The 288,358-nt window shown below is 47.4% G+C and overlaps 1 protein-coding gene across 1 annotated transcript; it reads right to left on the minus strand.

Annotated features, from left to right (window-relative positions):
• Positions 1–20,500: 20,500 nt before the first annotated feature.
• Trabd2b (TraB domain containing 2B) lies at positions 20,501–218,837 on the minus strand. Its single transcript, XM_032900210.1, has 7 exons — positions 218,736–218,837; positions 216,146–216,706; positions 50,294–50,440; positions 44,042–44,216; positions 30,982–31,072; positions 27,861–28,130; positions 20,501–20,831 (listed from the first exon to the last, which is right to left on the minus strand). Exons 1-7 carry the CDS (start codon positions 218,835–218,837, stop codon positions 20,627–20,629), a joined length of 1,551 nt encoding a protein of 516 aa, XP_032756101.1. The 3' UTR covers positions 20,501–20,626.
• Positions 218,838–288,358: the final 69,521 nt, after the last annotated feature.

Genomic DNA, 288,358 nt, shown 5'->3' on the forward strand with positions numbered 1-288,358 from the left:
TCCTCCTGGCAAGGGAAACTGTCCACCTACCCATCACCTGGGTGCTTCTCTCATATTTAAGTCAATGAGAACGGATGTCATCCAGTGAGTTTTGAGAAACATTTAAGCCAATGGGATCACTGTTCCAATCAGTCTGGCTTGTCCATCACTCCAAGAAGTTACTTTGTATCACTTTGCATCCAGTTTCTCTCTAAATCCTTGGCCCCCGGGGGCTCCTTGCTAGATAAAGCTGTTAGTTTCTTTGTTTGAGAGTTTTATACCAATTCAGGGTGTTGTATCTGACTTCTTTCGCTCTGTCTTGATCGAGAAAATGTCTGCTTCTGCAGAAAGCACGTGGGTCAGCAGTAGCAATTCAGCCCTCCTCAAGGAGTACCACTTGTTTCTCCACCCACTGTGGGGGCTAAAGTCATGTCCAGTGTTTGGCTACTCTGACTAAGGCAGCTCTGAACGGTTTTGTACAGGACTTTTTGTGATGTGTTCCAACATCGTTGGTTTATTTTTGTCCAAATCATAGCTAAGAAACCTCATAGCAATAGCAACTGGGAGGGGCTGCTGGGTCCAGGAAAGGATTTATTTTTAAGGTGTAAAAGACTGGTGCATGCTTAAATGTTGCTGCTCACCATCTGCTTGGCAGGGATCTCTCAAGGAAAGGGAAAAGGACAGATGTGAATCCTGAAAAGGAGTGAGGGGAGAAGATCTTCCCTCAGCTGGAGGGGAGGTATTGTAGGGGAAGCAGAAGCAGAGGGAGATGGGGTGGGTGTGTGAGGAGAGGAGCAGAGGAGCTTTTCATCAGATGGTTTCGGCTTTTACTGTGAAGTAGGAGGCAAGTACCAGGCTGAGAGAGGTGGCAGGGTGTCAGAGGTTGTAGAGAGGGGTGAGGTATGCAATGGATACCATAAGGAGGGCAAGAAGACAGGGACAAGAAAGGTGAAGTGGGGTGCAGGACACTGAATTCCAGCAGAGGCTAATGTCTGATAGGAGAGTAGCACCCACAGTGTACCACAGAGCTCCCACCAGGAGCCCAGGGCAGACCTGAGGAGGGCATGGGAAATGGCAAGTTTCTGAGGAAATTATTAGATTCAGTGGAAAATGGATTTCAAAGGATTCTGTGGAGCCCTGTGACAGGTTAGGTATGTACTGAGTGGATAAGTGAGTGCAGAGTGTAGTCAAGTTCAAGTGCTCTTTCCAGGACTGCACGCCCAGTATGGACTGGATGGCCAGAGGTGTGCATTCTGATCCTGCTCCCACCTCAGGCTCATCATGTAAGTGCTAGAAAGGCTTGCCTTCTCCACGTGATAGAGACGCCCACAGTCTCAGACAGCTGGAACACACTGGCCACTGGGATAATGTTCATTTCTGGTCCCAATTCTTCACCCCATATAGCAGGATTCCGTAGTCACAGGCTTTGCCACATCTTTTTGCAGTGAGGGGAGTAGCTGCCCCCTTCAATGAATTTTCGCTCAGCCTCATGACTTGATCATCAGTTGGTTTTGTGAACCTAAAGGATATTGTGTCTTGGTGATTGCAAAAGACAGTCACTACTCTCTCAGCCTGCTCGAGAAGTAACATACTCAGTCACTCTGTGTTCTGGACATGTTCTTAGCAGAATCTACATTGTAACAATTAAGTTGAGGACAGCCAACGGCAACATGTGAGCAGAGAGAACACTTGCAATTGAAGCTACTACAATGTGGGTCATTGTTTCATAGTGTGACTGACTGATACAGAACAGGCCTCCTGTCAAGTGCAGGTGTGGTCACCAATACCGTCTCTACTTTGGGCAGATTGGTTTAACAGAGGTAGATGTGACATCCCTTGGGACTTATTTATTTATTTTAAAAGAATACTATTTAAAAATCAAATTCCAATTCTAAAATTGACATTGAAATCTAAGAGGCAGATGGGAATGTTCACATAGCTTCTTGGAGAGACAAGGGTAGCTGAAGAGACTCACTGAGTATCTTCTGCTGTGCGCATGTGTGAGAACCTAATTGTGATGGGGTGCAGGGGGTGGGTGGAGCTAAGCTGAGAAGGGCTGTTGCTGAAGGATGTAGTCAGACATTACACTTGAATACCGGCAACTGATTTTAGGCTTAGCTTGAATCTCTATCCTAGAGATTTAGGAGAGTATGCATGCTAATGATTTGATCATGGGATTACTTTTCCCTATCTTGGTAATAATGCTCTGGGGAAAACATGTTAGTTAGTGCTCAGTGCAACTTTCAATCAAGTACGAGGTTTGGCATGGGCTTGAACGTCCTAGGTGGACCTCTGGTGGAATGAGTACTGCATATCAGCCACGGAATGTCACCAGCGGCCTTATGTTTGTGGTCAGCTTCCTGGTGGAAATGCATCTTCCCAGAGGTCAGACCAAATGATCAATTTTATTCAAGCACAAAAATAACAGTTTTCATTTTTCTTCATCTCTTTGATGAAGAAACACCATTTTAAGTCCAAATTGGCTTTGGAAGCAGAGGTGCTTCTTAGAGAACCCCAAAGAATACATTGCTCACAGTTTTTGATTTATTTTTCCACGTTATTGACACTGAGGGATACCTGATGCTGTTTTAATAGTGAAAGAAGGCACTAAAGAAGGGGGAGAGGCTGAGGGCAAAGGAGAGGGGCAATGGATGGTGCAAAGACCCAGGACAGGTAAAAGGAGAAGCCTGGAGTCCTGTATGTGAGCAGGAAGATGAGCCCCGAAGTTCCTCTCCTGGCTGAGACAAGGGGGAGTGTAGGGGAGTGCTTGGTGTGTCTGGGACCTGGCATCTGGGGTCAGATGCAAGCAGAGGAAATTAAAACCAAAGGGCCCAGTGAAATAGGATGCAGACTCCCCCTTGTGAAGGAAGGCCACAGTAGTCGGAAAGAACTATAAACAGAGTGGCAACAGAACCAGAAGGAAGGGCTGACTGGGCTGAAGAAGCACAGGATGGGTGAGGGATGTGTCCTGATGAAACCAGCTGCATTTGAAGTTCCCATCTGTCCGCAGAGTGGCTTCATCCCTCAGCGACAGCTCCTGCATGTCTTTGCTGGAAGGCCTTCTCTGAATGTGCTCCTGTACTGCCCTCTAGTTCTCCAGGCTGGGTGCTTTGCAATCTGAATGTTTGTTTCTCACAGTGCTTTTCCAAACTCTGTCTGTGATTTGTGTAGGATGTGGAGACGGCCAATCCTGGGTTAGGCTGGTCCAGGTAGGTTGGCAGACATAGCATGCATGCCTATCTTGTAGTCTTGAGGAAAGCAACTTGCCTTTCTGGCTAACACCTGTCTCCTCCCTCTGCTTACTGCCCGCTGCCGGATGCCCTTCCTCTTCCTTTCTCTGCCCTCTTGGCCTTCATGCCAGGCCAGCCTCCACACTCTGAACTTCCTCTTGTGATCATGACCTCTTGTAATAATGTAGTACAAAGAGACTAATCCATGTCCAGCCTAAGACTTTGAGAGGGCCATGGGATGCAGCACCCAGCAGGGAGCCTCACACCTAGGCAGAGAGAGGTCCTTCTTGCCCCTGCCCAGTCCCATTTCCCCTGGCTGTTTACTGAAGCTCTGCTCTCCGCTCCTCACTAGCTTGCAAGTCCGTTCTTTTCTCTTTAGTTTTCAGTCTGTTGCAAATCATCACCCTCAGGATACTCATTCATAGTTGTAACGCTGTAAAGTACACTGTATTTGTGAGCTGTCCTGTGCTGTTTGAGGACAGTGAGAAACTAGTTCTGGAAGCAGGTTGATTCCTACATCTCAGGGCCAAGCATGGTAGGTTTTTGTTTTTGTTTTTTGTTTTTTTTGTTTTGTTTTAAAGATTTATTTCTTTTATGTATGAGAATACACCGTCACAGTTTTCAGACACAGCAGAAGAGGGCATCAGATCCCACTACAGATGGTTGTGAGCCTCCATGTGGTTGCTGGGAATTGAACTCAGGACCTCTGGAAGAGCAGTCAGTGCTCTTAACCGTTGAGCCTCCACATGGTAGCCTTAATGAGCCCTCCAAGACCTTGTGTCCAAAGGATGGGCTGTCCCTGTCCTACTCTATGACAAGAAGGGAAGGAAACAGCTAAATAGAACTAGAGTAAAAGCACAGTGTCCTCAGGAACAGATAGAAGGAAAAGCACTTCTAACAGAGGTTACTGTTTATTCCATGATATAGAAGTACCTACAGGCTTCTGGTCCACAGATCCCCTCCCACACCTAGAGACTAACTGGCTGGTTTCTAGACCTATAACCCAGAGCCATGGCCTGTAGTTAAAGTGGTACAGTCCACCGTCAAGAGGGCTTGCTGTTAGCTGTTGAGCCCCTCACAGGAGGCCAGAAAGTTCTGGAGTGCAACTTTCTGGTTGCACTCCAAGGAGCATGTTTTATTAATCTGTGGCTCCTCTTGGCCTGGCTGGAGACTCACATCGAATGTGCATCGGAGATCTGGCTTGTGGGTAAGTTCCTGAATAGGAGCCTCAGCTGGACTTTGTCTATAATTATTCACACCTCATTAAAATCGAGAAGTCCAACTTCATTGCATCACAGCGTTCAAGTGACATCTCAGAGTTTGAGAGGCAGCTCTGAGTCACACCGGGGAGACGGGCAGTAGGGAGGCAGGAAGGGTGTTAGTCGAAGGGGCTGTGTGTTCGTGGGGGTGGGAAACAGATGTCAGGTTCATAAAGAGATTTACAGTGTACTGCCAAGGTGACTGTTGACAGGAAAGGAAAAATAAACAGAGTCTAGGGGCATCATTTCATATGGGTGCCCAGAGATGTCTCTGAGAGGGAGCTGTTATGCAGAACATGAGGTGGGTAGGAGGGAGGTGACAGATATTGGGAGAAGGAAGAATACCTGGGGCAGAGAAGAGAAGGGCACAGCCCCGATACAGGAAGATGCCAGGGCCTCAGGGAAGAGTAAGGAGAATCATGTGACATGGAGCACAGGTAAGCCAGGAGAAGGGGTAGACATGGGTACTGAGGTTTTGACAGATGAGAGCCTCTCCTCAGACTTTGTAGCTAGGAAGTGGCTGAAGAGGGTGGTGTGGAAACTTAGACCCAGGATGCTCTTCAGCCACTTCTTACCTCTCGAAACCTGATATTGTCTGTCAGTTGGAGCCCGGAACATTGGCTTCTTAGGGCCATGGGTGGAATGCATGAGAGAGAATGGAACTGCAGTACCCTGAGGAGATACTGGGTGAGGGAAGGTCTCAGACAAATGAGAGTGTAGCCGTGTGTTTGATTTCTCAAGACAGAGTCTTGCTATGTTTCCCATACTGGTCTTGAACTCAAGATCTTCCTGCTTCAGCTTCTTGGGCCCACATCCAGCTCTCCGTGGATGTTTGATACTGTCATTTCCCACAGTGATACAGGCTTCAGTGCTAAGTGAGTGGGTTAAAATATTTTATTAATTTACTCATTCATTTTAATCCTGATTACTGTCCCATCCTTCCTCCTCTTCTTCCAGCCCCACCTTTATTAATCCCTCCCCCTCCAGTACCTCTTTGCTTTTTCCCCCAGAGAAGGGAGCCATGCCCCCTTGGGTTTCTGTTTTCTTCATTAAGAATTAAAATCTTACTTTGAGCTAGAGAGAAGCTTCCGGGGTCTCTTCAATGAATTCCTACGAAGTGCTGACTGCATTCATTCTTGACTCTAAATCTAAACCCAGTTTAGATATGGCTATATCACCTGATTTCAGAATTTAAACCCAGCTAAAATGTGTTTACACCACAAGGTCTTGAGGGCCTTTTGTTGCTGTTTTAAAGTAACTTGGACTTTCATTTTGGGAGCATTCGAGCCATACCTTGGAATGAAAATTATACACAACTTGCTATGTAGTTAACACAGTCATGATTATGTTTAATCGTTCTGAAGTGCCACATCACTGATTTCTGAGACGGGTCTCTCCCGTCTGTTCCAAGTGACCCAGGAAGAATGATTACCCAGAATAGCTGAGGGCAGAACCCCATGACAATCCGCTTTGGATTCCTCTTTCCTTCTACTTGTGTGGCCCACTCCAGTGGCTTGGCTTCCAAATGTAACCCACTTATTGATCTGACTTGGTGGGGTAAAAAAGGAAATGACTCATTTTTTCCCAACCACTCCTTCAGTGAGCTATAGACACCCCTGTAGGGCCAAGTATGTAGATCCAGTGGCTTTTACCCATCACTGGTAAGTGATCATAAGGGTCTCCGTTGCTTGTTGTTACTGGGCAGCTGGTGTGGGAAGTTCTGAACCAGTCCTGCCCTCCTACCTCAGTGAGCCCAGTAGGGATAGACGGGCTCCTTTCTCCACTAGAGATGCACAGTCTTTATTTATGGAGCCTCAGCTGTGTTTCATAGATACTAGGAAAAATTCCAAGTAACATCTTGTTACATAAGACATTAGTTCGCTCTTCTCAAGTGCTCCAGATGAGATCTGAGGCCTAGAGAGTAGTTATTCCTGCAGGTTGTGGAGTTTGACATGGGCTGAGGGACAATGGTCAAACCATCTCACCTCACACAGACTTAGTTCCTCCTCTATAAAGTAGGGATGAGATCTTCGCTTTCAAGGATACTGGGAAGAAGGGCTTGATCTTTGGGTGCCCTTAGAATACATACAGAATAGATTTTACTACCATTCTGATTTACAGATTAAAAACCGAGACTCTGAGAAGTTGAGTTACTTGCACAGGATTGAACTCACCAAGAGCAGAATGAGCTCAGGTCTGTACAGCTCTAAAAAGCCCCGTAGTGTTCAACTCTGTTTACCTCCTTACCCAGTTTGCACTGAGCTCAGTCTCTTTGTTCTCTCTGCCAAGAGGAAGTGTTCTTCACTCTGCCGACACAATAGGGCATCCTTTTGAATGAAGTCACTGTAAGAATGTAATGTTAGACTCCAGCTGGCTGCTCCGACCTCAGCACCCGCAGCAGCTTTCCTCTCTCACAGATATGGACAGGCACCCCATTGAGACATTGTCCCGGAACCCCTAGCTATCAGACTTCCAGGCTCAGGATCTGTCACCTGGAGAAACAAGATGCCATTAAAACTGCTACTGATGGTCACACGTCCTGCTCTCCATCTTGCCTTCTGCACGGGAATCAGAGAGCCTGGCTGACGGCTGGCACGGTGAAACCAACCCATTCTCAGAACCGGATAAGAAGAGACTCCCACTTCTGCCAGGTGGGCTCTGACCCCTCTCTTTAGAGCCCCAGCTAGGCTGTTATTCATCTGTCTGTCTGTCCATGGCATTAATGACTCTTCTAATAAACTCCATACCCCCAACAATCCATTTCAGTGTCCCTTTTGAGATCCCATCAGAGATAGTTCATTCATTTTCTTTTGGGGAACAGCCAAGCGCCCTGATAGTGCCCTAACCTCCTCCAGAAGAAGGAAATTTCTTCAATGGCTTTATAACAGATCCTCACGTTAGTTAGTTCGTGGTTACTCTATTTACTTCCTTCCCCTATCATTTAAACTATGTAAAGTACCTAGTTGGTGTCCATTTGTCCAAAATTGGATTAGTTGAAAAGAGAGAGGTTTTTAATTTTTTTCTTCAATCATAAGCCTAGAGTCTATTTGGAGAGGTAAGGCATGTAAAATCCTTGCAAGTAAAATAGCAAGATGTATATGATCGATACCACGAGTCCAGGAAGTTAAAAGCACTGTGCTCCAGGGAGAGTCTGGTGGCTGGATGGGTGGGGAAGATTATAGTCTGAGAGAGGAAGCCACAAAAAGCTTCCTGGGAAATTTGAATGGAGTTGAGGTTTAAGACTGTTAGAGTTTGGAGAGGGAAAGGTGAGAGAGCTATGTGTGGTGTTTTTGCTGCACAGAGCTCACTGGGGCAGAGAGGGGGGGACTGCAGCATGGGTAAGGTACATGCATTCTTCCAAGAAGCCTCTCCTTTATATCCCTGAGCCTCTTTGCTCCCTGCTTGGGGATTTTTATGACCCCATCCATCTGTTTGCAGTCAGTCTCAGATTTGCTTTGAAATTCAAAAGCTGAAAGGGAAGTGTGATATTGGAGCCAGAGCAGCAGGCTGGGCTGATTTCTCCAGGAAGGAAGGAGTGCCTCATGAAGCAAAACTCACTACAGGCAGAGCACTTCTTGCTGGCTGGAGTCCCCAGGCAGTTAGGACCAGGAGGGGTGGTGGTGAGCCTGGGAGGAACTTCTAACCTGTCCTAAACCAGTAAGTCCTGTGGCCATCAGTGTGAAGCCAAGCATGGAGACTAAGAGGCCGTCAGCAGGATCTTTGGTGCCTGATCTGGCCCCATCTGGCCAGTGTTTGTTTTCTCTCCCTGCTCTGGCAATCTGGCCCAAGCCTACTGGGAGAGTTGACCTAACCTTCTATGCCTCCTTATTTCCCTAGCTCTGCTGCCACTCCTACAGGCCTTCTTCAGAACTTCAATGTCATACAGAAGAAAGACTTCTTTGGTAAAAGTCAATCATTGATCAAGTCCAAGGTCCACAGTCTGGACCTCCAAGTGCTGCTCATTACTTTCCTGATGAAGAGTTTGGTGGAGCTGTAATCATCCCTCGACATCTGTCATTCACACAGAACCAGAAGTGTGACCTCCTGCGTGGTTCCCTCCTACCTGCCTTCCCATACTCCACCCACCATGGCATGGCTGCCTTTCTACTGTTAGTTCCACATACCTCACGCCTGTTCTCTGCTCTATGGATGCTGACCTTGCGTCTCAGAGAAGCTCAACAGAGTCACACTGCCCAGGCAGAAAGCTCACGCAGGTGGCAGTTAGCTGGTAGGATTTATCACCTGATACAAATCATTATTTTTTTTCTAAAGAAGAGATGATTTCAAAATCTGGCAGTTGAATTGAGAGGTTGGGAGGTAGAGAAAGAATTTTAGCCCCTTGAAACTAGACATCACTTTGAAATTGTCTGCTCCAATCCTGCATTTTTTCCAGGGTGGAAACCGAGTCTCAGTGCTGATGGTTTTTATGAAGTCACTGGCAAAGCAGAATGGGAAACACCAAGGGGGCCTGGACTATCCTCTTGGAGTCTTTGAGCGAAGTTGCAAGGATTGTGGGGCACCTACATTGTCTCTTTCAAGGTCCAGCCATCAGGGCACATACCGCTGTCAAGTTTGCAGATACTAAGGATGCTCTCTTGACTGCTCACCATGCTGGCTTTGTAAAGGCAGACTTCATTTTCCTGGCTTCCTGGACTGAGGGTTCATGGACATGTTCAAGGACAAACTAACAGTAAGCAGCCACGGCGGGCCTTGGGACCCAGGCCAGATGTCCTTTGTAGTATTCCCTCATGCTACCTCCCTCACGCAAAGATGAACATACAGTGTTCTTTAGGATGAACAGGCAGTGACGGGCACAGGGAAACAGGACAAATGCATGTTGGTTCTAGCCACCAACTCTCTGGGGTCATTTCTCACAGCTGAGATGTGCTGAGCAGTGGCTGTTTCTTCAGACTTTGAGATTCGATGTCTTATGTCAGTGCAAACAGTTTAGCATGTCCTCTATGTTCTGGAAAAAAATCTTATGAGCAGCACCAATGCTTAAAAAAACCAAATCAAACCTGGTGCCTTAGCTGTAAGGAAAAAATAAAAGGAAAGTAGTTTGAAACAAATGCCATGTGTGATTGTGGTTTTGTTTGTTTGTTTGTTTGTTTTCAGACGACATTTAAGGTAGGTTTATTGGGAAGCTGCTCTCAAGCGGGCTGGGCGAGTTCACTGGCCCCAAGGAAGGAAGCCAGCAAAATTGCCAGAATGCAGAGTGAGAGAAGAGAGGGGGAAGGAAGAAGAGGTGGAGGAAGAGGAGGAGGAAGAGGAGGAGGAGGAGGAGAAGGAGGAGAAGGAGGAGGAGAAGGAGAAGGAGAAGGAGAAGGAGAAGAAGAAGAAGAAGAAGAAGAAGAAGAAGAAGAAGAAGAAGAAGAAGAAGAAGAAGAAGAAGAAGAAGAAGAAGAAGAAGAAGTTGTTTTGTTTGTTAATGTTTGTGGCCAATACCACTTGTGGAACTAACACGGTAGAAAAAGTTTGCACATGTCTGTTGCCATTGTGAGAGCTAAAATATGTGTGAGCAGGGGCAGGTACACGTGGCTCTCACACCATCATAACCTCTGTAGGACTGACATTTGGTAAAGTTTAGAACAAAGCCTCGGAATAGCCTGTTTCCAATACAGCCGGGTGATGGCATTCCTTTAAGCACCAGTATGCATTAAAACTTAGCAAACACACACTTTGTGTTTATATGAAGGGGATTTAAGTTCTAGGCTCAGATAATACAAACGGACTTCCCTAAGAATGTTGGTCAAGGCTGGATTGCAGGGTGAGCGGGATGGTGTTGTGGAAGTGTAGCAAGGATTTATTTGTAGGAATCTGTCTTCAAATTACCAACATCTTAGATCCACGGTCACGACCCCTGTGCCCCCAGCATCTATGTGCCCCGAATTCCTGTTACCCCCTGGTACCTGTGGGTGGAGAGCACATTTAGAAGCTAACTTACAGATAAAGATGAGTGGCTACCACCATTATGTTGTATTGCTATTTATTTATTTGCTTATATTCAGTGGAATGGAACCCAGGGTCTTCTACACGCTAAGTACTTTACCACTGACCTACAACTTCAACCACTGCTTTGGTTTGGATGAACATAATTTAACACTCACACTGGACAGTGCTTTTCACCTCAGGTTTGAAATGAATAAAACAAACGTATTCCATTTCCTAAACTTGCTGGTCACAGAGGGGATGGAAACATGAATCAGGCCCTTGGCTTTGGTTTAAAAAGTAAAAAAAAAATCAACATTTTAATGATTAGATTTATAAAAAACCATATTCTGAGACTGGTTGTGCAGAAACTTCGGAAGACACGTTAAGTGTGAGGGTGGTGCCAGGGCAGACTTCTAACAAGGAGGTAGAAATTCGGCTAGATTGTGAGCAGCAGGAAGAAAACATTCAGTTGACAACGGGGAGAATGGGCAGCAAGCTGGAGAGACAGTGGGACAGATGGAGCTGGGAAGCCAGAAGCTCTACGTGTCTGGAGCCTGGTTGTCAGGGAAGAAATGGGACACATGTTTGGAGACACTACCTGGACAGTCTGTAGTGGTCTAAGGAGCGATCTGATCTATGATGAGGTGGACAGCAAAGAGGCAGAGGATGCGAGTGGACCCTCCACAGTATCCCTGCTCCCTGAGGGCCGACTGGCCCCTGAGGCAGGAGCCACGTATAGGAGATACTCACAGCACTTTCTGCTCCCAGACTCCTCTGGGAGCACAGCAGTGTCGCCACACAGTCTCAGTGGGATGAATGAGTTCCTCTGAACATATCTGTGTGCTCCCAGCTCTCAGTTTTCTGCATAGTGCTCTGCTGTCTCAGGTTCTGGGGAGCAGAAGGTTTGTGAAGCTGAGGAGGAGAGCAGAACTTGACCGCTGCTCAGTATTTAGGTGAGCCACCATGTGCCAAAGCTGGAAGAGGAGCCTAAGGGCTTTGAAACTCCTGCTCACACCCCAAATGGGCAGCGCCCCAAAGGCATACTGCCTCTCCATTGGCTCTCCTCTGTGCAATGAGGGGACTGAGCCAGCCTACTTCTCCACAGCCCATTTTACAGCCTTGCCCCCTTCAGATCAGCTGTGTAGAGCCCAAGTTCACAGCCTAAGTACGGTTGTCCTCTAGCGGCAGCTGCTGAATGTAGGTGAGACAATGATACCTGAGCCTAAACACCTCAAAAGCTCTTCTGCGAGTGGGTGTGTAGCTGATGTGGGGGCGATGCAGAGAAGAAAGCTGAAAGGACTTGGCAGATACATTCCTTGTGGGGATCCCAGTGGGGCACCGAAAGGGTATCTGGAATATGTGGGTCACACTGTTTCTGTGACCAGACCCTAATGCAGGAAGCCCAGCAAATAGCCTTTTCCCCTTCACCCCTCCTAATCCTGACACCAGCCCAATAATGGGCTTCATTTCCTCACTGGTTATATCCTAAGAACATCACATCTGGGCACACACACACACACACACACACACACACACACACACACACACACAAAATACATCCATGAACACACACACACCACATACACAAACATAGCACACACACCACATGCACATCACAAACACAAACACATTACACACACCACATGTATTGTAGACACATGTACTACATATACACAACACATAGTATACACACACACATCCATGAGCACATACTATACTATACACATACTACAGTACACATCTGCACACATGCAGAACACACACACACACACACACACAGGGTGAGGAGGGAAAGAGAAATGAGGTAGGGACAGAAGAAATGCTTTCCAAGCCTATAACTAACCAACATAGAAAGGAGTTTCTGAAATAAGTTTTATTTTCCAGTGTCATAAAACAGTGGCCTGGTTGATGGTTGTGTGAACAGCAGCTGGATTCATACCCTGTGCCCATCCTAGTAACCGTGCTTGGTTTCTGTCCCACACTAGCCTTTCATCCCCAGCACAGAGGGAGGAGGGTTTCCAGTTGGGCGCAGCACAGCTTGAAGCTTAGCTCCCTGGGCCGACAGGTTCCACTTTTCTTCCTGACTACTCACAGCACAGATGCAGCTAGGCTGTTCCTACTGGGTAGCAGCTGGCAAAGGTCTTGCCCAACCCCCCCTCCGTCCCAGAGCTTGCCTCGAGCCCGTGCCCCCCTTCTATTTGATCATGCAAATCAGCACCCCCACCAAGTCTCATTCTTTACTGGCAGTTGAGACCTACAGGAGAGTGCAGGGCTGTGAGGCTCAGATATGGAAGGACCTGCTTGCAGATTTTCTCCCATGAAAGAGAGGTTGTCTGCCTCAGGTCCCTCTTCATTCTCATTGTTCCTAGAGTTTTGTTATAGTTTAGTTCTTAAGTGTCCCCCAAAGGCCCATGTGTTAAAGACTTGATCCCAAGTAGTGTTCAGTGGTAGTGGGGATTTAAGAAGTGAGGGCTAGTAGGAGATCTTTGGGCCCTTTAAGGGGAACAATTAGATCTGACTTTATTCTCTACCTCTTGCTTCCCAGCCAGGGAGTGAGCAGTTCTGTGCTTCTGCTGTGACGGCCGTCATGACACAGACCCAAAGCACATAAATGGACAGACATTTTCCAAACAGTAAACCAAACGGGCCTTCTTGTTTTATAAACTTATCTACATCAGGTATTTGCTATATAGCAACAGAGAACTATCATATCACTCATCCTTTGGCCTCTTTACTCCAGTTTTCTCTGTCAAGGAAGAAACAGAAATTATCTCATTGGTCATACAGGATGTCTTCTTTCCAGATATTATGGGAGAACCTGTGTTTTCTTCCAACCCTGAGTCCTAGTGGAGGCAGGCTTCCAGAGATGGTGTTCTTTCTGAAAAGGATTCTGTGACTATGATTTGACACATCAAGACATGAGCACAGCTTTCCTGAGGCCACGAGGAGGACCAAGGTCCAGCTAGAACTGGAAATAAAGATCTGTGGGCTTCATCCCAAGAGGTGGGTTGCTGTAGGACACCATCTGATGGTGGCACAATCATGGATTATCCAACCCCCAATGTCCTGAGTGATAGGGAGGGTGCCCAAAGGAGTTGGCATGGTAAAGAAGGATCGAGGATACAGGTGAGAGGTCAGGAAGCAGGGCCTAGAGGGAGGGAGGGAAGGGGAAAGAGAACAGAGACAGCTTGAGGTAGAGCTGGCTTCCTTCTCCATGGAGAGTTCCTAGCTCCTATGCAAACATTTCACAGAGCTGAAAGCTACCTTCCTGAGCTTCCTCCAGGGGTCAGTTCTGAATTTGTTAATAGCAGTATAGAAAGGTCTGCCTGGGGCTATATTACAGAGATGGTGGCTATGGTGGTGTCTTCTTGATCTGCTATTCCTTCAGGAGAGAAGGGTTTGGGCAGGGCTTCCTGGAGGGGAGAGCAAAGCCTTCAGCACATTAGGTACAAACACTGAGTGTCCCCTTTTGTCACCTGTTGCCATGTGGAAAGCAGTTTGGCAGGTGCCTGAAGGAGTCTTCTTCTTATTAGCTACCTTTCCCATCATGTCCTATTTCTGCATCTCAGATTTCTTCTGGGAGTTCTTGAACGGAGGAACAAGGCTCCTGGGAGAGAGGGGGAGGGGGTGGGGGTGGGCAGAGCACAAGGCTGGGTCCATAACAGGAATCGGAATCCTTACACCACTGATATCACCCCAGAAGACTTCAGAGGGGCTGGGAACACTCATTCCCTGGAGCTTCCCCATTCTCCAGTTGTCAGAAGCAACAAAATCCTGGGTAGATTCCAGGACATTTGGCCTCGTGGGATCCTGACTTCACCCACTTGGTCTGCAGAGTGTGGATGCCAACACGTTCCCTGACCACTTTATAGCCATGGTCCCCTATCCCCAGAATAGCAGAAAGAAAATGAAGAGGTTGGCTTGGGGCTTGACTGTGGGTTCCAGGCCCGACACACCGTGTGATCAGCCGGGCACCTCAGTTACTTCATCTTTACAGTGGAGCTAAGGAAATTCTATAGATGAAGAGAGTCTAGAATTAAATGCTTTGAATGTTTTCCCATGTATCCATTGTAGCATTAACATCCATGCCTAGAAATGGGCCCACTCTTACAGTATTTATTGGCCCAGAGCTCAACAAGTAGGCTGTGCTGGCTGGCCAGTGAGCCCAGAGACCTGTCTGTCCTCACCTCCTTGCACTGGGATGACAGATGTGTATGCCATGCCTGGCTTCTTACAAACAAAACAAAACAAACAAGCTCTAGGGGTTGGCCTGAGGTCCTCATGCTTGCATGGCAAGCACTTGACTGACTGAGTTACCTCTGTACCCCTTGACTTCCAACTTTGTAGTGGCTGTCTTCTTTGTCCCCAAGTTCTGGGGACTTTGCCTGGTGAAACTTGAAGATTCCAGGAGCTAACACTTGGTGCTTCCATATGAAGTGGCAGAAAAGGTTCAGTGCGTCTTGTTAGACACCCAGCCACCTTTTCTTTCTTTCCTTTTTTGAGGACTCCATCACTCCTCAAGCATTCACGCCAGACAGTGTCTATGTAGCAGCTAACAGCCACTGTGCTTGGAGGTGACAACACAGAGAGATGCATGTACAAGGAACCAAGAACATGTCAACAATCTTAGCCCAGCAGCCCCTGAGGCACAGAGAGCAGTGGGAACAAGTAGCTATCGAGGTGTCGGGAGTTGGGGATTTTCTCGAGGCAGGTACTGCTGGAGATGGTGCATGTAGGATGCACAGGGGCCCGAGGATCGATGGGTGAGACATAGAGATGCAGGCAGCCTGGCAGCACTGGCAACAACATGTGTTAAGGCCAGGTAGACAGTGCGGATAAGCAGAAGGCCCTGGCAATGACATGGAATGCTGCATCCTGGGAGAGGGACCACAGAGAAGTGGTTTCCTTGAAACCACTAAGCAGGAGCTGGGTCGGAAGGGGCCTTGGATGTCTTTTGCCTTTTTGCAGGGAGGCAGTGAAGAGTGTTCAGAGCAGGGAGAGACACGGTCATTTTTGTAGCTTGCCGAGCTCACTGTGGCTGCGGGGGAAAGAGTAAACCAGAGGGACAGTGAAGACCTGAGCCAAGGAGAGTCCAGGGGTGGGCAAAGTGACAAGGAACAGTGAGATGGGAGCCAGCAGAAGGAAGGTTCCTTTAGCAAAGCCCAGGTCAAAGCGGGGTATCACACAGCTGCACAACTCTTGCTCCAAACCACCGGCAGCTCCCTCTGCCTGGCCAGGGTCATACACACCTCCCTTGTGCTGATCCTCTCCACCTACAGCGTCCCTGCTCCAGCCACCCTCTCTGCCCACACCCAAATCTGTGCATGTAAAATGACCATTCACATTCTCTGTGCCACACCATCACAGGCTCTGGCCCTCACAAGCCAGGCCATTCCCCGAATGTTCCCTGCAGAAGGAAGAAGGAAAAGGGAGAATTAAACAGAAACACCGGGGTCAAGTTCATAATATCTTTTATTAATATATTATGCTACAAAAATATTTTTGGTAAAATAACATTAATAGCATCTTTCTTTGTCTTCTATTATACTCTTAAAGAACTCTTCATGACAATTCATGGGGGCGGGGGGGGGGTTGACGGAAGAGGTGATAAAAAACACCACAAACATGGTGAGAGCGGAAGCCAGCTTGGTACAATGAGGCACAGTGGGGTAGCCAAGGAATCTGAGACTTAGAACTGGGCAAAAGCTAAGACCAACCTCCCCCTTCTTCAGCCGTGAGCCACACCCACCTCAGCCTGGCAGCCACAGAGACCCCAGTCTCACCCTAGGCACCTTAGGCTTGGATCCTATTCAAAACCACATTCCCCAAGGCAGGTTTTAGGATGGAGGGCGTCTTTAAGTTATACTTTCTTATCTGTCACATGCTCCCATCATGGTGGCCTGTGGTGCCTATATGATACACAGATTTCCCCTCTTGGCCTCAGGAAACTCTCTCTATGGCCCATGGAGAAACGGAAGCTCAAAGAGCTTCTGGGGCTTCCCAAAGCAGCAAGCAAAGGTCACTAGAGGGGAAGATCCCAGTCTGCATTTGGAGACAGGGGTGAGGAGCTGACATTCCCTGGAAAGGACCAGGAATGGTCCCAAGGGTCTTCATAAGCCCTGACTTCCCTTCCCCAAGGTTGTGCAAAGACAGAGAAGTGGATCTGAGCTGGAGACATGGGAAGGGTTTCAGTCCAGCCATCTCCTCCCCAAAAGGTGCCTTGCCCAAGGGCAGCAGGAATTTCTGCCAGCTCATGGCAAGCCTGGCTGGGCTGTGTAGGAATGGGGGAGGGGTGTAGGGAGGCTTGACTGAGTACTGAATCTGCAGGCTTAGACGGCCAGCCAGGGTGATATTTTTGGCCACCTTGATGAATTTTTGGAAAAATAACAATGTTTAAAGAACCCAAACCTTACAAAGTCAGGGGCACTTTCATGGCATTTACACCAATCCTTTGCCAAGATTCCCAGCTGGCTACCACATCTTTAGCCAGTGGACATTGGGGCCTTGCATGCTATGTGTCTACCTACACCCGGAAAGTTCTACCCTCAGGTGCTAGTCTTTACCAGTTAGGGATGTGGAAGTTGTCTCAAACAGAAAGCCAAGGCCGTCTTTTGCCTTTCCTAGTTCCAACCTCTTCTTCCTCTGTTCTGCTTCCTTTCTTCCCTTGTCTCTCTCTACAGAGTATCCCTATTAGGTTGAAGGTCATAACCCTTCAACACGTGACCCACCTCGTCGTTCTGCTTGTATTCCCAACAGGGAGCAAATTCATACCCAAACACCCCTAACTCTGGAATGTGGGTGTGGTACTGGGAATGTTCAAAGGGCTCCATGGAGACATCTGGGAAACAAGCCACTAGGGTTCTCCTCACGGGATAAATGGCTAGGGGAAGGGAAGAGAGCTTCCCCTGGGGAGCAACATGTATAATACACCATGTCTAGTCTAGAAGTAACAGACATGATTCCATCTGTCAGGTTGAGGTGGGAGGGATGAGACATGGCCAGCAAGGTCAGCTGAGTGAGGTCATGGAGGGTCTTAAATGCCAAGTAGAGGGCCTGGTGTTTATCTCATGGTTATTACTACCCCAAGCCTGTTTATTTTGCCACTTAGGGTGTCATCAAAGCTACAACTAGCAGTTCTCTTTTCTGGGATCTATTGTGATAGGGGCTCTAGGCTCTGGGCTCTGGTGGGACAAAGTGGGTAGCAGGTGACCACACTCCATGGGAGGAGGATGTGCTTGGGTCTTTCAGTGTAAGGTGAGTGTTTCGAGTCGCCCTCAAGTCCACACATTGCAGACTCTGGATCTTTGACCCCTGAGATTGGCACCTGCACCTCCTTGATTCTTTTGCCCCAATTAAGTGCTGGTCACTTAATCTGCTGGGCTGCAGGCCTTCCATCTTTCTGTCTGCCTCAAAGTCAAAACAAAAGTCCTAAAATTACTCATGGGAATCTCAAGGGATCTGGGCTCTGTGTTTTATGAGTCTAGCTAGCAAGAACACGAAGTCTGAGAAACTGCTGATGGACTCCTGGGTCTGTTTCCAGAGCAGGAAGGAAAGTGGCCTAGCCATACATTCTGTTTTTGTGTTCAAGGTCTCCTAGGATGTAGACCAGCAAGTTGAGTTTTCTACTTGCTTAAACCCTGGCTTGGTAGAGATCTACAGGGGCCAGGAAACTTCAGTCCTAGATGCCTGACCAACAATGGCTCTTTTTCTCTAAGTCCATACCAACCTTGAATTTTGTTGATTATTGGCCTAGCCTGCCCTTCCTTCCTTCCTCCTTCCCTCTCTCCCTTCCTTTCATTTTTCATATAGATTCTGGTTATGAAGCTGTTTTGGAAATCACTATGCATCCCAGTCTGGACCACAAACTTATGATGCTCTTGCCTTAGACTCCCAAGTACAGTCATTACGGACATGAGCTGCTAAGCAGGGCACATCATCTTTAAAAACTTTAAAATGTGGCAGAGGAAGAGAGTTTGGAACACTTTCTTCCCTTCCAATCTTCCTTAAGAAGGGATTTGGAAAGTTAAGCGGCCTGATGTTGGGGCTGGGAAAGTAGTAGCCCAGGATAGCCCTACTTGTCCCATGTTGAAGGTGAACTCTTCTGGGCCTAGAAGGGTGGGTACAATTCAGCCCATGTGTGTAACCCTGGCACTGTGCTTGCACAGTGATTACATGCTGTATTAATTCACCATTTTGGCCCCACGCCTGGCACAGGTCTGGGCACACGGTCAGGTGCTTGGACTGTTTCCCCAAATGCTTCATCTTTAATTAACCTCAAGCTTGATCTCCATACATCTCATGCCATACTCTGCCCCAAACAGGGGAATCTGGCCTGTGTGTTTCCAATTCCTTTACACTTATCTCATCCCAATAGCGCTCTGCACGATCCGTTTGATGTCTAACTTCTGAGCCTGCTTTAAAAGTCAGCTAAGCCCCTTCCCGCTCAGCAATAGGAAGTCACATTTTTTTTTGCCAAGGATAAACTGACTCCAGTCCTGGTTGAGGTCAAGTTCAGTTTACAGTATGGTGCCCATGGGACTGGCGGGACCCTGTGAAGCAGAGTTCCAGAGCCTTGTCAGGTCTCAGGCTTAAACCTGTCCACTGGAGCAGAGCTGGAAAGAATCCTGCTGTCTGCCAGGATGCCTGTGGGACCCCTGACTATGCAATGAGTTGCCCAGAGTCCTGCCATCTCAGAAGGGAGATGTCTGCCAACCTAAGCATACTGGTGCTGTAGCCAACCAGGCGCCATCAAGCCTGCCAGGGAAACCCATGTGCAGTGAGTTGAGAGAACAGAACTGGAGTCAGCAGGCCTGTCCCAGCTGGAGCACCTTCGAGCTGCCTTTTCTCGTTCTGGACCTTAGCATTATTCTTTCTCTTGTTGACAGGTGAGGGCTCTTTTTTGCTCTCAGGATCTAGGACTCATTAAATAATGAGCCACAAGTCTAGCTTTGAACTCAGGACTTTGGTTCACTGGGTCCTCAGTCACCCGCTGGGGGACAGAAGGGCTCTGTGTCCCAACTCCCTGCCTGCCCTTGCTGGCTTGTCATCCTGCCAGAGGACCCTGGCTGTGGAAGCCAGTAGAGGGAGCTGGTGAAATGGCCTCCTTGCTTGGCATAGGAAGCCCGGGAGGTTTCAGTTTGGGAAATCTGCCTCCCCTGGAGCTTCTCCTGTCAGAAAGAACAGGAGTAGAACACAGTTCATAGAACAAGGTTAGTTTTTGTATCAGCCTGATCCAGGGCCGGGTATGAGGCCCCCTCTTTTGGGGGCTCAGTCTTATCATTGAGTTAGAGGTCATGACATCACACAGCCGGCTTCTGGCAGGTGGCTCCCTTTACCAATGTCATCACAACTGAGGCTCCCTGCTCCACCACCCCTACAGCTGTTCTGTTCCCACTCCTGCTCATTCCTGTCCTCTGCCCAGCTCACTTCCTGGCTGTGGTTTTACCAGCCCCTCTTGACTGGAAGCTGGACCAGTGCCACTGGAACATAGATCACCCACTTGCTTTGTGACCTTGGGTAACCCCATTCACTTTTTGGGTCCCAGGGAGGCCATCTGACCATGGGACTGGGTTCATCTCCCTCAGCACCAGTCTCCCACTTTAATGGAAAAACCCACCAGGAACCCTGGAGGGCCAGTCCACAGACCCACGGGACTTCAAAATAGCAGCATTCCTTCCTTCTTCCTTCCTTCCTTCCTTCCTTCCTTCCTTCCTTCCTTCCTTCCTTCCTTCAATTGTGGCTCTGGGGACTGGACAGGGTTTGGGAGGATGGCTGACCACTATGCCTCTGGCTCTGAAATCCAGCCTCACAAAAGCTGGGGCTGCCTTTCTCTTGCCTCAGAGGTGCCTACAGTGTGAGAAGCCAAGTCACAGTCCACACAGGTCACAGAGGTCATGAGAACCTGGGCTCCTTCCCTGGGTTGGTGTTGGGGCTAATTCAGGGACTATAACATAGGCTACATAAAAATAGTTTTATCAATAGAATAAATACATTTTCTTTTTTAATATGGACACATATTTTACAAAAGAGCCCCATAGCACTATGGGAAATTAAGACCTTCTACAAAAAAGAAGATGTAACTTGAGTACAATAAAGCTCTAATGTTCTAAGGTCCCTGTCCTTTGTGACCTGCCTTGAGGTGTTAGCACCCTCTGAGGTGGGGTCAGATGGTGGACATGGCCACAGACGCCTGTGGTTTCTCTGGCTTCTCTGTGAGGGTGGTCGAGGTCAGGAAGGCCCGAGGGTGTGTAGTAAGAAGGGGGCCACAATAGAGGCAGTGATGGCAGGGAGGAGGCCCAGTGAAGGCGCTGAGCTGCTGGTAGGCCCCACAGGGTCCTGCTGCTGGAGTTGGTGTGAGGACTTGACAAAGGGCTTGGTGGTTTCGGAGCTGGGGGTAGGCTGGAGGGGCAGCGGAGGTGGCGAGATAGTAGTGCTGTAAGGAGGAAAGACAGGCACTGTCAGCAGCCTCCTCATAGCAAGAGGGCTTCAGGTTCAGCTCTAGCTTTAGCAGGTTTCTTAGGGAAGACGAATCGTCTAGAACCCCGCAGCCGGCTCGACTGACTCCCAAGGACCGGGTGGGCCCACCTGTGACCAATCATGAGGGTGAGTTCCAGGCAGAAACAATTGCAAAGTCAACTGAGGTCCCCAGAGTATAGCTTCCACCTGTCTCCTGGTGGTCTACACCTCGTTGTTCCCTACAAGGTTGCTCAGGGTGGCAGAACACACACACACACACACACACACACACACACACACACACACAGATATACACACACAGATACACACACACACACACACACACACACACACACACACACAAACAAGGACACACACCCAAACACACCCCCCACCACCCACAACAACACACACACACACACACGCACATACACACTCCGCACACACACACACACACAGACACAGACACACACTCACACACACACATACACACACACTCACACACACAGACACACACACTCACACACACACACTTTATTTTCACCACATCATCCAATCTGCCACGGGAGGGGCATCCCCCAAGCCAGCTGTTCAAACGAGATTACCATCCTCACACTAAGCCTTCGAAATGGGTTTCACCACCTCCTTTCGTCCTTAAAGAGGCTATGGGGTATCAGGTTCTGGGGCAAAGCAGGTTTGTACACCCATGGGGCAGGAGAGGAAAGATCATTCTCTCTCAGAGATGCAGGCATAGTGCTCCTACAGAGTATGCAATACAGGGGTGGGGACGGGGCTTCCACAGCACATTTTAGCTCACAGAAACTAGTGTGCTCTGTTTCCTGCCGTGCTGTCCTTCAACCACATGGGACCGGTCACAATCTTGCTGTACTGTGTTACCTTACCTCACCCCCTCAGGCCCACTGTCGTGCTGTTACTGCTCTTGCAGTGGCTAGAGACTTCCCTCATCTCTCCTCAAGGCCCCTGATCTGCCCTGCCATCTTGAAGAATGAAGGCTCACCTAAGACACTGTCCACTTCCCACTAACCTCACTGCCGTAGCGGGGCATTTGTTCTATGACAGTTAAAGAACAGGTTTCAATCTGAGGAGTCATAGAACAGTGGGAGATATGGGGAGGCTTTTTTTAAAAAAATCTTTAATATTTTTATTTCTCTGCTCTTCAACTAATATCATCCTGCACTTACAATGTACTTAAGAGCACAGGCAGCCATCAGGCTCAGTGCTTTTTCTCTGCCACATTTCAGTCTCTACGAGCTTGAAGGAGATGAGCATTCTTAGCAAGATGAGATGCAGTGGGGTCAATTGCTTCCATGGCAAGAACTCTTGAGCATCAGTAAAGCGCACTATTTGAACACTGATGTGGACGTTCTAGCTTCAGACTGAGGCTTTGTTGGTTGTAGCCCCTAGAGGAGATTAACCTCTGTGTCTAGAAGAGGTCACTACCCCACCTCCACACACGTACATGCACACGCACACACACACGTCAATGCTTCCATGCCACTGTGTGTCCCAGCCTAGTTGAGAGGCTCTGAGGGCTGACTTCAGGGCAGTGGGCCAGGTGCCCTGTGAAGTGGCTGGAGCCAGGGTTCAGGCTGTCCTTTGCTGGGGCGGGGGCAGGCAAAACCAAATGGGAATTATGTCTCACAAGGCACCTATCGGTATTTTCTTTCACACTTTGAAAACTAAAGATGAAAACTCTCCCTTGGAGCCCAAGTGGGGTTTTATTCCTTGGAAAGAATCCCAGGAAAATGAAGTGGGACGGGGGAGGGGGACAAGCCCCTAGGAGTGCAACCTCCCTCCTTCCTCCCAACTTACTTTGCTCACAAGCTGGACCCCAATCCAGGTCTCCACCCCCTTTCAGGCTTATGCTAGGGAAAATTGTCTCATGGCACAACGGTTTAGAGGCCAAACCAAACACACTGCACATTCCCAGGCTCTGCAGATGGCTGGCACTGAGGGGCCACGTCTGCTGTGAGCCGACAGGACCCCGAGTGTGAGAAGGCCCCTCTGGCTTGCTAGAAGACGGAGCTCCGGGCTGTGTCCTTGGCAAATCTGTAAATTTGGGCTCATAGTGTTTTCTAGGCCTCAGTTTCCCAATCTATACATCGAAGGGGCAAGAGTGGACTCAGTACTTTGAACTCTGTTCCAGCAGTAAATTAAGCCAGAAGTAAGACCACAGGCAGAAGTCCAAGGAAAAGTACAGACAAGTGAGGCTAGTGCCAGCACTGTGCGTTGCCACCCCTTCCTGGGGGTTCCCTGGAGCAGGGATGAATTCTGGCACTAGAGGTCTGCAGGAGCCCTCCAGGCTTCAGCACTGGGCATCACTGACATTGATTTTCTAGCTAATATGAGAGGCTATGCCTGGATGGGGGCACACGTGTACCAGTTACTCTTTGAGGAGCAAATATGAAAGCCCCTCAGCTTGAGTAGAGCCTCTGGGAAGTGGTGGAGGGTGGGCGGAGAGACTTTAGAGACCCTCAGAGAGATGCAGGGGCTGCCACCCTTGGGGAAAACAGAGCTTGTGGGATAGGATCCTCCATGCCAGCAGCTAGAGGAGAACTTGTGATTCTCAACTGGACTTTGGCATCTTTGGGCCAAGAAATCAGATGTAGGCAAAGCTACCACTTTGGTGGCTACTTCCCTGCTGGGTCCACTCAGTACCTGGGGCCTTCACATCTTGTGCCATGATCTTCCTCACGGTGCTTTTACCTTTGCCCCCACCTTGGAGATTGTAGGCTAGCCACCTGATGCTTTCTACTAGTTTTACAGTGGGCCAGAGGTGGAAGGAACTTTCTATCCTGAGGTGAAAAATGGACCCAGAGATGGGAATTGCCAGGGTCTTGTAGAATTGAGGCTTTTCCAGTGACAATATCTTGGGAGCCATCTGCCACTGTCCCCTACCAGTACCAATCCACAGTAATAGGTGATAGGTGTGTGCCCAACATGTCTTTGCTAAATTGGGGGTGGTGTTTCACAGCCCCCCAACCAATGGCTCATTGATGGCTTTAAGCCTAGGCACACTGAAGCCTGAGACACCCCCAGACCCGAGATTCTGGAAGTGACAAGACTAGCAGTAGCTATGCCAGGGTCACTGCTGGGCTGATACCAGCTTATAAGCATCAAAAGGGTTAGCGTCAAAACCCTGTGGAGTGGGATTGCAGCACTATTCTATCTGATTCTTTCAGAGATTGTTTCGTTTTCTTTTTTAAATAACTGAATAACTTCGTTCTCCAGTCTCATGGGAGCAGTTCAGATGGGGTTCTGGCCTTGCAAGGATACCCTGGGCCACCCCACATTGTGAAGAATGTGAGAGGAAAGCCTTGAGCAGGAGGGGCAGTGGACAGGAGGCCTGCAGAGCCCGTCTGGCGCGGTACTGTGCTTCCTCTCATCTTTGAGGGCTTTGCCATGTGTACCTTGGATGGCCTGTACTCGCCTAGTGTTGCTCACCAAGGTTCTGTCTGTCACATACTGATGCTCGCCTCTGAGCCTGGCTTTAACCAATGCCCAGGAGTCAGGAGGTACTCTCTTCTCTACATCTGTGCATCCTCAACACGCTTTCAACTCAGATGTGCCAGCCACTGTGAATCCTTATCTCTCTTTGTACCCCTCCTTTCTTCCCTCCCTTCCCCTCTCTCTTATAGACACAAGCGTGCGGACACACACACGCACACACACACACACACACACACACACACACACAAAGAGGCCTGCACACCCCTGTGTGCTTCAAGACTTGGGGACATGGAGAATGAGAGTTGCCATAACCCCCAGAAACAAGGCAAAGCCATAATGCAGCAGAAGGTGTCACTAGGATTGTCACAGGCCCATGTTTCTCAGCAATGGTCTCTGTCCTGGCTTGCCCTGGTCACACCTTTCCCCACTGCCTGTCTATCTGGTGCTCAGAGGTAAGGGATTCCTGCGAATGCTCGCTGCCATGCGTCCATCTGTGGACACACCAGCCCTCTCTCCGGCCCCCATAAATCATTCTGCCACAGGCTGCTGCTACTCTAAACTTCCTCCACTGTGTTTACATCTTGGGGTAATGAGGGGTGAAGGGAGGCCAGCCTGCTCCAGGTGGTGTCCCAGCCAGGCACCCACATCCTGCAACCCTGGTTCCCTCCTCCTTAGGTTCAAGTGTAGAGTCAAAGACCCTTCCTCCCAGTGAGGCCTCAGGTGACCTGGAGCCATCCAAATCCTGTGTTCAGGATTCCCCAGTCTAGAAACAAAGGTAAAGAAATGATGTGCTGGCGATGGCATCAAGAAACGGGGCTCCCATGGGTGGCTAGGGCAGATGGGAGAGCTTGGCCAGGTTAAAACGTTTAGAACACGTAGATGGTGGGTGACAAACATGAAGCTAGAGTTACACCTGGATGACAGTTCTGAGTCTCGGTCACCCAGCAAGTTCACCCATCTGGATGACTCTGATTCCGTCCCTGCAATACAGCCCTGCTCTCTGTGACTCTCGATAGGACTGCAGTGCAGGGCGATGCCCGGTGTAAGCAGCACAGTGGAAGCCTCACAGGGTCCCACTGGCATGGCACCCTAAGCAGATAGACGCAAGAATAATTGGGTAGAGGGGCTGGGGCGTAGACCATGGTGGCCCTGGTGAGGACCCAGTAGAGGCAGAAGGCAGAAAAGGAGGTCAGAGCCCTGAAGCTGGCAAGCGTCCCTGTGGGCTGCTGCAGGATTGCTACTGAGCAATGAGATGTGCAGGGCGAGACCAAAGACCAGAGGCCCTCAGAGGTCTTGCTGTGGGAGTGTAGGTGGAAGATGTGCAGGAAGAGGCCAGGGTGAGGGCCGGCTCTCATTGGATTTAGGGACAAAGTGGAAGGGAATAAAACATTTCTCTAAGAAAAGAGGTTTGTCAGAAGGGCTCCGTCTGGTCCTCTGCCTCGTCTCAGAAAACTGGGGATTCGGGAACACTGGAAAGGTAGAAGGGATCCTTTGAGTGTGGGAGCCTATGCCTTGAACGTGGGCTTCCTGGAGAGCACAGGGCCTGCTCTTTCCCAAGAAGCATCGAGGAACTTTAACAGACTGCTCTTTGGTGGAGCCTTCTCTTCCAGCCTGAGCAGAGGGTGGTGTCAGCCAGCTTCAGTTTTACCTGTTGGGGTGGAGGAGACTCCCCTCTGCCAAAGAAAAGCTGCTTTCTTTCCCTGAAGCCAGGGTCTGTTTTCCAGATCCTGTGTTGTGAAAAGGAAACTGTCCAATGTCATTTTGTCTCCATTTTGCTTTCAGATACAGTTAGGGGCTGCGGACTCTTTGCTGGAGCTGACAGCCTAGCCCCCTGTTACTCCACGAGTTAGATTCCTCCACTGACCAGGACTTTGACTAACCAGACTATTTGGAGCTTCTAGTGGACTGCTGGTAGCCTGCAGACTTTCCCACAACAGAAGGATGCAGCTCTCTAAAACTCTAGGCTCCTGGGCTCAGGCTGGGTAGCCCATACTGGGCATCGGGTCTTAGTGTCTCTGTCACCTTGTGATACCCATGCTGTGGGAGGCAGGGTTGATGAGGTCTCTGCAGAAGTACATTATCCAGTGGCTCAGGGGAGGCGCTGGCACCAACACCTAGAGGCTCAGTGGCTTTGATGCCTACTCATTGTCAGCCTTTTTAAGATAGTGCATGCCATGCCTTTGAGACAGGACCCGGACTATGTCAGTCTGTTGTCACTAGCTCGGCCACCTGGCTGTAGAAGAAGCCAGGACGTGGGAGGTCCCAGTCAGTTTCTGGTTCCCTGTGTGGCCTGGGATAGTGCCTTTGGCTCCAGACATTGCTTCATGTTCATAAATGCACAACCGGGCCAGAGCTCTCTGGTGCCTCTTAGAACTTCCTGGAGCACACACCATCTCAGGCTTTGGCCCTGACAACTCTCATGTCTGTGTGGAGTGGAAGACATGATGATTTAACAAGTACCTACGGTGATTCTGACCAGGATGCTGAGGAAAATTCTGGATGGCGTTAAGATCCAGACAGGGACTCTGGGTTCTGAGGTCCCACTGTCTAAGCGTCAGATCCAGGACTCGCTTGTGCAGTGAAAAGGACTCTAGTCCGTTTCTGAGACGTTCCCTAGTGACACTATTCGCTATATGTAGAGAGTTCTGCCACACTGCTGACTTAGGGAGATTGCTCTGGAGAGAAACTGAGTGGGGGAGGGGAGGATAGACAATCTTGGAGCAATGGGAGCCTTGGTGACAGCCCGGGGCAGGAGGTGTTGTTGACCGGAGGGGGATATGGAAGGGGGGTGGCAACACCTTAGGATGTGTTCTATACCTGGCTGCTTACAGCAGGTCTCACAGTGACACTTCTGACCACAGCATCCTTTGCCTAGTAGTCCTTTCTCTCACAGGGTGGGGGCCCCTCCAGAATCTCCCCGCTACAGTGACACCGCTCATACTTTCCCAGCATGGGGATCTAACATCTTCCGAGATATCCAGCCTGTCCTGGTTGCTTCTGCCTTCACCCCCAGTCCATGGGACACACGCACGAGTCAGGTGCAGGCCACGCATGGCAGACTTTTGTTAGTGGCACCAGAGGAAGCCTCCACTTCTTCATTTTAACTTTTATCAATTAACTGATTAATTACCAGCCGTTCTGGGAGTTGAGGCCAGGGCCTTGGGCACGCTGGGCAGGCACTGTATCATGGTGCTTCATCCTCAGGCTTCTTTCTACTTTTTATGTTGAGCTGGACTCTCACTAATGGCCCAGGCAGGTCTCGAACTTACCTTCTTGAGCCAGCATTACAGCCCCATGCCACTTTTAAACTGCGGGGAATTCTGCCTGCTCCAAAGTGAGATGGGAACATACTCTATACACCCCAAAAGATGCCCATGGAGATCCTCAGGAGTCAGGGCCCAGCCTGCCTCTAAGTGTCCCTCTAAGTGTTCTGACCTCTGTCCCTCCTTGCTCAGAGCAGGGCCTGTGGCAGCACACTGAGCCCTAGGAGAGGCTGACAGGGAGCTCCTAGACAGCCCGCCCCTCCCCTGCTCACCTGTCCTCGATTCGGACCCAGAGGTCATTGAACTGCCTTGGCCGCTGATGCTTGCTTAGTTTCTTGCGCCACTTCTGCCTTCCGAACTCCTCCAGCTGGCTTAGGCTGTCCGGGAGCAGGAGGTGTGGGGACAGGACTGGATCCTCCTCCTCAGGAGGGGTGGTGGGGGTCGCTGAGGTTGCTTCTGGGACTGCAGCAGCTGGGGTTGCCGGAGCTGGGCTGGCAGGAGAGGTGCCCTCAGGAGGGGGAGCTGGGCTCCCAGCAGGAGGACTGCAAAGTGAAACAGAATGTGAGCTATGTGTGTGTGTGTGTGTGTGTGTGTGTGTGTGTGTGTGTGTGTGTGTGTGTGTAAAAGGGAATGTGGAGGGGATGTTTTCTAGGCAAGGGGAACTCCAGAGTGTCCCACTGGGATAGAATGGAGGGACCTGGGGGGGGACCACTGCCTGTTATAGACAGAGCATTGATTCCTTCTTTCCTCTTTTAGTCCACAGACTCCAACAGATAGCATTTTTTTCTGAAATTATCAGCAGTGACCTAAACAGATGCCCCACCCCCACCCCCACTGCCTATGGCTCACACCTAACGTGAAGACAGAGTAAAACACACAGGCTCTCAGGTGGCCACACTGCTGAGGAGAACGCCAACATATGGGAGAGATGGGTGCAAGGCTGGAGGGATGGAGGGGCCGGGTGGAAAATGAGGTCTATGCTCATATTTGAACTTGATCATGACTTCATTAAGCAATACCTCTGGCAGAGGGATTCTAGGCGAGTTATATAACTTTGCTGTGCCTCAGTTTCTTGTTCTGTGAAGTGGGGATAGGATGGTTTGTACCTCCCCCGGGAACACTGTGTGGTCATAAGTGCACATAGATGAAGGGCTTAGAACAGTGCCTGGCAGTAGTAGGCAGACCAGGCCATCGAGTAGTGAATGCTATTCAGGCTGCTTTTGTTATCAACTCACCCAGCTGTCTGCACTGGATGTCCATTGGTCATCTTTGAATGGAGGTGGGTCAGGGCTAAGTCACTGAACTCAGCCTCAAGGCTGATGGACACACTCTACAACCCATGTTATTATAATTCATGGTCCAGAATGTGTATGAGTAGTGCTTGGTTAAGGGGATGGAGGAATGGTGTTGCCTGTCTCATCAGAATGGCATGGGTGTGAATGAGCTCAGGACCCAGCCAGTGCCTGGTGTCTACCAAACCTCTCTGATGTGGGCTACCCAGCAAAAGGTCCTGACCACGTAAGCCCTCGAGGGTCAGTTAGTCATATTTGTGGAATCTGTGCTCAAAGTAGGGTATGCCTCTCTCTCATCCTGCAGACATTCTTCCTTTTATTCTTTGCTTTCTGGGGCCCAAAAGGGATTCCTTGGGGACATCTGGCCCTGGAGGGTTGGGGGTGGTTTGAGGAACTGTGTCCAAGCAAACCGCTTGTGAGGGAGGTGGTACCCAGGACTGAAGGCGGCCTACCCTCCCATTCCTTACTCTGCAACAGTGAGTGGGTGAGGGGCTTCTCTCTCTTTGAAGAGGAAAAAGCTCATCCTCTCCCAACCCCCATGGCAACTCCAGACTCCCAGGGTCTAAGCTATCGGAGATGCTGCAGCTGTTGAGGAGATAATTCAAAACAGTCAGACAAAAAGATAGCTACAGGAAGCACCTGTGGCCAAGGGTGGCTTTTTATTGTTGCTGACTCCACAGCGTTCCTACTCCCTCTGCCCTGCCAGTTCCTTCATTCCCTGTACAGGAGACTGAGGCTGAGAATCTTCTGAAGGGAGCCTCCAGCTAGTCCACGGGGGCAGAGGAGGGGATCTCCTCTAATGCCTAAGCTTCAAGATGAATAGAAGCCTGCCTGCCTCCCATCCCCTGCCTGGCCACACACAATGAGCTTCAAGGGGAAGGTCCTCGGGGCGTGGGCAGAAGGGTGAAGTGAGAGAACAGGAGGGGCCTAGAGGAATGCCTTGACCCCAAGTCTACCTTTATCCCTTACACCTGTCCTGGCTGCCTCAAACACATGTGGCGGAGCTCATGGGAAGAGATGAGAGGCTAGGAGCAGCTTGTGCTCTGGGGACTGTGTACAAAGATGTCCTGCAAGTGAGTTTATGACAGGCTCGGATGTCCCAACTACATCAGGGATATTCATAGTGCCTATGATATTCATAGTGCCTTGCCATGGAACTTCTAACCATGAGTTAGAAGCACCTAAAGCCCCATGCAGAGTCAGCAGCCAATACCACTTGTCTACTTGGCTGTGATTAAAGCAAGCCTCCTTCAGACTTTGGGTCATATCGCTTCTCAGAGTTTTGGCTAAGATCAAGTGCAGACTTTCGGTCTTGTAACCATGAGGACAGGGATTCAAATCACAATGGAGCCATTCTTGAGGGCTGAGGAGAAGGTTCCAACATAAAGACTGGAGCATCAATCTCTGAGTTTGAGAAGCCTGACACTGACTTGAGAGTTTCAGTTCTCAGATCTCCAGCCTGGTTATTGCCTGATGCTGGTGCTGTAGATGCTCTGAGAGGCGGGGCTGATCTCCATCCTTGGAAAAGTCCAGAGTGGGGACAGGTGGGTGGGGCAGAATAGGGACCCACACAGAAAGAGGTTGGGAGAATGGCTCTACGGGCAGAGTGGGAGTGTCCTGCTAGGAAGTGGGAGTGTCCTGCTGAGGAAGCAATGGAGCAGGTACAGGCAGAAAGCGGAGGACCATGAATGGTTGCAGCAGCAAAAGGCTCATGCAGTGGGGATGGACACAGGGAAGAAACCAAACTGTAGTCTCTTCTTACCATGGCCCCATCTTCATTCAGGGCCTGTCTGTCCATTGACTTTCTAAGGAATGACTGAGGTCACTTATGCCCCTGTCCAATCTACTTGGATCTGAACTCCAAGATTTGTTATTCCACATTCTGCTCCTGTTCCCACTGCACCAGGAGATCCCAACAAGACTGCACAGCAGCCTCCTCACTCTGTCTAGCACCCCAGTGCCTGGTTCAGCTTGTTCTCACCAATGTCTCACAGCTCTACCCTTAGGCCTGAGCAGGTCATCGGGGCAGTAACCACAGCTTACAGTCAGGCAGCGGCCCAAGAGCCAGCTTCAAAATGTCACCATATACCCTGATGCTTACCTGTGGATGGCTTGCCCAGCAGGTGTGTGGTCCACTTCCAGCCCTGCCTGCCTTAGGACATCGATGACAGTGTTGTTCCCCAGAAAGTGACCTAGAACATAAGATGAACCATGGTTTCAGCCAGATGCCAGGTTGTCTTCCAGAGCTAGATGGTCATCTGCTAGATGGTCATTTGTGTCTGGGACAATGAATTATACCAGCTGAGGTCCCCCAGTGGTTTCCAGGATGGGTACTGAGACACAGAATGCCCATACTTTAACAACAGGGTTCCTTCAAATCCAAGTATCGTGTCCCGGTGGTGAGATGTACACCTCGTCCACCCTGCCAGTATCCACATCCCAGCTCTGATACTCACAGGCTGTACGTCTGCATGCTCCAGCTTCCTCACCTGTAAAGTGGGAGTGACTGTAACTACCTTCTCTAGTCTGTGAGGACTCTAGAGAACAGGGGCTGGGGTACAGTAAAGGTTTCCAACTGTGCCTAATGCTGTTAAGCTGACCCTATTGCCTGCCCACTCAGAGTAGGTAGCCTACAACAGTCATGAGAGGCTTAGCACCAAGAAAGTCCCCAGTTCCAGCAGATCTATGGCTCCTTTTTGTAAATGCTTTCAGCAACTCATGCCTCCTTTGCCCAGTTCCCTGAGAGCCCTCCAGGGGGCAGAGGCCACCTTGCCACAGCCTTACACATGGCCAGGGTCTTACACATGCCTAGCATGTGCTGGGTGGATCTAAGCATTTAGATTCATTTCTTCACCATCTACCCATGGAGGCCTGGGTACTAGAGATGCTATAAAACCCTCCTGAATGTGGGACCCAGAAGACATTGACAGTGACCTTCTGAGGTAACCTCCAGAAGTGTGTGTGTGTGTGTGTGTGTGTGTGTGTGTGTGTGTGTGTATGATATGTCCATCTCACCTCCCAGCTACTATCCATTCTCTCAGCAAGCATTTGTGGTGCATCTGTTTTGTATGAGAGACCATAAATAGACAGGTGGGTAATGCAGCAAGGGGTGGCCTCTCATCACCAGGGTACAGGCAAGATGCCCATACTTTTCAGGAGAAAAGTATGATTAGGAGAGTCTTGTGGAGGACAAGTGACTGTGGAAGGGGAAACTGCCTGGATTAGACGCTGTCCCCTCTCTCCCTCCTGGCCTCAGTCTCCCTCTTTGTCACAGGAGCACTCCGGGTTGCTCTATGTTTCCCAAGTGCTCCAGGATCTCCTGAGTCTGACTCATGGTCCCACGGGTAACAATGCCTTCCTGCTCACGTTTAGCTTAGAACTGGGTATTTAAGCAGGCGTGTGTGTGTGTGTGTGTGTGTGGGTGTGTGTGTGTGTGTGTGTGTGTGAGTGTGTGTGTGTGTGTGTGTGTGCATGCGTGCGTGTGTGTGTGTGTGTGTGTGTGTGTGTGTGTGTGTGTGTGTGTGTAATGGCTGTCCCCTGGCTCTGATTGCTTGTGATGAGTGGTAAGAGGTGCGAAGCAGGAAGGTCAGCATGCTGACAGCCCCAGGGAGGCAGAGAACACAGTGGACAAGCTGGTAGGATGGACAAGCTCCTGGGTCAGAGGGAGTCTGCAGGACCAGTGGAGTGGTTGGAGCAAAGGGGCCACCCTCAGCCCTCTGGTCCTCTAACTTGACACAGAGCCATATCTCCCTAGCTGGCCCGTCAGAGCTCCTGTGGTTCCACCTGGAGATTACTGGAAATACCACACCACACAGGGGAGGATGCCAGGAGCGATATCCTAGCCCGTACTATACTTCCCCGAACCCTTGGGTGTATAGGCTACCTCTCAGAGCCTCAGTTTTCCCTGTCAGAGGGAGGGATTGAAATGCAGGATGAACATAGGCTTCCCTAACCCATGGTTCATGGGGAAAGTTTTGTTTATTCAGGACCCCCCTGAAAAGATGTTCCTCCCTCTCTTCCTCTCTCTTCCCCTTTCCCTCCTTCCTTTGATTTTCTTCCCTCCCCTTTCCCCTTCCTCCCTCTCATCTCCTCTTTCCTTTTCTTCTTGACTCCCTCCCTCTTCTTGTATATAATGCCATTGGTTTATTGAACACTGACTATTGCATAGCTCATGCTGGGTGATGATTGACAGCCTGAGTCCTATTCCGGCTCCTCTCTATCTCAGATTCAGGCTTGTAGGATCAGGGCACTATCTCCAATGTATTTGACACCGCAGGAAGTTGTGCAGGCATGTAAGACGTCTACCTTAGTGTGGTGACAGGGAAGACTTCCTGGAGGAGGCAGTGCTACTAGGTGAGGATGGGAGTGGGGTGGGATGAGGGGGTCCAGGTGGAGGGCAGTGTGAGCAGTGACTAGAGGAGGAATGAGGCAGGCAGAGATCTCTATGCAGAAGAGACAAAAGTATAGGTGTGAACCGTGAAGCATAGGACCCCCAGATTCTGACTTTGACCTGGCATGCTGACAATAGGCCCAGAGTCTCTCTCTCAGCCTGTGAGCTGGTTAGTTTCTGTTAACTCCACACAGACCAGAGTCACCTGGGAAGAGAGAACCTCAAAGGAGGAATGGCCTCCATCAGATAAGATTGGACTGTGGGCACGGCTGTGGAGCTTCTTAAAGATGTAGCATTGATGATTAATGCAGGAAGGCTCAGCCCACTGTGGGAGGTATTGACCTTGGGTAGAAGGTTGTGGGTTGAATAAGAACTCAAGCTGAGCAAGCCGGAAGGCAGCATTCCTTCATGGTCTCTACTTCAGTCCCTGTCTCCAGTTCCTGCCCTACCATACCTAGGCAATGACCTGGAAATGTAAGACAAACCCCTTCTTCCCCTAAGTTGCTTTTGCTCACAGTGTTTTATTGCAGAAACCAACTAAGGCAGCCTGTGATCCAAGCTTTCCTGTCACCAGTGTCTTTCACCACAAATGTCAAATGAGCCTTTGGCCCAGAGAGGCAGGGGGAGTAAAAGCCCTTGGCCAGGATGTCATCTTAAGGGAGCTGAAACTGTCCCTGGGTGGGTTGCACACATCCCCCTTCACTCGGCTCTGTGGAACTGGAAGAGAGAAGTGGGTGCTCTCTTCAGTGCCCAGGAGGAAGGACTCTGCCAGGAGCTCATGGCCTCTGCTCTGGACAATGGTTTAAATGCCCCCTCTCCTTCCATGGAGATCTGGCTTTAATAAGCTCCAATGGTCCAACCGTGGTCCCCACATCTGCCCAGAAATCCTCAAGATCTACCAGTGAAAACTCCAAATTACATGCTGTCCAAGAGAGGCAGGTGACACCCACTGACTGTCTGAGGCTATACTGTAGATTGTCAGAGGGCCCAGGCTTGGCATAGCTCTATGTGGCTTCTGTGGTGCAGACCTCAAGGGCTGCTGCTGGGCTCTGGATGTCTCCCGTGTCTGCTTAAGAGCCCTGGCACTTCCTCAACCTTAAGGCTTTTTTTTTTTTTTTTTTTTTGGATTGCTTTCCTTAGTCTGGGGATACTTGGAGAAAGTGGGTAGGTCTAGCTCAAATTTCTACCTTCTCTGCCTCTCATCCTTCCTTCTAGGATGGGAGAATGGTACTTCTCCTCCATGCTCCTTGTCAACCCTAGGAGGGACCCTTCTATATCGTCTGTGCACAGAACTCAGTGATATAATCCTGAATCCCAGCCAGTGTTCCTGACATTTACTCTTTCTGGTGCTTGGTCTTATGAGACCCGTAGTTGCAGTTTCTTAGTACCTAAGCCTGCTTCTGGCCTGTGCCCTTGTCACCCTGTCCTTATGGGCGACGTCCTTGGTGGGTTTTCTTTTGCCTAGTCCAAACAGGAGCTGTGAAAGCTGCCCCTAGCTTCTTTCCTCTTCCTTTTACTCACAGCTCGGCTACTCACAGTAGTGATGACTACTTCAGTGGCCCCATAGACATCTCCACCTAGCCCACTACCCCTGCTTGCCCTCTCTCCATGCTATCACTGTGCCTCTACGGGACATTGCTAATCAAGCTATGCTGGCCTTCGACCTCCCACAGTCAATAGAGACCCTGGGTGTCTCCTCTCAAATACACTGGGCTGCCCAGCTGCCACCACCCGCAGCCACACCGCATTGCTCTTCAGTCCCTTCCCACTGTAGCTAACCTGTCCTGCCCACAGCCCTGAGCTGACTCTGTTGTAACGTGCTCTCACGGAGCCACCTGATGGGGGTGGAGCTGGAATATAAGCTTTTTGAGGGTGGGACCATGCCTGATTCATCTTTGTCCCCAAAGTTAAGCCTAAATCTGGCGCACCACCATGGCTCCACGAATGTTTGTTGAATGAATGAGTGACATAGCCTTTTACTCTACATCCTTTCCATGATCTCATCCTGTCCCCAGGAGACCCAAGTTTCCCCCATTCTTGTAGCCCAGACCTGGCCCTTGGTGACGCTTCTCAAGATCCCACCAATCCTAGGAGCTTGGCCCCTATACAGGCCAGAGTCAGGGTCCAGCATATGCTGTCCCCAGGGGTTGGCAGACAGTGCTTAGGCTTGTCTCCAAAGTTGGAAATTCTGAACAAGGCACCACCCCATGCTGGAACCTGCCGGCAAGGTGATGGAAGGTTTCCAAAGGGGCCCCACAATGTTGGGGCTCAGCCTGTTTGGCTTGCCCAGCCTCCCTGGGGCTCCTGGCCACCACTCAGCATCTCCCTCCAGCATTAGCTTCCAGCTGTTCTCTGGCCAGCTCTCTGCAGGAAGACACGTTCCATTTCCATTTCGCTTGTTGAGTCCAGAGAGGACAACAGAAGAGGAAAGAGAGGGTGGGGCACAGGGAGCCAAGGAGACACAAAGAGGGAAGTAGGAAGAAAAGCAGAAGGACAGGGGACGGGGGTGGGGGGTGGGGGGGAGATGGGAGTGGGGAGGAGAGAACTTCAGGACCTGGGAAGCAAAAGAGAAGGACAGAGGAGAGGGGCCAGAGACCAGCTGTAAGAGATGTGGTAACTTACTTCAGGGGGAGAAGAGGGAAGAGGAAAGGTAGCCAGACAGGGGGGAGAGAGAGAGAGAGAGAGAGAGAGAGAGAGAGAGAGAGAGAGAGAGAGAGAGAGAGAGAGCGACCCAGAGTTGGAAGCAAAGGATGCAGTGGGGAGATGGCCCTAGAATGGGCAGAATTAGATGGTTATCGGGAGCATTCAGGTTCAGGGAGTACAGAGCTTCAACTCTATGTGGCGAGGCTGGACTTGTCTCTCTGAGACAAACCAGGGGCCACTTACAGACATCTATATACAAACAGAGAAGGGGCAGGGGATGTTTCAGAGCTGAGAAGAGGCTCCTTTCTTCTGGGTGTATGATAGGCTGTGCCGATGCACAAAGCTTGGAGGATGGAGAGCATAGCCTGCCAGCCTCACCTGACCCTCTAGCATGGGCAGGCAGGGCAGGGCAGAGCCTGGGCACAATACTCAGCCCATCCATGAGCCCTGTGGCCTTGGGTAGTTCCTTTCTCTCTTTGTCTCAACTCCCCCATATGCAGTTGTACCACCTGGCTTCCTGTCCCCCTGCCCCATCCGCCAGTATGGCTTCACCAGGTGATGACCTGAATATATTCAGAGGTCTCTGGACCATCCATCTCATTTGCAGGTAGCCACTGAAGGTGCTGCCACTCTATAGACGAGGAAACTGAGGCTCAATGGGGGAAGTAGGACTTGCCCAAGGTCACACAGCTGGTATGAGGCAAGGCTTTTTGGGCTCGTCCCCAGAACTGATCCAGTTCATGGTAAGGTCCATCACGCCCACTCTGAAGTACTTGGCAGCTGTAGAGATGCCAAGATCATGGTTGGGGGGCAGGAAATGGTCAGAAACGTGTGTACCTTCCAAGGTTCAGCAGATTGGAGAGGGAAGTGTGTGAAGCGCTCAGCATGAACAATGCGCCAATTAACTGGGCAATTTCAAGACTGCAGTGGGGGCTGGGTGGCGGAGGAGGAGAGAACCAGATGTTTCCCCGCACAGGCTCCAGAGTAACGCGGGTGCCTTCGGCCAGCACACATGTTTTCTCTCCAGTGAGCATGCGGGTTTCCAGTTTTCTCCTCCTGGAAGAGGCATCCCAAGTCCGTATTTATGTTCCGTCTGAAATTAATGCAAGGGAAACTTTCAAATGCGAATCTCACTGCCAGGGCCTCCGGCCGGATATCAAACCAGAGCCCTGTTTGTTTTCCCTAGGAAGTGTGACAGGAGGGGTGGATAATGAGGGGCACCAGGGCTTCTAGTCTATCCAGAGCTATGTGGAGGAGACCTGGCTGACCTGGGCTTCCTCTTCTGCTCTGCAGTCACCCAGCAAAGGGCTGAGCCTTCTCAGTTCATTGGAGACAGACTTGAGACGGACTAAGTAGCCAGCCTCGTGCCAGGGTCTGAAACACACTGTGGTCTCTACCCGTGGGAGAGACAGGTACATGCGCCAGGCTCCTGTGTGGGAGCTTCTGGGATGCCAGGCATAACTGATGAAATAATATCGGATGAAGGACAGACTCTGCTCCGCCATCAATGTGGCAAAGATGGACACAAACACCGAGTGACAAACTGCCTGCTCCGTCTCTAGCAGGCATTATGTGCCAAATATTTGGATTCATTTTCTCATTCAGCTGCCCCATAGTTCAACGTGCCCATGACACGCAGGCATAAAAGACAGGTCTATGTCTAGCCATGGCTCAGGTGTGTCCATAGCAAGGCACTTGTGGAGCTGGCTGCCCAGACAATGCCCAGCCTTGGGGTTCTGGGGAGACTCCTGTTTGGAGTAGCCTGTGCTATCTGACAGCTGGGTTAAGTGGGCATCTGGTCACTGGGTGTGAATTTCCTCTTAGAAAGTTCCTCTTCCCTCACCAAGGCATCCATTTGGTTCTATAACCTTGAGCTTGAAGCTTTTAGGTCATTTGAATCAGATGCTTTCAAAGTTAACAATCTGCTCTGGGGTCAGGAGGCCACGTCTCTGCTGGCACCTGTCATTTGAGGGTGACTGAAGGTAACTCAGAGTGAGGTAGAAGCCCCCGAGGCTTTGGCTTCCTGGTCCCGAGGACTTGGTGACCACATTGCTTTATCTAAAAACCTTTACAGGCATCTAATGCATGCTAGGCTAATACATGGAGGCCAAGAAGAGTCAGGGATGGCCCTCTTCCTTCTGGTGACAAATGACCACAGATGTAGGCAATGACTGCTGGGTCTGTCCAGGCTGGTGTAGAGTGGGATTCGTAATGGGCTTCAAGGTTGCAGGTCTCAGCTGTGACTGGGACAATCACTCTTTATAACACTAGGCTCTTTCCTGAGGTTCAATGTTCCAGGGTCTAAGACCTCCTGTTGGCTACAGACATATTTAGGGACAGAGGCTCATCCTGTCTCTGGTGGTTTCAATAGGTATGGCCCCCATTGACTCATGTGTTTGAATACTTGGCCCATAGAGAGTAGCACTATTAGGAGGTGTGGCCTTGTTGGAGGAAGTTCGTCACTGTGAGGGTGGGCTTTGAGGTCTCCTATACTCAAGTTCCCTCCAGTGACACAGACTCCCTCTGCTGCCTGTGGATCAAGATAGAGAACTCTCAGCTGCCTCTCCAGTACCTTGCCTGCCTGCTATCTCCCATGCTTTCCACCATGATGATAATGGACTAAACCTCTGAAACTATAAGCCACCCCCAATTCAATGTTTTCCTTTATAAGAGTTACCGTGGTCATGGTGCCCCTTCACAGCAATAAAACTCTTAACTATGATACAGTCCTGAGCCTCACTGTTATTTAACACTAACTAAGTTCTTGAGATTTCCATGCAGTGCTACAGAGTTCTTCTAGCTCCTCATCTGGTGTGAAATGAGCCATGTCCTTGGAGGATTGCTGGCTCGGAGGAACCAGGGGTCCTGGAGTAGTAGTGGCCTGACAGGCTGTTTAAGCTGTGTCTGGCAATGAGCCATTCATGTGCTACTCACGGACTCTCAGGCCACTTTCAGAGGGAACTCCGAGATCAAGAGGAACGAAGACATTGACCAGTCCAGAGACACCTCTCAGAAGAAAACTGGGATGTCCTACAGCCTAGTTTCAAAGTCCACACTCTAGTCTATTACTTTCCTCTCTTTCGTTCCTGGCACTATCCAGCTCAGCCCATAGCTGGCATTCTCAGATCTTCTGCTGACAGCACAGTCCTAGAGACAACCCTGGGGACATGGCCCACGGTTCCTATTGACTGGTCTTGTTCAAAGGAAGGCTAACTAGGCACAAGCCAGAAGGAGATATTGCTCTGCCTGTTATGATGCTCTGGGTTGAATGGGAATGGCTCTGGCCAAAGATGGTAGCCATTGCAAAGATGGCCGCTCCAGATGGATGTGTGGTGTGGTGACAGAGCTCCTTTTAGCACTACTGGGAATTCTGAAGCACTTCTGGAAGGTTTAGCCTCATGTTTGTGTTGCGAAGCAGGACAAACATGGGTGCTGTGGGTGAAGGGAAGAAACTACCAGGAGTTTAGCCTCTATTCCAGATTGGCTGGCTGTTCTTGGACCATCTTTGAACTCTGACGGGCTTCTGTCCCAAAGGTGGTGAATAGAGAACAGAGTGAAACGTAGGGAAGGATGGGTCTTGTCCTGAGGACTATGTGGGTGTGGAGGACCTCTGGACATGCACAGGGACACGCCACCCAGACCCCACCTTCTCTAGGAAACCTTCAAGTCAGCCTCTGCCAACAAGCATGGGATGTGGGATGCAGGGGCTGGAAGGAGCCTAATGCCTTGCCTCTTGTTGTGCAGAAGGAGTGGAAAGACTCTGGGAAGATTATAGGACTATCTCAGAGGGCAAGCCATTTCCACCTCACCATGCAATGATTCTCACCAATCAAGGCCCTGAGTTAACTCTTGCTGTGGCTTACTTTTCTCACAGATTCTTTCCTCACCAATTGCTACCCCTCCCCCAAGAAACCCTGCTTATCATTAAGCCTCTGCCTCCTGCCTCAGCCTGTGTGGTTTGCTCACTGGGACCTAGCACTCTGTTTTTGTTACTGTAGTCTCACCTTCCAGATGGTAGATGCAATGCAGCTAAAGCCCCTAGCTCCCACCGTGGGGCAGAGGCTTCGGTTCTGGCTCAAATGTTCTTGTGGTAACATAGGAGAGACTGGTCTTCTGTTTTGCATACCTCAGGAGCATCACCTTCACTCACCCATTTGCTCATTCAAGAAGGGAGGAATGAGCATCTTAAGTTCTGGGGTTCCAGGACACTGTGTGAGCTTAGGATGGAGGGCTTAAGCAGCAGCTGGATATTTTGGGGAGTCTGACCACCCCAACAAAGTCATTGCCATCACTTCACTGGAGCTTTGAGGCTCTATTGTTCCTGTGTGCATCTCCACCTGTCTGCCAAATGGAACAGAAGGGCTATCCTATCCTTACAGCGGGCCCTAAGCACGATGGCTGTATGGGTGGATTGTCAAACAGGACAGTGTACCTTCTACAGGAAGTAGTTTCTTCATTCATTCATTTTTGGTGGTGCTGGATTAACGCGAGGCAAATGCTTTATCTTTGAGCTATATCTCAGCCAACACAATTGCCTTTAGTTAAGGTAATGGTGCATCTTTCCATGAAGTCCTGCCTCAGGCCCATATGTGTTGTTCTGAATGCCATTGAGCAGCCTTGAAGGCTGAGTGTCCTGGATGTCCCAATACTCAGAGCAATAGATTCTTGTCTCCGACTCTGCCTGCCTTCTGTCTGGACTTTACTTCCTGTGGGGCAGTTGGTGGCTGCCCCGGAAGGCATGTCCAGGTTCTGCAAGGCTCCATACTACTCCCAAGTCTCCGAGAACAATGGAAACAAACCATGCTGGAATGTTGGAATGCTATGAGACCGGAGAGCCAGGATATTGCAACCAGGCAATTAGAGCACTAGAACGCTGAGATCCAAGGATTGGGAAGTGCCAGAAGTATGGGCTTTCTTCACACTATATTATGCTAGGGACACAGAAACGGACAACTTCCAACTGCTAGAGTTGGAAATGAATGGGCCCCAGAGGTTACCTGTTTCCCTACTCCACAACCTGCTGGTGACTCATGCTTCCAACTTAGCTCCTCCAGTTCCTGAATCATGCATTTTATTATTAAAAAAATGCCACAAGATCCTTGGATGGCTGAACAAATAAACAGACCAAGGAAATCTTTTTTCCTAGAATGAAGGATAACATTGCTATTTCCTCTTAATGCCGAGGTCTAAGCGCTCTCTCTCTCTCTCTCTCTCTCTCTCTCTCTCTCTCTCTCTCTCTCTGCCTTGGGGCTGAATGGAATATACTCACTTCTGCATGATTTGGTTCACCGTGTCTTTGTTTAAAAATCTGCTAGCAGTCTTGTGACTGTGGGCCCTACCATGGTGAAGTTCACATGCATGGGGATGGTCACTGAGCGGGCAGTGTGCAGGTAAACACAGGAGACAGCTGGGTATAGTGGCCATCTTTAAATCCTAGTTTTTGGGAGTTGCTAGAGAAATCTTAACAACCTGCAACTTGACAGGGTTATGGGCCTTCGATGCCAGCGGAGGAAGCAAGTGAATCTCGGTTCCAGCAGACATTATGGACAGGTCAACACTTTCATGCTGGGCTCTGATGTGCTTCTTTAGAGCACCACACTCTAGGCACCCAATAGCAATTAATCACAGATGGCTCAAGAGTTTAAATCTGCCCTAACTTCCTGTCCTTGTCAAATTTGTGGTCGGCTTCTCTTGTATTCATGTCAAATGCTCTCCCCTCTTCAAACCACGAGCCCTTTGTCTTCCTTCTCAGCTTTGCCTTCCAGCTGGAAGAGTGGGCTTAGTGGGAAGCCATCAGCTACCTGCTCATACACACTTCAGCTGCGGTACCCTCTTCTGCCTGGAGATCAACTCTTTCCCCTTCCTCCATTTCTTCTCTTTCCCCTTTTGGAATCCCTATCTTTCTATACTGGCGGCTTCTGCTTAGGTAACGAGGCTTTAAAAAGGCCACAGAAGTTGCCTTGAACTTGGCAGCACCCCGTCCCTCATCTCTTTTACTATGCCAAACTATTTCCCATATAAAAACAATGTGGATGGATGTGGGGCTAAACACAGCTACCAGTTTTTAATGCTGCCAAGTAAGGACTTTGAGATCCCTTCCTGCTGCTATCCCTAACAAGTTGCTCCCCACCCCCAAACCCCCAGTTTGCTTTGATTTGAAAGAGTGCTTGAGTGGACTGTTGTGCCCTGTGGGCTTGGAGCATCACAGGAAAGTCAGTGTTCTGCATCTTTTAGCTTCCTCAGCCATAGGCGAAGGCTGGTGCAAAAGACCACCAGGCTCTGAGTAACCCTACACCTGCATCTTGGGGCCTGTTCTTGAGAGGCATCCCTGCTCTCTTCTGGCCTCCCTCAGTGCCTGTGCTCTCTGGAGGCTCCTTCAAATCTGAGTAACTATGGAGCTGGGGGACTCCAGAGGCTGCTGTTCTGCAGTCACTTAAGGCCACTTAGTAGAGAGTGCAGTGCCTAGACGTGGTGACCGAGAGAAGAGATGCTGAAGGGCTACTTCTTTGCACAGGTCCTCGTAGCTATGTGGCTCACACCAGGGACCCTGAAGATATTCTGCAAGAGGGAGAGTGACACCCCCCTCTCCATGTATTAGTATAGGTACTTGTCTCATGGGCTCCTTCAGAAGACCCCTCCAGATCCCTTGGGAGACCCCACCTGTTCCTGACACTTGTGCCAGAATTCTAGACAGCCCATAATACAAGACAGATCAAGTCAAAGTCAGCGTCTTCTGTCTAAGTGAGTAAACTAAGGTCATAAGAGGGGAGAAGACTTGCTGGAGGCCATAGTGGACCATAGCAGAGCCATTGAGGAGCAGAGCTCTTTCTGTGTAGTTTCTATGGCCTTCATGAGCTGTTTTAAAAGGGCCTACATCTATGTTTGAGACCCTCCTATGAGCCTCATTTTGAAGGAGATTTGAAAATGAGAAGAATAGTTTGGATAAATATACTCCCAACTCTTACCCTCAATATCCTTGGAGCTGAATGTGGGCAGGGGAGGTACAGAGATAGACTGTGGACAGCCCCGTTACAGAGTCTAGATGTCCACAGGCGCCCTTGTGGATTGAACTGACTGCTTGGCCTGGAGGGTGTGTGTCAAGGCCATAGGGAGAGAGGCAGAGTAGTGGACTGATGAGCATACCTATAAGCTGCCATCTTGTTTGTTTGAGACAGAGGCTTGCTATATATCCCTGGCTGGCTTTGAACTTTCTAGGTAGACCAGGCTAGCCTTGGATATCTGCCTTCCTCTGTGTCCAGAGGGCTTGGATTATTGGTGAACATCATCACATCCAGCTGTAAGCTATTTTAAAATTTTCACAAAACACAGGTGGATTTCACAAAGTTAAGTGGTAAGAGGTAAATGGTCATTGTAACTCACTGAACTAAAGATGACAACACAGAACCCTGCATACAATCCTGGCCCTAATGCAGCCACTGGAGACAGCCAGAGAAAAGTAGGAAGGGTAAGGAACAGAGAAGGAATAGGGGCCCCAAGGAACTCTGTCTAGAGTTCCTTTACAGGAGAAGAAAGACCCCTAGAAACTTTTAGCTCATGTCCTGTGTTGCCATGGTGACGCTTAAGTTCATTATAGTGGTGATGATGGTGGTGATAATGATTATGGCAGCTGCCATTGTGGATCCCCACCATATGGAAGGTTATTTGAATGTCACTCATCCTCACAACTACACTATAACATGGACACTTTAGATTCATCAAATTGTTAATGCCGTCCTTCCCATTAACTGAAGAGAAAATTGAACCCTTGGGAAAGTACCAGTTAAGGTGACATGACGCACGGCCCAGTTAGAGTTGGAGTTACAACTGTGGGCTGTCTCCCTTCCTCACTCATGAGGCCACAAGACCCTTATGATTAGCCCTGGTTCTAGGTTGAGTGGGACCAGGCTGGGATGGGCACTGAAAGATTGTTCGGGGCTCACATATATCCACTTGGCACTTGAAGGGGCCGTGGCAGGGGGTGTTTCCCTTGCCAAGGGAGATGCTATGAGAGAAGCTCAGAAGCTGGGGAAACACTAGGGTCCTAGCTCTGTTCCTGGGTACCATGTGGCTTTCACACCCTCTTCTGGGCCTCAGCTTTTTCCTTGACAAGTAGAGGTCAGAGCCAAACCTGCTCCAAAGGCGAAGAAGCAGATCTTGTCCTGGTTTTCCTGCAGCAGCGCCATGACCCTTTTTCCCATGCGCTCATTCCTCTTGTAGATGAGCTCCTGGCGGAAGTAGCTGTCGATTTCCTGGGCTGTCACCTGCTCATGAGGTGGGAGGGTGGTGTTGATGAAGTTGGGTAGCTGCAATGGTAAGACAGAACAACCTTCAGGTCTTGATGGAGCAGGGAGCATGTCAGATAAACCCCAGGTAGGACTGTTATTGACTTACCTTTCTGAAGAGAATGTTCTCTGTTTCCTGCTTCTCATCAACCCTCATATCCTCAAAGAAGAGCATTGTTACAGTTGTACATGTAAAGCAAGCCTGAGAGTGAAAGACATGTGTGCCTGAGACATGTGTGACCACAGCCAATGTTTGGTGGAACGCAGCTAAGACTCACATCCAGGTCTGCCTGGTATTTATTTCTCTGGAGGTTGGGGTTAGGGTGTTGAGGCCATGCTGGGTTCTTTATGTCCTTCCTTTGGCCCTGAATCTAGCACAACGTGGACACGGAACCCAGTTCATCAAGGGAGTATAGATGACAGCTATGGCAAGAAGGCCATCAGGCTTGGTGTGAGGAAGACTTGAACTTTGGATTCAGTTCTGATGCTGGGTATACTGAACAAGCTGCTCCATTTTGCTAAGTCCTGACTCTCATTTGTAGGAAGGACTGTGTGACAGGAGGGATTAAAGGAGACAAGGGCCACTACTGTGGCCGCACTCAGTGTTCTGCTCTACACAGATGAGCAGGGCAGAACTTTCAGAGTTTCACCTCTCTGTCCATCTGGCTTCAAACTTCTAGAAACTTCTTGAAAATTATCCCAGGATCACAGATCCTTCCAGACTGATGCTTGTGGGATAAGCTGCCTAGAGCTTGTCCATCTTTCCAGTTCTGGGTCCTTTTCCCTCTCTAGTGTGTCACTTGCCACATGGCCTGAGGACTGGCAAGGGCTTTGTGGATGTGCTCTTGAACTAGGCAGAAGGATCCCTGAGTTCAAGGACAAAGTCATGTCATTCCAAGTCCCCAGGGCCTGCTACAGGGAAGATGCCTACCAGGGGTCAAACATGAATGTAAGATTGCACTGCCCCTTCTGGGTTGTTGTGCTCTATCGTTTCCTCTGTCTGGCCTGGAAGATAGGTCCAGCCATTCTAGCACCACCTCCTTCAAAATGGGCATGGAGCTGCAGGGAAAGAAAGGCAGTGAATCAAAGCACACTGTCTTTCCTCCCATCCCCCCATGCCAAAGCATTTGCCAAGCTCCTGCTCATAGGACATCTTCCGTTCTTCATTGTCACCTAGCCAAGCACAAATCACAAAATACTAGTCCTGACTGAAACATGAGGGGAGTGTGTGCCCACAGACACCAACTTCCTAGAGAGCCTAGTCCCCCAGAAGAGCCAATTTTTATGGCTTTTTACCCAAAGCACAGGGCTTTTTACAGCCGAGGAGGAGTTGTCAACATCCTTTCTGAGAAAGATGGGGGAGTCAACAGTGTCTGAACCCTGAGGGCTTGTGAGGAGGCTGGACATCTGCCTCTGCTCTGCTGGCCAAGGAGCAGTGGGAGAATGGATAGTAAGAGCACCTGCACACTACGTCTCCTTTGTCAGAGAAGCTGGGCTCACTGCTCTGGGACGGAGAAGGAAGTGACGTGATTGTCTCAATGTGAGTACTGCACAATGTGTACAATGTGCATGGCAGCCCTGCTCGTGCCTAGGCCAGTACAGAGCTGGCACCCAGAGACTGCCTGCTTGGCAGATAGACAAATGAGGAAACGGAGTTCTTATCCTCCTCCACACTGGAAGGGATGACTGGCAGCCCTGATGACACAGGTCACACTTGACTTGATGCAGTTACAGGAGACGCTAAAGATTTTTGAGTCAGGGCGGAGAACAGAGAGGCCATGACTAGAAGGACTATTTCTGGAAACACACCTCTCAAAGGCTTCTCTCCATTTATGGGATCTGGGAGAGGATGGGAGGCCAAGCCTTACTACAGTTAGTATTTGTTAAGTCAGTGAATGAGTGGACGGATGAGCAGGATGAGCGGCAGTTGAGGAAGAGTGTTGATGAGCACAGGTCCTGCAGTCGCACAACCAGCACAGCTTGGGTTGCCACCTTTCTTTCATTGCCTGGTGCTCTCTCGGTCATATGGGCTCTCCAAGTCTCACATTCTTTATCGGTAACAGGGTGACACATATGACTTAGTGCATGGATTCAATGAGACCAGCTTCAGAAAGGCAGATTGGGATCTCTCTCTCCCCATCTCTCTCTCTGTCACACACACACACACACACACACACACACACACACACACACACACACACACACACGTATATACACACAATGTATGTATAATGACATCCTGCATTGTCACCTTCCTGTGTGATGTTATGGGTTACCAGTGAAGGGTAGACTACAGAGATGACAGATGGTCATCAGAACTATCAGAAGTGAACTTCTTTCTCCCACAAATCATGGGATCTATGAGCAGGTACCCCTCCTTTCTTCTCTGCTTCTCATCCACAAGGTGCATCTGCATAAGGATTTCCCGGGGGACTTAACTATTTATAAGAACAAGAAAAAGAGTGAAACTTCAAAACCATGAAGAAGTAGGACTAGCTACTCAGCTTCCCTTGGGCTTCCCAGCCACGGTCTAGCATTTTCTGTGAGTCTCATGATGATGGGCTTTGGCCCTATGCCAAGGATGGGGCCTGGGTTTGGGCCAGGGCTGGGGGAGAAGCAAATTAATGATGTCATTAGACTTGTCTGGGACCTTAAATCTCCCATGACAAGTTTAAGTGGAGGGCACATGATAACATTTCAAATAGATCATGGAATGTCCCTAGAGCCCGAGAGATTGGTGTGTGATGGGGTGACAAAGATATGGGCTAGGCAGGGCAGGGCTGGGGTGAGGTCATGGGGGAGGGACTCAGTGTAGGCTCCCCTGACCTGTGGCTAGAGATGGCCAAGTGCCCAGGTCTGTTGATGATACTCAACTACCCACTTCCCTGGACCCATCTACTCAGCAGATATGCTCTGAGAGCCTCCCTAGGTCCTGCTCTATGTCAGGAGGCTGGGGGCCACCTCAGCACCCTTTGCTGTTTCCCATGAGACTCCCAGCCCCATGGAGGAGTCAGCCACTCTTGTAAGACCACTCTGGGATATGCAGTGGGAGAGGGCAGGGAGGGAAGCAGGGTTCACAGAGGGGGGGTCTTAAAGTGTGACTATGTGGTCTGGTTCACTGGATCAGCCCAGGTTTATGGTTGAAGGAGACTGCTGCACTCCTGTCAACCATCTTGACTCCGAGTAATAATACATTACTGTCCACTGTTTGAATAAAACATATATGTGGCCACTGGGCCCCTCAGGGGGCTGGGGACCACAGACTTCTCAGGGAGGACTCTGTGTGGCCCTCCCATTATGAATGCTAACAATACCAGTGACCTTCAGCTGCAGCATCAGGGAGCAATCATTGACGAGGGTGGGGATGGTGCAGTGAGGAGGTATACAGTTAGGGCTGGGGGTACTGGGCCTCAGGCCCTGTACTTGTTCCATTTTGGCCTCCAAAGGCTACTTTATCAGTCTCGCTTCTGCAGCCAGGGTATCTCTCTGACTGTAAGACTCCCTGACTTACACCACAGGGCATTCTCACCCTCTATCTATTCTCCACTATGCAAACTATGCTCTCTGGAGACACCAGTCAGCCCTTCCTGTCAGCTGCCATTCTCCCCTGAGAAACTCCACTCCCAAGCTGAGTTCCTACTTTATGATTGCTTTGAAGCCTTCCTGACTGCACCAGGGTGACAAGCCCTAAAGCTTCCAGATCCCTAGAGAATGTGGGGCCCTGACTGCTGATAGAGCTCCACACAGAATGATGTATAAGGGTAGGGTTCAAGCCCCATGACCCTGGCTTTTCTGCATAGTGAGGTAGGCTTTCTGTGTACTCCATATACAGCCTGGACCATGATTCAAGTCTGGCTGGACCACTTGCATATCTGGGGGACATGGCTACTGCCATCAGAGATCAGCAGTATTCCTGGGCATAGGCTCAAAGGAAAATTGGATTGACCATCCCCAAGCTCACCCTATGCCTCTCTCCCCCAGCTTAGAGTCAACCTTAGGCCTTGTTGTGTCCACTACTTCTTCCTCAGGCCAACCACATCACAGCCAGTTAATCACTTGGTGGAGCATCACCTCCCAAACCCTGCATCTAGTGGGCTTAGGGTAAGGCTCACCAGAAGTGGGGCCCTGGTAAGAGTCCTATCAGTTCCCAGTGTCAGCCTCTTCCCTTCCCTCCTCCACCTGGAGACTAGAGTCCTCAGACCTGCAGCCTTCCACAGTAAGGGCTGGGCTCCTCTTCCATCCTCTAAGCTTCTCTAAGTACATGACGTACCTACAGTGTTGTGCATGACAGTCACTCGCTGGCAAGTACTCTACAACAGGCGCCAAGTGGTCTCCAGAGCAGTGGGGACCAAGGGATGAGCAGCTCAACCCTGCCCTCAGGGTGCCTGTGTCTGGGTTAGGGTGGCAAGCACAGACAGAACGTTGTGGCCCTGGCCTGGCTGGCCTCCAACCAGAACTCTCTCCATTGCCTCTTCAAGTCTCTGGCTTGCTTGCACACTGTGCTCACAGCTGGAACATTCCTCCTTCACGGCGGCCAATGTAGGTTCTTCTGTGGCCTCTTGCTTTATAGGAATCTTTCTTTATTGCCCCAGCCCCAGCTGCAGCCCCCTGTACATGATTGCTGAGCTGTAGCTGCAGCAGTTCTGTCCCCAGAGCAAGGGTCTCTATATGAGGCAATGGCTTCCTGGCTCTCCTAGTCTCCTTGTGAGAGGGTAAGTTCTGTGAGAATTGTCCTCTCTGGCTCCCCACCATATCCTCTGTGCACTGTGGCCCCACATTGATATTTTCACTATTTCATTTGTTTGGCAAGTATTTACAGAGTCCTACTTTAGGCTGGGGACTTGCCAGAGGGGATATATGAATTAATGATACACCCAAACCCTGCCCTCGTGAAGCTTGTGTTTTCTTAATGGGCAGACGGTAAGTAGTCATGAATGAAAGTCTGTGGTGTTAAGAGTCTTCCAGACCATGGGAGGAAAGCGGGGCATAACAAAATACCATGCGGTTTTTAGGCGGGAAGAGAGGGAGGTTCAGGCTACAGTGCAGAGAGAGTGGATGGGGCTACTCTTATGGAGCTGGTGGTCCCTGAAGATGGAGGGGCATGCTCTGAGGTGACACCTGGCAGGAGCATCTATGCTGAGGGAATAGTGAGAAGGCAGAAGCATACAGGTGGGCTCTTGGGATGAGATGTGGACTTTGCTCCTGGTGTGTATGAAGGAGAGAGGTCAGGAGCAGGGGCAGAGCAGGAGGAACACACAGGCTACTACAGAGGCTGGCTTGCCTTACCCCGAGAAAATGGGATCTGCCAGGGTCTAAAAACAAGGAGCAAGGCTTCCTTTGCCTAATCCAAGCTTTCTGAGAGGATGAACATCAAAATACCACACAGAACAGAGGAAACCTTGAGGGAAAATGTGGTGCCCCAGGAGATAATCTGATACTGGGGAGATTTTTCAGAGTAACTTTAATCCATGATCAAGTTGGAAGAATCCAGGGGAGGAAGAAGCTGGATAAAGGCTCAGAGGTATTGAAAAACAGTTGTAAATTCCACAGGCCTGGGGTGCTGGTGGGGTCGGGGTATAGGCTGTGACAAGGCCCCCAGAGGGCACACGTCTTAGGGGACCTTGAATGCTGAGTGGGGGTGTCCTGGAATTTGTTGGAGATCACTGAGGAGATAGATAAAGTCTGGGCAGGGTCAAGCCAAGTTCAATCTTTGGGGACCTACTTGGGGTCTTGCTAGCATGTCCGTAATCTTGGCTCTAGGATTTGAATCAAGGCAGAAGGTTCTGAGTTAGACTAAAGGCCAAGCTCATAGTAACTGGCTATTTACCCTTCTGTGGGTCTTCTGGTTCAAGCTGCTGTTCTTGAAATTTCAATAGTAATCTGTACAGCCTTAAGGGAGTCTCTTGCCTTCTCTGAGCCTCAGTTTCCCCCTCTATAAAGTAGACAACAATAGCTCTTGTTTATTATAGCTGGAGAGAAGCTGGTCTATGCCCACTATACAATGGGGCTAAGTCAGGTGGGATCATGTGAGGCTATCTCTACGTCTTCACAAATGGCAGTGCAGAGGCCATCAGGGCAGGAGGAGAAGAGGGCCTCACCTGGGATGTATCATGGTTGAAGATGACTGCATTGAGGTCCCCGCAGTTGTAGTGTTTGATGAGGTCCTCTGTGGTGTAAGGTGCCTGCAGACTCCCAGCCCGCACACTTTCATGCTGCAGCAGAGTCTGGTTCAGGGCAAACAGCACCTGGCCAAGGAGAGAGAAGGGCATCAGGGCTGTGCTCACAGACTTCCACTCACTGAACTTTGGGGCTACAGGTGTGAAAAAGAAGGCATATGACAGAGCAGAGCATCTGAGTTTGGAGTTTGGGGTGAGTCTATCTCTTGACCGCCTTTGCTTAGTAGTGTTCTAGGACAAGCAGACCCAGTTTATAATCAAGAGTACCCTCAAATGAGGTCAAGCAGCAAACAAAAGGAAACAAAACCCCAGCTCTGTATGAAGGTTCAGAGGGTCTCGGGAGCTGGAGCCCTAGAGCCCGTCCTCCCATGCATTCAGCAGAAGCACCCTCTATCTCTCTTCTCTGGGCTACTGGCTCCAGGGATGCCGTTTCTAGGTGCCAGCGTCACTTGGAATACTATACAGAACTCTCTTTTCCACTGGAACCAGAATTTTTCAAGGAACCCAGACACTTTCTAAGCAGCTTGTGGCATTTGAAGGTTATGGCTCCACAGAACACGGGGCTCTTATACACAGGCCCTGGGAGACTTCGTCTTGTTTATTCGAGACAGGTTCTTACTATGTTGCTTTGGCTGCCTTGAACTTGCAGGCCTGCCTTACCTCCCAAGTGTTGGGATTATAGGTGGAGACCACCGTACATGGCCTGGCCAACAACCCCATTTTTAGATGGGAAAATTAAGGCACCAGGCTTAGAAGACACTTTACCCACATGGCTTGAGCTGGAGTCTGCACCCCAAGGTTCTGATACCCCAGATTCTTTTGGTCAACTAAGGGGCTTTGTGGATTCCACGCACTCTGATGCTGACCTTGCTTCAGGCGATAGGACAATGGCTGTAAGCATTACAAAAGAAAGCCCGAAAAGCGCCTGCACACTGAGGCTGTTCCCCTTCATATTCTGTGCCTTTGACTCCACCCTGCTGGAGGCTGATAAACACACAGCAAAACTTGCACAGCCAGTAGCAGTCAGACCAATGGACAGAGAGCTCACTCCCAGACCTGTGAGACCAGCAAGATCAGTGCAGCCTAACAGCAACTGGTCCTGGCACTCTGAGCTCTGCACTCTATTGTTACACAGCATAATCTCAGTGAGAGATGACTGATACACCGCTCTTCCTTCCACCAGTGTTCGCATATTAGCTTTCCATTGTGTTCAACGGCCAGCCTCACCTCAGGTTGAGTTTCCTGAACACGGGAAATACTCTAGAATCTATCTACAGCTCTCAGCACTGTGCCTGGGGGAAAAGAGGGTACTGTGATCTCCATTTCTCTTTAGGACCTGGGGACCTGCTGCTTCCTTCATAGTTCAAAGGTACTTTAGAAGCCCTGAAGAAAAACATCTAGAAGGCTGGTAGACATTCCCACAAAGACACATAATCTGAATAAAACCTTTTGAAATAGGTATACAGGGCCGGCCAACTCGGTGAAACAGGCAATAAGGCCACACTTGGGCCCCCTCTGTGTTAATGGCAAGAAGACTGGATTGCACGAGCTATAGCGACCCCCACTGCTCCCCTAATGAGAGGGCTGGAGGTGAGGTCAGACCCCTCGCCCCATGTCTGGGCCTTCTCCAGGCCCCTGGGCTTTGGCTGCCACCACTGAAATCAGATCTGCAGCCATCTGGTGCAGAGTGTCGATGGCAGCGTGGTGGCTGGGGATGAATTACAGGACGCAGTGACGTTTTTTCTGCTGTGGACATTGCTAAGGCAACAAGAACTTCCTCCCACAGGGTACGTGCCTCCGGTGAAAGTGTCCGTGTCGAGCTGATCCGCTCTCCTCCTCTGAGGGCCTAAGACAGAGGGACTTCCTGTGGCCACACCCAGCGGCTACACACACCTGCTCTGCTGCTTCTTAGATCAGCCTGGCCAAGGCACCGCCTGACCTGCGGTGAGGTCATCAGCCTGGGCGCCAGAGGACCTGGCTGGAGGGCAAATGTCTCCCGTGGACCCTGCTTGACTCATGAAGTCAGGTCTCCAGTGGCGCGGCCTTCATGAAGCCGGGAGGTATTCCAGGGGATTAAGTATATTCCAGGCTGCACGGTGTTAAGAACGGTCCTGGCATGAAGTGAACGCTGAGTATGTGTTTGTTAAATAAAACCTAGGAGGAAATAGCCCCAATCTTCCTAGCTTGGTGTGGAGGTTTCAAACTGCTTTTCGCTGCAGAATTCTTTTATTGTTGTTATTGTTGTTGTTCTCTTCCAGAGAAATCCCATTTGGAGGTGTGAACGTGGAACAGATACAAATGTAAAGTTAAGGTCTTGGTTGACATAAAGGAGGTGGGGTGAGACTCAATGCTCTCTTGCTGAAGGAATTTCCATGTACCCTGGAGCCCAGTTTAAGGATCCCTGATCTCCCTTCCTTCCTTCCTTCCTTCCTTCCTTCCTTCCTTCCTTCCTTCCTTCCTTCTTCCTTCCTTCCTCCCTCCTTCCCTCCCTCCCTCCCTCCCTCCCTCCTTCCCTTCAACATTGGCTTCCAGCAGCTTCTCAGCAGGGACTCAAATTGATGAAGAAATATGACTATTTGTAAACATATGGAACTCATGGAGGAGGCAAACATGCCACTGACCTTCATGCCAGGGTGACAGAGGCACAAGCTTTAGAGTGAAGTATTACCCTGACTTCTGCCTCCCTCTTCAGCTCCCAGAATTCCCTAGGTCTCTGTGCCTTCTACTTCCAGCCACCTTAGAACAACAAACTTTTCTCACAAGGAGCCTCAGTGGCCCGCACTAGGATAATGTTTATGCTAAGGCTATGACATGGAATAACAAACACCGGGTGAAGAGTAGGAGGCCTCATTCCCCCTGGATGCCTGTGTGGAGTCCCAGCCGCTCTGGTCACCAAGAAATCCTGTACATCTTCTACTGTCCCCCTTCACCAGGGCTCATGGGACACAAGGTAGCCGGAGGCATCTGTTGAGTGTAGGCTTGGAATCTAAACAGGTCTTCAGACAGACCACTATGGTGGAGAAAGGCAGGCGCCAGGAGGGTAGAAACAGGTTTATTGTTCCAGAAAAGTCCAGTAAATAGTCCTAGACAGACTAGGATGCTAGACCTGAGGCCTGTGCTCACGTGGTCATCATATCATCTGAAGGGAAGATTTGGATCCAGGACTCTTGGGACAGGTTTGGCTCTCAGGATAAGTCTCTGGGATGACCAATGAGTACTTGTACCCAGGCTGGAGCCCAGAGTGATGACAGTGAAGTCCTAAGCAGGTTGACAGTGCTCACTGAGCACCTCCATGGTACTGATCCACCAGGCAAGGCCAGCACAGACAAAAGCCTCATCCTCATACTGCATACCTACTAGGTACACACAGAAGGGACATTTTCACTAATAAAATATTAATACACAGCATGGAGGGGATACAGTGCTGATCCTGCTGAATCAGTTGTGAAGCTGCCTCCTGGTTACTTGGGGTCAGGATACCTCTGAGTCCACAGGCAAAGGGAGCAGAACAGTCAGGGCAGTGGGAGACTGGGTCCTGAACACCAAAACAACTGGTTTGCTTTCCCCACAGTGTGAGTGAAGGGAGTATGTAGAACACAGGGTTTCTTCAGGTGACTCAGTGCTCCCATCCCCTGTGATTAGAATCAATGGAAAATGACAGCACTTGTGCTTAGAAAGATCTTTCCATAAACTCTGGGAATGGTGCTTTAGGTCCCCAGCCAGGTCCTGAATCTTGGAAGCTGAGGTCCTTGCTAAAGCAAAGGAAATGCAGAATGGATGGTAGAAGAGACGGTGGGCAGCGTCAGGGCCATCATGTGCAGTCAGTCACAAGAAACAACAGAGATTGTAATTGCTATAAATACAGTCTCATTTAACCCAGGCTAGCCCTGAACTCACTATGTAGCTGAGGATGACCATGAATTTCTGATCCTCCTGCCTCTACTTCCCAATGTGAGGGATACAGACAAGAGCCAACAATGGATGTTGATGGGGTGCTGGGGACTCTGCCGATGCTAAGCAGGGGTCCGCAGCCCTGGATGTGTTTATTTTGTGTGAGCGGCGTGAATGCATGTCTGGGTGTATTTATCTCAGATAGCTTTGCTTTATCTTCCCCTTACCATACAACACAGATCCCTTACCTGTCTCCACCCTGATGTCTAAGTGTTCCTAACTTTACATCACCTTAGTTACAGGGTGCCAAGGGGAAAGAGTAATTGGAGGAGTGCCTAGCATCCTCTTCTGGAGAAGGCCTCCGACATTTGTGGTTGTGTACATGACAGCTGCTCCCATGTTAAGCAGAGCTACAATCTTTCCCCTGTCCTTATTTGAAGAAAAGGTATGGCTTAAAGATAGGCACATGGACACCACCGAGTTGACGAGGAGGAGACACGTGAGGTTAATTTTTTGTGTCAAGCGGACTCAGTTGAGGTTCCAGAGATTTAGTGAAATATTTCTCTAGATGTTTCTCTCCTGAAATAAACTTTCATTATTTAAAAAATAACCCATGCAAATAAAATATCACACAGCAAAATGAATTAGACCCAAAGTCTGTATAATTCAATGAGACTCTATGCAGTTAGAACTGGTATTCAGAATGGAATCTGTAAAGCTTCACATTACATTTTACACTTTTGGTATTGGATATATTTTATACACTTTTCTACCCCCCAAACCAAACAACAGTCCTTGACAGAATTAGAGAAAAACAATTATCTTTGTATCCCCTTTCATAACTCACGTCCATCAACTGCAGTCAGTCCTTCCTCACCTCCTTATATTTAGCCTTTCTTGTTCTCATTTCTTCATGTTATCCTGCGTGCACATGCACATGTGCACATATATACATTCATTATTAGCTAGATTCTGCATACTAGTAAGAATATGTGGTTTATTTCTTTCTTGAGACTGTGTGATCTTGCTGTATACGATACATTTTTAAGTCCATTCATTTTCCTGCAAATTTCCAAACTTCATTTTTCGTTAGAGCTGAGATGTATTTCGTTTTATAAATATATGGAGTTTTCATATCCATTCATCTGTTTGGACAATGCGTTTCATTCCAATTCCTTTCTATAGTGAACATAGTAGAAATAAATAGGTGGGTACCAATATCTCTATGGCAGGTATGGACTTCTCTGGGTATAGACCCAGGAAGGAAATACCTGGGTCATGGTAGTTCAATTTTAACGGTTTTGAGAAATCTCCAACTGATTTGCACAATGGCTGTATTAGTTTGCATCCCCACCAACATTAATATGGTTTCCTTTCCCTCCATTTCTTCTCTAACATCTGTTATCAGATTTGTTGATGATAGCCATTATGGCTGGGGTGAGGTATTATCATGAAGTTGTTTTGACACATCTCCCTGGTGGCTAGGATACTGAACACCTCTTTGATTGATTGTTTTTTGAGATAGGGTTTCTCTGTAGCCCTGGCTATCCTGGAACTCACTCTGTAGACCAGGCTGGCCTCAAATTCACAGAGATCTACCTGCCTCTGCTTCTTGAGTTCTTGGATTAAAAGTGTTTCATTTATCTTCCTTCCTTCCTTCCTTCCTTCCTTCCTTCCTTCCTTCCTTCCTCCCTCCCTCCCTCCCTCCCTCACTTCCTTCCTTCCTTTTTCTTTCTAAATGTCTATTTAATCCACTTGCCTTTTTTTTTTACCAGCAGTTTTATTCCTTCTGTTTTTAATTTCTGCAATTCTTTGTAAATTCTGGATATTAGCCTCTTGTTTGAATCGTGGCTGGTAGATTTTCTCCTACTCTGTGATTGTCTAACTCTGCTATTGTTTCCTTTGTTGTAGAGAAACTTTTTTTCATGTAGTCCAATCTGCTGCCACTTGGGTGTTGGTGTTCTGTTTAAAAAATCTCCTGCCTCCCTGAATATCTTGAAGGACATCCCCATATTTTTCCTGTAAATTTCAGTGTTTTGGGTTTTAAACTAAGGTCTTTGATCTTGTTTGACTTGATACAAGATGAAAGTTATAAATTTAACTTCATATCCTGTGAGTATTTTTGCCAGTAACTTTTATGAGTAGGCTACCTCCTTTTCTAGACATTTCTACAAAGGTAATTTTAGGCAAGATTAATGTTTAATTTAGTAAACGTTGAAAAAATGAGTCATTCTCCATAGGTTGGGTGGGTCTCCGTCAACTGACAGTTTTAAGAAAAAGTGACTATTTGCTCTCTGCCATCAGCAGAACTGCGTGTCAACTCTCCCCTGACTTCCAGTCTGCCGCCAGGTACAGAGATTTTAGATTTGCCATCTTTTATACCATTGAGCAAATTCCTTGAAATAAATATCTATCTGTCTCTCTGTGCATCTCTCCCTCTGTGTCTTTATACCCCTTCTATGCATATGCACTCGTGCATGCACACTCACAGTAATATATCATACATATGTACTATATAATGATGTTTTGGCCACTAGTGTACTACACACACAAACAAGCCCTAATAAAATTACAGTAGAGCCAATATCCATGGCCTAGTATCTTAGCACACCCTTTCTGCATCTAGATGCATGGATTACAATAGCCTACAATATTCTGTACAATAAATAGCATGCTGTGCAGATTGCAACCAATGGCAATTCTTGTGCCGTATAGCCTAGGTGTGCAGAAGGCTGGGTTTCTGGTTGTACACATGCTGTGACTGTACACAGTGACTATCAGCTAGCAATTCATTGCCATGAACATATTCCCATTGTTAAGCTGCACATGGCTGGAATCAGCTGCAGGTGTGGGCATGTGTACATACCTTCTACCGGCCCATTTCTTGAATAACAAAAAATAGTAGGTGTTTCAGGAAAAAAAAACAAGGAATGGAGGCAGGGGTGTGGAGGGATGAGGAACCAGCAGGTACAAAGGCCCTGTGCACCCACATGGTGAGAAGCAGAGGACAGGGGAGGAGACAAGTAGAGTTGAGCACACAGGAGAGTGATGGGGGTGTGCACTGGAGTTGACAAGCATGCTACCTCCATTCATCCATTAGCACAAGGACAGACACTAACAGATAGCTGGGGCTAGCTACTGGGGCCTATATTCTGATTGCTTAACTGGAAAGAGACAGAGACAGGGACAGAGACAGACAGACAGATACACAGACATGCATGCAGAGAGAGAGAGGGGGGGGGAGGGAGTACAAGTGAGCCTTGGTTATCAGATATTATCAAGATTGACACATGAGGAGGGGAAAGGCCACCATTTGGGGGTTAGCTCCAATCACTGGTATCTATCTTTACTCTTTGTAGCCTGATGTAACCTCAGGCCAGTCCAGGATCCCTCAGAGGGGTATACTCTCCAGTTTGGCCTTGGCTGTTCCCTAGAGAGTATACAGTACCAGCCACATATGTAGTAGATACCTGAGAGATACTTCTAATGGACACGCCAGTGCATGGGAAGTTGAGGGCATCATTTATTCTATGGCCCTCACCCTAGCAGCTCCCCACCAGGGCTGAAGCAACACTACTACCCTGGACCTGAGGTCCAACTACTCTGTCAGCACCCAGTGCAGGCATGGAGGTCAGCCTACCTTATTGAACCATCTGGGGCGGGGGCACTAATACAGAGGCTGCAGCCTCAGTGCTGGCACTGCAGTTTATTGGTTACTTTCCAGGTCCCATGGATAGCACCAAAGTACTTCCCAGCTTCATACTATAGGCCTGACTCCCATCCTCCCAGGCTTCCAGCACCGCTTCTGTCTATACATACCAGGTTATGGAGCAGTAGGTTTCCTGGAGCCTGGGCTTGACTTAGGGCTAGTTCAGGGAGCAGAGATCTAGCCACCATCTGACTTGTCCTAGGAAGCCCAGAGTGGATCATTTTTCTTCCCAAGGACTTGGTTTACCCACCTGTGACAGGAACCCATTTACACACTCATTGACTGAAGTTTTATGGAGCACTTACACAGCGGTTTGCTGGCACGGGCTAGGGGCACAATAGTAAACACAGCAAGCAGAGGCACCTGACCTAGTGAAGCCTTCATTACATTAGGAGAACACTCGCACTGAGAGAATAAGGAAGAGAGTGGCAGACAGGGAGAAACCAAGGGGAAGAAAGGGATTGTACGCGTGTACGTGTGTGCATGTGCACGTACGAGTGCGTGTGTGTTAAGTGTGTGGTGTGGTGTGTGTGTGTGTAGTGTATGTAGCATGTATATGTGGTATATGTGTGCATGGTATGCCTGATATGGCGTGTACGTATATGTGCTATGTGTGTGTATGTGCTACATATATACCATGGGTGTATGTGCTATGTGGTATGTATGCTTGTGTGTTTGGTGTAGGGTGTGTGTATGTAGTGTATGTAGCATGTGTGTGGTATACCTGGTGTGGTGTGTGTATATGTAGTGTGTGTGTGCGGTACATATGTAGTGTGTGTATTTGTGTGTACAGTGCTGGGATCAGGTGCTATCCTGTCAGTCTGAAGCAGGCAAATAGGAAAGGCTATGGGGAAGAAGGTGGTGGTGGGGAGACCTCTTGTTGGCAGGTGTTGGGTGTGGAGTGGAAGAGGCCAGCATGACAGAGGAGCAGCTTTACCTGTTGTTCTCCCTGCTCTCAGCTACCACCCAGAGAACCATGGGCTCAATTTCACACTGTTCTGAGGACTCTACAGGGTGGACCCTGTGGTGGCAGCAGACCCTCCTCTGGCCTGCAGTAGGGGCTGCCTGCTCTCTGAGGCCCAAGCTGCTCCTCCCAAAGCCCACCATAGAACTCTGGGGTTCTTCACCTGTCCTTCGAGCTGAATCACCTATGTGAGCTGATTGGGGCTTGCTGGGCCAGGAGACTGGTGAGCAAGGAGCTCTAGGAAGGAGTCTGTGTGGACTCTGTCCTGTGAAGGGAGGACACCTCCTTTGTTGTCAGCACAGACAGGATAAGGGAGACTTGGCACCCAGGATCTGGTGCTGCAAACCAGACCAGCAGGAAGACAGCAAGCAGCAAGGCTGCAGGCTCCTCCTCGTGAAAGAGGAGGTGAGGTGTGGCGCTAGCTCTTGGCTCTGGGGCCCCATCCCAGGACTTGATATCCTTGGCTATGATAGCTACCCTTTCATGAATCAACACACCATGGTTCCTGGCATGCTGTGTCCTTTTGATAGGTGGATGGTATTACTGACCTCATTTTATGCACAGAGAGCCTAAGGCTTAGGAAAGGAGGCAACGGTCCCACCCACGTCCTCTGAGCAGGATTCCCTAGGAGTGCTGTGGCTTTTCTCCCTGAGCCCACTGCGTTCTCCCTGATGCTCATCCTGTGGCCCACTTCTCCATCTGTCCCCAAAGGCCGTGACCTCTGAGCCTCTAAATCCATTACACTGCACATGAGGAAAAGAAAAGAAGGCACACTCTAAAGTCACAGGAAAACAGCTAGACAAGCCTCTTCCAGGTACAAAGCTGGGAGCAAGTTCAAGGGATGAAGCTGAAGAGAGCCAGTTGGCTCTAGCCTGGTGACAAGCTAGCGAGAAATGGAAACCAGAGCACGTGGGGGCTTCCTGACACAGCCCAGGAAGGTGAAGTTACTGGTGATGTCGGCTAAGCTGAGAAAGAGCATGGGGTGGAGAGGGAAGTGTATGTGTTCAGGCCAGAACCTCTGGACGTGCAATCTGTTGAGACATGTCAGAATAGGAGCAGAGGGGTGGGCGTCAAGGAAAGGCCTGTCCGTCTTCCCCGCAGAGTGGCCGTGGATGGAGACAAGGCATGAGTGAGTGATACAGGGAGAAACCAGGTTCCCTGGGAGGCGATGGGTTGGGCAGCCACCATCACCATCATCCCCATTCTTGTTCTTAAGCAGCTGCATCGTCCAACTCCAACCCTGCTACATGCACCTCTGCTTCAACCTCAGACCTGCCCTGCTGACACAGCTGCCTGGACATCAAAAGGCAAGACTCCACATTCATTTGCAAAATCAGTATGGAATTCCTAGAGGGCTCCTCTAATTCCTCTGGTCTGACCACACAGCAATTATCCATTTACAGAGGAGGGGGAAATGGCCTCCCAGGCTCACCAGCTGTGTAGGGACCTCTGCTCTCCTTGGCCTTGAGCAATAGCTGGGGAGGGCTGGACTGGAGTGGACACCTGTTTGGGGGCCCAGTGTGGGAGGACCTGGCTGGGAACACAGAGAACAGAGAGAAATGGTAACAGCCTCCCTGCTCGTCTGCTTAGCCACCATTGCCAAATGCTTCTGATACAAACAATAGAGGACAAGAAAAGGCTCTGACGGGCTTCAGACCTGACCATGCTTATAGACCATGGAACCCTTGCTCTGGATCCTTCCATGTGGGACAAGCCTCTCTCTCTCTCTCTCTCTCTCTCTCTCTCTCTCTCTCTCTCTCTCTCTCTCTCTCTCTCTGTGTGTGTGTGTGTGTGTGTGTGTGATTAATCCTGCCTGTTTGCTAGCATTTAAAAAACTGTATCAAGTACCTATCCCTTCCTTAGGACAGGGACACACACAGAACACTTGTTTCATATGAGCTGGGGTGGTCTTCAAAGGCTATGCTGCAGGGGTGTAGAGGAGGGGCCAGAGTGCAAGCAAACGTGGACAGTGTTCCTGGTTAGGCTGTGCTGATTGCTTGATTGACAGACCAAATAATTTCCAGGTGTCGGGTGGCACATGGGGGGGGGTTTGCTGCAAGCAAGCAATTCTCGCCAAGGCCAGCGTCCAGGGGTGGACGCTGTGCCATTGGAGTCCCACAACGGTTCAGAGACCACGGTCGAGGAAGGCGACTGCAGCAAGTACACTATGAAAGCATGAGTTTGCCACACAGCAGGGAGAAGGAAGGAGATTGCAGGCGAGGCAGATGAACAAGGGAGGTGCCTTGTGGCTCCTCTTAGGGCTGAGTGCAGCCACAGGAAAGGAAAGGAGACCGGGTGCAGATGAACTCAGAGGTGAGGCAACTGTCTGCTCGGTTTGCTTTTACCAAGTGTCTGTGGCCCCTCATCCCCTCTTCCCTCTACTAAAGATAGATTATAATATGGAAGAAGCCCAAGCCTCAGACTTGGGGCATGAGCACAGAAACTGTAAACCCGTTCAGGAGAAGCAAAGCTCTGTGTATGGACCAGATAAGAGCCAATCAGCCTCCTTGCTGCAGTGACCTCACGAGGATGGTGGACTGCATGTGCTGTGAGGAGGGTAGAACCCCCACTCCCACATATAGGGCATATGTTAAGGGCCCACGTGCTTTCAGACTCCATCACAGGTGGGCAGGAAGGCTACCTCCCAGCCTTTTAGCTCCTGGCCAGAAACTTCCCCTGGGCCTCAGGTCTATGCTGGCTTTTCATGACCCTGCCTTAACCTTTCTCTGGGGCCCTGGACTTGTTGGTCTCAGCCTATCCCCAGCCTATGTCTTCCTTTTGCAGTCCCCTAGGTCCTAGGTCCAGTTAGTAGTTCCCTTTTTTGAGTTATTGTGACCAGAAGGATCAGACACATGCCAAAGCATTGTTCTACCCTGGAATTAGAAATGAGGTCTCTAGGATTGTATGGGTCTGTGTATGTGCAAAAAAAAAGACAGAGATCAAGAGTCAGGATAGAAATCACACTATTCTAGCCACAGAGAGATTCGTGGTCAACCATATGGCTTATGACCTGAGCCAGTACGGTTTAGGAATTCTAGAGACATTAATGTGACTCAGTCCTGCTTACAAACCAACACCAAGTGGCCTCTCTACCTCTCTCTGTTATGGTCTTGGACTAGCTGGCCGGGCCCTATGACCTGGCTCTGTGTGTCCCTTTAGCCTCATTCATCCACTCTTTTCTATTGTTTCTCCATGGGGACACTGCACACCATGACCTCCCTAGCTGACGGGCCAGCAGTGGATGCTGTGGACCGTGAACATCATAAATGGGAGCACACTACCGCTCTAGAAACAGTGACAAACTGCTTCCGTGTCATCTCTCCATGATCCTTAAGGCCTTGGGTCTGTCCTCTGGTTTCCCTTGTCCCCTGAGCCCTGCATGTTTTAACTAACTCCATGTGTTGATTTGCAGCTCTGTTTCTGAGTGTGCATCTTCCTTCACACTCCAGGGTCGTTGCACATGCATATCCCTTTCCCATCATGCCTCTGTTTTGCCGTACAAACTTTAACAATTCAGCTACAATTCAAGTACCATCTCTTGAAAAGATTCCTTCCCTGGCTTCGTAGATCAGCTCAGGGGTCTCTTTTCAAGCTCTCTTACTTTCTTTCCTCTCTCTTTTGAGCACTGATAAAGAGTTTGTCTTCATCCACTACCAACGATTGTTCTGTGACAGACACTGCACGCATTTCTACACCAGTTTTAGTGCATGCATATTCCAACAGTTACAGAAAACAGTAGAGATAGTTTTCATCTCTACTCCCTTTTTACCGGGGTGGGGGTAGAGGAAACACAGTAGGTAAGTGACTTGCCTAAGGTCATACAGCAAGTGAATGAAGAATGTCTGAGGACTTTTATCATGCGCTAAACTGGTCCTACCACCACCTTCTTTGCAACTATGCCAAGAGTAGGGGACCGATTCCTCTTACTCTTTCTTACATCCCTGGTTCTTAGGACACAGCTGTGACACCCCGAGGGCACCCACCTGTGTTAGGCACAGCTGTCAGCCCTGGCTCAAAACCAGTAAGTTTACTGTAGAGGGGAACGGGGCTAGTTGGGAACCTAGAGGTGGAGCCTCACTGCGGTTGAGGGGCTGAGAACCACAGGGGCTCAGGAATGACTCAGGATTCTCGGTGAGAAACTTCTTTCCCAGGTGCACACTCCTCCCTACCTGACACATGACTGTCAGTTCAGTGACAAGAAGTCTGTCTTTTATGCCCCTGCCAGCACAGTGGTGAATGGCTGAGGAAGAGCTTCTTCCTCCGAGGAGGAGGTCCCTTGCCCTGAAGGAATCCACCTTCATCTGGGCTGCTTCTGAGCCTGGCAGCTGCTCTTCCAGTCTTTTCTAATACCTCCTTCCCGACCATGTTCTTGGCACCCAGGCCCAGCAGGCCTCAGTCACCCTTGTGGGTTGTTGGCTCAGGAGCTAGCCTAGGAGGCTTCCAGACCAGCAGCCCCAGCCCCCACTTTGAAGGGGATCAGGTTCCCCCACAAACATAATTGAACAAAAATATGAGAGAGAAAAGGTCTTTGTTCTCCCATTTACAGCGTCAGAAAATATGTAACAAATTAGCCGTTTATGAGGTAAGAGACCAGCTCTGTGTGCAGGCGGTGTGGCCTCCGCAGGCACAAGGGGCCTTTGAGCTGCTGCATGGGGGGTAAGGCAGAGGGAAGGAGGACTTGCAGGACTTCAGGCCAGGCACAGAAGGCCAGTGACCATCTAGGACTCTGGGAAGCTTGCAAAAGGAAGCAGGGAGCCAGGCAGAGTCAAAGAAGGGATCCTGAGCCTGTGGAGAAAACAGCTGCTCCAGGCCAGTCTCCAACAGGGCCAGGCCAGTCTCCAGCAGGGCCAGTGCACTTAGCATTCAGCAGGCTGCTGGGGTCTCAGTGGCTTCCCTATTGGTTGCTCTGAACCTTAAGATGGGCAGGTGCCTCTAGCATTGGTGTTGATTTTCTCTCCATAGGTCTTCGATTCTCTTCCATGGGTCAGTGAGGAATGCCAGTTGAAGCAGCAAATATTCAGTAACGCTAGGAAGGGAGATGGGGATAGGGGTGGGAAAGATCAGGGATGGCCACGCCTCTCCTCAGCTTTCACTTGGATGTCTTTCACTTGAATGGCTATGCCTGGCTATCTAGACGTACCTAATCCTAAGAGTAGGGGTTTGCACCTTAGCTTGACTCATTAGGGTTCTCTTGTCTGGTGAAAACACAGGCTAGCATTCACATTCACTGTCTTTGACTCTCTCAGGGTTTAGAACAGTGGTTTTCAACCTGTGGGTCATGACCCTTTATGAGGCAAACAGTCCCACACCTCTGGCAGCCCTCCCCCACACAGGGCTCATGTATCAGATATCTTGTGTATCCCATACTTATATTACCATTCATAACAGTAGCAACATCACAGTTACTAAGTTGCAATGAGGAACTATTTTAAAGGGTCACAGCGTTAGGAAGGTTGAAAACCACTGATTCTAGAGTCTTCTCCCTCATCCTCCTCTTCTTCATCCTTCTCTTTGTTCTCCTTTTCTTTCTGTTTTTTTTTTTCCTGAGACGGTCTTACTATGTGGTCTCAAATCTATGATCTTTCTGCCTCAGCCACCCCAGTGATGGGATCACAGGTATGTACACCACACCGGGTTCCTTACTTAGTTTTTGATTCTGTTGGATCATGTGCTCCAAGGCCCGCCTTTTCCATTCCTATTGCACATGGTCAGGATTCCCCTTGCTGCCAGCCTGGCCACGCATCATGGGAACACATGTTCAGACACCTCCTGTGATCCATCTATGGGACTGCCTGTTCCATTTCCTCACCACAAGTCCCAGCTGAGTCCAGAGCTGGGCCCTGGCTGTGTACCATGGCTCTGGGCCTTTGAGAGAAGGTACTGGTGTGTATGGGTCCATTGCCAGTCCAGTAAGAGACCTCTGCCAGTAGTGGGGTGCTGGGTTTCTGTATGAATATCCTGAGTGTTTGGTCTGCAGTCACAAACACGTCGCTTTCCTGGATCTGACTTTATTTATTTTGATTGGACCTTAATAGTTCTTTCAGGCTGAAGTTAAAGCTGCCTGGGAACCCCAGGAGACTTGCTAAAACTTCAACTGCACCCAGCATAGCAGAGTAACTTGAAAGTTAATCAGTGCTCAGGGACGCCTGCCTCATTCTTTCCAGCCCTGGTGTCTGGTGGCACATAGGATTCCGAGGTGGGCTTGGACACAGCGCTGTTCTCTGCAGTAAAGACCAGGGATTTCAGAATAAATCTGCACAGGCAATATCTAGGCTTGGCAACTTCTCTTTGGAGCCACGGAACAGAAATCTGTCCCACTGGCCTTTATTGTCCCTGTATGGACCCCTTCCTATGTAGTCCTACCACCAGTTTCTCTGCCATCCTTTCTCACACATCTGTAAACATTCTATTAGTGACTTGTCTCCCACAGCATTGTGCCCTCTCCCAAACAGAACGACCTCCCATGTTGGAGGTGATTTCCATTCATAAACACATCTCCAGCCCTGGCACTGAATACATGCCCAGTGTCTCATGACTGAATGAATGAAAGGATGAATGATACCCTGGGCATTTTGTTTCATCACCATTCCTGGTCCTTTTCATGCAAAGCTATACCCCTGTGGCTGGGCTCAATCCTTTCAGATTATTAGTACTTGGGGAGGAGCAAGATGGTACTGGACACCAACCAGGCCAACTGCTCATTTTACAAAGCTCAGAGAGAGAAGAAATAATCAAGTTCACCCAGTACATGGAAGTCTGCTCAGGCTGTGGATCATTTTGCTCCCTAGCTGGTTACGAGGCCCCCGGGAAGGAGCATCTCAAGGAGAGAAGAAATGGAAAGGAGAGGTGGGAAGCTCTCAGCAAGGCCAGAGTGTTGGGCAGGCTGGGCTGTTGTTTCTGGGCTGCCCTTTCCCACCTGCTTCCAGCCGGGTTAGCCTCCTTCCTCTATAACCTAGGCCAGAGACTTACCCTGCTGGTCTTAAGTCCATCTCCACTCTATGCACTCCTGCTTGCCAAATCTTGTGAAATGATTAACATTAACATTTGTTTCCAGGACAACAGCACTAAAGTCCGGAGAGTTTGAAGAACGTGCAAGGTCACACAGACAACTGCAGGATTCGACCTCAGCATTTTCTATCTTTTCTCCTGGATCTTTGGGTACCCTGCCTTCAGCTTCCTCTGGGCACGTGGGCTGGTGTTTGCCTTACTCCTTTCCTTTAGAAAGCTTCTTCCCGGCTGCACAGACTCAGCTCGCTGCTGAGTGTTCCCTCTGGCTCTCCTAGCAATGCCCTAGCAACTTCAGTGTATTCTTTTCACATGATAGCGCTAAGCAGGTAGCTAGACAGGCAGTGAACTGCCCACAGTGGTTAGACAGGCATGGCCACTTGACCCTGTGGCTGTTCTGCAGAGAGCTCTATGTTCTATAGAGCTAGGAGGTAGGCCAAGACTCACACCCAGCAATCAGGGGTCCCGGGCTGACGTTAACCTTCACAGTTAAGGTAAATCTGTTCACCAATTCGAAATGCTCACTCCCATGTAAGAAAGCCCTGATCTATTTGGGGCAAGGTGAGCCTGCAGGAACCTGTCTGTCTCAGTAGCTGGGATCAAGCTCGGGAAACAGGAATCAGTGGTCCCAGAGCTCAGGGTGTGGAGTTAGCCTGGCAGTGTACTTTCTAGGCAGGCACTCAGATGGCTGGGACACATCTTTGTCCTAACAGGAAGCCAACATATCATCCATCCTTATATGAACCAGGAGCCTGCCTGTCTTTGTCTCAGTCTGGCCTCTGGCTTTCCAGATTTCATCTGCACCCTGTAGTTCTGGAAAGGCTGGGAGACCTGTGGCCGCAAATACTGCTGTGAGTCAGTCCTTCTCTTGGCTACCCCAGCCCTCATCACCTCTTCCACACGCTTCAGGTTGTCAGCACCCCTCTTCCAAAGCGGCGGAAGTAGACATCCGAGGAGGCAAACATTCATTGGGTTGGAAGCAAAAGGCATCGCTGACTACCTCTCAGCCAACCAGAAAATGTAATTAACCCCGGTGCCCACCCAAGCCCTGCACATGGCCTGCACACCCTCTTGTAAACACTCACTGCTCTCACCATGCACAAGTGCTCAGTCGTATGCAGACACTGGAACTCTTCCTGAGGCCTTCCACATCCCCTGTGCTGGGATACGTCCAGGCGGGAATACTCTCACTATCTCACATAATCCTAGCTGTCCACACATACACATCTCCAGGCCTGACCTGTCCATCGGCAACACGTCTCTCAGTGTGTTCTTCCTCTGCCACACCTCTGTGTGGGTCAGCTCTGAGAATGGAGCTCTGGGCCTTGGTTCTGGGTATTTTGAACCCTAGAGGCTGCCATTCCTTGCTTGGCTTTGGGTCCTGGGGTGAAGGGCAGATATCAAGCTGTCTTAGTCTTGAACATCCCCTCATCGCTAACTCCTGTGACCCTGGATATGAAGAGGTTAGGGTCAGCTTGTACTCACCTTCTTAAATTGTGGGTCACAACTCTCTGTTGTGTTATATAACTAGATGTGGAGAAAACACACAACACACACACACACACACACACACACACACACACACACACACACACACACACTGGCAAAGTAAAAGATTCCTGAACCTGTGATGACTAAAAATTATTTCAAGGAATCAAATGCATGCTTAACCTGACATGTTTCTGGCAGTATTGATCTATGTCACATCATGAGTATTCATGGCAGACACAAAACATGTTCCCTGAACAGCACGTGTTATGCCATGCAATGTTAATGGATGTCCCCTGACACCCCCTACCCAGTCAAAGGTGCAGACAGCTTCCTGGTATGAACTGCAGAGTTTCTATGCACACACATGGCTTTCTCTTCTTGCGAAGACACAACGGCTTAATTCCAGAAACAAAGACTTTACATTTTTCTCCTGCCATAATTCCTCGGCATGTAAATATCACATTAACATATCTTTGGATTTTACTGTGTTAGAATGTATGAATTTTAAAATTACTTATACTGGTGACTTGAGTGTCATTGAAAACAAATCATTAAATGAATTTTGGCTTGGGCTTAAGACGGAGCTTCGGACGGTTTCTGAAAGGGCCCTGAAACATGCTTGCCGTTTTGTATCATGTATTTATGCACAGATGCATTCTGGAATGGATGGTTATGAGAACAAAGTATCCATTAAGCCCTGAGAAATGTTGAAATGCTCTGTAGACAGCAGAGTCAGGTACTCAGGTAAGACTTACTCCTTTATTTAAAATGAGCAAGCAGATGCAAACTCCTCTCTAATAAACAGTAACTTACACGGGTACCAAGACTTGCTTTCTAGCAAACTCCTGGGGCTGCAGAGAAGACTCACTGGCTAAGAACACTTGCTGCTCTTGCAGGGAACCCAGGGTCAGGTCCCTACATCCACATGGTAGCTCAAAACCATGCAGATAACTTCAGTACCAGGGCATTTGGCACCTTCTTCTGTCCTCCAAGAATATCAGACACACGCGTGGTGCGCATACATACGTGCGGGCAAATCACTCACACATAAAGTACATAAAACTCTAGTGCCTTTTTATCAGTAAATGTGCCTTTTCTCTCTATTTTATGTACCCATATACCATGGGTTGTGTAAAAATTTCAGAGCTAGAGGATTGATGATGGAGTTCAGTCTGACTTTGCTGTTCACTGACTCAGTCAGGGGCCTTGGATTTGGATGCTAAGTCTCTGCGAAAGGATTTAGGTATCTTTCTTGCAGGTTGTGACAGCTAGAGATCACTTATATGTTGTTTTTATTCCTTTTAACCAAGACTTCTTTTTAAAGATGAGGAAATATTCAGAGGTTAAATGGCCAGATTGGGTTTCCAAGGCTCCTTTCCCTTCCCTCCCATCAGGATGTGACAGAAGAGAGGTGGGGGAAGGGACAGTGTCAGACTATGAGGACTGAAAAAAATGTGGCAGGAGAGATAGGCTCAAGGGCTGAGAGATTCAAATACAATAGAAACCTGAGAGCAGAAGAAAGACAGGAAAACCCAGCCGGGGGCTGCATGAAAGGGGTAGGGCACTTAGGGAAGGCCTGCAGAAGGCCTGTGGGCACTGAGTGAAAGGATCAGAATCCTCATGGCGGTGGGGGGTCGGGGGTTATTGAGCCTTTGACTCTTCAGCTCTGGCCTACTTTTGTCCTGGAAAGTAGGCTTCTCTCTTCTGTTTCTGCTTCTACATTTATTCGTCTGTCTCTGTCCAGGTCTTTGTTCCAGAATATAAGAACCCGGAAATCTGAGCTAGTGGCCTTCAGATTCCAATATCTACCACCCATAACAGTGTGACTGATTTGTGCCCATGCCGGAGCACTACTACTACCCAGGCAGTCTTGCTAGAAGAGCTGTGGCCCTAGGCAGCATGCCCTACAAGGAGAGCGCCACCTCCACCACACCCTTAATCCTGGTCTTGGAGATGCTCCCTTTGAAGACCCCTCTCATCCCAGGGCTGGATTTCTTCCTCGCCTGGATGAAGGAGCAGCAGGGACATGGTGCTGGTCCGACCTGCAGGGAGCCAGCAAGCAATGACCTGGTCCAGCAGAGCCACTGGTGTGACAAGGTCTTATCATGTTCAGGAGTTCCCTGAGGTGCCATAGGTTGTGGCCGGGAGCCCTGGTGCAGACTCAGAAGGCAAAGGGATGGTCCCTGGCCGCTCGGTGCAAAGCCAGCCAAGCTGCTGCACCGTCAGCACATTCTTGGGGCAATGTACTGCAAAGCCGCCTTGACTTCAATCCTAAGTGAGAACGAGGGCCTCTCTGCCCCAGCAGGGTCATGCCCGGGTCACTGACTGGAGCTGCAGGCTTTGGGGTATGGGGAAGCCTTGGAGGTTTGCCAGTCATGCTCTGCCTCTGCTGAGGCAGGCCTTCTCACCTTGCCTGGCCTCCTGGCCCCAGAACACCAGCCTCTGCTTGCATTCTCTGGCTGACGGGAAGTTTGCTGGTGCCTTCTGCTGGGGAAGGCCTTCTTGGTAGGGAGAGTTGGTCCAAAGTACAGAGTACGAGCTTTTGCTGGGGCATATGGAGTTGATAGAGCCAGTGGTCTCGAAGGAGGGGGTAAAGTCTCCTTGCAAACAGAATGGATGTGGGTGAGGGGGCAAGGATTCATCCTACTGTTCAGGTAAGCAGAGATGGGCATAAGGGACCCACACAGGCTGCCAAGAGCTGGAGAAATCCTCTTTTTAGGATCATCCACTGAGCAGAGGCATAGCCCAGCAGTGAAGAATCATAACGCCCACCTCAGAACTCTTCTGCTAGGAAGTAAGTTGTATAGAAGGTGACAGTTGAGGAGCTCCAGGAATCAGGGACTCACCCAGGCCTGACCATGACACAGGGACAGTACATCATCAGTTAGGAGGGTCTCAGATGTCTGTGAGTGTGAACAGCTTTCAGAGAACTATAGAGAATGAATGAGTCTGTCCTGGTCCTGGGAGACAGGCTGGCAGCTCCCTTATCCTTCCTGAGCACAGAATTCCTCCTGGCAAAGTGTGCCAATCTTAAAGAGGTGCTGTGAATCATGACCCACAATGAGTCACTCAGCACCAACTAGGACACTTGAACAAGGACTGACAGGCTGGGAGCAGGATCAAGGAATATAGGGAAAGGGAGCATCCTTCCCCCGAATCCTTGTTGTAATCTGGAGAGATTTCTCAAGAAACCCATGCTCTCACACCATTCCCTTTGTTCCCCATTCACTTAGACAATGTCAGGGAAGACCCACCTCTTTAAGCAGCTGACACCCATAAACTAATTTTCCCCACTTCTGCAAAGACTGGGTTGTGGGGAATGACTGATGAAGATTTCCAACTCCATCCAAAGTTATGCAGATTAGATTCTGAACTCCTACAATCCCACCACCACTGGTCACCACATTGTGACACATGATTTCCTACCTAGAGATCTTACTGCCACCAGTTGGGGTGGGTGAATGGGGCTGCGGTGCCCATGCCTACTTTACAAAGAGGAAGCTGAGCCCAGCACCAGTACAGCAGGTTGTCCAGGCACGAAGATCATCTGAGTAGCAGTGGCACTGACACTCGACCTTACATCTACCTGGCTCCTAAGGCCAGTATCAAACCCATTGGCAGCAGGAAACACGGGCAGAGAAGGACTGTGTGGGACAGAGGGCCCAGAAGTCAAGAAGCTGAGCACAGGTGCAGGATGAATTACTGAGGGTGACATTTGAGGCTCCCAACTTTTAATAGTTCCTCTCCTTCTGTTTGTTCCATTGTTCCTGGCCCTGAGTGGCCTGCAGAGTGGCTAATCATGGGCAGTTACCGCAGCCGCACACATCATAAACAGTCTGTAAAAGGCCCAGGGAGCCCACTCACACCCTCCCTCAGCACCCGTGATTAGGAATGGCTGCCTACCGGAGGAGACCAGTCTCACCAGCGCAGACTCTGCCCTCATCATAGCTCTGTGAAGACACTGAGCGACCGCCCAGTTTGTGGCTCTTCCAAAACTGCTAAGTGAGCAGGGGCTGTGGGGAGAGAGGGAACAGGGTGCCTTTGCTGCATGGATCGTGAGCAGAAGTGAAGACTGCTGGAGTTCCCCAGCACTGTCCGATCTGCATCAAACATGACGTAACCAGCTTATAAACACAGACATTGACGTTTGGAGTAAGAAAGCCATAACCTGTTGCCATGAGAATGACTGGCTGACAGCAGGGCGCAGGGTGCCCTATCTCGCTCTGAGACCCTGCATGGCCTCCTACTGCTTCCTCGTCTTTATGTTCACTTCTCACACACCTTGGGGTTATGAAAAATCAATGGACAAGGTAGGCTCAGGGACAGACACTTGTGATCACAGTGGTGGGGTAAGCAGAGACAGATCCTTGGGGCTCACTGGCCAGCCAGCCTTATCCCCTAAGCATGCTTCCTCAAAGAACAAGGTGGGTATCTCCTGAAGGATAACACTTGAGACTGTTTTCTGGCATTCATACCCATGCACACACATGCACAAGTATGAGCACATATGTGCAAGTACCCACCATATACAAAGTGGTTTACTATTGCCAAGTTCCCCGAGGCCTCTGTTTTGTTTTTTTGTTTTGTTTTGTTTTGTTTTGTTTTTCACAAAGCTGAAGTTTTTCCTATCACATTACCCCCAGGTGGGTACCCACCTAGGCTGGACATCTTTTTTTTTTCTTCATGGATTTGCTCAGATAAATTCGCAGATCTCTGGGATGGGAGTCTGAGCCTTGCAAGGGCCAGAACACAGCATTCCTGGACACAGCTCTGTTCAGAAAGACACGACGTTACCACTAATCTGTGCTTTCTTCAGTGTGTACTAATCTGGAGGAAACTGCTGGGGTCCCTGCATGTAGCTGTCTTTCCCATGTCTTAAGGAAAAGAGGTTCTCTGGGGTTCAAACAGTAGGAGGTCCTGGGACTGGGGGTCAGGGTTCGGATTCAACCTCCATCAGTTAACTCTCTGGGTGAAGGATGAGTGTAGGGAACCATTCCTGGGGAGGAGACTCTTTAGGAGCCTCTAGAAAGTACTTGGGCAAGGCTCTGAGTGTTGTGTTTCTGCTGTGACCCTCACATGCTGGGAGACTGGGCAAAGCTAAGTAAAGCATGGACCCTCCAGGCCTCCTCTATCAATGAGTGTGAGCTTCCAACAAGAGCTGGTGAGGAAGCTGTACCTACAGAGTGGTGAGGAGAGCCTTCTTAGGTGTTCCCACTCAGGATGCTCAGGAAACAGCAACAAATTCTCCAGAAGTGAGGGGGTGGGGCTAAAGGAGCATTTGGGATGTAAATAAATAAATTAATTAATTAAAATAAATTAATTAAAAAAGAACCAAACATACCTAAACTTTTTAAATAAAATAAAAGGTTCAAAATATTCTTCATAAGCTGGCCAGGGATTCCAGAAATGTGAAAGGACAGGGGAATATTGCAGGCAGCCCCATGGATGGGCTTGATCTCTTCAACTACTAGGCCACATCTGCACTTGCTCCTTCTGCAGCCGGATCATATGGCTCCAGTACCCAACTCACTATCTCTTCAGGGCACGTTCAAGTTCCTTAGTCTCCATACTCTGTACAGGGGCTTTAGATGGCAGTGACACGACTCCAGGTTAGAGATTAAGGAACGCCAAAAGATGCAGAAAGTTGGAGCATTTTCCTCCCCTGAATTCTGAGATACTCTCTATCCTCCTGGTGGTGTGGTTGATGTTTCTCAGTCCTGAGGAAGCAGAGGGCCACCTGAACATGGTTATTCAGAAAACCACTCCCACCGTCGGTCTGAATGTTCTGAGAACAGGAGCTGGAGGCCAGAAAGGAGCAGCCCCCTATCTTACAATGAGGCATGCATCCTCACCATTATTAACATAGAGAATTAAAAAAAATAGGACATAACCATTGGGAACAGCAGCCATTTTAAAGGTCAGTTAGATGAGCTGAGGTGTTAGAGCTCATCAGTCCTCTATTACTATAATGAAGTATCCAGGAAAAGGGCTATTTTGGTTCACAGCTTTGAAGAATACTGACTGTGACTGAGGATAACTGTTACTTTTAGGTCACTGGCAGAGCTGTTGGAGGACAATGGGGGGAGAGCATGGTACAGCAAAGTGCTCATGTCATGGCTAGAAAGTAAGGGAGAGTGAGGAGGAAGATGAAGACAAAGTATTTCACAATGCCCTTAGAGGGCACAGCCCTAAGGACTTCCTGCCTTTTAAATGCTTGCTATTGCTAACTCTGAGAATGACGGCTTTTAACAGGCTTTTGGGGGATGCGTGACACTCAGTGTAGAAGTCTCATAACCTAGGTTCACCTGCAGGATTAGATGCCCTGGTCCAGAGATCAACTTGGACTCTATCTTCTCAGGTACCACTGTAATGGACTCCCAAATCTACCTCTCATGTCTTCAATCCACTACTATTCCAGACTTCTCATCTTTCAGGCAGCTTCTCTGCCCTCCTTTCCTCATCCCTATCTCCTGCTTCCCTCTGCAAAAGCTTGAGTATCCACTCGAACACAGGCATCTGTAGGACATTCAATGAGCAGTACACAAATAAACTCATGTACAACACAAAGGCACTCCACAAAATACTACCAACCACAAGTCCTGTGCTATACTCTACTATTCTTAGGATAAAGTCAACTTCAGCTCTGAACATCAGGGAAGGTAGCTTTGCCTCTTGTCACTGGATACCCCATGGTTATGTTGCTAAGACTCCTGGTAGATCTGTCAAAATATCAGTTCCCTATAGATTCTAGACCTTGAACATGCTTCTTTATTTCACTTCAACCCCTTTCCATGTGCCTCCCTTATGTCCATCTTTGGAAATCACACCTGAATGCAACCCCAGAATCCCCATCATGTCTGGCCAGGACTCTTTCTGCGCTCTGTATTTTTTATGGAGCCTCATCGAGTATGTCAAAATGACTTCATCCTAGATGAGACCTCCTTGAAGGTAGCAGCATCTCACCATTGTAGAGGGTGGTTGTGAATCTAAGGTCCTGTCCCCCAATTGATTAATAAAGATACCAGTAACCAATGACTGAGGATGGAGTGAGACATTTAGAGTTGAGCATGAGGGCTCAGAGAGGATCGGGTGTGTGTGTTGTTGTTGTTGTTGTTGTTGTTGTTTATCTATGGAGTCAAGGGAATCTGGGCAGGGTTGGTAGTTCGGTCTGCCTGGAGCTTAAAGTTGAGAAGCAAAAGCTAATGCTACCCTCACTAACCTCTCATGCTGCATCTTACTCCCAAAGTGGGGTTGGCTCAGTGCATCTCCTCAATATTTCATCGGTAAACAAAGAGCATCTATATTACTTGTAATGGCATTCAATGCTAGACGAGTGGCTAGAGAATCAGGGCAGAGGGGGTGGGGGTTACTTATGGACCTGGCATTGTTATCAAGAGATGAATTAACTTCATAGATCCATTTGTATGAGAAAACCATTCAGAAATGCTCAACATTACTAGCGATCAGGCAAATGTATCAAAATCACAATGGGCTACCACTCACTCCAGTTAGAAAGGCTATCAAAAAGGAAAACAAAACAAAACAAAACAATAAAACAAAACAGAAAAACACATGCCAGTGTGGATGCAAAGGGAAAATTGTCATATACTCTTTGTGGGAATGTAAATTAGCACAGATATTATGGAAAACAGTTCAAAAGTTGCTCAGCAAATGGGAAACACATGATCCAGCCATCCCACTACTGGGTGTATGTCCAAAGGAAATGAAACCATTATGTCGAAGAGACATCTGCACATGTTCACTGACATGCTATTCACAGTAGTCAAGATAGGAACTCAACCTGAGTGTCTACAGATAAGCAAATGGGCTATTTATACACGATGAGTATTTGGACATAAAAAGAGTGAAATTTTGTCATTTGTAATAACATGGATAGAACTGTTAGGCGTTTTGTTGGAGAAATAAACCAGGCACAGAAAGACAAACTCACATGTTCTCACTTTTATGTGTCATCTGAAGGGTTGACCTAGCAGAAGAGTAGAACCATGGCAATCAGAGACTGAGGAGTGGGGGGGGGGGAGCTGGAGTGTGGTCAGTGGGTGCCAAGGGCACTTGGATAGGGGGAAGAACTTCTCATTTTTATACCACCACAGACAGTATAACTATGGATGATGGTTAACTGAATACCCCAAATACCTAATAGAAAGGATCTTGAATGTTACACACACACACACACACACACACACACACACACACACACACACACGATAAATATCTGAGGTATCTATCAAGATGGGTCAGAGAGTAAAGGTGTTTGGTGCCAAACCTGACAGCCTGAGTTCCCGCCCTAGGACCTACATGGTAGAAAGGGAGAACTAAACCCCCTGAGTTGTCTGACCTCTACATATGCACCATTGCACACACACCTTCCTAAATAAACAAATGAATGAACAAAAAATGTTAAAAATGCCTGAGGTATGCAACAATATATCAGTTAACTTGACCTGATACTCATAGCATCCATGTATTGAAATGTCACAATATGTCTCATAAATATGCAAACTACTATGTGTCAGTGAAAAGGAAAAATATATTTTTAAAGTACCCAGTGGGCTCAGTGCTGTGCAAGCACTAGGAACTCAGTCTGAGTCCCTAGAGGCCATGTAAGGTTGAACACAGTAGCTCATATCTGTAATCTTGGCGATCTTATATCAGGATGGGAAGTGGAGCAGAAGAATCTTTGTAGGCCAGCAGCGTGCAGTGAACAAAAGCAACTGACAGAAGAGGGACCCTGGCTCAAACAAGGTGGAAGGTGAGTGCCAATACTCAAGGCTGTTTCCCCTCTTTTCTCCCCTCTCCCCTCCCACACGCACAAAGATAAAAAAAAATTAAAAGTAGCTGGTGATTAGCCTAAACTTTTCTATTTTACAACAGTCTCTATCTAAATAATAACTACCATAGGGCTTTCTTAATGAAAAGAAAGCTTCGTAGGCTGAGAATCAGAAGGAACTGGGTTCTAGTCCCAGCTTTGCCTGAAAGCCAAATCATCCCCTTTCTCCTTGACTTTACTTTTCCCTCTTCACAAAGGGGACGTGACCCTGCTCTGCACGCCTTTGAGATCAGACAAGATATTTGGTGGTGAAAGGGGCTTTGATGAGTGCAAAGCTCGCACCAGACATACAGGATGACGGATGTGGCACAAAGAGAGGTTTCTCCGAGGTCTGTTATCTCCTTCTTTATTTTCTTTCAAGGAAATGGCTCCAACCAGTCCGCCCGCATTATTGTTGGCACTTGGAACCAGGGGGAGAGGGCGGCAGAAAGGGAGCAGGGATCTTTAAGAGAGACTCTCTGGGGGACACTAATATTTTTAATAGTTTGTGGGTTATGAAGTAAATCTCTGTTCTCCGCATTATATATCTCAGCTGAGCCCAAAGAATGTTTCCAGAGTCTCTAATGAAACTGAAGCAGTAACCCAGAGAGAGAAAGAAAGGAAGAAAGGGAGATTTATTTGCAGAGATGTTTGCTCAGAGAGAGGAGAAAGCAGCTAGAGGCAGGGGGCCCAGTTCAGCCACATGCCCCCAGCCCTCCCATGCCCTTATCCAGTCCGTGGTCGCTGCTGGACCACCTGTCCTCACCTTTGAAGCAGGCAGGCAGCCTCCTCTTCCCACGGCTGGAGACTGGGGTGCCGGGGTTATCCTTCTGATCATCTGGAGAGGGGTGAGCTTGCCAGCAGTTGGGGGGACTGGCTTTTACAGCACGTAAGAAAGCCGGCTGTGGCCCAGCGCCTCAGTGGGAGAGCACAATTATTAACAGGTCCTACCTAGGCCTTGGGAAAAATGCAGGACTGCATGGAGTTTAAAAGGTCGGCGTGAATAACAAAACCAGACTTTCTGGGGAGTCAGAATGGATTTAAAATACACTTGGAGGAGCCTGGGGCTCCTTTGCTGTGGCAGGCGCAGCATGAATGTCTTTGTGTGTTCATAGGCATGTGTCCACACTTCTGGGTTCTGGGACCTTTGTCAGCTCACAGGGTGTGTGCTCTGGGCAACTTGTAAGTGCCAAGAATGACAGCCCAGCAGCCGAGCTGCTGTGCAGGGCCATCACTCACTCCCTGCTCCTTCCCATAAAGCCAGGGGGAGTGAATTAACTAGTTTTAAGGGCCCTTCTAACTTGGGCAGCCAAAGTAGTGGAGGATGGAGAAGCTGGTTCCTGGCCCACCAGGGGCCTGGGTACAAATGCCCAGCTGACAACTTAATTGTCTGGGAGATCTAGGCAAATTTGTGATCCCCTCTGTGTCCGTGAGTTGTTTCCACTCCTCCTCAGGGAACACAGGGGAATGAATCTAAGACATGCCTGGACCATGACGTGCACATGTGGCCCTCTCTGCTCATGTCATCTTGTTTCAAAGCTAAATATCACACACCTTTTATCTATTCTTAAGAAGATTCATTCATTTGATGGACATTTTACTGACCATCAGCTGTGTCCTGGCGCCAGTCTAGGCATGGAGAGATAGATAGCTGAAAACCCATGCCCTCTAAAGTTTCTGCTTTATAATACTTGGTTTCCATCTGCCCTAGGATCAGACCCAAAAAGACTGGATGTCTGAGGTACAGATAGAGAGGCCCAAGTTGGCCACAGTCAAACAGACATTCACTATGGGTGAGAGGAGGTGTGTAGTCTTTCAGTACATGAATAACTATAGCAACCCTTTGGGGTGGGGGACAAGTATGGCCCCTCTACGGGCCTTTTAAGTTTTTGATTGTGAAGAGCTTAGAGATAAAAAACAATAGTGGTGAAACGGAGAGTTATGCAATCTGTCTTCTCTTTTCCTGTCAGATAGTTACTCTGCTGACTACTTTTATATCAACTTGACACAAGCTAGAACCATCTGGGAAAAAGGAACATCCATTGAGAAAATGTTCCTACTGTCCTGGCCTGTTGGCAAGCCTGTAGTACATTTTCTTGATTGACGAAATGTGGGAGTGCCATCATGGGGGTGGTACTTATGGGTACTATAAGATAATGAAGTGAACAAGCCAGTAAGCTGTACTCCTCCACGGCCTCTGCGACATGTTCCCGATTCCAGGACTTCCCTGACTGAGGGACTACAGACTTGTAAGATGAAATAAACCCTTCCTCCCTGAGTTGCTTTTGGTCAGGGAATTTTAGTAGAGCAATAGACACTTCAGCTATGATACTTCTCCATATGTACTAAGGCTTCCTGTTAGAGGGCCACAATAAGATGATCAGAAAACCTGAGCCAGTCCAAAGTATCCTACAGCAGAGACTAACAGCACTGGAGCACAGAGTGTAAGCAAGACTGGATGCATGGAGAACAGTCGGACATGCTATTTGACCATTTTACATTTAGGGTAACTGTGGAGGAAATGTAAACTTGTCAGCCATTTGGGGGTGATCAATACAGCCCGGAGGTAGGTTCAGAGAAAGTGACTTGAAGCAAGTGTCACAGGCAGAGGTTCCTAGCCTTCTCAGTTTATTGAGTAAAACATCTCTTTTATTATAGATATAGAAAGTAAGAGCATGTGTCCTGGGCATGCTTAAGATAAGAGGCAGAATCAATCTGGCTTGACTTCTGGGACTTGATTGTCAGAAAAGATGAGCTTATTTAAGGACAAATATCTGGGTCAGGCAATGGGGGTTGGTTGTGAGAGGGTTTGGAGGCCCTCTTGGTTTGGACCTCAGGTCAGAAAGAAGGGATACACTGTATATGAGAGCACAGTTATGTGTATAACTTATGGGTTTAAGATAAGTCTCTGGCCCTGTCTGACAGGTCCAAAGGTGTGGTTGTTTGAAACTTAAAACATGAACATGACCCCTGTAGATGGAGCAGTGGTCTTTGGATGAGAAAGCTGAGGTCTTAGTTAAAGGTCTGGCCAGAGAGGTGAGACCTAACAGAAGAGGTCTGAGGTAACAAACAGTGCTGGCAGATGGAACCGTTCAGTCTTTCCTCAAGGCGGCTGTGGCAAGCCGGTCTCACCTCTGCTAATGACACTCCTCTGCGTTTCAGTTTGGCCTGATTATACCCTTCCGAAGAGTGTGACTCTTACTGTCATAGCCATGCCTTTGGGCATGTAATATATCTTCGAGTCCTTTTACAGCCAACTTCCCTCTTGGCTCATGTCCGCTACCAGTGAGCTAGTGGGGCAGGCTAAGGACCTCTGAAAACTTCCTCCTCAAAACCAAAAAGAACACTGGGCAAATTGTCAGAATCAACCTTTTTTAGAACTCTGGATATGAACCAAAGGCTTGCACGATTCAGGAAAAATTTAATCAAGAAAAATAGCTCCCAGTAAGAACAACATGCTCTGTGGCGTGTTAGCGTGCTCCATTCTCCCACACTGCCTCATCGGTAGCTGTGAGAATCATCCCCTGCAATCACAGTGAGCAGCTGCCTGGCTGCTACTAAAAGGGGCACAACAGAGGGGGATGTCTTTGAAGCTCCATTCCTAGAGCACCTTCACTATCTGACATGACTGGAGGCTTTCTGGAAGCCTCTATTGACAAGGCTGAATAGCCTTTTCCCACGATTGTTTTTTTTTGAAAGCAGCCAGAGGCAATTGGTTAACACCATAGTATTCTGAGGCAATGAGAAACTCCAAAGGGTTCCTGGGAATCTAGAAAGCAGTGCGCATGCATTGGGATGCCCCAATGTGCTTTGTGCTTGCTCGGGAAAGACCCGAAATGACTCCAAGATCTTGTCTCTGGCTAACCCAAAGGTTCTTCAGGAAGGATTATTGGCTTTAGCCATTAAAGAAAATCTGTCTACCTATTAGCCCCTCATTAGGGCAACTGAGCGGAGATTTCGATGTCCACGCACGTCAATGAAAAGAGAACGATAGAACTGGCTCTGAAAAGCCACCAATTAAACACTGTCAGCCGCCAACAGTCACAGCCAACTCTGACAAGGGAAGACCTATAAACCCTAGATTTGAGGCATCGTATTATTTTAAATGCCCAGTTGCAACCAGAAATTAGTAGGCATGCATAGAAATAATAAAAATACAACCCATAAATATAAAAATAGTTAATTGGGAATATTCTTGAAGTACAGTGGTCTGATTTCTTTTTCTTTTTTTAAAGATTTATTTATTTAATGTACACTGTAGTTGTCTTCAGACACACCAGAAGAGGGCATCGGATCCCATGACAGAATGTTGTGAGCAACCATGTGGTTGCTGAGAATTGAACTCAGGACCTCGGGAAGAGCAGTCAGTGCTCTTACCCACTGAGACATCTCTCCAGCCCTGAGGTCTGATTTCTTAAGCAAGGACGCTAAACCACTTAATTTAAATGTAAATGAAAGAAATAGCGTCTAAAGAACACGGCCCTGGGTAACAGAGATGTTTAGACATTAAGACCACTTGTTGCCTTTCCAGGGACTCTGGCTCAGTTATAAGCACCCACCTGGTGGCTCACAACCACCCGTAATTCTGGTTCTAGGGGATCTGATGCCCACTTTTGACCTCGGTGGGTGTCAGACATGTATGTAGAGCAGACAAAACCTTCACACGTATAAAGCTAAATAAATCTTAAAAAGTAGCCAAATCACAAAAAATGATGCCTCACCAAGTACAGAGTATCAACAGAAGTAGCAGTTATACATGTATGTCTATATACACCTAAGTGTATACAGACGCTTATAAATCGAATAAACACCCACACATTATATAGTGGCAAAGTTCAGTTGCTCAAATAAGAAACTTCATGAAAGGGTGTCAATATATTTTTATTGGTCAGAGAGTTGACAAACCTGAAGAAAGTCCCAATGGAATTATTCAGCCCAGGAGAGAGATAAAATAATGAAGAAAAATGGGACACCGTGTTTTAACATGTGCAATGTGAAGAAATAGGAAAGAAAGAAGCAGAAAGAATATTGAAAAGTAATGTCTGAAAACAGCCCATAGTCATTAAACAACAAACCTACATAGTTCCATAGCTTGATGGCCTCCAAGCTGGGTATATTCAAAGAGATCTATAAATGGATACATAATAATTAAACTTTTCAAAACCCAGGACAGAGACTGAACCTTGACAGTGACAGGAGGAGGTGACCCCAAGCACAAGTCACAGCAGATTTCTCACCAGAAGTCATGAAGGCTGGAAGGCAATTTATTTTTAAAAGATGCTGCAGATGAAGAATTCTATATCTAGCAAAACTATCCTTCAAAAGTAGAGAAGTTAAAACTTTAAAAAGTAAATGAAAACAGAACACCATAGACTAAGTAGCCAATAAGCAAAGGAAGTTTGTTTCTCACAATTTTGGAATCTGCAAAACCCAAGATTGAGGCATCAGCAGATCAGGTGTCTGGTGAGGTCTCATTTGGTTCACAAGGTCTACTGTGTCCTAAGAACCATGGCGGGTGGGGATAGGGACAAAGGAGCTCTTGAGAATCTCTTTTATAAGCATGCCAATCTCATTTATGACAACCTCATCCCCATGATGTAATCACTTCTCAAAGGCTCCGACCCTGAATCTAATCTCACAGGGGATTACATTTTGGAACATGAACTTTGAGATGACACACATATAAACGCCAGAATTAGTCACCAACTGAGTTGTTCTACTACTCAGGAATTAGGACATTAGGAATTAGGGTTAGAAATCCTTCAGATGGGCTATCTCTTTTATCATCCAGCCAAAGTCTAAGTTCCTGCTACAGTGCATTCCATAATGGAGAAAACTGGGGCTCAGGGGATCCCAGCTGGAGTCAGGAGAGGAGTCACTGTGGGATCCGTTGAGAGTCCAAGGCCAGACTCAGCAATGTAATGGATTCTTCAGCAGGAAATGCCATAACCTTGGCACCCAGAGGGAGCAGATGCGCGTTTTTCCCACATTAGGACATCTAGCTAAGAATGGGTTCCTTGCCCTGAGGGAGATATTTGGGATTCAAGGGTGACTGGGTCTATTTACAATCTCTTAAAGGGACCACCACATCCTCTCTGGACTATACTGCTTTCCTTCTTTCCTGCTGATCTTGGTCGTCTCTAGTTGGAATCTCCTGTTCCCTACACACTACAGCATGACACTAACCCAGACACTTCCATGTGTCCTATCTTGCCACCTCACTCAAGAGAGGCTTCTCAACTGAACATAAGTCCAGAGCCTTAGATTCTCCTCCTGACTACCTATACCCATTGTCCCATCAGGTTTCTGCAGAAGTCAGAGAGAAGGGAATCATCTGGAGATACTTTTCTGCAGCCTCCTGAATCCTTCTGATGAGTTGAGAATCATCTCGGAGGGCAGGTACCATACCAGGTGATTGTAGACGTTTATGAGCAGAGAAGGGGAAGAGATGATCTAACTTGGGTAGGCTTTTCCTCTTTGCTCTTGTAGTCCTCACAAGGACCCTGTGAAATAGACACTACCATGACCCCAGTTCTATCCCAAGATGGGTGGGACCACTGCTGGCATCCAAGTACTAATCTCAAGGCAGAGCCCATATGTTTTGCCACAATCTGTTCATCCACTCCAGAAAAGATCCCTTGTCCCAGGGAGACCAGGGAGGCCAGCAGAGACCTACTTTGGTTCAGTTTAGTGCTCATTATACATTCAACACCAGGGGGAAGTAGGGCAATAGTGAGGAGGGGTACAATCCAACTTTATCCTCTGTCACCCTTCCCTTTCCAGGAACACTGGTTTCCTTCTTAGATACATCTGTGGCCAGCTCCTGAGCCAGGCCAAACTTTTTGGAAACCACTCACCCTGGACCTAGGAGGATGCTAGCTAGAAAGCAAATGCTACTTGTCCTGTTTAGGAGGTAGGTCAAAGAAGGACAAGGCTTCTGAGGTAATTAATCAGTGCTGCATAGAATGGACTTCTCAATAAGGAGATGACCCTCAATCCTGGAGAAAAGGGAAGTCATACCATAAACATAGCCTGCAGGCCACCTGGAAGAGCTCTTTTGACTCTGAGAGGCTCAATTCTGTCTACAGCTAGTTGGCTGTCCCTGGTCAATTCCTTGATCACCCTAAAAGTTTCTGTTTCTTGGTCAGTAACATGCAGATGTTAAGCACAGGTCTCTGTGGTGAGTTACCAAAAGGTTTAGAAAATCACTCAAATCATACACTGAAGAAGATGCATCCCTTTGTGGGTAGGTTTTTGTTTTAAGATAGACTGGTCTTGAACTCTGTCCTTTTGCCTCAGCCTCCCGATTGCTTGGATTACAGACATGAACCACCATGCCCAGCTGGTGGCAAAGTATAAACCACCAGTGGTCAGTTCTAGAAAATCTTCACTAAAAGCTGGGCAACAGATAAATGGGAAGATTAAAAGCCCAGATACGCTCAGGATGCACTGGGCGCCACAGACGATTCAGGCCACTGGGATCCTGCCTGGGGGAGAGGCAGATGGAGGATTATTTATAGACTCAAGACCAACACCTCTGTCTTCTGAGAGGATGTGGGAAAGAGGCCCAGTGAAAGGCTAAGGCTGAAGCCCCACCTGGACTGCTGCTGTGGTGGAGGGTCCTGCCCTTGCCCCTCCTGCATCAATACAGGTGGTGGCAGGCTCCATGCAAGCACAGAGGCTGTCTTTCCTGATTCCTGAGGGATTGGAGAAAGCTACTTCTCCCAGCTTCAAGCTCTGCAGGATGGAAGAGAACCCAGCTTATAAGTTGCATGGGCTCCAGTGAGGTTATTAGCTGCATAGCACTCTGATGACAGAATCTGATACCCAGGGGTAAATGTCATTTGTACAGCCACATTACCTAGCAGTCTGCTCACGAAGAGAATGCCACTGGCAACCTTTGATGGATACACTGTGACCCAGTAGGGGACACGTGGGAAACACATTGTGTACTGTGTTTCCATGGCAGGTTCCAAGAGCCGGGCTCCTTTTACTCTGTCTCTTCATATCTCACCACATCGTATGTTTTGCACGCACGCACACATACATGTACACACACACACACGCATTCACACTCATACCTGATCTGCCTCCCCGCTAATAGATGTGGATACCTGAATGCCCTTAGTACCATAACCACTTTCCCACATTGGCACCTCCTGTGACTAATGCTCATGTCCTCCCTGTAGCCAGAGTGAACTCTATGAAATATAACCCATGCCTCTGATGTAAGGAAAGAGTGAAAGAACAAAGGAAGGATTCCCAATACAGTAGCTCTGGAGGAGCCCTCTATGTGGCGTTTGCAAGGATGGGGCTGTCACAACAGCATCTCCACACTGAAACCATCACTGTTAACATAGCCTCCACCAATAGCATCTAAAAGCCAAATGTTGACCTGTGCCACACTACCTTGTCTATCTCTGACACTTGTGTCCAGCCATTAAATGGAGATCTGCCCTCCCGGCAGGATAAAAGTGAGGGTGACAAGGGGGCGAGTGGGCAGTGTTGGGCACAACATCCAACAGGTTGAGAGCTAAGCTCTCTCACTGCTGCCATATACACACTGACTGTCTCTGTTGGTGCGGACATCCTTGCGGACTGGGGCTTCCTGGAGAGTAGTCATGTCTTCAGATACAGTCCTGGGACATGGCCAGAGCCTAAACTGTGGAGCAAAAGGAATCTGAGGTTTCTGTTTGAGTTCCCATCAAGTTGTAAGAACTCAAGGGCAAGCCCATTCTATAGGGAGAAAAGTGTGGCTCGGAGGTAAATTTTGAAGAGCTTGTGCCCCTTTCCATACACAGCCTGGTAGCAATCACTGCTGTCTACAGATGGGTTGCTGTTCGGCCAAGCGAAGCAAACCCTCTCCAGGGGCGTCCTTTCATTCATTCAACAGTCAGTGGGCACCTACTGTGTGAGGCCCTTCCACATATGCTGCATCTGGAAGTATGTACCATCCTGTCCAATTGCAGGGGTTCTATGACTTGTTCCAGGTCACACCACTGTCTGGTAAGCGGGCCACATGATTCAAGCCCACATCCCCTGTGTCTGTCTTTTTTTCCTCTGTGCAGATAGACTCTCTAGGTCCAGCTCCTTGTCCCTCCCTAAAACAAGACAGGATTAGAAGTAAACCCTGGTCCTTAGCATCCCTCGAGCACAAGGAGTCATTTTGGAGGCAGAACTTGGCAGACCCACTGGGATTAATTAATTACAGGCCTATCTTCAGGGTGGCCCCGTCGGCTATTGAGGCTGCTGCATACCTGTTGATTGCATAATCCATAAATACATTTGACATCTTTAATTGGAATCAGGCCCCCCAGGCCCTGCCCACAGCTGAGTTATGAGCTCCAAACTCCCTGTTGGCAGCACAGCTTCTGCCTGAATTGGGGCCCAGGGAGGAGAAATCAACTTAGGGCATGATGACATTTCTCAAGGATTAGGAAGCAGGGCGAAAAGTATCACTGTTTCAGTGTAAGCGCGGATGGCCCTTCAACTCACGCTCTATGGCCATGGTCACCATGCTGTCACGGTCCTCTTCCTCCAGAAAGCCTTCTTGAGTTTTCAGAAGGCTGGGATGCTAGACCTACCCAACAGAACCATTTTCAGGACCCATACTGGAGCTCACATGTGACTTTGGGACTTTCTTGATGGAATCCACACCCAGTCTGCTTTACCTAGATCCTCTCCTAACATAGGCTAGGCTTCTTGTCAGAAGCTACAATAATAAGATGAGGCTTCTGCCTGCCTGGATGGGGTTCCTTCAGGCCTTTATGTGACAGGAGTGCCTGGGACCAGAGCTTGAGTCCTTGAACTGTCTCTTCATTCACTCATTGTCATGACTACCTAATACCCAGGCTCCTCCCAGGGAGAAGCAATCTGAGAGGCAAAGAGCTGAGTGTCCTGTTCAGAGAAGCCTACAGCCCAGTGAGAAAGCATGAACAGAAGCTACTTGGGAAGACCCGCACCAGGCACACAAATCAGCTGGCAAAGAGCTGGAAGGACTCACTGGAAACTTCTGGAACTAGATGTGAATAGAACCAGGTCTCCCTGCACAGACCTGCAGGGCCTAGCCAATCTTCTCTTCTGCTCTGTTGAACAAGAAGGCTTGCTACTGTGAACACTTAAAAAAACCCTGTACAGAAAGAGGCCTGAATTAGTGTGACATTCGGTTCCCTTTCCAAGCTTTTCTGTGCGCAGGCTCAAGTGGACCATGAATATTGGCAGAGAACACCAGAATGCAAGGCCAAGGCTGCCCATGGCTGTGGGTCACTCATCCGGCCATCTCAGCCTTTGCTCATGGACTTGTGTTTAGCTACACTGTTCAGAGCCATGCCTAGGACATGGACTCCATCCACCCTAGCCTGCTTCACCGCCCACTTTGCTTTTCTCCCCCTCCCGTCAGAGGTGGGACTACTCCACTCCTATAATCAGATCTTTCTCCTTCTCAGTGCCAGACCCTATGGAAAGTCTCTGCAGTTTGGCAGCCCATACTCCAGGAAGAAGAGGTGTTTTCTATGACAGAAGAACACAGCCCAAAATAAAGGGAGCCCCCACGGTGGCCACATGCTAGCCATGCTACTGTGGACACGTGGTTTACCTCTCTCAGTTTTGTTTTCCCTCTCCACTGTGTTTACAAGACAGTTAATTAGGGTGATTCATCCATATGAACGTGCCTCACCCAGTTTGAAACTGTTTAAGAGGCTAGAGAAACAGCAATGAATGAAATAAACTTTACCACATTCAGACATCATTTTAGAGGAAGATTCAGGAGCGGGGGAAGGGGCTGGCAACAAGTCTATGTTCTAGATGCTGAGGGTGAGATCCAGTGTGGAGAGACACGGAGGGAGATGGAGGTTCAGGGAGTATGTGTTTGGGGGGTGTGTGCTGTTTCAGTCAAGGTGGGCAGGGAAGGCTTTTTTTTTTTTTTTTTTTTTGAGATGAGAATAATGGAGGGACGGAGGTAGCAACCATTGAGTTTTCTGAAGAACAGTCTGGACAGAGCATGGCAAGTCCATGTGAAGGACAGCCAGAGGCCAGAGTGGCTGTGCACCATGGAGGGGTTGGGAGAGGAGGAGTGAGGTGAGGTCAGAGCGGTAGCAATGTGGGGGACAGTGATTAAGGACCTGATTAGCATGTAGAACTTTGGGGCCATTCTGAAGACACATTCCTTGGACGAGAGGGAAGCTGTTAGAGGAATGTTAGCTACAGGCAATAAGATCTAACGGACATCATATCGTATTATTATCATGTCTGTTATTGCTGTTACCTTGCAGTGGCTGGATTTGAACCAGCGCCTCATAGTGAGAAGCAAAGGCTTCACCACGGAGCTGGACACTTCACCTCATTATGAAGCCTCTCTGCCTGTCGTTTGAGATGAAAATGGCAAGAGTAGAACTGAGGAGCTCAGGCTACCGCAGTGACTCCAGGGGAGAGGGCGGGCTTTAGAGTGGGAGCTGGGAAGAGAATTTGAGCTGTGAATGCTCAGGGTCTATCTGAAGGGTGTGGGCCACAGAGCTTGCTGATAAACTGGAAAGAAGGTGCCAGAAAAAGAGGAGTTAAGAGTCTGGCTGCGTTGTGCTGATGGGAGTAACTGGGAAAAGAGGCCCACTTCCTGGCACAGAGACGATGGGTGAAACCCTGTGGTTATGGTCAGGGGCCTTGTCAAAGCTCAACTTCAGATGTGCTTTTTGCGAAGTACCTGCTGGATAAACAGGTAAAGGTGCTGGGGAGGCCTCTGGAGGTAAAGCCTTGTGTCTGAGATCAAGATGGAGATGGGAATGAGGGGATGACTCTGAAGGTAAACAAAGGCAGAGGAAGGAAGAGGTTTGAGGAGATGGCATGGTGCCCTCAGCATTTAGAGATCAGGGACAGAGGGGAAACTTGTCACCTTGAGCAAAGGCCACTGGCTGGCTGATACCTTCATAGGCAAAAGTAGACAGGGAGGAGAGGGAACCAAGCCTGAGGTCGGTTATCTTTCCAACTCAGAACGGCTCTATTTGGAAATGGAGGGGCATGGCTGATGGGCCTCTCTAGAGGGGTCCCCACCTTGGTCCTGATCGGAGAAGGAAAGCCCCTGTAGAAGCTGTCTCGTCATTCTTAATTCTTAGATGTCTTGGAGCCCCACAAGAAGAGGTGGAGCTCAGAAGCAGGTCACCTCAGCCAAGTGTACGATATCTGCTTAGAGTTTGGGCACAGCAAACAGTTAATTACCCAAGTAAATCATGTCACCGTCCCCTGCAGCCTCCATGTAATAACACCATGCTGACCGCACTTCTAAGAGTGATATAAGCCCATGAGTGTGAGCTGAAAGGTTTTATAGATCCCCCTTTGAATAGGTCTCTGTCTCTAGGAGCCTCGTGTCTCCTCAGGAGTAGGGAGGGTGGTTCTTGGAACCTCCATCCTAGACAAGGTCCATATGACTTGAGACCAGTCCGCAGCTGTCTAGCAGCCCAGCTTTAAGGTCTGCCTTTTCTGGGTCATTTGCTTGTGTTATTTCACAGCCCTGTGCCTACTACCATGACACCATTTATTCCTTCAGTTCAAATCTGCATCGCTTCGACCACCTTCTATCGGGCTATTCTCTGAGATGAGCTCCTATGTTCAGGTGTCCAGATGCAGCTCATGCAAATGCAACAACTTTGAAGAAACACCGCTCTAAATGTAAAGCAGAAGAAACTAATAACGTCATAAGGGGCGAACAAAGACGGGAATGTGGACTCAGGAGCCTTGTGGAGGAATGGAGGCTCTGTGCTGGAAGAAGTATGACTGGACAGATCTCCTCTGGAGGGTGGCACCTGCTCCGATGAGTGGGGATGTGGTCTAGGGTTTAATCTGACAGCAACATTTGCTCAGTATCTTTCTCCCATCCGTCGACCTCAGGATACCATTCCACTGTGTGTTTGTGACCAGCTTTGCCTTACTGGGTCCCAAGAACACTTCCATCCTCTCACCCACAAGCAAAGTTCAGCTTTTACCTGACCTGGCAGAGTGGCAGGTCCATTATCATGGTGGTAAACTGAAAATCAGTTGGGATCTCCTGCTAGCCCATAAGGCTTAAGTCTAACCAAGCATGCCCGCCTCGCCTTCCCAGCCCATAATTTCCTCTTCTTGATATTAGGAAAATAACAGCAACACTAGTGAGCACTTCTTTCTGCTCTTATTAAAGTGTCTGGCACTGAATTACATCCTTGGTAGGCATGATGACTGCTAAACTTCAAACTAAGCTGTGGCAGTCTGCTAGTTTCTTGCTATGCCTCTTGCAACACAGGTTCAGAGAGGGAAGGTAATTGTTCACGCTCACCCAGCTAGTAATCCAAGATGCAGGGAGATGGACCAGGGGAATTCCATTCAGAGCATGTGCTATCGACAATGGGGAGAGTAATACAAGTGTGTGTGGCAAAGACATTAGTGGATGTTTAAAGCCCTCCTGTAGGGTCTTTAGGTATAAGGTCTGAGAGCATGTAGTCAGAGGTGGTGTGCTTTAAAAACTGTTATTTCTGGGGAGTGGAAAAATACATTTTTTTGTAATGCAAGTAATTGACTGCTAATCTGTTTTTTCTTCATTCACCTGTGGATTTCTTAAGGGAGATGAATACATTAGTGAAATGCCCAGAACAATTCCTGGCATGTGTAGGTGCTCAGTAGATGCCTAGTGAACTTACTAGCTGTGTTCTGAGCTCACACAGTGGGTCTCTTCTCTCCAGAGTCCTCTGTGCTCTGGGAGAGTCAGAAGGGAGCTATGAGCTTGCTAAGCGGTCTGGGTATGTGGCCAGGCGTAGGCCTATGTCTGGCTCTCTGGCAGTACTTTAACAGCTGCTGTGTAAAGACTCCTGAAATCTCTCAGTGAAGGAGCTTAGCGGGGGTAGGCAGTGCACCACTAAGATGCGGTTAATGTATCCAGCATGCTGCTCTCTAGTTAATTAGAAAACTTTATTACAGGAAAGCTGAAATGGCTTTTCTTTCCAAGGGAAACGCACCAACTTCTGAGAGGTGGAAAAGAGGGGTGCCAAGAGCTGCTCATGCCCCTCCCCTGTCTTCCTCCAGGCCTGTTCATGTGGGCCCCACTACCTAACTAGTACATCTATGGTGTGGGCTCAGCAACAAGACCAGCATATGCAGAAGCAGTGAGCGCCCTTCTGGGACTCAAAGAGCTGCAGTCCTGGGCTGTGCCTCTGCTAGGATCTGTTTCCCACCCACCAAAGGTACTGATAGTGGCCCTACCTCTGAGTGCTTAGTAGATGCAGGGAGGGAAACAACAGGGTGGTTGGAATATGGAGGCTGGGTCTTGGAGTGCTTGGTCACTACCTACAGGGGACCAGTGGACCCTGCAGACTGAATGTCTTATAGCGTCTTACAGTTTGAATCCTGTTAAGCAGGTACACAGACATGTTAAGTGTTGACTAAATGGGAGTCCAGTGCTCAAGTAAGCTGGGGGTGATCCATGTACTTAAGACATTCTTTGCCTAGTTCAAGCTGGGTTAGGTTAAAGTAAGTGTGAGTGTACACACACACACACACACACACACACACACACACACACACACACACACACACACACGTAGAAACAACCAAAAGTGAGGGCTAGGTGCTCTCTGACCCCTGGCTCACTAACTGCCTCCTGGGCATCGATTCTGGGGAAAAGGAGTGTTTGGATCAAAGGATGGAGAGGAGCAGATTTATGAGTGTATGTGGGCTCCTCCTGGAGATTTTTGCTCCTGTCCCCTCCCCTCCTGCGCATCTGGACAGGCATCAGCCTTGGGAAGGAGGAACGAGAGAGAGAATAAAGGATTTTTTTTTTTCTGGAAACAACTCTTCCTCAGAAGTATTTTGTGTGTGTGAGGTGGCTGGGGGGGGAGGACCCTTTGGAGGTGGTCCTGCATTCAGGTCATCTAAGTCCACTGCCAAGGTGCCATCAAGGGCTGATTAGGACACTGGGAATGTCTAAAAGGGTGTCCCCTGGTCAGGCAAGGAGACTGCATTCTCTGAGATATGCTATGCAAAGTTACTCCATGCCAGAACTTGTCACCTCTGTTTCCATGAACCTGCGTTCATATATCTAACTCCTCTAGGCATGGGGGTTACACTTTAACTACCTTTATGTCCCCAGTGTCAGCACAGTGCCTGGCAGGGGTTGAATGCCTGATATAAAAGGGTTGAAAAGAAATGAAGTTTTCATGACATAGTTACATAGATTGATTCAAAAAGTGCTATCCCACAAGACAGATGGGAAAACTGAGACCCGATGTGAGGAAGTTGAGTCCTCCAGGTGCTCCAGGAAACAGCACAAGCTGTGGTTCTGTGCACGGCAGCTTTTGCATGTTGTTTTTTTGCCTTCAGAGGAACCCCTAAACCCTGGCCTACCTTAATCCACTCAACTAGGCGGTGTGAAGCCCAGTCAGGAGGGAAATTGTCGACATTACAAAAATCATACGAAAGAAATTATGGATGGAAAAATCATTACCTTATAAATTGGCCAAGCTGTTCAGAACTTGTAGGAAACAGGGCATATAAAATTCTCATGGCACTTTGGGGCTTTGATAGCTCCTCATTACAGCTCTCTGACTCCGGTGAAAAATGTCCTCACCCAGAGAGGGCTAATTTTACTTTATTAATGACACGGGGTGGGGTTGAAGCCATAAATTCCGGCTACCTGAGTGCCTGAAGCTCAGGACAGAGATTTGGAGAGATATTATCTCTTATGTCTATGCTGCCCTCGCTGTTCTTTGCTTCTGCCAAGAGGAGAAGATGGCCTCCCGCCCTGGCCCCTAGCCTGTAGACCACAAAACACAGTTGGAGGACAGGAGTGGCAGCCCTAGCTTTACTCTGATAATGCAGACTAATCTGTTCAGCAATTTGGCTTAATAAGAAATACAGCACTGAGAAGAAAGGGGTCCACAAAGAGGTGCCCTCAATTTTAGGTGTGATTCCTAATTATTCCACTCATATCTCTCCAAGTAGACATGTAACCAGGATCAGGGCTCATGCTACACAAACGGACCATGAGTATAGACGGACCATGCCATAAGCCCATAGGCAATTTGGGATTATAAAGCCATAGTCATAAGAGAGAATGATAGACCCACGCTAACCCCTGAAGACACCTTCAGCTTCCCACCTCTGTTACAGCTGCCATCAGCACACAGAGCTCTTCTAATTTAAGCTTTTTTCCCTTGTTCATGGAACCAATGAGGAGAACAAGGGCCTAGAAGCATCCCATTAATGCTGGAGTAGTGGTCTGGAACTGCAGAAAAGCAGGTCAAGGTCACCTTACCCTTACCCCAACAATTGTCTAGTTGCCTTCCCTTCCTTTCCTGAGCAGCAGTGCTGGTGAATAATGGCTGCCAAGTCCTCCCTCTATGGCCCCCAAAATCCTGGCTCTTACTGACCATGGAAAATGCAGGGTTTATTTGTTTTCTCAGATAGTCACATGCCTCTAAATCTCTCCTTGTAGGACACACCACTATGACCTTCATCAATTTTGTTATACAATTATTCATCCCCCCACCTCTGAAAGGTCATATAACCTACAGCAAGTTTCCTGTGTGCTGCCCAGGGTTGCTCAGGACAGTGAGAATGTCTAAAGGGTCTTCCCTGGCCAGACAAGTAGACTGCATTTTTGTTTTGAGAACCAAAATCTGTTAAGAGGATGTTACAGGTTGCACTGTGTCCCTCTCATCCCAGCTTATGACAGTCTTTCAGAATGCAACTGAATTTGGAGATGGAATGATCCCCTGGTAACCATGCCAATATGAGACTCTTCATTCAGGTTCTATTCCAACCCAACTGTCACCTTTATGAAAGGGGATGGGGACACACAGACTCCAGGGGTGTATACAGCAGAACAACAATGTGATGAGACAACTAGAAGGCTGCTGTCTGCAATAGAAGGAGAGAGAGAGGCCTTAGGGGAAAACCAGCCTTGCCAGCACCTGGACCCTGGAGTCCACTTCTAGGATGAAGGACTAAATTCCAACTGACGGCACCATCCAGTCTGCAGTACCTTGGTATAGCAGCAGCGGAAGACATTACCTTATCAAAGCTGACAGATGAGACTTGAACCTCCCAGGTCTGACTTTCCTCACCACAGAGAAAAGCATAGGAGCACATATCAAAATCCTCACCAGCCAGTGTGTACATTTTGAGGAGACAGCAGCTACACACTGCAGATTTCCACTTGGCAGCAGACACTGTGAGTCTTTGCTGGCACGCCTTGGGAGGGTCTGAACTGTTAGCTCTGGAGCAGAGGAGGGCAGGCCAAGCTGGCCCCCAAGGAAGTTTGGCTGCTAGTGCCTTTGTTACAGCTGCGGTCAGCACTAGTCCTCATACAAGTCTTCTTGCTCAACCCCTGCAGCCAAAAGTAGAATCCCCTGATGGGCCATTTGGCTCAATCCAGGGTTTCACAGGCCTGTTCCTTCCAGAAGAAGTTGCTGACCCGGCCAGCACTGGCCCACAGACTCACAGGAGAATTGCAAAACCCAAGGCATTTACTCAGGTTGGATCCCCTGCCTTGGGTCATTGAGCTACTTCTTTATGTAGAAGAAAATCTATTTCCCACCCTCAGCTGTGAGGTGGCTGGACTGCAGATAATAGTGTCAATGGACAGCAACACAGAGAGTGTGGCTTCTGGGGGAGCCTTTCATAGGTCACAGGTCTCCAGAGGATGTCTCAGATTTCCTGAAGAAGCCCTCCTTGGCCAAGCCAGGGACAAAGATCTGGACACTACATAGTGGCTGATAGAGGATTTTCTCATGCTCACTGCCATTTCAGGAGGGAGTAGGCTATTGGACGGTGCCAAGTTTATTAGTAAAGGCAGTATTTGAGCTACTGTTGGAAGCTGAGGAAAGACTCCAATGTCATACGATACAGCAAGTTGACCAAAATGACCTCAAGGGGCCTCTAAGCTTTGAAAGCAGAAGTCTATGAATCTAATCATTGCTTCAATAACCATTCATTTGCCAAAGTACCTATTAGGCCTGTGTTGAGGATGCAGGATTCTTTGCATGTACACCTGGAAGTGCCTTCACAAATGCACACGCACACATACATGCACACGGCAATGCAGGTGCACACATATGTTTGTGCGCACACACACGTGGGGGGGGGCTCATGTGTAGCTTCAGATGAAGGCCCAGGATGTGCTGTCCCAGCCATGCCCACATCCCCCATTGTAAAATGCTCCTGGTTGACTTCTACCCACAGTGCTGGTTTTTTTTCTTTTATTTAATTTTAATTATTTTTTCTAAAAGTACTATGGCCTGCAAGCCCCGCTCTGAACAATCCAGGCTGAGGACTGCATGCTATTTTCTGGACCACCCAGGACAGAAAGGGGAGTATGGACACTTGCTTCCCTACCTCTCTGATGGACAGGCTCGGGGTGTGTTCTTGGAGCCATTTCTAGCATGGAGCAGACTGAGCTTTCCCCAGAAGACTTTACTGCCGAGGCTCTTTCAAGAGAGGAGAAGAATTTCCAGACAAACAAGGGCAGTTCTTCAGACGGCATTGTGGGGAAGGCTGAGCTGCACTGTGCAGAAAACAGAAGGAGGAGCCAGTGTGATCTCCTTACCAGTCAAAAGCCGGGGGGAGGCTGCATTCCACCACAGATCCACCCTTTCTGACACCAAGCAAGCCTGCTTCTTTCCTGCCTCAGTCTTTATATTTCTGGTCCACGCCCATCCAGGTCTCAGTTCAGCTTCCTCCCCCACTTCTGGAAGCCTCTCCTGGCCTGTATCATTTGTACACTTGTTCCTTTTGCCCATCCCAGGGCCTACCATCAACACTAGCTCGTGAGTACTGAAGTATCCTGTCAGCTCCTGAAATACAATGAATAGATAAATGATCAAAATGGGTACCTAGCCCTTATAGGCCTCTGGGGCCTAAGGAGAATCACAGGAATAAAAGCAAACCTGCAGAGGTTAGAGGTTCAGAGGTAGAGACAGAGTGTTTGCTCATGGTGGGGTGGGGAGAGACCTGAGAGAGGAAGGTTTGATACTAAGCTCATCAAGAAAGTGAGAAATTCGGAGTTTTGTTTTTCCCTACTACTGAGTATTGACTTTATGGCCTAGGTAAGCACTTTGCCACTTGGGCTGAACTTGTACTTGAGATGAAAAAGTGCCAGGTGTTCTTCTGGATTTGGAGGCTTTTGGCATTTGCTGAGGTAAATGGTACTCATTGTTTTGAATGACAATGGGTGCATCAACCCAGATTTCCTAGGGTGACTGTAAGGTACCATGAAACAAACTGCAGATTCAATCAACTGTGGAAAAACCCAGCATCTATACTAACCAAGGACAGGTCTTTTTCTTGTCATAATTCTTTAAACAATACAGTATAGCAACAATTTACATAGCATTTACCTTGTCTAACATACTTTAGGTAATCTACAAGCAGTCTGTAAGTATTCAGGAAGATGTGTATAGGTTATACGTAAATACTATGCCATTTTATATGGAGGGTTCTTGTATCCTGGAGCTTGTTCCTGCAAGATACCGAGAAAAGACTATATTAGTCCTGATATAGTCTCTCAATACATGTCTTAGTCCTCAGTCTTCAGAAACTTTCACTTGGCCCTAGGAGGAAAGAACTATTAAGGAAGCAGAGGACCAGAGAAGTCAAGCTGGGACCATTCAGCCACCATGGGACAGAAGTAAGACTTAAACTTTGGTTCTATAATCTATATTCTCAGATAATGTGACTAGCATAGTGGCACCTGACAAGTGTCTTAGAAGTGACAAGACACAAAACAGTTGAGGCAAATGCTGGGGACACTATCAGGCCACCTCATAGCTGGGAAGGTAAAACACAAAGACACTGTCCAGAGGATAACCCTTAATCCAACTACCCACAAAACTTGGACAGATCTCAGAAAATGACATCTGAAGCCAGAAAGTGGCTGGGGACAGATGAGGCTGAGAGGGTAACAGAGCAGAGTTGCTTCTGCATAGGGCCTGAGGGGATCCTGCCCCAAGGAACTGTACTCATAAGGACTCTAAGGTGGCCTTTGTTGGTATCTTGAAGGGGAGGAATTTCAGGCTAAAGGAGTCTAGTGAAGCATGAAGTGAATTGAGTGTTGGGCTCCCCACCTCCTGATCTGATTCAGGATTCATTTTCATGATTCCTTTAGAATGGTGTGAGCTTGCTCTGAAGGCTGAAAACGGGGTCCCATTTGTCTACACAGCGCCAAGAATCCTGGCCTTTCCCGAAGTTCAAGAGGGCCACCCCTTTCCGGCCATGTCTGGTTCGAGCCCCTGGGAACTGCAGCTCTCTTGCAGCACCAGTGAACTTGCATAGCCACTGTGATTGTCCCAGTGTCCTCTGTGCTTAGCCACTCCTGCTGTGTTTGCAGCACTGATTATAAGTTATTTGATTTCATCTAGGAGGTGCAGGCACTATCATTGTATCTCTAGTGTGAAGATGATGACCCTTGATGGTAGTGATCTTCTGATGAGATCATCTGCCAAACCCTGTCCTGGGACATTGAATGCAGAACCATTTATACCTCTAGCTGCCCCAACGCCACACTTTGCATTGATCTTTACATGGTCACCCTTAAAATGAGTGATGGTAACTAACACTTCATTGAAAGGCCTGTTCGAGTTTCACATTCTTTTTGATATTAGATTTCACTTCCGGGGCTTCCACAGTAGCTAGAAGTGGCAGAGCAGGTGAAAAAAGAAGCATGGGGAAGACTGCAAACAGGCAGAACAAAGGAAAAAACACTTTCTTAATGAATGCTGGCTAAGCGGGGCAGCTGCTGTGTAAACATTGTGAACAGGGGTTTGGTTGTGGTGGGGCGGAGGGCCACACTGGAGACTGGTCACACTGGGGAATGTCGAGCTCCGGAGGGTGAGCAAACACATGTTCCTGGACATCCACATTCCTCAGCTTGCAGCCTGGGGCCCAAACCCGTCGACGGGCCCCAGCATTGTCCAGCAGTGGCCTGAGCTGGCCAAGGGGCAGGATCAATATTTGCAGGTACACATTGGGTTCCACTTCCGGCAGCATCTGTGTTTGGACAGCCCTGCTTCCCACTGCCCTGAATCTCTTTCCAGAGGCATGCTGGGTCCAACAGGTCTTCACAGGGCAGCTGCCCCTGGGCTTGGAGAGTTAGGGTTAAGTCGGATGAGATTTCTTAGTGTTCTGACCCTTCTCTTTACACTCCTCAGAGAGAGAGACATGAAAGGGAAAACTTAAAAGCTTCTCTGGGAGCCCAGCTCGGGGTCTGCTTGGTGACCATCTAGGTTAGTATGGGGTGTTCTGGGAGACATCTTCTAATTCTTCTCTCCTCCTAAATCTTACCACCCACCCATCCACCTGCCCACTCATCCCCACAGCAGTTAATCAAACAATTCTGTAGGACTGCTTTCTTTTTCCTCTCTCCCTCCCAAAGCTGTGGGAGGTCAACTATAATGGTCTGGCCTACCTAAGTCCCCTGATTCTTGCCTTCCTTATTCTCCAGGCTGCAGCTCCAGTGGATTTTATCCCTAAAATAGGATCCCGACTTTCTCCACTTAATCCCTGAAGGGCTTCTGCTGCCTGTAAGAAGCTCAAATGGCTTGCAAAAACCATAGCTGCTTCTTTCCCTCTCTGGCCATTTTTTGGCATCCCCAGAACATTTTATAGAATCTGACAACCACAAGCAGAGATTTGAATTCACAAAGATTGGAATGCTACCACTTGCTAGCTGTGTTATCTCATGCAAGCCAAATTTCAGAACATCTGTAAAATGAAGGCGCACTCTTGAGCATGAAAGGAAGAGAGATGTCTTCTTAGCACAATGCCTATTGCTTTCAGAATTAGAAGATAGTCTGGGGACAACCCAGAAAATGAAGATGGGCTACTGGAGGGTACCAAACACTCTCCTATGTGTGTGTACAAGTGTGAGCATGTGATGTTACTTGTACGTGTGTATATGTTTGTATGCTCATAATGGTCATAAAAATGCACAGAGGTCAAAGGAGGACATCTGGTGTCCTACTCTATCACTGTCCTCCTTATTCTCCTGCGACAGGACCTTTCACAGACTCTGCAGCTTTGCTGGCATCCAACAAGCCCCAGCATCCTTTTGTGCCCACCCCCACAGCTCTGGAGTTACAAGCACACATAGCCAGGCCTCCCTGGTTTGTTCCCGAGTCCCCAGGATTGGAATTCAGGTCCTCATGCTTGTAGAACAAGTGCTTTTACCCACTGAACCATCTCTCTTGCCCCTCAGGAGACTTTCTTAACATCTTTTCTTCCTCTTCTCTTACTTCACTGACACAATGGGGGATGATCTAGGCTATCCCCCGCCCCCATTATGAGATTCCTCCTTTGGAGTCTCATAATCCAGATACAAATAGAGTAGAAATGTTTTCTTAAGGCTAACTGCCTGTTGTCAGCTTGGTAGTGAGCATCCCAAGCATGGATGTATGGCTTAGCAAGAAATCATGATGCTGATAAACTACCCAGAGAAGTGGTGTCATGCTTTGCATTTTGCAGATGGGAGGAGTGGAGCTCCAGCAAGCTTTCTCCAGGCCTACAGACTGCTGGTAAGAGGCAGAATTCATCTCCAGACTAACATATGTCTTTCCTAGTGCTTGAACTTATTATATTTTATTAATAAATGCAGCTCTGTGAGACAGGGAGTGGTAGGGGACAGAGGGTGGGCCTGGAGTCATGTACGTCAGAGCCCAAAGCTTAGACCATCCACTGAACAGCTGTGCGATCCTAGGCAAGTGGCCTGCCTCTCTGAACCTATTTCCTCTGCTGTAAAATGGGGACAGTATGCCTCGGGATGATAGGAAGGTTAATTATGGTAAGATTCAGTACATTTCCTTGAACAGTGCTTGGTCTTCAGGTCTTTATGTGCACAGTTCATGTGGGATTCCAAGTTGGTCTCTTCTCATTTTGTCTAAAATGAAGCATTTCAAGGTCAGTGGTAGTGGGCCTGCCTAGTATGTATAAAGTCCAAGGTGGTATGAGAAAAGAAAGAAAAGAACATGTTTTGAATAGACTTAAAAGTAGAGAAGAATATCTCACAAATACACATTTATCGCAGAGCCATAGCCACATGGATCTTCTATTGTTTAATTCACATCATGCCTCTTGAAACAAATGCCATGGGTAGAATCAGAAGTCCGATGCTCCTCCTGGGTCCTATGTACCTCTTCTCCTATCTAAGGGTCATTGCCTGCAAGGTTGGGCTGTGTCCTTTCTGTGTGCCTCTTAAAGCCTTTGATTACTTGCATGGAACCCACAATCTAGCTTTAAATTTGTAGACGCTGAAGAGTGTAGATGTCCTATGCTTTGCACATCTTGTCACCCAAAGCTCTAGGAGCCAAGTCACATGCCATTCACTCTAACTGCCTCTGTATTGAGGGACTACAGAATTTACCTGTTTATCCACTGCTACAGACTGGATGCTTGTGCTTTCCTAATCCCCCAAATTCTAACCTCCAGTGGGATGCTATTAGAAATGGGAACTCGGGGAGCTTGATTCCTCTCTTCCTTGTGAGGTCACAAAGAGAAGATGGTCATGTGTAGACCAGAAAGCTGACTCTCACTGGAGTCTAATCAGGCTTTCAGATCTGTGAGAAATAAATGTTAGTTGTTTAGGTCACCTTCTATAGTATTCTGTGACAGCAGCAGGAAGGGTTGGACACCTCCACATGAACATTGGCCCAGGCTGCTTAAGTTCCTTCTGGTGTTTTTTAGTACCATGCTACCATGAAGTGGCATGTGGAAAGATGCCACTTTCCCTCCAAGGCAGACAAGCCCCTGACCATGTGTGTGGCTGGATCCAGTCTGAGGCCCACCAGACTGTTCAGCCTGGGCACATGGCCAGGAGATGGTCCAGTGTTTCTTAGACTATGTACAGGGCTGTGGCACTCTAAGTGCTTGTTGGGAGGACAGTTGGGCAGGACTCTCTTCAGTTTCCAGCAGGGATCCTCCTTCACCCTCTGCATTCTGTTGTGGTCTTCATAGACACACTATGGGCATGACTCTTAGTACACAGTCAGGTAAATACAGAAGGTGTTGGCAAAGGATTGAGTCTTGAAAGGACTGGGTGGTGCGGGCAGCCAGTTCTGGGATCCACAGTGAGTCTGGACTAGGCAGACTCTCTCTTTCCACCTGGGGAAGATGAGTCCTGGGCCCAGTGCAGCCCACCCCCATGCCCTGGCTCCACACTGTCCGCACACAGCCTCTCATTTTTCAAGAACAGAGTCTGGGCTGAATTCCTTGCTCACCACCTATGGTAAAGGAGATTTATTACTCCCACAAGCTCTTTTCATCCTCCCCCTGCCCAGAGACGGATGGATTTTATCTTGATAAATGATGAGGCCAGGTCTCATGGGCAGAGAGCGGAGTGGGTGTGAGGCCAGCTAGGAGGAGGGAGGCTCAGAGTGCCAGGATTTCTGACCACTGACTGCTGGACAGGCTGCCACTCTCCATTCCTCTGTTGTCTGGAAAACCCTGTGGAAACAAGTTTTGTGGCAATTGTAGCCTAGGTGGCTACCTGATGCCACAGCTGGCTAGGTGATGGCCACAGTACCACCTTCACCTCAGCTCACCCTCACTTCATGAGTCTGCCGGGAGATGGATGATCAGGCAGTTGTGACCCCCACTACCCCCACGGTGACTCAGTTTTGCCTTTGGTCTTGACCATCCAATTGTGCTTTTTGCATTTGAAGTGAACGGCCTTAGATGATACAGCTCCCTTTCTCTCACATGAGGCAACCTTAGGAAGTGCCCCTAATTAGCATCTCTTAGAGTTTTGAGTCCTCCTCCTCCAGGAAGCCAATCCCAGAATTTATCTGGGCTCCACTCAGGCACAATGAGCCAAATCCAGGCCATGGGTTACTTCTCTGACCTTGCCCAAAGGTGTGACCTGCTGGTAGCCTCTTGGTCATCTTCAAGCATGACCACTGAAGCCAACTGGGAGAAGCCTTCCTTGAATCAAGAAGGATAGAGATGTGGAAAGGTGAGAACATTCCTGAGGATCCGAGCAGCCCTGCTCCCCAAGACGGTTGGTTTCATCGTTGGAACACCACTGGACAAACAGGGAGTGCTTAATGAACAGGACTCTGCAACAATTTCCTGGACTCTAGGCACTGTCCCACACCCTCACATCTCAGCGAATGTCCAGTGGTCTCTACTGCATCCTGTTGAATGACAGGGTGAGTGAGGGTAAGGCTCACCAAAAGGATGCAAAGCCCAGAGTTTGTGAGCCGGCATTCAAACAGGACAAGTCAGCTGACAGCTCTGGGCCTCATGTTGCTTCTTGCTGAGCTGTGATAGGAAGAGAATGACGCCCATTTTGTACAGAAGCCTGGTAGGCAGGCAGAAGCCAGCTTGACCTTATGGGAGTAGCTGAAGCTGCAGACACCTTGGGAAGGGGCTCCAGGCTGCAGGCCAGATGGAGAAAGGCTATCTAGGCCTAGCAAAAGGACTTTTTTCTGGTCATGGGGATTGGGGTGATCCTGGAGTGACCCTGTTTGCCTGACCAAAGCCAAATGTTCCCAGCTCCCGGCTCCACACACATGAGGCCGTGTGTTTCCTCACACACAGGGCTTAATCCACTGGGAGGTAAGCAGTGCAGTCAGAAATCCAGGGCTCTAATCGGTGGTCAAGGAGGATACCTTTCTTTCCTCAGATAAAAAGAGGTCCTTCCTGAGACCCAGCTCTGTGGGCCTGGACATGACGTATCTCCATCTTCCTTTCTCTTTTCCCAATGTACTCTACCCTGCCCTGTCCTTTCCCCATGACCGTCCTGTTGCCAATGCTATGGGCTTGGTGGGTACTCAGGGCCAGTCACACATGGGCTGGTAAATGGAGGGAATGAACTTTAGGTCTCCCTGCCTGCCCCCATTGGTACCTCTCTTTAACAATCAGATCTGGGAACAGGGTCAGGGACTGCCTGGTGCCCAGTGCTTTCATTTTGACTCCGAAAAGCTCTGATTATAGAATCTATAATTCTCCTGAGACGGTCCCTTTCTGGCCTGACTACAGAAAGGGAGGCTTTGCATGCTCCAGAAGACATAGGGCAGAGCTTGGCAGAAACCACTAGAGGTCACGTCCTTCTGGCAGAGTGATTCTACTCCTTGGTTTTCACCTGTCCAGATCAGATGCATCTAACAAGGCTTCCTCCAATGGCCTCATGAGGTGAACGTCAGCACCTTCCCCCTCCATTGCTGCTGATCTCATTCCTCTGGGTGCAGCTCTTTGCGGTTAACCAACCTTCAGTTGTTCATGAGCTCACTCCTCCCTCACCACAATCCACCTGGCACATTGGTGGGTGTGAAGTGAAACTCAGAGGTGAGGTATTCTGCCTGGAGTCACCCAAGTTTGACGAAGTGAACTCAGAACCTGCCTAATTATATTGCATGATCTGGAGTACACAGCTGCCTCAAGTGAGGAAAAGTGCCAGGCTGTGATGGTGGTAGTGCAGGCAAGTGGTCCTTAGAAACCCAAAGCTTTTATTCTCTCTGCTGGAGAGCCCGGGCTGGTCATTCAGAATGGACTGAAGTCACTACCTTCTCCTCTTTATTCTTGGCATTTTGATACCTTAAAACCATGTTGAAAATTTCCAATTGTCTAGCTTATGTTTACTTGCTTTAAGAAGTTTCTTACTCCTTCAAGCCATCACAGCTGTGTGACTGTGTGCAGGTGCAACTGGTCCTGTGGCTGGAGTGAGCTGGGTCACTACACCCCACAGACTATCTAGTGACCTGAGACTTCTGGGAAATGGTCCCAACTGCCAAATCTGACAAATGACACAGAGATCAGGGTAGGTTCTGGATCCCTGAGTGAGAGCAGGTGAGGCAGTTTTCTCCTCTGGGAACCAGTGTGCTGTTATTAACATAAGGCTCCCATGGATCTTGGTGCCCATGTTTCTCAATCTTCCTCTGAAGGAGACAGGACCTGGTCTGGCTTAGATGATTCCAGCGACTCCTTCTGGCATTATTTGATTATGTGCAGCAATGACTTGTGACCTGAGGGTTGTTTAGCCACTTCTGATTCCAGGAAACATCCAATAATATCCAGGGGGGTATTATTGGTTGTTATAAACTGGGGAAGGTTTGGTCAAGATCTCTAGCAGTTAGAGGCCAGAGGTATTGTGAAACACCCTACAAAGCACAGAATGCCCTTTCTCCCCAAATAACCAGTAGCTAGGGATAAGATGCTAATACCAGAAATGAAGTAGGAGAAATGTTGCAGACCCCACAAACACTAAAATTACAATAAGAGAATCTAATGAACAACTCTATGCTCCAATATTTGGTAACCTAGAGAAAATGGCCCAGTTTCTTGAAAAGACACAGTCTGCTGAAATTCAAACAAGAAGAGAGAGACAATTTAAATAGGCATGTCTCCATCCAAAATTAGATAACTAGTTAATAACTTTTCTATAGACAAAGCACCAGGCTAGCTCACTAGGTTTTCCAGTGAACTCTATCAAACAGTCAAAGAATAAGTTATATCAATTCGCCAATCTCTTTCAGAACACAGAAGCAGAGGGAATATTTCCCACCGTATTCTGTGAGGTCATCTATCTAATGCTCAGAAGCTAATATCACATATGAACAACGACACAAAAATTAGCAACTTGATTGTTACAAGTGGAGACAATTTGTTAAAACAATCAATTAATGTAAATCATTTCATCAACAGTACAAAAGAAAAAATACGTAGTAAGATAGAATCGGAAAAGTACTTGACAAAAACCCAATGCTACTCATAATAAAAAAAAATCAGGAAAGGAAAAGAACAGAGAGGAGCATCCTCAGGTTCATAAAAATATCCACAGAAAATCAGACTTAATGGTAAAACCTGAAGATTTCAACTAAACTTAGCAACAAGCCAGGATGTTCCCTTTCTCCACTTCCAGCATAATCTGACAAATTTTCTTATGTACCGGCAATGATTTGGTGGAACTGGAGATTAATAACAAAGTAGCATTTATATTAGCATCAATATTAAATGCTTAGGTATGCATCTAGCAAAACATGTATGTAGAAGGCTACAGAATCATGAAAGGAAAAACAAAGGAGAGGTAAATATTAATGGTAAGGTATCCCGTTTCGATGGATAGAAAGACTCGGCGTTGTCAAGGTTTTTTTTTACTGACCTATAGACTTAATTAAATCTTATCCAAAATCCAAGGAAGAATACCAACAAACTGAAGTTTATATAAAGAGGCAAAAGACTCACACTAGTGAACACAAAATTGAAGGAAAGATACTATTCAACTTACGATACAGGCATATAATGTAAGATAAGACCATGCGTGCTGGCAAAGAGTAAACAGCTCAAACAGAACAGAATAGGAGCTATACACAGACTCAGAAAGCACAGCGGACCTTTGTTAAATGACCTCAGACAAAAGCTCAAAAGCAATTCAAAAGAGCAAAGACTGTCTTTGCAGCAGATAATAATAGAACCATGGGACACCCATGTGCAAGATATTAAAGAAGATACTCTCCAGAAAATTTAGCTCAAAGTGGATCACAGACCTCAACCCAATATAAAACCTTAAAAAGGCTCAGAAGCCAAGCATGGGCCTGCATGTGTCTGCACCAGGTCACCTGCAATATGTTCCGGCTGTTAGCTTAGTGTTCCATGGGGACCCTGGCAGTGGGAGAGTGAGTGTGTATCCCTGACTCTGTTCACTGCTCCTGAGGCTCTTCTCCTCCTATCAAATTGCCTTGTCCAATCTCCATATAAAAGCCTTGTTATTTTGTTTGGCTTATTATCTTGTTTTGTCCTGTCTGGCTGCTGTCTCTTGAAGGCCTGCTCTTTCCTGAAAAGGAGACAGGAGAGGAGTCACTGGGGCAGGGAGGGAAGGAGGCGTGGAGGGAGGGGAAAGCGTACTTGGGATGTATTTTATGAGAGAAGAATCTATTTTCAATAATAATAAAAGAGGCTTAGAAGACACCACAGGGAAAGATCTAGATGGCTTTGGGTTTGTTGATGGCTGTTTAGATTAAATACCAAAGTCACAATGTATGAGGGGAAGGAGTGTTAAGCTGGACTTCATTAAAAATCCCTGTTCTTCAAAAGATACTATCAAAAGAAGGAAATGCAGGGGGCCAGTCTGGGAAGATGTATTTTAAAGACAAATCTGGTAAAGAATAGGTACCGAAAATATACAAAGAACTCTTAATATCCAACAATTAAATAAATAAAAAACCAACCCAATAAATCCATGCCAATGGCTGTAACTAAAAGACCCCAACAAGCAGAAGTTATAGACTTCGAATGTGCAAAGAAAGGTGCTGTGTGATTGCCTCATGCCATCAAATGGCAATGAGATACCCACTCACAGCTATCGGAGGACTAAAGCCCAGAGCACTGACAACACCAGAGGCTGGGGAGGCGGTAGAGCATCAGGAACATATTCAGCACTGGAGGGAAGGAAAAGTACATACGCTCCCTTGGAAGTCGATTGGGTTGTTTCTTTAAAAAAAAAAAAAAAAAAAAAACCAAAAAAGAAATGCCATGTAACCTATCAATCACATCGCTCAATGTTCACCCCAAAGAACTGCAGCAATACAGATGCCTGCACATGTGTTTAAATTGTGATTTCAAGTTTTTATTTTACTCTTTGTGTGTAAGTGTTTTAGCTGCATGTTTGTCTGTGCGCCACGTGCACACCTGGTGCCTGTGGAGGGCAGAAGAAGGTGATGGATCCCCCGGAACTAGAGTGACAGACAGTTGTAGGCTGCCATGTGGGTGCACTTACATGGGGCTGACGTCTAGTGCTACTGATGGGACTCACTGACATCCAGTGCCATCTTCTCCTCTCCTTGACCCATCCATCTGGGTGTTTATATCGCTCACTGCAGTCTGGATCTGAGTAGAGCTGATATAAATTGGAGGCTAGGTTTTCCCTGGGCCTCCCTTCTCTCCTGTCCTCTTCTTCGGCTGGATTGCCAGGAGGGTCAGGACTTACTTCTATCCACCTGGAAAAGGCTCTGTGGATTTATTTCCTCCTATCGAAACGTCACGGTCCTATCAGGACCAGGTGGCATTACCCCCAACTATGGGTCTCCTTCCTTTTTTAATGATCAGTCACACTCATACATCCATTTGGTCATTCTGGAAGAGCTCCCATCTGTGCCCAGGAGCTTTGTGTCTGAAGTCTAGATCCTCCAGATTTTTAGCTCTGCTCTTCCCCATGGAGCTTTAAGGGCCATGCACTGAGACACCATGAATACAGTCACACTGCATGTCCCAGTATTAAATCCTGGGGCCTTCCACACCTCCTGCCATGTGAGCAGACAGCACTATATGCAGAACACCTATTGACCCCGTCCCGCCACAGCCAACTCCTGCTCTTCTCACAGTCCCAGGTTACAGTGTTGTCTGGACTCTCCAGTCATCCTTCCTGGACCCTAGGTCACAGTGACAACTCTTTGTGTTGTGGTGGACCTGGGAAGTGAGCTGCTGAGGGCTGGCATTGTGGGACATCTTGTGTGGATGGCCCATAACAGTCTAGGACATGGACCAGAGCAGACCTTGACTGGCAGTATGAAACAGAAAGGCCCAGGCTTAGATGCACAATCAATCACTTCCATATTTTTTTGATCCTCCCATGATCCTACATGGGGCCATCCATGCCAGAAACTACAGCAATGGAAAGTGTCGGAAGTCCTTCCGCAGAATGGAGGCTAAGGCCAGCGAGTTGTCTCAGAGGGTGGGAATACTGCCCCAAGCCTGTCGACTTGGGCTTCATCTCTAGAACCCCCATTAAAGAACAGGGAGAACTGCTTCTTAGGCTTGCCCTTGACCTTCACCTAAGAAGTGGGGTTGCCTTTTCATATCAAAACAGTCCCTCACAATGTCTCCAGGAGGCCAAGATGTGCACCTAGGCTGGCATTATGGAGCTATTGGCGGGGATAGACAGCAAGCACTCTTGCTCTGAGCTAGGAGCTACACTTGATTCCATTACTTCTTACGGTGATCCAGGAAAGTGGATATTTGTGTCTACTCACAAGTAAGAAAACTGAAGCACTGTGAAGGCTGTGCCTTGGGTGACAAAGCAGTTGGAGCTAGAGTTCTAGAAAAGCCTTCCTTCCCAGCTTGCTGTCATGGCCCCAGAACACTGGGTCCACAAAATCCAGAGGATTGGACTAGTCCCGAATGGCCTTTGCCTGAGCAGGTCATGCTACTGTAAGAGGGACGTGCTTGTATATCAATATGGAGCCCCTGTCTTCTCACCCTCCACGAGCTGCGTAACAATTGAGGTGCAGATATTCCTTCCACACTTGCTAGCCACTCTGGACTTTGCCTTGGGTATGCTAAGTCCTAGCTGCTTTCGGCCCTGGGCAGACCGCTGAAGCTGGATCCTTGGCCTTGGCCACTGGCTGTGGTTGGTGAATCTTGCAGAAAGCCAGGTGTAGTCTGCAGGAAGACCTGAGTCCTGGAAGAGATGAGGTTTCTGAGGTACCCCCAGAACTGGACACAAGGTCTGGCAATTTGTTCCCAGCCTTAAGGAGCACTTTTCTCGTGTGCCACACTCACGTCTGCTCTCAGAATCTCAGGTGGGCTCAGGCTTCTTCTGCGAGCAGTCATACCCTTGACCCAAGGATGAGAATAGCAAGCCAGTAGTGGGAGATGAGGCTTAGTCCTCCTTGCTGATGGACTACCAATCCAGCAAGCCCCACTTTTCTGGACTCTTCTTTCTCTACAAGCCGACTTCACGTGCACCTGGCCTGCCTGAAGCTGCACGTCTGCCTTACCTGGTCAGCTAACACTCGGGACAAAGTTCCACTGAAGACTTAATACCTAGACACTTGCTCCATGTTTGCATGTTCATTTAATGCAAATGAATAAAACTTCACTGTGTGGGTGGTAGTTACTCCCAAAGGCCAAGGAAACAGTGCTGTGGGGCTTACAAATGAGCGACTGTATATCCTCTGGTTTCTGTCCTTTTTCTAAGCACCATGTTCTCATTTGGAAAGTAAGAGTTTGCATTCACTGAGTTCCCCCTCTCATTCTTTCCTCCTTTGTTTTTCGATGTAGCCCAGGCTAGCATCAAACTCTAAGTCTCCTTGCCTCAGTGCTGGCCTTAGGGCTGTGTATACCCATACATTGGTCTCTTCCTGTCTAGTATGCTGGATACTTCCTTTGAAGAGTGGTGATAATTCAGTCCAGGGAACTGCCCTGAAACAAACACAAACTGGGAAGAGATGTTACTAAGCACACATCGATTTGGCCTTAGTTAGGCCTGGACTCATCTCCTAGTTATAGTTACGGTTACAGTTACAAAAACAGCAAGTTTCTTCATTCTCTGGGCTTTGGGTATTGCTCTGTGAAGGTATACACCGAGACTGTGTTAAGTATGAAGCACTGAATGAACATAGGGAGTCTATTGGGCTATTAGGACAACTGCCATTATCACAAAGATCAAAAAATTCATTTATATGGGCCAGCACTCTGCCCTGAGTACAAGTGGAAGCTGAGCCCTATCCATGTATGTGGTGGCTGATGTGTTATCTGCCTTTATATATAAACTGCAGGCACAAGCAGGGCTGTGTCGTGAGCTCAATATGAGTTTCTGAGGTACTCTGTTCTTTAAGAGTCACAGGGAAAGCTCTAGGGACTCAGAATTAGGCAAAGCATCTGAGCTCAGGGCTGCCTAAGACTGCCAAGAGCAAAGAGAAAGCATTCCCATGCAAATTCCCAAGGGAGTCTTTTCTAGGGAGATCAGAGAAGGATCAAGAGACATCCTTTGACTGTGTGTGACCTGTTTCTCTGCATCCTCCCTTCCTCTGGGGTCAGTACTGTGAGGCCAAGAGGCGGCCTGTCCTCTCTGCTTTCCAGACAGGGTTCATGCTCTGAGAGGGATGTTTTTGTGATGCTTCTGAGCCAGTAACTGACCCAGCCAGACAGTGCCCCTGTTTTTCAACTACACTATCACTAGCACAGACCTCCCAAGCCCTTCCCCAGCTAGAAGAGGCCTGGAAAAAGCCCCAGGCACATGATGGAATGAGGGTGAGGGCTGCTCCAGAGGAGGCCCTTTGGCTGTGTTCCTCTTGTGCTTTAGAACTTGGCTGTGCGTGTGATGCAATTTACTAGTTGTGCTCCCCCTCGGACCCCTCCCCTTCCTCCCATGCCGTCCAGGCCTGTTATTCCGTCACTTTCTAACAAGAGTTCAAATGAAGGCAGGCTGGAAAGGCCCCGGGGGCCTTGATGTCCAGGAACAGGCCATTAGCAGATTTCAAAGGCACAGTTTTGACTGCAAAGCTGCAGTCAGCTCGACCCTCATTTTTGAGCTCCATCATAGCCAATCTGGCCCTTCCCAGAGGTGAGAGATTCCCCTACAGTTAGCCATACTGTCCAACTTCAGAGGCACCTGCCTGTCTGCTGCCAAGAAGTACAGTATGTAACGGCAGTGGTGTTTATAGGATTGTGGAGCCAGATGCTCTGTGCTGAATCTCAACTGTAAGGTTTGCAAGGATTGCAGTTGGCATATCCACTTAGAAATGGTGATACTCAGTCTTCATCCCAGAGGGAAGGCAAGAACCCCGGCTCTCCTCTAGACCACACTAGTGGCTCTACTTCCACTCTCTATCTCCACCTTTCTATAGAGACTGGGGAAGTTGGCAAAGCCTCAGTGTGTGAATCCAGGAGCTGCTAGGGGAAGGTAGGGAGCAAAGTGAAAGATGTGAAAGGTAGGTGAAAGGTTCACGCACAGCGTCCTAGCTGGGCAACCCAGGTCAAGTGAGCCAGCGCATCTCGACTTCACAAAGGGGCTGTTTGTTGATTAAGTAAGAGAATGTTTGCAAAGTGCTTAGCATTACACATCTGGCTTCTTTCCATGTTTCTGGAAGGAAGGAGAGAGGACAAAGGGAATGAAGGAAGAAATGATGATGCCTTCCAAGGACAGGCAAACATGTCCAATGGACATCAGAAGTGTAAAATTGTGTTTTTGCAAGCTCCAGAATAACTTTCCTGTGACATTTTGGGGTTTAATGGATTCCAGAAACCTTAAAAGTTCTTCTGCAGTCAGAACAGGATGTTTAACTTTTGTCCTTTAAGGAAAAAAAATAAAAAGAGAGGCGCACTTACTAATCTGTTCATTCACTGGAAATATGTGGGAAACAACAAGAAACGGGCTCAAAAAAGCAAATGTGAAATGTGCTGCTTTTAAACACCAGCAGCCTGCAGAGTGTTGCAAAATGTGGCTGGAATCAATAACAACGCTTCTGGAGATGGACCACTGAAACTGACGCTCTGTTGGGAGAAGATGCTGGGGAGGCCTGGAATGGGGCTGGACTTGCCTTCATACCTCAGGGGCAGGAAGGGGGGATGCTGTTGTTGGAGGGGGAAGGAGGTGAGTCAGATTCCTGAGAAAACACCAGCTCCTTGTTCTTTCTCTTTTGAATTCTTTCCCAACGTGAAGTGAGGAAAAGGAAATGCTTTTACAGAAAACATCGAGGTGGAGAAGCTCTGCCGTCCCCGAGCGCTGTTGGCATCTGGTGCACACAGGAACTGTGTCATGTTCTAATTTTAAGCAACCTGCACTTCTAAAGTCAAGGCCGCTGTGGCCTGCCCTGCTTAGCTTAGTGGAGCACCTGACTCTGCTGTTCCTCAGTAAACACCAGAGGGAAGAGGGAAAGAAAAAACATGAAGAGATGGAGGGAGGGAGGAAGGAAGGGGGGACAAAAGTGGGAAAAACAATAGACTGAGACCCTGGATGGGTTCTGTAAACTCTCAAGTGTGGTTCAGAGTGAGGAATCATTTCTTTGGTCAGGTGCAATCAGCAAAAAGAATATGGAATTCTGAGCTATAATACCCCAGTTTCCCTAGCTTGGCATGCACCTTTGGTCTTTTTATAAAACTTGAGATGTCTTCCTTTATTTGTTGGCAAACTAGACCCTATTAAAATCAACTGTTTTTCCTGGATCCTCATTCTTGACTTTGCCTGTAAGGATCACATAGTGGTCAGAGAAATGGTTTATGATCCCCGGGGTGAGCCCTCTGGTTGGTCCCCTTCCTCTTTTATCTGTCTCTTCTCTTCTCAAATGAATTGGGCTCACATTCTCCCTGTACCTTCCATAAGAAACTCATATCAGAGTTCTCTCTTCAGGTGTCCATTTCTCCCATCTTGCAGATAGGCACTAGTTAAATAGTCACACATATTCATATCGTGCGAGTTCTCAAGACAATTTGACTGAAGAAGTGTAGCTACTGCTGTGATTACTAGGAGACAGAAAAGGCAGCATCTCAAGACTTGTTGGGCATAAAAGAAACCAAACGTTTTCTGGTTTTGAGCAAAAGGCATCTCATACACAGGATGGGGGGGGGGCAAACGAATAACCAATCAGCCGTTGAAATGGGGTTGATAAGCAGATGTGTGCCACGTGGTCCGTAAGGGAACGTGAAGCTGTGATAGTATACAGGCTCCCAAGAGCCTCTAGTCTCTACCCTGATGTTATCCCTAGTGGTAGAGAACCATCAAGAAGAGCCAAAGGCTTGCTGCCAAGCCTGATGACACAAGTTCCGTCCCTGGACCAACATGAACTGACTTCCACAAGGTGTCCTTTGATGCTCAAAGTCCATCAGATACAAAGGGTACCTGAGGGTATCAGTCAGCTAACGCCAGGATACAGAAACTGTGAAGAAATCTGAACAGATGTAATTATCCCAACTGGTTTCCCAAGAGCTGGGCTAACACCTCAGTTACTCACCACAGATAATGAATGTCTTTGTCTAGCTGCCCAGGAAACCTGCAGCTAAACATTCATCCACAGTATGCTGGCTGGGATCTCTTGTGTTCCCATCCCACCTGTGGTCGTAGGGGAGCAGTGCATCTTCATCTCAGGGTGGAGGATAGGATACAGGTTAGGGCAGGAGCCTGAGGAGCACTGGGTGGAGCTCCATCACCTTAGAGAAGCAGACCTAGGCCAATGTTGATAATAAACCATACAGCAAACTGTATAAAAATGACATTGCTGAGTTGCAAAAGAAAACCCATGGGAATTAGCGGAACAATTAATTTCCTCTATGAAACGTTCGAAACTAGCCCAAAACTCCACAGCCTCCTTCCTCAATTCCTAACTCCCTGTAAGCCAACTTCAGTGATATCAATCCCTCTCCTGGGTTCTTTTTCTGCTCTGCCTGTCACCTTTCCATGACATTTGTCACCAAACTTCCTCTCTTGTTCTTTATGGCATGCCCCAAACCTTGTCGCCTGTCAGCCCAGAGATGAATCTGGTATAGTTCTTTGTCTTAAATGACTCAAGGGCCAATGTAGAAGCAAATGACAAGATGGTGTGACAGTTTAATGTGGATGAAGTGCAGTAGGGCATCTGGTGGGCTCGTCCACTTGGTGTCAGGGAGGGTGGGCTGGCTCAAGCTGAGTATAGAGGGGAAAGTGGACATATGCCAGTCCACTCAGACAGGGAGAGGGATCTGGGTGGAGAGAGAAGCAGTACATTTCAGAAAGCTTTAGAACATCAGTGAGACACTCCTTTAAATTAGGACACATAGCAATGATGTTTAACTTAGATATTTTTGCATCGCCCTGCATGCCAGATGGTACTTTGAGTATTCCACGGGCTAGGCTCTCTTAGCTTTCACAGATGCGCACCTGGAATAGCTACCATCATCCGCATCCTACAGTTAAGGAAAACCAAGATTAGCATTTGCTGAAGGAGTTGAGAGGACTTGAGAGTTACTATAGTGGGAGCAGGACACAGGTAGGAAGGTTCAGGAAACCCAGTGTAGCGGTTGACAAGTGTGCCCTCTAAGATTACCCTGGGCCTCTACCCTACACTCACCAAGACCAGATCTAGATTAAGGATTGAAACCTGGTCAGGAACAACTCACTCACCAGACAGCAAGGGAAGTCACTCACTTCCAAAATCTAAAGTTTTAAAATATTAAATGGGAAGGCCCTTCCCCATCCTGCCACCAGGATGTCAGCTGATCAGGACACTGAACCCTGAATGGATGCATGGGTGCCAGCATGAAGATGGCTCACACTAGGTGCCCTGGTTTCACTGAGGACTTGTGCCTGATGTTCTGTGCCCACCAGGGAGGTGTCAGCACAGGTGGGGTGGCAGGGCCCTGTCCTTCACCTCGTAGACGGGAAAGGTATGACATAGAGAAGCGGGCAATGACCTTTCCAACCTATGAGTAGGTTAGAGGGAGGACACTCAAGGATCTTGGTCCTTGGCCCTCAGGCCCAGTGTTTCTTTGCCTTGGTGACTCATCCCTTCCTGCCCTCCTGACAGTCTTTAGCTCTTTGCACCAGCACGCTGTGGATCTTCATGAGGTCATTGCCCTCTGGAATGATCAGGGGCTTCCCAAAGAAGGGGAAGAGCCAAAGGACAGACAGTTTTCTATGCCTCCATCTATTGAGAAGCTTCCAGAGACATCTGGGTGAGCCATGCCACATCTGATGCAACGTAACAAGTGTCTACTTACAACCCCATGGACTATGGATGGTGAGATTTCCTTAGAAGATTTAGAGCAGCTGCCTCCATTTGATGCTTATTGTCTCAAGCTCTCACACATACCCCAGAACCAAAGAAGCAGGGGTGGCAGGTGCTGTTTGGTGGTGGGGGGAGAGGACTGTGCAACTAGAACAAGCCACAAGGCCAGGGGAGTGAGTAAGAGAGAACATCAGCTGTCCTCCAAGATTTGGTATCATCTTTCAGATATGTCTACACCACCAGGTAGGGGTGTGTGTGTGTGTGTGTGTGTGTGTGTGTGTGTGTGTGTGTGTGATCACAACTGATTTCTTACTCTTGGGGAAAAGGTCTGAACTCATGTCTAACACTATACAGCTTTGGTGACCACATGGGGCCCAAGGAAGCAACATCCAGACCGTTTATTATGAGCCAGGCCCCGAGGAACAGAACAGAACCTTCTCTAGGATGTTATTTTACTAGTTCAGAACCCACTTGAGCTCAGGCAAAAGCTGAACTCTAGCCATGGACTTGTGAAATATTTGAACACTCAGTGAAGTGGTTATTGGCTTCCCAAGATAAAACACTGCGTTTCATAACATGGGACAGGAGAGGATGCCAGCGCTAGGGGGACAGTGAGATGGAGAACTTTTTGTCACGTGCCTTGGCACTGACCTTGGCTGGACTGTGAGCTGCTGAGAAAGGAACAGCCTGCCTCATGGGGGTCAGGGGAGAGTGCATTGCTCATAAGTTCGTGAAGACGTGGGAATGTCATGAGATGTTGAGTTTTAACAAACAATATGGCTAGTAGATGAGTAACACACTCACCAAGGCAGCTTTCAAGCAAGCTTTCGAAAAGAATAATTAAGAATTTCCAAGTAGACATGAAGAGGAAGAGGATTCAGAGTAAAGGGACAGCAGAAGAGAAGACTGGGGGAACATTGCACTGAGCTCAGGAAAGAGGCAGCATGAGGGTAGCTTGTATGTTTATGCAAACAGAAAGGGAGATAGTGTCAACCAAAGGTATAGTGAACTTCAACTTGGGTCACCTTGACCCTGGTATAAGTTCATGGTCATTTGTAAGGTTGTATATAAATATACGAGAGACCATCTCAAGCTTAATGCTCAGCTAAATGGAGACAAGTATCTGCCATCTAAAGGTTTCACATGGGCACCGGGAAGAGCATGGTGGGAGGCAATGGCTAGGATCCTGGCACCATGCCCAACTACTGTTCAAGGAGCCATGAGAACAAATACAGAAAGAATCTTGGCTATCACAGTCATGAAAATGGAAACTCAAGTTCTGTATCTACCACTCCTCACTTCTGCATAGCACCTTTTAGGGTCCTTCACAGAGGTAACAAGACAAGGAGATGCCAACATAAAGGAATACGAAAGGAATAAAATCAACATGTAGGCTCTTCTCTCTGCTCTTGAGAGATGAGGAAGAACTGGAAGCCAGAGCAGGGAGAGACCTGTAAGATCCTCTTTCTTGTCCATTTATTTTAGAGAGACAGGAGTGAGACCCAGGAATGGGGAGTGCAAAGGTTCTGTGTCTTCAAAAGTCTCTTCTTGCCTCTGGCCTGGGAGCTCCTCCCACATCTCCCCTGGCTGATGCAGCCTGATGAGGATGGGATGATGGAAAGAGATAGGCTCTTTCTAACAGCACTGAAGTCTGTGGCAGGGCCCAAGCTGTGGGGTTCAAGTTCACTATGAGAGGTCTGGAATGCGTCTAGGGCAGGCTGAGTATGAGCATCAAAAGGAGACCCAGCTCCCAAAGGAAGCAGACTCTGTTCAGAGTCAACAGAACGTCGTCATTCTGTGGAGACTGGTTCTCAGTCCAGAGGAGGCTGGGAATTCCTATTCTATGAGGACCTATCCTCAATAGTCTCTCTCTTTCTCTGTCTCTCTGTCTCTCTGTCTCTCTGTCTCTCTGTCTCTCTGTCTCTCTGTCTCTCTCTCTCTCTCTCTCTCTCTCTGCTCCCCACCCCTGTCATACACACTGACTCTTTATAAGTTGCTCCTAAAACTTATAACTTCAACCTTCAGCTGAGAAGACCAAAGTAAGTCACTCTGTCCTTGGGGATGTTACTGTACTTTCTCAATATCCCAAGCCATCTGACACCCTAACCCTGAGCCCCCCAACAAAGACCTCAGCCATATGTCCTGGCCTCTGGGTTTGAGCATGTCTCTTTATTCTTGTGATTCCTGCTGAGCTTTCTATTGGATCGTGTGCTACAGAAACATTTAGCATGTATTTACAGAACAAACACGTGAAGAAACCCAAGACAGACATGATGTTCTGCAACTGAGAATCAAGGCTTGTAGAAACCAAAAAGAAACAGTGTTCTCTCTGCCCCACAGCGCTGCAGCCTCCTGAAGGGTCACTTCATAATTCCTACCGTGGATGTAAAAGAGTCAGGAGGGAGATATGCCTGCTCTGTACTGAGTAGCCACGTGACCTTGAAAAAGTTGTTCACCCTCCAAGTCTCAGTGCTGTCAACTCAAGTAGGAGGGAAAGCCCTCAGATCATAGGGCTGCTGGGAAAAATCAAATAAATGACTCATGGGAAAGAGCCATGTAAACTGTTTCAGAGAACAATGTGATGTCATCGTTGCCATGATTAGGAGAGGATGAAGCAGAGATCCAGGGATGGGGGTATGAGCCTAGCAACCCTGGGAAGCTAACTGTGGCTGTGGACCACTGTTGCCAACTGACCAGCCTGCTGCTCTCGGCCTCGGAGCATGGCACCACTAAGATAAAGGGCACAGGGCTAGTCTGGGAGCAGGGCTCTGTGGATAGCCATGGTGGGAATGGGCTGCAAAACCCTAGGGCCTCAGGATCAGAGCTTTCTGGAAAAGAGGCTAGCTACAGGTGCACCCAAGAAAGTCTCAGCATGGCTTCCCAGAAGCATACTTTTAAATATTCTAGAAATGCCTCTGGTTCAGGACCTGCCCATAAATTCCAAAAGAGCTGGAAGGGCAGTGAGGTAGGGGCTGTCAGTGAGTGCTACCATTATTCAGAGACTGATGACAGCAACAGTACTCATTCATGTTTGTGACTACTTGTTAAATATGCATGTAAGTGCCAACTACGTGCTGGCTCTGGGTGACAGGCTGGGCCACTCCTGCATTTATCCCTTCAGTCACCAATCCGGTAATAACCAATGTTTACTGAACCCTTCTTCTGTGCCAGGTAGATTTAGTAGGGAGAGGGGCATATGTGGCCCTGTTCATATTAAAGTACACTTGGGTGGGGACAAAGAGAACATGTTACAAATCTTCCTTACCAGAGGAAATCCAAGTAGGGGTGGAGAAAAATGTTGGGAATGAGCAAGAGACTGTGGGTGGATCTGCATAGGCAACTAGAAAGGACTCTACAAAATGGTGAAATATTAGTCAAAGCTCAAAGCACAAGAACTCAGCTATAGCAATGGATTTAGGTGCTTTATGAGATGAGAACTCTGCTAGGAAAGCACCAGTGCCCCTTGGCTTTGGTCCTTTATAAGAGACAGACATATTTTATACATATGTGCACGTGTTCACCCTTCCTCGTTCCCTTTCACTCCTCTCTCTTCCTTTCACAGTGACAGTACCCTGCATTTGCTGGCATCATGAAAACAGGGATTAATGGGTATATCCTTGAAGGGATGCGGCAATCTCTATTGAAATGTGCATCCTTCTGGAGTAGTATTCCCACATGTTAGAGGCATGCAACCATTACCTGAAGAATGGTCTGTAGTTGAACCATTTATAGAACTAGGAATCACCTAAAAGTCAGAAATAGAGATGTGATAAAAAGATAATCTTCTAGAAACAGAGATTATTCAGCTACTACTGTGTTTGCAAATGGTGGTCAGTGAGAGAACTGTAAGGAAACAATGGCATCCACTCAGAAGGAACCACATCATGGAAGGACACTGACACAATGCAGCAAGGCACATGCGTGGCCCAGCTGTAGTGTTAAAACCTGAAGGAGTTAGGGCTGGAGAGATGACTTAGAGGTTAAGAGCACTGACTGCTCTTCCAGAGGTCCTGAGTTCAAATCCCAGCAACCACATGGTGGCTCACAATCGTCTGTAATGGGATCCGATGCCCTCTTTTGGTGTGTCTGAAGGCAGTTGCAGTGTACTCACATACATGAAATAAGTAAACAATTATTAAAAGGAAACCTGAAGGAACAAAAAAAACATAGACCAAGTTATCTCTGAAGAGTCAGGGGCAGTGCAGAAGCTTACAGGTCTAGGTGAACTGGTGGGAAGATTTTAGTTCTTGGGCTGCATGGTAGCTCCAGAGCTATTCATTAGACTCTTTACAAATAAAACGAACAAGCAAAGACAAAAGAAAGTCATCCATTGCCTAGCAATGGTAGCATGGCATGCGGCAGATAGGCTCACAAAATATTGGTTTCAATTTACACACACACACACACACACACACACACACACACACACACACACACACACACACACACCACACGACAAATAAGAAAACAATATACTGAAATGGTGATAATTATTCTTGCATTTTGTAAAATCTTATACTTCTCCATATCCACAATAAGATCATGCTGTTTAACAATAGAGAGAGAGAGAGTTAATCCTAAGGCCATCCACAGGTCATTCTCAGGAAGGAAAGGAATGGTCGGAGTGTTGTGGTGGAGTGAAGTGTGTGTCTTAAGAGCCAAGAAGTCAAAAGAAAGAAGGCACAGATCCCACAGTCTCCTTCAACAACATCTGCCAAGGACTTGAGGACCTCTCACTGCGTCCACCTTTCAACAGCGCCACTATGGGAGCTTGGGGGACATTGGACATTCAAGTTCCATTGCTACTTTCAGTGTTCAGGACAGCGAAGTCTGCTTAGAGAGGTACACAGAGAAGTCTACTGGGAGCCAACCAACCAGGCTGTCGATCCTGCTTGGGTTAAGGTTTTTATCTTTTTATTTTTTGAATGGAGAAATGGTAGCTGCAAAGATCCCGGGGCGGGGGGAACTGAGGTTATTTTAAGTCACCACGTTAGGGGATCAGATTACACCCAGCATGGGACACTAGTGAGGTCAGAAGGGGCTATGGGAGGACAGAGTAGGGAGAGGTTGGCCTTTGAACTGTGAAGCGGGTGAATGTGTCCAGGGGATAAAGTAACTCAACAGAGTCTTACCTGGGCCTGCCCTTCCCACAGTATGGAGCTACCAGAGATAAGACTGCCTGCTTCTAGGATGTAGGTACCAGCCTCTTGCTTCTCAGAGTAAGCCAGGAGGGCTAATTTGGAATTTCAAAGTAATAAGGATGACACCTAGCCCCCCTGCTTTTCATCCTTTCTTCCTACTTTCGATGTTCAGAACCCTGTTTGTTACCTTCCCTGATCCACAAGCAGTCAAGTGGGCAAGGGTTACTGAAAGACAGAGGCACAGCACGGACATTCATAGGTCAGGCTCAGGAGGTTGGACCCTGGCCCACAGGTCCTGGAGAGCCACAGAAGAGTCTGTGTGCTTTAGTGGCTAAAACCCATGCCACATAGCATGTGCTTCTTTGGCCAAGAATGCCTTTGGTTTTCCTCATCTCTGCATGGTTTGGTAATATGCCTATGACAACTTGGGCTGGTGGTAGTGGCAGTGGTGGAGATGGGGTAAATGTCTAAGCATAGGGCTCCTGGGTGTTGGTCTGTACAGTAGTCTGGTAAGAAATGGAACTAGGAGATAGAGGCACATTCTTAGGTCAGGCTGCCCTTTTAGATTTTATGGGCTACTTAGTCCGTATTTATCTTCATGTCTAAGGGCTCCAGGTTTCCCTAGGAGAAGGCTAAGGGTATTGAATGACAATCACACCAGCTACACTCTGGAGTGCGTAGAACACAGCTGAAGCTCTGCTGAGAACATTATTCTCATTTTCTTAACTTAGGACCCAGTACTGCTGATATCCTATTGTACAGCTAAGAAACTGAGACACAGAGAGACAATGCAGGGTTATGCTTTTAGGGTGACTGAAGGAAAGACTATAGCTTCCTGATTATGAAGCCATCCATGTGAGCGTGTGTGTGTGTGCATGCGTGCGTGCGTCTATCTGTCTGTCTGTCTGTCTGTCTGCCTGCCTGCCTGCCTGCCTGTATTTCTGTATGGCTGTCTCTGGCCTGGTCAGGCATCTGTATAGCTCTCAGGAGTTGGGCAGGGCTCTGAGCCACATCTGACTTTGCCATGCTCTCTGCTATGGCTGTCACAGCAGTCCCACTATGGAAACTCTGTATGCCTCTGTCCTCTGAAGCAGAAACAGCCCTGTTCCTCTTCAGGCAAGCAGACCAGCAGGCAGCACTGCTGGGGGCCTGGCTCAGTTTATTTTCAGCAACCAAGGAGGCCCTGTGGCATTTAATTAATTCCACTCCCACTCTAAACACCAATAAACACTGCCTTCTCCAAAGGCAGAAGCATGTCTTGTCCAATCTCCCCTCCCCCTGTATGTTGCCACCGTGTAAGGGCCTCGCTATGGTAAGCACATGTGTGCCTAACTAAGCGCCTGTTCCAAGGGTCTCAGGATCTTCCCTCAGGATATGTACCTAGACATAGTCTCCTCACTCCCTACTTTGACCCTGCGGAGTCTACCTCAGTCAAGCTTCATCCATCAGCTACAGACTGGACTCCTGCAAGAGCCTTAGGGAAACAAGGGTCTCTGGTCTCCTCTCTATGCATTGGCCCACCTTCCTTGTAGGGGTAGAATGCAGGACAGTTTGACGGCCGTTTCAGACAATCTGTGACCTTGCCACACACATGAAGGTGTTGGAGTCTGTAGCATTGAGCTGATCACTGAACAGAGAGCTCATGTGCAGAAGCAAACACCCACAAAAGCCTCCACACTGTGGGTTCCAGTGCTGGCCCCACAGTGACAGGCTCCAGACTGTGTATTAATAATTGGAAAGGGCAGCAGGGGTCACATAGGTTTTCAGATTAGGTCATCAGGAAAAGGCCATGTGTAGGTTGAAGAAGTCGAGAGAGCCTAAGGAAGGAGGCTCCTGGGGTCAAAGCAGAAGCTGAATATGTGGGTGAGCTGGTAAGAGTCCACAGAGTGAGTCAGTGACCACGGGGATTGAGAACAGGGTCTAGAAAGGCTGGTCATTCCAGGACTGTGCAGGTCCCACTATAGACACACTAATGTATGACTTTGGGGTTGTCAATGACAAAGTAAGCTTTCACCAAGAGTGAGGGTTTTTTTTTTCTCTCTTTTGAAAACTTACAAATGACAAGTCACTCTAATAACCCCACCACTTACTATGATGAATCTACCTCCTCACAGCATCCCTACAGTGGTTCTCCCCTGTTCCCCAGACTGGAGTAGAGGAGATGAAGGTTTAGACTAATATATCTGCCCCAAGGCTGTACCACATCAGAGCAGCAGAATTGGAGTTGGGCCCCACGTCATTGCTCTTCCTGAGCCCTTACCCTTGACATTGCCTTAGTTCTCTAGCTCAAAGTACCATTGTCTTAGCTTGTTTTCTATTGCTGTGAGAAAGACCACGACCAAAAGATTTTAGCAAGAAAGATCTGATTTGGCGTACACATCCCTATTGTAGTCCATCATTGAGGGAGGCAAGGCAGGAACTCAAGCAGAGCGGGAAGCTGGAGTAAGGAGCTAAAGCAAAGACCGGGGAGGAATGCTGCCTAGTGGCTTGCTCTCCGTGGCTTGCTCAGCCTGCTTCTTATACAACCCAGAACCAGGTCACCAGTGGCACTGACTACAGTCATTAATCAAGAAAGTGCTCCACAGGCATATCTACAGGTCTGATAGAGGCACTTTCTTATTTGAAGTGGCCTTTTCCCAGATGACTCTGGCTTGTATAAAGTTGACAAAACAAACAAAACCCCAAACAAAACAAAACCGATCTACTCAGAGCAATTGGTTTACTAGGTGTGGTGTGCAAGTTCATTAACAGTTATGGTTTATATGTGGGTCCCTGTTCTGTGCTGCCTCGCCTCAGGGTACAGCTGCTGGAGAGGCAAAATTCAAAGAGCTTGACTGTGTTTATCTGCTGGGCTTTGGGGAAGTGGAGACACCGCTCAGGGGGTGGGAAAACACAGTCTGAGATGAGAGAAAGCTGAAGCTGGGGTTCTCAGACCCCTGTGTACCCAGTTATCCAAGGGGTGCCGCACAGAGGAATGAAATGCCAGGGGTCATGGGCCAGGACGAGAACTCCCAAAACCCTGGACATCCAGGGGCTGCTGAGCTGCAAGGAGTTGAGAGCAGAGTCCTGGGGTGGGGGTGGGGATGGCAAATAGCCCAGGGCCAGGGGAAATGGGAGCTCTGGCTTTGCTCATTGGTGAAGGTCCTTAGCTTGTGGTAGGATGGCTGGGAGTGCAGATGGGCCTTCTATGGGAGATTTATGTAGCAGCTCTGTAGGCAAAAGCCTGCTCCATGCTCCCCATGGTGGTTCTGGATGAAAGGGACGGTCTTTGATTCTAAGCTGTTTAGTGGTTGTTCATCGTGGAAAATGGCTGCATACCGTACCAACTTCTCAGGCTAGACCGGAGATTAAATACCTTTTGCAGGCAGGAATGTCTGGGTGGGGAAGCTTATTGGCTAAACCCTTAGGGCCTCTAGGTACCTCATTAGCACGGAGAACTCTGTTCTGTGCCTATGTGACCATAGGTTATGTTTCTTTATGTGGGAAGTATGGCGTGTGTTCCAGGCCAGGAATCTGGCAGGGAGCAGGGAGGCACCTTCTCTTTTAGGTGTGGACCCACCGAGTTTCTGCGGTCTCCACTCACCAAGCTTCTTGACTTGGTTTACCACCCCACAGTATGCTTTCAATTCTACTGAAACTCAGACCTGTTGATACGATAGACGCAAAGGGTCAAGCATAGAAAAGCTAACAGAGAGACAAAAGGAGACAGTGATGGGGAGAAATGTGATCTTGGGTCTGGGAGCCTAAGAGAGTGAAGGCTGCATCTTGGGGTTTCTTCTCTGTAATCTGGAGCCTCTGGTTGTATCCCACACCAGGACATCTGGGTGGCTAATCAGACCCAGAATAAACAAATGCCCTAGGACATATCTAGAGTCTTCACTCAAATGAAACACATTCATAATCTTTGTTTTCTAACCACAGGGAGGCAGATGATCGCAGAGGTGACGAATGCAAAGCTACTGCTTCCAGGATGTCCCACTTAGATGTGTAAGTGTCACCGGATTGATTTGTATTTAGCAAGTCGCTTGTATTGTTCATTTTAGTGAAAGAAAAAACTGCACACAAAGCATTTGGGAAGTGCACACCTCATACAACTGTCTTAGAGACTCAGAAATTATTAAGTTAGTACTCCTTACTTCCTGGGGGTGGGGGGAGTTAAACATGAGGGCTTAGAAGGGACCACTGGGTCAGTCTCCCAGAGCTGGTAGGAGGATGACCTGTGACTGAGACTGACAGCTCTGGATCAATGTTTGGGATGGTCAGAGAATGCAAAGCTGCAAAAACAGCAGCCTCTTGGTGTTCAATTTTAGGGTGATCTGCCAACAATCCGTCTCTTAATCTTTTGTGCCCCTGTAAGGTGACTCCCACAATCCTGCTGGAAATGGAAATGGCCATTGGATTGCCCATGACCGGTGAGATATGGTCAAAAATTGTGCTGGTTGTTTGTGGGTGACCGGAGGCAAGCATCAAATCTGCCTTCTCTCCTTTTCCATTTTCTCCACAGTGGACGTTCTGAGGTCCCTTGGTGAAATGTGACATTCACACAGTACATGCAAGAAATAAGCCGTTGTCTTTGGAAGCTATTAAGAGTTTTAAGGGTGGTCATTCCAGCAGCACACTCGACTATCTAAACATTTACTTCCTGGGCCCACATGCCTGCTGGGGGTGCCCAGAGCCACGCGGATGTCTGGCTTATCTCAATCCTTCTAGCTTGGTATGTTGTATACACCACCTTCTTCATATGACAGCCCCAGATAAGGTTCAAGAACTCCGTGGACTGGTCACCTCATCGCTCTGACCTCAACTCTCATCCACTCTTGCTTCGTCTTCTAAGCTCTAAGACCAAAGTTATTTCAGCTATCACAAGAAGCCATGCCTCATTCTTCTACAGCTTTACGCACCTTGTTCCCACGCCTAAAATGCTCACTTGTTCTCCTCACATAACCAACTCCTGAATGTCCATCAGTTTTCACCGTATCTACCTCCTCCAGGAAGCCTTCCCTGACTCCCAGCCCAGGTGCGGTGGCCATGTAGGACCTCCACTCTTAACGGTTTGCACCTCTGCATGGTATCTGTTTTGTTGGCTTACAATCAGTCCCCCTTTAGGCTGTGCACTCCTAGAGAGTAAGGCCTTTGTCTATTTTGTCCACTAGAATCCCCAGTTCCTGTCAGTGTGTCTACCATGTGGGAACTGTGGGGCACCGCTGGATGAATGGACAGTGAGATCCTCCATATGTGGGCCCTCTGACAGAGGGAGGGAACAGTGACTTAACAAAGCAGGGCACTTCCCGTGCACAACCTTCCCAAATCTCTGCTTGATGGGAAAAGCAAGAGAGTTCCTGGTGATAAATGGAGGCCTTTAAAGTGGCTCAGTGGCCGGGACACTGGGAGGGCAGCAGCCTGGGCCTCCTGGGGCGCTAATGGTTTTCAGGAGCAGTTTGGGAGGGAGTCCTGCAGTAGTTGAAACAAAACTTAACCTTACCCGGCCCCTCTGTCCTGAGCGCTTGGCTGAGGTACTGCTCAAAGGAGCTTAATGAATTATTATGTCCACGTTGCTGGCTGATAAATGACAGTCTCATGCTCCATTACCAAACGCTGGTTGTAATATTTAATCAAAGTCTAGTTTTATGCATCAGTTAGTTTTGCAAATAATATTTATGGGTCTGGAATGCCTTCAACCTTCAGGCGTACAGCCGAAGAGCATCTTTGTTCTTCAGCTACCGGACAAAGGGGAAAGTGAGAGAAAGAATGCAAGTTGTGCTGTTGCCTGGGTCAACGGCAGATCTTCCACCGGACGTCAGAGATGTCAGGCTGGATACGAATCAGAACCCTCACACCCAGAACCATCCTCGGGTCCAATCTGTGCCCTATTTATCATCTGACTCTTTAGTTGAAATCCAATTTGTCACTGAAGTCACCCTCTTCCAGGGAGCTCTCCATGACCAACCTAGTTAGAGTGTCTTCTGAGCAGTCTTTGCTCTGACCCACACAGGGCATTTACATTGCTTTGAATCTTGGGTGATTTTACTACTCTTGTAGACTTTCCTGGGTTTCTCTCTACCTTTCCAAGCTGCTGGACACTTCACTGGATTAGTGAAAAGCACTGAGGTTAGAGGCTAGAGCCTCTGGACTTTGTCCACAGAGGAACTCTAAATATTATTAGTCTACTTCTGTGGTCCACCATTCACTGGTCCCTCCCTGCCCTTGTTCTCATGGTCCCTATCTCAGTGACTACACCATCCCATATACCTGGGAGTATCTGAGAATCCTTCCATCACCTCTGCAAATCATTCATTCATCTATCCACCCATCCGTCTGTCCATCTATCATTCATTCATTCATTCATTCATTCATTCATTCATTCTTTATTTTTGCATTCACTTAACCACAAGTAACAACTGCAAAGTATTATATGCATATTCAGCACTAGGGCCTAAGCTAGAATCTGGGGACAAACAGTAATGAAGAAGCCCACATAATGTGGGATTTTGCTTTCCACAGAGTTGTTCTAATTATTTTCTCTTGTCCACTCACCAGGAAGGTTATATTCTTGATCTGGAGCCTTCTCATCTCTACAGGCTCCTACCTGGTCCTCTGCCTTGAGCATCTTCATAACATCTTATCACAGACGCTGCATAATGTTGAGTGGATGGTCTGGGGAAGAGCGGAGAGAACTCTGGGTGACAAATTAGGGGGCTGTGTTACAGTGCCCCCATGAGAACTGGACTAGCCCTTCTTGATATTTTCCAAGGTAAAATGGGCTAAAGTCTGTACCCCACTCTGGGAAGATGACTAAGTGGGTGAAGTGAGGACTACAGGTCAGATTCCCCAGAACCCACATAAAACCTGAATGGGCATGGTGGCTCACCTGTAGTTCCAGGCAGTAGGAGGAGGAGACAAAAAATTCATGGCTAGCTAAGTAAAAGCCTTGCCTGGAGTGGAAACCTAAGGGTTCTTTGGAAAGTTGATTGGCATTTTTTGCTGGGGCAAACATGTGAATGAGTGTTTTCCTGAAGTGGACACAGGTGAAAGACTAAGGCAAAGTTAAGTGAAGCAGACACAGGAGAAAGGATATTCTGCTAAAGCAAGCACGTGAAAGGACACATGATGAAGAATTCTTTGCTAACAACATGCTTGTATTGGTTTGCCTTACATTGCATAGCTTAGCTGCATTTGTTGGGACTCCATAGAGAGAAACATACCAAAAATCTTCTGGTGATGTGCTGTAGTTTCTTGCCCCTTTCATGGACTGGAGCTGATTGGCAGAGTGATGTTAGCTGAGACAGGTGTATGGGCTGGGGCAAGACATGGGGAGGACATGTGATGTTTGGAGAGAGTATAAATAGGACTCTGTGGACAGTGGTAGAGGCTGAACTAGGCTTGCTTATAGAGCTGGCTGTGCAACTCTTCTGGGTCTCCTATCTTCACTGGGAGGCACAGCAGAAAACTTCTGGCATTCCTTCTGGTCCCTCCTGCTGACTTGTGCCAAGGCTGAGGCCTGGCTGTCTCCACTGGGTCATGTCACTGCTGTTGCTAACCTGACTCTACCCAACTAGGCTACCGGTGTATCCATGAAGTGTTTGTGAGTAGATCGAGCTGCTGATGCTAACCTATGAACTTAACCTCTGATTTCCAGACAAAACAGAAGGGAGTTCTTCCAAAGAACTTTTCTAAATAGGTCCACTTCCCCTGTACCCTTTCTTTCCCACTACCTCTAATGGGTGGTGGGCTAAAAGGTAGGTTAAAGTGTTTAAGAATCATCATTAAAAATAGGTTTTGAACACACATGGTATATACTCACTGGAAAGTGGATATTAGCCCAAAAGTTTAAATTACCTAAGATACAATCCACACGAAGCTCAAGAAGGATGACCAAGAGTGGATGCTTCACTCCTTCTTAAAAGGGGGAACAAAAATATTCATAGGAGAGGATATAGAGGCAAAGTTTGGAGCAGAGACTGAAAGAATGACCATTCAGAGCCTGCCCCAGAATACAGATTGATGAAGCTAAGAAGTGCATGCTGACAGGAACTGTATATAGATGTCTCCTGAGAGACACAGCCAGAGCATGTCAACTACAGAGGCGAATGCTAGCAGCAAACCACTGAAGTGAGAATGGGACCCCCATTGGAGGAACTGGGGAAAGGAGAAAAGAGCTGAAGGGGCTTGCAACCCCATAAGAACAACAATGACGACCAACCAGGGCTCCCAGGGACTAAACCACTACCCAAAGACTACACATGGACTGACCCGTGGCTCCAACTGCAGAGGTAGAAGAGGATGGCCTTGCTGGGAAGGAGAACCCCTTGGTCCTGCCAAGGTTGGACTTTCAGTGTAGGGGATTGTCAGGGGGCAGGAAGGGAGGGTGGATGGGGAGGGGAACACTCTTATAGAAGAAGGGGAGGGGAATGGGATAGGGGGCTTATGGATGGGAAACCAGGAAAGGGAATAGCATTTGAAATGTAAATTTAAAAAATATCCTGTAAAAGAAAAAAATAGGTTTTCAAAAAATTAAAGTTACACTTGCCTCAATATATAAGGTGAAGAATGATAGGAAGACATTGGTGCCTCCTCCACTCACATGCATTTACACACACACACACACACACACACACACACACACACACACACACTGGAACATGCTTACATCCATGCACAACCCTTTAAAAACAATTCTGTTCTACTGTGGAGGCTCCTAAGTAGGACAGGAGCCAATTTTTTAACAGGTTGAGTCCCCTAATTGCATTAGCTCACTCCTTCCAAATCTCAAATAGAAGCTGCTATTTATTTTTCTTTTTATTATTTTTTCCAAGATTTATTTTTATTTATGTGCATGTGTCTTTGTGAGTAAATGCCACATATGTAGTAGGGACCTGTGGAAGCCAGAGAGGGTACTGGATTCTTTGGGATTAGAATTACAGGTGGTTGTGAGTTACTTGAAATGGGTGCTGGGAATGGAATTTGGGGTTCTCTGGAAGATCAGCAAGCATTCTTAGTCACTGAGCCCTCTGTTCAACCCTAGTAGTTGCTATTTATGCTACTCTCATTCTGTAACATAGAATCTGGGGCTTTGAGAGGCTGAATGGTTTGCCCGAGGTCATATACCTGCAAGTGTAGAAATGGAATTCTGTAGGTAAGACTGACCGTGGAGCGCCCTGCCCACATCTTAGCCTTAACAGCCTACTCTCTCTTTCTGATATTGAACAGAATAGAGCTTGGGAGTTGTGACTCAGTTTCTCCTAAATCAGGTCCAAGAGCTTTCTTGTTTGGAGAGGTAATCGGATTCAAATCTCAGACCTTCCAAAATACTTTCAGCCCTGGGTGGCTCCAGCTGACCAAAGCGTTTGAACCAACTGCTAAATGCCATGGCTTCCAGACCAGTGGGGCCCTGAGAGAACTGCCTGCCTCCCACAGGTGCAGGAGAACAGTGAAGAAAGCACGTCAACGGAGGAACAGGCTACGTTCCTGCCTCTCAGAGTCTTGAGCACCCCCTCCTCAAGCAGCCCTGGGTGCTCCTTGCCAGTCTCCTTTCTCATTAGGGTTTCTCTGACAACCTGAGGATTTACAATGTGAAATGTTTCCATTTCCCTGACATGATGCCTCTGCATCAAAGCGCCCGTGCCTGCCCTCTGAAGCCTGGGATGAAGGTGACTTCGAGAGGGAGACAAATGAATCACTGGGCTGACGCCCATCCCTTCCTTTCCCCATAATACATCTGTTTATTATTGAACAGGGGCTTGCACGGTTCTGTGATGAATGGCCTTCTCCTCCATAGTCCTGTCCCCAGACGGCTGGGAAGGCTAGAGCGTCTTCCAGGAGCATCTGCTTTTGATCTCTAGTCCTTTTAAATCTCGGGCTAAAATCTTAGTCTAGTCAGATGGGTCTACAAAGTAGCTTCCAGCAGTAAAGAAGTAACCTTGGCATGACCATCTGGGTCCTCTCTAGAGGGACCACAGGATTCCCTTATTCAGACTGAGAGTGGAACAGGGTCTCCACCCAGAGGGGTGTCCCACTCTGTTCCCAAGATAGTTCTCATTTGTCGGTGCAGCACCCTAGGAATGCTGGGAGGAGAGGAGTGAGGCTCAGGACGTCCTCCCCACAAGGTGCTTGCTGTCCTCCACAGCTGGGCCTGTGGCTCCCAGCCCAAAGCCATCAGACACCTGCCACTGTTCCCTTTTATCTCTTTCCAGGTCTCCTCTGGAATGTCACTTCTTTGGGAGAATTGCTCTTGACCACTTCCCAACTGTGTGTGACAGCGACTGCTACCTGTTCGCCAAACCCATATCCTCTTCCTCTGAGGCAGGAAACCTCCCTGGCAGGTGAACAAGGCCACATGACTCAGGCTGGCTTAAAGAATAGAGGTTGCTTCCAAGCCTAGCCACTAAGGCCCTCTCTGGTATGATCCATGCTATTTTGCTGGGATCTCTGCTCAGGGATGGGCCTCTGGGATTTCCCTGGTCCACTACATACACCATACTGGGGCTGCAAAGCCACTGAGTATGGATGTCTGTTGTCATGACAATTAGTGTTGTCTGAAGCTTGGTCCCTGAGGCACATAGTTCTCTAGCCCCTGCTCAGTATCTCTGCTGTCATCCCATTCTCTGGAGTAAATAGCAGACATCTGTCTCTTCCCTAGACAGGGGGAAGGAGTCACGTCTCCTCTTCCCCATAGAAAATGTAAGCTGAACATAGCACCCGGGACACAGAGAGAACCTAATGCACACCTACTGTGGGTAGGTCTAGGTATCACAGCAGCAGCCCCGAGCTTCAGGCAACTACCAAGTACTGAGTTGGGAGCCTGATTTAGAACTTGTTCTCTCCATATCGCTAAGTCTCAGTTGTTCTTATTTGTCATTGGAACAGAGAGTGTTCTTACTCTCAGGGGTTAGGGAACACAGCCAATGTCATGTTAACAACAAGAACTTGAACCTGAGAGGGTTGGGGACAGATGGGTCCTTAGAGGTGATAAATCCAGTGTGCATTATCCTTAGACAGATTGTGAAGGGCTTAAGGCCAGCATTACCCGGAGAGTGTCAAAACAAGACCCTGAAAGGTTAAGCTACTAGGTCAAAGAACACAGCCACTAAGCCTTGGGAACTATAACTGAGGACACAGTGGGAAGACCACCCTCCAGGTCTCTGGATCCTGGACTAGCATTTCCCCTGGATGAGGCTTCTCTGTCTCTGGGGCATAGCTATGAAGACACAAAATTCTACCAGCTGGGCAAGCTGGTGCATGACCTTTACCCTCACTGGGCCTTCACTTTGTAAATTAAGAACACAAAATTCACTTCCGAATGTTTCTACAGTTGAAATGGATTTAAAGATTTGTAAACATGCTTAGCTTAGAGTTGCCCGAAAATTAAACAACCAGACTCCTGGGTTCTCTGGGCTTCCCCCACCCCACCTTTACCTTCCTGTTCTTTTAAAAGAAAGGGTTTTGTGTATTCTAGGTTGGCCTTAAGATTGCTTATGTAGAATAGAGTGACCTTGATTTCTTGAATGTTGAGATTAGGGGATTAGAGGAATGCACTATGATATCTTTATATGGTGCTAGAGATTGAGCCCAGGGCCTTGCACATACTAGGCAAGTGCTCTGCCAATTTGGCTACATCCCCTATAGGTTTTTCTTTTTAACCTGGATGTTATTAACTTGCTAAATGTTAATAGCTGTGTCCCCTTTCTTGTCTTAGAAAAGTGTCCTCTGACTCAATAGTCAAAGCAAGCATGGATGCCTCTCAAACTGTAGGCTCAGCCGTATCTGTGAGTTGTTAATGGCTCTGAGTAGTTTTAATAATAGTTTGGTAGCTATTTAAAGTGCTAGAAGGACCAACCACAGAGCTGGGTCATAGGATCAGTTGGGTAGCAATTACAGACATGCTGGGGAGAATATAATAGCAGGGAGGGTGACCACCATCTAGCCCTGCCTTTGATGTGGTAGTGGTAGTAGCTGGTGTGGTCACTGAGGTGGCAGCTACTGTAGAACTGGCCATAGTGATAGGCTAGAGGCAGCAGCAATGACAGAAGTCATCACTACAGTGAAAACAGTCTGGCCCCTTGATGTTTCGGTTCTCCTGGGCAAAACTGATTTGGCTATAGCCTGTAAAACACTAATAGTCTTCCGTGTGACCAGAAGTGAGTGCCATTTTCTCAGGATAGCATTGTTTGTCTGCATACTCACAAGTGTACGAAGGGTCAGCTGGCCCCCCACTTCAAGCCTCTGGTCTGCCACACAAACACCTCTAGGAGCCTCCAAGAATCGCCTAAGCAAAGCCTTTCACCTAAGCAAAGCTAGTTGCTCTTTCTTCCACAGTTCCTGAACACCCATTCGAAAGTATCTATTGGAGGCCTTCCTTTAACAGGTCCCAGAGAAGAACAAAATCATGCCTGGCTACAGAGGAGTCATGCATGCACCTTTGTTGTGGAAAGTAGGCAGCTCCAGAGATGACCCCACCCTCACCTGGGGCAGCATGGGGCTGGGCCTCCTTCATCCAACAGATCGTTTTTGGAGCACAGGAGACAGTGGTAAAAAGCCACTGTAAAACCCCAGTCCTGGCTCAGTATGCCCTCCGGTGAGGTCCTTAATCTCGGTTTTGGCTTCTTCAACTGCAGAATGAGGACACTTATAGTACTCATAGCCTGCGGGCTTTCTGTGAGAACTACAGGGATTATGATTGTGAGTGATGTGATTAGTGCTGAGTGCAGATAGCGACGCCATGGAAATGCCAGCTGTAAGAATGCGGGGATCACGTTAGCCCTGACCACACTGCAGGCAGGAAAAGCCTCAGTTCTTCCAGGGAGCTTGTTTCAGCAGGTGGCAGTCGACAAATAAATGCCAGGTAGGAACTCCTGCTGTGAGCAATGCCTTAGAGAGCAGAGACAGTGAACACCAAAAGCTACTACTGTTCAGGTACCTATGTGGTCTTTTCTGAATATTTGAAAAAGGCTTGGATGAAGGGAGATGTGAACTGGTACCACCTGGGTCAAAGGGTTATTGACGGTGGCAGAAATATGCTTTGCCTGTTTGCAGAAAAGCAAGGGACCAATGTGACTGGGGTGGAGTAGGGGGTGGGGTGGGGTAGGGTGAGGAGCTGGATGAAGAAGCTGGAGGCTGATTATGCAGAACCTTTCAAGCTAAGATTTTTGCTGATGGTAAAAATGGAAGCCCTTGGAGGGTTTTGATTGAGGAAGCGTGAGTTGATCATGATTTTGAAGGACGGTTCCAGGTGCCTTAGAAAGTGGGGAATCTGAGTTGGGAATGTAACATTAAAGAATAGTTTGGGCTATATATCACATGCAAGTGGTGACGGTGGTTTAGGTTGTGGGAGGAGGTAAAAATAGTAGAATCCCACATGTGTTCAAAGTATGGGGACAGTTCGGTTTGGATGTGGAGTATCGGAGGAAGGTAGCATTTCAGGGTGGGTCTCAGACTTCTGGATTGAAAACCTGGTAGAATGGAGCTGGCAGGCTGAGTCAGGCTGGGGCACAGTGGTAGGGAGAATGATCCCTTTGGTTCTGAAGTTATTGAGTCAGACATAGGGATTTGCTACTCAAGCGGGGGTTCTACCCAAGTGACAAGTGAGTCCGGAGAGTTCATACAAAGGAATTTGAGACTGATGATATCAGTGTAGAGTCCCTGGTGAAGAGAGTGATAGAGTGCAGAAAGACAGGAAGAGGCCTGAAGCTCAAGCATGGGACCCTACAGAGTCTGGAGGTCAGGGAGAAGGGGAACTGGCAAGAAACTGGACACTCACCAGTTGCGATAAAGACATCGAGTGGCCATTCTGGATGGCAAGTGCTTTAAGATACAGTATACCGTCTGGTCAAGGAAGACTTGGCAAGAAAATGGGCAGAGGCTGCACATTTTGAATGAATGGAAATGAGGCGACAGCAGCTAACTTGGAGGAAAAGGAAGTTGTCAGTGGAAAGGCAGTTGCCTACAGGTCCAGCAAGTGAAGCCGCAGGCACGAACCCAGGCTGCAGTTTGAAGCCTTGGGAAGTGTAGTCTGACGAGCAAGGCTTTTAAATTTTTACGAGGGCATCCACAGGCATGGGAGGGGAAAGAAACAAGTTGGTGGGGACTGATTTATATGCACTAAGAAACCTCAGAGACGGGGCCACGGACTCTGGGCACCAGGCAGAAGCCACCCTGAGGTCATCAGTGGGACAGTTCTATCAAGGCCAGACATAACATCCATAACATTGTCTGGCCAGATGGCTCCTCAGCTGATGGACAAGTCTCACCACCCCCTCAGTTACCAAGAGGAAAAGATAAAGTTACAGGCTTCCTTATTGTTTTCTGCTTCCCATTTCAATGTAGTTGGCTAAATATGCAATATATAGTTAAGTCATTCATATATATATGAAGCAATTTGGGTGCTGGAGAGGTTTCTCAGCAGTTAATGGTACTTATTGTTCTTGCTGTGGACCTGAGTTTGATCCCTAGTACACACATAATGTCTTTAAACTGTCTGTAATTACAGTTCCAGAAAATCTTCTGACTTCCGTGGGCACCAGGCACACAGACGGTGCACACGTGCGGAAGCAAAGCACTCACACACGTAAAATAAAAATAAAGCTAAAAACCACCCCAACCCCCCCCACACTTTGCTCTCTATGGGTTATCGTCCTTCTTAGTCTAGCACTTGCTTTCTGAGGGGTGGGAGTAGGTGATAGACACCCTGTGACCGTGATACACTTCTGGAACTGGTTCTGAAAATGAAGTCTCCCTCTGACTCTTACAAGCAGGTCAGTGATGACTGACCATTTTGTCTCCTGGGTGGTCGCCTTACAGGAAGTCCCTGCTCACCTGTACTCTCACCAAGGTGAGTTTGGGTGCCTACACCACTGTGATCCTAGACCGTTCCTTTGTGGTTCTTTAGTCCTGGCAATTTTGCTGGCAGTCCACTACGTGACCCTTGAGAGGAGCCCCTGGTCCTATCTGACAATGCAGATATCTATCACTGTTGAATAAAGGCCATTCTATGCCTTCCTAGAGCTGTCCCAGGGATGAAGAAAAGGTCTGAGAAAGAGCTCTATGCAGAGAACAGGGGCTCCGGTGTGTGTGTGAACTTCCAAGGTTCTGTGAGGCCTCCACTTGTCTGACTGTTGTAGGAATTTGGATTTGGTGATGGGGTTTTTCAAACTATGGTTCTGTGAAGTAATGATCTTTCAGACCTGGAGTAGTTCATAATCAAAGAATGATCTCTAAAACCCCAGTTGTATATAACCTACAGTTCCTATGCATCCTCTGAGAACGAACTATGTTCTTCCTCGTACCTCATCTCGGCCAACATTCATTCATTTGCTCTTGTCTTCAGTTAAATGCAATGATGCTTAGAAAATGGCGGGCACTGTTCTGTGAGCCAAGATGTAGTATAAGCAGTGTTGGGTGAAGGACAGAGGACATGGATAACAGAAATACCCAGGAGTCCAGACTTGAGAAAAAACTGCCTTGGCTCACATCCTGGCTTTATCATTAAGTAGCGTGACCCTGGGCTTATGTTAATGAACACTGTGCCCCGTTTTCTATAGACTGAGATGGAATGGAATTAGGTTACTGGCTTTATATATGTTGTTCACAAAGTGTCTTGAACAATGCCTGATTCAGAACATGGGTTCAGTTATTTTGACTATTCTTTTTCATTTTATTTTGATTTTTAGTCTGATAAGAAAATGGACAATTTTATGTGTGGAAAGTCAGGTAATACTGATCAGTTTCCAGTACAGAACCCTAAATTACGCCAACAGGAGGCTGCTGCACTGTTTTCTTCCGGTCCCTAGTTTCTGCTATTCTTAAGTGTGGACTTTGTTCAGTCATGATGAATTCCTTAAAGAACACTAGAGTAGGATATGGGAACAGAATGTGACCAGGGTGAGCTACTGAGACAAGGTGACAGGAAGTGTGACAGGGATATGAGAGCTGGGCGGAGTGCTTGAGGATACTCTGAGCATACTGGAGTGAGTCCTCTGGCTGTCAACGGAGGGAGTGGTTTAATGGGGAAAGTATAATGTGGACTCCACAGGGAAAGCATCCTTTCCCTTTCTAATTGTAGATGTCCACAACTCTTAGACCATTCTGTGAGAAGCAAGAGTGTGGACTCTCAACTCGCTGCTCCCAGGGACTCAAGAGCCCAAACAAACCTCAGAGTGATTTGACATTTAGGACCACAGTGCTGGTTGTTTTTTGTCAACTTGACAGAAACCTGGACATGTCTGGGGAAAGAACCGTCAATTGAGAAAATGCTTCCTATCAGATTGGTTGTAGGCATACTTAAGTTTTCTCACTATGTAATAATTGTGGGTGGGCCCAAGCCAACCAAGGGTGCCATCTCTAAGTAGGTGGCCCTGAGTTGCCTAAAAAGCAGGCTGAGCAAGTCATGGGAGCAAAAAGTAATCAGCACTCCTCCATTGCATCTGCCTCAGATTCTGCCTTTCAGGTTTCTAGCTGGAGTTCCTGTTCTGACTACCCAGTCAGACAGTGACAGACTATAACCTGAGAGTTGCAAGCGTAAACAAACTCTTTGCATCCCAAATTCCTTTTGGTCACAGTACTTTACCTCACTGGTTGAGCCTAAGACAGACCTGGGGAGCTCACTTGCTCATCAAATCCATTGATCACTGCTTGGGGCCTCACCTGGAGTCCTACTTCCCCTTTCTCTTGCAGACTGCAGTAGCTTTAACAAATCTGCCTCTAGAAGACAGGGAAAGCTCCCAGGATAAGAAAGGCAGCTGGAAAATTGGACATTGAACTACCTAAGGACCCAGCTATACCTCTCTTGGGCATATACCCAAAAGATGCCCCAACATATAACAAAGACACATGCTCCACTATGTTCATAGCAGCCTTATTTATGATAGCCAGAAGCTGGAAAGAACCCAGATGCCCTTCAACAGAGGAATGGATACAGAAAATGTGGTACATCTACACAATGGAATACTACTCAGCTATCAAAAACAATGACTTTATGAAATTCATAGGCAAATGAATGGAACTGGAAAATATCATCCTGAGTGAGGTAACCCAATCATAGAAAAACACACATGGTATGCACTCATTGATAAGTGGCTATTAGCCCAAATGTTTGAATTACCCTAGATGCACAGAACACATGAAACTCAAAAAGGATGACCAAAATGTGAATGCTTCACTTGTGGCCCATACATATACACCCACCAAACTAGATAAGATGGATGAAGTAAAGAAGTGCAGGCTTCTACAGGAACCGGATGTAGATCTGTCCTGAGAGACACAGCCAGAATACAGCAAATACATAGGCGAATGCCATCATTAAACCACTGAACTGAGAATGGGACCCCCATTGAAGGAATCAGAGAAAGGACTGAAGGAGCTTGAAGGGGCTTGAGACCCCCTATGAACAACAATGCCAACCAACCAGAGCTTCCAGGGACTAGGCCACTACCCAAAGACTATACATGGATTGACCCTGGGCTCCAACCTCATAGGTAGCAATGAATAGCCTAGTAAGAGCACCAGTGGAAGGGGAGGCCCTTGGTCCTGCCAAGACTGAACCCCCAGTGAACTTGATTGTTGGTGGGGAGGGCAGTAATGGGGGGAGGATGGGGAGGGGAACACCCATAGAGAAGGGGGGAGGGGCTAGGGGAATGTTGGCCCCGGAAACGGGGAAAGGGAATGACAATTGAAATGTAAATAAAGTAAATAAATACCCAAGCTAATAAAGTTAAAAAAAAAAAAAAAAAAAAAAGAAAGAAAGGCAGCTGGATTAGAGGTCAGCATACACTGAGAAGTTAAAGGTGACAGAATAGGAGCAGCATACCCAAGTCATCCATCTACTCATGTCTTTAAGAAACGACAGGCTACATGATTATTCATGAAATAAAACCAGTGCTGGGAGACAAACAACTGAAGTCAAACCAAGTGCTCACTTGTAACCTTGCCTTGTTTCAGGGTAAAATCAGCCACAGCTCTCAGTCATTTCACTACATGTGTCTTCTCTCTCAGTTCTGTCCTTTAGACATCTTATTGATGTCGGCCATGCTTAGGAAATATGTAGAAGTCATGATGACATCAAACCAATGCTCAGACCATGAGCACCTTAGAAGCGAACTCTTATCCTAGATGGTGGACACTATTCCACATTAAAAGCTGTTGGCCAATTTTTCCTGCTTGCAAATTTATGAGTAGAAATGTACAATATTCATTTTATCTTATGGACACTTTTTAAAAAACTTTCATTATTATATTAGTGATTGATTTATAAGTAGTACATGCGACTGTAGTTTAGTCTTACCTTTCCCTGAGTTAATATAGCAGAAATTATTTAACCATTTTACTATTGATGTTCTGTGGTAGTCTGATTGAGAACCTTCCACAGGCTTATGGATTTGAATACTTGATCCCAAGTCAGTGGGACTGTTTGGGAAGGACTAAGAGGCGTGAACACTTTAGTGACCGTATGGCACTGTGGCAGGCCTTGAGATTTCCAAAGCTTGTGTTCTCTCAGTCTGACCTCTGTGGATCAGATATAAGGTCTCACCCACTGCTCCAGTGTCATGCCTGCCCACCTGCGGTCATGCTTCCCACTATGAGGGTTTTGAACTCTCATCCTCTGGAACTGTGACCCCTCAAGAAACTCTTTTTTTTGCATTGCCATGTTCACAGTGTCTTACCACATCTGTAGAAAAGTAACTAAGACACGGACTTTGTGGGTAACTCACACCTTCGTGAGTAATGTTGTTAAATATTTTTGGGTGCTCTTTTGGTGATGACACGTGTCTTTGGACACCCAGGCTGAAGACTGTGCTCGTGCTTAGCTTTGGTCACCCTTATGTTTCCAGATGCAGTTGTGTCCGTTTGCGTCCTGTAGCACTAGGGGAGCATTACAGGTTCAGAGAGACTCATGAAAAGACACAGGGCATTTTCAGCGGGAGGGTGCGGGAGCCAGGAGCAAAGCATGAGGCTTTTGTGGGTCATGGTGTGTCACTCGTCCTACAGTCCATGCTGCGCGGCACGGATGCATGTTCTCCAGGGAGTGCTAAGGACTCAGGTGTGGTTCAGATGACATACCCTCCCTGAAGGAAACAGTCAGACATGACCACAAACCACCGAGATTCCACAGAAGCAACACTGAGGAGAAAGAGCTCAGCCAATGCAGGGTAGGAGTCAGACTGCTGGCCTCCTGCCCATCCACCCACCAGTCCACCCAGCGTTGGCTTCTACGTGATGAGCTGTCTCAAACTATTTATCAAAGGGGTCTTTTGATATACAGAAGTCAGCTCTGTCACTCTTCTGTCAAGTGCCAAAGATGGATTTGACACTTGCCAGGAAATTGTCTGGAAGAGGGAGGAAGACAAACTTTCCCAGTTTGACATGTACCCCAAATGTGGAAGACGAGCCAGAAAGTACAAATGGTCGGTTTGATCCGCCTGGCTCTTGTCTCTCTACTTGGAAACTCGTTGTACCACCTTCTCTTCTCTGCAGCTACTATGATGCTCCAACTTGTGTCTGGTCCCTCTGTGCAGGGCTGAGTAGTGTGTGGGCTGTTGTGCTGAGCGACAAGCACACACACACACACACACACACACACACACACACACACACACACACACATATCTCCAAGCTCAACAACTCATGGTTGGCAGTAAGTGCCCCGGGACTGGCTGTCCCTGCCCACCTCCCTTCCTGCTGAGCACAGAAAGGCCCCTTGTCGGGGAGGAGCTGGTGCAGCCACCTCTGTGTCTCACTTCCCCAAGGACCAGGTGTTTTGCTCTGCAGCAAACCAGGGCTGCTCTGGAACTCGCTCTGTTCAATCTCTGTCACCCCGTTCATCACCTAAGTTTGGCTGTAGAGGCCAAGGTGGCAGGAGATGGAGTTCACTCCTCATTTATTTTCAACATGCCCCTCTGGGAGGGTGGGTTAAGTGTTCTGGAACGACAGTGACAGAAAGCCCCCGGGAAATCTGCTGGGGTTCTTGAGACCCGTGGAACAGAGATTTCTTCAGGGTCATACTTAGGAGGAAGGGACAAGGATGGAGCCGGCACAGACCCTGCTCCTGGCTCCGGCAAACATGAAGGCCTGAGCCTTACGTCCATATGGCTTTCTCTAGATTACAAGCTGTACCACTTGTAACTGCCCCCACCAGTGCAAGGGGGGCAGACTGTGTGTACTCCACCCGAGACAGCAGGCCTCATTCCAATGATGGCTGTTAGGGGCATGGTGCCCAGCACTGGGCTGCACAGGCTTGTACTGTGATTTCTAGTCCCCAAACCACAGGCTGTCCCTATATCTGTCAAGTGTGATCTCTCCTGGGCCCCTGCTGGCCCCTCCAAACAAGCTATCTTTATGAAACGCAATGACTGCCCTTCATATATTAAAATAACACCTTCCCAGGAAGGCCCTCACGTCAGGGCCACCACACAAAGACACATTCACAGGCTGGCAGAGGGAAGCCAGTGGAGGCTTGGCCTGGGGCCCAGAGGGAAGAGAGGATAGGGAGCCCAAGGCTTTGGGGTTACAGACAAGAGGGTGGGTTAGGGAAGGCAGCAATGTGGGCTGTGGAAGCCCAAGGATAACAGAGAAACTCTGGGTCCGAAGAGAGCTATATTACCCATTCCTCACTCTTGGGACAGGTTGGATCACTCTATGACCTAGGCATGGCACTCTTTGGTCTCTAATGCCAAGGTCAAAAGTGCCACGTCTCACTCTAGGCTGAAATCAGTGCTCTGAAAGGAAGGTTGGGACAGAGGAAACCTCAGACCGTACCAGGCCCAAAACTCCACAGAAGGAAAGGCCCAGTGTGTAGAGCCACTGATGTCAGGCTTCAGCCTCTCTATTTCTTTCTCACTGGCTATGTTCATCTTCTCAGAGGCCCCTTCCCCTCCAAGTGTAAAAAACCTGACCTGGGGTCAGGTGTGCCTGGTTCTATCCTGTCACTTTGTGGGATAAACTCCATTACTCTTAGCATCAGAGCATGGCAACTAAAGGGAAAGCCATGTCACAAGGATTAAACAAGATAGCTACGGCAAATGTATCTGCATAAGCAGGCAAGGTCAGCTGTCTTTCCATGTAGGCCTGGGCTTCTAAACGAGTAGAGATATTTAAGGCAACTCCCAGAGAGCCCTGTCTAATTAACAGGGTTGAACAAACAATGCAGAGAAGGGAGTTGCTTCTAAATAAAGTTTCTGAGGCATCAGAGCAAATCCAAATTGAGCCACTGCTGTACGTTGGGCAGCGTGCTAGGCCCAGGGATACGCAGCTCACAGCAGAACAAATTCCCTGCTCTTGATCTTAGCGTGTGCTGCACATGCTGGATAGGTGAGACAGCAAACAGAGTAAGCTTGTGTAGTGTGTTGACAGCTTAAAGTGCAAATGGGGAAAGGAAGCCATGAGGCAGGAGCACAGGGCCACAGTTTCATGAGGAGAGGTCATCCAGCAGCAACACTGGAATGAAGGCATGCAGACGAGCATGCTGTCCGTGCCCACTGAGGGAAGCAAGGCAAAGGCATAGGGAGGGGCCAGAACAACGGCTTTCAGGAAGATGATGTCAGCACATCTGAGACAGCAAGGGAGCCGGGAGGCTGCAGCTAGAGAGATGATCAGAGAGGATGGTGTCACTCATCATTTTGTACCTCATAGGTTATTGTATTAGCTATGTCTTGGGATAACACAGAAGGCTCAACCCGAAACATAGCCTTTTGAGATGCAGAGGAATTTACTGGACCAAGGAGCAGGAAAGATAAAAAGCTGTTTCCAGGTGGTGGGGTGGAGGGGGTAGGGGTTGGGGAAGGAGGGCCAGCGCCTCCCATAGGTAGAACACCTAGAATTTTATTTTTTATATAAGTTGGTAAAAGTTTTACTCTAACTCTTTTAGGCAAGGTAAAAACCCACTGTGGTTTTTATGATTGTTATTCTTTCTCTCCCCGAGTCTCACATCCTGTATCATTTGGGGCAATCCATCTTTTTTTCCTGCCAACACACACACACACACACACACACACACACACACACACACACAGAGAGAGAGAGAGAGAGAGAGAGAGAGAGAGAGAGAGAGAGAGAGAGAGAGAGGAGGGGGAGGAAGAGGGAGAAAGAGAGAGGGAAGGAGGGAGGTTAGAGAGGGAGAGAGAGAGGAAGGGAGAGGACGGGGAGAGGGAGAAGAGGGGGAGAGGGAGAGGGGCACCTAGAGACAGACAGAGACAGAGACAGACAGATACAGACAGTACTGACCATAATATTCTCCAGAAGTCGTTGATAAAAAAACAAAAACAAAAACAAAAACAAAAAACCCAAAAAAACCACTTAATAGATAACTTACAAACCATAACAATTACACCTGCCACCAAGGAGAAAAAGTTGTCACCAGAAAAGGTAGCTGAAGTTCATTTTCATCCTGGAGGAGGATTCTGTCACTACCTACCCTGTCTGGACTGTCCATGCTAGTTTCACACAGTGGGGCTGGCACATGTCCCAGGCCCAGAAAGAACAAGTGAAAGCAAGAAGAAAGCCCCGTGCAAAGGCCCACAGTCTTCTGCCCAAGACAGGCAGTGCTGGGATGGGTGTGGAGGAAGCCACTGGGCAATTGAGGCTTCTGTGGTGCTGGAGTCCCAGCTTTAAGGGTGGCTAGAAACAGACACAACTTCTGGTTCCCCAGGTGGCCTCCAGGAATCTCTGAGCTCAGCCAGCCCCTGCCCTCCCCCTGATCAAAGTCACCGCCCTCTCACTTAGAGGCCACGAGAGTGCTAATGAGTTGTGATTAGAGCTGGGGTGAGACTCCTTTTCCCACTGACCTCAGGTGATTGAACTTTGCTTTAGAGGTGGAGAAAGGAAAGACCCTGAGAACCCAAGGCCAGCATAAGATACAAGTTCAGGAGACACAGGCAGCCCAGTCAGGAGTGAGGTGAGTGCTCTGCACAGGGCCTGAGGCCAGAGAGAACCAACCCTACTGGAGATGTGACCTCTCAGCTGCCATCAATCAAGCCACAACTTAGAAAGCCAGAAAACACTAAAGGTTCTTCGTAGCTTGACCTTAATTTTCACAGTACATTATGCACTAATCTAGATTCACTTTTGTGAATGCTTATGTTTTGTTCCACAAATATTAATTTGCTAGAATATGGATGCTGCTCCAGGACCCTCAGGGTGTTAAACATGCATATGCCCTTCATGACACTGTGAAATTCCCAAATTCCAATTCTAAATGGAATTTATATCGAAGTTTTTGATAAAGAAAAGAGATGGATCTAGATGTCTTTCAATGGTTCATTTCTTGATTCATTCACCCATATAGCACTCTTTTTATGTCTTTCCTACATTAGACATCTACATGTCCCCTTTGTTGTAGGAGGAGGTTATAGTCACCTACATATTCACTGGCAAGTGGCACCTGAGTATATCATGAGCTGGACCCAGCCAGGCTCCCCTTGAACATACATCATTGTTGTACATCATTACTGTATTGTAGGAAATAGTTCTATTTCTATCTCATTTTCTGTTCCAGGCCCATGGATATACTTGTGACTCTCAGTAAACTAAGTGTCCTCAGGCTTCCTACCGACATAAAGAAAGCCCAGACTTAGCTCTTTAAGGACACCCATGATATATACATGAAACAGCAGGTAACCCATTGTTTCCTGAGTGGCATCTTAGGGAGTCACAAGCCAGAAGGGGACAAAAGCCCTGCCAAGGCCATGTGGACACTGCTGAGATGCCTTCTATGACCATCCTGCTAGTTGTGAGGTGACTGCTACCCAAAGAGAGGGAATTTGTCTTCCTGGAATTCCACCCATGAATCTTGGAAGCTCTGAGAGATGCCATTTGTGCTCACGGTGGGCAGAAGTAAACTCGGGGCAGGCAGTGCGTGGCCATAATGATGAACATTGGCTAGGGTTGACAGGATAGTGCAACCCCCGTTCTGCATAAGTAAAGGATGCAATAATGCCCCAGCTGCAAGTAGAATGGTGAGAATGTAGTCTTCAGGTATCAGAGGTGCCTCACCAAAGCTCTGCCCTCCAGGAGTGACTCACATCCGGCGACATCCACATTTGGTGATGGACCTAGATATGTGTAATGAATGGCCTTTCTCCTAGGAAATTCCCTGGCACTGTACCTTGGCTTGACTCCTCCCTTAGCACTTTCGTGCATGCTTCTCAGACAGCTTGCCTGAGACCCTTGGAAAGCTCACAAAGTGGTGCATGAAGGACTATTGGAAACTAAGACTGGAGAGCAGGCATCCCCCGTCCCCACCCCTGCCCTTTAAGTTACAGGCTCTACCATCTGCTAGGGCACTATGGTCACAGTCCCCAGGTAGATGTGATATTCTTACCACAGAACTGGCTACTCTTGCAGTTCAGGAAGAAGATAAGCCTATGACTGGCAGGACCCCCACCATGGTTTGTTTCACACCTTCTCCCAGGGCAGTGCACATCAGCTCTAGAGGGATATGCACACCACCTATAGGCACTGCGTTCTCTTACTCCTTCTAGCTGAAGAAAGGGAACACTGGAGAGGTTCACCACTGCCCAGATCCTGGGGGCTAAATGGGAAAGTATGTGGCTCAAATGGAAATTCTGATCAAAATTCTGACCTTGAATTTCCCTCAGTATTGACCCCAACTCAGAAGTCCAGTCCTTCCATGGACCTAACCCCCTTGAAACCCTGTGTTTTCTAAATAGGGAAGGTAAAACCCAATTTTCTTCTTGTATCCGCAGAGCAGGCCGGGCCATAAAATAGCCCGTGTCAGGGGTAGCATCCAAGCCGTTCCTGAGTAAGACCCAGATTTGTTGTGAGTTCAGGTTAAGTCTGAGCCTTTGTCTCAGTAAAATTAGCTAACCTTGACCCCACCATCGTCATCCTGCTCTCGGAATCCAAACACCGCCTTTTCAGAGGAAAAGGAGGCAGACATGGGTGCCAAGGAGCAAGAAGACCAGCAAGAAGGGCTCTATTCAACCTTTTATCCATCGTCAAGCCCCTTCATTAGGGTAGCTGGGCCGTCTGTCCCATAACATTTACAGACGATCATAAAAGGGAGGATAATGACTGCAATTACAACTGAAGGGCTGGTTTAATGAATATTAAACAGCTTTGAACATCAAAGTGTGGATCGAAGTGGAAACCTAATACCTTAGCCCCTTCCACCTTGGGAGGGGGCAAGGCAGATGGCCTGGCCTTCCGCAGGGCTGTCAGACACAATTTGCAAGAGTCACCAAGTGGCACTTTGAACAAGTCCTTCTGCCTGGAGGCTGGTCCAAGAAATAAAGGGATCTGCCATTATCTTCTCTGCAGCAATCAGCAGGAGCCAGGGGCCCAGAAAGGATGTTGGAGGCCAGGAGGAGCAGACAGGCTCTCCTCACTGGCATAGGTTAGTCTCCACTCTCCTGACATCCCCCATTCATCAGGAAAGTCAGAGAGCACAACAGGACAAGGCCTCCGCACTCAAGGACTCTGAGGTCTAATGCAGGCTCTGACCTGCGAACAGGTAATCCTGACACTGATCATGACAGCTGTGGGAGGTGAATTTATGATGAAGGGAGGTCCGGCCTAATACGAGAGCTCAAATAACTGGAAAGGTTGGGTTTTCAATGAACACAGGCCTCAGTAGGAAGACTGACCTATAAGCAACCGTAAGGTACATGTCTAATAAAAAAATCCAGGCTGAGGGGCAGCTGGGGCTCCTTAGAAGATCTGGGAAACCTTCATGCAGGAGGTGAACCTTGGAACTGAACGTTCAAGAAGCTTTCCTTGGGGAAGAAGGAGTGAGGTGACTAAGGAAAAGGCAGTCCCTCTTTCCCATCAATACTCTTCCTCCTGATCAGTGGAACAGTTCTTTGCTCTTCTTTTCCCTTTCCAGTACAGCTATCCCTGGTCAGGTGCCCATAGTGGCCCCGGTGACGATTGCTCATGAACCATGACACCAACCAAGCCTCACACAGCAGCATCTTCCCATGTTGGTTCTACCCCACAGGCTGTTTCACTGAGGCAGAGTGGCTGAGCTTGCTGCATTCCCAAGGACACCTGGGATCCCATGCCCCTGAGCTATCACTTCTGGCGATGAGTTGATTTCATTTAACTTTAAAAAAAATGTTTTGTTTTGTTTTATGTGTATGAGTGTTTTCCCAGCATGTATGTATGTTCACCATGTGTGTTCCTAAAAGGAGCCATAAAAGCCAGAACGGGTGTTGAATACCCTGAATCTGGAGTTACAGACCATTGCCAGTTGATTTGTGGGTGATAGGAACTGAACCCAGATCCTTTCCGTAAAAGCATTCAGTGTTCTTAACCACTAAGTCATTTATTCAGACCCCCCGCTTCCCAAATTTAACTATTAAAATAGACACATGGCTAGTAGCTACTGAACCACACAGCACAAGTCAACTCAGTTTATCCTGGCCTCTCCAGTTGGCCAGACTTTGTTCTGCCTCTAGCCTTGGTCTATCTGCATGGTTTCTTCTGTGCTTCTGAAACACCATTCCTTTCCTGTGCCTTGGTCCTCATTGCTGTTGGAGGTGAAGCCCCTCTCACTGCTTCCTCCGCCTGCAGGAGCCACTGTGTGTAATGTTGCCTATTTGTGTCCATCTCAGCCTCCAGACGACTGATATCTGGTGGAGGATACCCTTAAAGGCTGTTAATCACATAACCTACATCTTCTGTCCCCTCAAACCTTGGAACTTCTACACCTCGTCCCCCGAAGGCAGTTCTGCACACACCCCTAAACCTGGAGGTCCCTGCACTCCTCTAAATGGTTCTGTGTACTGTTCAAGCTCTGTGTTCCCCAGAGGCCCTTTGGGAGTGCCTCTGAGAAAACGTGGAGAAGTGCTGGGTCATATCTGAGGACAGGGGATCCTTGCAGGGGAGGCTTTTCTTAAGGGTCAGTTTCCCCTGCATGCAGCACAGAATTGAGCAGAGAGAGGGTAGGAGGGTATTGGGTGACTCTAGGGTTGAGCCACAACTGTTAAAACTGCCTTTCCAAGGAGCTTCCTAGGATGTCCAGTCAGGGGCTAGTGCAGGGTGGGTTCCAAACCGTCTGCAGTCAGGGGGAGAGAGTTCCTGCCCCAACCCCCAAGGGGATGCACATGCCTCTCATTACCATAAGTGAGAATGGCTGCTAATTCCTACATTAGGCTAAAAACTTAACACCCAGTAAATATTTATTGATCTCATGTACCCCTACTTAACCCACACTGGCCTGGGCTGCAAGATCAGACTTAGAGTCAGGCAGGCACCCACTGGGCATATCCAGTGGGCCAGGCCCTGCGTGATGCAGTGCTTCCATAGAGCTGAAGAAGAGAGGAGGGCTGGGCTCCCTACTGCCACCTAAATCATAAACCAGCATGAGGCCTGCACAGCAGGCTGTGACAGTGGGCTATCACCAGAGGAGCTGCTGCTTGTAGTAGGGAAACGAGAGGTCAGGTCTAAGAGGGCAATGTAGGGGAAGGGGACCCCAGAAGCTGTGGTGATCTTCGGCCCAGCTGGGAACTCACTTCCACCATTCATTCAAAGGACTTCCTATCTCACCAGCCTGCACAGCAGAAACTCTCCCCTCTGTGCTATCCTCCCTTAGAGGTCAGCACTGTCTTCTGTCTTCTTGTTTCCAGGATATCTCACTCCTTTTCATCACACCCCTGTCAACTGAAACACATTCATTTAAGCCTAGTTCTAATACAACAGAAGCTGGCCCATGAATCAAAACCTGGGACTGTCTGTGGCAGACACCGTAGTCTCCCTGGGTCTTCCCTTGAGGTGCTCCTAGCCAAAGGGAGAGAAGGGAGGATGAAACTCTCATAGCAGAAACTGGAGTGGGGTAGAGGGTTATGGCTGCAGGCTGAATGTCTCATGGGAAGAAAGATCAGATTGAACAGGCAAAGGGTGTGTGTCCAGATTGTACCGGGGAACAACAGCTCCTCGAGATACGTGTGCTAAAAATAAGCCTAATCCTCTCATTTCTTTCTTAAGGGATACAAGACTGGGTCTGGTCAGGGGTGTTTTACAGGTGTGGAAAGCAATGGGAAACAACTTCAAAGCAGTAGGCTTAAGGTGGGGGGTGGGGGGTGGGGGTACAGGAGGTTGAGGATGGTAGCCAGACATCTGAAGAAAGGTCTTTGAATTTGACCTCACTGAGATGTGGGGAGAGGAAGTATGACTTCCACCCCCTACACCATGGTAGAAGTAAAACTGTATCAGTGTCCGTATCTGTGTGTGACCCCTGGCTGGGCCTCCACTCAAAGTGGGAAATCTCCATTTCACATCCTTCATTCAACTCCATGGCTCTCAGAGCTTTTGTCCCCTGGTTCATCTGTTTGCCTCTGCATACCTGTCTCCCCGGCTTCCTCTCCCGTTCTCTTCTTGGGCTCTCTCTCCCTCAACCAGACTCTCTCACTCTGGTTCACGGTGTGAGACATGCACACCGGCTTACGTGAACCAGTAAAGGAAGGAAGGAGGTTTAAGAAAAAGGGGAGAGGCTTTCCTTTGGGGTGAATGTTACCCAGGATTTTACCAGTCCCCACCCCACCACACCTTCCAGGCCTATGCTGGCAAGCCAGGTACTCTCCTGTTTAGAGGCAGGCTCAGCATGGCCGATTCTCAATTTTCTGTGCTGAGAAACAAGCAAACATTGACTGAGAACATAGGAGGGACTTCTCATGGGCCCATGATAACTGGAATCAATCAGAAGCTGGACTTCCTGACCACAGGTAGCTGAGTGTTCCCCAATCCCATGGCCACCCCAGCACTGACTGGGGTCCCAGGAAAGGAAATCATGTGATGTGCTGGGCACTGGACTCAGTGCCTTAGGAGATACATTGAAGAAACACAGCCCATTTTTAGCCTTACTAACAACTCTGTGAGATGAACTATTTTTTTTCCTCACTTTATAGAAGCAATGCTCAGAGACATTAAGGAACTTGCTGAAGGTCGTCAGCAAAGACATCTTGCAGCTAGACTCAATCCAAGACATCCCGCACAAGCTCCACACTGAAGTAATGAACGTAGGAGTTCTGGCTGCATTGTGGAGCTTGCTTACATCCCGATCTCATCCCTACTATCTCCTGCTAGCGTCTGAATGTAGCACAGCTCTGTAAACTCTCCCCTTGGGGGGACTGACTGGTTCCCAACTTCCAGCCTCTCTATGCTGTAGCCTGCTTGGTAGCAGCCTGGCTGTGAGCTGTCAGCCGGCTGTCAGCCACACCGCAGGAAAAGTGGGATTTCTCTACAGCTGCCCCCGAGGTTCAAAGGAACAGGGGCCCAGGATCTTGGCTGGGATGGCCTGTATTATGACAGGTCCGGGAACCTTAAAAGCAAAAGACAGCTTAATAGCACAGCAAAGAAAACACAAGTCCCTCAGCCGGCTCTTGGGAGCCAGAGCCCAGTGGGGGGACCTGCCAACACCAATCTCTTGTGCTGTCCATCCCCATCTGGCACCAGGCACAAAGTGACCAAGGAGAACACAGAGTTTGTCCAGCTTTAGGCCTGGACACTGACAGTTGTGGTCTCAGCTCTGGAAGTCTCTGTCTGCTCACAATGGACAGCCCATGTGAACACCAGCCTGTTGCTGGCATGAGGAGGGGGCGTCTGGCTCCAATAACACGCATGTTCCAAGCACAAAAGTGGGGCTGTTCACACAGGATGCTGTAACCTCCAGCAGCTGCGGCCGTGGGCCGGGCTGCCTTGGCAGATACACTTGCATGCTTATTAGAAACACTTTCTTTCATGACCGGGCATTTGTTCATTAGCTGGGTGGGGCTACTACTAATATGGCTGTTTACAAGGGAAGCTTATGGTGACCAGATCTGTTCACCAGCACTCCTCAAGCCATTGAGGAGATGAGATATTAAACCAAGAAGCGGGCAATATGTAGGCTGTAGATGCCTTATCTGAGGTGCTTGGACCAGAAGCATTTGGGAGTTGGGAGGCTGTGTTACATTTTGGCATATTTGCTTATGTACAGGGAGGCTTTTGGGGGATGGGACCTAAGTCTAAAAGTGAAATTCCTGTACGTTTCAAATACATCTTGATATATATGTAGTTTCTTATATACCTTGACATATTTATGTATGTGTATATGTGTGTGTCTGTCTATCTATCTATCTATCTATCTATCTATCTATCTATCTATCTATCTATCTATCTCCTGAAGGAATTTTATACATTATTTTAAATAATTTTACACATGAAACAAAATTCATGGCATGGAATTTTCCACTTGGGAGCCTCATGCTAGTGACAGAAAAACAATTTCAGATTTTTGGAGCATTTCGGGCTAGAAATGCTGAAGCCGTGATCTCCAAGTCGGCCAAGCAGCATTGCCTGTGTTACACGCCTACCAGACACCTTTCACATGCTTTTCCATTCCTTATAACAGATGGAGAAAGAGACACAGATATATGTCAGGGCTGGAAGTTATCCTGTTAACATGGCGGGGGTGCAGGGAGCCTGACCTGACCTGGTTTGTGTGAAATATCAGGCCTGGCCCTGTTTCCATTTCACCATGGCGAGGAGCTAGTGCAGTGGTGTAAGTTCTCACTCTTCCTCTGTCCAGCAGAGGAGAATCCCAGGCCCTCAGGGAACACAAGGAAAACTGAGAGGAAGGAGCTATTGCTCTAGAAACCAGGGCAGTAGGAAATCATCCTGAGAGTTTTTGTGACTTCTTCTCCTTCTGTGCAATAACTGATTGAAAGTGAGCCCTCGGGGTCTTTGAACAATGAAGTCAGGGACTTCTGGGTTCATCTTAGACTCTGTCTGGCAAGGCAAACTGGGGTGGCTTGGCAAGTGTCAGGTTAGAGAGGTGGGAGGTATTACCTCATCTCTCCCTTCAAATACTCAGGATTTCTTTTTCTTTGCCACTTAAGAAAACGAAAACAAAACCAAAAAACCAAAACCCAAACAAAACTAACCTGATAAGTGTTCTCTGCCATGAAACTGTGGAACCTAGGGAATGTCTGAATGTCTTTTCTGGCCACTAAAAGTAAGATGCTTTTGTGTGTGTTTACTGTAGTGGGAAGATGCTCCTGGCACTCAGTGACCTGAACATGGGAGGTTTCCAAATAGCACGTTCAGGAATGATCTCGGTTTTCTAAGTATGTGTTCATGTATACGTGCATGCACAGGGAGACAGAGAATCACATGGGGGAAATGTCGAGAAGTATATACATCAAATGTTAACAGTGGTTACTCCACCAGATGGTGGAATTTTATAATCTTTTGTTTATGCCTTGTATAACGATTACATACTGTACAATAATGCAGACTTGTACAGTTGATTCTGAAGAAGAGAAAAAAAGACAAATCCTTCTAAGTAGATCACTGACAGGGTGAACTTAGACAAACTAGGAGTCTGTGGAGCCCTGGCCTTCTCAGGTGTAAGATCGGGTCTCTACCCATCCCTGAGGCTGCTCTGGCTTAGCTGTACCTCACAGGAGAGCCTGGTTGTCCTAGGTTGCCTTCTGCACAGTAGGCAACCTCCTGTTTTCCCTTTCCTCATTCTCTGCCACCCCTCCATCCCCTTTCCCTCCGTGTCCTACCTGTAGCCTTTTCTCCTCCAACCCTCTCAAACTTGTCCTCATCCCACAATGAGGAAGGAGCCAGCTCTGCCAAAATATCCAAGTACCACCAGTGTCTCAGTAGAGATGCAGCGGTTCCTGTAGACCACAGGATCTCAGTTCACTAGTAGAAATGGTTTGCAAGGAGGGACACAGATGTCCCTTGTGCCCCAAGTGTACAAGACAGTCATTTCTGTGACAGCTCTATATAATTCCAGCTTCTAAAAAACGGGCATAGTCCAGGCCAAGAGAAGAGCCAACATGAGAAGGGTCCTTATTTCTAAGCTTCACAGCTGCCACCAGCTCTAACTTCCTGCTGCGAAGCCTTGCCTCACAGGCCCTACTGATGGCCCTTAGTTCACCCGTACTCTTCTGCTAGGTGTGCACATGCTGTAGTCCTCACGGCAACTGTGTGAGAAAGGTGTCATTTTTCAGGCAAGGGAATCCATGTGAAGAGTTCAGGTGACCTGCCTGAGAACAAGGGGCTAGGCAGTAACCCCAACCCATCCAACTCTGGGGTGCAGGAACAGGATTGCCTATCTTGATTCCCTAGCCAGGACTCCTCTCAGCACCACAGCTCTGTGTTTCCAGGTTGGCCTGACCACTATCTACCAAACTGAAGCCGAAATGATAAACTGACAAAGTTCTACGATGGCACTGGAAGCAGGGACACACTGTCACTCCAAAGGTTAGAGAACAAGGTGATAACCCTTAGCTACCAAGCCCTGCAGGGAGATTACAGATGTGTGTGTATGTGTGCATTCTCTCCCTCCCTCCCTGCCTCCCTCCCTCTCCCTCCCCTCCTCCCCCTCGCCCTCCAGATCCCCAGACCCTGAATTATAAATAAGTAGACCACAGAGCCTTTTCTCATTATCTTTCATGTATGAACTGTTGATTATTTTACCCCAAGCCTAAGGCGTACAACAAGTGTGCCCTGTCCTTTCACCTACACATCCAGCCTTCTGGTCATAGCTCTCCCCTCTTTGTCCAGGAACATAGGCACCCAGGAATGAGCTTGGAGGTAAGAGTAACCAAGTGACTGAGCTGTAGCCGACGGGCATGAGAAGGTTCATGAGTCCAACTCCCAGCTCTGCTTTCCCTCCCTAGGTCTGGAACAGAGATAAGACGTTGGACCACCTTGCACTGCAGAAAACGCCAAACTGCCTGGCAACAGAATCAAGTAAAAGGACTCCAAACCTTTCTCAGCTTCCCGGAGCACTCTCAGCCAGGATTTTCACAAGAGGAAATATAAGTGTCTGACATAAAACCGCTCTGCTTGTAAATCAAATTCATATTCTTTTTAACAGACTTACGAGGTCTCTGTGACAGTTGGATGGGACGAAGCCTCAGTGGGGTGTAATATATGGGTGGCATTCTGATGGGTTAAATGGCTTTCTGGAGTGACCGTTGGGGAACTGCTCTGTACACCCCATCTGCAATAATCCAGACTCCGCAAAAACTGCTCAGTGCTTGACAATTCTAACTGCATTCTCACCACACCCCTTTCCTATGGCAGAAGGCATCAGATATGATAGAAAGGACAGAGCTGACAGAAAGGCACAGACCTCAGGCAGCAAGTATCTTTCTTCTTAACAAACAAAACAAAATGAAAAAACAAGCACACAAACAAACCACAAACAAAAACGTCAATCCAAAGATTCATGAAGGACTCACTTGGGACAATGCCTCCTGGTCTGTTCCCTAAAAAATATAATCACTTTGCAGACACTGCCACACACAGATGACATCCATTTGTGTGCCCCCAGGGTTCCTTGTCAATATCTTTCGTCCTGAGGGCAGTCCCCCTCCTCCTCTACTGTCTTCCTTCCACCCTTGTCTGTCCAATAGGATCAGCTACATAATTTGCAAGTTCTGGAACAAAATGACAAGGAACCCCTAATTTATAAATTATTTCCAGTCTCAAAATGAGGTCAGCAGAGCACAAGATAATCATGGGACCTAGGTGGCATTTACACCTCACATTCAAGCAGCTGGTCCCACTCATTCAGCCCGGGCTCTGGCTGCACACAGTAGGATTACAGGCAATGCTTTGCTGGAGAAAACAGTCTGCACACAGTGTGTGCAGCCTCAGTGCTCTGGCTTCATCCTCAGGGCAGTTGGATTCAATGTGTTTTTTATTCTTTGCCCTAGGCCTAGTTCTTAGCATTTCTTGGAAGAAGTGGCTGAGGGAGACCTGGGGGATGAGAGGCTAGAGGTCACCTAGCAAGCAGCCTTCCCTGAACAAGCGAGTGGGCATGAGCAAGCACCAGGCTCTGCTGAGCCGCTCTCCTCGTTTCTTGCCACAAGATATAAACTAATCTACTTAGTTAGAAAAACATGGTTTATTGCAATCTAAGTAATTTGTATTTCTTTTTCTACCACAAGATGTAAACTAATCTAGTTAGCTAGAGCAAGTTGGTTTAACTGAATTCAGAGTAATTACCCTCCAAAGCAAAGCGATGTGTGTGTTTTTTTGGTTTGCTGGACTTTTTTTTTTCCTTTCCAGTATTCAAGAGTTGAGACGTATATGTACTTATGACTAAATGAAAGCCAGCCTTCTTTCGGTTTGTTGGATCGTTGGCCTTTCTGGAGGGTCTCAGCTGCTATCCTTACCACCTGGGACTTCCCGAAAATGTGCTGGAGGTGGCATGGAAAATCTAGCATGTGCTCTTGTGGAAAAAAAAAGTAACATTTCCTGGAGCGGTAGAGCGCCAGCTCATGGGGAGGGGTTGGTGTGTGTGGTGGGGTGAGGACAGGGTAGCCCCAGGGCTGAAGTGACCTGAGAACTTTGTCTCAGTCACTGTGGGCAGGGCCACCCTCCCATGTTCTCAGGGTCAGCATGCCCCAGGAGAAAGCACTTCACACAACCTAGCCATCCCTATCCCCACAGGACAGGGCCAAGCCAGGCTCAGCAGAGATGACTCATCTGTAACAGGGAAGCTAGGAGGTAGCCCAGGACCTACTACACATTCCCTCTCCTAGCATCTGGGGTGCTTTCCCAGCAGCTCCCAGCAGGGGCCAGGCCACCTCTTACTTCATGGTAGGTTACTGATCACCAAGTCCAAGTGCCAGGGCAGCTGTGGACAGGGGCAGCCACTCTCTCTCTCTTTGCTCTTTGCCCGCTGGGTCAGTTCCAGCTTCTGTGACACTGTCCTCTCTGCTACAGGACAGCCTGGTAGGTACTTGGGGACAGTAGTTTTGTTCCTGCTATGCCTCCCCTCTCTATGCTAGGCCTCGGTTCTCTAGTTTTACTGTCCATCCCCATCTTCCACCCCAGGGAATGGACAAGGCTTCCAGAGGTTGTCCTTGCCGGAAGTAGCATGCTTGGGAATAACCCAAGTGCTCCCTGCAGCCATGAAAACTGACAGTTTCTAATAGGAGAGAGATGCTCACCTGGGTCCTACAAATCCAGCGGAGTGCTCACTGGAAAAAGAGAAATAAAAGAAAAAAGGAAAAGGAAGCATGGCTGGTCCTAGCTATGGCGGTAGAGCAGGTTTATTGTGGATATATTGGAGAGCAGAATTAGAGGCAGGGACATCTGGGAGAGTCTGGAGTGGTCATGACCAGACTGAGCAAGGGAAGGAGAGAAGGAGAGCAGGGGTGTGTTAGGATGGCCAGGAGCTGGGTGCGAGGTGAAGGGATACGGGAAATTATGAAGGCAGTTCCTTTGCATGGAGGCAGTTTTAGCAGCAATGTGCAATTGGATAATTAAAATCAGAGGTGAGGACTGGGGAGCAAGGAACTGGCACCAGTACAAATTGCTGTAGCACCCATTGGCCTGGCCTCCTCCCCAAATGAGCCACTCGGGCATACAGACCAGGCTCCTCTATAGAGTCTCAGTGTAGGAGGATGAAAATAGGTGACAGGAGAAGAACATTTCTTGCAAGGACCATGGGGTGAACAAGTGGGGCTTGTCCATTTTTCTTTTAAAATAAGATTTATCTATTTATATTTTATTTTATGTATGAGCACTGTTTTTCGTGCACTCTCAGAAGAGAGAATCAGATCCCATTACAGATGGTTGTGAGGCACCATGCAGTTGCTGGGAATTGAACTCAGGTCCTCTGGAAGAGCAGCTAGTGTTCTTAACCACTGAGCCATCGCTCCAGCCCACTCCATTTCTTTTATGGTGTGCACTGACTGGACCCTGACTTTACTGGGCTGTAGGTGGGATGCTGGAGAATCAGTAATGAATGATGCAGGTAGAGTCCTTTGTGCCCAGTGCCCTGGGTGTAGAGTGGTTAAGCACAGTCTCTACTACCAGAAGCTCAGTTACAGGTCATACAGGCGTGAAAAAAAGCCTATTTCAGGACCTAGGGAAATACTTCAAGGCTGGTAGATACATCCGTGTGTTAGTAAACAGGGGTGCCAGTACACATAGGACGGCAGGCATGAGCGTGTGCTGAGAACAGTGTCCGGTACACAGCAGGTGCTCAGTAAACATGTCTTCGTACAAAAAGGAGTAAGACAACTGGGCAATGCTTTGCAGGCAGAGGAGACATTTTGTATAAAGAAGCAGAGCGGGGTGAACTGTGCAGAGTAGATGCCATGGATCTGCCTCAGGAGGCTGGGTAGGCAGAGTGAGATGGGAAGCTAGCAACACCGGCTTAACGTTTACACAGCCTGTCCATTGTGGATGCTGGAGCCTGGGTAGGATCCCTGGGGTCCACCCATACGCCTCTAAGCTAGCATCCCAGGCAGGTTCAAAACCTCGCTGACAGGATGAGTTTGGTTAGACTCCAAGAAGGAAAATGAGGTACGGGAGGCAAAGAGGGATCCTCAGCTAGGTGACTGCAGATACCAAATGCTCCTTCACATTGGCGAAGCTGAGTCAGAGACGTGAGGGGGAAACAGTCGGGTATCTATCTGTCTTTGTGTGTCTGCCCGTGCTGAATAACAGTGCCATGATGCTCTGGCTCATGGAGGCAGCGTAGGGTGCAGTCTCCCATGACAAAGGGAGCTGATGCCTATGAGGATGGACTATAGGAGCTTCAGGTGTATGGCGTGCCTTGTTGCCTGCCGTTCCTCTTTCCTGCCCCCAGGTAGTGACCCCAAGCTACTGTGCCTGGATGACAGGTCTCCAGGAGACACCGGTTTTCCATTGCAAGTCCTGCAGGCTCTTAGCAGTGGCTGTGTTTGTTTTGTGGGGAGGATTCAGTATGGGAATAAAACACTGTTTCTGCAGGTCTCCAGGGGTTGCTTAGGAGGCCAAAGACAGCCTGAAAGAAAAGCAGAGCAGGGCATCTCTGGGAGCATGGCAGATGCTGGGCTGTTTACCACCAACCGGCTCCCCACTAACAGTGCAGCCACAGACTGTGAACAGAGGAACAGCCCAGAGGAGAGAGGAAAATACAGACAGGCCGTTACAAAAGAGACACTACATCACTGCCTCCCCTTGCAATCATGTCTTCATTTGATCCTTTATTCGTTCATTGAACATCCCATCACTTAATCTAAAAAGTGCCAGCTCCCGCTAGGAACCCAGGAACCACAAAGGTAAGCCAATCATGTTCCTGGGTTTCAGGGGCTCCTAGTGTTTAGTGAGGACCAAAAATCAGAGGCCATTGAAGAGTGCCATGAGGGCACACCAGCTGAGGACTGGGAAAGCATGCAGGGCTGGAGACTCCGATTCTGAGAGCCCTCTTGGTCAAGGAGGGCTTTCGAAGGGGCACTTCCTGGAGTCTTGGAAGTCAAGCACAGTCAGGGTTATATGCCCAGTCCACTCCCTTTTAGTGTCCTCCTCTCTTCTACTCAAACCTCTTTCTGCTTGGTGCTCTCTCTCCTGTTATTTTTCCCATTCACCCAATTCAACACTCTCCCCTCTCTCCATTCCAGTTGTGATTAAGAGGTACAATCTAGAAACTGCAGCCACCTCTGGAATCAGTCGAAGCTCTGGGCAGTTTGTTGCTTTTGCTTAAATCTGCGCTATGGAGCAGATTCAACTACCTCATTTTATAGATGCGATAACAGGTTTTGAGAGGTCAAGTGGGCCACTGCTCTGGCACAGCAGACTCAGGGGTGGTGACCAGAACCAAGGACTGGGTCAGATGTCATAAAACAGGTCCAGCACAGGGAACACCAATCCCAAGGACTCTGTTGGAATATCATGGCCAGCAAGGTGTGAAGAGAGTTCCACAGGTCTGTAGTAGGGCTACTGGGCCAGATAGGAATCCCCGAATCCACTAGTGATGCGCTAGAGGTGCACATCCATATGCTTGTCCAACAGTTTGGAGGCCCTGCTCACCAGTGTCTGTATAGAGGTATGGAGAAGATAAACTATCGTCTCTGTCACCCAGAACATTCTCCAAAAGTCTAAAGGGCTAGAAAGCAGCTGTTGCCTCCCTTTTGCCTCTTCCCGTTAGATTCTGAATTCCTGCTAGAAACTATGACACATTGCCCACATGCATTGTCACAAGGTGGCTGCTTAGTTAGGACTCTGGGTTCAGTTCTGTGCTTGCGAGGAGTGCCTTTTCCTTTTCTACCACCCGGTGAACACAATGTACTGTTTATTCAGAATAACGTAACTGATCAGCCAGAGATGTCACTTCACCTCTGAAGGAAGTCAGCTCTCAGGAACGCAGATGAGAATATCACCTTCCTGCCGTCCCCACTCTCTTGCGCGTCTGTAATCTCCTGGGGTATCAGATTCCAGTGTATTATACTGCCTGAACAGTGCAAGCATGGTTCTCCAATACCTCAGGAGGTCACACAGAAGCTCAAGGTACTGGGAATCCAGATAGCTGAAGCAGTCCCTCGCGGCCACAGAGCTAGAGCACCGTTCAACACTTCTGCATGCAGCAAATGCTCACCAGCTGCACAGCCAGTGGATGAGTAGGACAGAAGCTCCCTTTCTGGAGGACTTTCTGCCTGTCAACACCATGGACGAAACTCACAATCAAACCTGTGAGTCTGATGCTTCACTATGTGACACAGCCTCTCGGGTGGGCTGGGTAGTGTTGCTGTCCTGGGCTTCAGAACCGCTAAGGGAAACAGAATCAGAATCCAAGTCTGTCCAGTTTCAAAGCCAGCAGCCTTAACTACTGTGCTTTACAGGAAGAGATTCTCAGTGACTTGCTAGTACATTTGTCCTTCCTTTTCCTACCTCTGAGGCAGGCAAACAGCCTCATGGAAATATGCATGCAGATAATAATCTTCAAGACTGGCCATGAGCCAAATTGGGCTGGGAAGAGAGTAGACCGAGCTCTTCACGCCCAACCAGACACCCTCTTGCAGTACTGACAACCTGGAGAAACCACTGGCCAAGGTCACTGAGTCAGGGCTTGAGGGAAGGAAACATCCGGGAGCTCTGAGCTGATCCTCAGATTGGGCTGTGGTTCTTTCCAGGTTGCCAGGGTCAGAGGGGGCAAGATGCTCAGATGTGAGTAGCCCCAGGAAGCCTAGGCTACTCCTTTCTCCTCCCTTACCTGGAGTGCTCTTGCCCACCCTTGAGGCTGCTTTCTTGTTATCCCCGAGTTGGTCATGCCCTCTGGAGTCTATGATCTCCTAGGGCTGCTCAACCAGTAGTCATTTTGTACTGTGGTTCTCTGCTTATTCTGAGTCTTCCTAATTAGGCCGGTCATGGTGTTCTCTTTGGACTTGTGAAATGGATGGGTCAGTAAATGAATGAATGGGTCAGTGAATGTGTGAATGGATAAACAAGCAAATGGACTCATGAAAAGGGAAGTGAATAATCAGCGACGGCAAGGGTGACAGAGTGTGTGACTGGACAGAGTGGTTGCCAGGCTGGAGAAGCAGATGAACCATGTGTCTCAGGCATCACCACAGGGAGGTACCTACTCTGGAAGAATACAAATCTCTTACTCCAGGGACCTCCAGAAATGTAGGATGGACACATCCTGGAGGCTGCCTGGAGCTACAGGCAGAGCCTGGCAGGGGCAGAAAGGAGCAAGGGAGTCCCCGCCTTCTATATTTGTGGGAAACTGAGGAAAGAGCATTGGTCCCACTGTTGCTTGCCCACAGGGATTTTTGTATCAGCCTTAGCCCTCACAGGTGCAAAACTAGAGGCCTAGGCTGGACCGTGTAGTTTGTAAGGACACTTTAGTAGAACACATTCAGAAGAGCTCTAAGGAGGTTGGTACCTGGGAATGCTTCCCTCTGGCTGGTTTTCAATCTTTCTAGCATTCACCTAAGTGTGCAGTACTAGGTGCTCAATTCTCAAAAGGAGGTGTCTGCAGGGCTTCCTGGGGAGGAGTGCCAGTGCTGGGCTAGGAAGCCAGGGAATGGGGATAGACAGAGAGAGCTGAGAGGGTTAGGGGGCACTCTAGAGCCCAACAATGACTAGCACCACAGGCAGAAACTCCCTTTTGTCCAGAGGATAGAGACCAGTCAGGGACAGATGGGCTTCAGCTCCACGAGCCTCTTCAAAGAAAGCTGTTTTGATAGAGAACAATGGTTCCTGATCATAAGTTTTTCTGAGAAGCAGGTGACTGACATAGTTTATTGTCCCTGCATGGCCCAGAATAGGAGCTCATCAGTGTCTCCAAGACTTAAAGTGGTTGCTACTATTTTCCCAATACACCAAAGATAGTGTTATCCAGAGGGGAAGAGATGAGTCAAAGATCACATTGCAAACCTAAGTTTCTGGGCCCCTCACTCTCAGGTATAATTGCCAGGAATTCACAGAACAAGGGCATAATAGTCTGGAGACACTATCTTTACTGAAACTCAGGGAAAGTATTTCATTCAGAGTGTTTGCCTACTGGAGGCACCCCTTTAAGAGGCTGGCTAGGTGAGCTCCCCAAGGCCTGCCTCACCTTCCCAGGCCCCTGTTTAGGTTCTGAAGATGCTATATCCATCAGGCCATCCCATACCTTTCTCTCTTGAGAAGCTAGTAGTGAGACAAATTTTGAGCAAGAAACATTTCAAAATGTGATGCCTCTTTCTTTTGTTTTGTTTTGTTTTGTTGTTTTTTGAGGCAGGGTCTCATGTAGACCAGGCTGACTTCAAACTCACTACATATCTGAGAACAATAGTGAGTAAGCGTATAGTATTAAGGACCCAGTGCTGACTTAGAAGGGGCACACGCAAGGCACTCAATGTGTTAGCTCCCTTCGTTTTCTCTATAGGTAGATTTTAGGCATCCATTATGGATATGTATTGGGGACTTTTACTAGAGATCTAAGATAACCAGAGTGACAGCAGAACCTCCTGACAGAGTGTTAGAGTCTCCAGCACTCACCACTGTGCCTAATAGGTGCAGTGCAGACAGCCAAAGAGATTTGCAGAGACGACTGACTTCGCAGCACCTCATAATATCAGGTTCTCAGAAACATCTTCGCAACATACAACGGAAATCCAAACAAGCAGTTCAAAGGTGGAGCAGAGTCCCTTGCACCTAGTTCGGAGTAAAGAGACTCTGGGGAGCCTGGACAGACAGTGACATTTTTCTCTACAGCATGCCACAGTCCACAGAGCCTTCTAGAAATCTGAGTCTGTCCAGATTTTTTCCTGACTACACTTTTCAGCTACTAAAGGATATGACTGATGAAGGGGGGCATAGGTCTCTGTACCCTGTCCACCGGGCAGGTACGGAGAGAGTCCTAGTTTCCCGAGGAAGTTCCCTCCATAGAGAGAAGTTGCTCTGCATGCAGAACAGTCTGAGAATGGACCTTCTATGCCCTCCATTTAGTTACCTGTGTTCATCTTTTAAACTAAGAGCATGAAGACTGAATATAGCAAACGTGTGCCACACAACTGGCCCCACGGCCAACTCGATCCTGGTAGCACCCATTTGGGTGTGGGGCAGATGTGACAAAAGAAGGACCAGACCAGGCTGTAATGGGAGTGAGCCCTACTCACAGCTAATGGATCAGCTCTTAGTTTTCTCACTAACTTGATTCTTGGGCAGGAGTTGACTTTCTGTGCTCCAAGTATATTTGAGTTCCTTCTAACATAACCTGCTTATGGTGATCCAGTGTCATCCCTTAGTTCAAAAGATGGAAAGCATAGCCTTCCAAAGTCTGGTTCCTGTAAGCTGCCAGGAGCCTTGAGTAGGGCAGGCTTCACTGAGGACATCTTACCTAAGGGATTGAAACTGGGCTCTTGTATGAGGAGACTACTCACATCTTTAATGGCAAATGCCCTGATTCTGCTTCATTTGTAGGCTTCAGCCTATGATGCTTCCCCTCTGAGTGTGAATCAAATGCTCGAGGCCAAGGATATTTCAAACAATAAATCCTGATTTTGCCTGTATAAGTTTGGGTTCTCCAGAGACACAGAATTGACGTGGTATGAAGTGTGTGTGTGTGTGTGTGTGTGTGTGTGTGTGTGTGTGTGTGTGTATAGATAAATAGATATGTAGATAGGAAGGTAGGTAGATAGATGGAGATTGATTGATTTTCTGAATTGGTTCATGAGACTATACCCTAATTTTCAGGGTATGCTGGCAGACCAGAGGTCCAGGCAAGAAGCCAAGGCTTTTTGGCAGAATTCCATCCCTCTCTAAAGTGGTTGGTCTGCTTCTCCTGAAGCCTCCACTTGTTTCAGTAAGGCCTATCCACATTAAGGAGGTAATACACTTTACCTAAAGCCCCACTGATTTAGTGTTATCTGGAAAGATGCACTAGTGAGATCAGCAAGGATAGCATTTGACCAAGTCTCTGGGTAGTGGCCCAGCTAGTGGACACACAAAATTAACCCTTATACCATTTCTCATCTGAAGATGAAAGATTCTGCTCCTGGATGGTTTTCCCACAATTTCTCACAATTTCTATGGACTGTTCTAGAAGACCAGGACGTATTGATCCACCTCTTAGCAGCCACCATCATCCTTGAACCTCCCTAGCTCCAGCAGCTTCTTTTCCACTTTCATACCATAATGCTCCATTTATCCTCCCTCTTTCTCTAAGCTACTTTACCTCCCCAGGTAGTCCCCTTTCTGGTTACAAGACCTATGCCCACAACCATACTCACCTTTAAAGGTAGGAACCACAGAGGAGAGAGGAAATGCAAATGATGTAGAATAGCCTAACCAAGGAAGTAAAATGCTTTTCAATAATGAGACATAGAGAAAGGAAACTGAAGATTGAAGACCTTCAGTGCTCCTGGATAGGCAGAATTAACACTGTATAAATGGTCATATTACCAAAAGCAACCAGAGTCTCAGAGAAATTCCACTGGAATTCCAAATAACATGCGCTAGAGAACTACAAAAGAAATCCAAATTTTCCTATGGGAACAAACAACAAACAAACGAGCGAACAAACACCACCCACGAATAGTCAAAGTCCTACACAGAAAGAACACTGCTGAGGGAAATTATACAATGCCCCACTTCAAGTTACAGTATGAAGCCACAGACAGAACCAGACACGAAGACCGAAGGAACAGGGAAGAGGACACTGAAATAAACTCAAGTGAGTATGGCCACTTAATACTTGACAAAAGTGTCAAAAACGCTTACTAGCAAAAATCCTCATCACCAAACGGCATTGGTACAACTGGGTCTCTACCTACAAAAGAATAAATTAGATCCACATCTTCTACTCTGCACAAAAATCAACTCAAAATGTATCAAAGACCTTAGCTTAAACCTTAGTGCGCTTGAGATTGGATCTCAGAGGATACAGAAACCCTGGAGCTGTGCTGTTTGTTTTATAAAGACTTTCTGAGGGCTCAAAAGAGAGGAGTATGTATGTGTATGTGTATGTGTATGTGTATGTGTATGTGTATGTGCATGTGCATGTGCATGTGCATGTGCATGTGCATGTGCATGTGCATGTGCATGTGTATGTATATGATCTGTCACTACACAGCATGTGTTAAACAACACATGACTAATGTTTTTGCATAATTAGCTCAACTATTATTAAGCTTTGGGATAGAAGAAGTGCACTTCTTTTTTGCTCAACTTTTCTCTATGTAGTTCATGTAGATGTGATGTCATAAATGCTAAAGCCATAACTTTCATGCTTTACTTGTTTCTGATGCATAGAAATATAACTGATTTTTATATATCAATATATAAAAATCCATTTTCCTAAACTTTCCTGATAATTCTTGTATGTCATCTCTATGTTTCTTTGAATATTTTTGGCAAACCATGTTTAGCTGTGGATAATAAAAATGAAATTATTGTCCCTCAAAGGAAAAAAAGGAGGGAAGAAAACAAGGGGGTCCTTATCCACTAAGCTACTTATTACATCCTGGAGGAAAGGAGGCCACAGTCTGAGGGGTGGATGACTGCACCTCATACAAGGACTGTGTTTTCCACTTCTCTGGATATATCCAGTCAAGTCATGGCTCCTGGATGCTGAAGGAATGGAGTGTTACTTGCACCTGGAGAAGGTTCAACGCTCCCTCCCATAGACTCTGGCTCCTACTTAGGAAAGCTTTTGTCTCCACTTGTCTTGGTTTGCTAGGGAGCATCCACATAGTAGGACTGCTAGTCCAAGCAGTCCCAGTGGAAGCCTGTCCTTCTATAACCCTTTCGCTGAGAATTCACTTACAGCACTTCTGGATCCTGTCAGGAGGCTGCTAGCTATGGGTAAGAGCTGAGCATCCATTCCCTTTCCCATTGAGAGGTGGGGTCACAGAAACTCATGGGTTTTAAGGACTAACGAGGATGGCAGGATGGAGAGATCAAAGCACTCAATGGTTTTCACAGAGGAAAGAAGCCAAGGTGACTTCCATGAGGTTAGAATCCCTGTCTCTTCCCTCCTCCTCTTCTAGAAGGCTCATTCTAGCAGCCATTGTTAAATGCTAGCTATGTACTCTACTGAGAAGCGCAAACTGGGTATAAAACCTTGCTCCTAGGATAAAGAAGTGGATGGGAAGCAAAACCCACATGAAAACAAAACGACATAGTATGCATATACACACAGGCACTATATAGGCAAGTGCTGGGTTACATGACCATGAGACAGACACCCTTCACAGCAAGAGCAGACTGTGTGTGTGTGTGTATGTGTGTGTGTGTGTGTGTGTGTGTGTGTGTGTGTGTGTGTCTGCACGCACGCTCACACTAAAAATAGAAAAAAAGCAAGAATATGAAGGACTATGTAAAGGGGGTGTGTTAGTCAGAGCTGTAGGATAGGGCTGACTTGGCCTTTTCTCTGGCATGTGTGAACCGTGGCCCCTGGGCTTGGGTGGTGGAGACCACCCGAGATGCTAGGTTCTGTCTTCCGGCTCTGGGTGACTCAGTCTCTCGCAGCCCTGTTTCCCTGACAATATGGTAAACATGGGACCCATAAATCCATTTGCAAACATCTACGCTTCCAAGTAACAAGCCCAAAGCCATCCCATGAGCATAAGCATGGTATGCCCAGCCCTGGGGTGCAGCCAGCCTGCAGGCAGGAGCACTGGCTTCCCGGGTGGAGCTGGCGCCTGCTTCTGGAACCTCCCTCCACAAAGCAAGGCTCCATTCAGTCTCGGGCTTCACGTGAAGAACTGACACTTGCCAAAGCCACCTGTAGCAGAAAACCCCTAAAGCCATGAAGGATACTTCAACTTTGTCAAGAGGAAAAAAGTATGGGTACCTAGCAGAGATGCTGTCCCCCCAACTAGATGCCAAGAAGAGGCTACTGAAAGGGAGAGATACAGAGAATCAGGCAGTAAGAATGACAGGGACGGATGCTGAGCCAAGGCCAGCCTTGTTTTTTTTAACTCAGAACCTGGCTCCTCTTCTGCAAGGTGAGACATTTCCTCCTTGCCTGACCTCTTCCAAGAAGCTGGATAGAATAGGCAGGAATTGCAAGAATCAATGTGGTCTGAACAAAATGTCTGCTCCTCACTCTAGTCAGGATCTACATTGGTGGATGGGTGACCATTAGAGATGGCCTGGCCTTCGGTACTCAGGATGTGCTCCATGGGCTGAAAGTGTCCTGGGCACATGGGTATGCCTCAGCCCAGACCTTATAAACTAGAATCTGTAATATAACACGGTCCTCAAGTGATTCGTGGTCACAGTCACATTCAAGAAGTAGGGTTCTAGTCTCCAGTATTCAGTCATTCCCATGTTGCCAGTGGAGAAACTATGGCCCATCTCTACCACACTACAATTAATAGTGACAGGCTATTAATTATATATATAATATATACTTATAATACAATTAATAGGTCAGCCAGCAGTGCAGTAAAGGCAGGGAAGGGTCTTGGAGCCTGAAATCAGAGTGATCCAAGCTCAGCTCCTCCATCGGTGACATCAATAAGCTTTGTGGCCTGGGGAGGATGCTAGATAACTTCTCTGAGCTTTAGTGTTGTCATCTGTAAAACAGGGTGATAAACTACGTTTTTGGTGAGGGCCGAATGATTTTCCATAGCATATCTCTTGTAACGATGTGTCCCCCTCATACACTTCCTGATCACAGAATTTGCCTTCTCCGTTTCCCTCAGCTTCTGGCTCCACAACTGGGATAGCTGGGCCCGAGACCCTGTGAAAAGACTGTTTCTCTGCCTCCAGCAATGCAGACAGCTGCCTTGCTGAGAAGAGGGCAGAGCTCCCAGAGGGGAAACTCAAGCACTTAAGGCCTTGTTTTGAAAAGGTCTGAGTGGAACCCTGTAGAAGGAAGTCAGATTTCAAACCTGACTTGGTTTGGTATGGAATTGCAGCACATGGACCACTCTGAAAGTGTGAATGAGATGTTCCTCTGGCCCTCATTCTGAGCTGGTACAGTTAGGTGTCCATCCATGTGTCTGACTTCTGGCTCCTTTTAAGGTCCAACACAAAACCCATCTCTTCGAACAAGTTTACTGCCAACATCCCTGTTGAAACTGATGTCCAGGCAACTCCCTAAGAGCTCACTTAAAAGGCTGCAGTCTCTCATCCTGATACTCTGCCCAGTTTGGCTGGATCTGATGGCTGGTAGGTCTGTGAGCACAGCTGATTTCTTCCTCGAGGGCTTTACTCTTATCTGAGACATTTTTCCTGTAAAGTCTGTCCAGCCTTTTCTTCAGCCTATTCACCAAGTTACAATTTTTTTTCTTGCACAACCAGGGCTAAGTTGAGACAACAGAGGAACCCAGCACACGGAAGTAAAGAAAATCCTGGCTCTCAGACAGTTACTTGAATGGAAGGGGCAGGGAGATTAGAGTCCTGGGTGACTCTGTTGCCTCACCCAGTTCATTCCCATCTTCTGGAGTCTCACTGTCTCAGAGCCCTGCCCTGTGTTGTACCTCATCGTGTCTTTCCTGAAGAAGACCGTAAGAGGCTGGGAACACCTCAGTCTACCCCCTCCACTGTAATGCCCACTCCTGTCTAGTTCCACACATGATCTCCCAAGGCTTGATACAGCAGGCATCTGGTCACCATCTAAGGTATACACGGTAACACCTGACCCCCTTCTACTGAGCACCCCTCTGCTCTCACTCTACAAAGCTGCCCTCAGGTGGCTGTCTGTGCTCACTGTGAGCCAATGTCCTCCTCTGCGGGTTTAGCATCACAACCTGGGGCCTGGTAGACACTGAACACACGCACGCACGCACGCACACACACATGAGAGAGAGAGAGAGAGAGAAAGAGACAGACAGAGAGACAGACACAGAGACAGAGAGACGCACACAGAGAGAGATACAGAGACAGACAGACACAGAGAAAGAGATAAAGAGAGACAGAGACAATAATGACAGAGGTAGACAGACAGACAGAGAGGGGGGATGTTAAGTGACTTAGGGGTCCCTGTCCCTGCATGAGGCTGGCACTGGACTGTATAGGAAAAGGCCAACACCATTCTCTTTCCTACCATCTATGAAGCCTGGTAAAAACATAGGCTTGTCTACTGTCTGGAAACTGTGAAACAATCTTCTACCAGTTGGATTCATAATTCCCATCTCTCCAAATCATGTCTGCTGCCTCCACCAGGCCACGGTCACCACAGCCTGAGCTCTTCCTGCCTGCTCACTGTATTCATATCTGCCCCAAGTAATCCCCCCTCCAGCATTTTGTACTTCTATGTCCCTTACTCACACTAGTCCCTTTCTCAGAATGGTCTTCTCCCATGCCTCTTTTTGTGGCTCCCAGCAACCCCTCATTTTCTAGGGAGCCTCCTGATACTCCTCTTTGTCTTCTGGGCTCTCATACATGCTATTCTTTCAATTTATATACCTTTCCTATCACCGTGTGCCACTTGTGTAACTGCTTCTTCTCTGGCTGTCCTGAGCTACATGCTCCCATGATCCTCTGTACTGTTTCCATATGGAAATGATCCTGGCCTTCTCCTCTTCCTCTTCCTTCTTCCACACTGACTTTCCTCTTCCAGATCTCTGCACCCAGGCATTTGTGTGCTCAGACACAGCGTAGACTGAAAAGTGTATCTTAGGCTTCCTGGAACTCACACCAGCCACCTCCCCATCTGAAGGTAGAGTGTACGACATGGCCAGCTAAAGTTTAGAATTCAATTTCTTGAATGCCTTCCATGTCAGACAGAAGACTCCAAGAAAGAAGAAGCCAAGGGGCCTAAGATTTATGAGGAAAGTCAGCTTGGCCAAAGTCATAGCCCCAGAGATGGGCAGTAGCATAGTACAGCGCCTTCCTCGGGGATGTGGACTTCTCCACATCTCTGTATCATGAGCCCCAGGGATCAGAGTTTAGTTCCTCTCACTCTGGTCATCCCCTGACCTTCAGCTTGATACAGGTCAAGGCTGCTCTGAGCTTGGGGATGTAAAATCATAGTCAGATGCTAGTGATGGTTAGCCATACCTTGCCTCCCTCCCTCCTCTCTAAAGCTCCACCAAGGACAGATTTAGAAGCGGCTGTGTGACAGCGTGACTTCTTTGTTGGCAGCATACATATAGAGCCTAATCCCCCATTTAGCCTCTAGACAGCCCTAATCCTAGAGAATAGTTCAGAAAAGCTGCAAGTCATCCACTCCTCTGTCACTTCTAGGGCCCTGAGTAGTGAGAATGTTAAAGCCCAGAGAGGCAGGGGTATGAATCCGGAGCCCTGCTGACAGAACACAAACACCCTTTATGTGGGCTGCTCACTGTGGTGCTTCCAAAGACCATGCTCATGGGTCCTCTTGGTACAATTGTCCAGATGAGAAATAAAAGCATAGTGTAGTTCCTGGTGGGGAAAGAAGGGCACAGCTACAGATTCTTAGAGCCAAACTGGAGTCTCTTTAGTGTTCTGGCTGTGGACCCTTCCAGGGCTCCACAAAATAAAGCAAAACAAAGATAGTGGGTATTTCCATTATTCTAAAGGAACCTAACATTCGAAAGAAACAAGTGGCTCGTTCCCCATGTGGCCACTGGTTTGTCCACTATGTTTTTGTCAGATGATTTATGAACAGGGTGAGAAAAGAGTTAATAAGGAAGGGAAGGCCATAGCCTGCTCAGAGTCTGCACCTCAGAGCATGATACAAACACACAAAGCGGCGGATGACCAGGGTGGAGGGTTAGAGAAGCAGACTGCAGGGGCCACTTCTGACCTCTGAGGCTGCTCTCATCAAGAGGAGCGTTCCGTGTCTGGGATCTTAGTTTCTACTTCGACTGAGGTGGAAGTAAAACTCTGCTTGTTTTCTGGTTCAGGGTTCAGGAATAATGGTTCTGACATCAGTAGAATCTGCACTGTTGGGTTCCTGGGCAGTCCTATGAGGAGTAAAGACTCTGGAGTGAGGATCCATGTTTCTGGAGACACTGTGTAGTAGCCCCTAAGAGTACGTCATAGGACAAAGCTTCCATGTCACTGCAGTTACAGCCAAGTACACCAGAGAGCTCACAGGATGAGTGCCCACTGTCTGAGTGCCTCGCTGACAGCTTGGGAATTAGATGAGAGCCATTAAGTCTGGGATGGTTTATTATGGTAGCAAATGATAGCTCAGAAAGCCAGGTCATGACAGCTCCTCCTCGTCTGTTCCCTTCCCATGAGAAAAGGGACACAGGGATCGGAAAACTACTTTCTGAGGATGTCTTTGGGAATAAATTTGATTAGAGGCTTCAAGGAAGGGCAGCCATGGGATGATTCAGAGATGAGCTGCCAGGGAAGGGGCCTGGAGGGAAGAATGAGAGTTCCTTTGAAGAGCAGCAGAACAGCAAGGGAACAGGAGGAAGATGGAGAGGCTGCCAGGTAGAGAGGATGGTAAGTCACAGAGAGATCCACCAGGTTCCAAAAACAGAAAACCCACTGCAGGCTCTGGGCTTGACTCTCAGTGTAAAGGGAGCTCTGACCCAGCTTAATGCTGGGCCACTGTGAATTCTACAAAATAGCTGTGGAGGAACCAGGATCATGGGAAGGGTACTTACTGGGAGGCCATTGCCATGAACACAGATGTCCAGGACAAGGTGGCGGTGCTGGGGAAGGTAGCAGAGGGCAGATGTAGCACTCAAAGCAGCTGACCTACCTGCACAATCTTGTCTTGTGGCAGAGAGGAAAAGCTCAAGGTGAACTCCTACACTGGCTTTGAGGCATTCACCAAGATTAAACTCGGGGAGGGGAGGTTTCGAGAAACCTGAGGGAAAACCTCAATGGAAGTTTGGTTATGAACATGTAAGATTTAAGGCTCCTGATGGCCAGCTCAACACTAGCAATATAACATGAGGTATAGCATGATCTATCTAGTTCCTGTGTGTGCTGGCCCAAATCCTAAGGTCTTTGTGGGTGCCCATAATATAAGCCCATGAAACAAGCGACACACCAGCATGGGATCGAAGGCTTTGGAAGGGAGTGGGAGGATCTGGAGTGTAGGCAGGGAGGGTCTGTCAAACAACACGCATGATCAGATTTAAGAAAACCGACCCAGGGCAGCAGTGGTGATGGAGCTGAGCTGAGAAGAGTAGGGGAGGTAGGAAGAAAGTGGGATGTCCAAGTCATTGAACTCAAGTTATATAGGGAATCAGGGAGATAGGGGAGGAGCTGGGAGGGAGCTTGGGTCAAGGAAGCTGTTTCTAGAAAAGGATCATACAGCTCACCTGTGTGCTGGTGACTACCCAGGATGGGTAATGATGCAAAGTTTCAGCACAGGAGCAAAGGTTCATATCTCATGGAGGAGCTGTGAGCAAGGTAGCAAGCTACCAAGTGAACAAAGCTCATCCAGGCATGGCCATGATGTGCCAGAACTTGCAATGGTTAGAGACGAGTGATCATGGGTGAGGTTAGGGACTCTGAGAAAGTTTCTGTGTCTTCTTGCATGGAGATAAACTGTTCTCTGGAGCTGCTGGAGTGGGGCAAGGGTTGCACAAATTCATAGCTGTCAAGTAACCAGCTTAAAAAACAGGAGCTCCAGCAACAAATCATGTGATCTGGTCATTCAGCAAAACCCCTGGGTCTGAGCCCCTCTGAGAACAGAGCTGGAAGTCAGTAGAGTAAAAGCGAAGCCCGGCTCTCACCTTCCAGCCATTCCATGCCATTCATGAGGGAGCCCCTGTTGTTCTCTGCCTTGACCTCATGCTCTGGCAGTAATGACCTTCTGGCAGTACCCCATGTATGCAAACACATTCTGCTGCCACCAGCCTGGGATTGTAGGAAACACTGTCATTCAGGCCACTCTACTTAGAATGTCACCCTGTGCCTTATATCCTTTAAATGTGGCCCTGCAGAAAAATCATTCCCTGTATCTTCATTTGGGTGGCCTTGTCTCTGGGCTGAGCTTCCTATCCACCATTACTGGTCCACAATATGCCTCTCGAGGGGCATAAGAATAACAACCGTCTAGGTAACCTGACCCAGTGGGCATTGGCCGGTCCAAACTTCTCCTAGGCTGTAGACAAACTGTGAGGCAGGCAACACTGTCTAGTTCTTTAAGGACAGGGATGTTTTGGGCCCAAGATGTCTAATACATGTGACACATGCGCATGGCTGCTAGGTCCTTGAAAGATGCTGGTGTGATTGGGATAATGATTTTAAAGTATTTCACTTTGGACTAATTAACTAATTAATTAAAATTTCAGGTTAGCATTCAAAGTAAGGGGTTTCACCACAGCATCTTCATACAGTTTCCTCCAATAATGCTCTTCTCCCTGATCCCTAAATTCTACCCCCTCTCTCCTCCTGCTGGTTCCCTTCTTTACCAGTCAGTCAGTTCTCTTTACTGCTCTTTTATTACCCAATTTCCCACCTCCCTTAAGCTCTCTTCCTCAGGTTGGCAAGATGACTCAGTGGCTTAAGGAATTTTAAGACAAGTCTGACATCCTGAGTTCAACTTCTGGGACACAAATGATAGAAGGAAAGAATAGAGTGCATAAGGTTGTTCCCTGACCTCTGCGGACCTCTCTCAACTAAACATTAAATAAGGGGAAAAAAATCCCATCACACACACATGCGTATATATCTATATCTATATCTATATCTATATCTATATCTATATCTATATCTATATCTATATCTATATATCTAAGTTGTCCACATGAATTGTCCTTATGTTTCCAAGTGTGACTTGTTTTGCTTAGCACGATGCCTTTACTGTGAATGTCATGATTTCATTTCTTTGCAGTTGCCTATAATCCACTCTGAGTACATAACCTCATTTTCTTTTTTTTTTTATTTTTTTTTCTTTTGGAGCTGGGGACTGAACCTAGGGCCCTGTGCTTGCTAGGCAAGCGCTCTACCACTGAGCTAAATCCCCAACCCATAACCTCATTTTCTTGTTGCATTGATCTGTGGGTGGAATCTAGGCTAGATTATTTGCTGTCTACTGTGAATCCTGCAACACTGACTGTAGATATGCGTGTCCTTATGAATATGCCCAGATCCGGGAGCTCTAGTTTTAGGTGTTTGGGGAACCTCCATGCTCATTTCCACAAAGGCTGTACCGTTTACACTTCCCCACATCCTCACCAGCAATACTATCATTTGGTTTTCCTTTTCCATATTTAATGGGATTAACTTTACTGATGATATTGTGTGTATGCACAGGCAGACACATGCCACAGCACACATGTGGAGCCATCTCACAGGCCTGGTTTTTGCTTATGATGTTTGATTTTTGTAGTTCTTTATATATCATTGGTATTTGTTCCCCATGTATGTATATTTGGCAAATCTGCTGATTGTTTCCTTTGCTATGCAGAAGCTTCTTAATTTTATATCCCATGTATCAATTATTGGGATTATTTTCTGTACTACTGGAACTCTTTTAAGAAGTTCTTTATTGGCACCTCTATCTTTGAAGCATTTTTTTCTAGTAGGAGACTCTGAGTTTAGAAAGTGCCTGGTGTATTGGACAGCACAGAGGGCAGGAAAAGGGAAAGAACTGGTGTGCTTACTTACTGGTTAGCATGTGCCAGACCATTAACACTGAACAACGAACTAATCTTTACAGTGATCGTGTGCGATGGCTAATGCTACTATTCTCACTTTATAGCATGGAAAGTCAGTCTTAAAGAGAGGCAGTGTCTTGCAGACTGCATGTTAGAATAAGAGACATCACCATATTTCTTACTCTTCCCACCCTGCTCGCTAACTCTAGTTGGGGCACGGAGCTGTAGGAGGAAAAGCTGGCCTCTGCGAGCCTGCTGGTGCACTGCACACTGGGTTCCCCTCGTGTGCATAAGCTCTGGGGAGTTCTGGTGGTGCTGTTATAATTTACTCTTTCTGCTCTAATGACTGCTCCATGTCTGATTATAAATGCCTCTGGCGGGGGGCCCAGATTCAGAGAATTTCCATGATCTGCTTCCAAAGTTGATAAAGCCACAAATAGGACTCGTGTCTGTTTTGTCACTGGCCACATTTCTCAGTGAAGAGGGTCAGGGCTGGCTAAACTCAGAGCTCTGAGTGAGAAGGTAAGGGGACGGACCTGATGGCCCCAACAAGTCAGAGTCTGGGTCCTGAAGAACTCAGGAATGATGCTAGGATGAGCCTGTCTGCTGTCTCAAGGCTAGAGCCAGGTCAGGTCTGAGCTGAAGGAGGATGCACGCACAGTGAAGGGGCAGCAGTACCAAAGCACAGACTCCACCCTTCCCTCACACTCTCCTCCATCTACCTGGCAAAACATTGGGGTGGGGATGGGGGTGGATGGCGGTGATGTAACATTCTGCACTGACCTCTCCATTCCACACAGGTGGAAAGCAGACCCAATCTTGGTAAATCCTGTCAAGTTCCTCACAGTAATAACAGCTATGCCTAATATCTATCAAGGGTCTCCTCCTTTCCAAACATAATGTGTCATAACTCATTGTCTTCATTCCATCCCTCTGAGTAGGTCATGGTCGTTAGCCATGGTTTATAGACGAGAAATAAAATCTCCGAGGGGTTAGGTGACTGGCTCAAGGTCAGGCCACAGTCCAATAATGAAGCAGAACTTGAGCTGAGGTGATTGTAACTGAACTTGATCTCAGAATCTTATGTATTCACTCACACATTTTTCTCTCAGGGTATGAGTTTGGCTCTAACATCGAATGACCTTTGGGCATTTGTTGTTCAAAGAAAGCCTTACTGTAACACAATAGGTAACACATTAGGGTGGCCTCTTATTACTGGTGAGCTATTAAAGCGGACTCAAAGAACCCAAAGATGCAACACAGAAAGGCTTGAACGAGTCAGAAGTGACCGCAGAAATCAGGGCTGTGGGCTGTGTCTCAACAGGGACTCAAAGACCTGGTTTTCCTGGGTTTGTCCTCATTTTAAATGCCATCTCTCATTAGCCCCTTCTGACACTGGAGTGGCCTAGAAATTCTAACATCTGTATGTCTATGTCTAAACCATATCTTATGGCAGAGGCGAAATTCCCAAAGTCCAACCATGTTATAGAATATGGAATTTCAGAAATAAAGACACACAGAGGGGGGGGGAGGGAGAGAGAAGGGGACAGATGGATGGACAGACAGATGGATGGACAGACAGATGGACAGAGACAGAGAGTGACAGACAGAGTCAGAGAATGAATTGACTTTACACACAGGAAGCCATGTGCTCAAATTCTAATACTACTGTCCACTGTGGGATCTTGGGTGAATTACTTCCTCCCTCTGAGATGCCATACACATGGGTCTGCAAGCTGCTGCCACACAGTGTTGTTGAGAGTAGGAAATCAGAGGGAAGAACAATCAGGATGACGCCTGGCATTGGGAGAGCATGGGGGCAGGGACACTCTCCCTTTCTTAAGTGGTGTCATAGCAGCAGATGTGGAAGGACGCTTTGAAAGACTGCTAACCAGAGAGGCTGAGAGGTCACTATTTAGATGCTTTACTGATGTGGTCTAATAACAAGTCACCTTAAAAGCAACTCTATCATGTGGCAGCAGGAGAGCAATGGACAAATTCTGCCTATCTATGGAAGGGTCCAAGGTATACTATCATGGGTAAATGACAGGAAGAAGAAAAAATGATCCATGGAGAATGAGGGTGAAGAACAGGCAGCCGAGGAGTTCCACCTCTAGGGGAAAGTCAACAGAGACTTGTGGACAAGCTGAGCCTGAAGCTTGGAGGACAGAGTCTTTCAGTCCCAAAGGAGTTCCTCCTGAACAAGGAGAAGGCATGAAAGAAGGTAAGAATTCTTCAAACTACACTCCTAATACATTTTTGAGTTATGGGAACATTAACAATATATGAAATCCTTTTGACAAAGGCATCCTGCTTTTCTAATTAGGGGTTGTTCGATCTTTGTTATGTTAATTATTTAGTACTTCATTTTTTCCTAGCTACAGCGTAAGGATAATAGGATATACAATTCTGGATTATAGTAAGAAATGAATATATGGAAAGCATTAACAATATACCAATCAATTAATAAAGACCATCAGCATCATCACCATCACCATCATCACTGACATCATCATCATTGCTATCATCACTACTACTACCATCACCATTGAAGTGCCACCACTGCCATCACCACCGCCACCACTGTACTGGCTAGTTTTTGTCAGCTTGACACAAGCTGGAGACATCTGGGAAGAAGAACCTTAAATAAACAAGCCTATGGGGAATTTTCTTAACTGTGATTGATGTAGAAGAGCCCAGCCCACTGTGGACAGTGCCATACCGGGGTTGTCGATCAGTCCTGTGCTGTATAAGAAAGTAAACAGAGCAAGTCAGGAGTGATCAACCCAGTAATCAGTGTTCCTCCATGGTCTCTGCTATGTTCAGTTCCTGCCTGAAGTCCTTGCCCTGACGTCCCTTCATAACAGATTACAACTGTAAGCTGAAATAAACCCTTTTCTGCCCAAGTTGCTTGTGTTCCCAGTGTTCACACAGGAACAGACAGCCATTGTGATAATAATTACCACTATTACCACCAGCATTGCCACCAAGGTCAGTCAGCACCTTGAGCAGAACCATTAGTATCATCAATGAGGAAAGTGCACCCAGAAGAAGGAGGGGTTTGTCCAGGTGACCTGGAAAGCTTAAGGCAGCCTCAAAGCTATTGTTTACTGTTCTAAAAGCAAGCTTACTGGTGTAAGTGTGAGCCCAGAGACTCCAGATAAGGAAGGAGTTGTCATGGAGACTGGCCATCCATGTTTATACATTGGTATTTTCTCTCAAAGCCAATCTTTCTTCTCTACTGGTGCCAACTCTCCATCATCTGTAGCCAATGACAAGGGACACTATTCCAAACTCAGATAGGGAGGAATTCAATGTCCCGGATTCAAGGAAGGGTTTGGGGATTCACACATCCACCATAACTTCCTTTTTAAAAGAGGAAATAAGAAAAACCATCTCCTTACCCCAAACCCATAGCGGTCTGCAACAATATTATCAGCTTCCAGTTCTGTTAGCATTATATGTTTTGCCAGCCGCAAATGGGACCTAAATTACATATTGTAGCCACTAAACCTTGGGCACAGGTCCATAAAACAAGACTTGAGGGAAATTAGGTGAGGCCGAAGGGAAGTCAGGCCTGGAAGAAGAAAGTAGAAAAACAGCACACACAGGCTGTCTGCAGGATACTTCTCACTTGGGATGCGAGTATGTAAATGGGCTCAAAGATAACGTTACAGAAAGGCCAGAGGGAGAAGCTAGAACAGAGCTAGGGACTAAAGTGTCAGAACTTGCTTTTAAAAAAAAAATTTTTTTTTGGTCTCAGCTCTGAAATATGGTCCTGTAAAAATATTTTCAGTCATTTATAAAAAACACTGGTACCTTTTGTCTCAAACCCTGAGCTAAATGTTGGGGTGGTGAAGGGTCACTGAGAGCAGCAAATGTTCCACTTGCTCTTGTCTTCATTCCGAGGCCATTGGAACAAAGGCAAAGACATTTTTATCTCCTGCTTCAAGAAATAGTCTGCATTCTGTGTCACAAGAGCCTTTAGACATTAGGAGGTGGGTGTAGCCCCCAGAGAAGCTCTCCGCAATTGAGGTCGGGAGGGACCAGAAGGGGTTCCCACTCTCCTCTCGCTGGCATCCTGTGTCCCCTCTGTAAGATGAGTGGGCTGAATTGGATTCCGTTCAACTGAAGCATGAAGAACACAGCGTTTGAGACGTGTAGAGGGAAGCCATGCATACAGAGCTCTGGGAGACAGAAAGATGTCCTGGCTGAGGCCAGGAGACTCATCTCTTCTTGGAGCAGAACTCCAGGCCAATTTCTCTGTGGAGGTGGGATAAGAAACTGATGTTGATGGATTTAGAATCTCACAGACCTGGGGGTTTAGGGGCAACATGGCTCTGTTGGGAAACCTGGAGCAGGAAAGGTTTCCAGCGTTAGGTGCCTGGGATGACATGCTAAAGGAAGTAACAAGGGTTGCTGTGGCCTCAGGGGAACAATGTGGAATTCCTAGAATCCCCCAGGATTCTCCGATTACCATCAGTTAATCAAATCCACTTTGGAAGGGGTTTGGAATCTGAGAATAGAATTTTAAAAGCAGGTAGCAAGCTTCTGAAAGCATTCACGTCAAAGGACAACAAAATGACAAGGAAGAGGCGAGCCTGCATAAGCAGCCGGGTGCATACAGTGTGCATGACAGGTGCTGGGAGTCAACCTACCCAAATCCTGCTTAAAATGTTTGCTATCGTGGAATGATAAGGAAAGATGTTTGCTGTTGTCTCAAGACAGAGTGTTGCTATGTAGCCCAGGCTGGCCTGAAACTCATAGTTTTCCTGCTTCGGCCTCCTAAGTGAGGGGATGACATATGCATAGCATGCAGCCATTGCTATCCCAAGAAAAGACCTCAATTGACAGAAACAAATATCACAGAGTAAGATAGTAACAAGAGGCACAGGTGCTCACTCAGTGCTACACAGACTTGCTACTTCTCAGGCATGGGCATTACGCTGTGCTGTGCGCTGTGTCTGTATTCTTTTTCACGTCTGTGAACAGTGCTGTGTCCAGGAGGTGCTCTGCCTTGAAAGGATCTGTAGTCATGGGGGGTTAGTTTTCTTAATCATCTACATGAGGAGTCCTGCTCAGAGTCTTAACAGTGACATTAATAGTCTTTGTATCATGGTTACAAATAGGGATGTGGAAGCCCTAGGAGGACAAATGACTTAGTCTCCGCCCAAGTCATTCACGTAAATGTCTATTCAAGACTTCCTAGGCACCAGACCTTTCTCTAGTCCAGGCTTTAGACCTTTTTACATTCTCCCAAAGCCTTTTCACTGCTTCCTTCCTCTACCTTCTCATTTACACTGCACCCAAAACAACCCCTTTGAGATCCAAACAAAATCAGAAGCCTACATGGCTCAAACTGTCCCAGAGAACCTGTCACAATCTAGTCTTCCTCCCAGTTACCACACATCACGCATCATGCCTTGTGTTCCATGGTCAATACCACCACATTTTTTTCTCCCTAACCCCGATCGCCATGCAGCCTCCATCTGGGGACTCCTGCCAGTGCTATGGGCTTCTGGTTCACAATGTCTTTCAGCCACTGTTCTTCTCTATGAATTTGGCTTCAAGATTAAACGTTGCTGACATGCCCTTGGCTTCCAGGTGGAATGAAGATGCTTATTAGCACTTGGCCCCCACCAAGACAGAACTATACTGCACCATCACAGGTTCCTTGTGTTACAGGGAGTCAGGTGGACCATGATCTCCACAAGCCTTTCAGAAGCAAGTGGCCATGTCTTCAAGTGGTAGTGAAGGTCATGAGGAAGAAGATGGAACCTGGTGGGTGCTGAGGGTGTTCTGTGGACAGATATTAGTATGACCTCACTGTATACCTGAGGAGAAAGGCACACAGTCATAGAGGAGTCTGCACCTCTGTGGTTTGCACACCACAGCAAGGATCAACCTGAGACTGACATATGGCTGTCTGTGTTATTACTGCCATCTCCAAATGCACTCTGTATGTGGCGAAACAGCCTCTGTCTTTCCTTTATCGAACTGCAGAGTGGCCTCCCAAGCACGCTGTGGCACTCTGCCCTCATCCACCAGGCTGGCATCCTGGGCAGGCCCTTGCTGCCAGCTACAACCAAAGTCTCAACCCGCAAGGCTCAGCACAGACAGTGAGGCCACAGCCCAGATCTTCTGCATACGATCAAGGGGCAGAGGCGGGACAGACACAGAAATGAAAACAGACAGGCTTCAGTCAGAGCAAATAAAGTGAGCAATGTGGGCAGGAACTTGGGGGCATGGCGGTCCAGGAATCTGGAGGGAAAAATGCCCATAATGGCATATTTTCCAGCAGTGAAAAACATTAAGACCCACTTTAAAAATGTAGTTCTCACCACAGCTATTTCTGGAGCCTCGCCCAGAAGAGCAGCAGGCATATGAATGACACTCTCTGCCCACAGTTGCCAATCCCGGCTGGCTGTCTCTGTCCCAAATGTCATGTGCCTCATGCACCTCCTCTACTAAGTCTTCCCAGACCCCCTTGCTCTTCACTGCCATGCCAGGGTTGCACAGAATGTGGGCACGAGGCACGCTTCTCAGCTTCTCACACGGCACTGGCTTCATGGTATCAGAGAGACTCAGGGGAGCAGAGGGGACTTACTGAGACCCTCAGAACCTCTGTGGTCGAAGCAGGATAGATGTCTAGAACTCAAAGTCCCACTGTATCTCCACCAGCTACATGGTATCAAGTTCCTCTTGCTAAACCACCAACCCCATCCTAAACGATATGTCTGCATGCATGTGTGTGCATAATACACACACATAAATATATTGTATAATTAACATGTTACATAGGCATACACAGATACAATGATACATATGTATATCTATGTGAAGCCCGTGCAAACACATAGACACACTTGGGGAAACATGAAAACACATGGACACACTTGGAGATGCATGCACACAGTGCACTCCAGTGAAGAAAAAGGCTGCTCTATAATGGGTCAAAGAACTTGATAGGCCATTGATGACTTGTATAAACCTAGCCAAGTCCCTTCATGGCTTCAATTCTCCTACTTATAAATCTGGCTACAAATCCTTGTTACCTCTCTGGGCAAAGTGAAGCTCACAGAAGAAGGGTTGGGAGAGCCATGCGAACTGTGCTGATTGGCCTCCACCTCCAGAGAGGGCAGTGGCCCAGATGCATAAACTCGAGTTCCTTCTCTATACGCACTGTCTGCATGACCCTGGGCAAAATAATTCCACATCTCTGCCTCAAAGTTCTCATGTGCAAGGTAGGATATTCACAGATGTTAGTATGAGGATCAAATGAATGAATGGTTGGGAAGTTCTTGGGACAACGGCTTGACTATCACCTGCTCAATCAATCCTAGTGAAAAGAACACTATTCTCAAATCAGTACTAGCTCCCCTGCCCCACCCCAGTAACTGCCGTTCTTCGGAGCAAATACCAGGAAGGAGGGTGATGCCACCCCGTTTATTCCCACCAGGTGCTGGAGAAGCAGTATGAAGAGGCTTCTTACCACTTCTGCTTCAGATTCCCTACTTCAAAAGGATGACAAAAGCTCCATCCAGGCTCTCACATTCCCAGCAACAGATGAAAACGAGCGCTCTATGGAGACCTCACCAGAGCTACCTGGCTCATGGGCCCAGAGCTCTGAGGTACTTCAGAGCAAAGTCCTGGAAGGTGTGGGGTGAAGGGGCTGAGCAGGCAAATGGCATCTCCACAGTTGTTTTGCTAATACTCTGTGCTCTGCTGGAACACCCAGTAAGCACCGCTCCAGCGAGCTCTGCTCTGCTGGGCAACACAGGAGTCAAAGGGCTGCATCCCAATGACACTCTCCAGAGGGCCATTCCTTGAACAAAAGAAGACCGTTCCCCCACTCATTTAGGCTAAGATAGTAATAATATTAATCACTAATAGTCATGCATACTTATTAGCTAGCAGGCAAGCAATAATTGATCCTAACATATTTGAAGCTGTTAATGACCCAGGGGGCAGATGTGTAGCTATACTCCTTGCACAGGTATATGGATGGGGCAGAGGTCAAAACCACAGGATGAGTAGGCAGGGAGATGGGGACAAGAGGCTACTAGCGGGCTCCTGCTCTCACGCTTTTCAGACCTCTATACTCACAGGTGTCATGGAGATTCAGTTTCCATTGGACTTCAGTTTCCTATTTTGAGAACCAAAAGCCAAAGGCACCTGACCCCACAATCTTTGGAGCCAGGTGTAATGAGCTTAGAATCTAATTATTTTTCTGAATATTGAGGTAATTTTTCTGCCTCCCTTTGACACTGGTCTACCAATAAAGAAATAAGAATAGAAGAATGGGGGTTTTGAGACTTAACGAAAACCTAGATGTGTACTCTGATATGGAGTCATGACACACAGCTATCCTTTAATAAATATTAGCTTTATCCTTTCCTTTTTGACAATGTCAACTGTAGATGGAAGATAACTATATACCCCCACAGGAAAAAATAGGTTATAACTAGTATCATGTAATAAAGTGTGCAATGATATTCTACTTTCTATATCACAAGCTCCTCAGGCCTTGCGGAGAAGGACCTGTTCATGCTGCAATATCTTACTTCTGTAAGATCCCAGGAAACAAGAGTCGAGTTTTGAATAGATGTGAGGAGATGAAGTCCAAGAGAGGAACCACCTTACATTAGCAGAGACCCCAGACTAGAGCTTTATTCTCCTGGCTCCAGCCTAGCATGTGGCCCCCTGAAACACGCACATCTGCACTTCCGTCTCTTCCAACCCCGTATGGGATGTACTGAGGACGACATCACCTTCAGCTCATGAGCCAGGCCATTAAATAGAACTTAGAGCAAGCAAACCTGAGCATTCACATCGTGATGTTGCCTAATGGCGCACATGAGCTCTTCTGACCAATCCTGACAATATATAGTCAAGACACTCAGCTAATGTTTGCAACCTAGCACATACCAAATACTGCTGCAAGCAATAGTGGAAGCCAAGTGCCACTGAGGCAGGCTATGTAGAAGGTCTTAAAAGAAGCTAATGAGAGAATAGGGGCGCCATTACATGATATAGGAACACATGAATCAAGGAATGGGGATGCCCAGGATATAGAATTCCTAGTGATTCTGTGTGTGTGTGTGTGTGTGTGTGTGTGTGTGTGTGTGTGTGTGTGTGTGTGTGTAGGGAGAAGTTAAATCCTGTTGAGTTTCATGGGAAGAAGACAACCTTGGCACTGAGCTGCAGATAATAGATCCTGGATAGCAAGCCTTGAGAAATCCTTGAATAAGTGCAAGAATTAAGAGATATTGGAAGAAGAAAAGACCAGTGAATGGGGGAAGGAGTAATTACTGGGAAGTCCTTTGGGAAGCAAAAGCCAAGGCAGTCAGAGGTACGAGTGGTTAACTTTCAGCAGTGCCTGTACAAGATGGAGTCAAGGCATACATGGAGGCAGTGAGCACCTTCAGACTATGATGCAGCCCTACTCCAGGAAGAGAGAGGGTAGAGGAAGGCAGAAGTACCAAGCTTGAAAAGTTGCAGGTTGAAGCTTTCAGAATGTCCCATATAGGCCAATGAGAAGATTCAAAGAAAAGACTGTCTCCCTGGAGAAACTGGGCAGGGATAGCCAGGCCTTCAAGCTGACATGAGCTGTTGGCTGGGGACACTGGCAAGTCTTCATTCTCCTGGCATCATGCTCTCCCTGAAGGAAGTTGTGAGCAACAGAAGACTATGGATGAATGCTATAGCCAGAGGTGTGTGACCAGCGGGAGGTTAAAGAGAAGGCTCCATTTCTGTCCCTGGAAGAAGCACCTCAGGGGAGAATTGAAGGCTGCAAACAGACTCAGAGAAAGTTCTGGGGCTCTTGATATAGGCAGCAGTCCCCAAAATCACCAACACGAGAACCAGTGTGCCTGGCACAGTAGTGGTGGTTTATGGCCCTGAACCTTAGAAAAGATCGGGAAATCATATGGGGGTGGGGACAAATCTCAGAAGATCTGTGGACTATAGGATGGATTCAGGATTCATGGTACAGTCAAGAGGGACAGTGGAAGAAGGGGCTTGCATGTGTCTTTGTTTTAGATTCTCACTGTAGGACAGTAAGAAGGTGGAGGGACAGAGGGGAGGGCAGAGCAGGACCAGGCTGGGGCTAAGTTCCACAGCCATGGTGAGAGTTCATAACACATCCTAGGTTGGATGCTCTGAAGCTGGTCTTGGGGACAGATCTTGAGGAAGGATCTCACTGGGGCCAGCAAACATCTGCATGCCCTTTGCCCTCCGCCTCTCCTAACCTGCTCATTTCACTGTTCTCATTTTGCAGACATAATTCACATAAGTAGGTGTACCTTTCAGCAGACAGTTGTAAGTTTGGATTTAAAAATCATAGCCAAATTGCCACCCAAACTGTCATATAAAGAAATTCCCACACCCCCAAAAATTCCCCTGTGTCTTTCTGTAGGAAACCCTACCCTTGTCCCCACCCCTGGCAACTGCTTATGTTTTCTCTCTCATATACAGCTTTGCCTTTCCCACAGTGTTGCATAAGTGACTCACACGGCACGTCGCTGTTTGAATTTGACTCGTTCACACAGCATCGCACGTATCAGACACGATGCACTTGTCAGTCATTCTATCTTTGCCATTCTCACTGCTAAGCGGCACTCCGGTATGTGAGTGGACCACCGCTTATCAATTTCCTGGTTTGGACGTTTGGATTGCTTTTATTAGTGTACAGCATTCTACCCTGTGCACACAAGGGCTTTTTTTGTACAAGCATATGTTAATTGCACACAATAATGGGTTTCACGGTGACACTTTCATATACAATATAATTTATTTGAACTTCAGTCTTTATACATACATAGGAGTAGAACCTCTGGGTATGGTCAGTGGATGTTTAACTTTATTGCACTCTAGAGAAACGTCTTCTAGAATGCTTGCAACACTATGTCCCTAGACACTGTGTGTAAATTTGTAGCTACTTCATGATCTTACCAATTCTCAGTGTGGCTATTTCCGGACTTATACATTGTTCCACTCGCAGGGTGATTTGCATTTTTCTAATAAAGGTGTTAACCACTTTTTCATGTGCTTATTTGCCATCTTATGTCTTCTTTTGAGTTTTTACATCTCTCATTCACATCTCTAAATGCATCTCTATGTCTGTAGAATACAAACACCAAACTGCTTGGAACCATGAAGCAATCGCATCTAAGGTAGCCTCCCTCTTACAGGGACTTCCAAACACAAGTTCCAAACTTCTGCTCTTAATCTTTAAAACTTAATATTTAATCTTAAAACTTCTGTGTCTTAATCTTTATTGACATCGAGGAGCACCTACTAAATGTAGCTGCTTTAAATGCTTTGCTCTCTGTTACCATTCATTGATGCAGCTACAGAAGGAGAGTGTGTGTGTGTGTGTGTGTGTGTGTGTGCGCGCGCGCGCGCGCGCGCGCACGCGCGCCTTGATTTTTCCACATTGGTAGTGAGGAAATTAAGGTTTAGAACCCATCCAAGGTCACTCAGTGCTATAAGATCTCAAACACCCAGATGAGTGACACTCACTGGGGTAACAACTTATATAGCAAATACATATATGACTCCTGTACAAAACACATATTATAAGCAGATTATAAACATGGCTGTAAGCAGAAGAAGGGCACTCATGGAAAGTACCCAGGGAGAGGAGAGGGCAGTTGAGGAGAGTGAAGGAGAGACCTGGAGGAAAAATCTTGGTAAACAGCGAAGAGTGGGAAACAGTCCACGGCACAAACAGAAGCCAAAGCAAGCAGGGTAGTAGCTGGATTTTCCAGTGTCTTGGTACTGAGGCTGAGCAGGGCTGACAGTATTGGCATAGACACACCGACATCTGCGGAGCACTCTCCTTCCCGACCAACTATCTTCTCATCCCCAGGAACACCCTGTGAGGTTGCTGCCTGGATTTTACAAGTGAGGAACTGAGCCCAGAGGGGAGGGGGGGTGACTTGTTGAAGAAGCCCAGGTGCAGAGCAGACTTCTAGTCTAACACTCCTTAGGCAGAGAGCAAATTACAGAACAGGCCAGCTACCACAGACTAAGGTCATAGCAGCACCTCAAATGGCTCCAGATCCTTGGTGACAGGGACCCTTAAAACAGCAAGGAAACTGGAATTTGGGGGTCATCAGCTTTGACATCTTGAGACTGAATGGTCTGAAATCCAGACGCTGTAACATCTTGTAGTTAAAGAGTGAGAAACAATGACAATGGGCTCTGGAACAGTGGGACTAAGCCTCTAGGCTGTTGTTGGCATCCTAAGGGCATTTCCTGGGTGGCAGTGCTCTAGGAATGGCCTTTAGGGGGAGCAGACAGACCAGCTAATGGCCAGTAAACCAAATGGCACTGGAAAGGTAAAAAGTAGTCCAGCACAACATTAAACTTCCTAGACAGGCAAGAATGGCCTCTTAGATGACCAGAGGTACCTGAGAGTCCCTGGATTACCTGGTGGAATTCCCATCTCAGTCAGGATATTAGCATTTTGCTTCCAAAAGAGTAGGAGACAACACTGAAAAGCAGAATGCAGCCTTCAAGGTTTTTGTTGTTATTAATTATTTTGTGATGCTGTGTGAGTATATGTGTTTATACATGTGTTTGAAAGCACAAACATGCAGCTACAGAAGGTGTGTGTGTGTGTGTGTGTGTGTGGTGTTGATTTTTCCACATTAATAGTGAGGAAATTAAGGTTTAGAAAGACCGTAGATACACGTATATCGTGTATGTATAGGTCAGAGGACACTTGTAGAGTCAGTTCCCATCTATCATTATATGAAACCTGGGGATTGAACTCAAGTCCTCAGACTTGGCAGCAAGCACTTTTATTCATGGAGCTGTCTTGCCAGGCCCCATCCTTCAGATTCTTCTTCTTAAAAAGCTCAAATGTCTAGACCTCCCTGCTTGTCTCAACCCTTTAGGTTTTAAAAAACAAGACATTTCATTTCATTTCATTTTCATAAAGCGGAGGAGAGGAAATCCAGTCCCAGACCTCACCCAGAGGGTGCACTTTGCACATGGCATGCCGGGAAGAGGAATGAAATGTTCTTGCCCCTCTTTGGATTTCCCAGACCCTCCTAAGTGACAAAATAAGATGATCTCTCTCTCTCTCTCTCTCTCTCTCTCTCTCTCTCTCTCTCTCTAATCTCTGGATTCTTCCTTCAAAATTCCAAGACAGTTCCCTTCCTTTCCATTGCTTACACTCCAGTTCTCTGCTTTTCCATCACCAGATCTCAGCTGGGCCACCCACCTTGAGCCAGGCCTCCATAGGCCCCTCCTCTTACCCTGCATTTCCCTCCTGTCTGCAGGTCCTCAGCTCCCATGACTCTGCAAAGCTCTTGTGCACTCTTTACATGCCTTTCTTGTGACAATATTAAAAGACTAGGATATTTATTCACAGACCATTCTTGGAAGCCACAAGTGAAACAGAAAGGAAAAGGTAAGGCATGGAGGAGTACCTTCACTGGGGGAAGGGTGACTCCAGCTCTGAAGATGGTGATGGAAAGCACCATCAAGGTGGCTTGGGCACGGAGTTACCTGGGACCCAACTCCTTGGTCTTCACTCAAGGAGGAAGGGGGCTTCGAATCTCTAAAACAGAGTAACTGACATTCTGTAGAAGAGTCCCAGGGACATGGGGTGACCCCAGAAACCCTGTCAGTTTGGGAGGCAGATTGGCTTGATAGGCCAGGCCTCAGGCCTCTCTGCCCTTCCCTTCCCACTGCCAAGCTAAGTGGGCAGCAGACGGCCTACTGGACCAAGGGCAGACAGGCGGCGGGCGGGCAGGGCGAGCCACGGGCACGGGGAGAAAGGAGCACATTGTCTGCTGAAACCCAACCAAGGGGGCTGGGGCCACAATGCGGGGGATTCTTTTGCGAGAAACAGACACGCCTTTCTTCACCAAGTGCTGCTAAAGGAGCCCACTGGACTCGATTCTCTCCCATTTCACCCCAAACAAATGATAAATAAACAAACCGCAGTGAGCTCTGAACACTGGAGCCAGGACCCTGGACTCACAGCAGGCTGGATGCTGTCCTCCCTGGGTAGGGGAAGCTCCTCTGCCAGGTGGGCCGGCCTGTCTTCCTGTCCTGGGTCTATGGCACATCGGTAGGGATCAGGCGCAGGTTCAGAGCCTGGATGTGGGGCACTTCTCAAGTTCAAAGGAAGAAATGCTAGGGGCAGTACCCCAGAGGAGAGGGTCTAGATGCAGGACAGTGGCTAAGTCAGGCTCCTTGGGTTTGCATCTCCTAACCTGTGTCCTGTCTGGGGTTTGCTCTGGAGCCACTCCCGTCTCCATCGACACACTTCCTCCAAACACCCAGGGAGCTGGTAGAGAAGCAGAGTTTCCTCTCCCAACTCTAAAGACATCCCAGGAGTCATGGGCCTTGTGACAAGCTGCAAGTCTCCTCACACGTCATTTGCTAGATGGTCCAACTGAGGCCCAGAGTGGTAAAAGAAGCCATCTGGGGCCAGGAGCTTTGTCATCTGATGCTTGAAGCTTTTGGCACCCATAGTGCCCTGACTAGAGTAGCCATGCCTTTTGCAGGTATCTCCTCTGACTCAGAGCTCTCCTGAGCCTTAACGGTACCTAGAGGAGTGAGCTAGACTACCGGAAGGTACCAGCCATCGCGCAATGTGCTACTGAAGGACCCCTCCTGCTGTGCCGCCCCTGCTGCTGGTTCTTGCTCCGGTTGGCCTGCTATGTTTTCTTTTCCACTTGCCCAGCACTGTCCTTCACGGAGGCCCCAGGTCCAGTACTTCTTCCAAGAATGCCGCTGCTCCCTTTAACCTCGGCTGAGCCAGCCCATAGCAGCGTCTCCTGTGTTCTGACAGCCAAGCTCCCCTGAGGCACGGGCTCTGAGGGTACAGAGGGCAGTTAAGCCTATCCTGCTCCAAGCCAAGCATGCTGGCTGCTACAGGCTTCTGGTACCCTCCACTGGATCTGCCTTACACAACTAAGATCATTTCTCTCTCACTCCCAATACTACCCACCCCCCACTTACTCCTCTGAGACTCTTGGTGACACCCATGTACTTCAGACACACTCCTCCCTCATAGCACTTAACACACACACACACACACACACACACACACACACACACACACACACACACACACGTCTGTCACCCTCACCCTTGACTGAGCACCTCAAGGGTTGGATGCACATGGCTTCTCTGTTCATTCCTCGTTTGCTGGACATCAAAAGAGTAAGACCACCATCCTGCTCTTACAGAGCTGTTCTCAATAGGGGACAGTGACCTCTGCAAGGTCAGACTCTCCTTTCCATCTCACAAGGAAATCCTGGCCATGCTCTGAGAGCCGCAGTCTGTCTATCATGGGGTTCAGCGTAAGCCTCGGGGGAAATGGCCACCCTGGGCTATGGCCACCATGCCTTATTTTAATTTTCATAGCTCCTGGCAGTATGTGGCTGAAAATGGCACCTTTCCAGTCTAGGGAGATGGAGCATGAGGGGCCAGGGATCCAGGACTTATCCTATTACCGAAGAGCCACAGAGAGGCCTGGATCATTCCTGGGGAAGAAACAGCAACTTTTAAGAGAAGTCAGGACAGTTGAAAATTGAGCGTATACATACATGCAAAGGCCCAGTTACTTTCCTGGAGCTGTGAGGACACTTTCATAGCTTTTTTGTACCACACTGTCAAATGTTGATGTCATCGAAGTCAGCGTTTGGCTCTGAATACTGCTGCATACTCAGCCACACTTCCTTGCTCTTAGCGATCATGGGCCTCAAATAGACATGGGTAGTTTGCTAACGCTGCACGTTCCTGAAGGCTCATTCCCTATCCATCCTCAGACAGATGTTTCTCTGCTTGCAGAAGTAACCAGAGCATTTGCACTGGACAAGGATGATGGCCAAACAGCTCTGGACTTCAGAGGGTCGTTCAGTCTCAGGAACCTATGTGTGATCAGGCAACCTGTGTCTCACTACTCTTGTTTTCTAAGTGTCTCTCTCTCTCTCTCTCTCTCTCTCTCTCTCTCTCTCTCTCTCTGTCTCTCTCTGTGTCTCTGTCTCTCTCTCTGTCTCTCTCTCTCTCTCTCTCTGTGTCTGTCTCTCTCTCTCTCTCTCTGTCTCTCTCTCTCTCTCTCTCTCTCTTTCTCTCTCTCTCTCTCTGTCTCTCTGTGTCTCTGTCTCTCTCTGTCTCTGTCTCTGTCTCTCTGTCTCTGTCTCTCTCTCTGTCTCTCTCTCTCTCTGTCTCTCTCTCTCTGTCTCTGTCTCTCTCTGTCTCTCTTTCTCTCTCGTGTGTCTCTGTCTCTCTCTGTCTCTGTCTCTCTCTGTCTCTGTGTCTCTCTCTCTGTCTCTCTCTCTCTCTCTCTCTCTCTCTCTCTCTCTCTCTCTGTCTCTCTCTGTGTCTCTGTGTCTCTGTCTCTCTCTCTGTCTCTGTGTCTCTCTCTCTCTCTCTCTCTGTCTCTCTCTCTCTCTCTCTCTCTCTCTCTGTCTCTGTCTCTGTCTGTCTCTCTCTCTGTGTCTCTGTCTCTCTGTGTCTCTGTCTCTCTCTGTCTCTCTCTGTGTCTCTCTCTATCTCTCTGTCTCTCTGTCTCTGTCTCTCTCTCTCTCTCTCTCTCTCTCTCTCTCTCTCTTTCTCTCTTTGTGTATGTGGGGGGGGGTGTCAGGGTAGAACCAGGGTCCCTGCTTCCTTTAAGCACTTACCCTACTACTGAGTTTCCATCCCCAGCCTTTCCCTGTGTTCCTTTTGGATTGTTTGTTTGTTAATGGCATTTAAAGGTCCCTTTCCTTTCATATGTACAATTATAGTTTCATTTGGGAAACTGGGGATCTGCTCCTCTAAACTCCTGAGCTTGTGTGTTTTTTTTTGTTGTTGTTGTTTTAAGCAATCTTAAAAATAGACTTTTTAATACAATATATTATGATCACAGTTTCTCCTTCACCAAGTCTTCTCAGATTCTCGCCAGCTCCCCACCTTTCCAATCCACACCCCTTCTTTCTCTCATTAGAGAACGTAAATAAACAGAACACAATGAAACAGCACATGAATCGGCGCCCCCAAAGTTTGCTAGATAAAGTAGTGAACTCAGAGCGGTGCTGAGCTTTGGCTTCGGCTATAGCTTAGAAAATGGAAATTTTCGTGAGGCAACTGAGAAGGGTGGTCCACCCTGGAGTCCTGCTTAGTGCTCAACCAGCTTCTTACAAGCAGACTCTGAATAGTGACAGTTTCTCCTCTTTTAATGGTCCTCATGTTACAGTCAGATACACCTCCATCAAGCATCATTGGGCCTACTGTATGCCCAATTAAAAAATTCAACTTACAGTTCCACAGGATTTCAGTGACTAGAGATGCACAAAACACAGAAAAGGCTAATGAACGCCCAACAGAACTGGAATCATGTGGTAGATAACAGTAGGAACAGGCTCCTAGGAGACACATGGATGATTCTGGCCAGCTAGACCTCTCTCAGTGACTCTTCTTCTTCACCTTCTATTCCAACAAAGGCCATAGGCAAACACCTCAAACTCATCTTCTTTCTGGAAACAGCTGCTATTCACTTAGATTCTCATTCTGTACCACAGCTATGGTGCCACCGAGGCCTCAGACTTGTAAACTTTGAGGTGATGAAGATGCTTAAAAGAGAAGCGCCGTAGAGAAAGAGGGGCTGCAGGCACACAGGAGAATGTGGAATAGCCACTTCCTGAAGTGGGTCCTATCACATGTCCATCTCCCAGGCAGGGAATCTGGTGCAAAGTGATGAAGTTGGTTCAAGAACAGAGTATGGGCTTCATACTATTGGCTCTTTACCTCTCCATGTCTACGTCTATCCTGTGTAGTAGGACCATGGTGACATGCATATCAGCACAGCCTTGGCCCTGCTGAGGGCACCCAGGAGGACAAGCTATTCATCCCTGTTGGACATCTCCACAATTTTGCCTCCAATAGGTTTTTGGTGGGGTTTCTGCGGTTGCTGTTTGGTTTGTCTGTTGTTTGTTAAGAGTGAACAGCCTTGGGATTTCAGTTATAGCATTTTCCCATGGACAAGGGGCTTAGGAGTCCAGGATGGGGCTGCACACACACACAAAGTTGAGTATCTACTTGTGTATCACATAATGAGACTATATTTGCTGCCCAGCCCCAGTTGAGCCCAGCTGACCTCAGAGATGACCTATGACTCCTTAGTGCTGGGTGCTCAGAGCTGACCTGTGTCTCTATAGTGCTAGGACGACTGACTCATTTGTTTGTTATGTGTTGATTACACACTCACCACTAGTAGCTACTATGGCTACTCAGACTGGCGAGTACAAACTGGCCTAAATATACATATGCAATTATCTGATGCATCTTCTTCCAAATGGTCACAAGCAGGTTTCTAAGATCAATGACTGTTACATAAATTGATATCTTCCAATATGCTTGTACTAGGTATCCAAGGCATGTATGTTGAAGACAGAGGCATGTAGTCAGTGATACATGGACAGGACTCAAACATCATCTAATGACCTTCTGTCCTACCCAGGTTACAGGTGGTACCCAAAGACTAGAAAGGCAGGGGATCAGAACCCATTACTCCTGACTCACAGTCCAGGGCCTTCCACAATCTGGAGTTGTCTCATAGTGACCAAAGCACTCCAAAGAAACAGAGTAGGCTATTTCTTCTAACAGAACTGTAACAATGCTAGAGAAGCTTCAATTAATCCTGAAAGAGGGAAAGAATTCTGATGGGCACAGGAAGAGAAAGGGAAGTTAAGAAAGAAATTAGCATTCAGTGGTAGAGATCAAGGGAACTGATACAAGTCCTTCAAACACTTGAGTTATTTACTTATTTGTTTATAGTTCTTGTGAAATTATTAATTCCAGCTAAAACCCTCTAATGCCCAGCTCACATGTGTGGTACATTATGTACCCATCTGGCAGCAAGATTGACACCTCCCTTGGCAACAGCCGGCTGATACTTCAAACACCCTGCATGTTTGTGTCCCCAACAACAACACAGAGAGGAAACAGAAAGAACATCCCAGAGTGAGCTGCACTGATGCTCTGGCAAGAGTGCAAGCTGACAATACCTCATCTGCAACAGGGACCCAAGGAACATGTGAGGAAGCAAACTTGGGTCAGACCCAAGCTCTGGACAGACTGACATACTTGGCAGAGCAGAAGAGGGACAGGGGCCTCGGGAACTGTGAGGCCAAAGTCTGAGGTCTCTGTAGAAATGAAGACAAGTTGCTCTTGAGGATTCCCCACCCCCAACATTCCCTTCCCTTAAACAAACTGTGGTGGAAAGAACGCCTGCTCTGATCGTCCATGGAAAGGTTCCCTGGAATGTTGGACTGCGGCTCTGGAATGTATAGATTTAACAAGCCAATTTGGAAATTAACGGAGATGCAAAGAGAGCCTTATGGTCACATTACAAATGAGATGTCTACCTGAGTGAAGTGTGGGGGTTAAGGAGACTCCTTTGAGTTCTCCCTGTGTGATCACAGTATGTTCCTGACTCAAACCTGGGCTGACCTATAAGTGGAGGTGTGGGAGCGTCCACAGAAATTACCCATGGACACACTGAAGAACTGTGTGACCTTCACCATGAATTCCAAAGTGGAGAGGGGGGGAAGGGACAGAGAGAGGGACAGAGAGAGAAGAGAGAGAGAGAGAGAGAGAGAGAGAGAGAGAGAGAGAGAGAGAGAGAGAGAGAGAGAGAGACAGAGAGAGAGAGAGAGAGAGAGACAGAGAGAGAGACTAAGAGAGACTAAGACAGCTTACCCATCAGTCAGGTAATACCAAAGGGAATCTGGCCCTCTTGTAGTTGAGTGTGGTAAAGCTAAGGCAAGAAGAGTCACTTTTCAGTCATTTTGCAATGAGAATGAGATTTACCTCACTCCCTGATGAAAAGCAGCAGGGACCTCAGTCATGCCCATCCCACTGGCAAGGGGTCAGCTCACCTAAACTGTATGCAAACCCTACATGGGTGGTGTATATTCATAGGACATATCACCGCTCAATCTCAAAGTGGGCAGGGGATAAATTTTAAAAAACAGTCAAGGTGATCATTCAACTAGATAGTTTAATGTGTTTTGACTATACTTCAAAAGTCCTAAAAGTTAAAAACAAAAACAAAAACAAAAGCAACACTGGATCAATCAGCTCAGGAATATTTAAGTCCTGTTAATCATGTGCTTGAATGAGTTGGCGCTTGGCCTTTGCTGGTGCTGCTCTTGTGATAGGAACTCAGGTCCCCAGGGCAGCTATTCCAAAGTCACACTTGTCACTCAGCCAAATCTTCCTTTAATGAAATCAGATATTGGTTTCCAAGACATTAGACACTTTCATGGACCAAGCATAGCCACAAGGGATGGCACTGGGTTCCTGTGGATAGAGAGAATCCTTCTGTAGCTAAATTAGCTGAATTAACCACCTCCTATGTATTACGCATGTATATGAATAAACATGAGCACACACAATACCTCATGTGATCAGTAAGTCCTATGTATAGCAACTTCCTTTATCAAGAACAAATGTTCAAACAAATAGACAAAAAGTTAACAACCCACTGCACTCATGTCCTTGGCTTCCAGATGAATGCCACGACATCATTTGAAATTATGGTTTGAATTCACATTTAATAAGACTGGTTCTCTGGTTTCTAAGTTCACTGAAAACCAAAAGTAAATGAGTAAGTTACAAAGGATGACAGCTTCTGTAAGACATGAAAATTACTCAGTCTGTCTCTGATGGGGAAGACCCCCAGGAATTGGAGAACAGCAGCAGCCTAGGGTCATCCACAGAAGAGGCAACTCTCTTATACTTCATTGTATGAGGTCCAGGGCAACTGGAGACAGCAATTCTCCAAGGAAAAGAGTCAGATGTTGAACACAGTGAAAGCATACTTTTAACAGCTGTCCCTCCAATGCCTTGGCTAACATCTTGATAACTGAGGCTCACGGTTTTATTAAGTGCTCACTCTATACTGAGGCTGCCTAATTGAGGTTTCGATGTGTGTTATCTTCCAGTGCACAGCACAGATTTCAAGGACAAATGATACTAGTGATTGTAATGTGGAGTGCCGTGCTGGGCACGTGCTGGGCACTACCCCTGGATAACCGATTCCCATGGTAACAAGAACTAGGCAGAAAGATCACCTGCTTGAGACACTTCTAATACCTGCTTTCAGAGAGATAAGAACTCTTGCAATTAGCATGTTAATATTTGATTCATAACAACATTCTTGCCTTGTGATAACTCTGCGTTCATGACCCAGATGCACACTGTAATTACCATTCTAATTTTCTCAGCAATCCATTTTCTGAGAAAGCCTAAGAAGGTAAACTATATGTGTTCCTACAGCAATGGTTGTCATTTTACTGCTATGACCCCAGTCCCCAAGTGCCCAAGCTAGCTCTCAAAAGGCCAGAATACTGGATGTGAGTGACTGCAGACGAACAATGACTCATAGTTGTGTGAGAAGTGCAATTACAACATTGCAGCTAAGACTCTCCCTGACACAGAGAAAGTGCTCAGAAAAAAAGTTGCTGAATAGATGATTAATGATAAATCTTTTCTTGTAACCTAAAGAATTCTATCAGTCCAGCATGGGTCTGCTCCATATGCTGTTGCAGAGTTCTGTCCTAATAAATCCCTGGAGCTTCAGAACCATCCACCTTAAGTTCCAAGCACCAGGATACCCTTAGCTCTGCAATTATCACAGGAAACGAGATGCTTAGCATTCCCAGCTAAGCAGACAGCACTGAAGTCGGGAGGGCTTGTTGTTTGCTGAAACACACTATACCCAAGGAGATCTACAAGCGGGAATTTAATGTTTCTCAACCTAGGGTTGGTTCCAGAAGTGCTCAGAGGTATGGCATCTAAGCAAGGATTGACATTGTCCCAGGCAAGGCACCGACTTGGGACTTTATTCCCATCTCAAGCAGCCCTGGGTACTAACAAGATGGCACTCCTTAAGGTCATATTACACCTCGATCACACATCTATTTCCTAGAACTGTCACTGTGCAGGGGGAATGAGACCATCTTTTGCAGTGACTCGCTTACAGTCACACAGCTAGTAGCATGATAGGATTTGAATCCAGGCTTTTTCCACGGCCATTTCACAGACGAAGGCACAGGTCAGGAGATGTTTACCATGTGCTGAGCAGCATACTTTCAGAATTTACAGATCACAGGGCTGGGAGCTCCTCAGACACCTGCGTTTCTCCATACCCACCCAGGGCTAGCCAGGACCTAGCCAAAGCTTTTGAAAGAACAAAGAGATAGACTGAAGAGATAGGACAGTGAGACATTAGGAATGTGGCCTAAAGGAGAGGTCAGATATAATCATTCTTAGACCTAGTGGCCCCTAGAAAACTAGCCCTTGACTTCAGAGGTAGACATTGTCCTGGTCCCAGTGGAGTCACCAAAGATGACAGGAGCTCCACTGCCATGTTCTTTCTGAAAGCTTCCTTCCCTAGCACCCAACTTTTTTTTCTGCCATTACTCCTTGTTGGCATATTCCAGTCTCGTCTCCTTTGTGACCTGGGCCCCTTTTCAAAAAACATGGGGAAAATGGCCATGGTTCTCTCTATTGGCTATCTAGCCCAGGCCCCAGAAACACTTTCTAACTGTAAGTGTTCAGTAGACTCCTAGGGAAGTGAATGGGTAAACAAAACTGTAAATTATTAGAGATGTCTACACTAAGTCTTGATTCTCTAATGCCTAGACAATTCTCTTACACATTTCTTCATCCACCAAATGTTTCTGAAGTACCTACTAGAATGTTTAGTGCAGGGCCTAGGGTCAACAGGAAAGCAAGCACTAACAGCTTTCCAACAGGTCCTTTGGGACCACTTAACCATTCTTTGCTTACTTTCAGACGTGCCCTCTGTAACTGGGTTAGGATCTCATGCCTTCTCCACTCAACGACTTTCAATGACTCCCACTGCCTACTGTGAAATATCACCCAGTTTTGTGCTGGCATTGAAGACCCTCTGAGAACTAGATGAAGTCCATGCTCTCACCCTCACCTGTCCCCATTTCCTGTTCTATCCACAGCTTATTTATGATCTACTCCTTGGCTGAGGCATACTAGTCAGCTTTGGTTGAAATCACCCCAAGGCTCTGACTGAAGGCAATAGTTATTTGTTCTAACCCACACATCAGTTGGGACTGGGCTGCACTCAAGCAGGGTGTTCACTGGCCTGAGTTTGCCCATGTAGGTTGGACTCAGACCTTCTCTCTGCATTCTGGACCAAGGCTGTGGAGGCAGAAGCAAGTGGTAGCAGGAGAGAGTGAGCCCAACTGAGTATGCATATCACATCAAAGGCTCTGCTTCCTTTTTAATGTTTGACCAAAGCAAGTCGCAAGGCCAAGGGTAAAGTCAAGAAGCGAGGGAATACATTTCATCCACCAAAGTAATGAAACAAGTCATATGGTCAAACCCCACATCCTTGGAGGCTGGAGGGGTGTATGCATGAATATTTGTGAACAATAATGTCATCTAGTGGTTTTCAACCATTCTAATGCTGCAACCCTTTAATACGTTCTTCATGTTATAGAGACCCCATCCATAAAATTATTCCATTGTTACTTCATAACTGCAATTTTGCTACTGTTATGAATCATAAAGTAAATATCTGATGTGTAATCCCAAAAGAGTCATGACACACAGGTTGAGAACCATTATACTCCAATATATAATTTCAGTAAAAACAAAAGAAGTCGTCAGTCTTGAAAGTGGAAAGGCTGGTTAGTATCATGGTTATATATTTATCCTACCTGCTGAGGGGCCTGGACACAGTGTACGCCCCCAACACTTCAATCTGTGAACTAAGAATCTAGGTACAGAAATATGATAGACCCTAGCCCAGAACAATGCAGCTGCAGTGTGCCTGCTCTCCTGATCATACAAGTAAACTCTTAATCATACGAGTGTCATTTTTGCCAGCCCAAGATAGAGAACCAAACAAGCAACATGAGAAAACTCACAGGAAGGTGGCCTTGAGTTAAGTGCAGCATTGCCCTGGAAATGATCTGTTACCAACCCAAGTTCTTAAGAAATGAGTCTCCGTGTAATGCAAGGCCAATCCAACCAATGAGGAGCTCTACTCTATACCACGGAGGTCTATCCAGTCTAAATTCCAAGCTGCCTTACAGACACTGCATCCCAGCAGGAAGAAGAGATGGGCATGTATTGTTTATGTCTCTGAAAGAACCTGACCCAGTGCCACAGCACTCTAGGTGCTCTGGACCAAGACTCCAGAACCTTCACCACTGCTTCCCTCACTTTCCTCAAAACAGTCTCAAATGCTGAGATTCCCACCAAAGCCTTCCCATTCACCCAGAGAGAAAAATGCAGCTAATCAAAGCAATCTGGACTTTTCTTTCCATTCCCACCGCCCCACCCACCCCCTCCCCACACCAAAACCCTCCCTAAGTAGTTAAATGTTATAATAAGGATTTGGCATATTTACCTTGTCAAAGATTGTGCTTTTGTGGTATCTTGTGGAGCACACACAGGCCCAAGAGCCAACAGTGAGATGGACTATCAGGAGAGACCAGCGAGCGAAGAAAACAACAGAATCTCAAGATAAGTCAATAGCCTCTAATCACACACAGAGCGGGCCAAGCACGAAGCTAACCAGGCCTTTCCGGCAAAAAAATAACAGTAATTAAGTAGTTATAAAAATTATTGTTATTATTAGCACAATCATTATTATTATTATAATAAATTAAATACTGGCTGGAGATTCAAATATCTTTCTTCAGGATCTGGTTTCCACCAGTTCCGCTACACCCTGGTTGTCTCACGGAAACCACTGACGCCCAATCTTGCATTTTACCAGGCACTGGTAAAAATCTAGTTTTCCATCACTCACCTGCTCAACAACCAGTTTTCCAGCACTGTTCTGGTTGGAGTATGCATAGCTCATACCCATGTGTTGAAAGCCTGCTCCTTGATGAGATGGTGTTAGGGGGAAGGCCTTTGAGAGGGGATTAGGTCATGAGGGTAAAGCCCTTGTGAACGATTAGAGCCCTTATAAAACAGCTCCAGAGAGCTAACTGACTCTGTTCTTTAACAACCAGAAAGGGTGCTGATACCTTCATTCTAAAATTCCAGGCTTCAGGATTCTCATGGCGCACAATTTTATGTCACCTTAACATGAGCTAAAGTCCTCTGAGAGGATGGGACCTCGATTAAGAAAATGCTTCTATGACTGTCTTCTGAGAGGCTCTACCCAGCAGCTGACTGAAACAGATGTAGATGTTGACTGAAATAGCCAAACATTGGACAGAGTCCATGAAGTCTTGTGAAAGAATTGAGGTAAGGATTAAGGGACCCAGAGAGGATAAGAACTCCACAGGAAGACCAACAGAGTTAACTAACCTGGACACTTGGGGGCTCTCAGAGACCAACCACCAACCAAAGAGCACACAATGGCTGAACCTACCCTCCTCCCCAGTCCCCCTTACATATATAGCAGATGCTCTGTTCCTCATTCTGTTGTCTGTTGTCTGCTGTGGATCCTGTCCCCTAACTAGGCTACCTTGGAAAGGATGTGCCCAGTCCTGCAGTGACTGGATGTGCCATGGTGGGTTGGTACCCGGGGTTGGGGGAGCTTCCCTCTTCTCAGAAGAAAATGGGAAGAGGAATGGGAGAAGGGTTGTATGAGGTGGAAGGGTTGGAAGTACAGGGAGGCAGTTATCTGGATGTAAATTAAATGAATGAATGAATAAACAAACAAATAAATAAATGAATGGAGGAAAATGCTTCCATAAGATGGAGCTGCAGGTAAGCCTGTAGGACATTTTCTTATTAGTGATTGATGGGGAAGGGGCAAGCCATTCCTGGGCTGATGGTCCTGGGTTCTATAAGGAACCAGGCTGATCCCTGCGGCCAGGCCCCAGTAAGCAGTACCCCTTCATGGTCTGTGCACCAGCTCCTGCCTCTTTGGTCCTGCCCTGTTTGAGTTCTTGTCCTGACTTCCTTCCATGATGAACAGTGATGTGGAAGTGTAAGCTAAATAACCCCACCCCCAAGTTGCTTTTGGTTATGGCGTTTCACCACAGCAGTAAAAACGCTCCCTGAGACAACTGTGAAATGTAAAGATGTGTTGCCACTAACCCACCTGTGTTTGTCACTTTGTTCCAGGAGCTCAGATGAAAACAAGCATCTCTTTTGACCTCCACACTGCTGAATAAGCTACACATTTTCTTTCCCAAGCTGCCCTCTCTCCAATTCCCTAACAGAAACTCTGGTCACATAACCTGGTCCTTGTGGAACCCTTCAAGGTGACAGTTCTGTCTCATCCTTCTTGGGTCTGATCTCTGAAGACAAGGGCTTCCCATCCAGAGGCTAACTGATTTATTTGACATTATTTGTGCATACTTTGCCTGACACGCTCTACATGCTTTCTGTCCTTTTACTTCCTCGATGTCTTATGTACCCAAATAGAAAGGGGCCCAGGTCTAAGAAAGCACAACCCTGCAGTCGATAGTTTGTAAGTATTTGATGATGGAATCTATTGGAAACATACATCAGCCCAAATCAATAGCCTTACTAAAAAGAAATTCCTTTGTGCTGGCCTTTGGGAGAGGTCAGAAGTTGTTGCGCTTACTGCCAAGCACATAGAGCCTAAGTCCAACAGGATGTGATCCCCAAGGCCAGGCCCCCTGATGACTGGTCTGTTCTTTCCTAGGATCCAGGGTCACCCTCCATGGGTATTCCACATGTGTAGCCCATTTTTCAATAATGTAGACTACCAAGAAAGATGGCATTGAGTCAACACAGAAAAGTATCCTAGTCCCTCCAGGCATGTGATGTAAGCTAGAGAGCTGCTAGAGACATTGTCATGTTACCCAAGAAAGGGGATTCAGGTGAACCTCCTTCAAGAAATCACATCACCAGACATATACTGTCATTTTCTAAGTTTACTCCTCTCCCACCTCCCATATTTTAGCCAGCGGCTCCACTATGGGCCCAAACACACCAGCACTGTGCAAGTTTCTTAATCTCCCTATGTGTGACCCAGCAGGTACACTGTGTGCTCTACCTCCAAAACAAAGCCAGCTCTACTGACCTGGTTCCCAGATCTAAACCACCACCATCCCTCACTTGGTCAACTCCTATAGCACCCATGCTGATCTCCTAGCTTCCTCCACTTTGATTCCCAATGCACCCCCACTCCTGCTGAACACCCTAGAGAACATTCATTTTTTAAAAAACAAATTAAATGGTGGTGGTGGTGGTGGTGGTGGTGGTGGTGGTGGTGGTGGTGGTGGTGGTGATGATGATGATGATGATGATGATGATGATGATGGAAGAGGAGGAGGGGAGGAGGAGAAGAAGAAGGAGAAGGGAAAGGGAAGGAGGGGAGGGGAGGAGAGGGGAGGGGAGGGGAGGGGGGGGGAGGGGGGAGGGGAGGAGAGGAGAGAAGAAGAAGAAGAAGAAGAAGAAGAAGAAGAAGAAGAAGAAGAAGAAGAAGAAGAAGAAGAAGAAGAAGAAGAAGAAGAAGATCCTCTTCCATGCTTCAGACCAATGGCTTCCACCACTGGAATAAAAACCCAATGCTGCTCTTCAGGCCCAGTGAGGTCTCATGAATGTCCCCTCCTATCCATATCCTGACACTACCCTGCGCACATGCCATTTGACTTCTGTTATTTTTTGTGTTGTAAATATGCCTGAGGAGCTTAGCCTTCATTATTTGTGTCCTAGAACTATTTGGATTGTCACTGTTGAGCCCTTACTAGAGAAAGTTCTACAGAGAGGAAGACTTCGCTCCTGCATTACCTCCATCACCCATCATGGTGCCTGGCACAGAGTAAGGATTCTGATCACACTTGCTGAAGGAGTGTGACTCCCCTCTCTCCTCAGACATGGACTGCTTATAGCAAACTCTCACCAGAGTACACAGTGTGGAAAGATTGGGGAGACTCATGAGAAACTACCTCATGCAGGAGGCTGAAGATAACATCCGTCTCCTGTGTATGCCCTGTCCTGTTGTGATGAGAGCCACAGTTTACCTCTGTGGTCTTCCTTCTCACCCCCAAACATAATTTCAGTCTAATTGTGGTAAGAAAAACACATAAACACCCTCCAAATCCTACCTGAGGGACAAGCATCAGACCAATATTTAAAACTACCAAGGTTATTTCATACTCTCAAGGAGAGTCCAAGAAAGTATCAGTGCCAACTGGAGAGATGACAGTGATGGGCTATGGAACCCAAGGAAGGTTGTGGAATAGAAAAAAGAAAGACATTGCGGAAAAATTAAAAAAAAATGCAAGTGGAGTGTAGCATTTACAGAACCGCAGCTTATCAATATTGGCTGACTAATTGTGATGAATGTATGCTATTAATGTAAGATGTTAATGATAGGCAAAGTGCATGGGAGGAACACTCAGTGCCACCCTCATAATAATACTACGAATCCAAGCTGTTCTCCAGTCAAAGGTTTATTTCTAAAACACATTTGTTCAGCGAACGAATGTGCAGCAATAAACACTGCACCAATATTTTCGTGTGCTTTATGAGAATTTTTCGAGCAAACAGTCCAGCTCCTGAAGTCTGTTAAACATTGTCTAGGGCAGATCGTTTGCATGATCTCCTTGTTCACAACTCACTTGAACCGCAGTAAAGGCTGTCTCAGCCTATCCCCTAACCGAACCACCAGTGGCTAAATAAGAGTTTGGGTCAATGACAAAACCAACAAAGCCTGCCCTCTTTGATGATGAGTCACTGTTTCCTGTGCTCTCAAACCCATCAGCCACAAGCATGCTGCCAAAGACCCACTATGCACCTGAGCCCGGCGGAGCTTCTCAGCCAGCTTCTGCTGTACATGAACAAATGCAAGACTCTCTCCTGGGCTCAAATGATGCAGCAGACTACAGATAGCATGAGTGCTTAGAGAAGCCAGATAGTGGGAGCTGGGGCAGGCAGGGAAGGCTTTCTGTAGAAGAGCAAGGCTGGGAAAGAGGACCTGGAGAGGGAGTGTGAGGACACTCTAGAAGTCCAGAGTTCAGATTGTGGAGAGTAGTCTAATTAGAGCTATGGAGTCACTCAGATAGGCAGGGGAGGAGGAAGCCAGTAAATTACATTCTGGCCACTGAGTACAGGTCAGACCAGAAAGCACTTCTTCTTTCTTCCTTTCAGTATGTTGTTTGTGTCCTTGTCCCCTCCTGTTCTGACTAGCAGGCCTCCTGGGACAAGCTGTTGTCTGCCTCATCTCAGCCTGTGCACAGAGCCCTGCACATAGCAAGAGCTCAAAGCTAGTGCATGAAGACAAGAGCAGGTTTAATAAACAGACTAAGATCTAAGGGGCTGGGACCTTTCTCTTCACTCTGCCAGGCTTGCAGAGACAGCTACAGTCTCCCCACCCTATCCCTGGTTTGTTTTCTTCATTTACCTCCCCAGACTTCTTACTACTCATTTGTGTACTTGTTTCCTGTCTGTCACCTCTCAGTCACTTGGCAAACATTAGCTGACTACCTGCTATGTGCCTGGTATGTTCTAGTTGCTCAGGATAGAACAACAGGGACACAGATCTCTGTATGAGTGGAGTTGGTGTGGTAAGAAGTGATATGCAGGTGTAATATACAGGCTGCCAGTGGGTGATGTGTGCTGTGGAGAAAAGGCATGGATGATCAAGGGGATGACTTGTCCTTTGAAATGGAGTTATCAAGGGAAATCTCCTTTAAGTACCTGTAGGAGGTGGAGGTGCGAGTGATGTCATTGGTGCTCACTGACAGTGCCTGGAATTGTGCAGCAGACACAAAAGAATTAAGGAAGGAGGGTGTTAGGAAGGCTGACCCATTGTTCTTTCTCTTTTCTTCTTCCTTCCTTCTTTTCTTCCTTCTGCCCTCACTTCCTCCTTCCTTCTTTCCTCTTCCTTTCCCAGGGATGGAGATTAAACCTAGAACTTTTGCTATGTTGCAAATACTAGGTAAGCCCCATCACCAGTTCTAATTCCTTTATTTAACTAAAATTTTCAGTTCAAGCTAATTGTAAGTCCATATAGAGTTAGAAGGAATAATTCCCTTTATTCGGTTTTTCCCAGGGTGACACCTTACATAGTATGGCACAATATGAAACCTGGAAGTGGACATTGTCATAGTCCACTGGTGTGGGGCCAGTTCCACCAGTTTTGTTGACCTCACTATGTATTTGACTGTGCAAGCTTGGTCCACTCAGTTCTAGGAAGTATTAATGGATTCTTTCTTCAATATCTAAGTCAAGGGTTTAGAGATGCAGAAAAAGGAGGGTGAAGCAATCCTGGGTGGTCAGCCTGTCTGAACTCCACTTATCCGGGCAGCTACCTTGAAAAGGCTCTATGTGAAGACACAGTGGAAACTCTCAGAAGTCCCCATAGCTGACAGGCAGAGATACCCACCTCCAATCCAACTGTTCTTTCTGAAGCCAAGAATTGCAGGATGGAAAGGAAAACTGCAAAGGACTTAGTGAACAAGGGGAAAGACAGGTCCCAGGGGACAGGGGTGAGGAAACGAGGCAGGTTCTCTAAAGATGCTGCTGGGGTTCCGAGTCAGTATCCACAGGGAACTTAAAGAACATTACAGGGCTCTGAAGAAGAGATGGTGAAGCTGCGACATAGTGTGCAATTGTGGACACACCATGGGTACATGGGTACATGGCCTTCATGGTCTTCACATGAAGGCTGGGAGTGACCCCCCATTCCACCCACTGCTATCATGTCAAAGTCCGTATGCTTCGCCCAGAATGTTGTACGTTGAAATTAGCCCACAAGGTATCAGGAAGTTGGGCTGGGGATGTGTGTAGGTGGGATTAGGGCTCTGACACAGGACTGAAGAGACCTGAGCTCTCTGCCTTCTACCACATGAGCACACAGAGAAGAGCTGCCATGTGTGAGCCAGGGAGCCACTCCTCGGCAGGCATGCCAGATGCTGACACCTTGATCTCCTCAGCCTCCAGAACAGACAGACAGACGTTTTCTGTTGTTTCTGAGATATCCAGCCCAGGCCACTCTGTTAAAGCAGCACAGACAGACTTAACAGACAACCAGGGCTGTACACGACAAAGAAAAGGAGAAGCAGTTCTTTACAAAGCACAAATGCTAGTCCAATTGCCAAAACCAGAGAGGAGAACCCAAGCTGACGGCCCGGCCTGTCTGCAGCCTATGACTAGGATGCCTGGCTGGCTGGCCTGGGATTGCAAACTCAGAATTTAGGTCAGCACACATAGAGGCTCTGGCTCGGTTTATAAGAAACAGAGAGTGTGTGTTCCTATTAAACGCCTTTGAGTCCCAGTGAGAGTGGGAGACCCAGGGCTGTTTACGGCTTTGGGTATTTACTTTCCACATATACAAATCTACTTGGGTGCCGTCAGAGCTGACGCCACCTCACACTGTGGCCCTCTGACGTCCCGGCTCCTCCCCATGCCCCACACATGGTTTGAATTTATTGGTTTTAGCAGATTTCATTTATATTGTGTGAGGATCGTGGAATGACCAGCAAACAGAAGCTCTGATCCATGCCCTGGAAAAAAAACACAGAAGCACGAGGAAGAAGACTGTTGGGGAGGGCTGGCAAGATCCCTTCCATGCATGAAACAGCTCCCACTTATAGGACGGGCCACCGTGGAGACAAGGAAAAGGTGTGATGTCACTGTCTGCATGGCCCCACCATGGTCAGAGCATGAGAAGGCTTTCAGTAGCTAGAGCCATTCGAAGTCCAAATGCCTGGTGACAACAGAGCACTTGGGTGACTACTGCCCTTCTTGACATCTAGAGCTGAACATCTAGAACATCAGTAGCGCTGATGGGGGCAAGGTGGGGAGTGGGGGCATTTTCCTTTTTCGCCCACATGCTTGGGAGATGATATGGAGATGTAACTACTAGTTTTACACATAACCCCGGAGTACGTGCTTACAGTCAAGTCCCGACGGAACTCAAGGTCATTAGATGAGGTTCCTATCTTCAAAGAACTTCAGTCCACTGGAGAAGTCAGAATATAAACACATAACAAACAAAATGCCATTCTAGGGGGTGGGGGTGAGGGAGGTGTTCAGGGCCAACCGAGGAGGTGGGTACGCAGGAGGGGTGCAGTTTCCAGTTTACCAACCCCACACCACTAAAGGGATTTAGCTCAGGAAAAGCCTGCCCTGGTGCATACTATCAGAGAAAGAACCAGAGTGCTTACCAGGCCCTCCAGTATCCCACTCCTGCTCAGGCAGCATTCAAAACACAGGGCTCAGCTCACTCCTCCTGTGAAAGGGTGACGTTCCCCTCAACCTGCTTTTAAGCAAATCCTATGAAATTCACAGATTGTGTGATCCCTTGCAGCTATGTTAGAAATGGTGGTGGCAGAGTCAGGCTTTTCCCCAAAGTCCCTGTAATAAATAAGCTTAGCTGGACTCTATTCAGACACCAGGTTGGAGCACCATCTAAGGGCAAACATGACTGAGACATCCAGAAGCTGGGATTCCCGCTGTGGGGCAGCAGTGGGCACATCCTGGATTCGAAAGGTCAGGTGACAGGGTCTCACAGAACAGAGGCTTTCTCTGGCCAAAGGGCTTGGGAATGCGCAGGCAAGCCTGGGTGAGGTGTTCCAGTCTGAGACCCATGAATAAATGAACCAGGGAGCCAGTCATTAACCAGAGGAACTTCTGAAATGCAGAACGCAACAGCAGAGCAGGGTTCCTGCCAATGCACTCAAGTTTAAGCCTGAACTTCTTAGCAGGACTGACAGGGCTCCACAACGCAGCCACGATCGTCTCTGCATCTGTCTCCCTGTGGCTCCCACCCAGTGTGGTGAGTCTGTGGTGAGTATGGCATTCCCTCAGTCTGGATCAGCATTTCTACCCTCTCCTCACCCCATACCTGCAGCTGCTCCTGAACATGGAGATTGCCACTGGCCCTTCAGTACTGAGCTTAGGAGGTCTCAAACTAAAGTCCGCCCAAGCGTCCATGTGGGGCTGTTTGCCATGTTCAGTGGAGCATCTGCAAACATAAAACTCTCCTGGATAACAAGAGGCAGCCTCAGCCCTTTTGGAAGCAGACGTAGGATGTCTAGATGATGTGAACCCTAGTGAAGCCCCTGCCATCTGCAGGTAGTACTTAACAGTGACTGACAGTCAGGTGGCAAGTAGCATTCCATACAGCTTATCTGCGTCTGGCAGATCAGAGGGTCACGGGAGACACTGTCACAGTCCTGACTGCTATGTCACAAAAATCCTCAGGGCAGGCAGCCTCTTAGCCATCCACACGGCAGTTGCTGTGGATGCACGGTCTCCACGTCCTCTACACTCTGGCCCCGATCACAGCTGCCATTCTTTGCCTGTCAGGTTCAGCCTCTACTCATAGAATTCTAGTCCCCTCACCCGGTTGCTGGCAAGCAGACTTCCTCAGGACAGAGCTCAGCAGTCTCCCAACCTCTTAGCACTGCTCACTTTGAGTTTCAGAAGAAACCCCCTCCTCTGGACCACAGTCCCTCTTTCCAAGAGATATAGAAAGGAAGGCATTGGCTCTGCCACCAGACTTGCATGGCTTCAATTTCCAGACCCTCCGTTTATCTGCGGGGCGACTCCAGCAAGCGAACATCTCTCAGAAACTTCTTCATGATCCATGAAGGAGGCTCCGATCTACCTGAAACCTGATTTGAGGACGAAGTGGGCCGGTGCACAGAAAGGACTCTGGACTGTTCTTCACACCTCTATTGTCACATCAACTCCTCCTCTTTCCACCACGCCCACAGTCATCTTCAACCCCCAGCACCTGGAATTGAGTCTGGCCAACTCCCAGGAGTTCTTGCCAAAAAAAAATTTAAAAAAAAAAAAAAAAAAAAAAAAGCATGGATAGATGAAGCATTTTAAAATAACTAACCTGCTGGAGGAAGTATTTCCAGGAACTTCTCTTTAGGAAAAAGAAAAAAGACAGAAAGAAACTACACCAGCTGAGCAGTGCTGAGAGCAGAGATCTCTTGTTAACAAAGTGCCTCAGGCTTTACTCTCCCTTTCCCCCAGGGACTCTGAGTTGGTGCTGTTTAACTTGTCTAAGCAATGGAGATAAATGCTGATTAGACAAGGGCTCCTCTCCCATAACCATTAGAACCCATGACACGGCTGAGTCTCCACCCTGAACCTCTCAAAACCTCCTTTCACCCTGTCCCTGTCCTGGGGAACGACTGGAGACCAGGCTCTGCCGAGGCAGAATAGATTTGGTCAGATCTTGCACACCACAGATGGTCAGACCACGGGGTGGTCAGACCACACAGTTCCCAACAGACTGACCAAGCAAACACAGTGTATGCGCAAGGCAGACCAAACCTGGGGACGGAGAACGGTCTTTGGTTGAGGATGGACTTCTGAACCTCGGTACACAGGCTGCCTCACAGAAGACCAGCGGCTTTAACTGAGATCCCCACTAGGCCACCACAGCTAATACTTTCAGCTCCCAGGTATCACTGGGCCCTCACAGCAACCTCCGTGGGGAGAGCCCCATGCTTTCCACCCAGCCAAGGCAGGGCGCTCCAGTCCAGCTTCTTAATTAAGGCGTCAAAGCATTTAAGCCTAAATCTAGGTGTCCTCATTTGTACAGAAGTGCTTTATTCTCAATTTCCTTAAAATTGGGGGAAATAATGCTTCCCAGGTCTGGTTCAGGGATTTACTGTGATAAACCTGAGGCCTAGCACACAATAGAGAGTGTCTCTGAGTAGCTATCTTGAGAACCGGAGAGACAGGGCAAAGATAAAGAGAGGGGATGGGGGTGGGAAGGGTTTCTTAGTCCTGCTTTCTAAAGTTTCCCACCCTGGCACCTTTTTCCTGGACCACCCTTTCCCTTCCCCTGTCTAAGAGCACTTCAAAGCCACCTCCACCAAGAGGCTGGCATTCCTTTCTCACCACCCTCCCAGCAAAACTATTCTGATGGAAGCCAAGAACATAAAATTACCTCTCCGACCAGCAGCTGGCCCCAGCATGGGGACTCCACTGCGGGGTCAGCTAAACATCCCAGTGAAGATCAAGCACAACGGCTGAGTGTTGTGGCTGGAGGTGTCCCAAAGTATATCAGTTTATCCAACCCATGACCAGCCCACAGCTCTTCAAGCTGCACACAGAGCCTAGTGCTCAAAAGTGCTTGAGGTCTAGTGATGTCACATCTACACTGCTGGAGATTGGGGGGACACGCCTATAGCCCCCAACACCTGGCCTGAGTGACCGTAGAGCAAATCCAGCACCATTTCGGAGCTCAGTAACCACACAAAGAGAAGTGGGCTGTGGAGGATGAAGCAGCAAAAGGGAGGGGACTGGGGGCGGTGTCCTAGCTGTTCTAGGACAAGAGGAAAAGCTCTAGAGAACACATGCAACTGGGACATACATAGTTGGAAAGGTCGTTGACAGGTAGACTTTTGTCATTTCTCAAACTTAAGGCCAACCAGCTCAGAGAAGGGAACCTTATGGGAAATAAGGCTTTTTAAAATGAGCCAGATTTCTAATTGGCCTTTCTCCACTCTATCTTTATCACTAAATGGGTCTTTCAAATGGGACTCGAGGCTTAAATGACACTTAAGGCACATTAAGTCCGTAGAGATAATATACGGCAGAAAACCTTAAATACCCTTGATAAAGTGGAAGGAGGGAAGGACTGGCTGGGGTTTGTGAGGTGTTGCCCTTTCCCTTTGTACCAGGGATTCTGGGTAGGCCTCTCCACCCTGAGGAAGGAATGTCAGAGGTGCCTCTTGGCTCCTGGAAGTGTCCCTACAGTCAGAAGTGTGGGGGAGGGGGCCGTTCAGTGCATACTGTGATCTCTAGCTTTCCTGGCTTCTCTCTGCCTGAAAAGAGCAGCACCCCACACACATACACCAGCACACATCAGTGTGAGTGTTCTCCATGGCCACCTCTAATACATGCATATCATTATATGAGGCACATATAGGAGCTGGAAACATTTCCGGGAAAGAACTGTACCCTGAGTGGGGTTTTAAAACTAAAAATGAAAAATAAAATACTATGCTACAGACCAATCAACCCACAAAGTACCTCATGAGGTCAACAGCCAGCCAAGGAAACAAAGACAAAGACGGGTAACTTGCCTGGGGTTATTTGTGGTCCTAATAAGTACATGGAATACTTCCCAATGAAGGGTGCTCCTGAACTGAATCTGTCCCATGGTGTCTAAGGGACTTTAGGTAGGAATGAATATGGGCCTCTGAGGGTAAAATCTAACCAGGATGCGGCTGAAATGACGGAGAACCCAGGAGCCTTATGCAAAGAACACAAGTTCCCAGGTCATGGCAAATGGAAAGGAAATGTTCAGTGTTCCTTCCTGCCCTTCTTGACCCAGTGGGTAGGAAAGAAAGGAGCCCAGGAATAAAAGGTGAGCAAGCCTGGGCATTTGGGATAGAGAGATGTACATGCCCACTGCCTGCAGGACAGGGGATGCAGCTGAGGCGCTGGCTGGTTCCCTCTGGGTCAGTAAGGAGAAACTTAGCTCCAGCAATAGGTGTAGGGTACACCTATGCCAAGTCCAAGGCTGTCCTGCAGAGATGGTCCTGGGGCCCACACATGTATGCGTCTCTTCTAATGACGTCCTGACCCTCTTTAAGGGTAGCCAGGCATTCAGAGTAGGCCAAGTCCAACCTATCTATCAGGCCTTTCAAAACACAGTGCTAATAGGCAGTCAGATTGTTGCACCTAAACTTCACGAAACTGTCAGATAATGTTATTCCACAACCCAGTGACCAGAGATGAGGTCTTACTATGAAGCAGCGCTTGCTTGAAAAGTGCAGGCTTTAAAAAAACAAACAAACAAACAAACAAAACAAAACAAAACAAAACAAGGACGGCCCATTCAGGTGAGGAGCTAGACAGACAATAAAAACTGGGAAGGGCCCTCAAGTAGCAGGGAAAGGATAAGATAACATGTGGAGCCATGACCAAGAACTGTAGTGAAGGGAGGAGAGAGAGAGATTATACAGCTCAGTGTTATTGAAGCCTCCCAAACCAGAGGCTCACAGAAGGACACAATTAGATGTTTGGATGTGAAAAGACATTGCAGGGAGATGAGCCCGGAGATGCTCTGGCACTTGTGGTATGGGGGAGGGGTGTTTTGGTCCTAAATAACAAATAAGGAAGAGAAAATGACAAGCTCTACCAGGATGGAGAGTGATGCGTCTACGAGGGATGCGTGGATGCCAGGGATGGTGCTGCGGGCACGGAACACATCTCACATCGAAAGTCTGAGACACAGAGGCTAGCAGAGCCTCACCTTTTAGCTAGTGTAGCCAACCAGGCTACCCCACAGAGATGGAGCATACCTGGCTCAATTTCGCAATCATTTGCGAGTACATGTTGGATTAGGTTAGAGTCAGGAAAGAAAGTCTGCCCAAGTAATAAAGTCAAATATAGAAGTGTTGAAAGAATGTCATAAAATTCCATAAAGAATTCCACTGAGGGAAACACTACATGTGGCGTGGCCATAAAAGAAATCTCCGGGCCAAGTCTTCACCAGTTCAAGCCTGACAGCATTCTAGGAAGACTTCCTGGAAGAGGTTCAGCTTTGAGCTGAGCGTTAAAAAAAAATCAAAATATTGGGGGATTCGGAAGCAGAAGAGAAAAGGAGGAAATTCCTGGAGAGGGAGGGGGCTCAGCAGAAGCCACTGTGTTTCCAGGCTGGAAGCAGGATGTACTGCGCAGATTTAAAAGCCTGCAGATCCTGGAGGAGCAGCCTGGCGAGACGGCTTGGCAGCCACGAAGCAACGCTGAAGGCTAGGCCACCGGCTGCCTGTGGATTAAGTGGGTGGACAGAGAGCCAGTGATGGGAGATAAAAGGGAGTGAAGTGGGTAATGTTTAGAAGCAAATTCAGAGGAGAAGGAGCGTCAGCCGTGGGGCTGGCAGCCGTGGTGCTTGCCAGCATTCTTCAGTTTCCTCCCTAGGAAGGCTGCTCTACCAGGCAAACGCTCTCTGGCTTTGAGAGAAGTCCAAATGGGAACTATTAACAAAGGCACGCGCACAGTTTTATCTCCATCAGAAAGTGCTTTGGCAGTAAGGATGGCTTTCTCTCTGGCCGCAGCGGAGTAGAGGGTGGCTTGTGGGGGAAGGAGATCAGACGTGCTTGCAGATGGGGCTTCTTGGAATTCTTGAGAAATGGCCCCTTCCAACTCCAAGATTTTAGAAGTCTGTGTTGATGAGCTGAAAATGCTTCAAAGCTCAGAGGCTAGGATTTCATGACGTGAAGATTCTTCCGGTCCAAAAATGTCTCAGAGCTGAAGGTTCTAAGATTTCACCATTCTTTGGTTTTTCTGTGCCTGGGAGTTTGGACTCCTGGGTAGAGAAGTCCTGGGGCTGGAAGTTTCACTGTGAGTTTATGATTCGAGCTTCATCACCTTCAGTTTTGGGAACTCCTTGTCCTTTGATGGAGGTGCCTAAGCTGTCCTGTGTTTCTGCCTCTGTGTCTGCTACCTGACGCTCAGGCCCCCATTCAGACAAGATAGATATCAAGGTTTGGGTCAGTCAGGTCAGAGATGAGACAGATGGAGCCTTCAGTGTCATTAGGACCTTTCTTTGCAAATTGCCACTTGGACCCAGAAGCCATCCATGTGTACCTATGAGGCTGTGCTACCATAGGGACAGCCTCCCCATGTGACAGTTGCAGAACAGCTCCTGGTCACAGGGCTGTGAGTGGGAGGCACGACAGGGCTGGTGGACTGAAGTATGGGAAATCCTGTTTTCCAGGCCTGGTTCTAGAGCTACAATAAGCCACCTGAGAACAGACTGTGCTGAATCTACCCCCTGACTAAGACTGTCAGAGACAAGACAGTTAATGTGTCCTGAGGTTCAGCCTGAGGGCCCACATTCCATGGCCCGTGTTTATTTCCTCCACCCAAAGGTGAGCACTCAGGTCTCACAGAAGGCAAGCTGAGGGGCCCAACCATGTGAACTCGAGGGTTGTCTGCCACAGAAGCTCAGAGAGAGCCCCAGCCCTTAGAAATAGGCATTCTTGGAGAATCTGGGAGTTAGTGACTGGTTCTGAAAGCTCTGGACATGTGACAAGGAACAGAAGGAAGAGCTGGTCTCGTTATGAAGTAGGAAGAACCAGGACATAGGAACCACTAATATTCAGTCAGATACTATGGGGCTCAATAGTTTTCTACCATAAATCAAGACAACTAACACCCACCTCTCAGGTTACAAAAGCAATGCACACGCTCAGGTCATGTGTTCTCAGCAGGTGAAAAGCTATGGCATTCATTTCCAAGTCTCTGGCCCAGATCCTGCACTGCACTGCACTGCACTGCACTGCACTGCACTGCACTGCACTGCACTGTGGCTGCTCTAGTTAATAAGTAAAGAAATGAAGAAAGTGGTGAACCTTAATGAAGAAAAGAATCAAGCCTGGGGTCAGGAGTCAAGCAGACTATGCCACAACAGGTTAAGAGGCTCTCTCTGCTCTGCAGACTTGCAGCAGGATCGCCTACACCCACACCCAGCAACCAACCAGCTTCCTGACAGGTAAGCATTGGCCATGGTCAGCCAAGGCTAAACCTGCCAAAGATAGAGAAGTCAAGCTTAAAGTTGTGGTGTGGGTTGGCTCAGACCCTCTAAGGTATGGAGCTAGACATGAGAATCACAGAAGGCAGAACAGAGTTGGTGCTGGAAACTGCCTAGCTTAATACAGTGATGGGAACAAAAGAGACAACTTGCGCTCATGAAGGGAAAGTGACGAGTCTGAAGTCATTGGCAAGGTAGAGATGTGGCACTTGCTTTGAGTCAGAACTCCCCATGCTAAATGTATTGAATGCCTGTGTCTCTCCAAAATTCATATCCTCACACCTAACCCCTCGAGTGATGACAGGGCTCTGCCCGATAAAGACTGACTCATGATGACAGAACCTTGTCAAGTCTCTCTTGTCCTTGTCACCATGTAGTCCCATCTATGTCACCGGAGAAGTCCCATCTATGAAGCATGAGCCTTCATCACATACTGAATCTTCTGGTACCTTGATCATCAACCGCAAAGCCTCTAGAATCATGAACAATATTTATAAATAACTTAGCATAAGATGTTTTGTTTTAGTATCTCATAGGGGCCAGAACAACTCACTTGATGATTCTGCTATTTTGTGTCCCTACAGGAAGCAGTGAAGCTGTTGAAGTTTACAAAAGGAAGTCTGTTGCTGTGGTTTATGCAACCTTTCTTCATACATTCATGGGTTATAGAAGGGGATAAAAGATGCAAATAGTTGCTGGCCATCATTCATCATTCATTGGGAAAATATTTAGAGTGCACTTTCTACCTGTTAATGAACCAGACATATATATACAGAAGCTCTGACTATATGTAAACTCGGAAGACCATTCAGTATTCAACTGTACAGGCTTAGCCTAAATTAGGGGGCTATCTTCACCGTAGTCTCGTGGGAAGCTGGATATGGACTTCTGGGTGATGGTACCCAGAACCTGTTTGGGAACTCCTATATTGGAATACTTTAAGATGTAATTTTTAAGTCAGAGGGGAAAAAGCTTTAGTACTTTTAAATTATTTTTCTTTTTGTATTTTGTATTTTACCTTATCAATAATGATATAACACACACATATACCAATACATGCATATATATATATATTCACAAGAAAATATGAACTATGAAAAAAACAAAATCAATCCACCTTGTAGATTAGAGAGCATAGGTTTTAGCAATGGATGTTCTTAATCCCCTGCTATCTATGTAACCAAAGCCAATGACTCAACTATTTCAAGTCTCAGCTTACTGTCTTTACAATAAAGCTTTTAGCTCCTCCCTGGGGACTGGAGTCTACCTCCTTTGAGGTCCAATGCTGCACCCAGCACAGAGATGGAGCTCAGCAATGGATTCTGTGATCTCTAACTCCCTAAGGAGGAGACCGGAGGACGTCACAAATGTTTTGTTCGCTTTCAGCAGGCATGCTCCAATTATGGCTCTCAGACACCGATAGCACCAGGGCATGATGGCAAAACACAGCAATGGACAGAGCAGCGTGATCCCTGTTCTTTTACCAAACCTAGAAAGACCACCTAACTCCGTGCTCTCAATCAGTGCCTCCACCATACAGTGTGAGTGGGCAGGAGAGGGGGGTCTGAGAGTTCCACCGTGGTTCTCAACCTCCTTGATGCTCCCACCTTCTAATACAGCTCCACTTGTTATGGTGACCCCCCACCCCCAACCATTAAATCATTTTCGTTGCTACTTCATAACTGTAATTTTGCTACTGTTATGAATCACAATTAAAACTCTTTGGAGATACAGGTTTGTCAAAGGGGCCACCATTCACAGGTTGAGAACCACTGCCCCAGAGAGAGTAGAAGCCACCAGTATCAGTCCCCGAATAAAGCAAGCAGAGACGATAAGGATCTCCAGGTCCCGAGAAGGTCACAAGATCTGGCCTGACAGCTTAAACATCCCAGGCTTCCAAAAGCAGGGGCTTGCCACCATCCCACTCTCTGTAGTACTAGAGATTGAATCTCGTGCCTAGTGCTGCACACCTAGCAAGTGCCTGTCACTGAGCTCTACATCCCTAACCCTCTTTTACTTTACACTCTGAGACAAGGTCTCACCAAGCTGCCCGGCTATGAACTCACTTTGCAGCCCAGGTAGGCTTGAACTTGTGATCTCCTGCCTCGGCCTCCTGGAGAGCTGCAGTCATGGGCTTCATGTTGCCTAGCAACGGTTGAACAGTGGAGATGGCTGTTGGAAGACGGGCATGCCCACTTCTCATGTAGCTCTCTCTTTTCCCCCCTGCCCTGGAGCCCACTAAGACTCCCTGCCAAGAACAGAAACCACACATAGGAAGTTCTTCGGTCAGTTAGAGTCTCGCAGACCGGCTCTGTTCCTTATTAGCCATGTGGCCTTGGGCGAGTCATTCAACCATGCTTGGTGCCCACCTTAGAAAGCCAAAGGGTTACAAGGAGAATTCAGTGAAATGGAAATGCACAGGCAGCTTCCTGCTGGGTGCCTGGCACATGCAACTGATTAGAATGGTCCTATGGAATGTCAGGGCTGGAAGGGGCATGAAAGATGACCTAATCCTGGTGTCTGATTTCCCAGGCAGGGTGAACTGAGCCCAAGGAGAGGAACTGACTTGCCCAAGGTCACATGGTAAAACCTTGGTGATACTGAATCTAGCACCTTGAGTTTATTTTTGAAACCAAAGGTCAAAACCTGTTGGTAGACCGGCTTACTCTTCCTGCAGGTTGCTGGCTTCTCAAGCTTCCCCTGTCCTCCTGCCCCACAAGTCCAATGTAAACTTTGTTCTCTACTCAGTAAGCAAAATGCATGTTTCTACCCAGAAAACAAAAATACATAAAATTAAAAGTGAAATCTCAGGCTTTCACATACGAGCTGTCTTTTAAGCATTTTCCTCATGTTCCTTGCTCACTGCCCACCCCCGATTTTGCAATAACAGTAATGCTTCGAGGAAAGAAAAAATTAAAAAAAAAAAAAACTGATGCACATAACAGATATTTCAGCCCAATAACGCATCACAGATGTTCCTATCGAACTGTGCGTGCATGCATACAATTTTATGGAGAAGGCAGTTGCGTTTCTGATTTTCAGGTTGGAGATCCCCACCAACCACATCTGCCCAAGTTCTGGGTTCCCACTCTTCCCAGTTAGCCCATGACGGCCCAAGAGGATGAAGGAGGGGTTTCATCACCTCCCTCCAACATGGCTTGAGGACAAATTGGTGCCGTCAGGCTCTCGCGCAGGTGGTGAAGGGTGTGTAGATTAGGAAAGGAGTGGACCCCTGTTTTCTTTTGCCTGAGATTTGTTTGTTACAGTCCTTTCAAGAAGCTGGACCCAAGAACAGTTTGAAGAGCGGGGGGCCAGGCTGGTGGTGGGGTGGGAGTGTTTTTGCAACAGAAACTGGAGTCTGTTTGATCTTCAAACATAGGCTTTGGAGACTGTCAGCAGGCTCCTCGCTAGCCGATGAGCGGCTCTCAGTAACTTTTCCTAAAACATAAGCTCACACACTTCGCAGCAAATGTTTTCAACCCACCAGAGCCGTCATTTGGTTGAACAGCAGTGTTTCCAGACTCCCGAAGAAAGATAGTTTTGTTGTTTTAAGAGAGACAGATTAAAGCCAGGGACTGTTTAACCAGAGAGCTCCAATGCTTCCTTCAGCCCTTGTCAGGTTCCCCTGTAGTTGATACAAAGAGGGTGATAGTGGATCCCTCACCTCCCAAACCTAAAATAGATATCTAGGGGGGCCAGACATGAGGACTATGGGCAGAGAGGCCTCCCACAAAACTGCCTCCAAAATGAGATGGGCGGTGAGTGCTGGGGGCCCCTCTGCCACAGATAATATCAGCTCACGAGGCTGGCAAGGGGAAAGTCACTTCAGAAGCAAAGTGCCGCTCTGTTCAGAGGGCTCGGCGCTGGGGCAGAGAATACACAGGATTTTCCCCGTGGAGATGGAGGCAGGCATAGTCAGAACCCTGCGGGGCGTGACTAACTGCCCCAATATTCCTGCCACCGGGCCCTCTGGGTAAGGACTCCACAATTATGGGAGAGCCAGCAGGAGAACTCACAAACCAGCCTTTCATTTGGCCGGCAAATCAATCTGGCTTCTTACCTCCCTGGGGACAATATTGCATTTCCCCTGGAAAAACAAAGGCCAGAGATCTCGGAAGGGGGAATCGGCTTCAGCAGCAGTTCCCTGGTGACGCACTTGCAACATCTCTGGAGCAACTGGGTCTGATTCCAGGGATAGATCCTGGGGTCCAGGCTTTTTTATGAGTCTATCTCCTTAATGATGAGCACACATGTCTTGAGACCACACTTCACCTAGAGCGTCAACCCAGACCCTGTACTGGGGCCTCCTCGTAGGAGCCACAAGTCCGGGAGCTCCCATCGTGGGTTGACAGCTCTGTTCTCTAGGCACAGATGTGAACTCATTGTTCCCAGGGCCTCAGAGTTGAGTTTGGGACTAGTGAGTTGCGAATGACCTCTGCCCATGGAGACAGGCTCTTAATGACATTTTGCTGAATCAGATCTCTGACAGCCAGAGACTTTAAACCTCTTAAGTCCCTCCTCTCTCTCCCTTACTCCCTAGGTTCAGAAATCAGAACTGCCAAACTTCAGCAAGCACATTTCTCTGAAATTATGACCCACAAACTCTCCTTGCTGACTGGAAGTTCTCCCAGTCTTAGGGAGGCAGCCCCAGAGTCACAGAGCTTAGCACAGGCCCAGGGAATCATGGAGAACTTAGTGTTAATCAGTGAAGCAGTGCTGGTGGAGGCCAAGTGCACGAAACCTGACAGCACAGCCTAGGCACCATGCCTTCCGCCTCTGTGCTGTTTTCTATAAACACACCCAGGGGTGTGTGTCCAAACAGCCTCAGGGCAGCCTTGTTCTCTGAAGCCCCCGGAGCCTGAGGAAGACTGCCCCAAACGGGCAACTCTCTCTTTCTGTTTTGAATCACTCTGATGCTCCCCAGGGAAATTCTTTCTGCTCAGGCAAGCACAGCAGGTGAAGAGTGGATATCCCCAACAGGGAACCACTGAAATGGAAAGAAACACCCAAACTCTGGCACGTAGTGGTTTCCCCTGACCCCAATAGAGCAGCCCAGTAACCAGTGACAGCCGTTCCAGGACCAGAGAGATGCTTTTGCTTGGGATTGGGGGGCAGGGAGGATGGGACCTGGCTCTGGCTGTCTGCTGGAGCATGGCAGAGATCAGAGACTAGGACCAAGACACTGGTACAGCTAGCTAGGCTGGCAAGAGGGTTCCTACCTGGGAGAAGTTGAGCCCATTGAGAGGATGACACTGCTCCTCCACCCGCTCCACAGCTCCTGTGCTCTTCTTCATCTTCTCAGCCTGTTGGGCCAGGTAGAGGTCCAGCACAGGCACACCTCGGGAGCGCACATCTGTCTCCGTGAGGGAGTTCACCATGAGCATCACCCACACAGGCCTCTTGCGTTCCCAGTTACCAGCAATGGCATTGAACAGGTAGTCAGCATATAAGCCCTTGCCTCGTTGTGCTGGTGTCATCCACGAGGGCATCATCAGCTTCACATAGTCCAGGTGGCGCTTCAGGCGCCAGTAGAGCTCCCTTGGCAGCACATCCTGCAGGTTCTCCCCGTGGGGCAGCAGCTGGCAACTGGCCAGGGCTGAGATGGTGTAGGGATCTGTCAGATCCAGCTCGAAGTAGACACGAGTGCTGGCCTGGAAGGCTGCTTTGGAATTGTCAGGGATGAAGTCCCAGACTCGGGTATAGGGAACGTGGATGGTGCCAAACAAGTAGGCTGGAGGATGGCGCCGAATAGTCCACAGGAAGGAGTTCAGGTCCCTCTGCTACAAGGAGAGAGAAGAGGAGAGGCAGATCAGTGAGGCCAAAGGCAGCAGAGCAGAGCCAGGGTTGGCACCGAGAGATGGCAGGGGTAGATGGGGCCAGAAGGCAGAGGCCGGCTGGCAAGGGTTTTCCAAGCTAAAAGTTCCACATTCAAATGCTGGCTTTGTCCTTTCTTAGTCGAATAACTTGCAGTACATCATTTTACTTCCCACAGACTCAGTTTCCTCTTCTGCAAAATGGGGGGGGGTGAGAATGGGAGTTATCGGTAGGAGTGTAAAACAGAACATACATTTCCGAAGCCCTCAGAGTGGTGCTAGGCACAGAGGAAGTGGGCAACGAAAGGACTCTCTCTTTATGACTGGCTTTCACTGTGAAAAGCCAAGGGCTGCCATACCACCTGAGAACATTCATGCTTGGCCAAGCCAAACCTTCACCAGGGTGTTTCATGGGGAGGGTGGGGGAGAGGGGGGACCGAGAGTCCTGCTCTGGCAAGAAAAGAGGAAGTCATATAACTTTTAAATGCAGCCATTAGAAGACACATGCCAAGAGCACACTGAAAGCAGAACACCTATTAAAAATAGCACACCTATTTCAACAGCTACTTCCCACTCATAGGGTGGGTAAGGTTTTCTCCTTGGAGGGCAGGTCACCGGCGTTGGCTACTTTGCTCCACTCGCTGAGACCATAGATGAGAAAAGCGTTTTAAAAATCTCGAAAAGCCAAACCAAGTCTCAGCTGCTGGTTTGGGAGGAGAGGATTTCCCAGAATTAACCCCAAGACATGTAGATGTTCTAGGTGCTTTCTAAACTTCCCATCAAAAAGGTGACCCGGCTCTCCATTTCCAAGTCTTTCTTTTTCTGTGACCTAGGTACCCATTAGGGTTGTGTGCCTCGAGTAGGGGTCCAAATACCAGGGCTGTTTGTTTGTTTGTTTGTTTGTTTGTTTTCAGTAAAAAACAGGATTTAGAAAGAAAGAAACAGCAGTAGGGGACTATCTCCTAAGCAAAGCTGTTTTCCATCTAGAAAAGTCCCTGGAGTGACCACTGACCACTTAGAAACTTTAGGTCAACTCCTAACATATTCCTACCTGATTCTGGCACAAATGAAAGTATCTATAGTGGGTGGTGGACACAGAGCCACACTTTACCAACAAACCTTTTAAAATTGAATTCACAATAGACAGTGCCTACCAGCTATCCGGCTGGTCTCTTGCACAAGGTAGACTGCTAGCTGTGCACCTTGCCCAAGGCCAACCTATGCCCTGCTAATGGGGTAGCACAGGAAGACCCTGCAACAGTGTTCTGGTCTCCCAGCCTCCAGTTCAGGATGATTGGCAATGCATTAATCTGTCATTGAAGAGAAGGGCATTGTAGGGAAAAAAATCAAGAGATTCCCAGTTTGGAGAGGAAAGTTGGGAGAAGCAATAATTACTTGGTCTCCTCAGGAAAATATTAGACAAGCAAGTTCATTCTGTCATTTCCGTTTCTCTCCTCTGGGTCTTACCCCTTTCAGGAGACAGGGGCATTTGAGACAATAGGTGCTGGGTAGGAGCTTAGGTACAGAAGGAGAGGAGTGAGAATCAGCACCAGAGGCTCCAGCCTTAGGTCAGAAAAAGGGGCAAGGAGAGGGAGGGTAAGCCTGGCCTGGGGTACAGTGTGAATGAAACAGCAAAAGGGTGGGAAAGGGGCACTAGGTGTTGGGAAGATGAAGTCAGAAGAAGGCAGAAAGAGAGCAAAGGGTAAAGGTAGGATAAAAGACAGGAGAGTCAGAAGCGGGCACAGAGAGGGGAACCTTCCAACCAAGACCAAAAGTCTAGAGGAAACTGTCCGCGAGCAAAGAAGGAACCATCTGGGCTGGGCTGGGCTCAGAGTTGGAGCCCGGAGGACAGATGCTAGGGAAGGGAGCCCAGGCTGTGCCCAGAGGGCGGAGGTGGAGCGAGTGGGCTGAATGGAGAAGGCTGGTCCCAAACCCTAGCCCTTCAGGCAGGAGTGTCCAGGCAGGCGGGAGAGTGGCGGGGCAGGCGCTCGCTCACCGATCCGGGCGGCCGGCACTGTCCTCCGTCCGGGGGTTGCGGGCGGGCGCGGGCGGTGGCAAGGAGGGCGGCTAGCAGCGGCCCCGCCAGGGCGGCGTGCATCCTGCCGGGGCCCGCGGGACGCGGGGACCCTCTTGGGCAGCGCCCCCTCAGCTGGGCGGGGAGCCCCCAGCTGGGCACCGAGGATCTTCTGGAGCACAGGGCTCCAGGCGCGAGATGCTGGGAGCCCGCTGGGGCGTGGCTGGATGTCCCTGTCGGACCTGGGGGTCCCTCTGGGGCGGGGCTCCGTCTGTTGGAAGAGGGGGATCCTCTGGGGCGGGGCCCCTCACCAGGGCGCGCAGCCGGGTTGGCCGAGCCCCGGAATTCTGCGAGAGCGCAGGGGTCCTAGAGCGCGTCAGGGTCCGGGGGTACGCGGGGCTCCTGGGGAAGTCCTGAGATCCCAGGATGAGCGGGGGGACTCAGGTTATGCTGGGCACCCAGGGGCGCAAAGGGTCCCAGGGGTGCGCAGCGCTCAGGGCGCGCAGTGGGACAAGTGCGGCGGAGGGCGCGGCGGGGGCGGGGGTCGGCTCTGAGGTGCCCGGCTGCCCCTGAGCCCAGCTCAGAGGGGCGGCGGGCAGCCGCGCAGCCGCTGCCAGGCTCCGCCATGCTGCTCCGCGGCCGGAGGGAGGGGAGAGGAGGGCAGGAGGCGGCGCGGAGCCAGGGCCGGGCGGGGGGGGCTGGGGCCGCCGGGCGGGGAGGGAGGACCCGGCGCGGGGGGGGGGCCAGGGCCGCGGCAGGCCAGGCCGGGCCGGGCCGCAGGAGTCAGGAGCGAGCTCGGCGCCCGGGCGCAGCGAGGCGGGGTCTGCCGGGCATGGCAGGCGCTCGCTGGCTCCGCGCTCGCTCTCTCGCTCGTTTCCCTCGCTCGCGCGCGGAGGGAGGCGAAGCCCGCAGCAGCCACTTCCCAACTTTCCAAACTTCCCAGCGCAACTTTTTCCTCTCCTCCCTTGCCTGCGCCTCCTCCCTCCTCCCTCTCGTCTCTCCAGCTCTGTGCCGGAACGTAGCTCCTGAGCGCCACCGCCAGAGGGCGTCTGGCTCAGTGGACTTCAGGCTAAGAGGTGGAAGTCCAATGGCCAGGCTGAGACAAATTTGGGGACATGGGTCAGTTTCTCAGAGTACATCTGTGAAGCCTGGTGGGAGTAAGCAGTCAGCAGAACAGGATTTGTGTAGGCACTTGGAGGTATGTGAGAGAATGAGATGGTCACTGGAGATCCAGGGAAGGTGGTATTTACTTACAACATTTTGTCATGCTGCTGTGCCTAACACTGGCATATATGTTCTTAGGCACTCTTCAAAGACTCACTACATTAAAGTAAAACATGTCTAAAGAACATAAAATAATTACCATACTGATTCCCTGGAAGCTTCATTCAGCCAGTTGTTCTCCTATCTGTCTCTGGGTTTACACACACACACACACACACACACACACACACACACACACACGCACTGCCGTTAAACAAGATTTGCTCTATCCTGGCATTGGAGGTTAATGATAAATTGGGTGATATTTTCAGAAGTCTATAGCTGACAAAAAAGATCAGATATGCAAACAGACAATGAAAATACAATCATAGCAGAAGACCAAGGAAAGGCAGGTAGAGGAAGGGCTCCTACGGCAGGCTCAGTGGACCTCGGGCTAAGAGGTCCAATGGTCAGACTGAGACAAATTTGGGGACATGGGCCAGTTTCTCAGAGGACATCTGCAAGGCCTGGCGAGAGTAAGCAGTCAGCAGGACCGGATTTGGGTAGGCACTTCGAGGCATGTCGGAGGGCTCCTGGAGTCGGGTCAGAGCCCTGGGAGGTGATCTTTGAGATCTTTAGATCAGCAGTAGCTAATAGAAGGGAGTGAAACAGATGGGCCACCCAGTGCCAAGGTGAAAAGTGAGAGAAAAGGGCCTTCAAGGGACTGACTTCAGAAAGCAGGTGGCCAGAACCTGTGTCTTCATGCCAGACCAGAGAATGCATGCCTTGTATGTATTCAGTTATGGAAATTTACTCCAAGATTCGAAGCTGCAAGTGGCTGGGGCATATCTCTACTTACAGGGTTCATGATTGAGGGGACACAGTAGGGGCAGAGTGGCCAGTGGGAGCCACGTGATCCTAGGCCACTTGGCTCCGAGCTAAGGGCTCACCACCCCTCTCTCCACGCCTGCTTCAGTAGCACATGGAGCTAGAAAAAAGAATGCTCAACGTTTGAGTGAAGCAGAAGAACTTGCCTCCCTGATCCTTGAATGTGAGCAACTAAGAATGGGACTAAGAGCAAAGCACTAGAGATGGCTGTGAAATTTCCATTTTTTTTTTAAAGAAAAGAAAATGAATGGATGTTAGCAATTGCCTACAGTTCAAACTGCAAGGTATTGGGAGCGATTTGTTCTGCTCAGCCTCTTATCCAGGTACCTACTTGGTGACAGATGCTAAATAATCCAGAGTACCCAGAAAACAGGGCGCCAGGGCACGATACAGTAGCTCTGTCTCATGCACACCGAGCTCTGTGACAAAGAGAAAGAGACGCCTGGAGATATACTGCCCTGACTCAGCGCCCCGCCCCCACCCGCCATAGTCACCCATCTGCTTGGAAAGAACAGAGTGAGTTGGTTGGAGAGTGAGAGTCTGCTTCTGAAGAAGTAGGAATATGGTCTTCACTGGGGAATTAGAAGATGGCAGACGGGAATTAGAGAACTGACCAGATCAAACTTCAAGTGAGGGTACGTGTGACTATGAATTAGTGCTTCCTCCTGTATTCCAATTAAAAGTTCTCTCGGATCAAATCCCTCCCCCCCAGAATGATGAAGGTTTTGGCAGCTAATTATCAGAGGTAACTGCTGTAACTTCTTCCTTTACTGTCTCGTGTAGAGCAGTCAGCAAGCTTAGACCACGGCCTCTTGGAGTCTTTCTCCAGTTCCTGGCCTCACTGTTTTTCAGTGACTCAATGTGTGTGACAAGGCCTTAGGCACTGGTACCGTTAATGAGCAAATAAATATGTCAATCCAAGGGAATCGAAAACATTTATCAACACAAGTCTCTGTGCACTGAAGTGTTCTTCACAATGGCCACAGTGTAGAAACAGCCCAACTAACCGTCCATCAGCTAGCAAGTGAGTGGAAAGTCAACAGTGATGTGTCAAGACATCAAGCTATGCACTTGAAAGACATACATTTTTTTAAAGAGGCATATCCAAGATAAAATATTACTTGACTTCAGAAAGGACTGAAGGGAGCATATGTACAGAGGCAGGAAACAGGATAGTGATCACCCAGAACAAGGCTAGATAAGGAGATGGAGAGACCATACCAAAGAAATGTTGGGGTTGGGGGAGGGGTAGTAAAAAAGAAATCCCAAATAGTGATGGTTACCCAACTTGGAACAAACTAAAAGAGAAAAAAAACCAAAACACTTTAAATAGGTGCATGGTACGTGAACCATGTTTTCTGAAGCTGCTACCCAAAACAATAAACAAGACCATGGGTTTCAGTGTTTTTTGTTTTTTTTTAAGAATTCATTTTTTGTTATGTGTGAGTATCTGTGTGTCTGCCACATGTGTGTAGAGTCCCATGAAGGCCATGAGAGGGCGCTGCATTCCCTTCCTGGGGCTGGAGTTTCGGGTGATGTGGGTGCTGGAGCTAATGTGAACTCAGGTCCCCTGCAAGAGCAGAGTATGCTGTCTTAGCCATTGATCCAGCCTTCCAGCTCAGTTTCAGTATGGTGTTTTAAGGCATTTCCCCCTCCCATTGGTCTTGTGAGATAAACCCTGGGTGGTGTTAAGTCCTAAATCCTAGAGACTTGGCACTTGAACTTCCTCTCTGGACGTGACAATGAACTGAGGTGACCTACAACCAACATAAACAAGCCGGTGAGTGACTAACCTTTAAGAGCCTCTGTACCAAACACTAAAGCTTTTACTTTAGGGCCATTGCCAGTCTGGGGCGTTTAGGCAGGGTGAGAAAGGGCTCCCGGCTCAAGAGGTGGCAGTGGCTGCAGACTCTAGACTGCTTTCCCTCGGGGCACATCCGGACCACTTTTCTTTTATTGCATCTTAATTAAGTTGTTCAATCAGATTGGTACCAGGAATCTGTAGGCTGTAACAGCAGGGGCAGGAGCAGAAGCCTTGTAGCGTAACTAAACCAACAAAGTTGGCCTCAGGGGCCCTGCTCTGTTGATGGGTGTCCCTTCCAGGGTGAGAGAAGAGGAACTTAGACTCTGGCTCAAAGGAAGTGACCATCCCAATGTTCTGACTTCAAGCTCCCATAGCCAGCATGACCCCAAGCTCTCTAACCTCAGCCTTGCTTAGAAGTTAATCCTTGATGAATGAAGAACAAGGTTGCATCTGGGATTCAGGAGAAAGGGAGAGGACTGAAGAATCAGGCAGGGACAGACAATGTTGAAAATAGTCTAGAGTGAGAAAGCACCTGAAAACGTGCAGGCGCTGAGATGACTGGTCAAAGGGCGTTCTGTCACTAAAGTAGAAAAAGGAGTGTAGGAAGGGATCGTCAGAGTTACTAAGCAGGATGGCATTCATTAAAACTAACACTGCATCTGCTCAGTTCAGTAGGGAACTCTTGGATACAGAGGAATCAGCCCCAGATTTAGCCCTCAGGGAGCTTGCCACCCAGTAGAGAGGACAGAGTTACAAATAAACGGAGCGTGAGGAAACAAATAGAACATCACATCAGCAGAGATCTTTGCCAAAAAGGTGAGGTTGGGGTAAGACATTTCCCACTCGATTCCATGTCCTCCTTTACTTATTGTTTTGAGACTTACTGAGTCCAATCAGTGTCACCCTTGAGACTCACTTAAGATCAAGTCTGTGAAAAAAACATCTTTAAGGGGTGAGCAGGAAACTGGGTGTGGTGGTGAGTGCCTGCAATCTTAGTGCTTTCAAGGTGGACGGAGGAGAGTCAAGGATTCAAGATCCTCTTCAACCACATGATGAATTCAGGAGACCCTGCTCCAAACAAAATAAAACGCAAAACAGGAATTGACACCCACCCCTGGAACCTCTGCACTTGGAAGCTGAAGCAGTAGGCTGGAGAGTTTGAGGACAGTTTCAGCCACATAGAGTCCCTCTTCCGCACCCCCAAATCGCAACCAACCAATGAATAAACAGGAGCTGGGCAAGAAAAAGAGGGCATTAAGGGCCATGGGGATTGCATGCACACAGGGGTAGGAGTGTGTTTGAGTTTGGTGCATTAGAGGAACTGGGAAGGATGATCAAGGAGGATTAGAATTAGGCATGGTCAGAATCCATAGGTGCCAGCAAGGACTAGGCAGGAGGTCAGAAAGTGTTTTACACTACCCATCAGAGGAGACAATCTTAACATGCTCTGCTCTGCAGAAGCTGTGGCTACCCAGAGGGTATCTGACAGTGCAGGCTCTAGGTGGGAGGTGTGCAAGGCTGGCTGCCCGTGAGCAGCCCTCAGGGATAACCATGGCTCAGCTCATATACGGTCTCCATGTGTTTGGTAGTTATAACTGAGTTGCTCTGCGCCAACTACTTGTGACTTTTGAACAAGAAACACCTGTAAGTGTTGAGTCAAGAGACATTTCAGTGAGTGCTGTTGCAATGTACTGGAGGGTCGAGCTCTTTTTGAGAAGATGATTTCGTTCATTTTGAAAACATTCTGAAGGAAGACTTGCTACCTTGCTATAAAAGCAAACAAACAAACAGTCCTTCAGGCTTTTTTTTTTTAAAAAATAATGGCTGTATTAACAACATTTATAGCAATAAGTGCAAGGATTGGTCAAAAGGACATACATCTGTAATCCCGAAGTAAATTCTGGGGATCTAATAATCTGTAGTTCACACAGCGCGGTGTGTGATTCTGAGTTTAACTGTCACGATTATTATGCAGTGTCTATATGTTTTTAAATCATCACTTTGAACATTTATAATCTGTCCAGTAAGTATTTCAGGGTGAGGGAAAAAAAGAATTTAAAATAAAGAAAAAAACATATTGGTTAGGCGTTTTATGCACCATTATAAAAGCCATGCAGAGACTGGGTGATGCACTATCATAAAAATCCAGGCACAGCGAGAGCCGGGGGTTCCAGGGCACTTTTCTGGAGAGGACATGATTCGAACTGGCTTATGAAAGGAAAACAAGGTTCAATAGAAGGAAACCCACTTTTATTTTCACCTTAAGTAAGGACAGTGGTGAAAGAGATACAATGGAGGAGGAGCAAGGAGAGATGTTCTGGTCAGGACCAAGAGGTGGTGCTAAAAGAGTAGCTCACTGAGCTGGCCAGCAGGCCACAGGGATCCGCTTGTTTCTGCCTCCCCAGCACTGGGATGAGAGGTGCCTCCCCAGAGTCAGGATTATAGGTGTATGTTAGATGTATGTATATGCTGGGGACCTACACTCAGGTCCTCCTGCTTACGTAGCAAATACTTTACTGTCTGTGTTGTTTCCCCAGCTAGGTTTGTCCTCATTTTAAAGATGAGACGTGTCTCAGAGGGGAGCAATGACACACTCAAGCCATGCAGCTGATTGTTAGAAAGTCATCTGTCTAAACCTCTGCTAAACCCTTCATTCACTCCAAGACACAAACGGGGAGAGTGTGCTGCAGGTAGCAAGCACGGTGTGGCCTGAGAACACACTAGTGCACGCTTAGTCACTAGGGAGTACATCCACACCGCAGATGGCAGCTCTGGGCTCTGTCTGCCTTCTGATCTAATTAGGATAGAGGGTAATTGTCATTTAGGACTTGCCTGTCACTCTTGCCCAAGCTATGCGAGGCTCCATTCCTCTATTTAGGACCTGACTGAAGTATAGAAAGGGAAAAAGGAAATGTGATACTTGAAACAAAATACACCATCAAGCTGACCACTAAATGGCACTTAGACCCCAAATATACACACAGCTGCGTTATGTAATGAAGGCTGCGGACCATGTTCCTGGATATAAAATAACAAACCACATATAAAGTTTTACGTCGCTGTGTAATTAGCACGGATCTGCAAATGTGCTAGCTAGACTGCCAGGGTGAGGGCAGGGGGGCTTGAGACACAAGTACAGAGAGAGTGTGGGAAAGAGCAAAGGGCACGCCCCAGGGTGAGAAGAGTGGACTGAAGCCTGACCTCACCCTTATCCTCTTTGGCCTTGGGCAAGCTATCCAGACTCTGTAGACTTCCAGTCGGTATATATACCACCAGGCAATGGTACTCACTTGCTCAGTAGTGCTATTAACCTTCTTTCTGCTTGAAGGACCTTTGAGACTTTGTAAAGACATATTTGGTTTTCATAAGTGGGAAGGTGCTGCTGGTATCTTGTGACAGGGACCAGGATGATACTAAGTATCTTGCAACATATGGTGTAACCTCATTTAGAAATATGGCACCACAAATCCCAGTCCTGCTAGTGCTGAGACATCCTGCCTTATACGGTAGCTATGGGATACTATATGCATATTATGCTATACATACTGTAGATACATTATCTTTGATCGAGCATTTGCTGTATGGTAAGTACTTCCAATCATTATTTTAATCTAGTAACTCTTGATGGTTCATAATGAGTCCACAAGGGAACTGCTACCATCATCCTCATCCATTAGATAAGAAAACTGGAGTCTGGAATTAAGCTTGCCCAAACTCACAAACCCAGTGAGTGATGGAGCAGAGGGGTATTTGAAAAAGTCCTGGAGCTCTAGACCTACCACACATGAACTTGAACTCATGTTTTGCTTGTCTGTAGCGTCAGGGCCTAGGACATGATAGCAAAGGTACCCTCTGCAGAGAGAGCAGAACACCCAGTTGTTCATGAATGCCACATACAAGCACACAGGGCTTGGCAAATGAAACCGTGAGAATGCTTGCACATATTCAGTTCTCTTTTCAAAAGGAAAATAATAAACAAGTGATGAAATCAAAATGGAGACGGTGTTTCGGTTGACGAGAAGGTTCTGGCAGAAGAGGACATGAGGGAAGGGTACCCTCAGCCGAGGGAACTTTAGCAAAGGCCATGTAGTAAGGTAGGCACCGTGGTGTGTTCAGGAAAGAGGAAAGTCAAGGGACTAAGATGTCCCTTGGAAGGATGTTTCCCTGAGGGAGTGAATTCTTCGAAATGTAGCAGAGAGAGGGGTCACATGAAGAATGACTGTGAAGTGAATGAAGCTTGAATTATGTGCTCACTTAGGGGTTTGGGTTTTTTTTAAAGAAGATTCTGGCCTGATCTACATTTTAGAAGCCCATTCAGAACTCTGGGTGAAGGATGCTGAGGTGGCAGCAGAGAGATCCAAGAGCCTGGGCAGGAGCAGAGCCAGGAGCAGGCGGGGAATGTAGGGTCTTACCCACATGGCTGCAGTGGGACTGGAAGAAAGGGGGCAGGTCTAGCCCACAGTGTTAGAGCCAGTAACCAACACTGCGTGACACAGATGATAAGTGGAGGGAGCATGGCTTTAGATGTTTTTATTTTGGGCAGCTTCTTTATTAAATTTGACAGGTTGAGCAAAGAGCAGAATCTTGTGAGAAGACACCAATGGTCCAGTTTGAGGTCATGTTAGTCATGAGCTGCCCACGAAGTGGAAGTTGTAGGAAGCAGCTTAGAAATATCTTGCTTCTTGGGAGAGTGTTCAGGGCTATGGGCACATTTAGGGCTCATTGCACAGAGATGAGATGCAACACTAGACCCGTTAGAGATGATAGAGATAGCAGATGATAGGTAGGTAGGTAGACAGACAGACAGACAGACAAATGGACAGAGGGACAGAGGGACAGACGGGGGGGACAGAAAGGCTGAATGCAGGTAAGTCTAAGCCCAAGGAGCACATTCATTTCAACTTTGAAAAAGAAACATCCATTAAAAGAGATAGAGGATCTGACACCCTCTTCTGGCTTCCCTGGGCACTGCATGCACCTTTTGCATACAAGGCAAAAGGCCCAAACAGATAAAGTTTAAACTTAGAGGAACTGGGTGGTGTTGTGGTCCATACCTGTCTCCTCAGCACTCAGAAGGCTAAGGCAGGACATCTAAGGCCAGTCTGAGCTACACAGTTGAGTACCAGATAATCCATGTCAGCACTGCATAGCAAAAGATCTGTGCTGTGTCAGAGAGAGAAAGGTAGTGAGAGACAGAGACAGAGGCATAGAGACAGAGTGAGACAGAGAGGGTGATGGTGAGGAGGAGGAGGAGGAAGAGAAGGAAGAGGAGGAAGAGGAGGGAACATGGTGCCAGCGTTCAAAAAATAGAGGAGTTACCATTATATTTGATCCTGAAAGTTAACAGGAGACATTTTAGTGGGCTTTTAGGGATGAAAACTCAAGAGCAATGATGTGAAGTAAGTGGAAAGGCAAAGGTGTAGAAGTAGCCACTGTGAGGAATCTCTAGATTTGTGTCAGAGTCACGCTTGAGTGGCTGAAGAACATGTGCCGATGGGCAGACTCCAGTTGCCTGAGCTGTAGGCTAATGAAGGATATAGCACAAAGGAAAAACCTTTGCAACCACTCGTCTTGGGAGTGTTATCACTGGAGAGACTGCAGAGATGCTCCAGAGGAAGGAAGGCGGTTATCTCCAGTGACGACATGAGGCTTAGCATTGTTTGGAGAGAAGGCATCAAACCTAGGCATTGCACAGTGGTCAGATGAGTGGATGAGGATGCCCTGCCATAACTATCTCTGTTCTTTACAGAAGGGTTCTGAGCTTTCACCTGTAACCCTGCTGAACCCCAGCCCTGACACTAACACATACTGAGCCTTACTCTTGGCCTTATACCAAGCCCAGACCAGTAGGATGAATGCCCAATTCTATCAAGCTACCTCCCTTCTTCCTAAGGGACACCCTGGGGGAGCAACAGGGGACCCAGCACAACGGATCTCTACAGTGAGAAAGACCATGGAAGCAAAATGAGGCTTAGAGGTGTTCAGAGCTGAGTACAGCCTTCCTGACTCTGCTGGGAAAGAGTCTCCAGGACCTGTCAGGGTGGTGTAGAAGAAATTTAGCTGTGGAGAATAATCATGACAGGATGGAACTAAATACATGAGGTTCTCCCAGAAGTTGTTGGTGTTTTGCTTTGTTTTAAGAAGTAAAGGCCCAGCAGAGCAGGAGTGGAAACTCAGGCAAGTGAAACCGAGAGAAGCCTAAGTGGGCTGGGAGTGTGTTTGGTGCTTCATCTCGGCAGAGAGCTGAGGGCCTTTCAGCTTTTATCCCTTACTAAGTGCAAATACATTTATACATTTAGATGGCTAAATAAATGAATACATTTGTTCATTTATAAGACTAAATACATTTCTACATGTATATGATGATCAAAGTTTATAGGTATTTAACAAAATAACCTGTTGACTAGGAAAGGCATCACAAACGGTTAGCTGAAACTCCTCTCCACGCTTAACTCCCTTATCTGTGAAGTCACAACAGTTGTAATGTGTGGCTCTTGGGTTTATTATGGGGATGGCAAAGGATGATGACTGGGTTGCACTTTGTGTGCTGTAAAGAACTGTGCTATGGCTTTAGGATCATTGTTAATATCATGAAGAAGAAGTAGAAGCAAGAGGAAGAGGAGGAGAAAGAAGAGGAGGAGGAGGGAGGAGGAGAAAGAAGAGGAAGAGGAGGAGGAGGAAGAGGAGGAGAAAGAAGAGGAGGAGGAGGAGAAAGAAGAGGAGGAGGAAGAGAGGTAGCCTCAAAGTATTCCTGTACTAGGGTAAATACTTTGATCTTTAAAACACCAGGACGAGCATGCATGGTTACATTATGGTTGGGAAATTCTATTGAGGGTCTTCATCAGAACAGAATCTAGGTCTACTGATTGAGTTGGACAAAATGGCCCTTGCCTAGAGATGCTCTGTTGATTAGCCGAGTGAATGGCAAAGTCCAGCAAACACTATCCTTACCAAGTGCTGCACACAAGGCAGACACGGTGTTTGTGGTTTTCACAGAATCCACTGGCATGCTGCCTAGCTGTTACATGCGTGGCCTTCACTTAATCCAGTGGTGGGGAGTCTGGTGGGTCTGTATCCAGCCTTTGTCCTTTCTGTGGTACCTTGCAGTCTGCACATGCAGCCTGGCCTCTGTGCTATGCAAGCCCCATTTCCCCATCAGGCACATCGTATCCAATCAAATGCACACTTTTATTTTTTCTCAGTTCAGAATTTGGGTTGGATTCTCAACTCCCTACGTTTGGAATTCCCTTTCCATCAATCTTCTCGTGTAGTTGTCTGGATGTTGCTGAAGACATTTAGCAATGGGAAGCCTGTTACCTCTCGAGGCAGCCTGCTACACTTGTCAATGCCCTTGACACTGATGACCTGCCCATTTCACCAGCACCCACCCTGCAGCTTATCCCCACCAGTCCCTGCTGTGTGCAACCCTTGCAGCTTCCCAGAGCAGACTCCATTTCCTTCATGCCACCCACGCACAGATTCCTTACTCAAAGATGTTTTGTTCCTTCTCACCTTTCTGATGACTCTGTTTGAATGTCATCAATGTTCTTATGTCTAGAAATGGTGCAAACAGTTTGCAGATTTTTTTTCACACCCACTGATTTACCAATTCACCTGGCATCTCTATGCCTGGAGATCTGAAATGAAGATTGTTGAAGTGTTTTGTCCAGAGTCTTAAGGTACTATGTCTTCCCCTGACTAGATCCTTTCTGTTTCCCCACACCACAGTCACCTCTGCACAGAGCACTGACTTAGAATCCTGGTAGCACCTGAGGTGACAAAAGCTTGCTAACTTCTCAACTTTTGTCAGACAGATTGTGTGTGTGTGTAATTTGTGAGTGTATGTGTGAGTGTGTGTGTGGGTATGAGTTTATGTGTGAGTATGTGAATTTATGAGTGTGTATGAGTATGTGTGTGAGAGGGTATCATTGTGTGTGTGGGAGAATTGTGAGTTAATGTGTGAGTGTGGGAGTATATGAATGTGTGTGCATATATGTATGAGTGTGTATGTTTGAGTAAGTGTCTGTATGTCTGTCTTTGCTTTCTGCCTCTAGACCTTTTTTTAATCTATCTACAGTTTGCAGCATTTTTAGCTCTCCCCTGCTCTCAAAACAGTAGTCCCCGGTGTAGTCTGTTTAATGCACATCCTCAGAGACTCCTTTCCCCAGGTCTTCCCCAACATAACCAGTTGGAATGACGACCATTTTCAGCTACAACACACAACATTAGCCCAGGGCTAGAGACATGAGTCTTCAAGAGGATGATTCAAAGAATGGAGGGGGAAAGAGCCTGGTTAGTCAAGCTAAGGGCCATTTCAGGCATCTCTATGATTTATAGTTCCCAGTCATAATCATGGCGACTGCTCACTGCTATGACTAATTGATAATCTATTGGGATACTTGTTACATTTCAGACATTTAACAGCATATGAGAGTCCTAATTGTTTACCACCTCATAAACCCTTGGGCTTGCCAGCTTTTGTAATTACAGCCATTAGGTGGGGTGCAGAGTGGTTCTCACTGAGCTTTTAATTTACATTTCTCTAATGGTGTTGAGTATCTTTTCCCCTGCTCACCTGTCTTCTTTAATGTAGCCGTTGTTCGGGTCTTTTGCTCATTTACATTGTGCTGCTTGATGTTTTACTGTTGAGTAGTCATTGTTTATTTCTGTTCTAAGTTTCTTGTCAAATATAATTGTATAAACATCCTAGGATTTGGCCTATATTTTCACTTTCTTAATAGTGTCTTTTGAAGAGCTAATGTTTGAGTTCCGAGCAGATCCAATGTATCAGTTTTCAAAGCATGACTTGTGCTTTTCATATCTTACTTAAGAAATCTTGACCTAACTCATGGCCACTAACGTTCTACTACAGGAACTTCCTCCTCCTCCCTTCCCTTCTCTCCTCCTTCCATTCTTTCCCTCCTCCTCTCTTCCTTCTCATCCTTCCTTCCCCACCCACTCCTTCCTAGAAGATCTTCAGCTTTATGTTTTATGCTTAAGGCAAGTGTTAACTGCTCCAAAGCGTCTGAAATAAGAACTTTGAAAGAAGTAAGATTCACTTTTACTTTGGCTCATGGACTCTGGTGTCTTATCCATGATCGCTTGCTCCCATCACTATAGCTGTGGGGCAAGGCAGAGAGCATCATGGTGGGGAGCACACCTCAGAGAGAGGTGTACATCTCATGGTTGTTAGAAAGCAAAGGGAGAGCTTGCCTTCACCTCATATTCCCTACCCTGATGCCCATTAAGCTACAATTCTCACCAATGGGTCAGAGCCTTCACACTCCAATAATCCCCCAGACACCTCGGCTCTGAACAATGATGTGCTGGGAACCAAGATCTGAGCTTAGAAGTCTTGAGTGTACATTGAAGAGCCAAGCATAATAGGAAATGGTCCTCTTTTAGTTAAGTTTTGTACATGGTTAAGATATGAATCAAGGAATCCAGGCTTTTTGGTCTCCTCCTTGTCAGTTTTCCCCTGCCCTCCATTTGCATCTTTCTTCTTTCCTCTCTTCTGTCTGGCCTCATTTTTTTCTTCCCTCTTCCTCCTTTTTTCAAAAACAATGTATATTGTTCAAACCAGCTGCTGTAAGATGCCCTTTTATGCAGTGCTATTCCAGCAACTTTATTGGCCATCGGCTGTTCATTTCTGCACGGGTCTATCTGGAGGCTGTCTCACTGGCATGCATCTACGTTCACAGATATCCCAGTCATTATTGCTATAGCTTTGTGCTTACTTGTGAAGTTAGATAATATACATCTTCCAATTTTGTTCTTCTGCTTTACATTTTAAGCTTCCAAATCAATTAAGTTTTCATTCAAAATTAAGAATCAGTCTGTCAATTTCTGTAAGAATAAAAGGAAGTCTGCAAGGATTTTAGTTGAAACTTAAAGGTATCTCTTGAACAATGTGGAGAGAATGTGCATTGTGATGCCAAGCTTCTTGCAATCTGTAAATGATATTTATCCTGCCAGAAGGATTCTTTAACTGCCTGGCAGTACTTTTGCAATGCAGATCTGCATACCTTTTACACAAATTCTCTTGAAATGGTTTTGATGCTCTTACAACAGCATCTTAAAGTGATCTTTTTATGATTGTTCCTCTAAAGAATGTATAATATAATTGATTTTTCTAAGTTATTATTTCCTGCAGACTTTTACTTTTTCCATCTCAGGGGATGGATCCTCTTTTTCTTTTTCTTTTCTTTTTCTTTCTTTTTTTTAGTTTGTCTTTGTTTCCTGATCAGAACAGTTAGAAGTTTTTCACTTTTATAGGTCTTCTCAAACCAACAGCCTTACTGACACTTTTCATCATTTCTGTTTTCTATTTTTCTGCACTTATATCTGTATGGTTTAATTTTTGTTTTAGTTCCCTCCTCTCTCTGAGTGTGTGTGTGTGTGTGTGTGTGTGTGTGTGTGTGCATGTGCTTACCATGTGAATCTCCACTGAGCTGAAGCCCTAGGCCATGTTCTAATTTCCTAAAATGTTAAAACTCAGAGCCTTTTTTTTTTCTGATTTGAACTTTTAATTCTGTGTATTTTTGTTTCATCTTCATGTCACAAATTAAGGCTTGCTGTGCTTTTATTACCATTCAATTAAAAAGTTAATAATATTTAATCAATCATGTGATTCTCTACTCAGGTGATTCATAAGGACTGCTTCATTTCAGAATTATTGAGTGTTTTCCAACTATATTTCTATTGTTGGTGCTAATCTAATTCTTTTGTGGCCACACAGCATATTTCATATGATTTCAGGTCTTTTCAATTTATTCAAATGAAACCGAATAGGATTTCTCTTTAAAACTTTTCCTTGAGAAGGACGTTTGCTGTGGTTGCATGGAAGCATCCACAGATGTCAGGCCCATGATGGAGATCATGGTGCTTTCAAGTCCTCGTAATCTTTCTGTTTGCATCTACTCTGCTGAAGCTTTCAAATGTGGTTTTCAAGTTGCCTGGTTTTCCTTTCATTCTGCCACCTTTCCTTTCTGTCATGGTGGTGATATGCTATGGTCAGGTCCTCTTGGGTAATTAACCCCTTTATCACTATGGAAGGACCCCCTTTTTATGGCAATAATTCTTGCTCTGAAGTTGTCTTCATTCGATAGTAACTGACCCACTTCCACTTCCCTAACTTCAGACTTTCTTAGTCTTTCAGTAACTTAATATTTTTCGTTTCACATGTGTATTTTAATCAACATGGCCCCTGCATTTGCTTATGACGCAGTGCTAAGGGATCAAGTTTTACACTTCTGCACATAATGTGCTAGGTGTCTCCTACACAAAATAATTAGTGCTCTGTCAGTATTGTGTGGGTTTGTTACATTATATTGACTTTACATTAAATTCTTTTATATGTGTGTCTGTCGTGTTCTTGACAAAAATAGAATACAAGTGCCAATGGACTAGCTTTATGAAGGAGTACCAGGTTATAGACAGGAGAGCAGGGCATAAAGCACCCACAGCAGGGAAGCGGCCAGCATTGGCCCCCTGGCCTCACAGATCTTACTGTGCAAAGACAGACACTGCACATACAAATAGACAAACACATGACCACACATTAGAATGAGTGTTCCAAAGCAAAGGCCCAGATTTGCAGCATGGCCACGTGCCTTCTCTGGGTCACTCCTAAGTGTTCTGTGTTGGTGATCTTACAAAGATCCCTCCCAGATGTTAGGAGACAGTGTTTCCAGACGGGCCACTTTGCTCATGTTCAGAAAGAAGGTTGGACAAGACAAACTTTTAGCACTCTCTAGCATCATGCATTTTTGTTCTCCACCAGATTTGATTATTTTTCTCCCTTCCTGTCTTCATTTCTGTTTTCTGCCTCCTTGTTTCATTTATTTAACCTATTGTTGAGGGTAAAAGAAAGAACAATGTTTCCTGGGGAGGAAAACAGCTCTGTTTGGCTAGTTAATGATGTTGGGAAGCTTAGATTCGAACACACACAATATAGCATGCAGCTATGGATCTTGGGAGAAGAATCCACCCTGGAAGAATGTGATTGAGATAGCATTTGAGGTCAGAATGTGAAGGAGATAACTCAGAAAAGCAAGTAAAATATAAGATGGAGATTATGAAGAGGGCCAGAAGGCCAGAGCCATTTACTAAGAAGAGAGGTGCTGTCTTTCAGAGGGCACCTGCCACCAGGCTAGAATTATAGGGCAGTAGATTTTAATCAGCACATGATGTTCCTTTGGGAGGAAATTTAATCAATGACCCACAATCCACCCTTAAGGAAGTTTTTGTTGTTGTTGTTGTTGTTGTTGTTGTTGTTGTTGTTGTTGTTTTAACATATCATTCCCTTGGGAAAAAAACAGGGAGTCAAATGGATGACCTTCTGTGAACCCAAAAGTATAACTCTGACAGTTAATACATTTACTAATAAATGGAGAAAGATAGTAAGATATCCTTAGGTACCTCAGTTTACCACCTATAAGAAAGTTGTAATGATGGTGGCTGTAAGGGCTAATTTAAGTTCTGAAAAATTAAGAAATATCTTCGTTTTTACATGGTGTGCTTATGTGCACATGCCATGGGCCACCGATGAAGGCGAATGTCTTTCTGTAGTCTTTCCTTCCACCTTTACATGGATTCTGAGGATCAAGCCAGCTTCAGCAGTGAGCATCTTTGCCATCAGAGCCATCTCACTGGCTTAGAAGAGACATTTGTATAGAATTAGAAAATTGTAGCATCATTCTTGAAAATACCAAGGATTAAATTTGTCTGTAGTCTTTGACTTTTCTCCTCCCACTCAGTGACTAATGAGGGCTCAGTCCAGCCTCACAGATCACTTCCTTCTGTCCCAGTTTCTCTGGGCTCTCCACGCCCGGGAGTTGGGAGATCAGAAAGATACCATCTGCCGATTAATAAACAGACATGGATTCCTTTATAAATTGCTTGGATCATGGTGTCTTGATGCTGGATGCTCACACATTCCATCACATACTTATCTAAGGTCACACCCCGAGGTTCTGTGACAAGGATGAATCACATCTGAACCGACTATCCTTTCTGGAATCTTCTGTGCTGCAACATGTGTGGGTTTAGCCACAGTGGACACCTATCACGTCCTCAGTGCAGGACTGGTCCCTGGTGATTGAATCCTAATGGTGTCTCTATGGGGTCACTGATGAGTGGAGGCTGGTGCCTGGGTAGGAGGTCTACTGAGGATCCTCTGGTTAGCACTAGGATAGGCGGGTGTGTGCAAGGGACTCAAAATGAATCAACAGACTAGCTGGATCCCATCTTCTCAGGAGAGAATAGCAATGGGTAGTGGTGCCTTGAGGTAAACACTTAAAGCATTTCATAGGCAGATTCTTATTTATCTAGTCCAGAGTTGGCATCTAGAAGCCACGAATTCCCAAAAATGAATTAATACTCTGCTTTAAATATCCCCAAACCTCTCAAGTCCTGCCAAGCATATTAGCTTTGCTCAGCTCCTCCCTCACCCTGGACTATGTTTGTTTCTCCGGGAGTTGCAGGCTCTCATGTTCACAGAGCTTGGCATGGGCCTCGGTCTGCCCTCCCCCAAGTGGGGATGAAGAACTGCACACTTAGCTGGGCTCCTCGTCCGTCTTCCTTGGATTCTCCATCCCCCTGCTGGGTGTCCTAGAGATATTAATAAATAGAAGGGAAATTGTTTGCTTTTTGTTTTCTCTTTTAAAAGAGATGTTGAAGAAACAGAGCCAAGAGAAGCCAGTTGTTTTACTGCCAAAAGTTTACAAAAGCAAAAAAAAAAAAAAAAATGTCTTGTGGTGTGGACGGCCATACTGAAGGGCTTTCATGGCACTTTTAGTTTCTCAAAGATACATTTGGGACCCTATAGTTGAAAGCACTTGGCAAATTAGTCTAAGAAATCAGTGACTAGACTGATAGTAATACCCTGCTCTCCTTCTCCCAGTTTTAGCCTTGCTCTGTTCGCTCCGTTCAGCAGGGAGTACTTAGGGCTGACTAATAGGAGCCTATGTGACCTGAGTGTGGTGTCAGGGAACACCTGATTGGATCCTGAAGTCTGATCTTTTCTCTTTTGCTTGCACCATGGAGTGCAGTCTCTGAACCACAGAGTCACCTTTCCTTGCTCTCTGTTTTGATTTTTGTCTCTTCTCCTGGAAGACTGGGCTTTGCAGAGGAGCTGGCATCGATTTAACGGGGCTGGGATTGGGTTGGCAGTTTGGGGTGGGGGTGGGGAGGTCTGCATCTGTATGTCTGGTTCTCTCCAAATCAGCTCCAGGTTGTATAGCTACCACTCCAACAAGCCATTTGAATGCCATTGGATAGTGCCAAGATCTTGATGTCTTAGAATGTCGAGTGTAGGCTCAGAGATTGAAGTAAAGAACTCAAACTTACTAATTTCTCATAAAACTAATTGGCTTCCATTATCCATACCATATGAAAATGGAATATTGGAAAAACCAAAGGTTAGATAGACAATCGAGGTAGCTCCCATTCTGTGTAGGTACTGTGTATTTTCACATAAACTTTTCACACTAGCCCAGGAAAGCCATGTTTGTCCCAATTTGTAGATAAGAAAACTGAGGCCTTATTATACAACTCTATGTGCTTCCCAAGTCAGGGGAGAAAATCCTGTCCACCATATAGGTAGATGTAGAGATAGAGAAAGGAAGATGGACAGTTCGCTGGGGTCACGTAAAAAAGCTGGGAGTGGGGCTGGTGTCAGTCCAGATCTCTTGACTTTCAGCTCAGAGCTCTCTGGCTGTCTGAACTTGCTAGGCGCAGCCAAGCCCAGGGAGGGCATGCTGCCCCGGGGCGATGCTCTTCTGGACCAGCCTCCCGCCTCTTGCCAAGGAAGCACAGTCCCTTCCTCTGCCAGACTGCTCTGTTGCCCAATTCATGGGCAAGAGCCAAGCCTGGCAGCATAGGGTGGGCATACAAGTTGAGTTGCTCTTTCCTGGGCTGAGTTAGCACGCAGCATGGCTTCATCATCCAAATATGTCCCGCCAGACAGGCCTCAGCTGCTGGCCAGCGGGGCACTTGGCGGCCCAAGAGAGCTTAGAGCTAATTGGGCTCCACCAACATAAATCATGGTTCTTGTTAAGAGGAAGTCCAGCAGTCCCCTGGCAGGCAAGGGGTGAGAGGTGGGGAAGAGGCAAGCCTTCTGTCCCTCTGAAGAGCAAAGTGGTTGAATGCAGGGTCTGCTGATCATTTGTTCCACCCTCTAGGGGTGTCCTGTAACTTTTGGTGTGTGTGTGTGTGTGTGTGTGTGTGTGTGTGTGTGTGTGTGTGTGATATTTCACATTTGTTTTTTCTAGACACCTTCGCCTACATTCTTATCAGAGACAGGTTTCACCATATTACCAAAGAGCTGTCACCTAACTTGAGAAAGGTAAGAAGTATTCCCCATGACCAAAGGCTACTATGAAGCCTAAACATTCGTAACAGAAAGCTTGAGTTTCCTTGAGAGAGCAAATCCTCAAAGAGGAAATGGCTTCTCAGCTGACCGAGTCACATAAGGACAGATGGGCACAAGGGATCCTTACCTAGGAACGGATTTGAGCAGGAACACTGGTGAGTTGAAACTGGAAAATGCTGAGTTACTTGGATAAGACTGATGCCAAGCTTTCAACCTCTGACTGTAGTAGGCATTCGTCCACCTCATCACCCTTGTTCTGACCAATACACTCACTCACTCACTCACTCACTCACTCACTCACTCACTCACTCACTCACTCACACACATTCAGCATTTAGGAAGATCTGGCTTATACCAGCTACCATGAAATCTGAGTTCTGTGGCTGAGTTGTGTAGAGGTGTGTGGAGTGAGGAAAACATAAGATCCATGTTCCATGGAACCCTATTATGTTAAAGGAGGGGTACAGGCTCCTGTAATCCTTTCCCCTAGGAAGCACACCCATGCTGGTTACAAATGTAACGGAACTGTGATGTGATGCCAGGTGGTCATGGAGGTCTGGGTAGACTTGGCAGAGAATCAATTTAAGGATGCCAACAGACACAGCGGGAAGGACTTGTCTCTAAGGTAACAGCACACGCATGACTGACATGAAGCTTGAACAGGTGTCTGTGGGTGGGAGCGTCAGTGTGAATATGGAAGTAAGAATGTCCTAGATTTTCAGCTTTGCTTAGTATTGACATTTGAGACCAGCATGGGACACTACCTCTTTGAGTCTTTCTACTTTCAGTTTCCCCAGGGTTTCTGTGGGGCTGATCTGTTCTCCCTTGGCTCAGGGAATTAATGAAGTAATATGTGGTCATGTGTCTACCAGGATCTGGCATGGAGAATGTGCTGGGGAAGTGAGTTTCACAGCACCCTGAGCACAGCCTGGTCTGATTCCCCTCCATATACACCACCACTTTCTGTCATTATGGAAGCCATTAAGGCAACGTGCCACACAACTGTTGCCACATCTCAGCTCTGCCCGAAGGTGGTATTATTGTCACTCTATTTCATGGGGGAGGACATATGGAAGGGGCAGTTTGGTCATGAAGGAGCCAGAGTTTCTTCCTGTGCCTTTTCTGTTTCTCTGTGGTGACCTCTCAGTTGGGTCAAGGCCATACAGAGCTCCAAGGAACCTGACATAACAAGGGTACCTGTGAGCTCTGAGGGGGGCTGTACACAGAGCAGCAATTCTCACCCCATCATTGTGGAGGAGACCTGGATAGCCGTAGTCATTTGGCTCTCTCCCCTCTGCCCTGCCAGTGCTCCCAGAGTGGTCACCTTAGTCTTCCAGCGAGCCTTATTTTCTCTCCAAGACCTATTTGTTCATTTGGGGAGGCTTTCTAGTGTTGAAGTTGCTGGAGAAAGGACTGAAGGAGGTAATATAGGCTCACACATAGGGTTTTCTGTCAAGCAAAAGTCATGGTTTACTTAAGCTGTTTGGCTGGCTACAAGTTCTCTGCATTTTTTGACCGTTTGTTGTTTCTAGAAACCCTTCCTTTGGTCTCTATGACACTGTTTCCTGAGGACCAGGGTTGGGGTAGCCTTAGTTCTTGCCTTGGATGTGCCCATCACCTCTGGGGGTCAGAATCGAGACCCCTGGTTGCTGGCAGGAAGAAAGGCAAGACGCTGGGAGGGATGCAGAGATGAACTAGAGTCCAACATTTACTTCTTCTCTTTTCAGGGGAGACTTAATCTGGTCATATATTCCTTCATCAACGGGTGCACTGGTATGCACTGCTATGGGCCCTGGGATAGCCAGATGACTCAGACAGCTCTTACTTATTTATATTTAGAACTTTAGAACTGGGGATGGTGGGAGATGACCAGGCTCCACAATCAACTCTGAAATAAGCGATTGGGAAGATAATAGCAGAGATCTGAAGACTGAAGGCCAATCCAGGGAAGGGAAGGTTAGACATGTGCCTTTGGAGAAAGGGAAAGCTTTGACTACACAAAGCTAAAGATCAGGGCTCCCAGGGAACCTACACTTACTACACATTTTATATCCTGGGTTGGTTATCCAAACTACCCAGATCTTATTTCAACTAATATAACAATTATTGGCAAAATTTATACTTACTTTTTTTCTGATATCATCTTAATGGAAGGTGATATGTATTCAGTCAAACTTTTCAGAGCAAGAAATTGATGAAATAAAAAGGGGGGGAGGCATTTGCGGGGTAATTATCTTGACTTCCAATGAAGAAATATCACTGCTATGCTTATGTCGACATAGTGGATCTGGTTTGACCCCTTTACCTACCCACAGTGTATCCTTACATCAGATTCTCTCTATAGTCACTTTTCTTAATAAGGGTTCATGTAGCTGGGGGTGTAGGCACGGAGGATAAGGATAAAGAGGGAGAAGAGGTCTTGGGTCTTCTTGTCAGACGGAGAGCCAGAAGCAATTGGTTTTCTCATTTTGAAGTAATCTGGGCCCCAAGAAAACAGGTTCAAAGATGGGGTTGACACTCGGCCACATTAGTAGATAAGTTATAGCAGTTTGGCACATTGTTCAGACGTATGCCAAGTGGCTAAGCTACCCACTAAGAGCACCGTAGGAGATCCTTTCGGTAAAGGCCTGGGCTGTGTGTCTAGCTCTTAGACTATTTTTGAAAGAAAGGAGCCTGATGAAGTAGCTGTTGTTAGGCTTTGGGGACCAGAACCCTCAAGGACTCTGAGGTCTGCTGCTTCTAGAACTGCTACCCAGCATCCCTCATCATTCACACTCCCCTGAGCAGGTGGAATCAGGCTAGAAGCTGCAGTACTCAAAGTCACAATAGCAAGAAGGATGAAGATATCAGTCTCAGGGCTTCTCCTGTGGGAATCTGAACCTCCCTCCTATCCCATGACACCCCAAGGCCAGTAATACCTCCTTGGGTACTTTAGAAAAGGCCCAGAGCCCTGCTTCCACCCAGGGGCTCTGCCCCTTTAAGTGGCCCCTTCTCATCTTCACTCTCCTGATTCTATCCATTACCCCTCAATGGAAATTGAAGCTTCATTTTTTTTCTTGCTTGGAGCCATTAACACTCCTGGCCTTGACAGGAAACGTGGCTCAGCTTTAATTAGCCACAGCATGCCCCCTGCATGAGCTCCAGCTCAGCCTCTGGACTTCAAAGATAAAGGCTTCTCTTTTCTCACTAATCACAGCTATTAATGAGCCAATTAAAGCCTTCTCTAGGCCAAGGCAGGCAGCTCTCTCTTGGTAACTTGGGCACAACCCTCAGTCCTGCTCTAGGAAGCTCCTCCCAGTCCCCAGATGGAATGTCCCTGAGGACAGAAGAGTTGCCCTGTGGAATCCCAGCTGAGTTGTCCTCCAGCTGTGCAGCTCATCTGCTGTGAGTTCTGGGACCCAGCAAGTGTCCTCTCTGAGGTGTTTTCTGTAGCAAGCAATACTAACAATGCAGTTTCATGCAAGCAGTGATACAGGAAATGTAAGCCAGTGGATCACCAACCTTCACAGGCTTCAGACTCCCTAAGCCTTATTAAAATTCTTAGTGGGATCCCACTGGAGTTCCTGACTCAGTTGCTCTGTCAGGGCAAAATATAAAAGTTTATATTTCTACCCTGTCCTCAGGTGACAGATACTGCTGGCCCAGGGACCACACACTGAGAAACAGTGCTTCATACTCCACAAAAAAACAGGTCACAAGCAATGAGAGCCATTGCTTGAAGATGTTGATTTTGGCCTGCCCTGACCTTTTTCTCTACCTATGCCTCACAGGGCAATTTCCAGGAGCTTTTCACCTGTCTGTCAGTAGTTGGACACCCCAGCGTGTATACCCTTGTAGAGAGTTCCCGACAGGGTTCAGTGCTGGGTGGAATTCAGCGGGACCATTTCTTTACCTAATGTTGGTACCAATATTTCAAGTCCAGATGTTGGCATCTTGTCTCCAGCATCTTCTTTGGGAGAGGAAACAGACTTGAGTTTTTTGTTTGTTTTTTTTTAAAGAAGAGAGAAGAAAGCATGGAGTCTTCAGATGTTATCCTGACAGGGACTGGATATGTAGTCTAGTTGATAGAGTGCTTTACTAATATGCCCAAAATCTTGGGTTAAAGCTTACCTAATGTCTTACTTTACTATTGTTTTGAAGAGACACCACAACCAAGGAAACTTATAAAAGAAAGCATTTAATTTGGGAGCTCATGGTTACCGGTTCCAGAGGGTTAAAGTCAATGATCATTGTGGCTGGGAGCATGGCATTGGGCAGGTAGGCATGGTGTAGAGCATTAGCTGAGGGCTTACATCTGATTCACAAGAATGAGCTAGAGAGAGACAAAGAAAAAAGAAAGGGTTAACTGGGAATGGGGTAGGCTTTAGAGATCTCAAAGCCCACCCCCAATGACACAAAACCTCCAATAAGGCCTCACTTCCTAATCCTTCCCAAGCAATTTCACCAACTTTGGGCTAAGCATTCAAAAATGAATGTATGGGGGCTTGGATTCTCATTCAAACCACCATCTCTAGCATGCGAAACGTCTTGGGTTAGATCTCATATGTTGGTACATGTAATTCTTGACAAGTGGAGGCAGGCTGATCAAAGGTTACGGTCAGCATGGGTTACCTTTGAAAAAGGAAGAGAAAGGAGAAGTCTTCTTGAGGGAGAGGGAGTCCATATGTAGACCAACAAGAGTCAACTAACCTGGACCCTTAGGGGCTCCCAGAGACTGAACCACCAAAGAGCTATCATAAACTGGACCTAGGCCCCCTGCACATATGTAGCAGATGTGCAGTTTTGTCTTCATCAAGTCCCCCAACAATAGAAGCATGGGGGCTGTCCCTGAATTATGTTGCCTGTTCATGGATCTCATTCCTCTAACTGGTCGGCTTTGTTTGGCCTCAGTGAGAAAGGATGCACCTATTCCTGCAGTGACATGTGTGTGTGTGTGTGTGTGTGTGTGTGTGTGTGATACCTGGGTGATGGGACTCCCCTTTCTCAGAGGAGAAGGGGTGTGGGAGTGTGGGAGAAGCTGGGAGGGAGGGGACTAGGAGAAGGGGGGGCTGTTATTGGGATGTAAAGTAAATAAATAAATTTTAAAATAAATAAATAAATTATAACTGCTCATTTTTAAAATATGAAGTTTTCTTGTTGAATGATCCCACATAGCAGAGCTTGAGAAAATGGGGACATAAAGGGCCGGTGACATGGCTCAGCAGTTGGAATCCCTATGGCTCTTACAGAAAACACAGTTCCCAGCACCCATACCACATGGCTTACAAGCCTCTATTACTTCAGCTTCAGGAGATCAAACACCTCTGGGCTTCTTGGGTACCTACACTCATGTGTACATACCCCTAAACACATAAACACACACACATACACACACACACACACACACACACACACACACACACACACACACACTCTTACACCAGGGTGGTAATCTATTGCCTGATTAAGGGGGCACTGGTTAGTGTTCCATTGCTGCCCAACTAATTTTTAACTGAAGTATTTTTTGCTCTTCTCTGCCTGTTTTCCAAGCCACAGAGACACATCCTTATATTCATTTCGGCTACTGCATCCTGCTTGTAGCTCTGAACAGCATGACTCAGAGTCATGCTGTGCTTCTGGCCACAGAGACTAGCTTCTGTGGTCACAAAAGATGTTAACAGCTCATGTTGGGTTGCAGCCGTAGCTGTTGTCTCCTTGTCTGAGTCTTCTCATGCTCATCTCGGTCTCTATGCCTCTCCTTCCCTCACCCATCACTTCACTTGCCCTCCTTCTCCCTTTCCTAGCCATTGAATTCAGCTGGCACAGCCATGTCCCATGTATCTCAGAGAGCCAGCCCTCCGGATACTGCCATTTTGGGTTCCTTTTCTTTAGAGATGGCATGTCTCAAAGTGTGTGGCCAGGGACTTGGAGGAGTGCTACAAACTGTCTTGAGCTTGGACTCCCTCCAATACACTGAGCTCTGGAAAGTAAGTTCTGTATTTTCTCTGCATGGCCCTTCAAAGCCTTGAACACACCCCTGGGGCCCAGGAGACACAGGAGGGATTCTTAACAGACAGCACACCCCAAATATATGATTCGTCTTCTCACATAGGGAAACTTGCATTGACGTAAAGGATCGGAGACTTGAAGGACACTTGACATTAGAAAATCTCAGAGCAGCAGTGTTGGCTCCAATTCTAGGATTTATACCCCACTTAGCCTGTCATTATATGATAGACACAATACAATGGTCCTAACCTTGCAGGGCAGCTGCAAGATTTATGTGAGTGGACATACAAGAAGTATCTAACACAGGATGAGGTGGACAGTAGTGAGTCAATAAATGGAGAATTTATTTCTTTTGTCTTTCCTTGTGGATGTTTACAATCAAAATCATCAAACCAAAGTTGTAGGAAGAGGGCTGTTACAAGTGTAAGAACTCATATTTCAAGGTGGGGGGGAGAGGTGTATTAACACTAATAGAACTAGAATTATCCATGCAGGCTGCCTGGAGGAGGTGGGTCTCTGCTGGGCCTGATTTAGAAACTCAGTTCTCCAACCGAAGCCTGAGATGGGGGAAAGGAGGCTTTGAGGATTGTATCTCTCTGTGAACAAGCTCCAGCAAGAATCCCTGTCTTTATTTTCGTTTTCCACCCTGGAGGCCCATTTCCCCACCAAATCCAGCCGACACAGCACTTGCGTTTCCCTCCCACAGCCTGAACTTGGCCAACATCTCAAGTTCCCCTAGGTGTGAGGCTCTGAGTGGGGCCCTCCGGGCTTGTGGAAATTCACTGGGTTCAGACTCTTTGGCTACCCAAGGAAAACTGCTGTACCAGTGCATCCTCCAACCCCCCACCCCCACCCCGGAGACTGAGAAGGCCATTGGGTACCAAATAGGATCCGGGTCTGTTATCCCAACCCTTGCTCGGGGCTGAGAGGTAGGCACAGAGTGAAGCAGTTTTCTAGCCCGTATTTGATGTCACTCCTCCCACCACCACAAATACAGCCTTCGAGAACTTTAGAGAGTGTTTTGAACCAGCTATGGGTTGTCCTTAACCCCTCTGCATTGTAGACCCCACTGCACAGATGAGGAAACAGATGCCCCGGAGAGCCTCACAGCACACCTGGTCTGCAGCCTCAGCTGTTGAAACCACCTAGTCCCCTGAAACCACAGTGTTTGGCTCCCTAGAGTCTGGACTTCTGGGAAGTGATTGAGGTTAAAATCCTTTCACTGTGTCCCTTGTCCTTTTGGGCACTGCACACATTGATCCCCAGGAGAAAGGGAACACAAGAGTCTCATTTTGAGTCTACATGGACCTATATTGAATACTTTGCCTCCCTGTCACCCCCAAGTCACTCAGTCTCAGCTGTCTGCAATTCTTTGTTCCTCTCTCCTTCAGCCACCCTGGGTGTTTCTAGCATAGAGTTAGCCTTATAGTGACTTTACTTCCCAAAGCATCATGGATTTTATCTTCCTGAGACTCAGTTACTTTGCTGGATTTCATCAGGACCCCCAAATATTCATAAGCAATCTCCCGTGGCTGGACACGGAGGGGTCCTGTAAGATCTCACTGTAAAAGAGCTGCGGTCCAGCACGTTCACGTCAGACCTGAAGCTTGCTTCAGTGCCTGCTGAAACCGCTTCAATGATTAGCGAAGGTGCCAGGGAAATTATGAAAACCATGTGACAGGTAAATGGCTGTTCCTGCTACTTTCTTAAGTTTCAAAGAGAGGACGGCTTGCTCCAGCGCGTGGGCTGGGAATGTGGGCTTCGCTGGCGCTTTCCAGAACACACAGGGCAGAGCAGACCATAGTCGGGTTCTGCTGCCCTCCTCAGAGGATTCTGACTGGGCCTCTCTGCTTGTGGGACTGAGGCCCGGTGCAGAACCAGCTCCATCCAGACACTGCGGCTTTGTTCTCTCCATGAGGAGCAGATGTACAAGGGGTTCTGAGTGGAAACAGAGTACTATAAACAGGCCAGAGAGCTTCAGAGCTAGAAGACATTGTAAATCACTGAGTCCAGTCTTCTGTCCCACCAGAGAGGGAAACTGAGTCCGGAACAAAATGGCAAACAACTCTAATCATGGCTAGGTTAAGCATTTAAACCTCTCTGCCAAGTCTTAGGGGAGCTTAAGAGAAGGATAGGCATTTCTTCTTATTAACTGATCAGATTGGGTTAAGTCCCATCGGTGGAGAAGGCTGAGTGTAACTTAGAGAGTGAGATAAAATGATTGCTTGCCAGTCTCTAGATACCTGACTCTGCCCCTTAAGGATCCAGAGATGTGATAGGCAGAGAACTGATATCCAGAGAACCGATAGGCAGAACGTACCTCAGAATAGCTCAAGCTAGAAATCAACCTGCTTCTGACATAGGAAAGGAGAAACTACAGTGGCCAAATATCAGACCATTTCTACAAAGGTCCCATGAAATGTTTTGAATGGGTCTTTCACACTGCTGTTTTAAAGCCCTTGGGGCAAATAAACATTAATTTGAGGAAGTGTCAGGGTTCCTAGTCTGCTGTCAGATTCACCGTGCACATTGCTGCAGTCAAAGCCTTGCCCACCATCCTGGGGCTTATTCTACTGCAGCAGCTTCTAGCTTCTTTCTCTCTGCGTCCAGTCTTTGCACTGCAGTCTATTTTTTTTATGTAGGAGCCAGGGATCTGTTGCACATCATAAAACTGTGTTGTACATCACTTTTGGCTTCCCACTGGAGTCCCTATCATGGTTTCCATCACCTCGCCTGTCTTCCTCATGTTATACCACCCATTCTCCCCTTGGTCTCCATGTTCCAGCCACAGTGACTTTTTCCCCCTGAACAAACCAAGTTCTTCAGGTTTGAACCTCATCATTTGTTTACCTTCTCTCCCAGGGTCCTCCTGTGGCTGGCTCTTGTCGTAACTCAGGTCTTCAGTCAGGTGTCCCCTAGAGAGCTGCTGTTCTGTCGTGGCATAGACTAGACCTTGTTTGATATGTTTTACAACCATCCCTAAGTTGAGTAGCTATGTATGTTTTTTTGTTTCTATGTTCATTTATTTTCTTTCTGGCTACAATGTAAACACAGTGATAGGAAAGATGACTACTGCTTATTATTAATGTAGCCCAGTGTCTAGGGTAGTTCTGGTGCAGAGTAAGTTCTTGATAAACATCTATAAATAGTGGCATGAGGAGGCTCCCAGCAGACCACACCTCAGAGGAGGAAGAGGAGAGGGCGGAGGAGGAAGACTATTTTATTGGCTTTCTGAATGAGCTCTAAGAAGTTAGGATTTATTTGAGTGAAAAAAAAGTTTGAGAAGATGTCCTAGGCTAAAGTCGGCTCTGTGCTTGGGTAAGAGTCTGTTGTGTAGGGACATGGGCTGGGGGGTAGGGGATCCTTTAGAGGCCAGGGAGGAGACACACCTAGCCACTATTCCTTGCAGTCTTCCTTTGCAAGCACATAATATTATTTCCCACTGAAAGGGGAGAAGGGAGCCACAGAAACTTAATCACATAATATCCGCAACCAGAGCTTGGAAATGAAGGTCATCCCCACGGGGGCCGAACAGTGTCTTTGCCAATACAGAGAAGCGAGGGCAGAATTCGTCTGGACTGGTGGTGGGAAGGGAGCAAGAGGGAAGAAAGGGGCAGAGAAATCTTTGCTTTCACCTGGGGTCTAGCACAGAATCTTAAAATCACAAACTTGCCCACTGCACTGATTTCAGGGTCATGGAGACTGTGAGGACCACTACCCCACCACTCCTGTGTCCTTTAGCTTTTCATTTCAAGAGGATTCCTGCACTCTGTCCATCCCTCCAGTGACCTGGAGCTGTCTCTGGACAGTTCTGCCTTCCCTTTCCTCATTGGGACTCAGGTTCCCAGGAGATTCCCTCCATGTTCTCCACTCTAGCTCTGGGACTGGCTGCTCTACTTGGGAGATGCCCAAAAGCAATAGCCATGCCTTATAAGACCCACCCTCTGACTTCTCACACCCCCTTCGGTATTTCCTCCAGATCCTTCTGTGCTGATTTGAATGAGAAGATCCCCACCAGCTCATATCTTTGAATAACTTGCTTTCTAGTGGGTGGAACTGTTTGGGAAAGGAAGTATGGCCTTGTTAGAGGAGGTTTGTCACTGGGGGTGGGGTGAACTTTTAGGTTTTTAAGAGATTTGCCATTTCCAATCTGCTCTTTGCCTCCTGCTTGAGGTGAGCTCCCAGCTATTCCTGCTGCCATCCCTTCGCTCCGCCATCATGGACCCTAATCCTCTGGAACCATGAGCCCAGCTATACGCTTCTTTCATAAGCCGCTTGGTCAAGGTGTTTCATTACAGCAATACAAAAGCAATGAGTCCACTATCTCTACTTCGAGCATACATCCTTCTCAATTGCCTCAGTGTACTGCATTCTGCTTCCGTTGCTCTCAAGGATGCTCCATGGTAGCATACCAGGAGCCCTCAGCACACTTCTTATAGCCTTTGACGCCGCTTTAAGACCACATGTGCTGAGAGAAGGCAACACTAGCACTTAGTGCAATGCCGCGAGATGCAGGATGGTAGATACCTCAAACTTTAACCCAGAAATTCCATTTTTCAGTGTACATGCCAAAAACAGATATTATATACCCACATGCTTATGGCAGCATGAGTCACAATAGTCAAGTGATAGAAGTGTACCGTGTGATGAAAGCCTAGCAAAATGTGACATACACATAATAGAATCGTCACAGCCTTACAAGGGAGGAAAGACATATGGATGGAACTTGAAAACGACAAGCTAAGTAAGTCAGAAGCACAAGAATAAAAACCGCTGACTCTACTTCTGTGACATTTCTACAGCAAGCCATTGATAGAGTCTGAATGTGGAGGAGTGGTTACCAGGAGGCTGGGTGGGTAGGAAAGGAAATGTGGAGTCATTGTTTAAGGAGTTGGGTTTATGTTTGGGATCAAAAAGTACTAAAGATGGATAATAAGGAGGGTGGTAACAACACTGTGGACAGTGCTTTATACCCCTGAATCATATACTTGAAATTTTATATTTATGGCTTTTATATGTATATGCATAAAAAAGCCAAACATTCATATCCTCCACACCTGGCAAAACCCAACCAAGTATCTACACAGCTGAGCTGAGTTCAGGGACCATCTTATTAACTAAGCCACTGAGGCTGGCGGCAAACTGTGGCTGGTCACAGTATTAGTGGTCAAGCACGAGATTAAGCTCTTCTTATGAATCCCTTTATTAAGGCTACACAGTTTCTACAGTAACTGTCAATTGCTCCAATGAGTGGGCCTGAGGCTAAGAAGTTTGCTTAAGGTCATACAAGGATAGCTGGGAATTTGACTGTGAGTGCTGGGAATTTGACTGTGAGTGTCTGATTACAGGGTCCCTGTTCTCAGTCAGGATTTGACTGTGAATGTCTGATTACAGGGTCCCTGTTCTCAATCATTATACCCAACTACTTCTTGAAATAAAATTAAGAGCAAGAATACATTGGAACATTTCACAGGTACATGCATGCGTGCACGTGCACACATGTGCACGTGCACACATACACACACACACACACACACACACACACACGCACGCATGCACGCATGCATGCACGCACGCACATGTACACATGCATCCTGGAGGTAGAATAATGGGTGAACCACGTGTAAAAGCTTCTTAGAGAAGGAGTTGCCTTGACTCCAGGTTTAGTCCTCTGTTGAGATGTGTAAAGAAAATAAATTCTGGGGGTTGGGGATTTAGCTCAGTGGTAAAGCGCTTGCCTAGGAAGCCAAAGGCCCTGGGTTGGGTCCCCAGCTCCAAAAAAGAACCAAAAAAAAAAAAAAAAAAAAAAGAAAATAAATTCTGAAGGGCCATCGATGTATTCTTAAGAGATCAGGGCATCCTAGCAAGGGGCCTTCAGTATGGGGTACAAGAGGACAGAGAACCCCTCCTGCACTCTACTCACAAGCTTTGCCAGCTTTCAGGCCTGGCTTTGGAGAATCTGTGTTTCTCTGTGCTCCTTTCCCCAAGAGTTCTTGTGGGATGGCACCTGCAAAATTGTGACCTGGCCGTGGGTCCATTATTCCTTTAGGCTGTCAGTGCTTCAGGGCAGAGCCCCAGCAGGATCTAGCACAGTGGGCACTTCTTGCTGAGGAGATGAAAAAAGGCAGAGAGGGCCAGAGAAAGCTTTGGAAGACCTTAGCCTTGAGCAACTCCTGTTCAATTCTCCTTGTTTCCTCATAATTAGAACAAATTCGCTGCTGTTAGCTCAGTTTCCATTCCTGAAGGTGGGAGGAATGCAGGAAACGTCTCCTAAGATGCTAAGTGTCCTTTTCAGTCTGACTGTCTAGACATATGACCCATGGGCTCCCCTTGGTGTGATGTCGTGCTGAATCGGTGGGGGCTGCGGCTGCAGCTGGGGAGCATTACCTCTGGGGTTGGCAAGGCCTCCGTTGTGGGCTGAGGATTCCTCATTCTGGAACGCAACAGCCCCACTAAATGACTGTGACACACACCTGGCTGGCAGTCGCCTGTGCGGGTGAAGCTGGGGGCTCCGCTGCACTGCCAATCCCACCAGGCACAATTCGCATGGAAGGCACAGCAGATGGTATTTCCTGGAGCTGCACACCATGTGTACCAGGCAGCGTGCGTCTGTGTAGCTGGCTGTCCTTGGGGCCATCTCCCCTACTTCCAATGATCTTGATACTCTCCAGGCTTCATTGCTTGCCCATTGCTTGCTGGGGTCCTGGATCCCCAGCTCTCTACACTGGATATAATTTGACTTCTCTTTTGTCAAATGAACCAGTGCAGGATAAGTGAAGGACTTCTTATAGGTCTTGCAGATTTAATCTTATTTATAATTTGGAGGTAGGAGAACCTATCTTTAGTTTTGCTTTGTTTTGTTTTGTTTTTTTTTTTTTTTTGCAAGGTTTAAATGAGACAGTATTGACAACATTATTAGAATAGTCCCTAGTGCATACAAAGTCTTATGTGCTTTGTTTAGTGCATGCGTATTTATCTACATGTGCCACTGGTCAATCTTGAGACTGGAAGGCAGTGAAAAACAACTGAAACCTGGGTCTGAGCCCTAGATCTATTGCTTTCTTTAAATCTCCTTTTCTTAGTCTTACAACTGTGGTTTATGTCAACTCAACCCTGAGGGTCTAGTCACACCTTCACACCTTGGCATCCTAAGACTCAAAAGCTCGACCACTAGATTCAACTTCCATTCTTACCTCCAAGTCTTGGCTGAGCTCATCTCTGGCTACCCTGTGCCTTAGGGTCCTTAACCTGGGTGGCCTGAGACTTCTATACTGCAGGACTTAGACCCGGTAGAAAAGACTGGGCTAATCAACAGAGATTAGTTCTGGGAAACAACAGTGTCCCCAGAGAGGGTGCATACATAGCCAGGCTATTGGGGGTGGGGAACTGCACATTCCAAGTCTGCCTAAAGTAGCCTCTGGGGAGGACCTAGAGGAAAGGAGAAACTGGTACGGGGTGGGGGGTGGTTTGGGGATGAGGGGTGGGACCTTAATCTTGGGGGATTAAGCTACTGCAAAGTGGACTCAGAAAAGAGCAGGGATTTACTTCTCCCATCCACCGGCTGCCCTGTGGGGAGAGGTTTAAAATAGCAAAGGTGACTTTGGTTTAACTTGGCCAAGCTCACAGTTGAACACATTCTTCATTTGGTTCCCAGAACTCAGAAATAGTCTGGTGATAGGCAGGGAGGGTAATGAAGGTTCTCTGAGGGAAATAAGACAATGGTCTGTTCTGATGGCCAAAGGGGAATTAGCCCCACCAAATAAACCCAGTGGTACCTTCCTGATCATCATGGAGGATTTTAGGGTTTACCATGCCTGAGAATTCTCCTGTGACCCTTAAACAGTGAAGCCAAATCTTGGAGACAAAACTAGATTGGCTCAAAATCACCCTAGAAAAAAAATTAAATCACTGGCAGGGTCAGGGCAAAGCTCTGGGTCTCCTGGCTAAAGTAAGGCTGACCTCTACTATTTATATACAGATGATGGGCTCCTACTCTTTAGATATGCAGCCTCTGCACCAGTCACAACCAGTGTTGCATGTAGGTTATAGACAAAGCAGGATGGAGTTGGGGACGCTCCAAAGAATAAGGGCAACTCCTGACCTCCATCGGCAAGGATGAGAGCAGCCTTGGGGAAGAACCAGGGAAGAGGTACACATTTGCCTGGGGAGAAGAAGGCACAGGTCTTGGAGGTGGAGAACTGTTTCTATTTTCTGTTTTTGAATTTCCATCGTTCTTATAACTACTCAGCCTAAGAGAGGAATAAAAAGTCCTTCCTTAGCATGGCGGCTCCTTTTCTCATATACTCCAAGGGAGCCTTTCCTATTTCAACAGGCAGAATGAGCATCCCATCGGTTAGCAACATCCAGCATCAGTCATCCCATCAGTCTTCTGTATCTATTATGACCTTGCATTGAATCTCCAGCATCCAGCACAACTTCCTATCAGTCTCTATACTGACTGGTTTTGTGTGTCAACCTGACACAAGCTGGAGTTATCACAGAGAAAGGAGCTTCAGTTGAGGAAATGCCTCCATGAGACCCAACTGTAAGGCATTTTTTTAACTAGTGATCAAGGGGAGAGGACCCATTGTGGACGGTGCCATCCCTGAGCTTACCAGGGGAAGCAAGCCAGTAAGTAACATCCCTCCATGGCCTCTGCATCAGCTCCTGCTTCCTGACCAGTGCCAGTCTTGACTTTCCTTGGTGATGAGCAGCAATGTGGAAAATGTAAGCTAAATAAACCCTTTCCTCCCCAACTTACTTCTTGGTCAAGATATTTTGTGCAGGAATAGAAACCTTGACTAAGACAGTCTCCAAAATATAGCACAACCTGTCTTTGACTTGTTCTGTCCTAGCTTCTGATTGGTTCAAGATACATGATATCTCACCTGGTTTAATACTGGACTCCTCCTCATCAAACAGCAGTCTATTTTTGCCTTCTGGGTGATATTTCTATAGCAAAATAATCTTTAGGAACTGAATTTTGCGGGTACCTAATATCACCTCTAATTCTTGTCAGGGCTGTGTTCTGGAGCAATCACAGTCAAAGAAGTCCTGTGTCATCACAAACACCAGAGCTAGGACCAGTGGGAGGGGCAGAGGGAAGAGGTTCCAGTTCTGATGACACACTCTACTTACCAGAGGGTTCAGTGTTATAATGTGCTGCTTGGGGCAGACAGAGAAAATAAGTAGTGATTTCCACATCTTGGGAAGCATACAGATAGGTGCACCAGGCTCCTTTGCTTAGTCAGACATCATAGAGAGTGCTCAGGGATCAAATACAGGTCTTGGATTCCACATCAGGCCTGAAGTCTGCAAGCATTGTGTTCAGCCTTTATTTCCATGCTGTACCCGTTGGCAGGAACATTGTGGGATTTTTTTTTCCTTCTTTGGAGACAAATATTTCCTAGGGCCAGGTAGTCTCTCCTACTGAAATATGTTGAAACTATGGTAAGGAAAAGCTGCCCTCTGGTTCCCAGCCTCTGAGAGCACCTCTCCCCTGCTTCTAAGAACTTGCAGATAAGAGGGGCTTTGTCACTAGGTGAGATCCTGCCTTCCCCCACCCTCCTCTCTTCCCCTTGCCAAATGTGCACAAGACAATTTAACTTCCTTATCTGACTGGGATTAGATTTGTCACCCTGGAGCTTGAAAGGCCAAGGTGTGTGTGTGTGTGTGTGTGTGTGTGTGTGTGTGTGTGTGTGTGTATGTGTGTGAAGGGGGTGGAAGGCCTATTCAAATATCCTTAAAGGCCTCCAGCTGTGGACCACAGGACATTGTTCCTTTTGAGGAACTCCTACCTGCATGGAAGTGTGAGGTTCTGCATGGCTAGCAATGGAAAAGGATGCTGGGAAATCGAGAAGGCAGCTGGAACCACTAAAGGAGGAAGAGTTGGGTGGAAAGGATCTCAGGAGAGGAAAGAAGGCACTTTTGTCTCCTAACTAAATGAGGCAAAGGCTCTCTGCTTCGGAGGGAATGGATTTCCTTTATTGCGGAGTGCTTATTTCACAGGCGATGAGTGGGTGGCTGAATGGTTGGAGAGATGGAGAACGAAAACAGATCATAGTTCATTTAAAGACGTATTGATGCTTCTTTAAATTCCATAGTGAGTCAGCTCTAGCCTGTATCCCCAAGGAGCTCATAGTAAACGCATTGTGACACCACAGTTGTCATTCAATTTGGAGCCAAGCCTCAAAAGATGGGAAGGGTGTGACTACAGGCTGGAGGCAAAATTGAGCTGAGGTCTCAAAGAGGGTTATGGGCTTATTCCCTAGGAATTTGAGATTTTTCAGAACATTTCACGGACCACTTTGAAATGAAATTCAAAATGACTTGATATGTTGGCTGAGTGTTGGATTGCCGCTTTTTAAATTGGATTTTAGTATGGTTAAGGTATAGGAGGCATAAAAATTCATGAAAAGCTTATGGAAGAAAATAAAGAAAATAGATTTCAATGTAATCCGTGTGTGTGAATTGAAAGCGTGAAGAAGAGTGCACTCCTCGTGATCTCTTATCCCACACAAACGGTGGGAGATAACTCACACACTTTTCATATCTGCAAGCTTAGATTCAAGGAGTTCAAGGTCACATAGTCAGAATGACTCTGGGGTGAAAGCCACCTGATTTATATTACATCCCAGGGCACAGGCCTCTCCAGATCTGTCCTTGAGCGGGACCCATGGGTACTCCTGCTGGAATTAAGAGACCATGGAAGCAGTGAGGGAAAGCTTTTCATCTGAACAAAGAATGCAGAGCAGCAGGGTTGGGGTGAATACCATGGAGACGTGTGTATTGTTTATGGTGGTTAGGGAAAGTGTTTGCTCAAGAGAGGGGAGAGAAAGAACTGGGAAGGGAGAGATAGGGCCTGGACGGAGGAGACTTAGATCACTGGATCCAAGCCTGATCCCGCTTTCTCATATTCCTGGGATAGAGCTGACATCAAAAACTATTTGTTGGAAATACTGTAAACCAAAGGACCATATGGCAGCTGGAGTTAAGAGAGGAGCTGAATTTTGAGTCATTTGATTATGTTCCTACAAAGAATTTTTTAACAGGCACATCAGTTATGATGGAACATCTATGGACAACTTCTTAGTTTGTGGCAGGCACCTTTCAAATTTTTACATGGATTAACTCATGCAGCCTTAAAACATCCCTGGGAGGTTGGGATTGCAGTGCATCAGCTTAGAGAGGCTGTAATCATTCACCTTGGAGGACTCACATAGAATCTCTGGGTCCCAGTGTTTGTATCTGTAACAAAAACTGAACGTCTGACGTGAGGAAGAAATGTTTGTGTAATCCTTATCAGGCATCAATATTGAGGCAGGACTCCAGACATTACTTAATTTGCTACCCTATGCTTCCTCCTAACGATTGAGCACATAGTAGGTGGGCGTTAAATGTCTATGAGGGGGCTAATGAAATCCTTGAGAATTCCAGAATCGGGGTCACACTGGCTACAGATCGACATTTCATTCATAGGAAGGACAGAGCACATTTTCCTGGGCTAGGAAGTCCCCTCCTGCTAAGACACACTGCTTCCCTGACTCATGGGGTCTGATCTCCAAGTGGTAAGCTTTTAAGCAGCTTTTGAGGAGGGAAGGCTCCCCCTTGACAAGGTTATGCTTCCCTTTATGCTGGTGTCAGCCCTTGGGCAGGGTGGATTCCCGACTTCCTGGGTGGTATGTGCGAGGCTGTGTCGGCTTGTCTGAGAGCCAAGTGCGGATGCTGAGCGCGTGCGTCTCATGGTGCTGGCTGGGGGGTAGCAGCTTGTGTTTGTGTTAGTGCGAACACAGCGGCCTTTGCGGCTGGTTGCTGGCCTTTGTGGTTGGTTGTTCCTACATGGGGATTATGTGGTCCTTCAGGAAAAATAATCACTCAGCAAAGGAAATGTATGCTGGGAAGTACTGATTGTGAGTGTTAGGCAGTGGTACCCTGCAAGAGATCTCTGTGTGGCCTCCAGCACCCACGCTGATGTTGGGGACTTCTGTGTAACCTTTGCTAGGATCCTTACAGTAATGTCTGCTGAGATTCTGGCCTTGCATTTGGGCCTAATAACGGGGAAAGGGGTGAGGAAGCTAGTGGTGCAGAAGGGTGACTCTGGGGCACAAAGAAAATGGAGGGAAAAAGATGTGATCAGGTAGGAAGACTTGGCCAGTGAGGTCCTCAGGCATTCTTTCTTGCCTGTGAGGGGTGGCACTCACAGGCATTGTGCTGCAGTGGCGACCATCATAGAGTGTGACAACACATATAAAAAGCTTGGATTGTGTTGCCAGGTCTTTGAATAGCCGCTCAAGCAAGGCCCCTGTGAACCTGGAGCAGGGGCAGGTGGTGAACAGTTATTTTTATTGTTAGATCATTGGCTGACTTGGTGTCAGGGCCATAGCCCCTCTCCTGGCCATAGGAAAAATGTTTTCTATGCTACCTTGGGGTTGGAACTATTCACAGGAAGCCTAGCTCACCCTAACCTGTCAGACCTTTTATATCCTACCCCCAACCCTCAATAGAACAGCTCAGTTGGAGTCTGTTTACACAGCTGGGCTGGGGTAGACCAGTAGGTGGGGAGGGGCTGCCCTCTAGATCCTGGGTTTTTAGCCAAATATCCCTAGGCCAATTGGAAATAGCCCAGGAGGATGAAAGGAACCTTGCGTATCCACAAATGGGATGTGGAATCATGGATGGGAACCTCAGGGCTATTTCTTCCTGTTGCCCATTTCTACCCAGTGGATCCTCTGTGAGTCCCACTTCCTCACCTGTAAAAAGGGAAGAACGTTGTGCATCTCTCTAACACTATGACTCTTTAACACTATACAGCCTACTGTGGGGAGTTGGGGAACTAACCTGATCATCTATGGAAGCAACCTGGCCAGTGGCAGGCACGATAGGGCTCTACTTGTCAGTTCTGTTTTATTTCTTCTCTGCCTAAACCGTTTCTTCCATCCTTTGCCAGCTATTAGTTATTTCTGTGCACATCCACGTAGGCTACATGCAGCATTCATTAAGGATGCTTCAGTGAGTGACACAGGTTCCCCCCTCCCAAACTCAGCCCATGAAGCCATGGCAGGACAGACATGAACAATCCATATGGCTTCTCAGAAGTGGTCGTGTCTGAGTGGAGCTGAGGCCTGCTCAGCACACGGTGCTCAGGATCATATGCCTTTCTCATAGCGTTGCCTCTTCTGTGAGTTTTCCCTGGGTCTCCTAAGCATCCAGTCACACCTAAAGCCACAGTCCTCAGACCTCTGCTCAAAGGACAGAGACCTTATCATAGTGATTTGTAAGTCTGTTGAACCAAATTAGGGTGGGTCAAAGTCTCAGCTCTTTTCAGCAGGCTAATTTGTTCTCTCTCTCTCTCTCTCTCTCTCTCTCTCTCTCTCTCTCCCTCCCTCCCTCCCTCCCTCCCTCCCTCCTTCCCTTCCTTTCTTTCTTCTTCAGCTTTTCAAGGGTAGTTTTCACTCTGGGCCCTGATGATTTATTTGTCGAGCTGTCCCCACTACTCAGAAGCTCTTCATTCATGCCTGTGACCACAATCCAGCAGAGTCCCAGTCCTGATGTCCACCAGTGTCCATCTCTCTACAGGAACACCATTCAACAGTTTCTCGAGTGCAAGGAGGGAGAAACTAATTTGCAGCAGGGGCCTTTCTTTCTGGATTTTACCTCTGAGGCACAATCCCACCCCTGCTGGCCTGGGCCCCTCTTCCCCTCCTTTCTGCTAAGCCTCTGTGTTCTGACTCCAACAGGATGTGACAAGGCAGGATACGTGATGGATACACACATCTAGCCAAGGGGACAGAAGCTTCTGACTCAGCATGAGATGAGGATGTGGCCAAAGGAGAAATGCTGGCCACTCATCATCTCCCAGGCACCCAGCAACACCAGCAACACCATAACACCAACAAAGCTTTAGAAGAAGTTTTGGGAATTTAGGGTGGAGATTCAGAGACGCAAGTTGGGAGTGACTTAAAAAGTAAAACAGACACGGACAATTCCTCCAGTGCCCACATGTGGGTCTGTCTGACATCTGCCTCTAAGTTTCTGCTTCTTCTCCCTGTCAGAACAGGCTCTGTGGTCTGTGGTGCCCATTTGCCCAGAGTCCTGGAGGCTCTTAGACCAGAGATGCCTAGGAAGTTGCTCGCTCTGGAGAATGACTGGCAAGTTTTCGGCAAGACATATTTTCTGGTGGAAACTTGGTCCAGGAGTGCGATCCCAGAGTGAGTTGCCCTGGTGATGGATGCTGAGACGTTCTCATCTGCCTCTTTGCTCTCTCCCACTCATCCTATCCTCCACTCAGCTTTCTTGTTCTCTCTTTGGTCTCTGGCCAGTGATGCTGGGGGTAGAAGAGCCAGCTAATCCATCAGGCAGGGGATGCAGGGAAGCTGGGTCCATCAGTTCATGAATCAGCTCAGCTCTGCTGCTTTGTCAGATATAGAACAGAGGCATCTGGAATATGCACCCCAGGGACACTGACTGAGAAAGAGGATCCTGGCCCTGACAGACCTGAGCTCAAATCCCTGTACCACTTCCCGCCAGTTCATGACCTTGAATACACTACTTGATTTCTCCATGCTTCAGTGATCCACTGTCAAACAGGGACAGCAGAAACCACTTTGCTTAACTTTGAGGTTATGGAGAAGATCAGATAAATGAGGGGGAAGAGAGAGAAAGAGACAGAGAGACAGAGAGAGACAGGCAGAGAGAGGGTTTCCAGGCAGTGGACATGACCATGACAGTATACCAGTGGGCTAGTTGCCAAGTCCAGTTACGTACAGGTCCCCTAACTTGTAAACTTTTGTTATATCTAGACAATCAACACATACTGACTATTCCTCGCTTACAGCCTGGTCTAGAGGCAGAGGGATATATTTGATGAGCTTGGACTGACTCCTCTGGGCCTACATGATACAACTTTAGGGGGTTGAAAACATATTGAAACTAGTCTATAGTTATTCTAACTGCCTAAATGGTCTGTGAATGTGGCTGACAGCAACACAGTGCACTTTTACAAATATCATTAGAGACTCACTCAGCGTGAAAGGTGTATTTGTTTATCACGGAGCAGAAGGGAACAGGTGTGGGGAATCAAGAAAGAAACAACTAAGCTCCAGTCTTCAATGAACTTATAAGCTATTGGGAGAGAGGAGATTCCCACTGAAGATAACTTAGCCAAACATGCTCACAAGGATATCCAAGATACCAAGTCTAGTCATTTCACAATAGAAACCCCAGTGTCTCATGTACGCAGTCAACATTTAATATATCTCTGCCTCTCAAAGGAACAAAAAAGATGAACCATTTTCAAATCCTTGTGTCCTACCTCTGTGGCCTTTGGGATTTCCACACCCTTCATAGCTTTGGAAAGACCCCTTCTGAGTCACAGGCCACTCAGCTGCTCTGCAGTTGGTTGTCATGTGTGTCTACTGGCCCTGCTGATGAGGGTCTGCAGCCCCTCTCCCTTGTGTCAAACCATCAGACACAGACATAAAACTTTGCTCTTCTTCTTTTCCCATGAAAATTTAATTACACATGGAATTTTTTTCTGGTTTTTGTCACTTTACTGAAGAGTTGATGGTGTCATTGAGGAGGGATCACAGGTCTTACCACCTGCATAAGTTGGGTCTAGGGAAGACTTACCACTTCCTCTACTCTTTGTGACCTGTGACCCTGTCCACAGACTCTAGAGAAGTCCAGTTTAGGGACTTCCCATAAGCTTTTGTTCCATTCCAGACCATAGAAAAATGACTACTGATTTACTTTCTGCCATAGGTGAGAATTAGAAGAAAAGTAGTGTTCTTCATTTTTCCTCCCACATTAACATCCTGACAAGAGTTCTGTCCCCAGGGGTTTCCCAGATGAGTCCACAAAGGGCAGAGAGGCTTGTTCTGACTCAGGATGGAGACATTCGTTTCAACACTGAGACCTACCCAGATTGCCTCATGCTTTCTCTGTCCTAGGAGGTTTGCTGCTAGTGAGAGGCTAAGAAGAAGCCTTCAATGCATTGAGTGGATTAGCATCCACCCATCCATCCATCCACCCATCCATCCACCCATCCATCCATCCACCCATCCATCCATCCACCCATCCACTCATCCACTCATCCATCCATTCATCCATCTATCTATCCTTCATTCATCTATCCAACCAAAAGTATCTCCCATTTCCAAAGAGCATAAAAGTTTTTTTTTTTAAGGACTGGAACTTTGTGTGCTTGACAAAATTCTCACCCATCTTTGTGCCTCAATTTTTCCATTTATGCCAGTGGCTGGGAAAAGTAGCCAGGAAAGAATGACTAGTTGTTCTCTTAAGATCTCTGAAACTTTGAGATTCTGCAATTTTTGATGTCTCAAGAATGGATGTATTTCTTACCTACCGTAGGATCTAGGTGTGAAGTTTATGGAGAACTGCAAATAGGTTACTGGATCCTTTTATCACTCTGGCTCCAGGTTGGGCAGGGTCTCTATTCAGCTGGGGCTCTGTTCAGCTATAACAAACAGAGATAGAGCCTTGGAGTGAGGAGAGCTTGCCCCAGGCATTTCCCCAAGTAGGTGAAGCAGACCCCAGCTGTGGACGGGGTGGTCCTTCCCAGCCTTGTTGATGGTGCAGCAGCACAAAGTGGTGTGCTTTGTAACTGGGGGTTAGGGGTAGAATGAGAGAGCATCTCTAGCACCCCTGTATTATTCAGGGGCTGGAAGAAGCTGCTGTTGAGATGAGCCTGAGCCTTCCTCCAACAATGTAGACGTTGAAGAAAAAATGGAAACCTAGCACTCTGATACTGGGAATGGTGTAAAATTTCCAAAATTTCCCCTCTCAAGGTCTCAAGATTAGTCTGTTTAGAGTGGCTATAAGAAAATTTATTTTTTAAAGTGATGTTTGTTTGGCTCATGATTATGGTGACAGAAGTTCCAAACAGCACAGTGCTAACAATCCAGTAAAAGTTCCTTGGCTGCACCAGAAACATGATAGAGAAACAGCCACATACATGGGTCATGACTTTACAACAGCCTGCACTGGTGAGAACTAACTGGGGTCCAGGGAGAACTCAGTCTTTTTCTCAGGACAGTGTTCTCATGACCTAATTACCTTGCCCTAGGCCCCAGCTCTTAAAGATTCTTCCACCTTAATGTTATTTCACTGGGGACCAAGTTCCAAATGCATAAACTTTGGGGATGGGGCTTAACACTCAAACTGTATCCAAACCATAGCATTCTCCAAAACTCCTTTCAAAAATAGTAATTTGAGTGTCTACTGTTATTGTAGGTTGTATGCTTGGCACTAAGCCATAGCAGAGAGTAAGAGAGAATGATAGTACTGAATGGTATCTTCCGCAACAGGAAGTTATATGATACCTGGATGTAGTTGGGCCAGACAAGGATTCCAGTGTCTAAATAGGGATTTGCTTAAAGCCAGGGAATGTAGAGCAGAGCTGGCAGTTTCAAGGGATAGGGCTGAAGCCTGCAGCAGGGAACTAATCACCCAGAGGCCAAAAGCGCTTTGTCTGGAGTGTGAATGGCTGGTGATGAGCGACAGGAGGGAGGGAGAAGTGAGTTTGGTGTGATGATTCTAAGGCACTTGGGATGGTTGACTTGGGCTGAGCTTGTTCAAGGATTTTCTTCCTTCTCAATGCTGACTTGATGATTCAAAGGTTCTCCAGAAATAAGGGAGATCGGTGGATGAAGCAGAGCTCAGATAAATAAATGGGGCTTCATTTCTCTGGGTCCCATGGAACACCTCTCCTTCCTCTTAACACTTCCTCAGCTCTCTTCATGTTTGTCCTGAAAGTCTTTTATACACCTCCTCTTCACTCAACATTTCCTTTTGACATAGAATTTGAATCTGATTTGGAGTCAACAGTATGTCTTTTATAAAAGACTTATTTTAAATTATATGTATGCATGTGTGTTTACGCATGGTTATATGCTTATGAATGCCAGGTACCCATGAAGGCCAGAAGAGGGTGTCATGTGTCTGGGAGCTGGAATTACAAGGCATTATGAGCTATCTGACCTCAGCATTTAGAAACTGAACTCAGGCTTTCTGCAAGAGCAGTCTGTGTGCCTAACCATTGAGCCTTTTCCCAAGAGCCGTGATCCACAGTATTTCTACCTGTGGTCTGGAGTTCCTGTCCTAATACTTAATTAATTAATTCATCATCCATTTGTTCAATATCTCATTTTCATTTCTTTCCAGGTTGTGTTCTGTGTGGAGGACATAGTCTAAACACATTCCGATATGGTTGATGCCCCTCCTCACTGTCCACAGAGAAAGGTAGAGAAAGGCACCCTAGGTTGACCAATAAAGAATAAAAGAAAGGTGGCAAGGAATACTTTTCAATGGATTACACGTAAGGATTCTCAGATTCAGCTAGGATAGAGAAAGGAAAGGGTGGGGTACCCAGGGGAGAACAAGCAAATGGGACCCTGAGGTTAAGAAGGGCCTTTTCTAGATTTGAGTGTTAGACACCTGAGTATGTAGTTAACAAGACGTCAGGTTTACAGGCTGGTGGGGACCACATTACAAGGGGACTAGGAACTGCTGACTTGTACTTGACCTTCATCCAGAGGCAGTGGAGAACCGTGGGAGCATCTTGGCCTCCACAACTACAGAGCAAATATGACCATCCTCGTTTACATCTTATACTGGAGGCTTAGACTCCAGCGCCTCCTCTGCTAGCTCATCCTACTACCTTGGACCTTTCCATTGTTGCTATCTATCTTAACACCTACCCAGCCTCTCTCTAGCCTCCAGCTCTAGGCCTCTGCATCTCTAAAAGAGGGTACTTGTACTAGGTAAGCATTTGAAGGAACTACTTGCATTCTAGGATATTCTAATGGACTCATTTACAAATCTGTGTTTGTACAAATTTGTGCTATGGAGATGCCTCTTGCTGACTAGCAAGAGCTTTCTTACTCTGGGTAGATAGATGCATAAATCTGTGCTCACAACACAAAGAAGAATGAGCTCAGAACTGTGGAAGCACAGCGGAGCTAGTGATTCATTCTCCCTCGGGGATCTGGAGGCGGCAGATGATCCAGGCCTTGAAGGATGTACTGGAGGATAAGGATAGGGCCTGCATTGTTCGGGGTAGTAAGTCACCTGGGGTCTGGAGACCAGAGTTGGGTACCCAAAAAGACTTGAATTCCAGCCCAAGGGGGTGTTCTCCACCCTCTGTAGGTTGTGGGGAGCACTAGAGAGTGCTAGGAGTGCTAGTGGGCTTACTTGCTCTATCTTTTGGGGCTTCAATAGTGTTTGTTTCATTCACGGTAGTCAAATTCATGTGGTGCAAGCAGGAAAGGAGGGATAATTTCCCAGTCCCAGACATAGGTCTGACCCAGGGCTGGTTTACTGAATATTTGATCATCATCGTCGTCGTCATCGTCGTCGTCATCATCATCGTCATCATCATCATCATCATCATAATCATCATCATCAGTGTGTTCTATGCATATCTTTCTGTGTACCACATGCAATATGGTACCCCAGGAGGCCAAAACAGGGTGTCAGATATCCTGACACTGTAGTTACAGATTCATGTAGGTGCTGGGAATTGAACCCAGGTCCTCTGAAAGAGAAGCCAATGCTCTCAACTGCTGAGCTATCTCTCCAGTTCCTACTTCATCTTTCTTGTCTTAGCCTTGGCATAACTTCCCAATGGAGTTATAATAAAATGAGATTTAATAATAGCTTAGCCACACACAGTTAGAGGCCAGTAGAGCCAGGAAAGAACATTGGTTTAGGTCCAGTCCAAAGCTGTGCTATTCCTCCCAGCTTGCTGCCTCGCTGGTCAGAGCTTTGAGCTCAAGGTAGTTATTTTCCGCTGGACCTGGTGCCTGTTTAGACGTGCTGCCTCCAAGATGTTTCGTGCTGGTGATAGTGGGGTGTGGAGAGGAGCACGCGCTGGAGAGAAGGGTAGGAAGTACCTCACATTTGTCCTGTCACTGGACACCTTCCAAGAATGGGCACTAGGCACCCCACTGCCCTGGATGGGAATAAACTATTGAACCCTCTGCAGAGATAAAAAGCGTTATCTCCTCCCAGCCTTGAGTGTTGGTAGATGTGGCCTCTCAAGCCAACCTGGAGCTGTGAGGAAAAGCTGTCTGAGCAGAGTGGGATGAGGTTGGCCTTCAGCCCCATCTTTCTCTGGGGGATGCCCCAACGCAGTTGTTCATCTTTTTAGCAGGGAAGATGGAAAGGTGACCTGGGAGATGGATAGATCTACCTGCCAGCCCTGCCAATTCTCTGAAATGCAACTGTGAGCAAACCACTTCGTTGAGGCTCTTGCACAGTGGGTATAAGCTGTTTGAGGCATACAGAGTACAATGCTCTTGTGGGTGCTTTTGTTAGTCTTGCATAGAGCAAGCCCTTTGCCAGTGGATCTTGTAGTGATGTGATGGAGTCAGGCTGCTTGTGATGGTTTATTTATGCACAGCCCAGGCCTAGGGGTGGCACTTTTAGAAGGTGTGGTCCTGTTGGAGTAGGTGTGTCTTTGTGGGTGTGGGTTTTCAGATCCACCAGTATTCTGCTAGCAGCCTTCAGATGAAGATGTAGAACTCTCAGCTCTGCCTGCACCTTGCCTGCCTAGATGCTGCCATGTTCCTGCCTTGATGATAATGGACTGAACCTCTGAACCTGTAAGCCAGCCCCAATTAAATGTTGTCCTTGTAAGAGTTGCCTTGGCCATTTACAGCAGTAAAACCCTAGCTAAGACACTGCCAGCATCCATATGTTAGCTACATCCTCTAAGTGGTGACTGTGAGAACATTTACTTCACTTCAAAGCTTTGGCCTACTCTGGTATAAAGTGAGGGTGGTCTTGAGGAGGACACTGGTTATTTCATGTGAGATGCACAAGGTGATGCCCAGCAGGCAAACAGCATAAGAGTCAGTGATTCATTACTGGGGTTAATCTCCGGCTCCCTCTCTGTTCTCCTGGACATCTTCAGCCTCCTTCTGTTCCCCTGCTCTGGGAACCCCAGTATCTCTCATTGTCTTTCTCTTCCCCTGGTAAACCTCCTCTTCTATACCCTTTTCTGCTTATGTCTCTGGAGAAAGGTCTGCCCTGGAATCTTTTCCCAGAAGGTGTGATGGAGACCTGGACTTTCTGGCCATGCTTAGACGAGACAAGGGAGTCATTTTTCTGTCTTTCTTGATATCTCCTGAGTGCTTCGAAGGAACCATTCTTTTCCTAGTACTACACACACACACACACACACACACACACACACACACACACACACACACAGAGAGAGAGAGAGAGAGAGAGAGAGAGAGAGAGAGAGAGAGAGAGAGAGAGAGAGAGAGAGAGAGAGAGAGCAATTCCTCATAATCAGAGAGCCAGGGCATTAGAGGGCATCTTGTTTCATAGCCTTATCTTTTGAGCCTCCACCTCAGTCAAGATTGAATTAGTTTCTCCCTGTTGGTAGGAATAATACTCAAGGTCTTTTTATCTGGGCCTCAAGGCTCAGGCCTAGGGAAGGGCTGGCTTGTCCCTCTCCACACAGATCATAGCTGAGCTGGCTGGCGCTGAATCTTTGCTATTTGAAGGGATGTTTTGATAACCTCTAACCACACTGCCCTGTGCCTGCAAAGCCCCACCTGGTCACCCCACTCTGGGTCCCCTCTTATCTCCTCACCCTAAGCTTCTCATCCATTACTGTCAGCTGGCAACATGAGTTTTATCTGAGTCTCCGTGGAACAAAATTGATTTCTATGAATAATTGGAATAGCTGGCTGGTGACCCAGCACTGCTGCCACCAGGGTGGCTGGGGCTTCAAAGCTCATGGTGTCTGTTTCTATTATCATGACTGTTTTCTGGTCCAGACCACCCTAACCTTCTGCTGGGATTGGGGTTATACTCTCTATCTCTCTGCGTGGCTTATCTTTCCCAACTTCTGCCAATCATTCTCTGTCACCAATCTTCTCTGTGGACCCAGAATTGATCTGCAAAAGCTCAGGCTCTCCTACAGAATAGTTATGTCTTTCCTTATCCTGTCATTTAAGGGCCTTTCTGGTTTAATTCCAGCCTCCAAATCTTCCGAGTAAAGACTCTGTTTTGTGTGTCTGGGTCCTCTGTGTTCCTGGTTGCTCCCTGGAGTGTACTGAGGAAGGCTGAGGTAGTTGGGAGTTGATAGTAAGATCCAGACTAGCTTAGGGATGATAGGGAAGTTTTCCAGAAGAGATAGAGAGTGGATGGCGTGTGAAGGATGAGAACAATAGCCAAATAGGCAGAGATCTTGTTAAATAGTATTGACTGCTGGAAGCTTCCTCCAAGAAATTCGTCTTCACTGTTAAAACCCACATTACTCCACACAATTTTTGCTTTCACTAAGCCCCTCCCAACTAAGTAGATAATCCTGCCTCACTCACTTACTTCCTGTCACTTTTGACCAGATTCTTAACTCTTTCTTGGGGTCACTGCATTTCCAGGTGGCTCAGGTCACCTTTGACCAGAGATAGGCATGAGAGAGGCCCTTGGGACAATTTGGGTAAATGCAGTGAGATCCTGCTAGCACACAGCTGTTTACTCAAAGCCGGGTTAGCTCCCTGTAGGAAGGGGTGCAGCCTATTCTGCATTCCCTGTAGAAATTCAGAGATGAGACATGGCTCTGTGGGTAGGAGAGGTAGAAAGTCTTCCAGAAGACCCTCAGTTACTGTCCTATTGATGTTTTTACTGTCTTGGAAGTCCCTTCTGCTATCTAACCCTCATTCAGTCAGTTTGCTGCACTGATCCCCACCCTCAAAGAACTTCTCCCATAGCCTCTGGGCAACAGAGAGAAGCTGGGAGGTGGGATGACAGCATCTTCATTTCCCTGCTAATTACAAGTGCTGGGAAGAGGGGTGCTAAATGCCAGATAATTACCCAGCAGGAGATGTGAGCCAGACTTCTGGCTGCTCCTGACCCCAGGAATTTTACTTTAATGGTTTTCTTTTTTCTTTTCTTCCTAGAAAATAAATAAATGCACGAAAATTAAAAAAAAATGTTTGGAGGGAGTTAAGTCTATGGCATTCTTGAAGTCTTTTTATTCGGCCTCTTTCTACTCTCTTTTAATCAGGCATCCAAATCTGGAGCTCCACGGTGGGTCTGGGCAGGGTCTGAGCAGCACACTTCTTCATATACAGTGTAAGGAGGAGGAGGAGCCCCGATACTCTATACACTTCACCACACTTACCCATTTATTCATGAATGAAGGCATGTGTGCACACCACACACACACACACACACACACACACACACACACACACACACACACACACACACGAATAGCCACCCACAGCTCCTCTTCTGAGAATGTGAACTGAGCTATATGCATTCACGATTAGGACTCTAGGGCACGCGGAAGCAGGGAAAGGGTATCTTTGGTCTTCTTTCTGGACTTCTTCGAGAGCAAGGAGGAGAAGAGCAGCATCAACCGGCTACTTGGCCTCATTTTGATCCTTTCTCCCTTACCCTATGCCAACCAGCTTCAGGCAAGGCTTGAAAGGTCCCCGCAGGAAGCTCCAAAGCTGATGAGCATTTTTGTGGTCATGCATGGGTACATAGATGCTCTGTTTCTTAAAGCTATTGTAATCTCTATAATAACATTTTCCTCTCCTTAAGTAAACTTGGATGGTAGCCCAAAGAATATGCCTGGTTTTGCCTGGGGGATTCAGAACTGGAGGCTAGGGAGGGAACTTGACTTGGAAAGGTGGCAAGAAAGGAGTAATGAAGGCTGGGGCACGGAGTGAAAACTGCACATCCTAATAATACTAGTCACTGGATTATCTTATCACTATACATGGCTTGAGTTAAGGACAGGGACAACTGGTTGAGTGGGAACCTCAAGATGGCTCTAAAACGAACTAGCTGTGGACCTTCCAAGCAACTTGACGTTTTGGGTATAGTACCTTTACCACCTAGAGGTCTTGGTCATGGCCACTAGGTACTACTGTGTCACCTCAAGAAAGCTATCTCACTACTTATGCCTCAGTTCCTCACCTGAAGAATGGGAATAATCATAATCTATAACCGAAAAGAGTACAGGAGATAAATTCATGCAGAATGTGCTCAATGCCTCTTTAAAAGAAATGCACAGGGATGACCATGTCTCAGGAAATATGGCAATTCTAAGCCTCTTGGGTTCTCAAGATATGGGCCTTTTGAGTCACTGAGTTAAAATAGTCTCGGGATCATGGAGTAATAAATTAAAAAAATAATTAGTATTCTAGATTCTTGGAATCACAGAAATGATTATGAAACAAAATGAAATCTACATATTCAGGCTTCAAAAGGCCAGACATATACTTCTTGTTGAGTACCCCCTCCCCCCCCCCCCCGCTAAATCCCAGTGTCTTAGGGTTTCTATTTTGATAAAACATCATGACCAAAAGCAACATGGGGAGGAAAGGATTTGTTTGACTTCCATATCCTGGTCATAGTCCATTGAGAGAAGCCATTGTGGGAACTGAAGCTAACTAACCCCATGGAGGAATGCTGTCTATTGACTTGCTCCCCCTGCTTGCCGAGGTTATTTTCTGATATGCTCCAGAACCACCACCCTTCCATTTTAATCATCAGTCAACAATCAAGAAAATGTCTACAGGTCAATCCCATGGGGCATTTGCTCAACTGAACTTCTTCTCTGATGACTCTAGTTTGTGTCGACAAGACAAAAGCTATCATATGCACTCAGAATCTACTGCCATCTAGGATGCCCCTGGGATCTTCTTGGACCCTAAGGCCAAGGATCTGCCTGACCAAAGTTGGCATTACTTTTGTCTGAGACCCCAGAGCACATTGCTCTCTTGGTGTGGCCAAGCTCTGTCTAAAATACTTCAGAGCGAAGAACAGTGCTTTATGAGGGTTTGGCTCAGAGGGAATTCTGTCATCTTTCACAGCTTGGAAGTGACCAAGACCCTGTTCTTTCCAGAGCTCCATTGTCATATTCTCTTGCAGTGAGTACAAAGAAGTGAGCTGTGTGCCTGTGTGTGCTGTGTGTGTTGTGCCTGTGTGTGTCTCTGTGTGTCTGTGTGTGGGCAGAAGGCTGGGAAGGGAGCTTTGAGGCTGACTGTCAGAAGTTAAGAATACTAAGACTAAAGTGACATGAGAAAGGAAATGGAGTAGCTGGCATGTTCCCAGTAGACACAGACCTAGCCCTTGCTACAAATGGTGGACACTGAAGTGGGGTGGACAGTGCAGCTGGTAACAAGACCCATTCACGTCTTCCTATGAGTCAAATGGACTTTCAGAGTTCCCCAGTCCTGTCTCTTCATTTTCCTACCCTGTTTTGTGATAGAAGAAGCAAATAGCAATCAATTACTGCTTATTACAAGTGTGATTGTAAGATGAAGGTGTGTCCCCCAAATTGAGCTAGCTGGGCATCTTGGCAAGGATAGAGCATGATGCATGGAGCTGCCTATGTGTATTCTGGACTAAGAAGCCCTGCTAAATTGTCTGTCAGAGCGAAAATACAGCCAGAGAGCCTTGCTCACAAATCTAATATCTGGCCTAGGGTGTCTCCAACCAAAGGAAAGGTCTCCTGTTCTTTCTTTCTTTGTTTCTTTCTTTGTTTCTTTGTCGCTTTGTTTCTTTCTTTGTTTCTTTCTCTGTTTCTTTCTTTGTTCCTTTTTTTGTTTCTTTGTTTCTTTGTTTCTTTCTTCGTTTCTTTCTTTGTTTCTTTCTTTCTTCCTTACTTCCTTTCTTTTTCCTTCCTTTCTTTCTTTTTTCCTTTTTAACTTTTCATTGGTTCTTTGTAAATTTGACATCTTGCACCTTAGTCCCATTCATCTCCTCATCCCCTCATATCTGCCCTTCACCCATACAATCTGTCACCCAAAATAAAAACACACACACACACACACACACACACACACACACACACACACAGAGAGAGAGAGAGGAGAGAGAGAGAGAGAGAGAGAGAGAGAGAGAGAGAGAGAATAACAACAAAGCAAAGCATAGAAAACAGCTCCTTGTTGGAGCTGGAGTGTGTCACAGAGTTTCTGCAGTGTATCCTTCTGTCCACACATCTTCACTTGCAAATGTTTATTGCATTGAGTCATTGGTTTGAAATTTCTGTCTTAGAACCTCATCAAGACTCCTCTGGGTTTTCCTGTTGTCCTGGGCCATGAAGGTCTTGCAGCTTTGGACCAACAGGATTGGCCATTTCATGTGTTTCAGCTTTTTGAAAATGATATGGATTTTGGGATGGGCCAACTTAGGGCTGTGGATCTGGGTGTAGGTACCTAAGCTGATCAGAGCTCGATCTCCCCAGTACAGCTTTGGCTAGGTCACCAGTGCTCATATCGGCTGGAGGTAGGGTCTGTTCTCCTGCTCTCATGCTCTCGCCTTTAGAGCCAGCTCCACTGTGCTGTCCAGCCAAGGCACAGGGCCTTCTCTCCCAAATGCTGCACCCTGGCTCTTGAGCTCAGAGCTGGCTCACCTGAAACCCCGTCCACCAGGGCCACTTCTACTGTGCTGCCTAGGTGAGGTGGAGGTGGCCATTGTTCTAAATGCACAAGGTTATCCTAAGAACTATCAGTAGCAAAGGGCAGAAGAATGCGGTAACACTCAGAGAAATGCAGCCTGGGGTGCAAAAAGCCAGGAAGGATAATGATTTATGATCTTCCTCCACGGGTTGCCATCCTCAGGCCTTCTCAGGACTGAAAGAGGCACAGTACTGACTCACATTGAACCCCTTCCCTGGAGGCAGGCAATGGATGTTCATACAGAGTAGGAGGAGAGGGAGGATGGGCTAGGGTTTCCAGCTTTGAGTTGTGAAGTGCCTGAGATACAGGATCTGGAGGGTCAGCTGAAGTAACACGGAGGTGCTGCAGAATAGGTAGTGGTTCTCAGCACCCAGTACAAGTGTGAGGGTAAAATGTCTTCACACACACAGATGTGTGACTGCAGGGGATCCTGCGGGGAGGTCATTTGCTTCTACCCCTAGCAGGGAGCCCTGCCCCCGATTTCTCCATGTTGCATCATAACCAGTTTTGCTCATGTGATTGGAGTCAGAGACTTGAAGTCCTGTGTTAAAAATAGAGAACACCAGGGTGTGGTTCTTTTAAGTGGCCTTAGATCTTCACATCCAGGTCCGAGCCCCACTGTAAAGTAAGGCTGCATTGGACGGTTTTATGTGAACTTCACACAAGAGTCATCAGAGAGGAGGAAGCTCACTTGAGACAATGCCTCCATACGATCTTGCTGTAGGCATTTTCTTAACTAGTAATGTATGTGAGAGGGTCCAGCCCATTTTGTTTCTGGGTTCTATAAGAAAGCAGGGAGAGCGAGCCAGTAAGTGGCATTCGTCCATGGTCTCTGCATCAGCCTCTGCCTGTAGGTTCCTGTCCTGTTTAAGTTCCTGTCCTGCCTTCCTTCCATGGTAGAACAAGCCAAGCAAACCCTTCCTTCTCTAAGTCGACTCCGTTATGGTGCTTCATCCCAACAGCACTAACCCTAATTGAGACACAGGGCAGCTACTTTTATTTAGGGATTTATCTCTTCTATCTTGCCTGAAATGGTCCTGGATTTCCCTCTTGTCCCTGTGTAGTTATTATCAGTGATAAGTTTACTCTAGAGGAGCCCCAGTTTGTGTGATAAACTATGTTTTAGTGCACCTAAAGCCCTTCTGACAAAATTAGGTGATCCCATTACATAATTCATGCAAAATCTCTCAATGGGTTGCCTGGCACAGAGTGTACATCAAACACTCACCGCTGTTACTCTTGTCCCCCGCCCCAAAAGACAGCTCAACATGGAAAAGACTATGTCTCCTTCAGTTACCAGAGGAGAAAAGCTAATTGTGAGAAAGTTGAAAGTACATTCACATCTAAATATGCAGTTGCGGGGCTGAGGGTGACCTCTCTTCTGTGACTCAGGAGCGTGTCAGCAATGCCATTACTCACTCATTGCAGAACAGTCCTGTGGCCCAACAGCAAGGGTGACCAAATGGGGAACCTATGTGTCTTCTGTACCAACCAGCTAAGAAATAGAGACTCACATTGGTTCAGAGAGGCAGGTCCAAATCTACAGGATCTCAGCCAGTAATGAGACCCTCAGTTGGGATTATAAAAAATTAGACCAGTGTTGGAGGGGAGACTCAGTTTTCCTCAGGGATGCAGACTCTGAGATGCATCCAGGCAGTAGTAAATGGATTCAGTAGGTATTAAGAAGACCATGAATTGGGAGGGCAAAGTGTGGGAGAATAGGGGAGGACCTAGAAGAAAGGGGATCTGGGATATATTTGATTAAAGTACTTTATATGCAGTTATGTATATTAAATTCCAAAACCGAAAGTTATAAAACAAAAAGCAAGGCCAGGCTTAGTGAGAGAGGAGCCTAGGAAGTCAGCAGGGAACATATTACTAATGGACTTATGAGGTATGGAAAAGGAGTTTCACTAGGACTTAAACACTAGAGGGGCCCACTCTAGGCTGCATTCCTGCAGGGGTCAACCAGGGCAGCCATGTGGGCAGAGGCCCATCTGCCTTTTAGAACGGCCAGATAGTCAATGACGGCAAGGGTCACTCAGGTGGAAGGAAATGAGGGGCCTTGTCAAAAACTAGAGGATTGTCAGAGGTGGTGGTTCTCATATAGGGGAGTCCTACCACTGGCATATATTTACCATTCATAATGATTATTAATAATTCATGGAGTTAATGATAGTACTTATTCATTGAGCATTATTTCACAAGGTATGAAAGGCCACATTGTTCCATGCAATCTTTATCACAGGCAATGCTATCATCTCCACTTTACAATCGAGGAAGCTGAGCTGGAACTATAAATGCTTGCAGGGATGGATGTCTTTCTTGTTACTTGGGTGCTTGATTCCCAACTCTGACCCTAGTAATTGTGGAAAAAATACTCTTAACAACAGATCCACCTGTCCAGCCCCAAATTCAGGACTTTTAGGGTACAGCATTGTGACTCCAGAATTAATCAAGTCACCACAGTAATGCCCGTGGAGGTATTTCATAAATGTCACCTGGGCACTGTGAAGAGATGCAAGGGAACTGGCCCTTGTTCATCTGCCCTGGAAGAGAGGTGAGAGGGAGAGTGCCATGTAACAGGTCACTGAGAAGAGTCCCATGGAGATTCCAGTATAGTTGCTGTCCCCAGAAATCCCTTCCCAGAGATACAGGCTGAAGCTGTCCTGGGGGAAGAGAAGAAGGCGTGGGGAACCAACGTCCTTTATTCTCAGGCTTTGGCCTCCTACACTGTTAGCATCTTCTTTCTTCCAGCCCAGTTTCTTGTGCTGGAACCATCTCCTTCCCTCCAGAGACCACCATCTCTCAGCTAATTGGTGGAAAATTGGTTGCTAACTGTCAGGAAATCGCCTATTTTCCATCCATTACTGGGAGGACCAGGCTCCATAGCTGAGAGGGACTCTGGGTGGGAAGCAGAGGCTGATTAGCCCTCAGAGTTAACAATTAGGTTCGTGGACCTCCTCAGGCCGTCCTCCCAGACTGCTTATTAAATCCCCGCGAAGACCCACTGGTAGGAGATATTGGTTACATGGCACGCAGAACTGCCTGAGTGACTATTCATCAGGCCTCGGCTGTGGTGAGGGAGGAGACCAAGGAAAAGCTGTGGCCTCAATCCAGGAATGTTAAACAGCCCCAGAAGTTGGCAGAGAACTTTATAATTGCTGCTATTAAAATATATGTATTTATATAGGTGATTTGTAGGAGGAAAGAATTCCAGTATTCGGGTGAGATCCTTGCTATGATTTCACCCAGGATTAAGTTGTTAGGGACTAGATATTAATTAAGGCTGAGGGCCACAATCCCTTCCTAATTAGCTCATGGAGTATAATTTGCTGGGCAAACGCTACTGTTACAATCACCCCAAATTTGTCTAGAGTTCTCCATCCTCCAGATGGACTGGGTGGGCTGATTTACCCAGTCGCATGAGCAGGAGGGGAGGGTAGGAGAGAAGGCTGGTGGGCTGGGGTTCACTCCAACCCCTGCTTCTGACTGGTAAGATAAGGTTCCCTCAATGGTGGAAGGCTAGTCAAAGGGAAGAGGTAGGGTGTGTCTGAGAAGACTTATCCAGTGGGGGCTGTTCTGAGACCCATGGCATTGATGTGTAAAGATAGAATAAAAAGATGCTCAGGATTCTCTTGGGGAGAAACCTGACAGTCTTGCCCAAGGAAGTCAGAGTGTTCTTTAGATGCTTCAATCAGAGTTGCCACTAAGCTGCTTTCTGAAAGAGCAGGAAATGAGGAGGCCTGTCAGTGCCTCTGCTAGGCAGACTAGAACCAGCAGTGCTTTCCTGAACGTAGACCCTAGGTGGTCCTCTCTGTTTTTTGACCTGTCCATCTTTATTCATGAGTACTTCAGTATTTGCTCATCTCCCTGATTCAGAAATCCTTCCCTGAAGCTCAACACACCTTTCTGCCAACCAAGCTCCTCTCCATTGTTTAGCATCTCTCTCTCTCTCTCTTTCTCTCTCTCTCTCTCTCTCTCTCTCTCTCTCTCTCTCTCTCTCTCTCTCTCTCTCTGTCTGCCTGTGCTCAGTTTGATATTGTGTGTCTTCCTGAATTGCCTTCTACCTTATTTTCTAAAGCAGGGGTCTCACTGAACCTGGAGCTCACCAACTTGGCCAGCCTGGATGCTTTGGACAAAGTCCCATGAATTTACCCCCAGACCCTCTGCACACAAGGATGTTCTCTTTCCAGGTTCTGGATATTACACTAAGATGATCACGTCTGTAAATTAAACACTTCATCAAATTAGCCATCTCTCCAGCCTTTAGGTCTTCCCAGGTTATTCCATGCAAGTATAGTCAGGATCTTCCCTAAATTTCTGCTTTCCATAAATTTTCTATTTAAGATTTCAGCCAGTCTCACTGCATGTGGAGTTTGTTTATGCTTTGGTTTTATTTGAGGGTGAACTTCCTGTAAGTGGCAAGCGTATTGTCCAACTGAACCTGAACTCAGTAGAACACAGACCGAAGTAGATTCTGAGTAGATTGCATTCTTTCCATGTTCTTTGGCTTTACATAATGTGTTTGAGAAAGGTTTTCCTGGTCTCCTGGTTCTCCTGTGAAGAGGACAGTAGGCTTGGAGGATAAATAGTATCCTGGACATTGGGTGCTCTTCAGGGCAGTAGGGTCTGGACTCTGGTCTCAGTCTTAGCTGAGATGGTTAAGAAGACCTACTTAGTCTTTTTTTTATACAGGACTTCTGGGCTTGGAGGTCATGGGTTCAGAATGGAAAGTCTGTATCTTCCTTCTGCTCCTTGGGGTATCTCTCCCAGCCAGATGAGGAGGTGAAGCCCTATTGCAGAGAGTTTCAGCTGGTCATGATGAAACCCACAAAAGAGACTAGAAAATCCATTCAGATATGAGGAGTTAGCCTGTAGAACTTAAGCTGGACTAAGGGATCAAAAGCTAGAGAGGTGCTGCTGACTGGGATAAACAGGTCTACAAAAGGCATAAAGAAATTCCGAAATTTCAGATCCATAATGTGTAACAGGTAGCTAAAAACCATGAAAGATGAAGATGATAGTAATAATAATTATTAATAACATCACCAGCAGGAGAGCATTTAGACTTTAAAGCATTTTTTTTTTTTGTATCACTTATCAGATTGTCTCCATCACCCAGGGGATGCTAAGCAAAATGAAGGGACTTGATAAAGTGAAGTGGCTTGCTGGGTGCAGTGCTTCTAGTGGCTGTAGGGCATACCTGACTCCTTCTGCAAAACTTTCTTAGCGAGTGGGCACACTGTTTAAAGGAACCATTTGGAGATGAGTCTAATCTGGTGCTACTCCCCAATACTGCATTGGATTTCTGCTTCTGTAAATTCTCCTTCAGCAGGAGACCAGGCTCATTTCCCTGTTTATACGATTCCTACCATGTGTTCTTGAATGGGATGTTCTACTTTCTTCAATTTCCCATTTGTGTTCCCACAGCTGGCTGTTACCTGGAAAGGTAACATGTTCTGTTGCTGTTATTGCTTGTTGAGTCACATATTTTAGGCTGGCCTAAAACATTTTATGCCACCCAGGAAGACCCTGAACTCTCAATCCCCTTGCTTCATCTTCTTGAGTGCTGGAGGTAGAAGTGTCAGCTACCATACCTGGTCTATGTGGTTCTTGGGATCAAAAGCAAAGCTTCCTATATGCTAGGCAAGTACGTTACCAATGAAGCTACATTTCCAGCCCAAGGTTAACCCCTCAGTTCATTGTTTTCTCATGGTAAAGTCAGATGTCAGGATCATGGGTTCCAAGGGCATAACATGGTGTAGGCAACCAACTTGGCAGTGCTCAGGGCACATGGTGAGAACTCGGCATGTAAGAACTAGAGGCAATGTCTGTGAAAGCTCCAAGGTAAGATGCTGGTGCAGAACAGGCTGGGGAGAAGGTAGCTGTTCTAGAATTACAAGTAGCACCTCTCTTGCTCTGGAGTTTCCAAGCTGGGCTCTGTAGGTGCTGACTGTGGCATGGATTCTGAATAATGGTTCCTTAGGAAATGGTGATTTGTGGAATCTTGCTAGAGCCTTGGAAAGACTATTTCACAAATGGATTGAGGCTTCGGAAGTTCGACAGATTCACGTTTGTTACATTTTACACGTGTGAGGATGTTTGCTCTGGGACTAGTTTATCTCATTTTAATCTCTGCACTTTACTCTCTTGAGACATGTCTTCTCAGGGGAAAAAAAATCAAGGTTCCTCTTGGAGAAAGGGGGCAGTGCTGCCACCTACAGACGGAGACGTGATTAGAACCATTTTATGGTTGAAGAGCAAGGGAAGAGGTGAGGTTCACTTTCCAATTTCAATGTCTCCCTTATCTTGCTTCACACATCCCACTGGAACAGAATCTGTTTGTTGCAACCCAAGATGCTAATGGTGCCGTTTCCATGGTGGGTCACCAGGAGAGCTCTGGGGGCTATCACACTACCTGCTGCATATACAGACCATGATGCCCAGTATCCTTGCTTGCTTCATTCTATATTACATCATCACTTCAACATTAGATCCTGATTCATGAAGGTTCTGTGTCTTCCCTAAGTTCATAAGCTTTGGTTTGGCAGACCCCAATAGGATGGCAGGATCCAAAGAGTGGTGCCAAGAATAGATCAAATAAGGACTTTTTTTCCTTGTGGATGAATGAACTCAGAGGACTTAACTCTTGTCCTAGAGAATGAAACAGGCATACTTTTAGAGTAAGCAGCACAGTCTGTTTAGTATGGAGAGCAAGAAGGGAAGGTCTGAGACCCTGCCCTCTATATCTCAGGGTGGAATGGTGACTCCTTGCCAAGTCTCTATGGTTTCAATATTGCAATTGCAACTGACAACCTGAATCTTCAGAGTAAGAAAGGCAGGCATGTATACCATCCTCAGGATGGCAAACCCAGTGACATTTTCTCCATTTACCTAGGGAAGAACTTAAACTCTGAATGCAGACTGGGCATGCCCAGTGTTCCCTGGCAAGTTGAAACTGGAGTCAGGACTGGAACCTAGGTTACCAAACTGCTCATTGTAGGCTCTCTGAGAAAACTTTCACAGTTGGTGACCTCCTAGAGCAGGGCATAGCCACCCAGCCACAGCTCCCCTTCCCTGAGGGGTTTGGAGGGGAAGCTTAATCTTTAATGAATTGGTTTTTAGTTTAACTGCTCTTTTGGCAATGATTAATACCCAGTGACCTAGTCTGGCATGGGTGATCCTGACCAGGACTGACCTATGCATGTGCTGGTAGCCTGGGATTAAGTATGGCTTGTTGAGGTTTGAGAAGGATGGCCTTCTACCATGGCATATAATCAGTCCTATGTCTGTGGCTATGTCATTAAATTGTTACTCTTCAGAAGAAAAACATCCTAAATGACCCTGGCAAAAGCAGCTGGTAATGTAAGTCATGTTAAGAATGTCCCTTGAGCTGTTGATGTGATAACTCTAGTGTCTAATGGTTCAAAAAGTTGTGGCTTTTAATTAAAGACCCCTCTCTAATGGCTGGATCCACAGCACAATCCAAGAATATGTATCTATAAAGCCAGAAAAGGGTCCAAATGGCAGGCCTGTAAGGTGCTTGAGGGCAAGGATTTAGATTTTAGTGCAAAGGCTAGCAAGTAGTTATCCACTGTAAGGATTGGGGAAGCTGAATCAACTAGAGGGAGCTTTTCTATATGCTAATGCTTTCCTGTATTCTCTCATTCTCAATATTGGCTAAAACATACCTTTTGAGAGGAAGTAGAGTAGGGCCCATAATTGCATAATGGCCACCACTGGAGTAGTGGGAAGCCATGGATAGGGCTGGTCCTCTCTCTTAGGATCATGGCATCTCTTCAGAGTGTCAATACTGCAAACTGTCTTGATCTTGTTGTCCATGGTCAGTTTTGTGCCTCAGAATTGGTTGGTACCAGCAACAGATCTGGCTGCAGTTTCTTCCCATGACTACTCAATGGATGTTTGTGGATGTTGGCACTCTGACTTGGTGTGGGGATTGGCATTGCACTTCGATATCTTGGGCTACAGTGTTTGTATTCCTTATCTTGGGGTAGGTGTAGAGCCAGAAGAAGCTACAGTGGAATAGGGTTATCCTCCCCACCCATGCTACAGCTTTGAAGAAGTGTGGTCCTTCATGCCTCAGACTTCATTTTCTTCTTCCCTCTACCCAGAAGGCCCTGCTCAGAAACATTCTATAGACAACTCATCACTCAGCTTAGAGACTCCTGCTCTAAATCTCAGGAACTGGAGACTCTTCAGCCTTGTCATTCCTATCGAAGCTCTCATGCTCTGCACATTGTCTGTTTACCCCCTCAACTCTTAAGTCCCTAGCCTGGGATTTAGTGCTCAGCATAATGAACCTTGAGGTCACTCTTGGAGGATAATGACTCTTGAGGTCACTAAGCTTTGGGAAGACAGGAGTGACTCTTTTGACCTATCCTGTAAGGATAGATTGATTTGCAAGGTCAGACAGGCTGGAGCAGTTGACCATGAAGCCCCCATCGGAAGCTATGGTTGCTTCTCTGTTTTGGTTTTGCTTCTTTGTTTTGTGTTTGCTTTTGTGGGCTTTTCATTTCAGACGTTAATCTAGTTAATGCCAGCAATGTCATTTTGGCAAGCTAGCAATTTCCTTTTGCCCTTTATTTAACGAGCCCCACCCCCACCCCCAATCTTTATAATAAAAGGCATGCAGGTGGGTAATTATAGAGGTGTGAAATAGGGGTGCTGGGTCACCGCCAACTGAGCATTCTGGAGCATCCGTTGGAGAGGCTTTTGGAGAATTACCCAGCCCCACTATTCAGTTCCACTTAGGGAAATGGAATGTTAGAAAGGCTGAGAAACTCAAAAAAGTAATACAAACGGAAGGCAGAGCCAGACACACTAGTCCAGGCTCCTAATTCCCAGAGGAGATCCTTTTCACTGCTTGATGTCAACCTCGTCCCAGGTATTCTGTTGAACACCTTACAGGGATGCCATCAGTCCTTGCATCCATCCCCTTCATTGACACAGCTACCCATCTGTCTGTCCATGCATCCACATATCTTATAGTTAATGAGGGTCTACTACATACAAGGCACTGTGACTATGACAGTGAGCAGATAAGGACTGTTACAGCTCTGTCCTCACACGGATCAAACTCACGTTATTAAGTATAATGGCAAGTAACTTGACGCCGATGGGTCATCTTACTGTCCCTATAATGCAGTGGTTTTCAAACTTCAAAATGCAGTGACCCTCGTGTTGTGGTGACCCCCAACCATAAAATTATCATTATTACTACTTAATAACTGTAATTTTGATACTGATATGAATCAAAATATAAATATCTGATACACAGGATATCTGATACTTGGTCCTCAAAGGGGTTGCAACCCACAGATTGAGAACCACCACTATAATGAGTCTTGAAGAATAGGTAAGAATTGACCAAAGGCAGAAAAAGCATTTAAAAGAATCTGGAAAGATATTTCCCAAAGGTTCATTGTTGAGTAGAGTTTATAAGAGAGGAAAACAGGGAAGAGAAATTTTACTCCCGCTTTCTAGGTTTGCTACTACTTGATTTAGAGTGTGAGTATTAGCATCTTGACAAAAAAGACATTTCCATTTTGAAAACAAATATTACAGAATATTTGTGGGATAATAAGTGCCTGGAGGTAGAGGTAACAGAGAGGAGATTATGAGGCTATGGAGGGCCACTTAAGGCTTTGAAATGCTGGGCTGAGAGTTTGTCCTCAAGCCTTGAGGTAAGGCAGAGGCTGGCATCCATGGTGCCTAGCAATGCCAGTTTATCTTGGACGCTCAGCTGCCTTGTACTCAATTATGAATGGAAAGGGAAGTCATATCTTCTGAAATTATCTAAGGTTAGAAACAGAAGGACTTTCTCCATGTGTATTGATGATAGAAGGGTTTTCCACCAGGGGAAAATGTTCTGCAGAGTTGCTGAAGTGATTTGGGAGAAGTTTATAATACAAGAAAGGCCAGAATATTATGGTTTATTCTCAGATCAGAGGAGGGTGGAACTAATCAATATTTAGGAGACTTAGCATCAGTTGACAACCACAGGGCACACCGTTTTTTCCAGTAAAAAAAAATTCTTATTACAGAGTTTTCCAGACAAGACAAAATGTTGATGTCTTTTGTGGTAAATATGACAAAAGCAGGTCACCACTATCTTTTGTCACCCAAATGCTGTCTTCTTTGTTCTCTTTCCTCTTCTGAGCATTCTCAGCCTACAGAGGACAAGAGTTCCCTTAAGTGAAATTCTAACCATGTTGCTTCCTCATTTAATGCCCTTAAGGTTAATCTCAGTCCCCTTGCCCCAACTGAGGACTTCTCTAAACTCCTCTATCATGGTAAGTGTATTAGTACCCCACAGGTTATCCTCAGACTCCTGATCCCAAATCCCTACAATGTGGGTCAGGATGCCTCTTACTCAAATCCTGCTCTGCAGACAACTCAATGGCCCCAACCAGTTTTATGCCTTTAACCAGATGCTATACTCCCAAACCTCCAGGATCATCCCATCCCCGTGATCTCCATTTCCTATTGGCTCAACCAACATCCATTCCTCCCTTAAGTTTGCATCCTAGGTCAGCTTTTATCTGATGTTTTTATCTTTCTATTACTACCTGCACCCTTGGTTTTGAGTGAAATCACTCATTTCTGCTGTGATACTCTGTGCCCACCCCCATGGCCCCTTGTGTTCAATACTCCAACTTTTGCGATTCTCTAATGAGCAGATATGCTAATTTGTCTTCATTATTATTAATGAGCAGAGTTTGCATGTCCCTTTTCCCTGCTACACTCCACTTTCCCTTGGGCCATGACTATAGGTTCATGATGTCAGGACTCCGTTTTGCTATCCCTAGCACCTGGCACAGCAGCTATAATACTGAATATATGTATTCAGTATACATTAAATATATGTGTGGCTAACAGAGCACCTCTGTCATGATTTCACTTGGAAAATACAAACCAAACCACTCCTCTTCCTTCTCTCACCTCAGGGAGGGTCTCAACACTCCTGAAAGAGGTGGCCTTCCTGTGTTAGATAAATGTCAATCCTGGTGTAATCACTGTTTTCAAAGTAAGGGCACCTCTGCCCTCTCCTGACATGATTTTTTTTCATATATTCGGTGAGGGTGCGAATCCTAATGCTTTGTCCCCATAAAGGCTTAATGACACTCAAAGGTAAGACTCCAATCGTTCAGTGTGGAAAATTCAGATGGGATCACTGTGTTGGCTGGGTGGGCATAGTGGTCTGCTAGGAGTCCACGCTTATGCGTTGGGGTTTCCGCTCCTATCACCCATTGCTAGAAATGTTCTCCTCTCCTAGGTCACTCATATTGTAGGGCTCAGGGGTTGTTAATTATTAGAGTCCAGCCCACCTGGGGCGTCTCTGCTGAAAGCAAACTGAGAGTATAAAGTCGAATCCATGCCCCGCGCCTGGCTTCAGTCAGGGCTTCGGCTCCCTCTCCTGGGGATGGATCATTAATCCAGACACTTAGACTTGGAACACTGGGCCCAGGAAGTCCTGAAACATTCCTGACCACCCACGGCTTAGCTCATCAGTCCCAGCAGGCAGCTAGCCTTGCTGCTGAGTTGCAGGATTTTACAATCTCAAAGTGAGATGAGACCTAGCAGCTGCTCCGGTCTCCCACCAAGCCAGAAACCCAAGCTCGCTTCTCCAGCCCATGCTGGCCCAGAGCTCAGGATCTGAATGCGTGTTCCTGAGGAACAGTCCTGGGCCCAGAGGGGACAGTTACAAGACGCTAGACCCAACCTTCCTCTTTTGTTGAAGGAAGACCAATTATCCAACTCACGGAACTGTTGTTTAGGGTTAAAAATCAATTTGAGATTTACACCTGATACATATGACCAGTTATTATTATTATTAAAAACAATACTGTAGAAATTGGGTCCAGTTCTTCCTCCAAGCTCCATGCTACCAGAAATAAGACTCGGTCTCAAAATATATTTACACATACTTTGGCTATATAGCTAGGCTCACCTCTGACTAGACCCATAACTTAAGGTAACCCATTTATTTTAATCCACATTCTGCCATGTGGCTGGTTACCTGTGCTCAGGTACCATGAGTCCATCTCCTCACGTCTTTTTGGGTGAATCCCCCACCTGGCTCTATCCCAGAATTCTTTGGACTTCTCAGGTGTCACACCTATTTCCTGCTTAACTTGCAGGCCATCAGATTTATTATTGACAGGTGATGTACCCATACAATACACAAGATATTCTTTCTACAGCATATTAATTTCTCCATGCTTAGAGACTTTAACTTATAAGATATTGTTTATCTAATTGAACGTTTTTTTTTTAGGATGTCTTTAAATATAAAGCAAGGGCATCCTTCCTTTCCCCTAACAACCTTTAGATTTCTTCCTGTATCTTGTCAGTTTTCTCTACTCACCAGCTGCTTCCCAGACGGCAAAATAATCTTTCACAGCTCTTTAGCTTGGGACATCTGTGGAGAGCCTCCTTCCTTTCCTCTTGAATGAATTTATTCCCGGCATTCAGGGGCCTGTTCCTGTGTCTTCTCTCTAAGAAGTGACTGTGCTTGCCCACTAGAAACCTCCGCTGATGTTGGTTGTACTTCTTCATTCCTACCTAGACTACTACCACAGCACATTTTTTGCATTTTAGTTATTTTTCCTTGTGAATAAATTTAGAATATCAACATGCAACTTCCTTGGGATGACTGACATTCTAATCGTGGCTAATCACAACAGCAGCCACTAGTAGTCCTTGGCTCCTTGGATGTTTTCTTTTTCTCTTTCAAACAGCTGAGTACCTCGAAAGTGACTATAAAATTAAAATGATCTGAATATGATTTTAAAGTAATCAAGGGCTGTGACCTTAGAGGTTATTTTGTATTTCTTAGTCTATTTCCTTTTTGGAACAGCAGTAAATTTAATGCATGTGACCTCTTAGTATTATGAACTTAATTTTAGAGACAACTATATTAACTAGTAGAATGTCTTGTCTGGTGGTGGGAATTATTCTTCCTGTTTGGGTCCAGCTCTGCCTCCCTCTGGTTCTCTGTATCTTTGGCTACAAGGTTTCTGTGTCAGAATGTTTCAGGATGTGATCCTGGATGACACAGCTTTATACCACAGAGCATGGCACTGCAGATGGGAGCCTATAGTGTAAAACTCAATCCCTTTTAAAATTTTGTACCTTGTCTAGTTTTAAGGGTTCTTTGGGCTCTGATATCCAATGAAATGAAATGAAATGAAATTCAGCTTTAATGAAATGTCACAGTTCTGTGAATTGAAGCTAGGAGAAAGCATAAGGAAGGGCCAGGGTAGAAGAGGCTGGGAGCCTGATAGGTTCTGAGGTAGGATTTAAGGACCTTAGGTACCTGGGAGAGGTAGAGTTTGTTTCTTTTGCATACTGTCTTACTGATTCTTTGCACAATGTTTTGCATTGAAAAGGTGTTAGCTGTTCACCCTTTGAGTGGATCAAAGGAATGTGCATAGAATAGTTCTTCAGATAAGATATGTTGAGATGATATTCCATAGGAGTTAGGCCTATCCTTAATTTCTTTAGAAAACATTAATTTAATGCACTTAACCAGTATAGAAGATTACCAGATTTTTACTTCTCAATGGCTACCAAATCATAGCTTCAAAAGAAAACTTCCCAGAGGAGTACAGGTCTGAAGGGGTAGGAAGTTTGGGAATGCTTCCTGCTCAGAAAAACCAAGGCAGACAGAGCTAGATGGCATGGACCATCTCTGAGAAGGTATCAGTAGTATTTGAGGTCAGAAAATGGTCATAAGAACTCAGGTTCTTGGATATGTTCCTGTGTCTGTAAGCTGCCATTGGTAAGTATTTCAGGAGATTCCACCTTCGAAGGGACCTGTGAGGCAAGGTTGTTCACAAGGAATGGGGATCTGTGGAGGACAGAAGTCCTTCAAGAAAGGGGCATAAAGTGATTATGGACAAGGACAGAACTCTATGGCTGAGGAGACTGGTAGCCAGAGATGGGTAGGAAACACAGGAGGCAGCTCAGAAATAAGAAAAGCATTGTAGCTACCTGGAGCTGCCTAGTCTGACCTCTCCGAGAATAGGGTGGGCTTCAGGGTGGCTTTGAGGACAAGTCACAGGACACTTCATGTGGCTGCATACCAAGCTTTAGTATGGGACACATGATTAACACTGCTTGAACTCACCCCTTTCTATTTTACCGTTTTTATTTTAAGCGCAGATCTTTCTGTCCCTATGGAGCTCTCCCATCTGGTTACAGAAACTGGATAAGGGGAAAGAAAAATCCTAGGATGCTGGAATGCCAGGAACGTTTCCAGGATGCCAAGAAAAATAGCTCTGTGATGAACCAATGGCACCATGGTGGCAGGTCTGGAGAATACATTTGATTCTGTCTGAGTTGCCATCTCATACTATCACAAAGTCCTTGAGGTTGTCTGGTCTATGCCATGATGGCACAGACCCAGGACCTCAGACCCTGGGACGGAAGCCCCAGTCAGTAGCAAAGACAGGCTTTGGAACCAAATGCTTTAGACACATGCCCCATTCTGATCAGAGGCCAAAGCTTTCCGCCTGGGTTTCCTAGGAGCTGTCTGATATGTAGCTTTGCCTTATCAGCAGGAAGAAAGAATGACATCGGGCAGTCTTCCTGGCCAAGCAGCCATCAGGACCCACATAAATATTTTCTCAATGTCTGCATGACCAGAAACTGCTGGCTGGCTTCCATGGGACAGTAAATAATTCAGATTGGTTACTTCCTGACCACTTTCTTGGGTGTGTTTTCTGACAACTGTGTCTTTTGAAGAGGACTTTGCAGAGACCTTGATAAAGGCAGAGAGCCAAGCTCTTACTGGATTCTGATGATGGCACTTTGTGGGCAGGAAAGAAGTACCGATGGGTCTCCATGTCTGTGCACTTGGAGGTAGCAGATGGCTTTTACTCAGTCTTAAAGATCTTTCAAGTGGGGCCAAGAATGAGTTTCAGGCATTAGGGTGGAGCGAGGTTAGAGATTCTGGGACCAAAAAGTCAGAATTCAGCTCATGTGGTAAATTGGGTAAGCTTGACCAAAAGCATGCTGGGGTTTTGGCAGATAACCCAGTGGGGGAGGGAGAGATAGTACTGGAGCCAGTATGGTTTCAGATTATTTAAATGGCCAACTTTGGGGTTGTAAGTTCATGAGAGAGTGGGTACAACAACCAATATCTATTCATATGAATTACCCAAGGCTTCTGACGGCAGTAGTTAGGGGACAGTAGTTCTGGAAGTCAGGTTCTTGATGCCTTGCCTGGTTTATAGTAGGACTTTAATTGACAGTGGAAAGAAATGAAAATGGGGCAGAGGGCAGGGAATGTCTAGAAAAAGTGCCAGGGTCAGCATGGTAGTGCAAGTGAACCTGCTGATGTTGGGGGGGGAAGGGGATATAGTAAAATTCAAGGTCTGATTTTCTGGTGGGAAGACTCTTAATTTAATGTCTCAAGCATTGTAGTTTTTGGATCCTTCACAGGTCTGACTATGTAGTGGGAATGCTTTAGAACCTGTAGTAGGCTGACCCTGTAGTAGGCACAGGTCCCTGATGGGTTTAAGGATACAGAATTCTAGATGGTTGGAACTGAGAGGACCTGTGCTCATCGGGTTTTGCCTGAATCGTACAATGGGGATATTTGGGCCATGTATCTTGCCTCCAGCCCTACATGGTTACTCAGTAGAGAACACAGTTGTTCCATCCCTGGAGGAGGTAGGGAATGGAAATTATGAGGTCAGATATGACTTTAAAAATATTATTGATTATAGAATTGTGGTTCTTTAATCTCCAGTAAGGATTTGTCACTCATGCATTATCCATATTAGTTGCACAATTAGTGGGCTTCAATATGACATTTTGATGCATGTATATAAAGTTCGTCCATAGGGTGATTTATTCCCCATCACCCGCAATTGTCCTTCCTTCTTACTGGTCTGCTTCTTATTTCATAATATCCTTATTACTGCCATGTTTTACCCTCTCATTTAACTTATGAAGGTAGACATATGCTGTTTACCTTGATGCTTTATATTGCTGTGACAAAAGATACAACAAAAGCTCCTTTGGGTCTCAGTTTGAGGGAATAAAATGGCCAAGGAGACTGAGACAGTGGGTCACATAGTGTCCATGGTTGAGGATCCCAGGTCATGGGATACTATTGCCTGCATTTAGGGTGGGTCTTCCTTCTCAGTTAAACTTTTGGAAAACACCCTCACAGACATACCTCTGTGTGTGTCTTGAAGGTGATTATATCTCAAGTAAAGTTCACAACGAAGATTAACCATATCCTTGCTCTGTTGACATTCAAATACACCAGTTTTAAACCATGACATTTCACCTCTAAGGCCATGGGCGATTTCTAATGTGAAATGCTTAGTTCATTTGTAAGACCCCTAAGAATCTTAACAGTTCTAACCTTATTCAAAAGTCCCAAGTCAAAAGTCTTTTCTGAAACTAAAGGTAATCTTCTAATTATGAGACATACAATATACAATGGCAAAAAGTAAAGACTCCTATTCTAAAAGAGAATGAGAAAGACTAATTCTAAACAGGACCAAAACCAAGTCAAATAGTAAATCATAAAGTTTTTTTTGTCTGGGACTTGTTGCATCATTTGGGATCCAGTGGTTTTCAGTAGCCCTGCCTTTCCAGCCCTACTAGAGCTTCTCTCCTGGAATAGCTCTACTTGGTACCTTCAGCTTTTCTTGAGAGATGTCTCAGCATTGCCAAAATTTTGCAGTCTTCATTGCAACTTTGGCTTCTCCTTTATGACTTTACATAATGGCCCTGCAGGAAATGTGACCCTTCCTCACATTTTCTGGCCCTAGCAGCTTTCTAGAAGCTTGATGCAAGCCTCTGTGATTCTACGGTGTTGCATTTTGCATGCCTGAAAAACTGTGTGGATAGTATTGCTAAGGTTGTCTGCCAACTGAAGGTGGCACAGATCTTCCCTCTGGCACAGCAATAGTGGACTCTGTGGACTCTTGGAGAACACTTTTAGGCTGTTTGTTTTAAGCAGGAAACACCTTTAGTTTCATTCTCAGCTCGGGATTTCTCTTTGTAAATGAGTCTGCATCTTCACAAGCTTGGGCCTTTGTTGCTTAATGTCCTATCTTCAGGACATCATTCCTATGGTCTCAGTGAAGGATTTGTGGTTTCTCTTTCTTTGTACCAGCCAATGTCTTTAACAATAAGAGCTGCTTTCTCTGTACTATGTTTGTAAACTTTAAACTTGCTCACACAGCTTTTCTTACCAACTTGCACCTTCTTGTGTATTTCTGACCTCTCTCATCGTAAAAGGCTTTGTAAGAAACAACTATGGGAAAGCTTTGTCTTTAGTTATGCTGTCTTCAGATTTCCTGCACTGTTGGAGGAAGTTCTTGTGCTTTGTATTCAGATGTTGGTTTCTGTACCCTGAGATCAAGTTACAATCCAGGCATGGGCATTGTCATGAACATCAGAGAATCTCTTGTATCTATATGGTGTAAAGAATGCTCCTCAATTATCTTTGATTGGTTAATAAAAGGCTGAACAGCCAATGACTGGGCAGAGAGGATAGAAAGGCTGGAATTCTGATCCCAGCTCGGGATCTTCCAAGGGAGAAGAGCCAGGAAGGGAGTTCACAATAAGGGAGGTGATGGCCTAGGAGAAGAAATTGGTCACAAGGAAGGTGGAGGAAGGGAGAGGAGGAGAAGGAAGAGGAGGCCTCCATGGGGCTGGGCATGAGGAAGAATCACTAAAAGTTCTCCATTAGGACAGACTTTGAGCAGAGCAAGTAAGGAGAGACAAACTACAAGTAACCTGGAGCATGTGCTTGGGGAAGTAGCTAGATAGCATAGAGGGATAGGAATATCTGTTCAGTTATTGTGCATAAATAGTGTTGGCTAAATCAATAGGTCTCACCTCA

This window comes from Rattus rattus, chromosome 1, assembly GCF_011064425.1.
Source record: "Rattus rattus isolate New Zealand chromosome 1, Rrattus_CSIRO_v1, whole genome shotgun sequence".
Taxonomy (NCBI): Eukaryota; Metazoa; Chordata; class Mammalia; order Rodentia; family Muridae; genus Rattus; species Rattus rattus.

Bases quoted from the DNA above. Each gene is read 5' to 3' on its own strand.
- Trabd2b (XM_032900210.1), bottom strand. From the start codon at position 218,837: ATGCACGCCGCCCTGGCGGGGCCGCTGCTAGCCGCCCTCCTTGCCACC. The intron at 44,217-50,293 runs GTGAGGCCCTCT...TTACCATTGCAG, and splicing joins TCAACCATGATACATCCCAG to CTACCCAACTTCATCAACAC. The intron at 31,073-44,041 runs GTTTGGCTCTGA...CTTATGTTCTAG, and splicing joins CTTCTTCGCCTTTGGAGCAG to GTCACTTTCTGGGGAACAAC.